Source organism: Mauremys reevesii, linkage group 4, assembly GCF_016161935.1.
Source record: "Mauremys reevesii isolate NIE-2019 linkage group 4, ASM1616193v1, whole genome shotgun sequence".
Lineage (NCBI taxonomy): Eukaryota > Metazoa > Chordata > Testudines > Geoemydidae > Mauremys > Mauremys reevesii.
The window spans coordinates 114,707,871-114,940,835 of NC_052626.1; the positions used below are offsets into that span (position 1 = coordinate 114,707,871).

General features: G+C 47.0%; 3 protein-coding genes, 1 long non-coding RNA gene and 1 pseudogene across 4 annotated transcripts; 2 read left to right on the forward strand and 3 right to left on the reverse strand.

The window, feature by feature from the left end:
- Positions 1–26,931: 26,931 nt before the first annotated feature.
- Positions 26,932–27,847, reverse strand: LOC120403984 (annotated as a pseudogene).
- Positions 27,848–46,298: 18,451 nt separating this feature from the next.
- LOC120403985 (olfactory receptor-like protein COR4) lies at positions 46,299–47,297 on the forward strand. Its single transcript, XM_039536003.1, has one exon. It carries the CDS (start codon positions 46,299–46,301, stop codon positions 47,295–47,297), a length of 999 nt encoding a protein of 332 aa, XP_039391937.1.
- Positions 47,298–70,913: 23,616 nt separating this feature from the next.
- LOC120403850 (SITS-binding protein-like) lies at positions 70,914–187,212 on the reverse strand. Its single transcript, XM_039535677.1, has 15 exons — positions 187,140–187,212; positions 166,611–166,790; positions 161,236–161,369; positions 146,418–146,596; positions 143,265–143,422; positions 142,098–142,542; positions 126,424–126,595; positions 118,161–118,368; positions 117,352–117,502; positions 115,453–115,653; positions 113,434–113,702; positions 105,847–105,983; positions 91,264–91,385; positions 89,229–89,408; positions 70,914–72,494 (listed from the first exon to the last, which is right to left on the reverse strand). The coding sequence occupies exons 5-15, from the start codon at positions 143,309–143,311 to the stop codon at positions 72,321–72,323; spliced, it is 2,106 nt and encodes a 701-aa protein (XP_039391611.1). The 5' UTR covers positions 143,312–143,422; positions 146,418–146,596; positions 161,236–161,369; positions 166,611–166,790; positions 187,140–187,212; the 3' UTR covers positions 70,914–72,320.
- On the forward strand, positions 175,976–179,459 carry LOC120403865. Its single transcript, XR_005597764.1, has 3 exons — positions 175,976–175,991; positions 176,919–177,027; positions 179,282–179,459. It is a non-coding gene; the product is annotated as an uncharacterized LOC120403865 (long non-coding RNA).
- Positions 187,213–191,456: 4,244 nt separating the features above from the next.
- Positions 191,457–214,414, reverse strand: LOC120403856 (ras-related and estrogen-regulated growth inhibitor-like). Its single transcript, XM_039535698.1, has 4 exons — positions 214,067–214,414; positions 200,452–200,508; positions 197,620–197,693; positions 191,457–195,892 (listed from the first exon to the last, which is right to left on the reverse strand). Exons 1-4 carry the CDS (start codon positions 214,161–214,163, stop codon positions 195,407–195,409), a joined length of 714 nt encoding a protein of 237 aa, XP_039391632.1. The 5' UTR covers positions 214,164–214,414; the 3' UTR covers positions 191,457–195,406.
- Positions 214,415–232,965: the final 18,551 nt, after the last annotated feature.

Sequence of the window (232,965 nt, forward strand, 5' to 3'; positions counted from 1 at the left end):
CTGTCGCTCAGCTCCCGCCAAGGACCTGAGCCCTGAACTATTGCTGTTGCTCAGCTCCCGCCAAGGACCTGAGCCCTGAACTATTGCTGTGTGCTCAGCTCCCGCCAAGGACCTGAGCCCTGAACTATTGCTGTGTGCTCAGCTCCCGCCAAGGACCTGAGCCCTGAACTATTGCTGTCACTCAGCACCCGCCAAGGACCTCAGCCCTGAACTATTGCTGTGTGCACAGCTCCCGCCAAGGACCTGGGCCCTGAACTATTCCTGTCTCCTCAGCTCCCGCCAAGGACCTGAGCCCTGAACTATTGCTGTGTGCTCAGCACCCGCCAAGGACCTGAGCCCTGAACTATTGCTGTGTGCTCAGCTCCCGCCAAGGACCTGAGCCCTGAACTATTGCTGTACTCAGCTCCCGCCAAGGACCTGAGCCCTGAACTATTGCTGTCGCTCAGCTCCCGCCAAGGACCTGAGCCCTGAACTATTGCTGTGTGCTCAGCTCCCGCCAAGGACCTGAGCCCTGAACTATTGCTGTCGCTCAGCTCCCGCCAAGGACCTGAGCCCTGAACTATTGCTGTGTGCTCAGCTCCCGCCAAGGACCTGAGCCCTGAACTATTGCTGTGTGCTCAGCTCCCGCCAAGGACCTGAGCCCTGAACTATTGCTGTCGCTCAGCTCCCGCCAAGGACCTGAGCCCTGAACTATTGCTGTGTGCTCAGCTCCCGCCAAGGACCTGAGCCCTGAACTATTGCTGTGTGCTCAGCTCCCGCCAAGGACCTGAGCCCTGAACTATTGCTGTCGCTCAGCTCCCTCCAAGGACCTGAGCCCTGAACTATTGCTGTGTGCTCAGCTCCCGCCAAGGACCTGAGCCCTGAACTATTGCTGTCTGGTCAGCTCCGCCAAGGACCTGAGCCCTGAACTATTGCTGTGTGCTCAGCTCCCGCCAAGGACCTGAGCCCTGAACTATTGCTGTGTGCTCAGCTCCCACCAAGGACCTGAGCCCTGAACTATTGGTGTGCTCAGCTCCGCCAAGGACCTGAGACCTGAACTATTGCTGTGTGCTCAGCTCCCGCCAAGGACCTGAGCCCTGAACTATTGCTGTGTGCTCAGCTCCCGCCAAGGACCTGAGCCCTGAACTATTGCTGTCGCTCAGCTTCCGCCAAGGACCTGAGCCCTGAAGTATTGCTGTCGCTCAGCTCCCGCCAAGGACCTGAGCCCTGAACTATTGCTGTGTGCTCAGCTCCCGCCAAGGACCTGAGCCCTGAACTATTGCTGTGTGCTCAGCTCCCGCCAAGGACCTGAGCGCTGAACTATTGCTGTGTGCTCAGCTCCCGCCAAGGACCTGAGCCCTGAACTATTGCTTTGTGAGCAGCGCCCGCCAGGGACCTGAGCCCTGAACTATTGCTGTGTGCTCAGCTCCGACCACGGACCTGAGCCCTGAACTCTTGCTGTCGCTGAGCTCCCGCCAAGGAGCTGAGCCCTGAACTTTTGCTGTGTGCTCAGCTCCGCCAAGGACCTGAGCCCTGAACTATTGCTGTGTGCTCAGCTCCCGCCAAGGACCTGAGCCCTGAACTATTGCTGTGTGCTCAGCTCCCGCCAAGGACCTGAGCCCTGAACTATTGCTGTGCGCTCAGCTCCCCCCACGGACCTGAGCCCTGAACTAGTGCTGTCGCTCAGCTCCCGCCAAGGACCTGAGCCCTGAACTATTGCTGTCGCTCAGCTCCCGCCAAGGACCTGAGCCCTGAACTGTTTCTGTGTGCTCATCTCCCGCCAAGGACCGGAGCCCTTAACTATTGCTGTTGCTCAGCTCCCGCCAAGGACCTGAGCCCTGAACTATTGCTGTGTGCTCAGCTCCCGCCAAGGACCTGAGACCTGAACTATTGCTGTCGCTCAGCTCCCACCAAGTACCTGAGCCCTGAAGTATTGCTGTGTGCTCAGCTCCCACCAAGGACATGAGCCCTGAAGTATTGCTGTGTGCTCAGCTCCCGCCAAGGAGCTGAGCCCTGAACTATTGCTGTGTGCTCAGCTCCCGCCAAGGACCTGAGCCCTGAAGTATTGCTGTGTGCTCAGCTTCCGCCAAGGACCTGAGCCCTGAAGTATTGCTGTGTGCTCAGCTCCGCCAAGGACCTGAGCCCTGAACTATTGCTGTGTGCTCAGCTCAGACCAAGGACCTGAGCCCTGAACTATTGCTGTCGCTCAGCTCCCGCCAAGGACCTGAGCCCTGAACTATTGCTGTGTGCTCAGCTCCCGCCAAGGACCTGAGCCCTGAACTATTGCTGTGTGCTCCGCGCCCGCCACGGACATGAGCCCGGAAAATTGGCTGTGGCTCAGCTCCCGCCAAGGACCTGAGCCCTGAACTACTGCTGTCGCTCAGCTAACGCCAAGCACCTGAGCCCTGAACTATTGCTGTGTGCTCAGCTCCCGCCAAGGACCTGAGCCCTGAACTATTGCTGTGTGCTCAGCTCCCGCCAAGGACCTGAGCCCTGAACTATTGCTGTCGCGCAGCTCACGCCAAGGACCTGAGCCCTGAACTATTGCTGTGTGCTCAGCTCCCGCCAAGGACCTGAGCCCTGAACTATTGCTGTGTGCTCAGCTCCCGCCAAGGACCTGAGCCCTGAACTATTGCTGTGTGCTCAGCTCCCGCCAAGGACCTGAGCCCTGAACTATTGCTGTCGCTCAGCTCCCGCCAAGGACCTGAGCCCTGAACTATTGCTGTGTGCTCCGCTCCGCCAAGGACCTGAGCCCTGAACTATTGCCGTGTGCTCAGCTAACGCCATGGACCTGAGCCCTGAACTATTGCTGTCGCTCAGCTCCCGCCGAGGACCTGAGCCCTGAACTATTGCTGTGTGCTCAGCTCCCGCCGAGGACCTTAGCCCTGAACTATTGCTGTGTGCTCAGCTCCCGCCAAGGACCTGAGCCCTGAATTATTGCTGTGTGCTCAGCTCCGAACAAGGACCTGAGCCCTGAACTATTGCTGTCACTCAGCTCCGCCAAGGACCTGAGCCTGAACTATTGCTGTGTGCTCAGCTCCCGCCAAGGACCTGAGCCCTGAACTATTGCTGTCTGCTCAGCTCCCGCCAAGGACCTCAGCCCTGAACTATTGCTGTGTGCTCAGCTCCCGCCAAGGACCTGAGCCCTGAACTATTGCTGTCGCTCAGCTCCCGCCAAGGACCTGAGCCCTGAACTATTGCTGTGTGCTCAGCTCCCGCCAAGGACCTGAGCCCTGAACTATTGCTGTGTGCTCAGCTCCCGCCAAGGACCTGAGCCCTGAACTATTGCTGTCGCTCAGCTCCCGCCATGGACCTGAGCCCTCAACTGTTGCTGTCGCTCAGCTCCCGCCAAGGACCTGAGCCCTGAACTATTGCTGTCGCTCAGCTCCCGCCAAGGACCTGAGCCCTGAACTATTGCTGTCGCTCAGCTCCCCCGAGAACCTGAGCCCTGAACTATTGCTGTCGCTCAGCTCCCGCCAAGGACCTGAGCCCTGAACTATTGCTGTGTGCTCAGCTCCCGCCAAGGACCTGAGCCCTGAACTATTGCTGTGTGCTCAGCTCCCGCCAAGGACCTGAGCCCTGAACTCTTGCTGTGTGCTCAGCTCCTGTCAAGGACCTGAGCTCTGAACTATTGCTGTGTGCTCAGCTCCCGCCAAGGACCTGACCCCTGAACTATTGCTGTGTGCTCAGCTCCCGCCAAGGACCTGAGCCTTGAACTATTGCTGTCACTCAGCGCCCGCCAAGGACCTGAGCCCTGAACTATTTCTGTGTGCTCAGCTAACGCCAAGGACCTGAGCCCTGAACTATTTCTGTGTGCTCAGCTCCCGCCTAGGACCTGAGCCCTGAACTATTGCTGTGTGCTCAGCTCCCGCCAAGGACCTGAGCCCTGAACTATTGCTGTGTGCTCAGCTCCCGCCAAGGACCTGAGCCCTGAACTATTGCTGTGTGCTCAGCTCCCGCCAAGGACCTGAGCCCTGAACTATTGCTGTGTGCTCAGCTCCCGCCAAGGACCTGAGCCCTGAACTATTGCTGTGTGCTCAGCTCCGCCAAGGACCTGAGCCTGAACTATTGCTGTGTGCTCAGCTCCCGCCAAGGACCTGAGCCCTGAACTATTGCTGTCGCTCAGCTCCGCCAAGGACCTGAGCCCTGCACTCTTGCCGGGTGCTCTGCTCCCGCCAGGCACCTGAGCCCTGAACTATTGCTGTCGCTCAGCTCCCGCCAAGGACCTGAGCCCTGAACTATTGCTGTCGCTCAGCTCCCGCCAAGGACCTGAGCCCTGAACTATTGCTGTGTGCTCAGCTCCCGCCAAGGACCTGAGCCCTGAACTATTGCTGTGTGCTCAGCTCCCGCCAAAGACCTGAGCCCTGAACTATTGCTGTGTGCACAGCTCTCGCCAAGGCCCTTAGCCTGAACTATTGCTGTGTGCTCAGCTCCCGCCAAGGACCTGAGCCCTGAACTATTGCTGTGTGCTCAGCTCCCGCCAAGGACCTGAGCCCTGAACTATTGCTGTCGCTCAGCTCCCGCCAAGGACCTGAGCCCTGAACTATTGCTGTCGCTCAGCTCCCGCCAAGGACCTGAGCCCTGAACTATTGCTGTGTGCTCAGCTCCCGCCAAGGACCTGAGCCCTGAACTATTGCTGTGTGCTCAGCTCCCGCCAAGGACCTGAGCCCTGAACTATTGTGTGCTCAGCTCCCGCCAAGGACCTGAGCCCTGAACTATTGCTGTGTGCTCAGCTCCCGCCAAGGACCTGAGCCCTGAACTATTGCTGTGTGCTCAGCTCGCACCAAGGACCTGAGCCCTGAACTATTGCTGTGTGCTCAGCTCCTGCCAAGGACCTGAGCCCTGAACTATTGCTGTGTGCTCAGCTCCCGCCAAGGACCTGAGCCCTGAACTATTGCTGTCGCTCGGCTCCCGCCAAGGACCTGAGCCCTGAACTATTGCTGTGTGCTCGGCTCCCGCCAAGGACCTGAGCCCTGAACTATTGCTGTGTGCTCAGCTCGCACCAAGGACCTGAGCCCTGAACTATTGCTGTGTGCTCAGCTCCTGCCAAGGACCTGAGCCCTGAACTTTGCCTGTGTGCTCAGCTCCCGCCAAGGACCTGAGCCCTGAACTATTGCTGTCGCTCAGCTCCGCCAAGGACCTGAGCCCTGAACTGTGCTGTGCTCAGCTCCGCCAAGGACCTGAGCCCTGAACTATTGCTGTGTGCTCAGCTCCCGCCAAGGACCTGAGCCCTGAACTATTGCTGTGTGCTCAGCTCCCGCCAAGGACCTGAGCCATGTACTATTGGTGTGTGCTCAGGTACCACCAAGGACCTGAGCCCTGAACTATTGCTGTCGCTCAGCTCCCGCCAAGGACCTGAGCCCTGAACTATTGCTGTGTGCTCAGCTCCCGCCAAGGACCTGAGCCCTGAACTATTGCTGTGTGCTCAGATCCCGCCAAGGACCTGAGCCCTGAACTATTGCTGTGTGCTCAGCTCCCGCCAAGGACCTGAGCCCTGAACTATTGCTGTGTGCTCAGCTCCCGCCAAGGACCTGAGCCCTGAACTATTGCTGTCGCTCAGCTTCCGCCAAGGACCTGAGCCCTGAACTATTGCTGTGTGCTCAGCTCCCGCCAAGGACCTGAGCCCTGAACTATTGCTGTCGCTCAGCTCCCGCCAAGGACCTGAGCCCTGAACTATTGCTGTCGCTCAGCTCCCGCCAAGGACCTGAGCCCTGAACTATTGCTGTGTGCTCAGCTCCCGCCAAGGACCTGAGCCCTGAAGTATTGCTGTCGCTCAGCTCACGCCAAGGACATGAGCCCTGAAGTATTGCTGTCACTCAGTTCCCGCGAAGGACCTGAGCCCTGAAGTATTGCTGTGTGCTCAGCTCCCGCCAAGGACCTGAGCCCTGAACTATTGCTGTCGCTCAGCTTCCGCCAAGGACCTGAGCCCTGAAGTATTGCTGTGTGCTCACCTCCCGCCAAGGACCTGAGCCCTGAAGTATTGCTGTCGCTCAGCTCCCGCCAAGGACCTGAGCCCTGAACTATTGCTGTCGCTCAGCTCCCGCCAAGGACCTGAGCCCTGAACTATTGCTGTGTGCTCAGCTCCCGCCAAGGACCTGAGCCCTGAACTATTGCTGTGTGCTCAGCTCCCGCCAAGGACCTGAGCCCTGAACTATTGCTGTCGCTCAGCTCCCGCCAAGGACCTGAGCCCTGAACTATTGCTGTCGCTCAGCTCCCGCCAAGGACCTGAGCCCTGAACTATTGCTGTCGCTCAGCTCCCGCCAAGGACCTGAGCCCTGAACTATTGCTGTGTGCTCAGCTCCGCCAAGGACCTGAGCCCTGAACTATTGCTGTGTGGTCAGCTCCACCAAGGATCTGAGCCCTGAACTATTGCTGTGTGTTCAGCTCCCGCCAAGGACCTGAGCCCTGAACTATTGCTGTGTGCTCAGCTCCCGCCAAGGACCTGAGCCCTGAACTATTGCTGTGTGCTCAGCTCCTGCCAAGGACCTGAGCCCTGAACTATTGCTGTCGCTCAGCTCACGCCAAGGACCTGAGCCCTGAACTATTGCTGTGTGCTCAGCTCCCGCCAAGGACCTGAGCCCTGAACTATTGCTGTGTGCTCAGCTCCCGCCAAGGACCTGAGCCCTGAACTATTGCTGTGTGCTCAGCTCCCGCCAAGGACCTGAGCCCTGAACTATTGCTGTGTGCTCAGCTACCGCCATGGACCTGAGCCCTGAACTATTGCTGTCGCTCAGCTCCTGCCAAGGACCTGAGCCCTGAACTATTGCTGTCGCTCAGCTCCCGCCAAGGACCTGAGCCCTGAACTATTGCTGTGTGCTCAGCTCCCGCCAAGGACCTGAGCCCTGAACTATTGCTGTCGCTCAGCTCCCGCCAAGGACCTGAGCCCTGAACTATTGCTGTGTGCTCAGCTACCGCCAAGGACCTGAGCCCTGAACTATTGCTGTGTGGTCAGCTCCGCCAAGGACCTGAGCCCTGAACTATTGCTGTGTGCTCAGCTCCCGCCAAGGACCTGAGCCCTGAACTATTGTAGTGTGCTCAGCTCCCGCCAAGGACCTGAGCCCTGAACTATTGCTGTGTGCTCAGCTCCCGCCAAGGACCTGAGCCCTGAACTATTGCTGTCTCTCAGCTCCCGCCAAGGACCTGAGCCCTGAACTATTGCTGTGTGCTCAGCTCCCGCCAAGGACCTGAGCCCTGAACTATTGCTGTGTGCTCAGCTCCCGCCAAGGACCTGAGCCCTGAACTATTGCTGTGTGCTCAGCTCCCGCCAAGGACCTGAGCCCTGAACTATTGCTGTCGCTCAGCTCCCGCCAAGGACCTGAGCCCTGAACTATTGCTGTGTGCTCAGCTCCCGCCAAGGACCTGAGCCCTGAACTATTGCTGTGTGCTCAGCTCCCGCCAAGGACCTGAGCCCTGAACTATTGCTGTCGCTCAGCTCCCGCCAAGGACCTGAGCCCTGAACTATTGCTGTGTGCTCAGCTCCCGCCAAGGACCTGAGCCCTGAACTATTGCTGTCGCTCAGCTCCCGCCAAGGACCTGAGCCCTGAACTATTGCTGAGTGCTGAGCTCCTGCCAAGGACCTGAGCCCTGAACTATTGCTGTCGCTCAGCTTCCGCCAAGGACCTGAGCCCTGAACTATTGCTGTCGCTCAGCTCCCGCCAAGGACCTGAGCCCTGAACTATTGCTGAGTGCTCTGCTCCCGCCAAGGACCTGAGCCCTGAAGTATTGCTGTGTGCTCAGCTCCCGCCAAGGACCTGAGCCCTGAACTATTGCTGTGTGCTCAGCTCCCGCCAAGGACCTGAGCCCTGAACTATTGCTGTCGCTCAGCTCCCGCCAAGGACCTGAGCCCTGAACTATTGCTGTGTGCTCAGCTCCCGCCAAGGACCTGAGCCCTGAACTATTGCTGTGTGCTCAGCTCCCGCCAAGGACCTGAGCCCTGAACTATTGCTGAGTGCTCAGCTCCTGCCAAGGTCCTGAGCCCTGAACTATTGCTGTCGCTCAGCTCCCGCCAAGGACCTGAGCCATGAACTATTGCTGTGTGCTCAGCTACCGCCAAGGACCTGAGCCATGAACTATTGCTGTCGCTCATCGCCCGCCATGGACCTGAGCCCTGAACTATTGCTGAGTGCTCAGCTCCCGCCAAGGACCTGAGCCCTGAACTATTGCTGTGTGCTCAGCTCCCGCCAAGGACCTGAGCCCTGAACTATTGCTGTCGCTCAGCTCCCGCCAAGGACCTGAGCCCTGAACTATTGCTGTCGCTCAGCTCCCGCCAAGGACCTGAGCCCTGAACTATTGCTGTCGCTCATCGCCCGCCAAGGACCTGAGCCCTGAACTATTGCTGTCGCTCAGCTCCTGCCAAGGACCTGAGCCCTGAACTATTGCTGTCGCTCACCTCCCGCCAAGGACCTGAGCCCTGAACTATTGCTGTGTGGTCAGCTCCGCGAAGGACCTGAGCCCTGAACTATTGCTGTGTGTTCAGCTCCCGCCAAGGACCTGAGCCCTGAACTATTGCTGTGTGCTCAGCTCTCGCCAAGGACCTGAGCCCTGAACTATTGCTGTGTGCTCAGCTCCCGCCAAGGACCTGAGCCCTGAACTATTGCTGTGTGCTCAGCTCCCGCCAAGGACCTGAGCCCTGAACTATTGCTGTGTGCTCAGCTCCCGCCAAGGACCTGAGCCCTGAACTATTGCTGTCGCTCAGCTACCGCCAAGGACCTGAGCCCTGAACTATTGCTGAGTGCTGAGCTCCTGCCAAGGACCTGAGCCCTGAACTATTGCTGTCGCTCAGCTTCCGCCAAGGACCTGAGCCCTGAACTATTGCTGAGTGCTCTGCTCCCGCCAAGGACCTGAGCCCTGAAGTATTGCTGTGTGCTCAGCTCCCGCCAAGGACCTGAGCCCTGAACTATTGCTGAGTGCTCTGCTCCCGCCAAGGACCTGAGCCCTGAAGTATTGCTGTGTGCTCAGCTCCCGCCAAGGACCTGAGCCCTGAACTATTGCTGTGTGCTCAGCTCCCGCCAAGGACCTGAGCCCTGAACTATTGCTGTGTGCTCAGCTCCCGCCAAGGACCTGAGCCCTGAACTATTGCTGTGTGCTCAGCTCCCGCCAAGGAGCTGAGCCCTGAACTATTGCTGTGTGCTCAGCTCCCGCCAAGGACCTGAGCCCTGAACTATTGCTGTCGCTCAGCTCCCGCCAACGACCTGAGCCCTGAACTATTGCTGTGTGCTCAGATCCAGCCAAGAACCTAAGCCCTGAACTATTGTTGTGTGCTCAGCTCCCGCCAAGGACCTGAGCCCTGAACTATTGCTGAGTGCTCAGCTCCTGCCAAGGACCTGAGCCCTGAACTATTGCTGTCGCTCAGCTTCCGCCAAGGACCTGAGCCCTGAACTATTGCTGTCGCTCAGCTCCCGCCAAGGACCTGAGCCCTGAACTATTGCTGTGTGCTCAGTTCCCGCCAAGGACCTGAGCCCTGAACTATTGCTGTCGCTCAGCTTCCGCCAAGGACCTGAGCCCTGAAGTATTGCTGTGTGCTCACCTCCCGCCAAGGACCTGAGCCCTGAAGTATTGCTGTCGCTCAGCTCCCGCCAAGGACCTGAGCCCTGAAGTATTGCTGTCGCTCAGCTCCCGCCAAGGACCTGAGCCCTGAACTATTGCTGTCGCTCAGCTCCCGCCAAGGACCTGAGCCCTGAACTATTGCTGTGTGCTCAGCTCCCGCCAAGGACCTGAGCCCTGAACTATTGCTGTCGCTCAGCTCCCGCCAAGGACCTGAGCCCTGAACTATTGCTGTCGCTCAGCTCCCGCCATGGACCTGAGCCCTGAACTATTGCTGTCACTCAGCTCCCGCCAAGGACCTGAGCCCTGAACTGTTGCTGTCGCTCAGCTCCCGCCAAGGACCTGAGCCCTGAACTATTGCTGTAACTCAGCTCCCTCCAAGGACCTGAGCCCTGAACTGTTGCTGTCGCTCATCTCCCGCCAAGGACCTGAACCCTGAACTATTGCTGTGTGCTCAGCTCCCGCCAAGGACCTGAGCCCTGAACTATTGCTGTCGCTCAGCTCCCGCCAAGGACCTGAGCCCTGAACTATTGCTGTCGCTCAGCTCCCGCCAAGGACCTGAGCCCTGAACTATTGCTGTGTGCTCAGCTCCCGCCAAGGACCTGAGCCCTGAAGTATTGCTGTCGCTCAGCTCCCACCAAGGACCTGAGCCCTGAAGTATTGCTGTGTGCTCAGCTCCCGCCAAGGACATGAGCCCTGAACTATTGCTGTGTGCTCAGCTCCCGCCAAGGACCTGAGCCCTGAACTATTGCTGTGTGCTCAGCTCCCGCCAAGGACCTGAGCCCTGAACTATTGCTGTCGCTCAGCTCCCGCCAAGGACCTGAGCCCTGAACTATTGCTGTCGCTCAGCTCCCGCCAAGGACCTGAGCCCTGAACTATTGCTGTGTGCTCAGCTCCCGCCAAGGACCTGAGCCCTGAACTATTGCTGTGTGCTCAGCTCCCGCCAAGGACCTGAGCCCTGAAGTATTGCTGTGTGCTCAGCTCCCGCCAAGGACCTGAGCCCTGAACTATTGCTGTGTGCTCAGCTCCCGCCAAGGACCTGAGCCCTGAACTATTGCTGTCGCTCAGCTCCCGCCAAGGACCTGAGCCCTGAACTATTGCTGTCGCTCAGCTCCCGCCAAGGACCTGAGCCCTGAACTATTGCTATGTGCTCAGCTCCCGCCAATGACCTGAGCCCTGAACTATTGCTGTGTGCTCAGCTCCCGCCAAGGACCTGAGCCCTGAACTATTGCTGTGTGCTCAGCTTCCGCCAAGGACCTGAGCCCTGAAGTATTCCTGTCGCTCAGCTCCCGCCAAGGACCTGAGCCCTGAAGTATTGCTGTGTGCTCAGCTCCCGCCAAGGACCTGAGCCCTGAACTATTGCTGTCACTCAGCTCCCGCCAAGGACCTGAGCCCTGAACTATTGCTGTGTGCTCAGCTGCCGCCAAGGACCTCAGCCCTGAAGTATTGCTGTCGCTCAGCTCCCGCCAAGGACCTGAGCCCTGAACTATTGCTATGTGCTCAGCTCCCGCCAAGGACCTGAGCCCTGAAGTATTCCTGTTGCTCAGCTCCCGCCAAGGACCTGAGCCCTGAAGTATTGCTGTGTGCTCAGCTGCCGCCAAGGACCTCAGCCCTGAAGTATTGCTGTCGCTCAGCTCCCGCCAAGGACCTGAGCCCTGAACTATTGCTGTGTGCTCAGCTTCCGCCAAGGACCTGAGCCCTGAACTATTGCTGTGTGCTCAGCTCCCGCCAAGGACCTGAGCCCTGAAGTATTCCTGTCGCTCAGCTCCCGCCAAGGACCTGAGCCCTGAAGTATTGCTGTGTGCTCAGCTCCCGCCAAGGACCTGAGCCCTGAACTATTGCTGTCACTCAGCTCCCGCCAAGGACCTGAGCCCTGAAGTATTGCTGTGTGCTCAGCTGCTGCCAAGGACCTGAGCCCTGAAGTATTGCTGTCGCTCAGCTCCCGCCAAGGACCTGAGCCCTGAACTATTGCTGTGTGCTCAGCTCCCGCCAAGGACCTGAGCCCTGAAGTATTCCTGTCGCTCAGCTCCCGCCAAGGACCTGAGCCCTGAAGTATTGCTGTGTGCTCAGCTGCCGCCAAGGACCTCAGCCCTGAAGTATTGCTGTCGCTCAGCTCCCGCCAAGGACCTGAGCCCTGAACTATTGCTGTGTGCTCAGCTCCCGCCAAGGACCTGAGCCCTGAAGTATTCCTGTCGCTCAGCTCCCGCCAAGGACCTGAGCCCTGAAGTATTGCTGTGTGCTCAGCTCCCGCCAAGGACCTGAGCCCTGAACTATTGCTGTGTGCTCAGCCCCTGCCTGAGGGTCTGAGCTAGAACTGCTGTTTGCTGCCCCGCCCTGACTGAGGGCCTGGGGCTTAAATTACTGACTCTGTGTGCTCAGCCCCTGCCTGAGGGTCTGAGCTAGAACTGCTGTTTGCTGCCCCGCCGTGACTGAGGGCCTGGGGCTTCAACCACTGACTCTGTTTGCTCATCCCCTGCCTGAGGGTCTGAGCCCGTGGACCTTCGGAGACTGACTTGCGGATTTAGGCTGTGGAGTGACGCGGCCTGGCTCCCGGACGCACCTGAGACGGCCGAGCCCCCACACCGGACCCTTACAAGGCCCCACCATAAATCAAACCCTAACCCTGCCCCATGACCCCTTAGTCCCTCCCACCTGTCACTGGAAGTCCTGCCCCATGGGGGTATTACTTCGTGTTCAAGGCGGCCATATGACTGAAAACCAGGTGTGTCATGTGACCCCTCTAAGAACTCCTCCCACCACCCTCCACCAATCAGGATGGGTTTCCTCCTGGAAGGACCACTCCAAGAGGAGATTTGACCAATCAGGGCGAGCTCTGGGGTAGGAGGGTGACCTATCCCGACGTGTGTCTTGTGACCCCTCTAAGAACTCCTCTCACTGCCCTCGACCAATTAGGATCGGTTTTGTCCTGACAGGACCACCCCAAGAGGGGATTCTGACCAATCAGGGCGAGTTCTGGAGCAGGGTGACCCGTCCAGGAGTGGGCCTTATGACCCCACTAAGAACTCCTCCCAGGGCCTTCTGCCAATCAGGGTGCAGCACCGTCACCTCCTAAGTCCCAGTGCTGGACGGACGAGGCCATCTCTCACCAAGGACCCATGGTTTAGAAATTGTGGGAAGGCTGCGGAGAAGAAACCTGGAGTCCTTCACCACCCCCGTGAGAACTTCGGACTCTGTCTTCGCCCCGAGGGTCTTTGACCATCCGCGGAGAAAGCGCTTCTTCAGCGACAGTGCCGAGGAGGAGGAGGGAGCGACCGAGGGGAGCCCTTTGGCCCAGCCGTTGATAGATACGCCGGAACCCGAACCCAAAACCCAACTGCTTGTGAGACACCCCGATGAGCATGGTGGCCTCTCTTTGTTCACCCCCTTAGAGGTGGAATGCGACTGCAGCTCGGGGGAGTCACCGGCGCACAAGGTGAACACAGGTAAAGGAATGATTTAGTCAAGGGTGAAAGTAACTTCCAGGACTTCCCGGTACTGCCGGAGTCCTGAGGGGGTGTGGCCTCAACCGGAAGGGGCGGGGCCTCTCAAGATTGAAAGGTCCTGCAGCATCGGCTGTGGCTGGGAGCCCCAGGGCCTTTAAATACCCCCCGCAGCTCTGGCAGCCGGGTTCGAGCGTGGATTTAAAGGGCGCGGAGCTCCCATGGCTGTGGGGATCCTGAGCCTTCCCCAGCTGGAGCCAGGATTTAAAGGGCCCGGAGCTCCTGCTGCTCTGGAGAGCTCTCAGCCCTTTAATTCCCTGCCCCAGCCTGGGTGCTGGAGCTGCGTGGAGGGGAATGAAAGGGCTCTGGGATCTACGCAGCCACAGGGAGCGCTGAGCCCATTAAATCCCGGCCCCAACCAGCTGCTGGAACTGTGTGGGGGTGGGGAGAGATTTAATGAGCTCTGGGTTCCCAGCAACCACCGGAGCTCTGAGCCCTTTAATTCCCGGCCCCAGCCCAGCTCCTGGAGCTGCAGGGGGAATTTAAAGGGCTCTGGGCTCCCCGCAGCCGTAGGAGTTCTGAGCCAGAGATGAAAGTAAGCCGGTACGGGCCAGTACAGCATAGCAGTAAGAGCCAGTATGCTGTGCCAGACCGCACCGGCTTCCTCAGCGGGATTTAACAGGCTCAGAGCTCCGGTGGCTGCAGGGAGCCCAGAGCCGTTTAAATCCCTCCTCCTCCCACCGCAGCTCTGGCAGCCGGGCTGGGAATTAAAAAGCTCAGTGCTCCCTGCAGCGGCAGGAGCTCTGGGCCCTTCAAATCCCAGTCCCAGCCTGGAAACCCTCTGGCTCCCTGCAGCCGTGGGAGCTCCGGGCCCTTAAAATCCACACCCGAACCCAGCTGCCAGCGCTGCAGGGGACTTTAAAGGCTCTGGGCTCCCTGTAGCCACAGGAGCTCTGAGCCCTTTAATTCGCTGCCCCAGCCTGGCTTCCAGAGCTGCGGGGGTATTTAAAGGTGTCTGGGATTCTGGCAGCTGCGGGATCTCCGAGCCCTATAAATCCTGTCCCCAACCAGACTGCCAGATCTGCAGGGGGAAATTAAAGGGCTCTGGGTTCCCCGCAGCCGTGGGTTCTCTGAAGCAGAGATGAAAATAAGCCATTACGGTCCAGTACGGCGTACCAGGAAGAGCCAATATGCCGTGCTGGACCGCACCGGCTTCCAGAGCAGGGATTTGAACGTCTCAGAGCTTTGGTGGCTGCAGGGAGCCCAGAGCCCTTTAATTTTCCCCCGCAGCTCCGGCAGTCGGGCTGGGGCCAGATTTAAAGGGCTCGGTGCTCCCCGCAGCCATGGGAGCTCCGGGCCCTTCAAATCCACACCCGAATCCGGCTGCGGGGGGAATCTAAAGGGCTTGGGGCTCCGCGGCGGCCTGAACCCTGGGCCCTTTAATTTGCCCCTGAGCCCAGGGTTAATTTAAAGACCCTGTGGCTCCCAGCCACAGCCGATGCCCCAGGATCTTTAAATCTCTTCCGGTTGAGGCCACGCCCCCTCAGGATACTGGCAGTACTGGTAAGTCCTGGAAGTTACTTTCCCCCCTGCTGTGAGCCCTTTAAATCCCAGCCCCAACCCAGCTGCTGGAGCTGCAAGGGGAATTTAAAGGGCTCTGGACTCTCTACAGCTGCCAGAGCTCTGAGCCCTTTAAATCCCCGCCGAGGAACCTGGTGCGGTCCGGCACGGCGTACTGGCTCTGGCTGGTACTCCGTACTGGCCCGTACAAGCTTACTTTCACCTCTGGATTAAGTGACGGTTAAGGTAGTGAGACGTTCCATAGAGCTCTCCTGGCCGCAGTGCCCATGACAGAAGGTGGTACGTTCCGTTCCGCCATGACATTCCTAAACACATCCCATCTTTAAGGTCCATGTCTGCTAGGAACTGAGCACGTCTGGGTCACGGCCCGGACTACGTTGAGCATGTTAGAACCATTAACCACAGAGCCTTTGTACACAAAAGCCCCTTTATCGTTCCATGAAGAGAGATTTGTAGCCTGGCCCAGCTTCTTTAGCAGTACGAATGCATTTTTCTTAGAACACTTCTTCACGTTATCCAGCACCTGCTGAGCAACAGACTCTGAGCTCTTTGGTGTTTCTGGGGGGTTGCAGTTACATTCTGTCCCTGTTCTGGTAGAAACAGACTGATTTTCACTTTCTCTGCATCGCTCGGCTTCACGTACATTAGGCACCTTTAAAGCTCGGCGCTGTAAGGTTTAGCCTTTTAGTATTCAGCTCAGTCGGTTCTTTGAAGAACAGACTCGTTTCAGCATCCAGTAAGTGAGTTGTGGTCGGTCGTTAGGCCCCCTGAGGATACAGAGGTCACCAGTGTTCTGAGCGAAGCGTCAGATTTTTCCCAACTCTCTTTAGAATGCCGTTTTTTAGCCCCCCTGCCCTCTGGGGACACAGCGTCCATCAGTTTTCTGAATGAACCATCAAACTGTTCCCAAATACTAGAATATAGGGGAGCGGTGACGAGCTTATGGTTTTGGGAGAATGGTTTGTCAGTCCTTGGTGTTTTATTCACAACCCCTAGAGCGCGTGCTCCGGGTTTGTGAATGTGTATGGTTCTGCGCACATTCAGAGTCCCTCGAACGCATGCTCCGGGTTTGTGAATGTGTGTGGTTCTGCGCACGTTCAGAGTCCCTCGAGCGCATGCTCCGGGTTTGTGAATGTGTATGGTTCTGCGCACGTTCAGAGTCCCTCGAACGCATGCTCCGGGTTTGTGAATGTGGGTGTTTTCTCAGGGTTTGCTGTGGCAGTGGCCGCTGAGGAACTGGAGTTGTGGTTGTTGTTTACCAGAGTCTTGTTTTGCCCTTGGGTTTGCCGTATATGAGATTTGGACTGCCTGGATGCTTCATCTGCACTCTTGTGCTGTTTTGCGTTGTTAAAAGTCTCAAAGCAGATTCCTGGTTCTTTGGCGGTTCTGGAGGAGGTGTCCTTGTAGCGCGGACTAAGTGTTGTCAGAAAAGTTGCCCATGCCTATGGGGGGTGGGGGGAACCATTTTACAAAACTGAACTTTCTCACCCACACCTATCCATCTTTCTCACCCACACCTATGTATTCACTTCAAATACAAAACCTCACAGAACAACCCAACCAACAATCAAAATATATTTACTGGGCTTCTTCCATCCATCAGTCACTGATGCTGGTGAATTTTCCCTTTCAGCTGTCTCGTTCCCTTTTCTTCTGAGCTTGTTTTCCCTCTGCTCTAAGGATCTCTCATGTTTTCACCGTACTGTGGAGCAAACAGCATTATTATAAAACACATGAAACCGTCTTGTAAACTTAAAAACTAAATATTCATTAGGGTGTTTTTCTCTTTAAAAAGTCACAGCTTTAAAAAAAATCATCCAGTTCAGGCTGTACGAGAAACACCGGTTTTGAGTTTATTTCTACCACTTAAAACATAAACCAAAAAACAACAAACAAACAAACAACAACAAAAACCTCAAACATTTTTTTAAAATACATCTCATTTTGCAGAATAAAAACCAAACTGCTTTTAAAATCCATTTTAAACCACATTTTGCACAGGAAAAAACCCTGTTGGTTTGAAACAAACCAAGTACTTTTAAAACCCTACACCTATGCCTTGCCCAGACCCCTCTCACACACAAATTAGCAGCTTTAGAAACACACTAAACCAAGTTTGCCTCCATATACTTTTCAATAACCCCCACCCCCCCATGCATTTAAAAGTCAGTTGCAAAAAAGTTCCCTTTCAGTAAGGGATCAAGTGTTGCAGGCACATGCTTGTCCCGTTCCCCCATGTGTGTTTGGGCCTTCAGGTTAAAGAACAAGCAAAAATGTTGGTTACTATTACCACCAAATCCCTATACAAACTGTGCAATACTTAAAGATTTTTAAAACAGTATTAAGCACAACTATAGTTAAAATGGTTTTTACCTTGGCCTGGTGGTGAACTGCAGCTTAACGTTCTGGGTCCATGCTAAGCAGATCACGCTGCAATGAAGATAGGCACCATGATTTTCCTAAGACAGCCTGGGCAAAGAGTGGCATTATACAATGTATAGTTTCAGAGTTCAAGCCAGCCAGCCCTACCTCTGTCTGCCGTCCAGCAGCCTTCCAAGAAAGTTTCTGTTGAAAAGGACAGTCTCCAACAGACCAGAGGTTTTTATACCATCTTAGCCCATTGTTCAAACAGACTTCAGCATAGTAGCTAGCAGGTTAATTTAATCCCCACGGCTCTGAACTAATAGATCCTTAAGGACTTTAGGCACCCCTCCTGCAGCACCCCCTGTGGTGATCTGGGGTGGGGGAACCAAGCTGTCTGCACAACAGGGCTTTTTTTTTCTTTTTTCCTTTTTTCTGTAAGTTAAAATAAATGTTTCTGCGGGGCCTTCTTAGAGTATTGAACAGTCCCCATTTCCAAGCGGGGGGCCCTTTGCAGATATCAATGAATGTCTTGGGGCCTGGGTTTTTTTTTTAAACACGTTTCTTTCATGCTTAAAGTTTGGGGTGGGGGTGTTTACTAGAAAGAATGACCCAGAGCATTCGACCAACTCCAGGGCCATATTTAATCTGTCCAATAGTGTTCCACCAACTCCTGGGGTCATACTGAAACTGTCTAATTGAGTTCTGCCAACTCCAGCAGTTATATTGAAACTGTCCAATAGCATCTGCGAATTCCTGAGGTTTTATTTCATTTCATATTAATCAGAACTCACCATCCACCCCCACCCACCCCCATCAAATTTAACCCTATGGCAACAAGGGTAAGTAATCATGATCACCCTGGCTATTCAGTGAGGGGGTTAAACCCACTCAGTTCAACAGGATAAGTCAACTGTATTGTACTCAAACACAGGTCTGATCAGCCTGCTTGTTTTACTGTAAGCACATTTCTTAGGATTTTCCCCCCACCCACAACATACATTTCAGCTTTTTGCTGTAAATGGGTCACTTTTACACTCAAAACCCACAAGCGCTAGCTTCTCACAAACAATTGATTTTTTATTTAAAAGACATACAGCTCCTTGAAACCAAGCCAAGATGCTTCATTAACACTTTTAGCTCATTTAAGGGCCAAAGGCCTTTGAACAGAAACACAGATAGTCACAAAGCCCTTTTCAATAGGGTTTATTTTATTATTTACAGCTACCAAGTTTTCTATCGCATGTTTGTCCCCTCACCATTCTCTAGCTGAATCCTTTTAGATTCCTTACAAATAGTCTTTTCCTTAAGCAGGAATCTGTAACTTTTTGTGCAGACTAGATGGCCAATATCACGCCGTGCCGTGGATAAATGACCCCGCGTTGTGTTTGGATCAGAATCACACGAGGCCCCTTTATTACGAGCATGCCGGGGGCGGGGACCAGCGAACTGGCTTACCCCTGAATAGAGATTTTTCAACAGGTTTTATAGCAAAAAACCCACAATTTGTGGGTCCTTGTTCACATGATTGCCATAACTGGAGAAATGCTGTGCAAGTGAGTGAGTGGAGACCCTGACTGTGTTTTAAAGAAAATGAACCAGAAGGTGCCTCCAATTTTTCCACTCCAGCTGTAAGCAGGTTATTTTCTTTAAAACACAGTCAGGGGCTCCACTCAACTGCACAGCATTGAACAAGGTCCCCCCATGCACTAAATGTTCTTGGCTTAGGCACAGACATTGCACAGCAGAACCTCTGGCAATCACGGTGTTTAATCAGCTTTCCAAACCCAGCTCAGCACATAGGCCCCAGAGCTTGTGGTTTATATCCACTGAAGTCCAAGACACTCAGTCGTGGGGCTGTTGGCCTGGCGCATCTATGACACGGCCCTCGCAATCTTCACAAAGCTTTTCCCTCAGGCAGTGCTTAAGGGCAGCATAAACAGCAATGCGTACAATAGTCTGCGTGACTTTTTTACGCTCACGACGTGGCACTGGCTCAGTTAGTTCTATGCCAAGCCTCCTCCGAAACCCCTCATGGCCATCATCCTCAGAGTCTTCTTCAACAATTTGTATCGGCATTGAGCAAAACCGAGGTGGGCCCAGTTCATCTTCCCTGCTTGATGCAACGCTGTCCAGGGCTTCCAGGCAGTCTAGAAAGGCATTGTCGAGCTGTTGAGAGATTTTCAGAACAGAAACAGTGTAAGCGCCACAGTGTTTGTTTTTAGATTTACACAACTCCTGGTTCCTTACCCGTTAAGAAGCGATTGCTTCTTAATCATTCATTTACCTGTGTGACGTCTTTACCATTCACCTTGTCCACCGGTGACTCCCCCCAGCCTCAATCGCATTCCACCTCTAAGTGGGTGGACAAAGAGAGGTCACCATGTTCATTGGGGTGTCTCACAAGCAGTTGGGTTTGGGGTTCTGGTTCCGGTTTCTCCATCAATGGCTGGGCCGAAGGGCTCCCCTCGGTCACTCCCTCCTCCTCCTCCTCCTCGGCACTGTCGCTGATGTAGCGCTTTCTCCGTGGATAGTCAAAGACCCTTGGGATGAAGACAGTCTGAAGTTCTCACGGGGATGGTGAAGGAGTCCAGGTTTCCTCTCAGCAGCCTTCCCACGATTTCTAAACCATGTGTCCTTGGTAAGAGATGGCCTCATCTGTCCGGCGCTGGGACTTAAGGGGTAATGGTGCTGCACTCTGATTGGCAGAGGGCCTTGGGAGGAGTTCTTAGTGGGGTCATACGGCCCACTTCCGGACGGGTCACCCTGCCCCGGAATTCTCCCTGATTGGTCAAAATCTCCTCTTAGGGCAGTCCTATCGGGTCAAACCCATCCTAACTGGTAGATGGCGGTCGGAGGAGTTCTTAGAGGGGTCACACGACCCACTTCTGGATGGGTCACCCCACCTCAGAACTCACCCTGACTGGTCAAATCTCCTCTCAGGGTGGTCCTTCTGGGATGAAACCCATCCTGATTGGTAGAGAGTGGTGGGAGGAGTTCTTAGAGGGATCACATGACACACCTTGCTTCCAGTCATGTGGCCACCTTGACCCCGGAGTTAACCCCCCCATGGGGCGGGACTTCTGGTGACAGGTGGGAGAGACTAAGGGGTCAACGGGTAGGGCTTGGGAGGGTCAAGGGGAGGGGTTAGGGTTTGATTGATGGTGGCATTCCTGATAAATACCAAGATTACATGGATAATGTGGAAAGAAATGTGGACTCGTTACCTCTGCACCGGGACTATGACTGCCCTATTGACCTACCACCTTGGTTGAAAGCTGCTTTTCCCTGTATTTATGCATTGTTGGGACCAGAATTAGTGGATCTCCCTGCGTGCAGTCATGAAAACCGGTCCTAAGAGCAGGCCCTTTTGGGGAAGAAGAAATGTGGGACTCTGCTACGCCTCTCTTTAGACAATCAGCTCCTGAACAAAGTGATCATTTGAAACCATGACCCTCTGCTGCGAATCCCACAATTGTTGGCTCACAGGAAATCTGCAAAGGGTTTCATCAAACTTCATCTGCAAGGATTTCCAATCTAACCCTCGTTTGGGCAAGAGACAAATTGAAGACAGATTTCAAAACAGACGATGGACATTTTAACGGTCTGATATGCTAGTTGAGCTAACTAAGGGTCCCCTGACCTTGAAACACTTCATCAGTGATGTATTTGGGGACAGTGTCATCTATTCGGGTGAAATACGTCTCTTTTTGGAGAACCCAGAGCAGCACACGCAGCACATCAAACCTGGAGAGGTTTCGGCAGCATGGTCTCAACACAGAATTGGAAAAGCGGAACCTCCAGCCAACTCTCCACAGAGTTTTGGGGGTACATCCTCTCCCCAGAAGATGTTACCATTGATGCAAATAAGGTGGAAGCCATTGATAAATGGGGCGAAGTTGGAAGTCCTCAAGAAGTGCAGCGCTTCCTAGACTTCACTCATCCTGTGAAATCGAGACGTGCTGACTCTCAGTGATGCTTAGACGGAAAACCACGCACCCCACACAGAGGTTGGAACCACCCACTGCCCAGTTGTCCTGAGGAGCCATGATGTCTCCAGGAGCTGGGTAAAGGGCACAGGGATCAGCCTCTCAAAGGTAGGGGAGGGTCGTGTGAGGAGAGGGTCTAAGAGAGGAGGATCGTGGGCTAGGCTCTGTATTTGAGCTTGGCAGTGATCGAGAGAAGGGAGAGGGCTGTTAGAGGGCAATGCGAGGTGGGAGGGGGGTCGGAGATGGGGGCAAGGCCTGAAAAGTTCAGCTGCTTTAGATCAACTGTGCCAGAGAATCACTGGTTGAAGTGACTGAAAGCTCTGAGCTTGGGCTGGCCAAAATCCTCCTCCTCAGATGGGAACATCCCAAAAGTCTGTAGAAGCTCAGCCTCTGAGGTGAACGTTGTTGCCCTAACCTCTCTCTGCTCTATACCTCACAGGATTCCAGCCGGCTGTTCCAATCCAGGAGGAAAACTGTGCCTCCGAAGTCTCCCAGCACCTGGTCAGTGAAGTGCCACTTAACCCCGCTGTGATGCACAGACCTTGCCCTGGCTAGCTGCTCAGGGCTGAATTTCACCCCGTCAGAGCGTAAGGAAATAATTGTCTGAAAGCCTTTTTCTTTTTGGATGTCTGTCTAGTGGGAAAGAACCAGGGGGATTTTTAGCCTGTTTTGCTTCCTATTTCCTGCTGCTTCCCTGAACCCGCTTGAGGAGAACAGGCAGTCAACTGAAGTAGTAGGAGCCGAGTAGGCCCTTAAGATGCTGGTATCTTCCCTCATTCAGACCCTGCTACCAGCCTGCTTATTTGTCCCCTGCCACTCTAGCTGGCACAGAACAGCAGTCATGAGTGAAAGAAGAAAAGGCCCCTCTGAGGCAGCATTCAGAAAAAGAAAGAAAGCAAAGGAAGCTTTTCTGTCTACGCAGGAATGACACTCTCCTGAGATACATAGCCACAAACGTTCAAGGTGAGCCTTCTGGCCCCAGTGAGGATGTGAGTCGTGAGGAGATGCCTGATCTTCCAGGTAGTCAGAGTGCAGGTGACCTGGCAGCTACTGCAGCATCCATATCTTCATCTCAAATGGATGTAACCATGCACATTCCTGAAGAAAAGTGTAGATCAGAGAAGAGTGTGGTGGAGGCACAAGAAACAGCTGCTGCTGAGTTTAGTTCCTTAAATCTAGATGATCCAGGACTGTGGACCCACTTGAGCAGTAGCCTGAGGGACTTCCTTGTACTGCCTGGGCCACAGCAAGTGAAAAACTTCATGTTCCCCAAAGACAATGAAAATAGAAGTTTCCATCCAACACATTCCTGGTGTGAAATCCCCAATGGTGACAAGGTGGAGAGGCCATGGCTTATGTACTCAAAAACCCAGAATGCTGCATACTGTTTTTGTTGCAAACTCCTCCAGTCTAATGTTCCAGCCACACTGTGTTCTACAGGAACAAAGGACTGGAAAAATCTGGATAGAAATGTGGTATGCAATGAGAGGGCAGCAAATCACCAGAGAGCATTCCATAGGTGGAAAGAGCTTGAGATGAGCCTAAGGTTAAAGGCCACCATAGATGATGAGCATCAAGAGAAGATTGCATCAGAGTTCTGAAAAGGCTCTTTGCCATTGTGAGGGTGCTTGCTACCCAAAACTTAGCACTGTGCGGCACTTCAGATCAGCTGCATGTGCCAAACAATGGAAACTTCTGCATAGAACCTCCTCACCACACAAGTTCCCCAATCCACCACCCTTTCTTTAATCATCATAATAATTCATAATAAATAAATGTCTATTCATCAGAAGAAAGAAAGAACGTCCTAGTTCTTACATCTCCTGCTTTCTTTGTATGTGTCAGTCTTCCTTAGATCATAGGGGCTTTGTATCAGGGAGTGTCCTTACTTTCTCTGTCTTGTAAAGCGCACACTAGTGACACTGACCAGATAAATAACCAAGCCCTTTGTCATGAAGAATGTTCTCCTCAGTAAAGCAAGCTATAAACATTAGGAAATGCACAGAGACCTAAAAGGCTGCAAAGTGAAGCACTCTCAAGTTAGGAAATACCAGAATGAGCATTGCCTGTGCAACGTTGAAATGAGGCAGGGATCCTACAGGCAACAGACTCCTTCAATACCCAGCCCCATAGCAGAAAACCCTGTGCGCTGAATAAGGAAGGGGTCCTGTGGGAAAAAAATACTATGGGATCATGTCATTAAAGTCTGCATCATCCTGCAAATGCACAAGAGGACTGAATTGAGGGTGCCAGGGCAACACTTCTTTGGACATTTGCTAACCTGAGAATGCTTCACTTTGTAACCTTTCCATCCTGTTTAAAAGCCTTGACTTTGTATTTCCTAATGATTTTATTGATGAAAGCAAATGTCAGTAACGTTAAATGAAGGGTTTTTGTTTGTTAATTTCCTTTTTTTTTTAATAGAAAGAAAATCTTTTATCTCTGTGCTGTGTAACCTGGTGACCCCCCGCTCCAGCCTGGAAGGGGGTAGAAAAGCCTTGCAGAGGGCTGGGCTGGGCAAGGTAAAACCCTGGCTGATTGGGGGAAGTGGCTGCAGCTGGGGCCATGCCCCAAACTGAGCAACAGGGCCTTATACGAAGGCAGGGGAAGCTGGAAGGATAAGTCTTTCTCTGTCTGTAGAGAGAGAAGGGCCTGGCTGCAGGGAGCTAGAGACAGGATACCTGAGTGGAGCAGGGCTGGGGACAGGCAGAGGAGCTGGGGATCTCCAGCCTGGAAAGCCCCAGGCTGTGACCTTGCATAAGGCCAACAGGTCCTGGGGGTTGCAGAGGGCAGCCCAGGGGTAGGCCAAGGCAGTAGGTCCAGACCCTCCTTGCCAGTGCTGAGTGGCTGATACTGCAGCCTGCCCCAGGGTGCAGGGCTAGATGATGACTGGCAGTAGCCATATACTGATGCGAGGTGGGAATAGTGGGTTGGAGGTTCCCCAAGGAGGGGAGACCCTGAGACTGAGGGGTTACTGCCAGGGGGCAGCACCCCTGCTAAAGGGGCACCGGCCAGAGGACAGGCAGATCACCAGCCTGCAGTGAGCGCTCTGGAGCTGGAATGAGCTAATTAGCAGAAGTCACCAGCAGGAGGCGCTGCGGGGATGAGTCCACACCTCTACAAGCTGTTTAAACAATGAAGCTCTTACTCATGCATTGGTTCAGTCTATATTTTATTGCCATTGTTATCTTGATGAAAATCCCCGTTTCACCACTCAGTGCTGTGCTGATCAGAGTATTGAAAGTCATTAAATTAAACTGCATTAAAATAAAACTCATTTTATGCAACTGCAGGGTCAGTGAAAGTTCTCAGCTGTAACCCTGAATGTGCAAGAACCAGAGAAACAATATCCAAGAAAAAGAGTTGGAATTTTGCATCTTGTTTTCACCTAGGCCTTACTGAGGAAAGTAGCAAGCACCTGCCCTTTGCAAAGGAACACAGAACCGTACCGCAGCACAAACCCCACTGAGCACAGCAGGGACTGTCCCGGTTATCCAGCTCTGGCCCTGTTTCATTACAAACTTCCTGTCTGTGATAATGTTCTGGTAACAAGGGGGCAATCAGCTGTCAAAGGGAGCTGTTGCCATGGCAGCCAGGGTGCTAGTCATTCTCCCCAAGTATGAAAATGGACCGGAGGGAGTGCTGAGTGGTGAGTTATCTCTGATGTCACAAGGCTACTGCTCAGGCAGCACCAGTGGGCAGCAAATGTGTGGTGTGTATGTGTGTTTGGGGGGCGAGGCTTTGCCAGTGTTCCTGTTTCCCCAAATTTCCTAAAGAAGCCAACAACATAACTACCCAGAATACACATTAATGATGATTCCACCCACATGTTAAGTAGTTGCTGAAATTTGATTCAAATCCCACATGGCATGTTTAGAAACAAGGGTTCCAAAAAAGGAAAGACCTCGTTAAACAGAAGATATTGATGCTCTGGTGCATTTGTGGTTGTGTTAAAATTGAATACTGTGACTTTAAATGTTGGGCAGGGTTCCTGGGCGTGCTTGCATGCTGGGGAGCTCAGTAGGGCAGCACACAATCGGGGCATAGCAGCAGCCAGTCAGCAGGTCCCCAGTGAGTTGTGCCTCTCTGTTATAGGCAGTAGCCTGCGTTCTCTCCCTCTGACTTTTGGGTTCTTACGTGTTGTTGTTCTGGCTCCTAAGAAACAAATTAGCGAGACTTTGCGAACATCCAGCAAGAGTATTTTATATTTTCTTTAACTTGTCTGCTTGTGTGCCACAAACCATGAAAGGCACAATCTCATCCAAAATAAAATAAACTTATGAAGCCAAATGTCCTTTTGAAACAAAAAATGGAACCATTTCATTCTGGTGACAATGATCTTACTGAAGCACTTCACTTTTCCTTTCCCTTTCACAGGGAGGAGCCTAAATTAGGTTTCCCTAAATCCATGATTGGAATAGTGACGCAAAGCCTCACTAGAAGCCAAGCAGCTCGGAAAGAATGGGATGATCACAATACAGTAGAACCCTGTTTATCTGACCCTCCAGTATCCGGTTCTCCATATTAACCCAACAACCAGCGCACATCGGTCCAGAAGTGGGCGATCTTTCCTATGGTCCCTAGATGGTGCTGCAGCCTGGCACGTTCCCATTCATCCGATTATCCGACGTTTTGGTTAACCAATCCGGCCCTGGTCCCAACTTGATGGGATAAAGGGGGTTCCGCTCTCCTTGTGAGCGATCGTTTGATGCAGGGAATCTGCTGCTGGTGTTATTCCTCATGGAAAAGTACAAATTGCAAAACTGATGGGAGGGGCCTTCTGAGGTGGTAGGGAGGGGTCACGCTGTTACCTGCAATGTACACAGGCCCCACAGCAGGGACGCATTTAAGACTGTGCATATAAAGAGCTTAAAAGTGCATCACAACAGTGAAGCCATTGTCAAGATGCTATTCTGTGAAGAGGATTGTAAGACAGTCCCTGTTCCTGATCTGAGGCCTGAATGCAATAGGGATATCCCACTCGAGAGCATTGAGGTGTGTGAAGGGGTCACCCTAAGTGAAAAGACAGAGGTCATGGCTGGTCTGCAAAGTGACTGGCAGGTATTATCAAGCAGGCCGGGCGCGGCTCACAAAAGTTGCCTAAGATGAACACTGTGGAATAACAACCTGTACCCAGCAAAGCATCCCATAGAACTGGTACATTGCGGCAGCAAGTTCATAAGGAGATGGCAAGCCTGCTTACAACACTCCTTCTCTTACCTCCATATTACAAGTGGCAAACAGAGGCAAAGGAAGACTAAACCCAGGGGTTTTAAAAGTATTTAGGCCATATAAATCCCATGGATTTCAGTGGGAATTAGGAACTGAAATCCCTTTAAAAAATCGGGCCCAATGTGATTTGCTCAAGATCACAAAGGAAGTCTGCAGCGGGGGTGGAATTTAAACTCAGACCCCTCAAGTCTTAGGCGAGTGCAGTAACCTCTGGCATCCTTCCTTTCTCCTGTGTGTGTCTAATGACGTGTTTCTGTCTGTCTAGCCCCAGACATAACCATGTCTCTGTCTATCTAGCCACAGAGACAAATATCCATCTGTTTAGTGTCTACCTCTCTGTCCCCAAACAGAACCACCTGTCTCACTATCTAGCTATAAAAACACCTCTCCATGTGCACCTCCCTTTATTTAATTGTACAGGGATTTCAGGTGGGGGCTGTGGGAACTGAGATAATAGTGGTGGCAAACGGAAATAATTACAGTCTGAGCATCTCCTCTTTATATCATCTGCTAAGTTAACCAACATAGTTCAGAAGGTAGTGGAACAAGCAGGGGGAGGTGTCTATATTGCAGAAATCACATATCAGTGCATAAAGGAGAAGCTGTAACACAGTTACTGGACACTGGACACTGTTTTTCAAGGAACATGGCGCCTTCCTTCATTATCGGGCTCAAGTTCCATTTCCATTTTGTTTTCTCCTGTAAATCATACGATGATTTGCAGAAATTTCTGCACAATTACTTAATGAGTGAGAACTAGCTCATATCTGCACTCCAGTACTGATCAGAAAAAACAGTCCCCATATTTACATACAGTGAGGAATAATTTTCTGGTGTATTGTCCTCCTCAGGGCGTCCTTCACCCCCTTGTTCCTCAAACTGTAGATCAGGGAGTTCATCATGGGGATCACAAGGGTATCGGACATGGCCACGATTTTCTCCCATTCCACTGAGCTGCCAGATGAGGGTCATAAATATGTAAAGATCAGGGTCCCATATAAGAAGGAAACGACAGTCAGGTGGCAGGCGCAAGTGGAGAAGGCTTTGTGCCTTCCTGCCGTGGAGCGGATCCTCAGGATGGCAAAGATGATGTAAATGAAGGGGATGAGGATGGTGAAAATGGTGCCTATGATTTCTATGGCTGCAAAGAGGAAATGCACTCGCTTATTGATGCGAAAGACAGAGCAGGAGATTTCTTGGAGTGGGCGAATATCGCAGAAGAAATGATCGAGGACATTGGAGTGGCCGAAGGACAGACTGAATACAGTACACGTATGCACAGTGGAAGAGCCAGCCACCAGCTGGAAGCAGACTCTCTTGGACAGGATGACATAAAAAAGCAATGGGTTGCAGATGGCCACAAAGCGATCGTAGGCCGTCACAGCCAGGAGGCAAAGCTCATTTCTGGCACAGAAGGAGAAGAGGAAAACTGAACCACACACCCAGGGAAACAAATGTATTTACTCGTCACTAGGGAACTGAGCATCACCTTGGGGGCAATCACAGAGGAGGAGACAACATCTAAGAGTGACTGAGGAAAAAGTACATGGAGCTGTGGAGTTGGGAGTCAACGCTAATCAGCACAATCATCCAGACATTCCCCACCAGCGTGCAGAAATAAATGGCAAAGAAGAACACAAAGAGGATGTTTTGCAGCTTTAGACTGTCAGTGATTCCCCGGAAAATGAAGCCAGTCACTCTGGTGCAATTTCCGGGAGCCATTTCTCCTATCACTGTGCTCTGTGTCAAGGAAGAGGCAGAGGAAGGGATAGAAGCAATGGGTACCACAACAATAAATCTGATGTACAGTGGAGACTCGTGTTATCTCTTAAGAGATGCCGAAATAACGGAAATTCAATTTTGTCAGAGTTTCCAAAGCCCAAAGGAACCATTTTCATTATCTAGACCAGTGGATTTTTTTCTCATTTGTGGATGAATCCAAAATTTTGAATGGAGGTGGAAATTGTAGACACAATCTGTGGACCCCTAGGAATCCACAGCCACAGGTTGCAAAGCAGTGTTCTATGGTAACAACCACCTTTGGAGGACCCCTTAGATACAGTCTGTGGATCCCAAGGTGTTCGCAGACAATACATTCAACACCCCCAATCTAGTCCAATTGCTTGTATAACACAGGTCATAATTTTTTTCCAATAGTTTTCATTGTAAATTAGAGCATATCTTTTAAAAAATAATCCAATCTTGAATTAAAAATTGTCCATAAACTGAATATCCACCACGACCCTTGGTAAATCATCACCCCTTGTTAATAGAGGGTTTTTATGTCGAGCTGGTCAAAATTCCCACCCATCCCCTTGGAAAGTGTTGAGCTTTTATGAATAAAACCCCAAATCCAAACTATTTTGGTGCTGGTCTATTTTGGCTGAAATCTGAAGTATTTTGGTTTTGAAATGGAACAACTGGGAGATGTAGTCTGGCCTATAAAGGAGAATGGAAGCCTGAGGAACTTCAGCTAGACAGATCAACATGTGGACTGCTCCGTGTTGAAGGTGTTTGAGAACAGGTCAGAGAAACACCCATCGGGATGTTTACTTGGTGTTACTTGGTCTTGCCCCAGCATGGGGACCCTGACTTGACTCCATGAGGTCCCTTCCACCCTACATTGCTAGGACTCCCTAATAACAATATTTGTATTGATTTTTGTTATTTTATTTTATTTGTTGTAAAAATGCTGACATTTCTATGGAAAAGTTCAATGCAAAAGAGATTTGTTTGTTTTTGTGGGAGGAGGGCAATTTTCACCTATTTTCCAAGGAATTTAGTGTTCCCACTCACCGTAGGGGGTCTGATCCAAAACAGATTGACGCCAAGTGGAGTTTTTCCATTGATTTCAGTGCACTTTGGGTCAGGCTATTTGTTACTATCAGATTTAATCATCTTTCCAGCTAGCAGAGCGAGAAGCAAGGGAAGGTAATACTCAGTGTATTTGAACCTTCTGCACTCCCTAAAGGAGGAGATCTTCAAGGCAAAGAGATTAGTAAAGTTCACACCAAATTATAAAAGTACATGAACTCAAAGAAGAAAACACACGTCCTCTTTTACTGAACTATTCAGTATGAGATTTTGAATGCACTGAAATCGGGAAGTTGAAAGCAGGGTCTAAAATCCCATGATGTTTGTGACAGCTTAACCTGCCTTTAACTGATGAGTAGAAACAATATCTCTAACAAAATGGCACGACCAGTCCACTGGCCAGCTCAGTCAATGCAAAATACAGCCAGACCCACCCAACCATCTCTCTACATGGGCTCCTACCCAAAATCTCTTTAAAGGTAAAGTTGTGGAGCCAGTTCCTGAGCTGCTATAAACTGAAATAGCTGGTGGACTTTTCATTCGAGCACTTTAATACTTTGAGATCATTTTGGGTTAAAGTCTTGCAAATAAAAAATAAAAACACGGTAAACAATATATTTGCATGAATATTCAGTCATTTCCCTGAGATATGCATCTTCTGCACAAACTGGTCTTCTTTGGCTGCTTTTTATTACAGCTCCTAGTTTTTTTTCAGATTTGCCCATCTATGGTTATGAACAAGGTCACCAGTAACAAAGTTCTTGCATTTCTCCATGAGACTAAGAAACATCAAAGATAGGAATCAAAATTTCCATATGGAAATGGAAGCATAAAGTCACACTCATCTGGAAGCCCCATTTCCTAGTAAGGTGGCAATTTTGGTACTAGATTTCTACAATTCTTTACCTTATCAATGTGAAAAATTAAAATGCATGTGCGCGCGCGCACACATACACACGTTTCAGTTGTCCTGTTTGGACTAATCAAGTTTCACCATAATAGAAAACCTCCAGAAAACATCAAGAAGAAAAAAAACCATTATATTAAACAGACTATTGAAAAATAAAGGATTTTTTCCACAAAATGGAATATTAATATCCATTATCATTTACAGGTTTCAGAACTGATCCTAAAACATCATCAACTCTTACCTTGTTGTAACAACGCAATATCCAGAACACTTTCAAATGCCGTGTTCCCTTCTAACTGTGATGTAATGTGGGATAGAAAAGAAATTAATTCAAGAATCTTTTTCCGGTAGAAAGAGCCAAAATTGCTAGTAAAGTGAAAACATCTCATCTCTAGGTGAATCCCACTAATACTGTAGCTATTTCGAGAAAGTGAACTGAATGACAATGGCAGAGAAAAAGAATTACTTTAAAAAGAAGGAGATGAGCGTTTTGGAATTTCCAAAGGCTGCTTGCTTCAAAGCAATTGACAATTGCAAATGTTTGGGTTTTTTCCCCCAAATCAGCATTTTAGAAATGCCAACCACAAACAATGTAAAGTCAGCAATTGCAACTATAACTTTCTTCTTATGAAACTAAAAGGCCAGGTGTCCCCACAGCCATCTGATCTATGGCGGGGGGTGCTTGGAGTGGTAGATTTAAGCCTCATATTAGCACTCTAGCACCTTTCCATAACTAAACCAGGGGCTATGCGATTTATAATAAGTCAGTTAAACAAGATCCCACAAACTAGGAATAAACTCTGATTACATTCAATAACCAGCATTTTTGTTGAAATCAGTAAGATTATGTTAACAATGTTTAACTTTATATTAACTGAGGAGATATGAATGAAGAGCAATGTTAATCAGCAAGAGCTGAATTAAAACTATGGGTGAAACCCTCATGCCTGCTCTGGCTTATTGCACAGCCTACAACTGGAGTTCTGCAGTGGGGAAGCAGAGGCAGCAACTGAGTTTGGAAAAGCTTCTACCTCCCAAGGAAAGGAGCCTAATGAATACTAAGTAAAACATCTCCCTCTCTCCCGTGCTCACATGCAGTATCTTATCATCCTGTACAACCTACGGCTACAAATCTCTATAATTTACCATGAGTGAGTGGAGACAGTGGGAGGACCAGCCTGTCCTTCTCAGAAGATAGTTCTTTAGCAGAGTCATAAAGCAGCTTCCTCGAGAATATCCACTGATCTCCACCTAAAGGGCCACAATGAATTGCAGGTCAAACAGCATCAAGATAGATTGTTCCCTTGGAAGCTAGGTGGGTCCAGATGTTCCTGTTCCTTCTCCCGCATCAAACTAAGAAGAAAACTCAACTATGCAAGAGAGATTTCATTCCATTATCGGTGTGTATCCACCCCGAACCCATGAGACTGTCCATGGGAGCAGAGAATGGTGCACTGGGGAAGCCAGTGCTGCCCATTCCATACTGTACAGTCTTTTTCACAATCTTCTCTCTCCCGGGCTGTCGACTGGGAATATTTCACCAGTAAAATTTTCACTACTCTGGAAAACTATCTTGAATAGTTTTGTATCATCTGCAAATTTTGCCACCTCAATGTTTACCCATTTTTCCAGAGATTCCAGAACACTGGAAAAGGGCAAACATAGTGCCCATCTACAAAAAGGGAAATAAAAACAACCCAGGAAACTACAGACCAGTTAGTTTAACTTCTGTGCCAGGGAAGATAATGGAGCAAGTAACTAAGGACTTGGCTACACTTGACAGTTGCAGCGCTGGGAGTTACAGCACTGGTCGTACAGCTGTGTAGGGACAGCGCTGGTGTGTGGCCACACTGACAGCTAACAGCGCTGCATTGTGGCCACACTTGCAGCATTTGCAGCACTGTATTGAGAGGTGCATTGTGGACAGCTATCCCACAGAGCACCTCATCCCATTTTGGCGCTGTGGGTTGTGGGAAGGGGACGGAAGGGTGCGGGTCATTCTGCTTCCTGTCCCAACGCCCCGTGGTGCATCGCTTCACATCCCAGCAGTCACAGTTTTTCCGGCCACGTCTGGCGCCATTGTGAGTCTCTTGCTGTGTTTTACTCTCTCTCTGTGAAGCGCAATTTCTGTGGGAAATGGAGCCTGAGCTGCTGAGGACTGTGCTGATGAGTGTCGCCAGCACATCACGTTTGGCAGTTGAGCTATTCCTTCAGCTCCAAAGTGACAGTGAGGAGTTCGACGATAATAGCGAGTCGCCTGACGCATGTGACACTACATTGCTTGTGGCATTCACGGAAATGCTCAGCACTGTGGAACGCCGCTTTTGGGCTCGGGAAACAAGCACTGAGTGGTGGGATCACATCGTCATGGAAGTCTGGGATGATGAGCAGTGGCTGCAGAACTTTCAGATGAGAAAAGCCACTTTCATGGGACTGTGTGCTGAGCTCGCCCCCACCCTGCGGCGCAAGGACACAAGATTGAGAGCTGCCCTGACGGTGGAAAAGTGGGTGGCTATTGCAATCTGGCAGCTGGCAACTCCAGACAGCTACCGGTCAGTCGGGAACCAGTTTGGAGTGGGAAAGTCGACTGTTGGAATCGTGTTGATGCAAGTTTGTGGGGCCATTAATCGCATCCTGCTAAGAAGAACCGTTACTCTGGGGAACGTGCAGGACATTGTGAATGGCTTTGCACAAATGGGTTTCCCTAACTGTGGAGGGGCGATAGATGGGACGCATATTCCTATTCTGGCACCCCCCCCCACCTAGCATCAGAGTACGTTAATTGGAAGGGGTATTTCTCTATGGTTCTCCAGGCGCTTGTGGATCACCGTGGGCGTTTCATTGACATTAACACAGGCTGGCCTGGAAAGGTGCTTGATGCATGCATCTTTCGGAACAGTGGCCTGTTCAGGAAGATGCAGGCAGGGACTTTTTTCCCAGACAGGAAGATCACAGTAGGGGACGTCGAAATGCCCATTGTGATCCTTGGAGACCCCGCTTACCCGTTACTGCCTTGGCTCATGAAACCCTATACAGGGAAGCTTGACAGGAGCAAGGACCGGTTCAACTACAGGCTGAGCCGGTGCCGAATGACTGTGGAGTGTGCTTTTGGCCGTTTAAAAGCCCGCTGGAGGTCTCTGTATGGGAAGCTAGACTTGGGGGAAAGCAGCATCCCCGCAGTTATATCCGCATGCTGTACCCTCCATAATATTTGTGAAGGGAAGGGTGAAACATTCAGTCAGGCATGGACCACCGAGGTTCAAGTCCTGGAGGCTGAATTTGCACAGCCAGAGAGCAGGGCTACTAGAGAGGCCAAGCACAGGGCTACAAGGATTAGGGATGCCTTCAGGGAGGAATTTGAGGCTGAAAGCCAACAGTAAGGTTTGCTGCCTTGCACGGGAGTGAAGTGCAGTGGTTACACTGTTAGTAGGATTCAATTTTCCTAAAATGATTTGCAGTGCCTGTTTCTTTACTGGGCTAAGGTATCTTTCACTTTCTGCAATAATAAAGACTATTTTCAAAGCCAAGAATTCTTTTATTGAAAAGAAAATAACTTCCTTGACAGACACACAACATTTTGGGAACCTAAAAGGGCAGGGGGGTGGGTTGGTGAACTGTACAGTCACAGGTTTGAATATGTCCTGTCTGGAGTGCTGTGCAATGACTGCTGCACTTCAGGGTGCATATACTGCATGGTGATGGGGGTTGAGTGCAGAGGGTAAGGGTTGTAGTTCTCAGGGCTGGTTGGTGAACGTACAGGTGTTGGAGGCAGCTGGTGGAGGTAAGAACCTGGATGCTGGGGAAGGGGGTTTGGAGCTGACATTGGGGCACAAGGGAAAAAGCTTTGGGATGGGGGGGCAGGGGGGCAGCACGGTAGTGCTCTGCCTGCATGGCTACGAGTGACTGGATAGAGTCCGCTTGGTGTGCCAGGATTCTTAGCAGCTGCTTTGTGCTTTTCCTCCTGGCCACTGCGTTTCTCTGGCGGATCCTGCTTTCCCTTTCTCTCCAGTCCTGCAGGTTTTTACTCTCTCTAGCAGACTGATCCATAACCGCTTTCAGCATGTCTTCCTTGGTTTTTTGCGGCTTCTTTCTGAGGTTTTGTAGTCTCTGTGCAGTCAAGGAGACAGGCAGTCCAGCAGTCAAGGTCGCTTTTGGAAAGGCAAAAATGGCAACAGTTAACAGGGGTAGCATTGTTCATGATCTCATCCAGACAGTAATTCCCACACACTGAAGGAGTTTACAGTCTTCACTTTAGCATACTTTTCCCATACCAAACAGAGCACACATAACCCAACAGGAGCCATGAAATGGTGAGTAAGGGGGACTGATTGCTTCAGGGCTGTGCAGGGGTTTCTGTGCATTGGGGACTGCAAACAGCTACAGGGGGCATCTGCACTGAACAGTCTCCCAACATTTTCCACAGGAGTTAATCCTGGAAGATATCTCGCTGCTGCGGGTCACCAGGGAAGAGCGGGAAGGTCTTCTACAGCAATGTGGATTCCGCCCTGGCCCCTATGCAGCTTGTCTGTGTGCAGCAATGGTCCCCCCACCCCTCGCGGCACAGTGGCACGGACGCGTTAGCCTGACTGGGACAAGGACCACAATGGCTCTCCCTATAAACTTGCGCAGGTGCATTGCCCACACTCTGGCTGAAACTTTTGAGGAGATTACCGCAGCAGATTACCGCGATGTGATATACCACATCAATGGGCTATTCCACATCTAGGCATGCATGCATGCAGCCTTAACCCCCCTCCTCTTCCGAAATATTTCCATCCTGAAAATAAAAGCCGCTTACCAGTAACCCGCTCCTCTGCTTGTCCTTCACCAAGTACTGGCTGCTGCGATTCGCTACCTTCCTCCTGGCTTGAGAAGAGCTCCTGGCTGCATGCCTCCTGGGACTCTGGGGTGTCTTCCCCCACCCCAGTACCTTCAGTCTCGGTTTCCTCCATCCCGCCTCTCTCCTCCTCCTCCTCCTTCTGTCCCCCACCCCGCTCAGAAATGTCCATTGTGGTCATCAGATTGGCAGTGGGGTCACCCCCAAGTATCGCGTCCATCTCCCTGTAAAAACGGCAGGTCGTGGGGGCAGCGCCGGAGCGGCGGTTTCCCTCGCGGGCTTTGTAATAGGCACTCCGCAGCTCCTTTACTTTAACCCTGAATTGCAGCGCGTCCCGGTCATGGCCCCTTTCCAGCATGGCCTTTGCTACCTGGCCAAAGGTATCATAATTCCTACCTCTGGAGCGCAGCTGGGACTGCACAGATTCCTCCCCCCAAACACTAATGAGGGCCAGCAACTCGCCATTGCTCCATGCTGGGGCTCGTTTGGCGCGCGGAGGCATGGTCACCTGGAAAGATTCACTGATTGCACTCCACACCTGGCTGAGCAAACAGGAAGGGGATTTTTAAAATTCCTGGGGCATTTAAAGGGCGGGTCACCTGAGGCCAGGGCAGTAGAGTGCAAACTGATGAGCAGAGTGGCTGAACAGGAATTCTGGGATATCTCCTAATACCCTGGAGGCCAATTACAGCGCTGGTGTGTGGCCACACTTGACGAGCAGCGCTGCATCACCAGCGCTGCACTCGTTATTCCCCAAGCAGACCAGGTGTACAGCCAGCGCTGCAGCCAGGGAGTTGCAGCGCTGGATGTGTCTTGCAGGTGTGGACAGTTACTAAATTGCAGCGCTGGAAAACCTTCACCAGCGCTGCAACTCTCAAGTGTAGCCAAGCCCTAAGGAAATCATCTGCAAACACTTAGAAGGTGGTAAGGTGATAGGGAATAGCCAGCATGGATTTGTAAAGAACAAATCATATCAAACTAATCTGATAGTTTTCTTTGTTAGGATGACAAGTCTTATGGATAGGGGAGAAGTGCTGGATGTGGTATACCTAGACATTAGTAAGGCATTTGATATGATCTCACATGATATTCTTATCGATAAACTAGGCAAATTCAACTTAGATGGGGCTACTATAAGGTGGGTGCATAACTGGCTGGATAACCATACTCAGAGAGTAGTTACTAATGGTTCCCAATCCTGCTGGAAATGTATAACAAGTGGGGTTCCACAGGGGTCTGTTTTGGGACCGGCTCTGTTCAATATCTTCATCAACAACTTAAATATTGGCATAGAAAGTACGTTTGTTAAGTTTGCAGATGATACCAAACTGGGAGGCATTGTAACTGCTTTGGAGGATAGGGTCAAAATTCAAAATGACCTGGACAAATTGGAGAAATGGTCTGAGGTAAACAGGATGAAGTTTAAAAAAGACAAATGCAAAGTGCTTCGCTTAGGAAGGAACAATCAGTTGCACACATACAGAATTAGAAGAGACAGTCTAGGAAGGAGTATGGCAGAAAGGGACCTAGGGGTTATAGTGGACCACAAGCTAAATATGAGTCAACAGTGTGATGCTGTTGCAAACAAAAAAAAAAACCGAACATGATTCTGGGATGCATTAACAGGTGTGTTGTGAGCAAGATATGAGAAGTCATTCTTCCGCCCTACTCTGCGTTGGACAGGCCTCAGCTGGAGTATTGTGTCCAGTTCTGGGCACCACATTTCAAGAAAGATGTGGAGAAATTGGAGAGGGTCCAGAGAAGAGCAACAAGAATGATTAGAGGTCTAGAGAACATGACCTATGAAGGAAGGCAGAAAGAATTGGGTTTGTTTAGTTTGGAAAAGAGAAGACTGAGAGGGGACATGATAGCAGTTTTCAGGTATCTAAAAGGGTGTCATAAGGAGGTGGGAGAAAACTTGTTCATCTTAGCCCCTAAGGATAGAACAAGAAGCAATGGGCTTAAACTGCAGCAAGGGAGGTTTAGGTTGGACATTAGGAAAAAGTTCCTAACTGTCAGGGTGGAATAAATTGCCTAGGGAAGTTGTGGAATCTCCATCTCTAGAGTTATTTAAGAGTAGGTTAGATAAATGTCTATCAGGGATGGTCTAGACATTTGGTCCTGCCATGAGGGCAGGGGACTGGACTCAATGACCTCTCGAGGTCCCTTCCAGTCCTAGAATCTATGAATCTATAAATCCTGCCCCTCCGCGAACCGCTCTGCTGCTCCCCGGCAGGATGCAGCACTGGCTACATCACCCCCGTCTTCCTCTGAGATCAGGGACCAAAGGGGGTGAGACAAAGAGAGGAAGACCCCCATGGCAGGGGGTTCCCCAAGGCTGGGGGAGGGAAGAGCCCCCGAAAGGAAGGTAATTGTGTGACCTTGTTGGCAGGACCTCTTTCAGAGTCTCTGGTGGGGTTATAAGAGCAGAAGTTCTGCTGGTTTCCCTAATCCCCCTGCAGAGTCTGGGCTCCTGATAAAGCTGCCAGACAGCTGAGTGGGTAACCATGGCAGCAGGCTGGCTATGACCATGTGCACCTCCAGACCACCTGTTTGTCCTCCTTCAAGGCTTCACAGTGAGCCCCCTGCACACCCAAGTATGGGTCCCCTCCCCAACCAGCTGCTAAATCTTGCACATGTGGAGACATTTCTCCCACCAGAACTGTCACCTGCACCTCAACTGCCTTAAAAATATTGTTACTCTGCCAAATGGGAGGGGAACCCCAACATATGGGAGAGGAAAAAAGCCCCTAAATTTGTACAAGGGAGAGAACCCCCCCATGCCTTGCAGCACCCCCAGATTCTGTAAGAGTTAGTAGAGACCAAAATATTATGGAGGCAGGAAGAGAGGCGCCTGCAATGGGGGTGGGCGGAGATTGTAAGGCTGGGTTGAACAGGGGGAGGAAAAAACCTCGAAAGTGTTTGTGGGAATCTGAAGGGATAAACCCTAATTTTGGGGGGGAGGGTGAAGAAAAGAGGACATTCAAGCTGAAGTCGAAGAGAAGAACCCCACAAGATTGAAAGGCTAAAAATATTAGAAGATACCTGAGAAGGTGAAGAGAAAGAGACCCCATGATATCTTCAATGGAAGACATAAGGCTAAAATGGAGTAAGGAAATCAAGAGAGACCTCCAAGGAAGAGCACTGAAAGTGGGGAAAGACCCTAAAGGAAAGAGGGGGCACCCCTGGGAAGTAATATGGGGACAGAGGAGAATTAATAAAGATAGAGGGGGCAAAAGAGAAAGAATTAATGAAGTATAGAAGAAGTTTCTAGGGGCAAGCCAGAAAGAGAGGAAAAAGGAAAAGATGGAGGGAGAGTTTTGGGGGAGAATGTCAGGAAAAAGAAAAGGGTTAAACTGCAGAGTAAACACAGATATGCAAAAGACTGAAGGAAAAAAAGAGACTGGCAAAGAGAACAGGAGAAAGAAGAAAATATCTGAGCAAAGAGTAAAACAAAAGAATAAATAAAATTAAAAAGAGGGGGAGACAGAATGGCACACAGGTTTTTTTTTGTTATTATTTTATAGTAAGTTTGATGCCAAAATGTAGCGCTTAGATACACATTCACCGTATGTAGCCAAATGTTAAAAATCATGAGTCAGGCCTCAGAATCTTAAACTGAGTAAAGTCGTGTGACTGTCTTAAAAATCATGAGATTTTTTTTTAAAAAATGATACACTAAATTCCTTTTGTGTGTCTTCTGGTTTTTCAGATTTTAGGGTTCATACTCTCAGGCTGTCTCTGTAACCACAAGAGTAGAAACTTAGCTTTTTTTTTTAATGGAAAGTCTTACTTTGTCACATGACTCTGGGAGCTAGGGCTTTACAAAAACATCAAATATCAAGAGATTTGTGATAAAACTGCAATGTGGCAACATTGTATATGTCACAACATGATGCTCTAGGGTAATGGGTCTCTGAGGTCTGACTGAGAATGGTAGAGGGCATTTGAGTCCATCATTCCTGAGATTAGTGGCAGGAATAACCAGATTTTTCTTTTTAACAAAATTTTAAGTGTAAAATAAAGGGTTTTCAGCCCTGATTTAACTGTAATCTGAATGCAAACTTAATCATGGAGCTGCTTATGCCTCTCCACACATTACCCCATCAACTCAAGTTGATGCTGGGTTTTAGAATACAGTTGTGTATGCATCTCTTGACAAATAATCATATATATTTGGGAGTCTTATGGTTTTGATGCACTTCTATATTAATATGTAATTTGACACATATTATCCACAAGTTATCCTAGTGCAGAACTCCACATGAACACCAGGAATGCTCTGATTATTCTAATTGTGTAGAATTTGGAGCTGGGACATGGCTAGAGGTGGGTAGTGGGAGTGAGGGGCCCAGCTCTGTGTGCGGTTTGGACTGTGTAACAAAGGGAGTGTGCAGCCCTCCAGTAAACTGCTGCCTGTGATATGTGCATGCAGCAGCATAGGGCAGGAGACAGCAAAGGAGAAACTTCCAACACATTAATGGCTTCTACAGTCCCAACCAATGGCTTAATGGGATGGGAAGGAGACGTATCTGCAGAGGGAAGATACCAGCTACACACCCTGTTGAGCATTTACATAATTGGTTCCCAAACTGGGGGGGTGCACCCCACTGTGGGGGCGTGAAGAAATTCCAAGGAGGGCGTGAGACTACCCAGCCCTTGAGCTCCCGGCCGGGGAGGCTAGTCCCCGGCCCCTCCTGTCCACCCTCCTCCGCAGCCACGCCACAGCAGCACGGTTTGTGCCCTCCCACCTCCTAGGCTTTCCAATAAGCCAGTCCTGCCACTTTGAGTGGCCTGGTAAGGGAGAAGGGGAAGTGGGAGTTGGATAAGAGGCAGGAGGTCCCGGAGCAGCGGCAGTCAGGGGTCAGGGAGCAGGGGGCATTGGATAGGAGGTGGGGTCCCGGGAGGAGGTAGTTAGGGTGGGGGGGGGTCCTGGGAGGGGGTTGTCAGGGGACAAAAATCAGGGGTGGTGGTAAAGGGGAAGTGTGGGGGGTGAGGGTTTCTTGAAAATTAAAAAGGGGGCGTGATGCCAAAAAGTTTGGGAACCACTGATTTACATAAAGTAAATGCATAAAGGAGGCCAAATGTCACCTACCCCAACCTCTGTAATTTGCAGTTTGGATGTTTCAGTTCCTCACACAGCAGCTGGACTCCTGAATATCTTAGTTTGATATCACCCAATTCCAGCACTGTCTGACTTTGGCTGGTTCTGAGAACAGCGGCAAGATCCCCACAGCAAGCGTCTGAGACACCACACCCCCACAAGCTGCAGGAGAGAGAAAGGCAAAAAACTCAGTAAATGGGGTGGGGAAGAGAGGGAGATCCTGAAACAATCATACAGGGGCTACATTTGTGGCAACTGGTTGTACAGGGGGTGGAGGAGGAGAGACACACCAGTCTTCCCTCACTTGATTACAGTTATTTAACAACCCCTCTGCTGAGCAATAGTAAGTGTCCAGTGACAAGGCATCTGGGTGCACTCAAAGTGTACCTGTAACTCTCCTGCTACTCCCGCAGCTCCCTCTTTTCCAAAGCCGCCTTTACAGAAAACCCTGCATAACGTAAACATTACACATCTCCCCCAAATAAAAAGCTTTTTATATCCTAAACAAAAAGAACTTGGACACCTGTAACAGCACCATCTGGGGGCATCTGCCATAACAGCATGTCCAGTGCCTAGCACAGTGAGACTCTGATCTCCGCAAGGCATTTTACCACTACTGCAATTCACTAATAGATAATACTATAACTACTGTAAACTATGTGGAATTCATTCTGCTACCACCTGAGTTGTTGATGGTTGGCTGGATGAACAAAGGACCTCATTGGAGCAACTTTTCATTGATACATTGGAACCCAAACAGGAGACCACCTCCCCACTACCATCACCACAACCAGCATAGTGGTGGCTAATGAGCATCACCTGGACTATTAAATTGGTGGGTCACGAACCATGACTAAAGAACAAACACACAGAACATCTGTTTAACAAATCAATACTGTATTTAGTGCTCAACCGTGAGATGCACAGAGCCTGTTCATGGGTAAGTTGTTCAAGTATTTCTGTAAATGTGCCAAATTTGGTAGCTCAATGGCCAGAGTTTTTGGCTTCCAATCAAAGATTTGGTGAAATACCTCCTCATGCAATTTTTTTCACCTGTAAACTAAAAAATCCCTGTCATGCAAACTTAAATCTTTATTTTTAGTCTTTACTTTTACATGGGTAAGGAATAGTGTCCCGAGCCTCTATTTGTCAGAGGGTGGTGATAGACGGCAGGAGAGAGATCACTTGATCATTACCTGTTAGGTTCACTCCCTCTGGGGCACCTGGCATTGGCCGCTGTCAGCACACAGGATACTGGGCTGGATGGACCTTTGGTCTGATCCAGTATGGCCATTCTTATGCTCTTACTTCCTTACTTGAAAGTGGGAACATAAATAGGTAATATCTGCAGAAATACACCTTTTGTCATGTTCTGCTTTGGCTCATTCCTCACACTGGATATTGAGAGTAAGCAGGGTGGAGAAAAAATGATGTTTCTTTTAATAAAAGAATCAAAGACACTGTTTGTAACTTAAATCAGATTAATTTAAACTGAATTTTTATTTAAATTAAAAATATTTTGCTTTTAAAAATAAATGCATTTAAAATTAAATTTGAAATTATGCATCCTATAGTAAGACAAACTTATAGAATCATAGAATATCTGGATTGGAAGGGACCTCAGGAGGTCATCTACTCAAAGCAGGACCAATCCCCAACTAAATCATCCCAGCCAGGGCATTGTCAAGCCTGATCTTAAAAACCTCCAAGGAAGGAGATTCCACCACCTCCCTAGGTAACCCATTCCAGTGCTTCACCACCCTCCTGGTGAAATAGTTTTTCCTAATATCCAACCTAAACCTCCCCCACTGCAACTTGATACCATTACTCCTTGTTCTGTCATCTGCTACCACTGAGAACAGTCTAGATTCATCCTCTTTGGAACCCCCTTTCAGGTAGTTGAAAGCAGCTATCAAATCCCCCCTCATTCTTCTCTTCTACAGACTAAACAATCCCAGTTCCCTCAGCCTCTCCTCATAACTCATGTGCTCCAGCCCCCTAATCATTTTTGTTGCCCTCCGCTGGACTCTTTCCAGTTTTTCCACATCCTTCTTGTAGTGTGGGGCCCAAAACTGGACTCAGTACTCCAGATGATGCCTCACCACTGCTGAATAGAGGGGAACGATCACATCCCTCGATCTGCTGGCAATGCTCCTACTTATATAGCCCGAAATGCTGTTAGTCTTCTTGGCAACAAGGGCACACTGTTGACTCAAATCCAGCTTCTCATCCACTGTAACCCCTAGGTCCTTTTCTGCAGAACTGCTGCCTAGCCACTCAGTCCCTAGTCTGTAGCAGTACATGGGATTCTTCCATCCTAAGTGCAGGACTCCTACTATAATCTATTTGAATAACTGAAATTAAACAAAATGATATTTAAGAAGTGCGTGTTTCCTGCTGAACTAATGTAAATCATCAGCTGAGCACCTGGAAGCCCTGAGAACACCAGCTCGAGAGAGGGATCGGCTTCTGGCTCCCTGCCGCAGAGCTGGAAACTCTGGAAGCCCCAGCTCCCTACCTGTAAGGCTCCTGGCTCAGTCACTGTTCCCAGGGCCTCTAGGTTCCTGATTCCCTGTCAGCATACTAGAGCTGACAGGGAGCCAAGAGTCTAGAAGCCCTGGGAGCCATGGCTGAGCTAAAAGAATGGTTTTCAACCTTTTTGGTCTCAGGACCCATTTGTAAACCTTGGTGGCCTGTTGCAACCCAGTAAATATCTTTAGCTCAAGAAAAGTTTGGCTTAGAATATATTTCTTACCCAAGATATACACATTAACATGATACATACTAAATGCAGCAAATATTAATATGCAGTACTTAAGTAGTTGTTGTATAAATCCAAGATTCTGAGCATTGCAACCTGTCAGAATGTATCAAGAGAGCTCCTGGCTGAGGTGGCTCATCCATTTGCCTGTCCAGGATTTGAAGCTGCAATGTGTTAGCCTCTACCTGTATCTGGTTTGCTTCATTCTCAGCTTCCAGTTGCTGCATCATCTTGCCCAAGGCAGAAATTTGTAGAAGTCAACTTGTTGATTATTTGAATCTATAATGCAGCCATGTGGGAACCGAAAAGAGATTGTTCTGAATCTTTCACATGAATTGTCTCTAATAGTCCATACCTTTTGGAGTGGACCTCTACCATGAGAAACTCAGCCCAAGCACAGCTACTGCCAAATGCAGCAGTCCACTAAATTGCAGCAGATATTTCACCTAAGAGGAAATCCTGGGCCATTGAAACTAATGGTAATTTTGCCATAGACTTCAAGGGGCCAAGATTAAATATGTGAGGATTGATGGTCGAGCCTTCTCACAGAGGAGTCTTCTAAACCAGGCACGGCCTGGCTCGGCTCCTGCCCCGGGCTCCACGGCGGGGGCTCCTGCTGCCCCGGGGTCCGGGCGGCGCGCGGCGGGGGCTCCTGCCAGTCCGGGCGGCACGCAGCGGGGCCTCCTGCTGGTCCGGGGTCCGGGCAGTGCGTGGCGGGGGCTCCTGCCGGTCCGGGCGGTGCAGCGGCGCGGGTCGGGGGCTCCTGCCGGTCCGGGCTCCGGGCAGCGCGCGGCAGGGCCTCCTGCCAGTCCGGGGTCCGGGCAGCGCGCGGCGCGGCGGGGCGCAGCGGGGGCTCCTGCCGGTCCGGGGTCCGGGCGGCGCGGTGCGGCGGGGGCTCCTGCCAGTCCGGGGTCCGGGCGGGGCGGCGGGGGCTCCTGCCGGCCCGGGTCCAGGCGGGCGGCAGGGCGGGCAGGGCCTCCTGCCGGTCCGGGTCCGGCGGCGCGTGGCAGGGCCTCCTGCCGGTCCGGGCGGTGCGGCGGGGCGCGGCGGGGGCTCCTGCTGGTCCGGGGTCCGGGCGGCACGCAGCGCGGCGGGGCGCGGCGGGGGCTCCTGCCGATCTGGGGTCCGGGTGGGGCGCAGCGGGGGCTCGGCTCCTGCCCCGGCGTCCGGGCCCCAGCCCCAGCCCAGCTGGGCCCCCATCTCCAGGCAGCAAGGTAAGGGGAGCAGGGAGGGCGTGTTGGATAGAGCCTGGATGGGGTAGGGGTCCTGGGGGGCCATCGAGAATGAGAGGAGGGGTTGGGTGGGGCGGCAAGGGGCAGTCAGGGGACAGGGAAGGGGGGGATGGGTCAGGGGTCCCGGGGGGTGTGTGTCAAGGAATATGAGGGGTTGGATGGGGCACGACCCCCCCCGGGGGGGGAGGAGGGAACCGGTTGTTAATATTTTGGCAGCTCATCACTGCCTGAAGGTCATTTCCCTGGGTACACACGTCCAAACTCTGAGTTTTCAAGGCACAGTGTAAGGCTCAGCTCTTTCTCTGAGTGCCATGTGGAGGTTTGGTTGTGTCAAGCGCGGCAGGTTGGAATGCATATTCATTAACACTTTGCAGAACATCACTCCTTTGCCGAGCAGAGATAATGTCTACAAAGGCTCAGTCCAATGAAAATAAATCATTTCTGTGAATTGGATGGGCTTTCATTGATATGGTCAGCTCAGATGCTCTACTGAGCATTATGTAGAATGTGTTTACATTAGTCTTTTCTCTGATGTTTTTAACTCCATCTTTCCTTGAATTATAGAGAGGGGAATTCTACAGCCTCTTTTGAGAGCACTTTTCGCTTGCAGATAGATAGATAGATGAGAAGGGTGTGCAGGGATAGATAGATAGATTTTTTTAGGATCTGAGATCTGTGAACAGGCAGGAGAGCTCTTTTAGCATTAAAAATGTGTTTATGGTCATCAATCCTGCACTTCCTTTAAAAGTGGGGGTAGGAAATAGCAGAAATTTGCTATAATGTAACTAGCTGAGCTCTGGTTCAGATTCTTTCTTTAGAATGAATTTGGTCTGCAGAAGCATTTGGATTCACCGGTCTTTTTATGAAACACTGAATAAACACACAGAAATTGCCAGATTCGATCAGACCTGAGCTCCATCTAGTGTCTTGTCTCTCATAGTGGCTAGTAGCAGATGGTGCAAAAGAAGGTTTAATAACCTTCAATAGGCAGGTGTGGAATAATCAGCCCTTCCCCCATCTCACCCTGATTTCTAATAGCTAGAGATTTGTTGAAGTCCCTCCAGTTTCTTCTGAACAGCACTCCTAGGATCTACAGACATTTCCCAACTTCTCAGCTCATCCAGAAGAAGAGCTCAGACCACCAAGGTACTGAGCACGTTAGCCCCAATCCAAAGAAACATATAAGCACATGCTTAACTTTAAGCAACTTGAAGAACATAAGCAGCCCCATTGAAATCAACATGCTTAAAATTCTGGGTGCTCCACTTCAGGAAAGATGGAGCTAGATTGGAGACAGCCCAGAGGAGAGCAATAAAAATGATGAACGGTTTAGAAGCGCCGGGGGATGGACTAGATGACCTCTTCAGGTCCTACATTTCTATGATTCTATGAAAAGTTATGCACCTGCTTAAATGTTCTGCTGGACTGAGGGAAGAATGCTCAGCTCCACGCAGGATCAAGCCCTGAATGACCTATTGTTCTTTGCTTGGATGCATTTGATGAAATAAGTCAAGTCCTTCTTCCTTTCTATCTTCTGTAGAACTGCATGTTAAGCAAGCTGCCTTTGAAGTTGAATAATCATTTTATTTGTTTCACAGTAGCAGCCGTGTTAGTCTCTATCCGCAAAAAGAACAGGAGTACTAGTGGCATAAGGTTTTGTGGACTACAGCCCACTTATTTGTAATATTTGTCTGAATACTGACTGACTGACATGCTATTTGGCCAACACCAAAGAGTGGGTAAAGAAATAAATGACATGTGTGTGTACGTACGGCATGTGTATGAATATGTACACACACACACACACATACACACACACACACACACACACACACACTTTTTCTTGATCTTTGGCCACAAAAAAACATACCACACATAAATACCTGAGGATCAAGCCCAAATGACCTATTTTTGTTTGCTTGGATGCATTTGATGAAAGAAGTCAGATCTTTCTTCCTTGGTACCTTGTGTAGAACTGCACATTAAGCAAGCTGCCTTTGAAGTTGCCTAATCATTTTATTTGTAATATTTGTCTGAATGCCGACTGACTGACATGCTAAGTGGCCAAAATCAAAGAGTGGGTAAAGAAATAAATGACACATCTCTGTATGTATGTCATGTGTATGAATATGTACACACAGACACACACACACATACGTACTTTTTCTTGATCTTTGGCCACAAAAAACATACTACACATACATACCTCATGATCGCACTGGACGTTCACTACCTTTCATCTTGCCAGGGTGTTAGGAATGAGAACCAAGCCATCCCCATAATTTCCGTGGGACCAGCGGACCCTCTGCGGCGGCCGGCAGAGCTCCCCCTGTGGCTTGCCGCCCCAAGCACGCGCTTGGCGGTTGGGGCCTGGAGCCACCCCTGGTTCCATTGCACAACTCAAAGGGTCTTTACGCATATGACCACAGTTCTTTATATTAGCATACACCATTTGCATAAGAACTAAGGCCTTCCTTTATGGTTGTTCCCGCAGCTAGCGCCCCAGGCTGAATGAATGGCTGGAGGAAATTGTACGGCAGTGACCGAGTTCATTCTCACAGGTGTGACAGATCTTCCAGAGCTGCAGGTCCCCCTCTTTGTGGTGTTCCTAGTGATCTATGTTATCACCTTGGTGTGGAATCTGGGGATGATGGTTTTAATCAGGATCGACCCCTGTCTTCACACCCCCATGTACTTCTTTCTCAAGAATTTGTCTCTCGTGGATGCCTGTTACTCCACAGTCATCACTCCCAAGATGCTGATGAGCTTCTTAGCAGAGAGGAAAGCTATTTCCTATATAGCGTGCATCATCCAATATTTTAGCTTCATATTGTTTGTCATCTCTCAGTGCCTTCTGCTGGCAGTAATGGCATATGACCGTTATGTAGCCATCTGTAACCCACTGCTGTATATGGTCATCATGTCGCCAAAGCACTGCCTGCAGCTGGTGGCTGGTTCATATCTATGGGCCTTCCTGAACTCCGTGATACACACGAGCGGTTTGTTAAGATTATCCTATTGCGACTCCAATATCCTGAATCATTTTTTCTGTGATATCAACCCACTTCTAAAGCTCTCCTCTTCTGGCACCTCTATCAATCAGCTGCTTGTTTTCCTCTTTGGCAGTCTGATTGAGGTGATCAGCATTGTGACCATTCTCATCTCATACATCTTAATTATTGTGACTGTGCTGCGGATCCGCTCCACCGATGGCAGGCACAAAGCCTTCTACACCTGCACCTCCCACCTGATGGCCGTATCCATGTTCCATGGGACAATTCTTTTCATGTATTTCCGACCCAGCACCAGCTACTCATTGGACACAGACAAAATGGCCTCCATGTTCTACACTGTGGTGATCCCCACGCTGAACCCCCTCATCTACAGCTTGAGGAACAAGGATGTGAGGGATGCCCTGAGGAGAGCAATAGAAACAAAATTGAGGGCCCATTTTTCCCCAAATGGTGTCAGAATAGGACAACCAAATCCTTCAATGGCTTCTCTGCACACATAGGACTTGTCTCCACTATGGGGTGGAGCAATGCTGCGGTGATAAATCCACTAGGGGACAATTTAGCAGGTCTAGTGAAGACCCATTGGATCAACAGACTATCACTCTGGCATTGACTCCACCAGAACGAGATAAGTAAGGGGAGTCTACGGGAGAGTTTCTTCTGTCGACCCAGTGCAATGTGAACCCCGTGGTAAGTATGTCAAAGCGATATCAACTTGAGTTATGCAACTAACGTAACTCAAACTGTGTAGCTTAGATCGACCTGTCCCCGTAGCGTAGACCTGCCCATTGGCTCTGATTCAGAAAGTCCTTAAGCACATGTTTAAGTATCTCTCCCTTTGACTTCAGTGGGGCTTAAGCACATGTTTAAAGTTAAACATGTATTTAAGTGCTGCTTTGAAGAGAGATGTGTTCCTGAATAGAGGCCTTATGTGCATAAAAAGGCCATGTCAGTTATTAAATGATGGCTTGCTCCCCTGTGCCTATAATAAAATACTTTAAAATTGTTTTTTTCAGTGTAAGATATAAGAGGTTGATTTAAATATTGTTTAGAATTACTGAATAAAAGGGAAAAGTTCACACTGCAACAATGGATTCATGAGCAATAACCAGGTCTGGTTTTAATGTCCAAAAACATTGACAGATATTTGTTCAATTAAATTTTGTGATTTTGCTTCAATCAGATCCACAGCCCAACTCATCTGTTTTTTGAGAGACATTTGTGTGTGTGATACTATATTCAAAGCTGTGTTTGTTGAAAGGGAGAATGTCATGAATGCTCAGTCAGATGTAATATTTCTTCAGTACTCACACCAAAAGTCCCCCACACAACTCTTTATGAGTTTAGGAGTCACACAATTAAAGAGCAGGTAGTTTAGGTGACCAAACATATACAGACACGTTTTCAAAGATAGTCGTTGGTTGTGAATGCCACTGTTATTGGGATCTCAATGTAAAAGACCTTGGGCCTTATTTTCTCAAGTGCTGAGTACTTACAGCTCCCGTTGACTTCAGCTGGAGTGGTGGAGTTTCTGGAAATCAGGATCGAGGGGACTGAAGTTGGGCACGCATAAACAGAGGCTACCAAAATCACTGGCCATTGCTGAATCTTTTGGCTATGGCAAATTACAAGAGTGAATTTTCGAAGCACCAGTCACCTCACAGTACATCTACCATGCAATGTAAGCCCAGGGTTCGAACTCATGCTCAAGTTAATACTTAGCCATTTATACAGGGGTGCATGAAACCATACCTGCCGGGATAATAAGAGTGAGCAGCATGGAAGAAGGAAATTTCATGGCATGAATTAAATCTGAATGACACCATTGGTCTTGAATGTAGGTAGTGAATATCTTACAGGAAACCAGCCGCTGTGATGTCTGGGAAGAGTTGGGATGGAGCTTTAGATTTACACTTACTTTTTAACAGGGCTGAGATTTTCAAGGCTGTCTAGGAGATTTAGACATCCAAGTCTCCATATAATTGACTGGAATTAGGCATCCAGTTCCCCATAGGGAGTTTCCAGATTCATGTACATTATCACAAATTTTCTCCAATGAAATATACCTGGTATGTGTTTGGGTTTGAGCTGGGTACTTTATAGTGTCTGCTCGCTGAGGGTAAGTTAGAAAGCATTCATACTTTTTAGTTCCTTCCAGATTAGGGTGACCAGACAGTAAATGGGAAAAATCAGGACGGGGGTGGGGGGTAATAGGAGCCTATATAAGAAAAAGACCCAGAAATCGGGACTGTCCCTATAAAATCGGGACATCTGCTCACCCTATTCCAGATAGTCCTTTTAGATGACCACAATGTCTGTTATGTCCCAGTCAGTTGCAATTTCCTTCCCCTTACAATCTGTTGAATGTTTAATTGTGCATGGCCCTGAGCACGCTGGCTCCAATCCAGCAAAGCGTAAGTACATGTTTCTTTAAGCATGTGAGTAGATCCATTGACTTCTCTGAGATTAGTCATGCACCTAAAGTTAAGCATGTACTTTTTGCTGGATGGGACCAGAGTCCTCAGCACTGTGCATGACTGAATCCATAATGCTTTAGGCAACATTCAAGTAAAATGCTATATTTAAGCATCACTTATTACAAATGGGTTTTCAGCCCTCCTGTCTGAGTGATCTCTCCCAAACCTGCCAGCATGAAACCACATTCTGCAGCACTAAAGGCACTAAAGGCACCTAAAGGCACCTAAATTCGGTATTGATTTTTAAACACCATTTGTGTAATGGAAGCAGTCCAGTACCTATATAGAAACTTTTTCTTTTAATACTTCAGAGATCTCCAATCCATTCAAAAGGGTGACAGGCGAGCAATCGTAACTTAAAAGTTGAGCAGAAATTTTGGAGCACAGCTAGGGCGCTAAGAAATGTTTCTCCACTAGATGTCACCATCAGATAATAGTCAAGAAACTAGTATCTCAGTGTACTAGTGCAATGGGGAGTGGGGGGAATGAAATAGAAATGAGATGTCCAGTTCAGGGCCAGTGGAAGGATATTTTGCGCCCTAGGCGAAACTTCCACCTTGCGCCCCCCACCCCGCACATCGGTTCATTGAGGGGCAAATCCCACCGAGCCTTTATAGACCCCAGGGGCCAGCCGTGCCCAGGGGCTGCTCCCAAGACCAGGTTGTCCCCTCCCTGCCCCCTGAACTCATCTGGAAGGTCCACAGCCCCCACCCTCCCCCGTGAGCCCTCCTCACCCCACCCCGGCGGCCCCCGACCCGGGTCCACTCACTGGCTTTTCCGGGCTTGGGCCACTGCAGCAGCTCGGCAGGGAGGATCTGCCTTCTGGAGGCACCGGAGAGCCAGAGCAACCCACTTGCGGGGGCGGTGAGACTCAGCCATGGAGGAGCCAGTGTGGCGCAGGGGGGCAGCAGCCCTGCAAAGGCGGCGGTGGCACCGCTAGCGGGCAGCAGCCACACTCCCGCCCCTCCTACCCAGGCTGCGGCCTAGCGCTCCCCCTGCTGGGGGCTCCTGCAGCAGATGCATGCGGGCAGAGGCCCCCGTGCGCCCCCCCAGCTCCCCCCTCGTTGCGCTCAGACTCTGCGGCTCCCAGGAGTGTGAGCCACCACTGCTCCTCCTGGAGCAGTCTCAGGGCCCTGTGCCCTGGCCGCAGCAGCTCACATGCCCGGGAGCCGCAGAGCCCAAGCATGGCGAGTGGGGAGCTGGGGGGGTGCATGGGGTCTGGCGCCCGCATGTATCTGCTGCAGCCTGCAGGAGCCCCGGGGTGGGGGGAGGGGCGCCAGGCCGCAGCCTGGGCAGGAGGGGTGGGGGGTGCAGCTGCTCCCCGCTAGCGGCACCGCTGCCTTTACAGGGCTGCTGCCCCCCTGCGCCGTGCCGGCTTCTCCATGGCTGGGGCTTGCCGCACCCGCAAGCCGACGCTCTGGCTCTCCGGTGCCTCCGGAAGGCAGCTCCTTCCTGCCGAGCCAAGGTACTGCTTTTTGGCGCCCCCAGAGCTGTCCTTAGGATTTATGGAGCCCTATGCAGTATTATTAAACTGGTGCCCCTATGCCCAAAGGCAGCCTGAGCTTGCAGCCCAGTGGGGGCAGGGGAGGAGAGACAAGGCAGAACGAATAACAAGACACCCAGGGCCGCCTCACGGTGATGGAGAGTCACAGTTCCCCACAGGGACCCCTGTTCCCTCTCCCTCACGCAGAATGGACATGCAGAAGGTACCTAATTAAAAGCACTAAACTTGAGAATAAAAAATGTCAGACACAGGTTTTTTTGATATGCCCGGAAGTTTGTCAGACATTTATTTGCAAAAACTTTGTAGTAAGGGCGAGTCAGCTGTCTTGCAGACTACAACGCTAAATATTATGGAATACATGATGCAGCTCTTCTCTGTTTTACATTTTCTTAATCAGTATTTCTAAGCTTATTTTATATTTTAAATGTACTCTTAAGCCTTCATAAAGTAATCATTCCGGATTACTACATATTTAACTCACCGAAACAGACATTATTTTCAATTCATCAGTCACCGTGGTTTAGTGTGTTCATAACAATGTTCGTTGCTTTTAGAAAAAGGGAACACTAATTTACTGTGTGTGATCTCCATAACAATACACATGTTTATGAAATTCCACCAACTTTAAAAAATATGTTTCCAAAGATTTTAGGCATAACAAATGATTTTATATCTTACCAAGGTACTGATTTTGCTGGAGGGTTCTCTTAAAACTAGTTCATCAGATAGTCAGAAGTAAAGAAAGGGAAAGTCTTTGTCCAGCTATCTGGAAGCAAAGGGCTGTTGTCCCTTTAAGGGTTCTCTTCAATTGGGGGCGGGGCTGTGAAGGGAGAAATGGATGGACAGAAAGGACAGGAAGGCTTTGGAAGTAAGTTTTTTTACTATAGTGTATTTTAAAATGTGTATTTTAGAAAAGGGTGGTCTTTTGAGGAATTTATTTAAAAAACCATATTTGACGATCCCAGCATTTAAGGCTAAAGAGGATTGTGCATCTAAAAATCTATGCAAGGATTTTTTAGAGATGTGATTTTATAATCTTCACCAACTCACTAATGTAATATTTTTAAAGCAAATTTTAAACTAAGGTCCTGTAGACTGACATGTTCTGAGTAAATATTACAGTCATGCACAACTGTTTTTGTCAGTACATTCAGAAACTGACAGTAGATACCTGGGGGTTGGCAAATGCCGGTTAAATGGCTTCATTACCACTTGAATGGCTCTTTAACAGTTTCAGGGTTGTGCTAATAGGTCTGACAGGCTGGAGGCTTTTTCTCTTTTAACTACTAGATCCCCTTCCCAGGAAGACTCAGAGCCTGTAAGAAGGGTCAAAACAGGGATAGGAAAAGCAAGAGGGTGGACACTAAGGGTACGTCTACACTACGGGATTATTCCGAATTTACATAAACCGGTTTAGCAAAACAGATTGTATAAAATTGAGTGCGTGCGGCCACACTAAACACATTAAATCGGTGGTGTGCGTCCAGGGTCCAAGGCTAGCGTCGATTTCTGGAGCGTTGCACTGTGGGTAGTTATTCCGTAGCTATCCCATAGTTCCCGCAGCCTCCCCCGCCCCTTGGAATTTCCGGGTTGAGATCCCAGTGCCTGATGGGGCAAAAAATCATTGTCGTGGGTGGTTCTGGGTAAATGTCATCAGTCACTTCTTCCTCTGGGAAAGCAACGGCAGACAACCATTTCGCGCCTTTTTTCCCTGGATTGCCATGGCAGACGCCATAGCATGGCAATCATGGAGCCTGTTTTGCCTTTTGTGACTGTCACCGTATGTGTACTAGATGCCGCTGACAGAGGCGATTCAGCAGCGCTACACAGCAGCATGCATTTGCTTTTGCATGACAGCAGAGATGGTTATCAGCCATACTGTACTATCTACCATGCCATAAATTGGCAATAAGATGATCGTGGTTACCAGTCCTTTTGCACTGCACCATCTGCTGCTGTCATAAGTGCCCCTGGCTGAGATCAGCCGGGGGCGCAAAAGCCAAACTTGGGAATGACTCCCTGAGTCAATTCCTCCTTTTTGGTATCTAAAAATAGAATCAGTCCTCCTAGAATATGGGGCAAGTGTACTAGACAACCAGTGTATCATAGAACTAGAGAGCACAGCTGATCTGTGTCAGATCCCGCAGAAATTATGAGCTGTATGCTATTCACAGGGGGTCCTCCTGTAACAACCCCACCTGTTGATTCCCTCCTCCCCCAGCCTTCCTGGGCTACCATAGCAGTGTCCCCCCACTTGTGTGATGAAGTAATAAAGAATGCAGGAATAAGACACAGTTACTTGTTAGTGAGAAATGAGTGGAAGGCAGCCTCTAGCTGCTATGATACTCCAGACAGGACATTAAGCAGTGTGGGGGAGAGGAGCCCAGCATCCTACTGCTAGTCCAGGGACAATTGAATCTTTTCTTTACACATGAAGGGCGGGGGCTGATGGAGCTCAGCCCCCTGTTGCTATGATGAAGACGGTTACCAGCCATACTGCACCATCTACCAGAAAAAATTAGGAGTTTTTTACACAGGCGCTCATGATTGACCTCACTGGATGCTAGTCGGCATGGTTACCAGTCCTTTTGCACTGCCCCATGTGCTAAAAGGCTGATGATGGAGATCAGCCATATTGTACCATCAGCCACCCATGGCGGGGGGGGAGTGAGGATATTGGTGTTGACTGCTGCAGCATCGCGTCTATCTGCAGCATTCAGTAAAGATAGGGTGACATGTAAAAGAGTCAAGAGAGGATTGTTTTCCCTTTCACTTCTGGGGGTGGGTGGGGGGTGGCGTAAACTGCCAAGCTATGCCCTGAACCTCCGCGGACAATGTGTTTGACCCTAGAAGCATTTGGAGCTCAGCCAGGAATGCAAATGCTTTTAGGAGACTGCAGGAACTGTGGGATTGCTTGAGTCCTCCAGTCCCCACTCCCTCCCTCCATGAGTGTCCATTTGATTCTTTGGCTTTCCGTTACGCTTGTCACGCAGCAGTGCGCTGAGTCCCTGCTATGGCGTCTGTGTGGAGAATTTTTAAAAATGATTTTGAATTTCATCTTCTGTAACGGAGCGCTGATAGAACACATTTGCCTACCCTTACAGTGATCATATCCGCATGGTCCATGCTGGAGCTCTTTTTTTATTTTGATTTTTGACTGCATCGCCACACATGCTGATCGGAGCTCCACGCTGGGCAAACAGGAAATATTCAAAAGTTCGCGGGGCTTTTCCTGTCTAGCTGGCCACTGCATCCGAGTTCAGATTGCTGTCCAGAGCAGTCAGTGGTGCACTGTGGGATACCACCCGGAGGCCAATACCGTCAATCTGCGGCCACACTAACCCTAATCCGATATGGTAATTCCGATACTAGCACTACTCCTCTCATTAGGGAGGAGTACAGAAATCGATTTAAAGAGCCCTTTATATCGATATAAAGGGCCTCTTAGTGTGGACGGGTGTGGCGTTAAATCGGTTTTACGCTCCTTAAACCGGTTTAAACGCGTAGTGTAGACCAGGCCTAAGACCCAGTGGTGCCCCAAATTTTCAGGTGTCCTACCCAGCTGCCTATGCCTAAGGACGGCCTTGGGTGCCCCCAACCACCTGATGCCCTACTTGACTGCCTAGTTTGCCTAGTGGTTGCACTGGCTCTGGTCCAGTTAAGGATGTGGAAGAGGCAGATGGTGAAATACAATGAAAGAACTTGAGCTAAGGAGCATCTCCTTATGTAATCAGGAACAGTTGTATATGTTGAGGGGTGGGATAGCTCCTTGGTTTGAGCGTTGGCCTGCTAAACCCTGGGCTGTGAGTTCAATCCTTGAGGGGGCCTTTTAGGGATCTGGAGCAAAAATCTATCTGGGGAATGGTCCTGCTTTGAGCAGGGGGTTGGTCCCTTCCAACCCTAATATTCTATGAAAGCTCAGTCTTCTGCAGGACACTCCAAATCCTGTAGCCCATTACACAAAGAGGTGCTTACAGATTCCTATAGATGTATCTGCTTTTCCGATTCCTGAAATACCTATGTGCTCCCAGCGGTGCTTAAATGGTCTGTGTAATAGAAAAATCCAATGCACACCCTCAGCCTAAAAGATATTTCTCATACTATGTACTATAGGAAAGAAAAGGGCTGCCATATGGATTTGACTTATATAGTCAGTATAAGAACTACAGACTTTTCAAGATTTTATGCACCATCTGATGGTTCTCACCAGCTTTGTAGGTCTTCTGCTTATATTAAACAGCCATGCTCTAAAATGGCTGATTGCTACATATGGCTCATAAATTTGAGATGATCTTTCATCACCCCAACATCTGGGAGTGGTGGTGGGAGACATCAGCCGGCCACATATCTGAGTAGAAAGTAAAAAAGGAATCAGTAGGGATTTGCCCTTCCACATTAGACTATTGATCCATGTAGGATTCAACGTGACGAATCTTGCATCCTGCTTCAGAAAAAGATGAATACTGCCCCATAATACTGCTAGTTTTGGGTAAGGCTGTATGTGGTGATAGAGGGAGGGGCAAAAATTCTTGCTTGTTCTAACAGCCAATCAGCTTATGTCCAGAAGCATACATTTCCATACAAATAATGTTATCTAACCATATCTATATCTACGTATTTAAAAATTGAGAAAAAATTACATTAAGAGGTCAAGTCTAAAAAGTCTGATAATTCCTTAATTTGGTAATCTAGTTTATTACATTTTACATGCCCAGAAGCCTCCGAACCACTTGGCACCAAACAATAAAAATGATTATTCTGTGCAGATGTAAACCTTGCCTTTGTTCACAGGAGATTAACGCAGGCTTTCAGGTTAGAATGCAGCCTGACACACGGCTCAGATGGCTCTTCTGGTTTCCCTTTATCTCTGTATTTCAGAGATCCCTCCAAGATCCTCACAGCATAAATCCCCCCAAACATTGGGAAAAATAGCTTGGTAAGCAGGCAATTAATTTTTTCCTTCTTTCTCTTAATCCTTTCCTGTAACCCCCAACCCTTGGGACCTCATTGCAGAAAACATTAGCCCTATAAATCACTCAGAGCTTCTAGATTGCCTCATACTTCAAGGAGGCTGCACATACCTATTATGTAGTTATGGCCGAAGGAGACACTTCTTTTCTAACCCTCATCTTCGGTTGCATATAACTTTCTCAGAAAATTACCTGTGGGCCTCTCATTTCAGCACAGAAGTATTATTATTTCTTTTAAGTGTAATAAAAAGCCATTCAGCCATTTGTGACTTATTCAAATGAAACCTGGGAGAGGAGAGTGTTTCTCAGCTCTTAAGACATTCTTCAGCTGCCTTTTAGTGTTCAAATCTCCCAGGCTTTGTCTACACTAGAACTTTTGTCGGAAAAACTTTTGTCAGTCAGGGGTGTGAAAAAAACACACCCCTGAGCGCCATAAGTTTCACTGATAAAAGTGCTGGCGTGGGCAGCGCTATGTCGCCGGAAGACATTCTCCTGCTGACACAGCTACCGCAGCTTGTTGGGGAGTTTTAATGATGCCAGCAGAGAGCTCTATCTACAGCTGTGCTGCTGTAAGGTCTGTAGTGCAGACAAATAGCCTTACATGAATTTCTTCTTAAGCAGCAGGTAACCATCTCTGAGAATACCTAGAGCTCAAGTTTTGCTCCTGCTCTCGGACAGCAAGGGTTGTTCTTAAGGCCAAATCACTGTGCTAGTGTAGTTGAGTAGCTGGATGAGTGCTGGGAATATGCACTGGGAATGTGGAACAGGTGTGTGGGGAAGACTTCGCCAGACTTCAAAATGGCTGCAGAGCTATTCCACAGAGGATGCTTCTGCCGCTGTTGGCTGGAGTAGCCCCGGCATCCCTTATACACCCCTCACTTTTGCTAGCAGCCTATTACGCAGAAACCACTATGAAATGCGATTCCATGCTGTTCATGCCCATGAGTAGCTCTCAGATTCTGCCCCACTTTGCACAGTGGATCTGCACCTGTTCTGGGGCCAATGGGCTCTTGGTGGGTGATTTTATATGACTTGATATCTATTTGATGCTTTTTCGCAGGAGCCTTTGCCCGTGGGAGTCTATACTTTGCAAACTTGAAAAGCAGATTCTCCTTGGGCTGTGCAGATAGCTTTCAGGTCCCTGCTTCTCTGAATTGCAACAATGGATTCCTCCCATAGAAGGACATCTCTCATTATAAATCCAGAGAAATTCTACAATTGTGTAGCGGGTATCACAAACAGTTAGAGAGTTGCTGTTGCTGGGCCAGGAGAGCGAGATCTGGTAAATATGGCTTTGATTCTGCAAAGTGCTGAGCACTCTGGCCTGAATCTAACAAAGCACTTAAACATTTGCTTAGGTTTACTCACGTGAAGAGTCCCCTGGAAGTCTCATGTGCTTAAAGCTAAGCAAGTGCTTCAGTGCTTTGCTGGATCAGGGTCAGCGTGCTCAGGACCTTGCAGGAATGAGCCCTACGCTGAGTAAAAATGTTACTCTCTGGGGATAATATGATTCCATTGATCTGGAGTGGGCCTACACTGCTGTCTCTATAATTGCTTCCCTGGTTTTTAGAAACATCATTGACTTCACATGTAATCTTTTTCCTTTCCTAATAGTAGCCTTCCAAATGATCAGCAAATTCCATAGTTAGCCACTGGAAGATTTGCCATCTGTAAAATCAATGTGTCAATGAAGGATTAGCTGGTACGTTACCCAAAATACATTTAATGAGAACATTGTCTTCCTTCTAGTTACCTCTGTGGATATATAACTCCTAGGAAGGGAACCAAGTTAGCTTTTCCTTTTGTCTTGAGTAAGTTCCTTTTATCTATCTGAATTGTTCTTTATTTAAATATGCCTTTTGTACATGAAAAGGACCAAGGGTAAAATTTTCAAAAGTGCCTAAGTGATTTAAGAGCCCAACTTCCATTTCAAGTGACTGAGTCACTTAGGAACCTAAATCCCATCAACTCTCAATAGAACTTAGGCTACGTCTAAACTAGCACTTTTGTCAGTCAGGGTGGGGAAAAAAAACACTCCCCTGTTCGCCATAAGTTTCACAGACAAAAGCACTGGTGTGGACAGCACCATGTTGAAGGGAGCGCTTTCTCCCATCATCGTAGAGCAGCTACACAGGAGATCTTATAGCGGTGCAGCTGCAGTGGTACAGCTGTGCCACTGTAAGGTCTGTAGTGTAGACATAGCCTTAGGCTCCCACATGTTTATACCACTTCTGAAAATGGGACTTAGGCTTTGAAATTTTTACCATAAATCTACCCACAGTTACATGCATGAAACCTCACAGGTTACCATGTGACTGAGGGCCAAATTTGAGTAGTTTGAATCAGCTATACACTGGGCCAGATCCTGCTTTCACATACACTGGTGTAAATCTGGAATAACTCCATTGGCCTTCAGTCTGATCATTCTGGATTCAGCCTGGTGTAAAGCCAGATCTGGCCCTAATCATTCCTATTTCATTAACACTTCTTTCTTTTCCCAAAAGGAGGATGTTTTACAAGAAAAATAATCTCTTTTTAAACAGAGCATGTTCCCAAGGCCAACTCTGGGAATCCTGTTTGTTCCTCTCATTTTCATTATCACATAAGAACCATGACACTCTGGTATCAGATTTTTAAGGTTTCTATAGCACAACACTTTGCATGGCTATTTTATAGTGACAATCAAAGTCAGGAGGCTTTTGTGTGTCCCACAGCATGCTATCTGAGCAATGGCCAGGAGGACTATACTTATCAAGAAGCTTCCCTAGGGACAAGACATATTCCTTCAATATTAGCAGTACATGTGGGAGAAAGAGAGAGAATGAGATCTCAGTGGCATTGGGGTGGGAGGTTCCAGGGCTCATACAGAATTATTTAAAAGAGGAGAGCACAAAACTTCAAGCCTTTCATTCAAAAAAGCTGTTAACACCTACATTTTAGCAAGAGGAGCTACAATGGCTCTTCTGCAAGTGCCCTAGGATGGATAGCTAGCACCAGTGAGGAGAGAATAGAAGCCTCTCTAATCCCAGAGGGAACAGATGGCACCTGATTCCACTCACTTTTCTGAGGCCATTTGAAAATGTCTTAGTTGATACTTTGAGACTATCCCTTCCTCCCCCTGCACAGGGTACTCCATGGGAAGCCCTCATCTTCACTTCTTCCTCCCCTCTCAGCTGCTACCCTTAAGGCAGTGTGGGATGCCAGCCCTTCTTTCCTTTTCAGAAAGTCAGGTGCTGGTTCCCAGTAGTCAGGCCTAGTGGCTGGAGCAGAGGTTGACACTGGACATAGGATCAGGACTAGGCAGAGGGCAGTACTGGAAACAGGGTTCAGGGTCAGGCTGGAGTCAGAACCAAGATCAGAGTCCATAGACAAGCCAAATCAGTATCCTATCCAAGTCCAGGTGCAGGCCAGTGTTTAGAGCTGGATGATCAGAGTCCAAGGGCCTGGGGGGTATCAGGAGGCAGATGCAGGGCTGGAGCAAGGTCAGGGTAGGTATGGACAAGGTTGGAGCAGGAACATCAACCAGATTAAGAGCCAGCTGGGAGCCTAGCAAGTCTATCATACTACAAAGCAGTAGAAGGATTCCTAGCTCTATAGTGCTATTGCACAAACTAACCTGCAGCTCTGGCAGAGTTGGAGAAATAGCTGAATTTGGGGGTCATCTGACCGGGCTCCACTTAGGGACAGGCTGCTGCCACATGCCCGAGGACTGAGTCACTGCTAGAAGGGTAAGTCAGTGCAGCTGAGTTGTTGCTGCATCCCTGAGCAAAGACTCACTGCAGCGGTGTTGGAGAGGTGAGTCATGGCACCTAAGTGAGCAACCCTGGCTGGGCTGTGGGTTTGCTTCACACAGGTGAAATGTAAACACCCTGATGGAGCTGATCAATGCTACTTCTGAGAAGCCAAAATGTAATGCATGATGCTGGTAACTGCTATGCACCCATTGCTTCCGTTGAGCTAATTTCAGAACATAGGAATTGCTCTTCTGCATTACACCTAAGGTCCATCTAGTCTACTATTCTGACAGTAGCCTGCACCAGCCACAGCAATTCTGCAGTAGGTTGTTATGGGATAATCTGCCCTCATGGAATGGCCCTCCTAACCCGCACTGGTTAGAGATTGGCTCCCTTCCAAAACTCCTGCTTATTTTTTTTATCCTCACTATTATAACTCTGAATATTCTTATTACTCATAGAAATGTCTAGTCCTGTTTGAAAACTCCTTAAACTCTAGAGAAAGGAGAGAACCTCAAACCCCTCAGATATTCCTGACCAGATTTTCTCCACCATTCCCTTGGGCCACGTGGGCAGCTTCTGATCTCTTGAATCAGGCCTTACAAAATGATCAAGTCTTTCCATTTCAAACAAGTCATCCTCACTGGTAATTACAACAGAACTGGGTGTTAATTCTGTTTTTATAATTTGAGTTGTTGTTGGGGAAATCCTAACAGAAGAAATAACTTTTAAACACACTTTTGTTTATTGTTCTTCTCTAGTCCCAGAAAGAGGACTGCAGAATTATTTACCAAAGTGACCCTATCATTTCTTATAAGGCTACTCATGCTGGGGAAAGGCATTTTAGGAACTTCTATGCAAATCTTCAGCCCAGCTGGCTATATTCAGTAAAGCTGCTACAAAAATTCTTTACTCTAGTACTGGGCCATGTGTCAACTAGATTCACCGGGAACTGGGATGCAACACTCAGCTGCTGGCAGTAGGGGTGACCAGACAGCAAGTGTGAAAAATTGGGACAGGGAGTGGGGGTAATAGGAGCCTATATAAGAAAAAGACCCCAAAATCAGGACTGTCCCTATAAAATCAGGACATTTGGTCACTCTAGCTGACAGAGACCTAAGTTTGAATAAAGTCGTCTTGTGATTAAACCACCACAACCTAAGTCAACAAAGCACAAATGTACAAACCCTAGAGGACAAGATACTGGTGAAATAATATTTATAAAAATGGTTGGGGTTTTGGTTGGTTTGGTTTGGTTTGGGGCCTTCTGGTTTTTGAGCCTTTAGGGTGCAGTTATAGTTGGGTCATATTGTTATGCTTTTCTTCCAATCACAAGGGCTAGAAACTTACTTTTATTTTAATGGAAGCTGGAATTCTCATGTATCCTCCAGGAGCTGAGGTTTTAAAAACCAACATACCAGTTATCATGAGACTTGTGATAAAAGCATGAGACTGGGCAACACTGCTGAAGTTCCTTCCTGAATTAGGGTCTTAGAGGCCTCAGTCAGATTGGGGCCCCCATTATGCCAGGCATGGTACAAAACATAGGAAATTTGAGACTGTTGCAGAATTTCCAGTCTGCTACATTGGAGCATCCCAGAAACTCCTTATGGGAGAACATAGGTCTAGCTTGCCACAGAATATAAGGTGGCTCATGTACATGGAGTGAAATTCTGTCCCCACTGAAGTCTGCAAACAAAACTCCCATTGACTTCAGTGCAGTCAGGGTTTTACCCAGGGAGTCCAGCTCATGAAGGTCAATCTCAAATCTGTGTGGAGGTGACATGCACTAGCAAATCTATCTATCAGATGGTAAACTTGGCTAAATTGGCAACCGGTTGGAAAAGACAACATCTCTGTAGCTATAAAAAGATAGAAACACATTACTTAAAAGGCAGCATAAGCAAACCAGGTCCAGTGATTATCACTAGACTAGAGCATTGTTTCTAGGATCTGATTTAGGGAAAGAAAATGTTAACGCCTGTTCTGTGCTGATGTGGCTTATTGAAATTTACAAGAATACGCTATTAAAGAATGTGAGAAAGACACTGAAACCAAACAAGGCTAACTCTTTAAATTAAGTTTACATTAGTAAATACGTCTGTCATAAACAGATAGTTAAGGGTTAAGGTCTCTTTTACCTGTAAAGGGTTAACAAGCTCAGTAACCTGATGAGCACCTGACCAGAGGACCAATCAAGGGACAAGATAATTTCAAATCTCTGTGGAGGGAAGTTTTTGTCTGTGTTCTTTGTTGGGTCTTTGTTCTCTTTTTGGATCTAAGAGAGGCCAGACATATCTTCAAGCTCTCCCAGTTTTCCTGAAGTATTTTCTTCTATTCAGTATAGTGAGTATTAGAAAGGCGGTTTAGTCTTATAATTAATTTCTACATTTGCAATTGTGTGTTTGCTGAAGAAAATCTTTAATTCTGTTTGCTGTTACTTTGATTATTCTGAGAAAGGAGAGGGGGGAAGCCTCTCCAGGTTTATAGCTAGACCCTGTATATTTTTCATCCTCGTATTACAGAGATAGTGTACTTTCTTTCTTTCTTTCTTTTAATAAAATCCTTTTCTTGTTAGAGCTTGATTGATTTCTTCCCTTGTTTGGATTTTCAGGGGAAGGGAAGGGGGATAGGGAATCCCTCTTTGTATTAAGATTCAAGGAGTTTGGATCTGTGTTCCCCAGGGAAAGTTTGGGGGAACAGGGAGTGTGCCAGACACTAAAAACCTGGCTGGTGGCAGCAAGAACCAGATCTAAACTAGGATTTAAGTTTAGAGGAGTCCATGCAGGTCCCCATCTTGTGAACGCTAAAGTTCAAAGTGGGGAACAAACCTATGACATGGTAGGCAGCAGTTGGGATTTTTTAAGAACCAAAGCAGAGAGCCACTGAGAGCTATTCTTTCCTTCTAGAGCAGGGAGGCAGCCTGAGAAGAGGGGGGGGGTAGAGGTATTCAGTTTCTAACAAGGTATTGTTAGAAGGAGATTTCCAGCTTCTAGAGATTGAATCTTTAGTCCTGACATCCATGCATCCCAATTCTTTCTAATGTAGTAGGCGTGTCTGGGGAATGACACATCTGGTTTCCACTTTAGGGCTCTGAACTGGCAGAAGCAGCAGACAACCCTACCCAAGAGGCTCAGCCAGAGCCTGAAATATCACCTAGTGCACCAGCGGAGAGCGGTTCACAGTCAACGGAAACAACCTCATCACCTACATCGCTTCCAGAGGGACCAAGCCCAAGTCCACAGTCTACGGAGGAACTGGTGTCCCCAACCTCAAGGGAACAGTTCCAGACTAAGCAGGAAGCAGATGACAGCCTTAAGAAAGCTTGGGCGGCGGCACAGAGCAACCCACCGCCTCTCAGCTCTTCTAACCGATCCCGGTTTGTTGTAGAACAAGGACTTTTATATAAGGAGATTCTTTCTGGTGGGCACCAGGAAGGCTGGCATCCTCAAAAACAGTTGGTAGTTCCAACTAAGTACCGGGAAAAGCTCTTAAGCTTAGCCCATGATCATCCCAGTGGTCATTCTGGGGTGAACAGAAGCAAAGACAGGTTGGGAAAGTCCTTCCACTTGGAGGGGATGGGCAAGGACGTTGCCAAGTATGTCCGGTCTTGTGAGGTATGCCAAAAGGTAGGAAAGCCCCAAGACCAGGTCAAGGCCCCTCTCCAGCCACTCCCCATAATTGAGGTCCCATTTCAGCGAGTAGCTTTGAATATTATGGGTCCTTTCCCAAAGAAGACCCCCAGAGGAAAGCAGTACATACTGACTTTCGTGGACTTTGCTACCAAATGGCCGGAAGCAGTAGCTCTAAGCAACACCAGGGCTAAAACTGTGTGCCAGGCCTTAACTGACATTTTTGCCAGGGTAGGTTGGCCCTCCGACATTCTTACAGATTCGGGAACAAATTTCCTGTCGGGGCCATGAAAGACCTGTGGAAGCTCATGGGGTGAATCACTTGGTTGCCACCCCATACCACCACCAAACCAATGGCCTGGTGGAGAGGTTTAATGGAACTTTGGGGGCCATGATCCGTAAATTCGTAAATGAACACTCCACTGATTGGGATCTAGTGTTGCAGCAGTTGCTGTTTGCCTACAGGGCTGTACCACATCCCAGTTTAGGGTTCTCACCATTTGAGCTTGTGTATGGCCACAAGGTTAAGGGGCCATTACAGTTGGTGAAGCAGCAATGGGAGGGGTTTACACCTTCTCCAGGAACTAACATTCTGGACTTTGTAAGCAACCTACAAAGCACCCTCCGCCATTCTTTGGCCCTTGCTAAAGAAAACCTAAAGGATGCTCAAGCAGAGCAAAAGGCCTGGTATGATAGACATACCAAAGAGCGTTCCTTCAAAGTAGGAGACCAGGTTATGGTCTTGAAGGAGAACAGGCCCATAAGATGGAAGCGTCATGGGAAAAAACATTCACGGTCCAGAAGCGCCTGGGAGCTGTTAATTCCTCCTTAAAGCCTAAAGTGTACCATGTTAACTCTCTAAAGCCCTTTTATTCCAGAGACTTACAGGTTTGTCAGTTTACACCCCAGGGAGCAGATGACGCTAAGTGTCCTAAAGGTGTCTACTACAAAGAAATAAGTAATGGTGGTGTGGAAGAGGTAAACCTCTCCACAACCCTGGAACGTCTACAGCGGCAACAGATCAAGGAGCTGTGCACTCGCTTATGTGTTTTATTAATCTGTTTATTTTTAAAGTTCTGGGAAGAAATCACCGCCAGTGTGGTTCCCCCACTGTCTGCGATTTGGGGGGCGTGTCATAAACAGATAGTTAAGGGTTAAGGTCTCTTTTACCTGTAAAGGGTTAACAAGATCAGTAACCTGATGAGCACCTGACCAGAGGACCAATCAAGGGACAAGATAATTTCAAATCTCTGCGGAGGGAAGTTTTTGTCTGTGTTCTTTGTTGGGTCTTTGTTCTCTTTTTGGATCTAAGAGAGGCCAGACATATCTTCAAGCTCTCCCAGTTTTCCTGAAGTATTTTCTTCTATTCAGTATAGTGAGTATTAGAAAGGCGGTTTAGTCTTATAATTAATTTCTACATTTGCAATTGTGTGTTTGCTGAAGAAAATCTTTAATTCTGTTAGCTGTTACTTTGATTATTCTGAGAAAGGAGCGGGGGGGGGGAAGCCTCTCCAGGTTTATAGCTAGACCCTGTATATTTTTCATCCTCGTATTACAGAGATAGTGTACGTACTTTCTTTCTTTCTTTTAATAAAATCCTTTTCTTGTTAGAGCTTGATTGATTTCTTCCCTTGTTTGGATTTTCAGGGGAAGGGAAGGGGGATAGGGAATCCCTCTTTGTATTAAGATTCAAGGAGTTTGGATCTGTGTTCCCCAGGGAAAATTTGGGGGAACAGGGAGTGTGCCAGACACTAAAAACCTGGCTGGTGGCAGCAAGAACCAGATCTAAACTAGGATTTAAGTTTAGAGGAGTCCATGCAGGTCCCCATCTTGCGAACGCTAAAGTTCAAAGTGGGGAACAAACCTATGACAACGTCATTAACATTTTGATGACTGCAAGTATGTTCTTTAATATCCCACTGTGCCACAAGTCATAAAATGTATTAGCAATATTATAAATCCCTTGATGGGGTATGTTTAGTACACTGGATTTGCCTTACTGGAGCAGGCCATTGGTTCATCTACTCCAGTATTCATCCTCCAATAATATCTGACGCAGATAATTGCATAAAAAGATCCAGTGGCTAGAAATTGAAACTAAACACATTCATAATGGAAATAAGGTGCACTTTTTAAAGTAAGGGTGATTAGTCCCTGGAACAACTTACTAAGGGATCTGGTGGATTCTCCACCACTGGAAATCTTTAAATCAAGACTGGATATCTTTTTAAAAGATACATTGAGTTTGTGCTAGTGGGTATCGATATCAAAGCAGAAATTACTGCAGGACATTCTATGGCCTAGGTTATGCAAGAAGCCAGACTTGATGGTCTTAATGATCTCATCTGGCCTTAAAATATTTGAATCCATAACTGAAAAAGAGGTAGAAATATAGTATCTTTGTTAAACAACATCATCTCATACTGCCCTATAATATTGAAACATGGGGTATGTCTACACTGCATCTGGGAGTGAACAATATTCCATTGCCCTGCATTGTGTCATTAACGTCAGTGTGAAGTGGGTGTAACTTGTTAGCATTCTGACTGAGTAGTGTTTTATATCCACTTTGTACTGAAGTAAATGGCTGCCGAAGGTGCCCGGCGTCTGAGAATCAGACTCCCAGTATCCAGCTCTCTTGTTCTTAGAAGCATCATTTCCTGTCTTTCAGTCTTGAATACCATGATCAGCAGAGACTCATCACAGCAAAGGCAAATTACTCGGATGGTCCCCTGGGAATATAAAGTGAAAGGCCTCAAACAATTTTGAAAGCCCCAGATGAGCAAGGGGGAGCCATTGCTTCTCTTACAGGCTAAACATCCAGCTGAAGCTGTCTGCAATGCTAGACTCATAACTTTCATAAGGGGAAGCTGAAGTGCACTGCAAGGCTCTGGGCTTCATTTCTGACAAGGAAATACATTCACAATCTGCCAGTCTTAGAGGGATAATCACTCTACCATTTGTTTGGCCAGGGTTCCCTTTGTTAACATTCAGTTGGCTGTTTAACCTGCTAGGGGGAAGGGGAATAGAAAAGAAATGACTTTAGTAGTTTTTCTAAAGGCCAAGGACATCAAAGGCAGTATTGTCTGTCACCCACCTCTTTTCTTCCAAGATATTTTAGGGAGTTGATTTTTAGGACAAGCGGGAGGGTTGTATTTGCTTTGTCTGGGATTTGAAGGTACTTAATCACAGATCAGACTTCCAGGAGAGGACACACTCTCACATCTTCTGTGACTAAATGTAGAAGTATTTGGGTCTCATTCAAATCTAGATCCAGCTTGTCAGAATAAATTTCAGTTCAAATGGGTGAATCAAACCTGATCCTCGGGCTGAGTCTCTGTGTCCTGGAAGATCATATTTTATCCAATAAAAAAAGTTTCAGTGCTGCAGGCAAGAAGCAAAGACATGCAGCCCTGAGGATCAACTTTTCTGTTGAAGGGGAAATGGTGCTGAATCTGGGCTCTGCATTGACAAGCTTTGCTGAATGGCATTGTCACATAAAGACCGTATCAAGCTCTTTTAATGAAATGAGAGCTGCCCAGACTGCAGCAGAAAGTGGCCACATGAATAATCTTGTATCATTACCATGACTGCTTTTAAGGAGAACAGCTCTGCAGAAAAATGTCTTCCCATTTCACAAAAGGGTGAATTACTACTGAGCTAGTTCCTTACTGTGGATGGTACACTCTCCTGTCTGCCTATCTTTCAGATTCTTGCCAACCCTAAAATCACCTCCTTAATGCACATGGTATGATCACAGAATGAAGCACACTCAGAATGACACCTTTGCCTACGTTGGGCCATAACATTATGTTCAGGGGCTGTTAATGGGCTGATGTAAAGCCACAAAAGCAAAGGAAACAAAAGTATTGTAGCACATACATTGAACAGTATGTGAGATTATCCAGCATTCACAGACCTCTGCTCCACCTGGGACAAAGTGCCAAGGAAGCCGGTGTGCTACAGCTCACAGGTTTCTAAACTGTGGTCCATGGAGCACTTGCTAGTGGGCCGTGGAAAGCTGGCAGGTCACCTGGGGCCAACTCTGCTTCTTGTTTCTAGCTGCTAATTCACATTAAAAGAATCTAAATTACATAATCCCTCTCCTAATGGATTAAACTGTCCATATAAGCTGCGGTTGGTACTGAGGTGTTGTGCAATCATGAAGTGGCAGTGATGTCTGCAAGAACGAGACAATCTCTGTATTAAAATTTGATCTATGCTAATGAAAACACGAGACTCTCTGCTCTGGCCCAAATTGCCAGGGCTGGTCAAGTTCACACTAGACCAGTGGATAAAGTAGATTTGAACAGAAAGTGGGGAGCCCTCATAGCACCAGCCAAGGAGAAGAGGGAGTTGTGTGGACTGCCACTTACCTAGCCAGGGAGATTAGGGGGAGCTCTCCCACTCCTTACACTCCTCTTAACTTTAACACTGTATAAGACGTGTCTGTGAACAGCCAACCTGTCTTAAGCATTGAGGGCCCCTTGACAAATGTCAGAGAGGGTGGATACAGTCATATATCAGAGTGGTAGCTGTGTTAGTTTGTATCAGCAAAAAGAATGAGGAGCACGTGTGGCACCTTAGCGACTAACAAATTTATTTGGGCATAAGCTTTCGTGGGCTAAAACCCTCTTAATCGGATGCATGCAGTGGAAAATACAGTAGGAAGAGTTAGAGTTGGTTTGGCAACACCCATTTTTTCATGTTCTCTGTGTATATATATCTTCCTACTGTATTTTCCACTGCATGAATCTGATGAAGTGGGTTTTAGCTCACGAAAGCTTATGCCCAAATAAATTTGTTAGTCTCTAAAGTGCCACAAGTACTCCCCGTTCTTTTTACAGTCATATAATATACTGCTGCCTAAAGCCAGTGATGCTAACTGGAATTCCTGGTTCCTGAAGGGTTTGATTGCAAACCCTATGGCAACGAGACTTTGGAGTTCTGCGGTTTCATTTAATTTCTGAAGGTTTTGTGTTATTACCGAAAGAGAGTAAGTGTACTGGATCTCAGGGGAAATGGGGGTCTGATAGCATCACAACAAAGGCATTCATAGATAACCAACGTTTGGGGAATAGCTTTTAATAAAACACACTGCCTTCCGCTCACCTGAAGCCATCCTCTTCTGCTGGCACCCCCACTGTGGTCTGCTAGGGAATGAACTGTGAATCTGAATCTGACAGCAAGGGGCCCGATCCACAGCTGTAAATCAACACAGCTCCATTGGCTTCACCAATTGATAGCAGCTGGGAATCTGGCATTGTGCCTATGGGGAGGAAGAGAAGCAGCAAGAGTGGATGAACTTAAGCGACAACGTTTCCATTTTCATATTGTTCCTAACCTTAAAAAGAAAAGAAAACAACAACAACCTCAGATATAGTAGAAGATCTTCTTCTAGGTAAGTGTTTTTTTCCCATTTTTTCCATGCAGTATCAGCTGCTCTTTTTCAGCATTTACTACAGTAGACCCTCTAGATCCAAAATACAAGGTGAATGTATAATACAATTCCTTATAAGTACTTACTCTGCATGCAAAAAAAATCTGTTTTGCTCATTGGGTTGCTTTTTACTGGCTTCTGGATGGGCAACTATGCAGAATTTCATTTGTATTAAAGGAAGCAACTGGGGAAAAAATTAAATGGTGAAAAGTGCTGGATTAAGAGCCCAGGAGGCCTTCTCTAGTACAGGATGGGAAGCAGTACAAGCTTCCCCATTGCTGACCTGCCAATGTGCCGGAAAACCCCAATTCAGAGAGACCACTGCTAGGGCTGAGTGGTCAGTTCCATGCTCATCAAAAGCTTGGCCTGTTTGTGTAATACCACACCCCTGGGTGGGTCATTGGCCGCAGGGTTTGAAGCCGTGACCTCTGTATCTTAACAAGTGAGTCTCCACTGCCTAAATTAAAAGACCCAGCTCTATTACTCAAGGCTGTAGCAGTTTTATCAACCTCTATACATGGCCCACCCACCCCTAGAGGGGCACAGAGGGCTACTATGAATGGGGTACATTTGCTAAGGGTGCCTATTGGAATCAATTATGTTGGGTGTGTATTTTAGTTTTTTAATTAACAATACAACTTTATTTAATACATTTTACCCTAAAATGCATTACAAAGTTATTGTAAATCATACAATTGCAGTGTTAAACAATATACAATAGCTGCATGAGGGGGAAACAAAGCAGAGGCCAGAAAAGAAAAAAACAATTTACAGCTGGGGTTTGAAAAGAGACAGAGGGATGATCAGGCAGTGAGACATCCCAAGGTTCTTCCAGATGGCAAGTGCTACAGAGGAGAGGAAAAGGCTCTCACACTGAGAGTATGGAGGGACTTAGAAGAGGTCAGTGCTCAGTAAGCACAATGAGGGTGGGGAATATTGAGAGCATGGCCATCTCTACCAATTAGGATGTCCTACGCAGCCTGAGCACCTGCCCCTACTTGCCCCTGCAGAGGGCCTGGGCAGTGCTCAAGGCTTGCAGGGCCAGGGAGGCAGGAGCTGTGGGGAGATGCTTTGGGGGGCTCCACAGGCCCAGAGCGGCCCAGGGGATTAGTGGGGGCATAGCCCTGGCAGCAGGAAGCAGAACGACCCAGCCCCAGCCCGCTCTGCTCCCCCTGCCCCAGCCATGTCGCTTGGGTGGGAGGAGGGGGAGTTGGGGGAAAGGATGCCCCCTGCACTCACCGGTAGCGGGAAGTGGAGTGACCCGGCCCCAGCCCGCTCCGCTTCCCCAGCCCTAGCCGTGTTGCTTGGGGGAGGGGGAAGGACCGTCCCCCACACTCACTGGCAGCGGGAAGTGGAGTAGGGTGACCATACAGCAAGTGTGAAAAATTGGGACGGGAGTGGGTTGTAATAGGATCCTATATAAGAAAAAGACCCAAAAATCGGGACTGTCCCTATAAAATCGGGACATCTGGTCACCCTAAAGCGGAGTGACGCGGCTGGGAGCTGGCAGAGTGGAGCGGGCTGGGGCTGGGTTGCTCTGGTTCCCGCTGCTGCCCATGAGTGCAGTCTCGGGCCCGACCCCTGCTGCCAGCACAGGCCCCCTGCTAATCCTCTGGGCTGTGTCCATCGGTGGGGGAAGAGGTGGAATAGGGGTGGGCCAGGGGCAGAGCAGGGGCAAAGACAAAGAGGCAGGGTGGAGGGAGTTGTCCCAGGCCCCACACCCTCCTAGGGAGCAGCCCACGGGGGGGCTGGCTGGGGGATAGGGCTGGCTGCCAGAGCTGGTGCTGCCACGTATGCAGCATGCAGCTGCCTAGGGCACCATGAAATTTGGGGCAATTTGGTGCCCCACGCAGCTGCATATTCTGCATATGCCTAGGGACGGCCCTGGTTGGGTCGGGGGGGAGGAGGCTGAAGCAAATTCCTCTTTTACAAACAGCCACGGTCTGATGTGGATCCTTGGATGGTGCCTGTAGTATCAGTTTGTTTCATGTAAATTGCTGATGAGATTGAACACCTGGAGGAGACCATGTCAAGCTACAAGCTCAGGGCAGCAGCTAAAATCTATTCTGTTCTGTTTGGACTCCATTTAAAAGGCAATTCAATGCTGTCAGAGCAGCACCAAGAATCACTTCTTCTTTCCCAGCCTCTTCTGTCTCCTACAGGGCACAAGTTGTTTTCATGCTAAACTTGTACGCTGTGCCACAGCAACCTCCTGTGCGTGGTCAGAGTGAGCCCCTTCCCCGTGTGGCACACAGGGCTCCCCCTCCCATACACAGCCTTTGACCCCTTGCGGCACCCTGCATTTTGACACTGCCCTGGGGCCCCCTCACATTCCAGAAAGTCCTAGATACTTTTGATAAGATTAGGAAAATCCTGAGCTGTTCCTGATCTAAAAGGAAGACGAGAGAGGTCATCAACTGGTGTAAATTGGCCTAACTCCACTAATGTCAATAGAACAATGCTGGCTTATACCAGCTAAGCATCTGGCCCATCTATCCCAAAGGTATGGCAAAGCAGTAAGACATTTGCCATGACTGAAGTTGGGTACTTGTCATGGGATACACAAAGAAATTGTACCATATACATTAATTTTAGCATTGAAAATCTGAGCCCACTCCTCCTATATATATGCACCCCTTGGTAAGGTCATTTGAATTCACTTGGAAGCTGTTCCTTCCCTCCAGGTATGCTAACACTATGTATGTCCAGCCTCTGCAGCATCTTATCAGCTACTAAGAACTCGTGTTTGCTGAGCTCTTAATGTTACAGAAAATAATCTTCTCTTTGTAGCCTCCTAGAACCTTTTGAATGTCTTAAGTGCTGCCATTCGAGAACATCCTCGGTTTACTGAGTCCCAGCTGCTGCATAATACACACATCCCTGTGCTTCAAATAGGCTTAGTTCCAAAAATAAACTAAGGCTGATTTCAGTTTTGGGGTGTTATCAAGCCATGGGAGGCAGGCACTCTGAGGTGAGAAAGCAGGGGCAGAAGGCAGCAGACAGGATAGTCTCTAAAACCACACAAGGCAAATAATCATCCATAAGGAATGGAGAAGACTCCTCACATTGGTGACCTGCAGCCACACATTACAGAACAGCTTTCTCTGCCCTTTCCTCTTTTGTAAGTTTTGTCTAATAATAAGACTCTAACTTTTTCCTAGACAAAAATAAAGACATTGACACAAGACCCAGAACTGGATGCTGCAGTTTTCCCAAACCAAAAGTTGCAGTCTGTAGAAGGTAAGTGATGATGCAATCCTGTTTCACTAAGACTCCAGCAGGCAGTTAGACCTGGTCAACCAAGACTGTTTCTTTTCAAGGCAGCCAGTCCTGCTGTCTGTCCATACCTGGCTCTGTTAGAGCTTCCTCTTTACTTTAATGATTTTTTTTCCCAAATGGGAATATTTCCAGTAGACATTAAATCCATCTGCTTTCTCATTACCCTGGTGACTTTGAAGGTGTCTCTCTTTCACTACTAGTTAATCAGAGACATTCTTGGTAGATAACACACAGGATAGGGTCAGATGAACCTGGATGATCTCAGCAGATGTGCTGCATGTGCACATGGGGTATTTTTTGTACCAGAGCTCCTGCAGTATTTCACTATTTTAGAATGGTAGCAAATCACAGTAATGGATTTAAACACTTGTATAAAAAAAGAGTTCCTGGAAAAGCACAAATGGCTGAAAAGGAAGAGAGTATGTCTTGTCAACATCGCTCTTCTGAGAAGTAGGTGAATCTTTTGAGAGCTGGGACAGCCCGGAATCTAGGAGGCTTTTACAAAAACTGGCACCTCCACAAGACTGACTGAGTAGTTCCTGATTAAGGTTCCTCCATCAAACACCTGGGCAGTATTGGTGTCCATCCATTTGTGGCCTTCCCCAGGCAGGTAGATGTCTCTCTGAACTCGGCCTTGTTCTGTAATTGGGGCAATCAGTACCTGCATTTAAAGGAAGCACAGCATTCAGCAGGGCTAGGTAGAATTTACTGTAGCAAATCTAAGCAAACCGAGGGCCAGATTCAGACATGTGCAACTGAATGGAAATCCATACAGTCTTACATAAGTTCTGAATGAGTTGCATCCACTATGACAAGGCCAAAATTTGGCCCACAAACTTTCTCTGCCAGGTCTGCATGAGAAATGAGATTGACTAGCACCAGCCGGAACCTTAGGGTATGTGCCCCACTTGGCTTTCTACACACCCAAGCAGTGCTTCCCCTGCCTACACTGCTATTTTTAACAGTGTCATTCTCTGCTGCCTCCCCTCCACCACAGCCTTTCCCTGCCACAGGTAGCTACATACCACAGTGTGGATGCAGCCTGATTTTTCACTACTGAATGTAGCTACGCATACCCTACACGCCACTGCAACTGGTGTGCAGTGTAGACATAACCTCACTGTCTCACCTAGGGGCCCCACCCAACAGCAGAGCCCCATTGTGTCAAGTGACAGTCTGTTGCATGAGCGCTCTGCAAAAGACATGTCTGTATACATGTAGATAATAGAGCTGGTTAAAAATTTTCCAATGTAAGTTTAACACTGAAAAATGCTGATTTGATGGAGTCCAAACGTTCCCGAGGAAGGTGTCAGTTCTGTCTAAACTTTCGACAGAAACCAGCCAGCCTGCTTGGTTTTCTGCTGGCCCGCTAGATGGCTGGTGGGGGAAGCTCACAGGCTCCCTGGGATTCCAGAACCACTGCCTCCCCAGGTGATTGGCTCCACGAGATGTCTGTGTGATGTGTGGGTGGGCTGCCAGGCTTCCCAGGCTCCTGTGCTCCCACCTGATGGGTGGTTGGGCTGGCCAGCTCCCTAGATGGCCCAGCTCCCTGGAATTTTTTGAAAATTTCTGTTTCACAGGAAACTTTCTACTTTTTGTTCCAATTCATAATGATTTTCCCCCTAGAAATGTGAAATTGCCTACTAAATGGAAATTCCCGTTTCCAGCCACCTCTAGTAGAGAGTTAATAGAAAAGGTGCCAGTAGACCACACTCAAAAATATGCAGCATTGTTCATAGGTTTTTCAGGAAAAATAAAACATGGCATGCACTGCAAATGGTTCCTGGTCTGCAGTTCTTTACATGGAGCTCTCATCAGACCCTGACCTGAAGAGCTTGCATCCTAATAGACAAGACGGACAAAGGGAGAGAGAAAGAGGATGTTGTTATTCCATTTTACTGATGAAGAAAAAGTGACAGAGATTAAATGATTTTCTAGTGGGTGCCTTCTGGCCTTAAACTCTATGACTATGACATTAAATGACTTGTTTAGGTCAGACACTGAGTGCAGCTTGGCCAGACCCAGAGATCTGGATCAAAGTTTGCTAAATAGCTTAGATGATGTTATTTATCACCATCTCATATTTCCGGCATAATAAGAATAAATAGTAATAATTAATAATAAAGGCTGAATCTTTTATTTTAATTAGGAACAAGCTTATTGATTTGGATGGGAGAATTCCCATTGACTTCAATAGGCTGTGGATCAAACCCAGAAAGCCCTGTAATCCTGCAAGGAAGGCTGCTCTCGTGCTATATTAGGAGCATTTCCATCAAAATTAATGGCCAAGAGCACACTAAATTGCACCCTGCACCAATGTGTGCCCCTTCTATTGCTAGGTGATTGTTGATTCTAATCTAGACTAGGCATCATTAATGTACCTAATTACTATGGTATCTAGGCGCTAATTTAAAAAGTACATAATATTGTTTTCCATAATGGACTCTACTCTACACTGCTTCCTTTAGACCAGTTGCTTAGTGTATGACTTTTCCCCAGCTCATTTTCTGTTCTCTTCTTTTCTGTATCCAGAAGAGCTGATCTTAAACTGCTACAATTAGTCCACAGTGGTGCAGGCTACATGATTTACCTGGAAAATCTGTTGGTTGGTAACTGTTATTATATAGCAATGTATTAATACTCTGGTTGACTATTCCTTGGACTCAGTGTGAGTCTTTTCTGTAATGGCTCAGGAAACACTGAATCTGGGATTTGCAAAAGAGCCTCAGGGAGTTAAAGCTCCTGGCTCCCACTGAAATTCTGTGTCTGTCTTCACTGCATAGTTAATCCAGGTGACTGGCACCTGGGTTAGCCTAGCCCAGGTGAATGTGTGCACAGCAGAGCCCTACCCATGTTACTGTGTGCTCATTGTTCTGCACTCCCCTGTGTGTGTCTGGGGGCATATCCAATGGTTCTTTGTGCTGAAATGCTCTAGGGTTCTTTCCCAGTCCATTGTGTCAATTGCATGAGAACTTGTCTGTTCTTTGAGGGGAATTGTGGGAAGGGCATTGGAGGACTATCAAGCACTTGAATGATTTTGTCTGCATACTCACTGCAAAGTGCTGGGTTCAAGTTTAAGTGGAGCTTGGGTTCTAACCCGTTGTGTAAGCTAGGCCAGGCTTAAAGCACCTCCAAATCTGGGTCAGAGGTTTTTCTGTGTGGACGGTAGGGGTGTTTGAGCTAAAACCTGGATAACAGCCCAGGTTAACTCTGCAGCGAAGACAGTTTTTCTGGAATGTAGATCCCAAACTTCCTATATTCCTTTAAAAATCCAAGCCTGATGCCTTATTATGTGGATAATATATATAATATATTTTATCCAAAGCAAAGAGTTAACCCCCAATTAAATGATTCTCATCCTGAGAACTGGAGTAACCTTGTGTCCTCTAAAAATAGCCCAGCAGCCAGACTCTCCAGTATGGCTCCTTCATGATAAGCCACAATTTCCAGGGAATTTTAAAGCTCTTTTTTTTTTTAAATTTATGGGAAAAGAACAGTTTTTAAAAAGATTAAAAGCTTTAGTTGATGGGTGCATCCTAATGTATTTTTTCCCTTCTGAAAAAATAAATGGCAAATTTCAAGCTCTTGAAAATATTTATCACTGAGAAATTATTTCACTTCAGAAACTGGAAAAGGATTTCAGGAACCTACATAACTTTTCAAAAAAATGCTTCACCTTTTCTAGGGAAGAGCCAGATGGTTTGCCTAATTTTGAACCCACTAAAACACTGTGGTTTTTATTCAAATTTAAATGTTACTAGATCTATGTGCCTCTTAGGAGAGACTGAAAAAACAAGGGGAAATGAGAATGAAAGATGCTAATGAGAAAAAAACACTATTAAAAACAATTAATATTCTATAAAAGGCCACTTACAGATGAAGTGACCACACATACTAAATAAAAAATGGGAGTTTTTTGTGGCGGCATTTTTAAGCTTGTGAACTACTCATGCAAAAGTGCACTTTTAAAAAAGAACTGTGCTGGTGTTATCCTGACAGCTGCTGGATCAACAGCCACATGGGCAGAGTGAAACATTTTTTTTCTTCCAGTGTCTCAGTAAGTTTATCATGAAAAATGGAACAAGTGCCATTAACATTCACATTGAGCTAAGAAACCGCTTTGATAGTGCTTGTGCTCCTTTGGCTTTTCTCTTTATGCCAAACACTGTTTATCACAATCAACACTTGTTCCACTGGGACTGTGTGTTCCCAGTAAACCCAATGCAAATTTTACTCAACATAATAATATACTGTGAACAAATATTTTGTAGGGCTTTTTTTTGTTTTTGTTTTTAAAGGGGTTGACTGATAAAATCACCAAAAGGGGCATTTTAGAGGGTCCGGAAAGAAGTTCTCAGGACATGAGAATATTATGGTAAGCTAGAAAGACAAGAACAACAAGGCGTCCGGTGGCACCTTAAAGACTAACAGATTTATTTGGGCATCTGAAGAAGTGGTTTTTTACCCACAAAAGCTTATGCCCAAATAAATCTGTTAGTCTTTAAGGTGCCACCAGACTCCTTGTTGTTTTTGTGGATACAGACTAACACAGCTACTCCTCTGATACTAGAAAGACAAAGTGGGTGAGTTAGTATCTTTTATTGGACCAACTTACGTTGGTGATAGGGACAACAGAAGTTGATGCAATAAAATATATTACCTCACTCACCTTATCTGTCTCATATCCTGGGACCAGCGCAACTACAACAACACTACAAACAACAATGGTAAACCTGGACTGTTTTTGGTAAAACCAGGTCATATGGTCACTTTACTCATTGGTGCCTGCTGAGCTTTCAGCTATGGTTCTTCTGGCCATTATTATGTGGAAGATTAGATGGCTGGGACTGGATTAAAATAATGTTTGCCTGTTCCAGTCATAGGCTGGTGACATTTAACTTTCACCATTATTTATTATTGGTAATATGGTAGCACTTAGGAGCCCTAGTCATGGATCCCCTTGTGCTAGATGCTGAAAAAACACATGCAGAATTAAGACAGTCCCAGCCCCAAAGAGTTGATAATTTAAATATGAAGCAAGAGAAAAACAGGTGGAGACAGACACGAGTACAAAGTTTATCTATCCCCCAGAAGATGACTATCATTGTTTCTCTCTCATTTTTGAAAAACTGTGGAAGGATTTTCCAAATACTGTGGCACTGTGGAGAAAGTGTAAATTTCTAGAGAAATAACAGATTATACATAGGATCATATGATGGCTGCCTCTTCTAGGTACACCATGAGCATCACTGTGACATCTGAGCACCTTTCTGGTTTTCTATTCCATATGGTTATGAACTGGTCAAATAATTCACTGCAAATAATATTCATTGTGAATTTGGGCCATTTTTCCATCAAATAGGTATTCACAAATAAATTCTTCCATTAGTTGGCCAGCTCTGTGTAATGCTTTTGACACTGTTATGTTTACTTTCAATACTGAAGCATGTTTAATACACAGGGATGGCAACATCTTCTAGCTTTCCTTCCTCTTGCTTTTCCCTCCATTGACATGCTGACTTCACACTTTCTTATGCCCTTAAAGATGCAGCACCACAATTTGTTGCAGTGCTATCAAGTGCCAGTACACCAAATATTTTCCAATGTATCAATGCAACAGCCACAGTCTCTGCATTCTCTTCCTGTGTCTTCACAGTGAATTTAAATATGCATGTAGGAATAGGGTGACCAGATGTCCCAATTTTATAGAGACAGTCCTGATTTTGGTGTCTTTTTCTTATATAAGCTCCTATTACCCTCTACCCCCTGTCCCGATTTTTCACATTTGCTGTCTTGTCACCCTATGTAGGAAAGAATTTACAATGGGCCAGATCCTGCTCCCATTTAAAATCAATGGATGTTTGGTTATGAATTTTAATAGGATGAGGATTGGGCCCAAAAGCAGGGACATTCTCCCTAATCCAATGTTGCTGATGATGCAAAGCTCAAGGAAACCAGTCAAGCAAAAATTTGTCAGCCTTACCAAAATGGCAGTTTGTACTTTGCCTTGGAGAAGTTGCTTATAGTGATGGAAGACTGTCAAAGATTCAGTTCAGTTAAATGTTCTGTGATTTGGATTCCTCTCTGCATTAGTGATTGGACATTTCAGAACAGTTTTGCACATGTCCCAGTACTCCCTGGTACTGAAGGTGCAGGAAATTGCACAAGAATGTCTTTTTTTGCTGTACTTTAGTGCTTCCAGCCTCAACGAACTAGGCTGCATGAAAATATAAAATAATTATATCCAACCTCTTTCTGAGCTTATAAAAAGTTTGGCTCAGGTTTGCTTTGAATGGTGGAATAGGCTTATGCTTGCATCAGTTCTGATTTCATCAGAACCACTAGAGATTGATTGTGGTATTTGCCTAGAGCACACTAAATTACGCCTTATTTTAGTAGCTGAACTTTCAGCCAAACTTTGGCTCTCCACCTTTTAGGAGAAAGGTCTGAGGTTGTTCTGATCTTTTGTTCTTGAGCTTGTGGGTATCTTAAAAAAGAATCTTTTCCTGCTAATGCAGATCACATTACTGCACTGGAACTGTCCGATTCAATTGCACAGGAGATTTTTTCAATTCAAGAGGTTTTCGGGAAGGAAATATGTTTTAGATTGCTTGTGATTGTAACTAATCTTCAACATTACAGCCAAAATTCCAGACCTTTGTTATTGTAGAAATGTTTTCTGTGAAGTTTGTCATTCAATAACATTTTCCATGGTCAAGGGATTTGAGACAATTTAAATGAATAACTAAACGTACAGGTCACAGGCTGCTAGGGTTAACTCACCACATTTTGTGAGAGATGCCATGGAACCTTTAATGACCACAAGTGGTCAGGGTCCTGCTCTTTCCTCTAATCAAAAAGACTGTTACTCTGACACATGGGGGAACATCTTACTGGGGCACTGGTCCAGTACAAAATCACATGGCCCCCTACTGAAAATGGGAGTTTTATCATTGATTTGTGTGTGAGCAGGATTGGACTTGCAGTGTTGGAACTCGTCTGTCAGAAATAGGGGGTGGAGTATGGGGTGCCTGTTTCATCTAGTTTGACCTCCCATTGCCAGGGTCCTTCTGTGAACTGTTGAAGCTGAGCCCTGGCATAATTCCCAGACTGCTGATATATGATAGTCAGCCCCGACACAGCCAGAAAAGCCCACCTAGCCCAGAGATTTCAAGATCAAATAATAAACGCAGATAATAAAATATGTTTTCAATTTAAATGTTTATACTTCTCTCCCTGACACACATGTGTGTTTTTTCTTCCACCCAGGCACCCAGACAGCAACTGGAGCTGGGGCAAGCTGCATTCTAACACACTTTGCTCTGCTGGTTGTTTAACCCCTCAGTTCCTGGTGACTGCTTTGCTGCTAGTGGTGTCAGGGGAGTATCAGGAAATGGCCCAGTGCCTCTGGCAGTGCAAGCGGGTGCTGTCACTCAGACTCATCCCCGCATGCCTAACAGCACAGCACGTGCCATCATACAGACACAGTTTGACAGTGCAGTGAGTGACATTGGCTATCCTCAGTCTAGCACATCCGGCAGCCACCGGGGTGCTGGTTCCCAGGTGTACTCAGCAGCACAATGGGCACCAAGCCTAGACTCAGTCTGGCGCACGTAGCAGCATGGTACGAATGTGGACCAGGTAAGTCTGGCAGCACAGCAGATGGAGTCATGCAGATGCACATCTGACAGCATTGTGGGAGACATCACACAGCTGCAGCCCAGCTGGCACCATTACCCAAATAAGCAGGGGCGGCTCCAGGCACCAGTGCAGCAAGCGCATGCCTGGGGAAGCAAGCCATGGGGGGCGGCCTGCTGGTCGCTGTGAGGGTGGCAGTCAGGCAGCCTTCGGCAGCATGCCTGCGGGAGGTCCAGCAACAAAGCAAGTGGCATCACCCAGAAGCAGACATGTCCATGAGGTGCCATCAGCCAAATGAATCCAATAGATCTGGTAGAAAAGTGGGTGGCATTGCTCAAAAACAGCTTGGCCTGTCCAGTTGGCATAGCAGGCAACTTAGCCAGATCTAACCCTGCACATTTGGCAGCACTGTGGATATTGTCACCCAAATGCATCTCAACACACTGACCAGTGCAGGTGTCTCCCAGGTATACTGAGAAGGTGTCGGTGCACAGTGAGTGGCATTGCCAGATGTAGCTCGACATGTCTGCCAAAGCAGAGAGTTTCAGTGCTCAGGTGCAGCCCAGCATGCCTGGCAGGACGGATGAAGCCCTAACCTGGACACAATCGCTCTGTCCTGTGGCACAGTGAGTGCCAATATGTTCAGTAGCAATCCATTTGTTGAAACTAACTCTGAATCGGTAGCAGCTGAGGCTTTAAGGTTGTTGCTGGACAACTCAGTAGGGCACCAGTGAACCTGGGACTGAAGGAATGGACTGGACAGGGTGCCTGTGGGTGGAAGGCCACATGTGGAAACATCTGGCTTTCCAAAGAATGCCATTTTTTAAAGCAGCAAAGAGTCCTGTGGCACCTTATAGACTAACAGACGTATTGGAGCATGAGCTTTCGTGGGTGAATACCCACTTCGTCGGATGCATGTAGTGGAAATTTCCACGATGAAGTGGGTATTCACCCACGAAAGCTCATGCTCCAATACGTCTGTTAGTCTATAAGGTGCCACAGGACTCTTTGCTGCTTTTACAGATCCAGACTAACATGGCTACCCCTCTGGTTTTTTAAAGCTGTCTTCTGGGCTTTGATCTTGCATACTGAAATTTCCCCACCCAGAATGGGAGAGGGGAGATTTGTGTGGGGAGAAGAGGTGGTGCTCTTCAAACCAAAGTCCTGGATCCACTCCTTGTTAATTATATCTATTACAGTAGGGCCTGGAAGTCCCAATCAAAATCAGGGCCCCATTGTGCAAGATGCTGCACACGCACAGTGAGAGAGTCCCTGCCCTGAAAAACAGACAGATCATGTAAATATTATTGTTAGTTACTATTTGTATTGCCATAGTGCCTTGGAGACCTAGTCATGGACCAGGGCACCATTGTGCTAGGTGCTGTACAGGCATAAAACACAAAGACAGCCTCTGCCCCAAGAAGTTTACAATCTAAGCATAAGACATGAGACGACAGATGGATAAAGACAGATGGGGGAGTAAAATGAGACAAAATTGAGGCAGTGGTCTCAGCACATCAGCGGCCCAACCATTGTCACATTTTTTTTGGAGGTATCATGAGAAAGGAGAGATTTAAGGAAGAATTTGAAAGTGGATAATGAAGTAGCTTTGGGAATGTCTATGGGGAATGCCTCCCAAGCATGAGGGGCAGCACAGGAGAAAGCACAAAGGAGTTTGTTTGAAAATTTAACAAGTGGGAAATGGGGCCAATTGGAGGCAGGCGTCTATGTCTTAATACTGAATGGGAAATGATAGGTAGGATAGGGACAGGCTAGGAAGGCCTAAACAAATAGACAAGGCAGAAAAAGGTGGGGAAAAGGAACCATCATCATTTTCCTATAGAGGCACGGAAAAAGACATGGGGACTTGCCCAAGGCCACACAAGAAGTCTGTTGCAGAGCTAGGAACTGAACCAGGTCACCTGAATACTGGTGCAGAAGCTTAACTACAAGATCATCCTTTCTCAAATGATCTAGTGTAGATTCAAAATCCAGCTCTGATGTCAAAGGGAATTGGATTCAGTGTCCATTTTTGGCCCATTATAGAGGAAAAACTTGAGCTGAAAACTCTGACGCACATACGAATCTGGCATTATGGTTTGTGTCCGACTCTGCCAAGGAGGCAAAGTCTTGTGCCTCACAGGCTAGTCACAGCCAGAGGTAAACTGGGAGGGAACAAGAATATGTGCATGGGGCAAAGATTGCAGCTGCAGGTTGATTCTTTGTGTCATAAGTAGAAAAAGTAAAGCTAAAAGATGGAATGTGGCCATGCTGAGCAACTTGTGGTTTGTCCTGCTCTGCCAAAGATAGAGAAATCTCCCCAAAATGGAGTGGAGATTAAGGGGAAAAAATCAGCTTTCAGGCAGTTCTACTTGTGTAGCAACCTGCGACTGGTTCATGGTCACAGTGCCTTTGGCAGTACTGCTAGGGTGATATTTCCAAAGGATGAAAAGGACAAGGCAATGAAAATAGTTAGATGAATGGAGAGCTCTCCATATGAGGACAGACTGAAAATATTGGGACTGCTGGCTTTGGAGACCAGACAAAGCACATGGTATAGGAAATATCTCATGGTATTGAGCAGTAAATCAAAAGCAGAAAACCATGTAGGAGCTACATTAGGGATAGGCAAAATGAGAGATATCCCAAGGTGCAGCTGTGCGAGTGCAGGAGACGAGGGATAAAGAATGGTTGCCACAAGCCTATCAAAAGACACAGAAATGTACTTGCTATACTTAAAGAGTTTGCTCCATCACACACGCTAAAAGTGCTCATCTCTGACATACATTATCCTGTATCATCACTTGAACATGACCCACGTGCACGCGCATGCGCACACAGAGCCTGATTTTAAAAATAGTCTCAATTTTGGCAAACACATTTATCTAACCCAAATTACTTGTGCTTACAGTTAACTGCAGGTCCAAATGCTAGTATCTAAGGCCAAAATTTTTATAAGAGACTAGTGATATTTTGGGTGCTCAGCTTGAGACCTCTTGAAAGGATGTGATTTTCAGAAGGCAAACAGGGCTGGATTAAGGGCATAGGCACGATAGGGCCACACAGAGTCCCAGCTCCTGGAGTCATGTGATGACTTCAGATTCTAAACTTTTTTTCTTTTTTTAAAATCTCTAGCCTTTATGGTTGTAACAAAAAACTTGACAATTGTCCCTAGTGATGTCTGCCGGAGTCTGCAGAGAGCCTGAAATAATGATTCAGAGATGTGAACTGCCCTATTCATCTCAAAGGGTGTGAACTCTGAGATCCAATGTCCTGATGGTCCCTGCCAACACCACCCCAGCAGAAGACTCTGTGTGAGGTGGCAGGAGAAAAGTGTAATAGGCCTGGCCTACCCACCCAAGCAGATACACTTCAGCTGCTAGGTTAAGTGCTGAGGGGCACCCTGCTGCCACTTCAGAGGGAAGAGGTAATCCCTGCTGCTCCTTGCGGGGGGGGGGGGGCGCATGTGGGTCCCATTCTGCTGCAGTGACTCTCTGGGATGGGAGGGGCCCCTGCCACCAGCCTCCACTATGGTGCAGGGGCTGTAGGGTGACCAGGTGCAGGGCCGGCTCCAGACCCCAGCGCACCAAGCGCATGCTTGGGGCGGCATGCCGCGGGGGGCACTCTGCCGGTCGCCGGGAGGGCGGCAGGTGGCTCCGGTGGACCTCCCGCAGACGTGCCTGCGGAGGGTCCGCTGGTCCCGCGGCTTTGGTGGAGCATCCGCAGGCACGCCTGCGGGAGGTCCACCGGAGCCGCGGGACCAGCGACCGGCAGAGCGCCTCCCGTGGCGTGCCGCCCTGCTTGGGGTGGCGAAATTGCTAGAGCCGCCCCTGACCAGGTGTCCAGTTTTGGACCAGAACACCAGTTGAAAAGGGGTCCTGGGGGCTCCACTCAGCATCTCCGACTAGGCCGTTGACTCTCTGTTTGGCGGTGCTGCACTCCGCGTGGCTCCTGGGAAGCAGCCAGCATGTTCCCCACTCCAGCTCCTTTGCATAGCAGGAGTGGGGAACCTAGGGCCTGCGGGCCGGATCCGGCCTCATAGTTAATTTAATCTGGCCTGTGGCACCCTAACATGGGGCAGGAGCTGCGAGTGCTGGCTTGCCCCATTGCGGAGGGAAGCCCTGAGTCTTGCCCCGCCCCGTGGGTCTGGAGCTGCTGTGCTGGCTCGTCTCACTATGGGGGGAAGCCCTGAGTCTTGGTGCCCCGCTCTGCCCCTGTGGGTGAGTGAGTGGCCCATGATTGATTTTTTTCTGTGGGTCAATGGTCTGTGACAGAAAAAAGGTTCTCCAACCCAGAGCCCTCACTCCCTCACTCCCCATGCCTCAACCCCCTGCCCCAGCTCTGATTCACCTCCCACCTTCCGAACCCTTCAGTCCCAGTCCGGAGCACCCTTCTTCACCCCAAACCCCTCATCCCAAGCCCTACCTCAGAGTCTGCATCCCCAGCCAGAGCCCTCACACACCCTTGCCCCCGAATCCCCTGCCCTAGCCCAGAGCCCCCTCCCACACTCCGAACACCTTGGTCCCAGCTCAGAGCACCTTCCTGCACCCCAAAACCCTCATCCCTGTCCCCAGAGCAGAGCCTGCACCCCCAGCCAACACCCTCATCCCCCCCGCACCCTGAACCCCTCATTTCTGGCCCCACCCTGGAACCCACACCCCCAGCCCAGAGCCCACACCCCCAGCCAGAGCCCTTACCTCCTCCCGCATCCCAACCCCCTGAACCAGCCTGGTGAAAATGAGTGAGTGAAGGTGGGGAGAACAAGTGATGGCAGGGGGTGGGGGATGGAGTGAGTGGGGGCAAGGCCTCAGAAAAGGGGCAGGGCACGGACGGGGCTTCTGAAGAAGGGTGGGGTAATACAGGCAGTAATACAAGGAACCTACAGGCCTGTATTCTGTGAGACACTGGCTCCAGCAGTTAGCATAAGGCTTGAGGCCTATGAATTTTGGCACAGATAAATGGCCCAATGGTCACTCCTAAGTTTTGGGGAACTGGGAATAGAGTGTTGAAGGGGGAAGTCTGTATATAATGACACTGGCAACCACAGGAAGATGAGCTAACACCAGCTTTTGGATATTTTAGGATAGGAACATCTGCAGATGTCTGGCCACAAGAGGGCCATCATGGCAACAAACTGACATATATGATAATAATTTAAGATCATTAATATACTAACCTATAGGAGAAGGGCACCCCAACATTAGTAGGGCAAGGAAATACAAATAAGGAAGAGGGGAGAAACCCCTACTGAATATGCATTAGGCATAGTGGTGTCAGCACAGTATATTTGGGGGGAGGGATAGCTCAGTGGTTTGAGCATTAGCCTGCTAAACCCAGGGTTGTGAACTCAATCCTTAAGGGGGCCATTTGGGGATTTAGTTGGGGATTGGTCCTGCTTTGAGCAGGTGGTTGGACAAGATGACCTCCTGAGGTCCCTTCCAACCCTGATATTCTATGATATTATAAAGGTTGTATCCCAGCCTGTGTGCAGAGGGAGTGAGAGAAATAGCCCTTGGGAGGTGCCAGGATGATGGCCACTGGTGAAGAGGAGGAAGGTGATGGTGGTAAGGAAGATAATGGTTAACATTTCAGGTTGCCCTGCAAGGGATGGTGTGAGTATATGGCAGTTCAGATGTACATTCTCTATATCTCCATCTACCTTGCTGGGTTAGCATGCTTGTGACTTTCCTAATGTATTAATAAACTATTACAAAGACAGAAGGTTCCTAAAGCATGAGTGTTGCAGCTGTGCACATCAGGGTTCCCAAATGAACAGTAATTTTAATAATACTGGGCCCAATCTTGGGACAAGAACCTGTTGAACCTCAGAGTGCTACCTGGGAATTCCTAAGTAATCAATATAATTAAAACACAATCCATAGATCAGGCTACAAGCTAGGCACCCAAAACCAAAGCACCCCAAATCTTTAGTCACTTCTGAAAAGACCCAGATGACTGCTAGTCTCCAGAATGAAATTCACTTCTAAAAATCAGGCTTTAAAATTTCCACTGCCTATCTTAAAAACCTCAAATCAAAGCTACTTTTGGCAAAACTCTACCAAGGAACTGACACATGGTGTTTTATTTTGGATTGGTTTTGAAACTGAAATCATCATTCTCTGTTTGTGACATCACTATGCACTGCTGTGGAAATGAATGTGATGTCCCAAACTGAAAATTATGACTTCAGGGAATAAACTGCAAATGAAATCTTAAAGCACCATGATCCTTGGTTTTTATGCAATTTTTCTAGTAATCAAGAGATTAGAGAAGAGATAAAGAAAATATATAATATCAAAGCAGATATATATTAGAAAGACGTTTTTCAAAGTTTTAAATGAGTCATCAATTGCTCTTTGAGCATACATTTTAGATTTAATAAGGCCATAACTAGATGCTAAATTTCACACCATGTATATGCTAAGTGAATACTTAGTGAGGCTTAATGCAATGAAAGAGATAAATCTGCGGAGGCGGATAGTCAATAAACTCAAAGCTATAAAAGCCAAGATCAATGTGTGAATATTCCAAATTCACAAAAATATTTAGATATTTAAATTAATCTCGATCTGAACAAATAAAAAAAAGCTCCAGGCAACTTAATTAGGTACACCTCTACCCCGCTATAACACGGGTTTGCATCACAACACGGTAAAGGTCTGACACGCTGCTCTAAGCAGCGTGTTAAGGGTGCCGGGCCAGGCCAGGACTGAGGGGTTCGATAAGGGGTAGAGGGTCTCAGGAGTGGTCAGGGGCTCTCCTCCCTGCAGGGTCTGGGGGGCAGGAGCTGTGGGAGGGCATTTTTGGGGGCCCCACAGTCCCAGAGTGGCCCAGGGGATTAGCGAGGGGTCGGGAGCAGCCTGCTCCACTTCCCTCACCCCAGCCCCAGCTGTGTCGCTTGGGGGAGGGGGCTTGGGGAAAGGGATCCCCCCGCACTCACCAGCAGCGGCGGAAGCAGAGCAGCCCAGCCCCAGCCCACTCCACTCCACCACCTCCCAGCCACAGCGCTCCACTTCCGACCACAGGTGAGTGCGGGTGGCGTCCTTTCCCCAACCTCCCCGCACTCACCGGCAGCAGGAAGCGGAGCAGCCCAGCCCCAGCCAGCTCCCCTCCACCAGCTCCCAGCTGTGGTGCTCCACTTCCTGCTGCAGGAGAGTGCAGGACCTTTCCCCAGTCTCCCCCCAGCGACACGGCTGGGGACGGGGCAAGGAAAGCGGAGTGGGCTGGGGCCGTGTCGCTCTGCTTCCCGCCTCAGGTGAGTGTAAGGGGGCATCCTTTCCCCAACCTCCCCACACTCACTGATGGAGGGAAGCAGTGTGCCACGGACTGGGGCCGGGTTGCTCTAGTTCCCACCAGTGCCAGTGAGTGCCTGTCGGGTGTGTGTGTGTGGATAGGGGTCAGAGCAGTCAGGGGACAGGGGGTTGGGTAGGGGGTGGGGTCCTGGGGGTGATTAGGGATGGGCGTCTCTGGAGGGGGAGGTCAGGGAACAAGGAAGGGGGAGGGGGGCAAAGCAAGTTTGATATAACACGGTCTCACCTATAACGAGGTGAGATTTTTTGTCTCCTGGGGACCGTGTTATATTGGGGTAGAGGTGTATCAACTGAGTTTGAAACTCTACTGGAAAATGAGTAAGAATGTTAATTGCTCTTTAATGTGCTGCAACTATCTTGTTAAATGGTAACTGGTATCATTCTCTTAACATGAAATTGCCTTATGGATCTAGAGGATTGTAATTTAAAATATTCTAGCTAAGACAGTATGAATAACTCCTCAATATATGAGCATCTAGGGGGTCAAAAATAGCCTCAAGCATGTTCACCAGTCTGTTTATCTACAGGCTTTAGTGCCTTCATCAAGGCACTGACCTCAGCCTATGTTTATACACCAGGCAATCTCAGTTTTCCTTCACATCATGACCATACTTGGGCAAAAAAATTTAGCGAATGCCTTTTTTCCAGTGAAAAATGCATCTTTGGCTACAATGTTTCATGAATTCATGTGTTTGACTGAATTGTTTTGGCTGCAAAAAAAAAATTTTTTTAAATCAAAACGTTTCTATGCTTTCATTTCTAAACATTTTTTGCTTCAAAGTTTTCTCTAATTTTTACTAAAAATATAAAAAACATTTTGATTTTGCCACAACAAAATGTTTCATTCAACCCAAACTGAAATTTTTCGATATTTTGATTAGCCAAAAATTGACTCCGTGCTTTTCATTTTCAAAAACGTTAATGCCAGAAAAATGTCTGAATATTATTATTATTTACCCCACTTTACAAATGGAGGAACTGAAACAAAGGTTATGTGACTTGTCCAAGACTACAGAAAGTCAGTGACAGGTTTGGGATCTGATTTTAGGAATTCCTGGCTCTCAGCTTTTAGCCTCTCATCTGCCTTTTGCATGGAAATAAAACAGAAAAATTGGCAGAAAAAAAGTAATCGGTTAAACAAACAATTGAATCTTCTATGAGTAATCAAGAAATGCATTATAAACTGCAACCCTGTGCGCTCTCTTTTCAGTAATGGAAACACACATAGATATCAGGGCATCATCCAGTGGCCAACATTGCACCTAATATTTATTTTGATTTCCAAGTTTCTATCTTTTTTTGTAAATTCTCAGCTCTTCATCAAAATTAGAAGAGTCAATAAACACCCGACCAATCTTACAATAATAAACCAGATGCCCATAGCTCAGTGCTTCAGAGAAAGCCTGTAACAATAAGCAAGCACACAGCCCTGCTCCCAAAAGCAACCAGGATGGCCTCTGTTAGTGCTCACAACCAACCCAGTGCACATGTATAGTGGATCCTACAGTAACAAACCAATGATTTTCTACAAGTGGACTGGTAGGGGTCATTAAGGAAAATGAATGGGCAGAGGAGATGAATGAAGTTTATAAATTGCTCTTCAGACAGTTGGAAATTTCTGTCTTTTGCACCAGTGCAATAAGTGGCAGCTACTTTGCCAAAGCGTTGTAAACACAACAGTGAAATACTGATGCTGCAGAAGTTAGAGGAGACTTCAGAGAACATCCCATAAATCAAAATGATTCTTGTGTAGTCTTTGCCAAGCTCTCCGAAGGTAGGGCAATTGGAGGGAATTCAGAGAAGTGCCACAAAAATGACGAAGGGGCTGAAGCCTCTGACTTATGAGGAAAGATTTTAAAAGCTAACTATGCTTAGCTTGGCGAAGAGATAACAATCCGTGATCTGATCATGAGTACAAGTATTTGGACAATATAAATGTCAAGAAGGAAAAGTGTTGTTTACAGTGGGCAAAGAGGCCATAACTAGGAGTAATGGGATGAAACTTAGAAGAAAAAAATCAGGTTGACTATCGAGAAACAACTGGCAGTAAAAGCCGGTAGGCTGTGGAAGAGCCTCCCCAGGGATGTGTTGGAAGCTCACTCACTAGAGCCATTTCAAATTAGACCAAGAAAAGCGCTAGAGAATATAGGGGAAAATCTTCCATTGACCTCCAGGTTTGGATAAGTGCCAATGACTTAATTGGTCTTTTCCCTCTTTAATGTCTATGGGTCTAATCCAAAGCCCACTAAAGTCAACGGGAGTCTTTCCATTGACTGCACTGGGCTTTGGATCAGTTCCTATGTTTCTAACCCAGGAATGCCATTTAATCTGGAGCATTTAACGAAGATGGGTCAGGAGTGAAGTGCGGGCATCAGGGGGTACCTGGTCTTAATCATAATCTTAAACGTTACTCATGTAATTAGTACCCAAATCTCTATGCGTCTTACCTCGTCTCCAATGAGGTATTCGTCATCTATGGTGAAGGTGACTGGGTCATTAGGGCTGAGCCACCACAGCGGCCGGAAGATGGGATACCCCCACGAGAGCCATTCCTTGCTGAATTTTACAATGAGCGGGACAACAAAATCTTGATGCCTCTGTATGTATTGCCTAGTGAGATTCAGTACCTGAGGAGAAGAATTCAGCATGTTCTCTCGCTTAATAGATGGCAATATAAGAGCAGACAAATGAGACTTTTAAGTCTACTTATGTATTCCTGGAGGAAAAGAGTAGTTGCCCAGAAAAGTAGACACAGTAAATCCTAGCAGAATGATCAATAGACACAGCAGACAATTGTGTGCAAACAGCTGTGATAGATTGATAATAGCTGTAGCTATGAACTCCACTAGGAGCTGAGTATATTGGTAATATCCCCTCTGGATTCATTTCTTCTAACCCATAAATGATTAACCCTTCTGCTACTAGTGTAGAGGGTGTAATTTAAGCACTCATTCTCCCAGCCTGAATTTTCACAAATCATTGCCCCCCCTTATAGTCTCCCTCAGCTCCATGTCTGAGATCAGCCTGCTTGATTCTATTCTAGATACTTGCTGTTTCAGAAGCAATAGGGAGATGTGTATACAGATGGACACCCTGTTTCTCTGACTGCCATTTCTGCTTCTGAATGTTCGGCAGTGTGTTCCCTTGAAGTGCAATCATCCTGGTGGAAAGTCAGCGCTTCAGGGGTGATGCACCTCTCTCCTAAACTGGGGAGCACTAGAAGTGCATTCTCTCCCAGGCACTTATTTGCTTCAAGAAAAGTCTGGAGCGTAGCTCTGCAGTGTTCTGTTCTACCACCACTCTTCTTCTATGTGTATGTGGAACTGCTGGGAGAGATAGCATGACTTCATAGGCAAAGATGCCATCGGTATGTTGATAGTACACAGCTCTAGGTATCACTTTCATCAGACCTGGAGTGTCACTTCTCACTGCTTTGTTGTTATTGAGGGTTGGATGAGAGTGATCTGGCTAAAGCTTAACCCAGACAAGAAAGCAGTGCCTGTAGATTGGGAAAAGGACCTTGCGAGTCCAGTAGTTGTGGTTTGCTTCCTACTGTTCAGGGGTATTCTCTAGTGTTTGTCGAAGTGGTGAACAAATTGATGGTGATTTAGGTTGCCCGATTGCTCCTGGAATCTCAGGTGGCACTGGTAGCCCAAAAGGCATTATCTCCTTCGGGTAAGGCATTCTCTCAAACACGGACCTTGCTTTGTTGTTCATATCTTTATGATTTCTAGACTGGTTAACTGTAATGTGTCTTATACTGAACTGCTCTTGAGAACCTCTCAGAAGCAACAGCTGGGGCAGAAAGCAGCTTGCTCCCCTGTTGAGCAAGTTTAGCCACAGGAACTATATTACAGGAAGTGCCCTGGCTTTCTAGAACAGCTGAAACACTTGAGCCAACAGACCCTAGATATAAACATCTGGGATTCCAGAAGTGGGGTGTTCACATTGAAGAGCACTTGTCCTGGAAGTCACTTCCTTCACTGATCTGACCGAGCCCAGGTTTGTTGATTTCAGTGGGAACTGAAGGGGCTCAGCATTATTGAAAATCCACCCACACTTGTTAGGAATCTATGGATTTAGGAGCCTGACTTTTTAAGATTGTTATTTGTTCCTGTTACTTTGGGATTACTTAATGTTTCCAATTTAGAAACACTGAACAGAAATGAAAATCAATTCTTCAAATTGTGTCGGGGGGTGAGGGGGTGCGGGGAAGCTTGCATTAATGATTTCTTTTTTTAAAACTCTGCCATTTAGAACACGTGGGTTTAGATTTTAGGGACCCAAATTCTGAACCTTTTGGCCTTAAACATCTCTGTGCCTCAGCTGGTTCACCTGTAAAAAGGAGATGGTAATACCGGCTTTACGGGGGGCATTATAAAGCTCTGTTGTGATCTTTGGATGAAAGGTGCTACAGGGCGGTTTAGCTGTCCTGTGTGCATCAAGGAGCACGCGCTGATGTAGTATGTGGAGAGTACGTACCCAGTCATCACAGCAGACCCATGGCGGAGTGCTGAAGGACATCACAGGAAGGAACGTCACAATCTGCAGCCAACGAATATACAACTCTTCTTCTGTCAGGAACTCATTTGCCAGGGTCCCTCCTGTGCAGGACATTCAGTTTGTGAAAAGGCAAATCAAAAGCATATGTGCAGTGTAACCCACGCACCTCCTGGGTGTGGTGTTCGGTCCCCTCTAGCAGTGCTGTAACAAGGGCGAGGCGAGTGAGGCACTTGCCTCAGGCGCACAAAGTGGAGGGGCACAGCTCTACTGCAATCGGCGGCAGCTCTACTGCTGCCGCTGCTTCGGCAGCAACTTGATGGCGGGTCCCTGAGGGCTTGGCTACACTTGAGAGTTGCAGCGCTGGTGGAGGTTTTCCAGCGCTGCAACTTAGTAAGTGTCCACACCTGCAAGGCACATCCAGCGCTGCAACTCCCTGGCTGCAGCGCTGGCTGAACACCTGGTCTGCTTGGGGTATAACTAGTGCAGCGCTGGTGATCCAGCGCTGCTCGTCAGGTGTGGCCACACACCAGCGCTGTTATTGGCCTCCAGGATATTAGGAGATATCCCAGAATGCTTTTAACTGATTAATCTCTTTGTTTTGTTATACAGCCTCTCTTTGTTTTGTTGTGAACTCGGGGCTCCGGGAGCTGCTTATCTAAAAAACAAACACAGCTCCTGTTTGCTGTGATCAATCTGTAACTGACTGAACAATCAACTGAGATAACCCCCTACCTTGCTGTGAATGAGGCAGGCAGGGGGATGAGTGTTTTTGCTTGAGGATAGAAACAGCGGGGGCGGGGCGGAGAAAGGGAGTCCGTTGGAGCAGCTGCTTATCTGGTCTGCAGGCTGTTTGCAGTTAAGAGTAAGGGGTCGGGAAAATTTTCTGATTTTGCAAGGCAGGGAGCTGATACAGTGTTGGCTCCAAAAATCCACTCTCTCTCTCTCCCCCACTCCCTGTCACACTACACCCCACCCCCCTCTTTTGAAAAGCACATTGCTGCCACTTGAACTCTGGGATAGCTGCCCATAATGCACCACTCCCAACAGCGCTGCAAATGTGGCCACACTGCAGCGCTGGTAGCTGTGAGTGCGGCCACACACCAGCACTTTCCCTACACAGCTGTACGACCAGTGCTGCAACTCCCAGCGCTGCAACTCTCAAGTGTAGCCAAGCCCTCAGTCCCGTCGCCGAAGAATGAAGCAGCGGCAGCAATTCGGCGGCAGGTCCTTCCCTCTGACAGGGACTCAGGGACCTGCCACCGAAGAGCCTGGAACCGGCCCTTGCCTCAGGTGCAAAAATTCCTTGTTACGGCTCTGCCCTCTAGTGGCACTGACTGAGACCACTTAGAGATTAATGAGTCTGCTACTGCCTTAGCTAAGAGCTATGTGACTTTTAGCTCATGCAGTAGAGCAGTGGTCCCCAACACGGTGCCCGTGGGTGCCATGGCGCCTGCCAGGGCATCTATGTGCACCCGCCTACTGCCAAGGGAGTGCCCCGCCACTGAGGAGTGCAGCCGCTGGACAAGTAGCCGCCAAAATGCCGCTGAGAAGTGGCAACAGCAAGAAGCATTGCTGCCAAAATGCCGCTTCTTCTCGGCGGTATTTCGGCGGCGACGCCTCTCGATGACACTGCTTCTCGGCATTTCGGCGGCGATGCTTCTTGGTGGCATTTCAGCAGCTGTTTGTCCAGCAGTCACACTCCTCGGCGGCTAGTCATCCGGCGCCTGCCACACTGAAAGGTTGGAGACCACTGCAGTAGAGGCTCATGCATTTAGCTCCAGAAATCCCAGGTTCGATCCTGCCCGCCAAAGACTGGGGTCTGTCGGTGTTATATATGCAGTCACTTATAATGAGATGCTCTAACCCCAGAATCTGTGTTGCTCCAAGGTGCCAGACAGAAAGCCCTAGAAGTCCATATTTTATCCCCAGCACAGGCAGAAGCAACTTACCCTCCCACCCCAGCCCTGCAATGTATTTCAACCTGTTCTGGAGGGATAAGAAGGTACTTCAGTCCTCAGGCCTATTTGATCCTTAGGCTCTCTATCAGACTGAAAACAAACATGCGAGTCAGGGGGCCATGGTTTTGGACACTTTCCCACTGAGAAGAGGGCTGAAATCACTGACTCGTTACACAGAACAGCTGGCACCTGTAACACTTTGTCACTAGCGAACAGGGCAAGCAATAAATGAGTGATGGAGAGGTGAAAGATTGCATTTCACAGTGGGGAAAATTTTCAAAAGCAGCTCAGTGATTTTGGATCCTAAATCCCATTGACTTTCAAAGGGATTTAGGTTCCTAACTCCCTATAGAAAATGTTGCTCACTATCAGCCCCACAGTATAATCCTTACCTGTTTACTGGAAGTACTATGTATTGCTTTGTTATTTGTATTGCAGTAACACCCAATGTCCCCAAATGAGAATGGTGACCCATTGTGCTAGGTGCTGTACATAAACATAGATTCTTTCCCCATCGAGACATCCATTCTCAATAGACAAAGGATGTGTTATTGCCTTTTGACAGATGGGGAATTGAAGCACAGAAAGATTAAGTGACTTGCTCAAGGTCACACCAGGAGTCTGATGCCTAAGCCACTGCCTTAACCAGAAGCCCCTCCCCTTCCTAGATGGCAAAAAGTCACCTCATAGACTTTAAGGTCAGAAGGGACCATTATGATCATCTAGTCTGACCTCCTGCACAATGCAGGCCACAGAATCTCACCCATCCACTTCTATAACAAACCCCTAACCTATGTCTGAGTTATTGAAGTCCTCAAATTGTGGTTTGAAGACCTCAAGCTGCAGAGAATCCTCCAGCAAGTGACCTGTGCCCCATGCTGCAGAGGAAGGCGTACTAAATGCAATAGCTTTTAAATATGGTGCAAAGGCTTGACCCACATCTCTCTCAATAGAACAGGTAGCAATGGCAAGAATATTCTTCCCAATCCTCTGAGCCTCCCAGTCACCAGGAAGCTTACAGAGTATTTGAGTTTTCTACTTTGTTAACCTGGGATTAATGTTTCCCATTTAGAAACACCCAACAGGAATGAAAATCAGGACTTCAAACTGAGTAAGCGGCAAGATCGTAGTATTGATTTTTAATATTTGAAAACTCTTCCATTTTAACAAGTCATGTGATCATACAATGAGCTGGGACCCTGGGTGGATCTTACGTAGAATACTACCCTTTTTTCCATGTCAGTCTGACCAGTGGGCTAATAGGAAGCTCCTAACGCATAGTCACAATCAAGGGGGAAAAAACTGGACATAGGAAGAGGCATATGAGAAGAGTGTGTAGCAGGCAGCCTAAGTGAGTTAAGCACCCAACTCCTATGGAAATTCAATGGGACTTGTGTGCCTAGCTCCCTTAGCGCCCTTTGAAAATCCCAGCCTATGTCAGACTTTTAAATGTAAAGTTACGTCCTTAATTAATGTAAATGAGCATAACTCCATCGAAACAAAGGGAGGGTCCAGTCCATTGACTGTAATTTTCTATTGTTTGTTGCTAGCTGACCAGGGTTACAATGAAAGAAAACAACCCTGAATGTGTGATTGAAACATTAGTGAAGGTGGGAAGAAGTTCTTTATTTGGAGGGGCGATCTCTAGAATGCATACAGCATATTGAAAGATGACGGGTTGGGCGACATCTAAACAGAATGAGGACCAATAGTATGGCTCAACCGAAGTTCAACAAATCCAAGGGAAAAACTTTAAACTAGAGGATGAATGGGACAGGCCTATCTGTAAGTTTAGATAGCAAGGAGGCACACGAGGAGGGGAGGGATAGCTCAGTGGTTTGAGCATTGGCCTGATAAACCCAGGGTTATGAGTTCAATCCTTGAGGGGGCCACTTAGGGATCTGGGGCAAAGATTGGTCCTGTTAGTGAAGGCAGGGGGCTGGACTCAATGATCTTTCAAGGTCCCTTCCAGTTCTAGGAGATTGGTATATCTCCTATTATTACCTAAGATATGGAAGAAAGAAGCAGCTATAACAACAGGAAAGGTGGAGTGAGAAAGGAGCTGGCATTATCAGATCAGGTTATCATTGCCTCAATGGCCAGGATTACATAGGACACTTTACTGGCAAGCTATCCCTGGATACTGTTTTTTCTGGTATATTTTATTCCAATTCCCCATCCGCACCCCAAGCAAAATAAACTATATGGTAAAAGCACTGCTTTCCTGGCCTAACTGCACCTCCAACTCAGGGCTTTTGCCAACACAGCTGCATCAGTCAGGGATCACAACGCTTCACACTCCTGACCAACCTAGCTATTCCAGCAGAAGTCAATAGTGTCCAAATTTAGCAGTATTTAAATTACCCAGGTAGACTTTGAAGCCTCTCCCATTTCCCACCTCACTGAGGAAAAATGGGTGCTGTAGACTTCACACCTTAGTGAGGTGGGAGAGGTCACATCTCTTCTGTGCTATGGTTTAGCTGGTGACATTTTTATGTCAGCCCAGGTTAGAAAGGGAGCAGTCCCTAGGACAACATTGTATAGATAGACCAGGACCAGATCCTCGGGCACTGTAAATTTTTATCCAAGTTATATGGAACCACCAGGGGCGGCTCTAGGCACCAGCACGCCAAGCGCGTGCTTGGGGCGGCAAGCCACTGGGGGCACTCTGCCGGTCACTGCAAGGGCGGCAAGCAGGCTGCCTTTGGCGGCTTGCCTGCGGAGGGTCCACTGGTCCCGCGGCTTCGGGGCTCCCAGCAGACCCTCCGCAGGCAAGCCGCCGAAGGCAGCCTGCCTGCCGTGCTTGGGGCGGCAAAATGCCTAGAGCCATCCATGGGAACTACATATAACTAAGGCTAAGGACCTGGCCCGGTGTACTTGCAGCAGAAAAACTAATTCTTTTGTTTTTACAAAAATCTAGATTTTTGTGGACAACAGATAATGCAATGTTGGTAAGTAGAACTGGTTGAATTATTTCAAAAAAAGCCAGGAAATAGTGTTTGTCAAAAATATTGGGGGGGGAACTGTTTTGATTAAGTTTTTCATTTTCCAAAAGAATGTTGGGGGAATTTTTTTTATTATTTTTTTGGATTTTCAGAATTTTTGGTTTTGAAATGACCAGGTAAAACCTACTTTTCCCTCCTACTTTCTGATAGTTTTCAGACTTTTGTCAATTGGAAAACTAATAGTGTGTTGAAGTGTTAACACTTAAAAATGAAAATATTGTTTTAAACAAGAAAAAAAGTGTTTCCCCCTTACTGGAAAAAGTTAAGAAACAGTAAAAAAAAAGTGTGGGAAAGTGAAAAACAAAAACACCCCACTCTCACATATTTTTGGAATTTCCCATTGGGAAAATTTCTAAAGGGGATTTTTTTTTTCCTGCAAAAAATGTTGTAAGAAAAATCCCGGTTTTCCAGGCTTCTCTACTTGTAAGGGTAATATGTAAGTCTTTAAGGATTTTCCACTGTATAGTACTTAAAAAGAAGAAATTCATAACAGCTATAGAAGCAAGCATGGTTCAAGACACCACAGACCAGATCCTCTGCTCATGTAAACTGACATAGCTTTGTTGAAGTCAGTGCAGCAGTGCTGACTTACCACCAGCTATGGACCTAACCCTACATGTTCCACCACAGGTGGTTAAATGGAGACAAAAGTTTTCCAGAGAGTTTCAAAATGAGTACAGTTGGTTGGTCTATGAACTGATCTATTGGTTCTGACTGAATAGGACAGACAGAGAGTGCACGTAAGGAAGAAAAGGTTAATGTTACTGGCCATCTGACTGCTGAAATAAAATATATATAAATAAATAAAATATAATATAATTTAGTTCAGTCCATGTTATGGAGGATTAAAATTAATTAAGTGATGCAGTGGTAACTCCAGCTGGAGTATCACAGTGCACAGGCTACAGCGGTTAAATTACAGACAAATGTTCTAGATAAATCACCTGCTAAAAGAAGGAAAATCTTTAACTTTCTCTCTCGCCTTCTTTCTTTTCAGATTTGAATGTTTTAAGAGCAATGCCAGGTTTCTGTAAGTCTTGTCAAAGAGAAATGCAGCTACAGTACACCACTATGGCAAGCTAAATATATATGATTTTATAAAATCCCAGTGAAAACTATCCTTTTCTGTAACTATTTTTTGCTGGTTACCAGTATACTTATGTAAACAGAAGCTATTTCCTTTCTAATCAGCCTCCTCGTTCTCTCAGATTCATTCAATCACAATCCAGTGACTGTGACTTTTACAATACACCACTGTGAAAGTCATTTTGACATCAGAAGACCCTAGATTGAGGAGTAACGGAATGAATCAGGCAGCTGTAGGGAAGCGATTATTATAAAACAAAGAAACTTTGTTTTGTTTTGCCAGAATCTTGGTAATCACCACTGAGAAAGGCATTATGGAGAGATGGATATCAGCAGAAAGCCAGAAGGCATTTGGACATGCAATATATTCCATTTTCCAATGTTCTCAGGAGATGAAATTCATCCTTTAGTAAGGGTCTACGCTGTAGGTTTAAATGGGATTTAAATAATATACAGACCTTGTGCTGATCCTCTGCCTTGAGGGTGAATTTTACCCAGAGTGAGTAATATGGAATATGGGTGTAATGAGATTTCAAAAGTCATAAACTGGGGAAATAGATAACTCTGGGATAGGAAGATTTTAATTCCTAAGTCACCAGTTTGAATCCAGCCCAAGTTATTACTGGAGATGGGCATAGGAGCAGAGCTTAATTTGTACTGGGGCTTAGCCCTGGCACCTCTTTTCATGCCAAGGCATAGCCCTAGTGCCTCTTCCATCAGTTTTCAGAGTGATAGCCGTGTTAGTCTGTGTCAGCAAAAAGAATGAGGAGTACTTGTGGTACCTTCTGTTAGTGGCATTTAATAAGGCATGCAATTCTACACCTGCATGCAAGTCATAACCTCGTATATACAGTGAGTGCGAGGTCACACTGTGCGGACCACACCATTTTGTTCTATAAAATGCCATCCTTCATGCAGCATGACCTTGCATGTATGGTGGACCCCATTTTGTTATGCTTGAGCCCCGGCACTTTTTCCTTTTTAAATTAAGCACTGCATCGGCAACACTGGGCCAGATCCTCAGATAATTTAAATTGGCATAGCTCCACTGGCATCAGTTGAATCCTTCTTGGTCTCAAGCAATAGGGAATTTATGGTTTTGGAGCAGATTGGATAGCTGATCCTGCTATCACAGGACGGTGGCAACCTAGAGGTCCATGGTTTGTGCACAGATTCGTGACAATATGCCACAGAATTTAAATCCTTAGTTTTTTCCAAAAGTTATTCCAAACAAAATCAGTTGACTAGACATTGACCAAACACAGAGTGCACTGATCCCTGACACAGCACTAGAAAGTTTCATGCAAAGAGTACCACTGGGATTACTAGCACTCATTCTAGGGAAGAGATTGAGTTCAGATAGGGTCTGATATGTATTCCTTTTCTCCCTGGCTTTGTCGCTCCTTCCTTAAATAGTTTGGTGGCAATAAGCTGGGTCTGCTCCATCAAGTGGAAAGAGGTGGAGGGGGCAGGGTATCAATGACTAATTTATAAGAAACACATGGGATAAATGGAAGCAGATTCCTATTCCCCTCTGAAATACTAGACAGTCGCTTGAGGGTTAAAAAAGAAAAGATAATGGATCTGGGTTTGATTTAAAAACCTACTGCAGGCATTAAAAACCCAGATCCCGGTCTAATAGTAAGAGGCTTTCAGAAACAGAGTATTTGTTTTGGTATAGCTTTACAAGTAACAGCTCACTGTATGAATAGGGAGCCCATGCACTTCTACCTCCTAAGCCTGTCAGGAAAGCTTCAATATTGAACTTACTTCTTGTACACACCTCTTGCCACCAGCTCCCTCATTCTTCTTCTTCTTCATTATTTGTAGTGTGGGAGCACCCAGTGGCTTAAACCAGGATCAGAGCCCCACAGGGCTAGCTGCTACACAAACACACAAGTCCCTGCCCTGAAAGAATGCAAGCTGGGAAGACACTTGTCAGCATGTCTTTAACAGTACTGTGTATGATCACATGTGCCACAGACCAGGACAACCGTTCGCACCCTCACTGACTTCTTCTGGTGTTTTTCTCTCTATTTTATTCTCCGTGGGGATAGGCTTGGTTGCTAGTAGGGCTTAATGAAGACAGAAAAACTCCATGCTGTATCACTGGCCAACATGTTCAAAACCAGAAATTAGCTCCTAATGGAAAAGAGGAGACTAAAGGCCAGGGCCGTCCCTACCCATACACAAAGTACGCAACTGCGTAGGGCACCAGGAAATTGGGGGCAAATTTCCTGGTGCCCTGCGCAGCTACATGCTGCTCCAGCCCCTGCTCTTCCTCTTCCCCATGGCCCCCACCCTGCTCTGCCCCCACCCTGCCCCTTCTCCACCCCAGCCCCGCCTCTTCCTGCCCCTGCTCTGTCCCACCCCCGTCCCCACTCCCCTGAGGACTCTGCAGCAGGGCTGGGCCTGCACTCACCAGCGGTGGGAAGTGCAGAGACCCAGCCCCAGCTGTGCCACTGGTGAATGCTGGGGGCTGGTTCCCCCCAAACCAGACCCCCTCGAGCCCTGCCCCCCCCCAGAGCATAGGGCCCCAGAATAGCTAGGGACGGCCCTGCTAAAGGCAGACATGATAGCCGTCTCCAGATACACGAAAGCCTGCCATAAAAAATGGAGAAAAGTTCTCTCTTGCCACAGAGGGCAGGACAAGAGGCAGTGGGTTCATCCGACAGCATAGAAGATTTAGATTAAATCTCAGGAAAAACTTCCTAACTGTGAGAACAGCAGGGCAATGGAAGAGACGCCTCCAGAGGTTGTGGAAGCTCTGACACTGGAGGTTTTCAAAAGGAGGCTCCATAGCCATCTGTCTTGGATGGTTTAGACCGGGGTGGGCAAACTTTTTGGCCCGAGTGCCACATCTGGGTATGAAAATTGTATGGCAGGCCATGAATGCTCATGGTTCCCAGCCAATGGGAGCTGCGGGGGTGGCGCTCGGGACAGGGGCAGCGTGCGGAGTCCCCCAGCTGCCACTACGCGTAGGAGCCGGAGTGGGGACATGCTTGAGGGCCAGATTAAAACTCTGAAGGGCTGGATGCGACCCCCGGGCCGTAGTTTGCTCACCCCTGGTTTAGATACAACAAATTCTACATCTTGACAGGGGGTTAGACTAGATGACCTTTGTGGTGCCTTCTAACCTGATGATTCTATGTACCTAGGTCAGTGGCTTGGTTATCAGATGCACTGGCTGCCCATCACCTTCTTTGACCTCAGAGGGAACTGTTGGGTGCTCAGTACTTTTGAAAATTGGGGCACTTATTTGGATTTATAAATATGGCTTTAGGAGCCTAGCTTTAGGTACCCACTTTTGAACATCTTGTCCAGCTATGTCTGCAATACCAGACATTTCAGAATCCCTGAGAGTAAAAAATCTCTCTATAAAAGTATCCAACTTATCTGTTTGTAAATCAAAAGCCTGGGGATGCTATTTGCCATGAATATTATCGCCGCAGTAAGTTGCTCCAGGTAGAGACACTTAGGAACAGTACATCTAGATGTGAGTGGGCAGAAAACAGTGCTGCTCTGTACTTCAAGATGGAGGGAGAGAATGCTCAAATTGGCAGGCACTTGAAGATCCTAACATTGGCTAAGGCTGTCTCCTACTAAAAGCTATTTTTAAAGCAGGACGAAGGACTCAAACCAAAAAAACGCCTATTTTAAAAATGTGCATTTTAGGGTATGCAGGTAACACTGCTTATAGTTAAGGTTGCCCACAACTTCTCATTTGAAGGACCCTATTTTCTGTTGTTTATAACCTTGCCAAACTGAAACCATTTGGCTGAAGTTTTCCACACTGGGTGTCTGCTTGTGGTTGAACTTTTGGGGGGAAAGTTTCAGCAAAAATAATTCAGCCATTTCCGAGAACAGGATAAGGGGAAAACATATGTTGTCTTGCCCATGCTAATGAATTGGTTATAGGAATGTTATTTTTAGAAGCACTAATGTCTCCAGGCTTTGGAGCAGAGACTTGACATTTGGCAAGGGGATGGCCTTTGTGACAGGGAAGTGTCTTTTTTGGTTTCCATGAAAAACTACCCAAATTTGTCCAAGAAAAAATTGCAGTTCATACACACTCAATAGCGATGTGTTAGAGTTTGGCTTCTAAATTCTCCAACAACTCTGTCTGTTCTAAGCATGCACCAGGCCCTCACAGTTCCTACATGCCACTGGACTGTGCATGCACTATCCCAGAGGTGCTGGGGCTGAGACCAGGACTTTCCCTGCAATTGCTCTTTCAGGCTGCTCTGGGGCAGGGCACTAGAACTGAGAGCAGGGACATTGTCCTGTGCTCTCAATGCTCCCCCTGCTGGCATCTAGGTCATGAGGAGAGAGAAGCAGCTGCATAACACAGAATGCAGTAGGGTAAGGAACATATGGTAGGGAGGACCAGGGTAGAGAGGGGTTGCAGATAATGCTAAGTATTCTGAAAATTCACACCCTAAGGGCCAGATTTTTAAAGATATATAGGAGCCTAAAGATACAGATAGGTATCTAGTAGGATTTTCATAGGCACGCTTGAAAATCCCACTAGGCACCTATCTGCAACTTTAGGCACCTAAATACCTTTAAGAATCAGGCCCCTCGCATTACATATCAGGCACCTAAAATCAGTGTACACTGTTGCCTTAAATTTCTCTGTGTGTCTGTCCCCCCCTCTATAAAACGGAAATAATACCAATCCTGCATCTCACAGGGATGTTATGAAAATAATGTTTAATGAGAGCCATAGGGAAAAAAACACAAGGAAATTAATTATTCTGTGCTTAGGGCAAGGTTTGAATAGTGTACATTAAATAAGGCCTAGGGGTATACACTGAATGATGGGAATAAATCAAAATTCACTGACCAACCTGCACTAAATGAGGGAAGAGTCCTGTGGAAAAGAATAGTATGTGATCATGACAGTAAAGATTGGATTGGGGGGAGGGATAGCTCAGTGGTTTGAGCATTGGCCTGCTAAACCCAGGGTTGAGCTCAATCCTTGAGGGGGCCATTTAGGGATCTTGGGCAAAAAATCTGTCTGGGGATTGATCTTCCTCTGAGCAGGGGGTTGGACTAGATGACCTCCTGAAGTCCCTTCCAACCATGATATTCTATAATGGATATGCACAAGGGGCCCAATGAAAGTTGTGCAGGAAACCTACATTCTGATCTTTACTAAGTTTGTAACGCTTAATGTTGTTTTGACATAGGCTTTTTTTTTTTTTGGATGCAATGTAATGTTATATATACAGTTAAAAAAAAAGTCATCATTATTAAGATAAACTCCTTTTAAGGGTGCATTTAGACAGGCCAGTAATATGCTTCTGGGTTTGGATCTGCTAAAGCAAGTTTTAAATGCGAAAAATGAGCTGTAAAAAACAATATTAAATTAGACCTGAGAGAAACTAAGTGCTGCTCTGGCCCTGCACTGCCTCAGGGAGCTTTAGCCAAGCACGTTGTAAGCAGGAAGCCAGAAACGTCAAAGAAAGTGTAAACAACCTGTGCAGATGCGGCTCTAATAACAACTCCCTCTCCCCCCTGCTCTGGGAGTGTTTTTTCCGACATCCCCCCTCTGCCAAGTGTGAATGATTCAAACGAACCCCATTGCAAGAGTGAAATGGTCAAAAAGGAGGTTCTGAGGTACACAGACACAAGAGGCAGCAACTTCATATTAAATGACTAGCTCTTAATTACACAAAAGGAAAACAAAAAACAGTGCAGTTAAATGCAGCTTCACAACCTGGCATCCAGCCACCCACCTTCAACCTCTCTGTCCCCTTCACTGATGAGAGAAGGAAACACAGTCTTTACTGGCCCAGGTCTGTCCCCTTCTATCAGGATCTTCATCAGTTTGAACCTCTAGAACAGGCCTGCACGACATGGTCCTGGGGGCCACATGCGGCCCGCGTGGGCTCACTGTGCGGCCTGCGGGGGGTGAGTAGGTGGGCTCACTGTGTGGCCCGGGGGGGTGGGTGTGAGTAGGCAAGCGGTGGGTGAGGGAGGGGGCTGAAGAGGTGGGGGGGCAGGGGTGGGGGCTGAGTAGGCGAGCCGGGAGGGTGAGGGGCTGAGGCGGCGAGCGAACGGGCAGTAGCGGCAAATAGGCGGGCGGGCAGTGGCGGGGGCTGAGTAGGCGAGCCGGGAGGGTGGGGGACTGAGGAGGCGAGTGGGCGGGCAGTGGCGGGACTGAGTAGGCGAGCCGGGGGGGAGGCGCTGATGAGGCGAGCGAGGAGTCAGTGGCTGACCTGTTCTACTGATCTGGTCTGGCTCCCACCCCTCTCCAAGGGTTGCAGCTGTCTGGAGGTGCTGCCTTCCACGCCTTCCTCATTCACACCTCATTCATTCAACAGGGCAATTGATTACAAAGTTAGGGGAAAATCTTATTCTACTTCCAGCAAAAAGACATTTTTCTTTTACCTTAATTATACTACCTTAGGGGCCCGCTATAACATATTACCAAGGTTCAATAGTGCTGTTTCGGTGGGGCAGAGCTGGGGAAGGAGGGTTTGTTTCCGCGAGAAGGGCGGTGCTCGGGGTGGGAGTATTTCAGGGGGCTGGGCGGCGCTGGGGGGGGGGTGTTGTGTTTTGGGGGGGCTTGGCGGCGCTGGGAGGGGGTTCGGCCCTCAGCTATTTTCTTTGGAATAATATGGCCCTTGCTGCTTTACGAGTTGTGCAGGCCTGCTCTAGAATAATTGTGACCCTATAGGGTGAGAGTCAACAGTCTCCCTCAGTTCTCCATCTAGGGTGAACAGGTTTCCCCCTAGAGGACACGAGGCACCAGTCACTCTAATTTTGTCCAATGGGATAAGACGGGTTCCGAGATGATGAACACGGCTCTCTATAAATGATCTGAGACACCTACACTGACCCGTGATTGTACCTCTGGAATGAACACAATTCCTCCAAAAGGCCGTAGAGCTGCCTATTAGCCCTGGCTTACTGCTTAACTTAGCAATGGTTTCTCTATGCAAGGATCCACTATGAATGATCCAGAGCTACATCAGTTGGATCATTTTGTAGGTTGCAATGGAGGAAGAGGAAGTTCCTTTCCCTCAGGAGACCTAGTTCTGTGGCTTTGTACTTGGACTACTGAGGCCACACCCCAATCAGCAGAGGAGCTGTTGAGCAACTCCATAACTGGGCTGGAATAAGGGATAAACTGCACCAGTGCAAATGATGCTGCCTTCGTGTAAGCAGAGTTTGCAGCGATGGTTGAACTCCCGGTGCCAATAAGTGTCACTATGAAAATAATGGCCAGTCAAGAGGCGGCGGGGAGCGGAAGGTCAAAAATTATCCAAGGGGGTTGGGAGCAGCCATTTGTAAGGACATGGTCCGTGAGAGCTTGGCACCAAGTTACTAATGAGGAGCAGAGCCCTAAGCATAGAAAATGGCACCCATGGATTGTACAGTTTCTCTCCATTAGGCCTTTCATAAGGGAACCTGTTTCTCAGATCTGACTCATGTGTGCCGGACTCGAATGCAGACTTCAGCGCAACCATTTTAAAGTGGCAGCAGAAATTCATAGAGACAACTATTGTTCTTACCCTCTGAGCTGGGAGATGGCCTGGGGCAGGTGATGGCAAAAGCGTAACTACCAGGTAGCTATGCAGCCCATAGAGCTCTAAGATGCAGCCTCTGTAGGCCCTCTTGGTGCAGCCCTTGGAAGGTCCCAATAGACGTAAGAAACCTGCAAGAAGCCTCTGTGCAGGTATAATCTTGGCCCTAGCATCCCTGGTCCAGGAGACTCTAGCACCAACAGCATTGCAGAGAAACTCCTGTGAGAGGCAGACTGGGGTGAGCATATGCCCCACCCTGAGAAAAGGACGTGGATGGTGCTGCTGTACATACTTCCCCATTGCCCCCAGAGGTATCACGCCTGCCTCAGACACAAGGGACCAGACCCTGAGCTGGTATAAGTCAGCATAGCTTCACTGAATGCAGTTGGGAGACGGCCTGGGGCAGGTGATAGCATAGCTATCACTGAATGCAGAGGAGCTATGCTAATTTACAATAGGTGAGGCTTGGGCTCAACACCTCAAGGTGCTGGTGCGCAGTTCCTTGTGCTCTCACTGCACCACATGGCCAGTGCACAGTCTAGCCCAGAGACGAAAGTGGATGCAATCTATGCCAGTTTATACAAACTTACATGCAGCCCTCAGGCTCCTGGCATGTTTTCAATGAGCTGGACCCAGTTAAGGTGCCCTTGGTACAACATTAAGGAATTCTTTGAAATCTAATCCCAGGGAAGCTAGAAGCATATGGGTTTCCGATTTAATTTGATAAAAGCTTTTCTTTAAATTCCCTGGTTAATTCCTGTTAATAGTAAATCAAATAAACTTGATGTGGCATAGAATAGGATACCAAATAAACCCCTGAGGCTGTGTCTTAATATAGCTTACTATGGTTTTTAGCAGCTTGCTGATGGAGCTAACAGACCACATGCATTCTTCCTGCCGTAGCAATAAGCAATGGTTTCCCTTAAAAAATTCATGCAGAATGGTCTGGGATATGAACAGATCATAAAAATATATTACCTACTGCATCTGGAATGAAGAAGTTGTAGCCAAGAAGACTGTAGTGAAGCACAGAAGGTATAATTCCCTTCAAACCAGCATAGCTCCAGTCCGACTGGAGCGGGGTCATTTGAATGAAGAGTGGCAGATGGTTAGATCTAGGAGCAACAAGGGCAGATGAACAGCAAACCAGAAAAACACATGTAATGTTTAGTAAGCCAGGCTACTTCAACTCTTTCAGAAAGCATTATCTGCCTCGCCCTGTGCTGTGACATCTATCATATGAGTATGTGCGTACGCTGGAGCTAGAACAGATAGTCTGAACGCCTAGGTAGAACTTGGGGTAGTTAGCCCGTCCTGCCATCTGTGCAACCGCAGATACACTGCTGGTTGTGTGTCTATCCAAGTTGGAAATTACACCTCCAGTGCTAGTGTAGACATACTCTGAATGCTCATCCCTGCTAGAACAAGACACCTTTTGCCATTTGCTTACATTTTTCAATACCTAGATGACTTCAGAGTATTTTAGCAAGAGTTTATTTGTATGGTGATGTTGGAACAATTAATCTGTCTGGCTTTAGCAAAACATCATCCCCACTTTTGTCCTGAAATGGCTAGGTTTATTTCTAACTCTGCACTTTCATTGTGCTGTCCTTGCAAAACTCTTAGTTTAATTTTATGTAAAGCTGGGTAACTTCATGTTCCAGTTAGCAATTCTGTTATTTTTCAGGTTATAATAGACATAGGTCTCACTGCAGGAATTTCATATTCATCTACATTATTGTCAGGTGGTATTAACGTGCTTACTGCCCTGCTATTGGTATCAGCTGGAGCAATTCCTTATTCAATTTTTATTTCAAGTATGGAATAATTCTCTCCAACTTCAGCATCACAAATTGGGATCTAGGTTGTGCTGAAGATTAAATCTAAACACATTTTCAAGCAGTCTTCAACCAGTTTATTAATGGCTCTTTTTGTGCGTGGGTGTGGGTGTGTGTACGTTCATAATGTAAGACAAACACAAACACCTTCTTTTCAATCTAGAAGTAGTTTCTTTCTGTCACGTTTAGGTATCATGAGTCAAATGCAACAGGCTACTCTTCAAGTGCCCAAATGTCCCATACAGATAAAAATCAACAAATGGTCTAATAGAAGTTAAATTCATGGTTAGGTGCCTCTCTCTTCCTGTCTGCCAAAATCACCTAAGTCTTTCATTGTGTTCTTTAAGGTCTCTAGCCCAAATCAGAATTTCATCTATTATAACTTTCATCCCTTGGAACTCCTCACAAGTCTTTACACTTTTTGATATGCTCTGGAACACAAGTAACAACTAAAGGCACACCCTTAAAACACCCAGTGTCTGAAAAGTCACTAACTTAGAACTTGACACAATGCAGGCTCTTCATCTAACACTGAGAATATTTTTGGTACAAAGTGTCTGGCCCCCAATTCTTCAAGTTTTAGTCATATACAGTTCGTGTTTTATGACTTTATTTAAAGCACATGGATTGGTACATATTCTTAATTCATTTGGCTTTCAGTTTACTTGTCTAGAGTTAAATCAGTCTGTAAGTTGATCTAAATTTTCAGTAATTACTGTTTTTTCCAGACAGTTAAAATTGCACTTGTCAGTATCTATTAGTACAATTTTTTTCCCTTAGTAGTACTAGAGTAAATTGACTTGTTTCTCTAACTGGAATTTTTCTTGCAGACACCCTGAGTCTGAGGTCATTTGAGAAGTCTCTCCAGATACAGCCTATGCTCTCTGTATGTGATTTTATGGTGTTTACAGCAAACATATTTTTAACTAACCTCATGGCTAGATAGGTTTTTAGTCTTCAAACAGATGATACCATCTGCGTTTAACTGTTTGAAAAGATATTATATTATACTGGTTTCTAAAACAAATTGTAATAGTTATTTGCCTTTATACACCTCTACCTCGATATAACGCTGTCCTTGTGAGCAAAAAAATCTTACCGTGTTATAGGTGAAACTGTGTTATATTGTACTTGCTTTGATCCACCGGAGTGCGCAGCCCCCCGCCCCGGAGCACTGCTTTACCGCGTTATGTCCAAATTCATGTTATATCAGGTCACGTTATATCAGGGTAGAGGTGTACCAGTATTTTCTGACCTGAATATGAAACAAGCTTTACTTTAATTTTCTGTATCCTTTCCTTACCTACAGTACTAGATATTTAATGGAATAACAGTACATTGTACTCCAGTGTCTAGGTTAAGAGGCTACAGTTCTGTCATTAATGCTTAGCTGTATTTGTTAGTCTGAAGCAGTAAATTCTGCAGATACTACCAACAAAGAGATCTGAATTATAGAATGGTTCGGCAAAGAAGGAGACACTCGAGTTTAACTATTTGACATATCTTTGAAAAATTATTTTTTTCATTGCTTTCATACCATATTTGACCAAATGCTGGGGGATTCCTTGGCTAATGTTCTTGACCACATCTAATGGAGAGAGATTTTTATTTTGATTTCCTTCATTTCTGGTATTGTCTCTTTACCACAACAACACTGGACTACTTGCTTATCTGTGCCAGATCACCAAAAGCCCAAATCTACATTTCACTCATTTCATTGGCCCAACAAGATGTCTAAAACGTGGGTAAAATCATCTTTTCCACAGCAGTTTGCCTCATCTGGTCATTTTGTATTCCATACACAAGCCTCTTGGTTATTAAGAGTCACATTATTCCCCAAATTCAAGTTTGAGCTTTAATCATTGAGTTAGTCACCTATAAATTAACCGGTTCATATTGTCCTTGACTATGAATGTTTAAAAACTGAATCTCTCTCAAGTGTAATATTTTTCTAGGTTTAAGTAATTCTAAAATCATAAAAAAACAGGAGTACTTGTGGCACCTTAAAGACTAACAAATTTATTTTAGCATGAGCTTTCGTGAGCTACAGCTCACTTCTTCGGATGCATAGAATGGAACACACAGACAGGGGATATTTATGCATACAGAGAACATGAAAAGGTGGAAGTATGCATACCAACAGGCAGAGTCTAATCAATTGAGATGAGCTATCGTTAGCAGGAGGAAAAAAACTTTTTGAAGTGATAATTAAGATGGCCCATAGAAGGTGTGAGGAGAACTTAACATAGGGAAGTAGATTCAATTGGTGTAATGACCCAACCATTCCCAGTCTTTGTTTAACCCACAGTTAATAGTATCTAGTTTGCATATTAATTCAAGTTCAGCAGTTTCTCTTTGGAGTCTGTTTTTGAAGTTTTTTTGTTGCAAAATTGCCACCTTCAAGTCTGTCACTGAGTGGTTAGAGAGGTTGAAGTGTTCTCCCACTGGTTTTTGAATGTTATGATTCCTGATGTCAGATTTGTGTCCATTTTGCAAAAGAATAAATGGACACAAATCTGACATCAGGAATCATAACATTCAAAAACCAGTGGGAGAACACTTCAACCTCTCTAACCACTCAGTGACAGACTTGAAGGTGGCAATTTTGCAACAAAAAAACAGACTCCAAAGAGAAACTGCTGAACTTGAATTAATATGCAAACTAGATACTATTAACTGTGGGTTAAACAAAGACTGGGAATGGTTGGGTCATTACACCAATTGAATCTATTTCCCTATGTTAAGTTCTCCTCACACCTTCTATGGGCCATCTTAATTATCACTTCAAAAAGTTTTTTTCCTCCTGCTAACGATAGCTCATCTCAATGGATTAGACTCTGCCTGTTGGTATGCATACTTCCACCTTTTCATGTTCTCTGTATGTATAAATATCCCCTGTCTGTGTGTTCCATTCTATGCATCCGAAGAAGTGAGCTGTAGCTCACGAAAGCTCATGCTTAAATAAATTTGTTAGTCTTTAAGGTGCCACAAGTACTCCTGTTTTTTTTGCGGATACAGACTAACACGGCTGCTACTCTGAAATCTAAAATCATAGAAATGTAAGGCTGGAAGGGACTTCATGAGGTCATCTAGTCCTTCCCTCCGTTCTGAGGCAACATTAAGTAGACCTAGTCCATCCATGACAATGTTTGTCTAGTCCATTCTTTAAAACATCCAATGACAATGATTCCACAAATGACTTGGGTAACCTGTTCCAGTGCTTAGCTATCCTTACAGTTAGAAAGGTTTTCCTGATATCTGTATACATCATCTATGCCAAATCCTCTCTATGTCTTCTGGTCCCGCCTTCCATGTAAAAGCATCAGACGCTTGCAATACTGCTGATCCTGACATGCAGAGAAACATCACGGCTGGCATTTTCGTTGCTTTCTCTGAGATCCCCATCAGTATGAGAAAAATATCAAACTGTTTAAACACTGATGCCATTTCCTTGTGAGGATTCCTTGCAATTCCAATGGGGTTGGAGGAAGTCAGTCCTCCAATTTTGCTTTCATGTATCTCCAGACACCACATAGTATTCAGCAAGCACACAGGAGTCAGATTGGCTAGAGAGAAGGTACAGCACTTTTATAAACTGCATGAGCACTTGCATCAGATTCAGACTGCTCCCAGCTCCTAGAAACATTTGGGCATTTCCAGAACAGTCATTAGCACAGTCACTCCTGCAATAGTGCCATCACACCTGTCCTTACAATACTCAACAAAGCCTTCCTCATGGCTTCCTTATCACTCTGTGCACCATTACTCAAGGTCTGACCCATTGCCCACTGAAGCCATTGGGAGTCCTTCCATTAGAGTGGGCCCTCAATGCACACTCAGGGGTCACAAGGCTTCTGATAGCATAGTCCCTCTAGTATAGGTCCATAAGATAGTTTGGGTGTTGCTTTTCTGGATGTGCAGTCACGGCCAGATCCTGCAGTCTTTACTCAAGCAAAACTCTCTGTGAAGTTAACAGGAATTGTGTGCAAGTGAGGATTAGGGAAAAACTTCAGGATTTGTGCCTAAATGCTCTTATGGCTCTGAAGTGGTGACCTTTGCTTTTAGTAGAACACCATGAACTAGGGGTTCTTAACCTTTATCACACTGTGATCCAGGCCCAACTGGGTAATTTAGATTCCAAGATCTTCAAGGCAGTGATATTGTCTTTTAAGAATCTAAAGATATGCCATGAATATAAATGGCACCATAAACACTAAGCAATAGTAATACTAATAACTGACTGATTGGTTCACAGGTGCTCCCAAAAATACTTTCTGGTGATGCTTTCTAAGAAGTGACATGGGATTTGACGCAATGGTTTATGGAGCAGTTCAGATCTCTGAGAGCTACTAAATACAAGTGGCTGAGCAAATGTGCATCAGCAGAGGACCTGCTTGTAGGAACAGCTTGCCACCTTCCTGCTTTCACTAGCTAGGGGCTACCTTACACTCTTCTGAATAGTCACAGACAGAACCTTCTTTCTGAATCACTGTCAATCTCACAGCTGATTTAGAAATATCTCTTTAACTAGACATTCAAAAGGAGAGTTACAGCCTTTTTTTAAAAAATGAACCATTTAAAATGATCTTTGTTTCCAATTTCCCGGAAAATCCTCATAAGAAGCTTGAAAATATTTCCCGAACAATTTGTATCCCTTCGCCATCTGGTAAATACGAGACATCCCAATAATAAAAAACAACAAAGCTTTCCAATGCCATAGTGCCTTTAATTAGAGTATCTCAAAGTGTGTTACAACATTAATTGACTAATTAGGCCTGCTGTGAGATATGTAAAGGCTATTTAGAGATCACTGCTGGGCTTAATTCATAATGAAAGAGGTGCCAGGGATCAATCAATGATTTACTTTAATAACTTATGTGGCAAGCCCAGAGGTGCTGGGGCTATGAAGTGCCAAGCCTAGAGATTCCGGGTCTCAGCCCTGGCACAAATTAAGCACTGATCTCTGTCCCTGCCACTGAAATACACCCACTCCTGGAGTGGAATATGGCAGCTGTAGTAGTGTACAGCAACATTATAGGAGAGAAAGTGAAGAAGACTGTATCCATTTGAAACTACAGGTGATCATTAGGTGGCAAAATAATTGCTCAGACTGGACTCTGGCTAAAACACTGGAGTTAATGTCCCTGCTTTGCAAAAGATGCTGTGGGGAGCTTGAATTACCATAAGTGGCAAAGTGTGGATTTGTGTGTCATCCTGTAAACATGACACACAAAAAACAAACAAACAAACAAACATTCATAGGAAGGGGGGGAAAAGCCTCCTCACATACTCACCCTGCAGGACAAGCCCTCCAGTTGGGTCATTTCAAGAGACTTGCAAGAGTATCAGAACAGACTTGCAATTGTCTCAGAACAGTCTATCATTCTTTATGGCCATGTAAAATTAATACCATTTATCACTAAGAAAGAGAGAGAGATGGAGCCTCAGCCTGTTTGCTCTCATAGTACTGACTGGGCTGGATTTTCTCTTTGGCAAACAATGATTTGTGCCCCTGGATTTTAGAAGCTGTAGCAGAAATTGATTGGCCAGCCCCATTTTGTATAGTTCCTCATTTGTGTGCTTGCAAAATGGTATGTGTAGACGTGGTCAAAATTTTCTAGCTGAAACATTTCCCTACCAAAATAAAATAAAATAAAAAGCAGGAGATTAATTAAAAAAACTGAATTTTTCTGTGGGGGAAAAGTCATTTTTCAATAAAAAAAATTTTTTTAGGGTTTGGAATAAAATAAACATATACATGTAATTCTGCTTTGCACTTTTCACTAAAGGAACTGAAATCAGCAAGAGTCAAACCAAAGTCTAATGCTCTGTGGCAAGAATCTTTCCAGTAGACTCTGCAGTTTAGTTCTATGAGCCCCCAGCCAGAAGATCAGCAAATTATAGCTAGCTCGGGTAACTGGTTAATTGACAGGGTAACAAGGCAAACAGGGCAGAAAACCCAACCACTTCCTTGTCCCTACTGAGGCTGAATCCATCCCAGCAGTATGTGCATTTTCTTTCCAGTGACAAGTTTCAGGATTGGTGTTTTCAGATTGGCAGGGTTAGTACATCCCATAATAATGGTGCGGCTGCAGGCTGGGAGGAGCAAACTGCCATTATGGCCCAGATCCTCAAAGGTATTTGAAATCAATCATCTAAAAATAGCAGTGTGTCCTGGTGGCACAGGGAGATTCTTGGGCTAGCTGCCCTGAGTATAATCCCACCTGACCTCCGGGCACATGATGGGGCACCTCGCCCGAGCTGCCACACATGCTGCTGCAGACACACTGCTATTCTTAGGTGCTGATTAGAGTAGTGCTAGCGCGGGTATGTCTACATGAGCTGGAATCATACCTCCTACAGTACAAATGCAGATGCACACTCTGCTTGTTTGCATGGCAGACCAGCAGCTGCCATTAGCTGGCCTGTTTGTTCAGTGGGAGATAAACCAACCACTGCTCTCCTTCATTGAAGCCAATTGCAGATAAGGGGCATGAAGATGAGTTAGTCTGTGTGCTTTAAATTGTGCCACAGGCAGAATCTCTCGTTCCACAATGCCTACCCAAGTTTCCAGGCAGGGTTAAAACAGGGCTCGCGTACAGTTCCCCCTCCTCCTTGGCTGTTTGGACCCTAGCCCAGCTATCCTGCTTGCACTGAAATAGGACCAACAGGAGGCTTTAGATCTCTGTTTTCATTTCACCTTTTGAGCACTTTTCCTGAGACTCACCTTGTGACGGCACTAATTATTGTCGAATTTCCCAGCGTAGCTGCCATTAGTGCAAAAATGCCAATATATTTATCCCCTTCCAGTTCTCTGGGTGGCTGGATTGCCTGCTCTGCAAACGTGTTTCCTTCAGCACCTTCAAAAGTCACGTACTGCGCTCCCAGTCTCTGCCACAAGAGGCTCATCCTGTCCATGTACCAGCTTCTTGCAGCATCATTGGTCACGTTCAGACGGACAGAAAACTGCCCTTTCCACTTGGTAAGCAGAGGAGTCTGTGATACAGCAAAGGTATTATGAGGCCATTATACATTTACTAATTCCAGAGCATCTGCAGTTACGCTAACTAGGATGGAATTATAAAAGCTCTCAGTCCTTGTGCACCAGGACATAAGATGATCACTAGGTGAGGTCAGGAAGATGTTCTCTCCCATGACATAATACACCATGTTATTATTTTGCATTATTATTAATTTAGATAGCACTAAGCATTTATTCTGGATGTATACTGGTTGGGCACCCTTGAAGTGACTTGTGGAAAGCATGACTTGCTGACATGAGAGAACTGGCAGCACTGTATTACTGGTGAAAGGCCTGATCCAGTTTGCATCTGAAGTCATGAGGAGTTTTTCTAACAGGCTTTGGATCAAACCCTAAGTGCCTACACTTCTCTCCAGGCTATTGGCAGCAAGCCTGAAAATTCCTTTAACTGAAAATCAAGCTTACAATTAAAAAAATCCTTTGTAAATTATGAAATATGTGTAAGTGAATAAATATTGCAAAGAGCATTTTTCATACTTAACTATTTGTTTTATTTTGATTTAAGATATCCCTCTGGAAACTTGAAATCTTCTTGCTTACCAAAAAATGATCTGCATTGCTCCGCCATGTAATGGTTCGTTATTGTAAGGTTTGTTAGGAATATGGAGTTGCATTTGTAATCCACAGTAGGAGAGTGATTGCAATAGCTGCCAGCTCCAGACCTTAGTCCATGAGCTAAAGTGGAAGAGGCTCAAGCTTTTACCACTGATGACCCAAGGGAGGTTGGCTATAAATACCCTGGTTTTATAATGGTAGGCCTGCAGCTGGGTACTGAGTTATAGGCAGGGGCGGCTCTAGTAATTTGGCCGCCCCAAGCAGGGCGGCATGCCGCAGGGGGCGCGCTGCCGGTCCCGCAGCTCCGCAGGACCTCTTGCAGGCACGCCTGCGGAGGGTGCGCTGGGAGGGCGGCAGGCGGCTCCGGCGGACCTTCCACAGTCATGCCTGCGGGAGGTCCACCGGAGGCGCGGGAGCAGCGGACCTCCCGCAGGCATGACTGCGGAAGGTCCGCCGGAGCCGCCTGCCGCCCTGCCGGCAAAATGCCGCCCCAAGCGCGCGCTTGGCGCACTGGGGTCTGGAGCCAGCCCTGGTTATGGGTACTTCCCACTTATTGTAAGGTTGCCTATGAAGACTGGGCTAATGGACTCTCTTCTAATTTAGAACTGAAAGGGGAAAAGGGGGGAAGAGTTATATAGGCTTTCCACAGGAAATGTAGGGAAAGATATAGATAAGACTAATTGGCCCCACACTGACCTAACTGTGCCTGCTTTTAAATCCAGTTACAATGCACATTTAAAAACATTTCATAACTTACTCTTTGTGGTAACATATCCCATTGTCACAAGAGTACTGGTATGAAACTGAGCCTCTATCAAAAGAGATTTAGCTTTTTAATATAGCACACAAAAAATCTGTGTCAGTCAGGAGTTATTTTGGTTAACAGACAACTAAAGTGGATAATATTTTTTTCAGTGACACATTCTATTAAATAATCTAATATATGGCTTTATTTATATTAAATTTTACAGGTCTGAGACTGGATCACTAATATTTAAACACCGTCTAGTGTAGTGTGCTGCATTGATTATCTATTACTGCGGAAAGAGTGTTTAACCAGCCAAGTGTTTCTTACACCTGTTGGCTTCTTCTGAGTTCAGACTCTCTAGATTTAAGAGATTGAATCAGAAACGCAATATAGGCTTGTACCGGGTGGCTGTCAAATTTCGATTGGAGGCTCAGCCAGTAATTTTCTTTGCCCTCTTGCAGAGACGACAGAAACAGCTGGGAGTTAATGCTTGTATACGGGGACAGAGTTATGGAAAACTTCAGAGGTTTAATTAACGAGAGGTCCCTGGTGTGTCTCAGAGCATGCATCTTCCTGCTAGCCATGGGCAAGTGCATATGGTCCTGGAGGGAAGGAAGAACAGAGTTCACTATTAGTCAATAATTTGAACACAAGTCATCAGCGTAACTTGAAACTGATGGCCAGAGAATGCAAGGCTTGGCAAGTCAGACTAGTTAACAGTACAGTCTTCATTAGTAGCAGTATCACAGTAGCAGGCAGATGCTCCAACTGAGATTGGGGATCCCATTGTGCTGAGAGCTGCACCTACACTGAATGAGACACAAGCTCTGCTCTGAAGAGCTTACAATCAATATAGACAAGGTAGAAAGAATAAGGGACTGATTTTACAGTTGAGGAACTGAAGTAAAGACAGATTAAAGGGCAGATTTTCCAAAGAGCTCAGCTCTCACTTAAACGACCTAAATGATTGAGAACTGCTGGGAACTGAGCATTTTTGACAATTCAGCCACTTCATTCAGGTACCTAAACTCTTGAAAATCTGGCCATAAACAACTTGCCCAAGGTTACACAGGGAGTCTCTGGCAGAGCTGGGAAGTGAACCCAGCTCTCCGAGTCCCCGTTCAATACCTGAACCACAAGAACGTCTTTCCTCTCAAATTAAATAGCCTTCATCATCCCTTAAAAAAAATAACCACAACCCACAAACAATTCAGGAGCACACTAAAGGTAAGCCTACACTGCAATTGGAGGTGTGATTATAGCTTGAATAGACATCCCCACTTATATATATACTGGCCTTTATAGTAGCTTAGCACAGCTAAGTGAAGACGTGGCAGTGCAGGATGCATGATCCCACCCAGAAACCTGGGTAAGTACTTGTGTTCCTAGCCTGCACTGCTGCATCCTCACTGTTATTTTTAGGCGTGTTCACTAGATGAAAGCTAGCTCAGGTGCACTCTCACGAATGCAGATCGCACCTCTGGTTGCAGTGTAGACGTAGCCTAAGTGCAAAACAACTTTTATTATTCTTAACATTAGATTTATACAAAAAAGTACATACAACACTTTACCACCTCTTTAATGATGTGTTGATCATTACTTTACTTGCAAATTACTAGAACTAGTCCAAAAATGGTAATTTTTGAGAACTTCAAAATATTTCTCATTTTTCAGGTTTCAAAAAGGATAATGTGTTTGTTTATTCAATTTTTTGGGGGGCAAAAATTTTGTCCCATTCACCCCCCTCTTCTCTCTCTCTCTCTTCCATTTTGCCACTGAAAAAGGGGGTGGCAGGGAAAGGAGAAAAAAAAAGGAGAAGCCAAAACTGAAAGTTTTTAGTTTTCATTTTTTTTCCCCATAGAAAATTTAGAAAAACCATGAGGTTTTTTGTTTTTGAACAAAGTCGATTTTCCAATGAAAAAAATTATTTGAGAACTTTTATCCAGCCCTACTGTTTGCCATAGAGATGGGAGACCCAGTCTCAGATAACATCTGAACCATCTCCAATATTCTCCCATTCCCCAGCACACAATCTTTTCAAAGGTGCAAACGTTCCATTACGTTCTCCCACCAACCAGACCATGCACTGGTCACCACTTCTTACCATTGGGGGTGGGGAACTCTTGGAAGAGGTAGCCCTCTCCGCCCTATCTCCTAAAGTAAATCTCTGGGGGCAGTAGGTTTCTACATCAAAAAATGGCCCATTCCCTGCTCCAGAGTAGCAGAGCCCCATCACCCCTTTTGCTGGGCTTTCCTAAGCAGTCCCTCAGTTTGCCCTCACCCAGCATGACTACACATACCGCATTGGAAAGTAACATTGTGGAATGTTCGTTGAGAGCAATTAGCCCCTCCCCGAGATGATGTCTTTTCAATCTGTTGAAGAAAGACCTTAATCCTCGCTCCATTTTGGCAGCAGAATCCGCTGCTTTGTAATGCCTACAGATTGGCAACCTGCATCGGGATAATAAAAAAAAAAAAAAGAAAGAAGTCTTGCTTGATCTTACCGGATATTTATGTCTAGCCTGCCACAGCTGGGCAGAAGGTACATGACACAAGGTCTCTGAAGACAGTGTGTGTACGGGGGTGTGGGAGAGAGTAAAAGGAGGAAATGGTTGGAGAATACAACCCCCTTCCTACCGAACAATATATGGTTTGGATCCACTTGGAGCATTACTTTGGGTATTGAATGCAGAAGAAATGGGAATGTTCCTCCCCAGTCAGGACCAGCTCTAGGTTTTTTGCCGCCCCAAGCAAAAAAAAAAAAAAAACCATCCCAGAATGTCGCCCCTGGAATTGTGCCGCCCCAAGCATGTGCTTGGTTTGCTGGTGCCTAGAGCTGGTCCTGTCCCCAGTGAACTGGACTTTTGGATCCTAGCTTTTGAACCAATCAGTTAATGGAGATACTACTGAACGCCAGTAGGAATGGAAATGTTTTCATTAAATTTCTTGTTTGACATTCACCGGGAGACTGGATGGCTCAGGGCACTGGGTACAGAGCTTTTCACTCTGGATTGCTGGTGGAAGTCCAACCCAGTTCGATAGGGACCAAGGGTTGCTGCCATTGGATAGTTGTTTGGTACCCTCTGGAATGAGAAGATTTTTCTCTTACCCTAATATGTCAGTGTTTGGCAGCCTCCTCTCCTGCTCTGAGAGCTGGCTCCCTACTTCCTGGTGGGCAGCTGTGATGTTTTGACTGATGCACACCATATACTGTAGGGGGACCATGGCTATGCTGGAAGGGCTCTCAAGACAGAAGTGCCTGTTGCTCTCCACTGAGAGGGAGATAGGGACGTCTGGTGCAACTGTCACTGTCACCCCTTTGGAGACAACAAGAGGAAACATTAAAGTCAGGGAACATCTGCATTTCTGCTACCCTCCCTCTCCTTCTCTCTCCTGCCACCCAAACGCCTCTCTTCTCCCCTCATGAACCCTCAGTTTGCTTTTAAAAATATTCAGGAATCCTCAGGACTTGCCTCATGTTTCCTCCTCTTTCTGCCTGCGGTTGTACAAATGGACATCTGAAAGAAACCGCGGGCTAAAGGGGAACTCTCCGAACTATCCACAGGCTGGAATTTGTTTACTGTGGTGGGATTGGACCATGTAATCTGTACCCAGGGTGTACTGCACCCCCGATTTGCTCACAGCTCCGAAGGAGTTGAGTGGTGGAATAAAGTCGTGTAGTCAGCTGTGAGACCAAGGTCACGCAGAGGGCTGTGTGCCCTTTTGGGTCACCAGCCATCTCAAGAAGACTGACCCTCCCAGCCAGACCCTGAAATTAATCACTTCCAGGAGAAGGAGAGTGACAACATCAACATCATCTTCCTAGCCTTGATTAGTTTTCCCTGTATCTGAAAACACCCGTTAGTGAAGAGTGCCGAGTACCAGCAATCACTGTCTAGTCCACTGCAGTTACAGGTCCCTACACCTCACAAGTCAGAGAGGTGACTAGTTCCAACCTGTTTTTCACTTCAAATATTTTATTTTTCCTTTTCGGGAGACATCTCTGCTTTTTACTATTTTAGGCTGTGAGCGCGTAGTTGGATGCTTATCGGTGTAGTAGATCCTGTTAAGGGCACATGGGGAGGAACCAGAGAATATTCTCTAAACTTTGCCTTAAAATCAATACAATGTGTCTGTTACTAGTTCTCAGAAAGTCTCCATAGAAACGAAACTGTCACTGTTTAGTGAAAAAGTTGGTAAAACATTCTTTTATTAAAGCATCTTAGTAAAGTTTATATTTGAGGGGAGAAGAGGAAACAGATAAGACCAGAGGTGGTGGTAGCCCAGTGGGGACCCTAAAGAGGAATATTTTGGGGGCCTTCTGCACAACACAAAATATAAAGCAAATAGGGGCCCCCTTGAGCTGCTTGGGGCTCTAAGCAATTGCTTAGTCTGTTTATGCCTAGCGCCGGCTCTGGGCTATGCTCTGTACCTAACAGTGTATGCAAGGAGGAAAGCATTAATTGGCTTTTGAGACCATGGCACAGATGTAAACAAATTTGGTTTCTATGCTAAAATATCCACCCAGATAAATATTGGTGCCATTGCTGAGAGTAAAAGTTCTCTGACTGTGGTTTCTAATTAAGCAAACAGCTATCTCCTTGAACTTCTGCTTTAGGATTAAGAACTGATTATTTGCTGTGTTAATCTGATGATCTGACTAAACTGAATTCATGCCAGTATTGCTGCTAATTAGTTCAGTTGACCTTAATTTGATAACTGAGTTGATTAATGCTGAGTTTGATAGAAATTGTAGTAGTTTAGCCTTATTGATATGAGCTTTTTGATTATTTGTTTATTATTTTAATAACATTTATAATAAGTAGACAGAGCCATTTTCCTCCTCAGTAATTAATCTGGGCCCAAAACATAGAGAGCCTTTGGAAGGCATGAGCTGATCTACCTTGGAGCCCAGGTATCCCTCCCTAAATTAATGCTTTGGTTCTCACAACTGGGAATAGAAACCAGGTCTCCTGAGACCTAGTTCAATGCCTCCCCATTGGCCCACGTTGCCTCTCCTCAAGTGAAGCTAAACCTCCACCTTCAGCGTTCTGTTACCTCCCTGATTCTCACGTGTGAGCACAATGCAGGGCTGTTTTGGGCCACAACTCAGGGGGAGGGCTCCACATTAAAAAAAAAGCTTTCATTAACCATTTTTTAAATTTTACATATTGGCTTTAGCAAGATCCTTCTTGTTACAAAAAAAAATCTACATTTATTTGCTTTCTTGACAGGGCTGGAGGGTGAACACAAAACTGGATGACACAGCAGGGCCACTGGTAAGAGGTGAAAGAAATGCAAGGAATTTGAAGAACAGCAGAATTCAAAGGCCTCCAACTGAGATCAGAGCCTCATTGTGCTAGGTGTATATGTCCAGAATAACATATTATCTGTTGTGTAACCTTTCCAGGGAAGAGACCAAGCGTGGGAAAAAGGAAGCACTACTGTCTCCCATTTTACAGCTGGGGCACAGAGAGATTAAGTGACATGCCCAAGATCAGACAAGGAGCTTGTGGCAAGGCCAGGATCTGAACCCAGATCTCCTGAGTCTTGGTGCCTTAACCATCAGACCACACTTCTTTCCAACCTAGCTAGAAGAACCACAGTAAAACTCAGGATCTGACTGAACCACCATCCCCAAAAGGATTCTGCATCAGAGCAGAGCTTTCCTTGTTGAGGGAGGAGGAGATATACAGCTTGTCTGAGCAGTGAATTATCTATAAAATTCCTAGGCAAGCAATTTCTTTTGTCCTCATTCTATTCAGCCTAAGCCAAAAAGACACAAACCAAAAAAGTCATTATGTTACACATTGGATTTCACGCAAACATTCCACTGCTCAGCTACTGGGACCCGTAAATCCATTTCCCATGACAGATTTATATTTCATGCATGAAAGTTTAGTTTACAAATCCAACATGACCCTTTCAGTCTTTGAAGCCTGGCCACTATTTGATCCACTTGTAACTCAAAGCTCTCAATACACAAGCTCTGATCAGATTTTCTACAGCTGGGTCTTGATCCTGCTTCTGTTGAAGCCAATGGCAAAAGAACCATTGACTTCAGTGGTCCAGGATCAGGCCTCTAGTTTCTACATGACGCTGTGACTTAAATCAGCTCCATAAATGTTCGTGCGAATACGCATACTGTCTGCCTGGGCTGGACATCCTGCCATAATGCTGCCAAGAGGAAAGCCCTTCTTTGCCTCGTTTTGCAGTCTGAGGATACTTTTGTTAAACATGCAGAAGGCTGTGTATGTGTAAAAACCAACACAAACTCTCACATATCCCAAATCATGATATACATTTCATACCCTTATATTTGCAATATTGCTAACCCAGAAGGTTAAAAAAAAAAAATCAGGAGGGTCTCGGGGGAGCGGTCAGGGGACAAGGTGCAGGATGGGTCGGGGATTCTGAAGGGGGTAGTTGGGGGGCAGGAAGTAGATGGGGGTCAGATAGGGGGCAGGGCCAGGCTGTTTGGGAGGCACAGCCTTCCCTACCCTAAAGCTCATTCAGCAGTTTGAGGCTTGCAGACAGCTATTTAACACAAAGAGCCAAGCTGTCATCTTTTGCCTTAGGGCTACCATCCCTTTCACTTCTCAAATGCCAAATTATAGTCTACATTTAATTTCAGTGCCATAGGGAGATTCATGTCAGGGGAGGGTAGCTTCATTTAAAATTAGCCACTTTAGATTAACAGTGATAGAGCCAAGAGAGTCATAGGGGAGGGATCACATGAGAAGAGCAATATCCTACACCACCTACCTCCTTCCCAACCCTACCAAGTGAGACCCTCCTCCCCTGCATTCCCCGAGGCTCCAGAGGGGTTAATTCAGTGGTTCTCAAACTTTTGTACTGGTGACCCCTTTCACATAGCAAACCTCTGAGTGCGACACTCCCCCCCTTATAAATTAAAAACACTTTTTTATATATTTAACACTATTATAAATGCTGGAGGCAAAGCAGGGTTTGAGGTGGAAGCTGACAGCTCGCGACCCCCAGTAATAACCGCGTGACCCCCTGAGGGGTCCCAACCCCCAGTTTGAGACCCCCGGGTTAATTTAATTTTAGCAATTTAATTTAATTCACATGCATGTGCTATTTTGAGCATTTGTTTTCACAACATGGGCTCATCCCAGATTCTGGAACAAGCTCAAATGCTCATTTTGTGGAGTATGTACATAAGCTATACTAAAGACAAACCCACAGTAATCGTCTCCAGTTTGTGAGGGACCCCATGGAGCCAGTCTCTAGGAAACAGATAAATTCATGGAGGTTAAGTCCATTAATGGCTATTAGCCAGGATGAGTAAGGAATGGTGTCCCTAGCCTCTGTTTGTCAGAGGGTGGAGATGAATGGCAGGAGAGAGATCACTTGATCATTACCTGTTAGGTTCACTCCCTCTGGGGCACTTGGCATTGGCCACTGTCGGTAGACAGGATACTGGGCTGGATGGACCTTTGGTTTGACCCAGTATGGCTGTTCTTATGTTCTAACCTAAATGAACCCAAAGTTATGGAGACAGATATGAGTCAAGGAAGCCAGCAGAGTATCAGAAACCTGGAAAAATCTCTGACTGGATGGGCTCAGGCGTTTGGTCACAAGCTGAAGTGGTTTAAAAGTTTTGGATTTTTTTAAGCAGAATTTTTTATTGTTTCTTTAAACAATCAAACACAGCAAGCAGCAAATATGTGGCCACACATTTCTGAAACCCCAAACCATATTCAGGTTTTGGCAGACTAATTTCAGCTTTTCAATTAAAAAAAAAACACAACAAATTTTGAAGGAAAGCAGCCATTGGCCATGATTTTGTTCTGCTTTTTAAAAAACCTCTAGTTTTCGATCCAGAAAAAGTTTTGAAGGAAAATATTTGCCCAACCCTTTTAATGAGCTTTAGTGCCTTTTAGCACTAGCTGATGCTGAGAACCAGTGATACCTTGTAAAGGTGACTTGAAAAGAAGTTCTTTCAAAATGGGGTTTGTGTCGAGATGCGGAAGGTTTTAAAATGTTTATTTTTTCCCAGGGCTGCCTGGGGAGGGGGGACAAGAGTGGCAATTTGCCCTGGGTGCCACAGGGTCCCCCACGAGAATATCGTATTCTATAGTATTGCAACTTTTTTTTATGGAAGAGGCCCCTGAAATTGCTTTGACCCAGGCCCCCTGAATCCTCTGGGTGGCCTTGGAGGAGATAATGTTTGTATTTTTGTATATTTACATATGTATGAGTAGGGTGGACAATGTAATCAACAGTCTATGCTGTATTCTGATAATTCAGAGGTCAAAAGAACATCCTATCATGTAAATGACGTGTAAACATTGGATAGCTCAGTATTCATCTCTCTTTGAAATGGACTGTGAATGGTGGAGGAACAAGTAAATGGCCTTATGTTAATTCATATAGCTAAGGGCTTGTCTACACTATGCAGCTTTTAGCGACAAGGCAGTGTCAACACAGCCTTGTCGCTAAAAGTCAGCATGTGTGAATGCTCTCTGTCAGTATTTTGTCAGCACTTTTGCCAACAACATATTTCCAGCCCCACGAGCAGTGTTAGCTTCGTCGGCAGGAGAGCGTTTCTGCCAACAAAGCCGCGTTCATACTGCCACGTGCATCGGCAAAACTTTTGTTTTTCGCGCGTGGGGGGGGGCTTTTTAAAGTACTTGTGAAAGACAAAAGTTTTGTCAACGATGTCGCAGTGTAGACAAACCCTATGTACCAGTGATGGATGCCCTTCAAAGTCATCCTAATTACTTTTTGTTCCTTGAGGAATTCTAACTTTTCAAAAGACATGAAATTGTGTAAAAGATCCTTGGATCCTGATTCTGTCTTCTCAGATCTGCTTAGACTTTGCCAGGGGAAGTCTGAGTCACGAGACTGAGGTCCCAGTTACGCTGGTACGCCCTGAATATAAGATATGGACTTTGGACTATGACCTATTAACTGAATTCTAAAGGAACTCTTTGCAACTACAAAGCAAAGCTCACCATCTCTGCTGTGAATCTGAACCTCAACGAGCTGAACTCATGTCTGTATGTATATTGATCTTTTAACCATACTCTCTCTTTTTTGTTTTTTTTTAAATCAATTTTAGTTTAGTTAATAAGAATTGGCTGTAGCGTGTATTTGGGTAAGATCTGAAACATTCATCAATCTGGGAGGTAATGTGTCCGATCCTTTGGGATTGGTAGAACCTGTTCTTTTATACGATGAAATAAAGTTTACAGAACTTTTCATCATATTTGACATGAGTACCTGGATGGGGGCCTGAGGCTGGATCACTTTAAGGGAACTGTGTTGTTTGGACTTCTGAGTAACCAGTAAGGTAATAAAGAAGCTGTTGGTGCTGGTTTAGTGAATCTAAGTATTGGAATGTCCACCCGCTTTTGGGGGATTGTCTGCCCTATTCGTTGCACTTCACCCTAATTGAGTGACCACAGCTGGCTCCCCACTAGGACCCCGGTCACAGGTGCCCAGGAGTAGAGACAGCTATTTGTCTGCTTCCTTCCTTCCTGAAGCAGTTGGGTGGGGAGTGGGTGGAGCCTTGGCTCTACTCTCTCTCCAGCTTGCTGGTCAGAGCAGCTGAGCCAGCCTGTAGAATTGGGCAGAGGCAGTTTGCTGATACTGTTGGCCAGCACTATATGGCTACCTACCTTCTAGGAGCAGGAAGAGAATTGTGACACAAGTCGCAAGGTGGATGTAGCATACACATGAGGCTCTTGCTCATGATTGTGCCTAAAGACACAATCCAGCCCTTTGACTTTATAAGGCTCTTCATTCCTGACTTTTAAAAAATGCAATAGATTGGAGACTTGGGGACTGTCAGAGGAGTTAGTGCAAGCTGGGGAGGTTAGTAAAGGAGTGCTAGATGACTAGTATCACAGCCTCAGGGGGAGAAAGGAAGCGCCACGGGCTATACTTGGAAGCTGGAATAATGAGGGAAGGAACAGGCAGGCAGAGGAGTAAGAGCAGAAGGCTCTGATTGGCAGGGGGACCAAGAGTGGTTGCAAGCCAGCCAGAAGGGCTGCATGTAACTGCAGCTGCGCCAGGGATTCCAGGTCTATTCCTCAAATGACACTTCTAACTGCATGTAGCTTGTCAGCTGGCAGAGACAGACATGGAGGAGTAGGTACCTGTGCAAAGGTACCGACTCGGGCAGCTCGCCCATTGCATCACCTTTCCCACCCCAGTTATACTGCTATTTTTAGTGTGCTTGCTTAGTGCATGTGTATCTACCTGAGCTGGAAATTATACCTTCAGCTGCAGTGTAGATGTACCCTGTCATCAGAATGGCAGCACCTCTACATCTGCTCTACACAGATTCATAGATTCATAGACTCTAGGACTGGAAGGGACCTCGAGAGGTCATCGAGTCCAGTCCCCTGCCCTCATGGCATGTAACTGTCTTGTCTACCCAAGGTGTGAGGCAGTGGAGACTCAGCCCTTCACGGAGCATGTTCAAGGAATTGTGCTTATGACTGAGGGGAAAAACCTCTCCTGAGTTTCCATGCACATCCTCCTGAGGCACCATTTAATCTGTTCTGCTAGCACTCTGCATGAATGGAAGGAGAAGAATTTCCACAATGGATTCTACAGCCAAAGTAGCAGCTGAAATAGTTATCTGTGACTTTCAGTAACCTATGCCACTAAAGACCTAAACACACATGCCATGTACCAGGCAATTATACATAGTGCTAGCTGCCAGCTGCCAAGGGCTTTTCCAGTACTGTATCTCTGAGGTTGCCCTCAGTGAATGATATTGTCAGGTCAGCATGCATTGCAAAGAATAAATAGAAGATTTCTCTGCCAGGGCAGATCACTGGCCCATGTAGTCGGATATCTTGCTTTTGGCAGTGCCAGTACCTGACGCGTCAAAGGAAGGGGTAACCACCTAACCAGTTGTGCAGTATTGTATTTTGGAATTGGGATCTTGCAGATGATCATCTTACACCCTGAGGCATGAGATCTGATTATCCTTTATTCTCTGAATTTGCATAACTACTAGAGTCTAGAGATATCAGCATCATAAAATTATCCAGTCCTTTTCAAAATCCAGTCACAGGGACCTCTTGCAGCAGTGAATGTTTCAAATTAACACAGTGTGAAGAGAAGAGATAGGGCATGCAATTTGGCTAATTTGTTACATGCTCATAGACACCAGTGGATCAATGGAGGGGCACATATTGATGGCACTTCCACCTCTGGGTCACAAGTTCTTTGGTTCAAGTTCCACATTAGGAGAATGCCAATGCTCCAAGCCAACACTCCTTCTATCAGTAAAGGTATATCCTAAGTTAGGATTCCTAACATCCAAAGCTGTGGGTTAGCTAGTTAGTGTCAGCAACAATGAGAAATCATAGCAAAGAAACTCTTCTTACCTGTTGATCCCAAAAAGTATTTTTCTAAGACAGATCCATAGCCGGTGGGATTTTTGGTGAGGTTGCTGATAACAAATGGCTGGGACTTTGTATTCACATTGTTCAAAGGCCAGCGCTGGGCTCTGATGCTTGCTCCTCCGTACCAGGAGACATTAGTCATTGAAAAACAATCCTGCAACCAAACACAGAGAGTTCTGTTAGAAATGAAGACAGAAAACTCTTTGTGCCAGGGACTGGTACATAGGATAATACATACATAGGGTAATAAAGAAGAGAGAGAGGACTCTTTACATTATGTGCTTAGAAAGGGAACAGGTTAAGTGGATTGAGCAAGGAATTCTGCGCCAGTGACTCACTAGGGGGCCTTTGGAAAGTCAGAACCTCCATATCTCAAGCCTTCCCACTGGTAGCCTTCAGGATAATGACATTTCCCTTACTGGATGCTGTGAGGATTAACAAGTGAATGTTTTCCCATGTTTGAGGCAGACAGCTCTGCAAGTGCACAATACTACCGGTGATGCCAGCCTCAAATATTCAATAATTATGAGACAGTCCTTAAAAATCCATGAGATTTTAAAAAGATATATATCAATTTTAGGTACTTTCTCTTTGTCTTCTGGTATCTGAGCTTTTAACTTAAACTTAAAAATTTGACAAATGTTTCTCTACAACCATGCGGGCTAGAATTTTTTTAATAAATGAAAGCTGAAATTCTACATAATCACTTGACTTCAGGAGCTGGGGATTTATTAACACCAAGCAAAAGCAAGACTCAGTAAAATCACAAGAGTTGGCAACACTGTTATTCTATTATCTCAGGTACTCTGTACATTACATGCTGTCATGGAGTTTGGGGGAGACAAGGCCCTGCACCCCCGGCTTCCTGCGATTCACAATGACTCTCAGCCAGCCAGTAAAACAAAAGGTTTATTTAGGTTACAGGAACACAGTCCAAGACAGGTCTTGCAGGTACAGACAACAGGACCCCCTCAGTCATGTCCATCTTGGGGGAGGCCAAGAGGAAGCCAGGAGGTCTGTCTGGCCTCCCCTCCATTTTCCCAGCCAGCTCCAAACTGAAACCCTTCAGCCCCTTTGTCTCTTTCCCGGGCCAGGAGGTCACCTGATCTCTTTGTTCTCCAACACCTTCAGTTGGCACCTTTGTAGAGGAGGGGCCCAGGTGAGTAGTTGCCAGGAGACAGAGTGTTAGCCATTTTCTGTGCAGACCGTATCACAGGAGCCCCCCTGGGCTCTGCAACAATCACACACCCTGATCCCCCCATCTAGATACCTAAAAAATGCATAGGGGAAACTGAGACACCCACACAGTATTCAAAGAAAACATTAAGAACATTCCCACTTTGTCACACGTGCCTTAAAAAGTATCTACTTCTTATCAATCAAAAACTAAAGGCAATACTTTCCTTTTAGATCCTTTCAATGGATCTTGTCTCCAGGACTCTTCTGGGGAGTTCCACACATGCAGGGAAGATGGAATAGCAAAGCAGATATCTACTACCATGTGGACTTGAGAGGGAAATTTTGGTCCAGCTCCCTTACCCTATTGAATTTTGGTGGTTTGCACGTCTATAGATACAGCAAAAGCACTACAAATATTGTTCAATGTGGATTTTATTATCTATATTAAAGCTGACCAGGAAATATCCCTTCCCTCACAAAAAAAAACCCCACAGACAAAATATTGTTTTAATACAAAAAAACAAAATCTGGATGTTATTCAGATTTTTGGCAACTGAAAAGTGAATTATTATATTTATTTTTACAAAACCTCAAAATTTTGATGAAATTGGGGGGGTTGTGTTAGAATTTCCATTTAATCAAAAAGCAGCTTTCCATCAAAAAGCTGACAGAACTTTTTGACCAGCTGTGGTCTATATATTGGAGAGAGAGAGCAGAGAAGAACAGAACTGCAATTTTAACTTTAGCTGCTAATGTTCTGACCCAAACTAGTAACCCTTATTTAAAAAAAAAATGCAGTCCTTTCAGGAAAACAATAACCTACCAGTCTAGATTATTTTTTTTAATAGAAGAGCTCTCAATAGCAGTGTATCAAAGCATAAACCTGATTTAGAGATGCTGGAAATAAGAGTAATGGATTTTTAAGGCTAGAAGGGACGTGTGTTGTAGTGTACAAACCCCACACTGGGGAACAGAGGGTTAAAGAGCAGATCTGAGCCCAAGAGGCTCCGCCCAGACATATTTGCTGGGAGTGCTTGCAATAGAGGTGGCGTTTAAAAAGGCACAGCATAGCTCAGTTAGGGAGGTCAGTGCAAGTGAGCAGAGCTGCTCTGGTAGCTCCTGCAGGGATACAGAAAGAGCCCAATGCCATCTGGAGCAGACCTCAATTGGGAGATGCAGGCTGCCAGTGGAGAGACAGCCGAGTGCCTGCCTGTCAGTGAGAAGGAAGAACCTCCGGACCCCTTTCAGTTGAGTATGCATTGCAAGTCAATAGCCAGGCAACTACTAGGCCTCTAGAGAGCGGGATGTAGTAGGAAGTGACCCAAGGAGCAGTCTTGGTGACCCTTGCCTTTGCTGCACACCTGAACTGCCAGCCCCAGGGCCCTGGGTTGGAGCTTGATTCATAGATTCATAGATTCTAGGACTGGAAGGGACCTCGAGAGGTCATCGAGTCCAGTCCCCTGCCCTCATGGCAGGACCAAATACTGTCTAGACCATCCCGGATAGACATTTATCTAACCTACTCTTAAATATCTCCAGAGATGGAGATCCCACAACCTCCCTAGGCAATTTATTCCAGTGTTTAACCATCCTGACAGTTAGGAACTTTTTCCTAATGTCCAACCTAAACCTCCCTTGCTGCAGTTTAAGCCCATTGCTTCTTGTTCTATCCTTAGAGGCTAAGGTGAACAAGTTTTCTCCCTCCTCCTGATGACACCCTTTTAGATACCTGAAAACTGCTATCATGTCCCCTCTCAGTCTTCTCTTTTCCAAACTAAACAAACCCAATTCTTTCAGCCTTCCTTCACAGGTCATGTTCTCAAGACCTTTAATCATTCTTGTTGCTCTTCTTTGGATTCTCTCCAATTTCTCCACATCTTTCTTGAAATGCGGTGCCCAGAACTGGACACAATACTCCAGTTGAGGCCTAACCAGTGCAGAGTAGAGCAGAAGAATGACGTCTCATGTCTTGCTCACAACACACCTGTTAATGCATCCCAGAATCATGTTTGCTTTCTTTGCAACAGCATCACACTGTTGACTCATATTTAGCGTGTGGTCCACTATAACCCCTAGATCCCTTTCTGCCGTACTCCTTCCTAGACAGTCTCTTCCCATTTTGTATGTGTGAAACTGATTGTTCCTTCCTAAGTGGAGCACTTTGCATTTGTCTTTGTTAAACTTCATCCTGTTTACCTCAGACCATTTCTCCAATGTATCCAGATCATTTTGAATTATGATCCTGTCCTCCAAAGCAGTTGCAATCCCTCCCAGTTTGGTATCATCTGCAAACTTAATAAGTGTACTTTCTATGCCAATATCTAAGTCGTTGATGAAGATATTGAACAGAGACGGTCTCAAAACAGACCCCTGCAGAACCCCACTTGTTATACCTTTCCAGCAGGATTGGGAACCATTAATAACTACTCTGAGTATGGTTATCCAGACAGTTTGCACCCACCTTATAGTAGCCCCATCTAAATTGTATTTGCCTAGTTTATCGATAAGAATATCATGTGAGACCGTATCAAATGCCTTACTAAAGTCTAGGTATACCACATCCACCGCTTCTCCCTTATCCACAAGACTCATTATCCTATCAAAGAAAGCTATCAGATTGGTTTCACATGATTTGTTCTTTACAAATCCATGCTGGCTATTCCCTATCACCTTACCACCTTCCAAGTGTTTGCAGATGATTTCCTTAATTACTTGCTCCATTATCTTCCCTGGCACAGAAGTTAAACTAACTGGTCTGTAGTTTCCTGGGTTGTTTTGATTTCCCTTTTTATAGATGGGCACTATATTTGCCCTTTTCCAGTCTTCTGGAATCTCTCCTGTCTCCCATGATTTTCCAAAGATAATAGCTAGAGGCTCAGATACCTCCTCTATTAGCTCCTTGAGTATTCTAGGATGCATTTCATCAGGCCCTGATGACTTGCAGGCATCTAACTTTTCTAAGTGATTTTTAACTTGTTCTTTTTTTATTTTATCTTCTAAACCTACCCCCTTCCCATTAGCATTCACTATGTTAGGCATTCCTTCAGACTTCTCGGTGAAGACCAAAACACAGAAGTCATTACGCATCTCTGCCATTTCCAAGTTTCCTGTTACTGTTTCTCCCTCCTCACTGAGCAGTGGGCCTACCCTGTCCCTGGTCTTCCTCTTGCTTCTATTGTATTGATAAAAAGTCTTCTTGTTTCCCTTTATTCCCATAGCTAGTTTGAGCTCATTTTGTGCCTTTGCCTTTCTAATCTTGCCCCTGCATTCCTGTATTGTTTGCCTATATTCATCCTTTGTAATCTGTCCTAGTTTCCATTTTTAATATGACTCCTTTTTAGTTTTTAGATCATGCAAGATCTTGTGGTTAAGCCAAGCTGGTCTTTTGCCACATTTTCTATCTTTCCTACCCAGCGGAATAGCTTGCTTTTGGGCCCTTAATAGTGTCCCTTTGAAAAACTGCCAACTCTCCTCAGTTGTTTTTCCCCTCAGTCTTGATTCCCATGGGACCTTACCTATCAGCTCTCTGAGCTTACCAAAATCCGCCTTCCTGAAATCCATTGTCTCTATTTTGCTGTACTCTCTTCTACCCTTCCTTAGAATTGCAAACTCTATGATTTCATAATCACTTTCACCCAAGCTGCCTTCTACTTTCAAATTCTCAATGAGTTCCTCCCTATTTGTTAAAATCAAGTCTAGAACAGCTTCCCCGCAGTAGCTTTTTCAGCCTTCTGAAATAAAAAGTTGTCTGTAATGCAGTCCAAGAACTTATTGGATAGTCTGTGCCCCGCGGTGTTATTTTCCCAACATATATCTGGATAGTTGAAGTCCCCCATCACCACCAAATCTTGGGCTTTGGATGATTTTGTTAGTTGTTTAAAAAACGCCTCATCCACCTCTTCCACCTGGTTAGGTGGCCTGTAGTAGACTCCTAGCATGACATCACCCTTGTTTTTTACCCCTTTTAGCCTAACCCAGAGACTCTCAACACTTCCATCTCCTATGTCCATCTCCACCTCAGTCCAAGTGTGTACATTTTTAATATATAAGGCAACACCTCCTCCCTTTTTCCCATCTATCCTTCCTGAACAAGCTGTACCCATCCACACCAACATTCCAATCATGTGTATTATCCCACCAAGTTTCAGTGATGCCAACAATGTCATAGTTGTATTTATTTATTAGCACTTCCAGTTCTCTCTGCTTATTACCCATACTTCTCGCATTTGTATATAGGCATCTAAGATACTGGTTTGATCTTGCCTCCCAGTTTTGCCCTGACCCTCCTTTCTCTCTGCCATTATAACCCACGCTCCTCTTATTTCCGACCCATCTCCCAGGTCTCCATGTTCCCCACTTACGTGTGGGCTTTGCTCACCTGTCCCTGTCGAACCTAGTTTAAAGCCCTCCTCACTAGGTTAGCTATTCTGTGCCCAAATAGGGTCTTTCCCCTCCTCGAAAGGTGAACACCATCTCTGCCTAGCAGTCCTTCCTTGAATAGCATCCCGTGGTCGAGGAAGCCAAAGCCCTCCTGGTGACACCATCTTTGCAGCCAGGCATTCACCTCCATGATGCATCTGTCTCTGCCCGGGCCCCTACCTTTGACAGGAAGAATCGAAGAGAATACCACCTGCACTCCAAATTCCTTCACCCGTACTCCCAGAGCCCTGTAGTCACTCTTGATCCGCTCAGTGTCACACCTCGCAGTATCATTTGTGCCCACATGGATGAGTAGCATGGGGTAGTAGTCAGAGGGCTGGATAATCCTCGACAACGCTTCTGTAACATTTCGGATACGGGCCCCAGGCAGTCAGCATACCTCCTGAGATGAAATGTCAGGGCGACAGATGGGCGCCTCTGTCCCCCTCAGCAGAGAGTCTTCAATCACCACTACCCTACGTTTCCTATTCGCAGTGGTGGAGAGGGAGGGCATGGGTTCCCCTACTAGCAATCTACAGACTTGAGCCAGTAGGTGCTACTGCCAACCCACGGACTTGGAACCATAATGGGGAATAGTGTGCTAGTGCTCCAACCACTGCGAGACCACCCTGCATCACAGGACCATTATGATAATCAAATGCATCGAATTTCACACAGTGGTTCCTTCACTGAGTCCAATAACTTGTGGTTGAACTAGAATGTATCTTTTAGAACAGGGGTGGGCAAACTTTTTGGCCTGAGGGCCACATCAGGGTTCCAAAACTGTATGGAGGGCTGGGTAGGGAAGGCTGTGCCTCCCCAAACAGCCTGGTCCCCGCCCCCTATCCACCCCTTCCCACATCCCATCCCTTGACTGCCTCCCTCAGAACCCCCGACCCATCCAACCCCCCCCCGCTCCTTGTCCCCTGACCACCCCCTGTTGGGACCCCCTGCCCCTAACTGCCCCCCCCCGGGATCCCACCCCCATTCGAACCCCCCCTCTCCCTTTCACAACTGCCAGAAGCCCTATCCACACCCCTGCCCCTGACAGCCCCGGACTCCCACGCCTATCAAACCACCCCTGCTCCCTGTCCCCTGACTGCCCCAACCCCTATCCACACCCCTTCCCACTGTCAGCCCCCCCGGGACTCCCATGCCTATCCAACCACCCCCTGCTCCCTGTCCCCTGGCTGCCCCCGGGACCCCCTGCCCGCCCCCGGGATCCCCTGCCCCTTATCCAACCCCCCGCTCCCCGTCCCCTTACCTTGCTGCTCAGAGGACTGGCAGCTGTGCCACCCAGCCGGAGCCAGCCACACTGCCCAGAGCGCTGGCGGCACGGCGAACTGAGGCTGCGGGAGGGGGGACAGCAGGGAAGGGGCCGGGAGCTCAAAGGCCAGGCAGGACTGTCCTGCGGGCCGTAGTTTGCCCACTTCTGTTTTAGAATGACATCCAGTCTTGATTTAAAGATGCCAAATGATGGAGAATTTACCACATTCCTTGGTAATCTGTTCCAATGGTTAATTGCCTTCACTGTTAAAAATGTGCATCTTATTTCCAGTCTGAACTTTGCTGACTTCAATTTCCAGCTGTTATGCATTTGTCTGCTAGATTAAAGAGTCCTGTAGTACCAGATATCTTTTCCCTGTGCAGATCAAGTCACCTGTTAACCTTCTCTTTGATACACTCAGTCTATTTATCTTAAGTCTCTCTCATCGTAAGGAATGTTTTATAGACCACAAACCAATCTTGTAGCTTTTCTCTAAACTCTCTCCAGATTTCAATATGCTATTTAAAATGTAGACGACGTTGGAACTGAACACCATATGCCAAGGGTGGTCTCACCAATGCTGTACACAGTGGTAACACCACCTCCCTATTCGGTACTCGCCCCTTTATACATATTGTGCATCTCAGCATCCCCCTGGGAGTTCAGTCTGCGTCATCCACAAACTTTATCAGCGATAATTTTATATTTTCTTCCAGATAACTGACAAAAAAAATATTGAGTAGCATGGGGCTGAGAACCAATCCATAGGGGACCCCATTAGAAACAATTCCCTCATAGTTGTTAATGGGGAATTAAGAATGTTTTCATATCTATCAGGTAACTTGTTTTCAATTGGTTTAACGTGGGCCATGCTGAGAGCCATCAAGAACATGGACAAGGAAGGGACCAAATGGGGAAAAGAAAAACTGTGAATACACCATCCCTTGGCCCAGGCCAAAGGAGGAAGGGGAACACAAAGAACAGTAAAACCACTCAGGGAGGCTCTAGAGATGAGCTGTTCATGAAAGATGAAAAACCACCATTCAGCCTCGGTTAGGTTTTATTCCCCCTCTCTAGCTTTTCCAATCCCGCCAGTAATGTTCTTGATAAAACAATAATTAAATGAAACACACACTGAGGTATAAAATGGCACAGATGTACTTTATCCAGTGGGCTGTCTTGACATTTATGATCTGCCTGTGAATAATTTCTCAAATACCTACCACCGTTTCTTGAGTTTTGCAGTAGGCACTAGTCCACTGCAAGAGAGTCACAACAAAATGAATTCTCTTAGGTGGTAGCATATGGAAAATAGTGCCTCCATTTAAAACAAAACACCTAGAAAATATTTCTAAAACCGTGTCTGTCAAATATGTTTAGTATATCTAAACAACGGAGCCATCCCAAACTCGTGTGACTAGAACCCTTCAAGTGGACAGGCAATTAAAGTGAAAAATGACAAATTCCAAACAGTTAAAAGGAAATATTACTTATACAACACTCAACGTGTGGCACTCACTGCAACAAAATTATCACTGAGGCCCAGGGCTTCACAGGATTATACATTTATACTCACAACAAGACTATCCAAGGTTACAATAGTGAATAATACAAAAACAAACAGCAGTTTCAGATAGGATACAAACCTGCTTGCTTCAAGGCATAAACCAACTTCTGGGAATGGGGTTCAGTGGAGCAGGGTGTTAGAACGTCCATTCCTGGAAGGGGGGAGCAGGTTATCCCTTAACTACCTGCTGCAGTTTCTTGCACCTTCCTCTGAAGCAGCTGGTGCTGACCACTCTGAGGAAGAGATTCCCGGACTAGACAGATCACTGGTCTGATCTAGTATTCTTACATTACTTTATAGCACAACACACTATCATATATTATCACATTCTCTTCCCCATCCCCTCTCAGTATAATAGGACGTGTTGGTATGTTACTGTATGTAGCCCTGATTCAGCAATGTACTTAAGCGCACAAGCCTGGCCAGAACCCTGGTTAATTACCTGGTTGGTTAGTCTACGCTGAAACTTATGCTGCAGCAGTTTCACTGCTCCGGTGCCTGAGCTAGCTAGATTAAAGCTACCTCGGGTATGTCTACACCAGTTGCAATCATACTCGCTGATCGCAATGCAGACACACTCAGTATGTGTGGAGTGAAGCATTAAAATAAAACCTTTCAATAAAGAAAATGGGTTTGTAGAGAGATGAGAAGCGCTAATATCACAGCTGAGCTCTTTCCTTTGGGAACGAGAAACAATCTGAAGAATTCTCCCTCTACTAAACATCTCTGTCGTACAATTGCATGCCTGCAAAACCTGCTAGTTGCCTTTTTTCCCATTCAGACATATGAGAAACTCATTGTTGGCCTTGAGACCAGATGGTCTCACATTTCAGAATCTTCCACTCACAGATCTGGACAGATATTTATTCCTAGATTCTAGTGATATTTGTGGACACAGGACCTGTGCCCAAATATTTAAGTCCTTTCAAAATGATCGGATCTGATTTCAGTTCTGCTTCTAGTAAATTAGTAGTAACCAAGGATGCTTTGCTGTACATTTAATATATGGCACCTTTCATTCTGGAGATCCAAATTCCAAGGGGCTGTGAAGACAGCAGGACAAATTCTGCCCTCAGTTACATCATCTTAAGTCTAGAGAAAGTCCAGTGACATCTACTGAGCTACTCTAGATTTACAGTGGTGAAAGTGTAGGCAGAATTTGGCCCACAGCTGTTTATAATAGCAAGCACTGGTTTCCGTCTCCATATTTTAATATATCCCAGTGGTTAATGCTGTAACAGTGTATGTGACCACAGAGCTGAACCTTCCAATTTAGCTATCCTCAACTGGAACATGTTCCTCAAGTCTCCACTCAGCTAACTGTGGGTTTACTCCTGCTTCTGTAGAAGTCAATAGGAGCAACCCATTGACTTCAATGGGAGCAGGAGCAGGCCCCATCTTTGCCAAACACCGGGTTACTGATATAAGGTTCTTTCCCATAAGAGCTGGACCAGATTCAATGGAGCTATATCAATTTATGACAGCAGAGAATTTGGCTCTCCGTCAATCCAGTAATTATGTAAGCCGTGCTTAGCACGATAACATAGGCTTACTGATCTTGCCATAAGGTTTCCAGGCAGACATCATGCAATAAATAACTCTGAGGATAATCCTAACTTTGGCTACTTACTGCTCTCATTGTAATCCCTGACTTGAAAAGGGCTTTCCTCCTCAGAACTTGAAAGTCTCTCCTGTTTTCTCTAGCATCCAAAATGCTAGAACTTGGCAGGCCAGGCTTGCTTTATGACATTAGCAGAGGGTAAGCACAACTCTGTATGTTTCATATTAAATACACAGCTGACTGTTTTATTTCATAATCAAAAGAACTGATCAAAGCACCATCTTCCCCGTGCTGCTTGGCGTCTCCACTGGAAGACAAAGGAGCTAGTTCTAGACCTGGATTACATTGTCTTCTGCTAACTAAATACCAGGGGAATGGATGTCAGAACATCCTCTATAAGCAGGCTGCAGCCGGGTCCTCCCAGCCACTGAGGTTTCTGCAGTTGGGCAGTGTCACCGAAGAAGTGGTTAGCGCTAGCTGAAGAGGACTCCTGGCCAGGCGATGTGCTGCTTCAGCAGAATTATCATGCAAAGGAGCTTCTGCACCTCCTGTGTCACGTGGAGGGACGGGGAATTGGTGTGGCAGTCCTACCTGGGGTGGGGATAGGTTAGAGAAAAGGCCACAGGATCCTCAGTTACATAAATTCAATTGTCCTAACGCCCTGTGCAAGTGGCACCGAGAGGTTGCAGTAGTGTAGGCTGGGGAAGCAGTCGCATGGAGTGGGCTGAAGTTATTATTGCTCTGCGGCTCAATGCTCTGGCCCCAGCTAGGGTGTGTGTTTGCATCCTTAACCTTTTCACGCTTCACACTCACAAAGCCCAACTGCTCTGACTTTCTGCAGGGCGCAGGGAATGCTTTGAGCCTGTCCATGTGATACATAGGTCCCATCCAAAAAATTCCTGTAGCAACTGCGTAGGAGCCTCTATAGCCCACCGCAGTTCTTATTCAAGGCACTGTAAATTAGGGTCTCTGCACTCTGTACAGAATCTCACATGCTACACGGTACATTTAAGCCCTGTCCATACAATAGCTGAAACCATGCTAGCAACATATATATTCTTGTAACATCTCAGGCCCATCCTTGCTACATTATGAGAATATATATTATGGGGAGAGCTGGCAGTGAGCCTAGTTTGCCTACCGCTTCCTATTATAAAAGATTGTTGTGACCTTTTCTCTGAGAAGCTCTCAGACCTTCATTCTTTGTAATAGGCCTTTGCTATTCAGCTGGGGAGATCCCCTTGGGCTACAGAAATGCCTTTTCTTTCTCCTAGGAAATTCCATTCAGGTTTGGCTGAGAGATCTATGCAACTGTAGATTTTAAATCACCGTTTCCCTTTTCTTGCTTGGGTCCCTCAGGGAACTTTTGGCAGCCTGCCCAAATGGCTGAACACGCCAAAGGTGGGCTCAAGCCAGGGCCACAGCAGGCAGCTGCCAAAATAGCCAGAGCAGAGTGTGGGGAGAAGAGTGCCCATCCAGGCTCTACTCACCTACAAGTCCCTAGAACCAACACATGGCCCCAGTGGCCTGTTTACACACACACACTTATACCCCAGGGCACCGCATGGAGCAGAAACTCTGCTCCCTGAACTACTAGGCAAGGAGAGAGACAGAGACACACAGACAGACATGGCAACACCCCCATTCTCAAATCCTGCAAATGGCACCAGACACCAACCCCCCATTCTGGGGGCAAGATGTGGGGCAGGAGCTCCCCCCACTCTGGGGGGTTGGAGGAGCAAAAGCCAAGCTGGAATGGGCTTCTTCCTGGACCTAGCACCTGGACTCAGCAATCCAGTCTCCTCCCACCTTCCCACATAACAGCCTTCTCCTACCACTCACTAATGTTGGTCCTGTAGCTCACGTAGCAGCAGTCTGTGCCACATTGCTGAAGGCTAGGGATTCAGATCCTGTTGATGATCCATGATTGGGGGAGTTGTTATAGTTGCGTGTAACAGAATCTGTTTTTACCCTAACCCCCCTCCCCCAACGCTATTGCTCAATTACACACAAAAAGCTGCTTTAAAAGAACGTATGCAGTGTTGTTGTAGCCGCGCTGGTCCCAGGATAAGAGAGACACAAGGCGGGTGAGGTAATATCTTTTATTGGACCAACTTCTGTTCGTGAGAGACTTTCACCAACAGAAATTGGTCCAATAAAAGACATTACCTCACCCACCTTGTACCTTTCAAAATAATGTTATTTATGTTGAAGAGACAAGCACCTGAAAGTCAGGAAGTGCCAGATTTAGGATTACAACCAGAATTCAGGTATGAATTATGGTATGGTCTTTACACAATCATACTATTATATCTGTAGGATCCTGCATTATTCTGGGCACAGAATGGATGCCCACTGAGCCAGTAATTACACTTGCATGAGCAATCATACACGGTTTTCCTAATGGTGCTTAACATTGCAATCTAAATAATGTTCTTTTAACAGAGAGAGAGAGAGAGAGAGTGTGTGTGTGTGAGAGTGAGAGAGAGTTTTGAGTTTGTGGAAGACAATATAAGAGACTGGACAGGCTGCCAGGAGGAAATCCAAGAAGAGATAGTTTTGAAATGTTTCCTTTGCAAACGATGCTAAATATTTTAAACAAATATTATGAAAATTCAGTTTTCTGAAGTTTCTGTATTGAACTTGAAAACCATTTCAGTCACTAAAGTGTAAAACATGAGTGTTTACACTTTACATCCTTCTCCAAGTGCAAATCTCAACGCACCCTTAACTATCGATTCCCTATTGATGCCGCCATAATATATGTATATGAATTTCCCTCCACTAAATTTCCCTCCCAAAAATTGTACCAAGGTCCCCCAGTACTAACAACGGCACCTCTCCTCAGCAAGGCAAGCAAAACAAATTTGGAGATTGCAGGTCAAGGTGCTTTGGTGACATGATGAACCAAAAAACCGCTAAAGAATATTTTTCAAAAGAGTCAACAAGCTCCTGCCACTCCATAATACAAAACAAAGACAAACCTGGAAAGTATCAAAAGCGTTACGTGGCTTTTCCCCCCTTGCCTCCTGGTTTCCTAAACCACCTAAATACAATCAATTATATTATTTCGGTTCAAATGCTCTTGTTGCCTCTGCTCTTTCTAAACCTTTCCTTTTTGCCAAGCAGCAGGATCAGCAAGACTTAACCTCCCACATGACTTCAAATTCTCTGGCAATTAGAACAAGGCCTCTTTCTTGGGTGCCTCTGTGAAAGCCCAGACGTATTTCAAGGGGGAATGGGGATTTCTGGTTGTTTAAGCATTAGCAGCTAGTCCCACTTACACCCTCAACTACTAAAAAGAATGACCAGCTCTTAACTCTGTACAGTGATTCATGCAGAATTGGGGTCCTGGGGAGGGAAATTCAGCTATTTCAAGTGGGCTGTTTCGGTTTGTATTTAGCGTTACAAAGGAACAGCTGAGTCCATGAAAAACAGGCGCTACCTGCCAAACAACTGTGACTCAAAGGCAGCCATAGATTATTTTAACATATTTGGGCCTGATCCTTAGCTGGTGCAAACTGAATAAGTCAATGGAGTCACGTTAACTGACACTAGCTGAGGATCTGGCCTTGTATGTGTAACTATGGAATGCAGTCAAAACAAGACACAGAACCATGTGCACAGGACTGTTTCTATCGCTCAGCAGAGAGAGAGGATTTATTGGTGTCACATGGTACATCAATAAATGGCTTTAACTGTTAGGGGGGCTTATTTTTGTTTTCTGGTGTAAACTTCTAAGCACATGGAGAGAATCTGGGGCAGATCCGCAGCACAACTGTAAAAGCCAGCCAGCCAGCAACAACATTTATAATTTATCCTATGTTCTGATAAAGGGACAGCTACAGCCAACTAATTTGCTGGATTGTTTCCGAAAAGCCTTTTATCTCCGTTTCATTTTCTCCTCTCTGACTTGCTCTGTTGCTGCAAGTTAGAGACCTTGCTCATCTCACCCAGCTTAATCCCTTTCACCTTTTATAACCACATTCACCCCCTCCTCCCCACTGGCCTGAATTTGAACCTGTAACCGTCTGAGGAGTTTCACCTTCCCCTGAAGTCAGCAGGAGTTGGGGGCTCTCTGCATCGTGAAGGATCAGACTCCTGTTTCCTAACTTTTTTTAAACACCTGTGTGTGTCGGAGTCCTGTCTTATTCTGACTGATTCAAATCTACAAGAGAATAATTATTCTCTGTCTCCTGATAATATGAAATGCGTATTCATGGCTCAAGTTCCTATGGGGTCTCTTTGAGACTGATCCTAAATGTCAAGCAAAATTTCTGAACTCAGTAATGGTTTAACTACATTGTAAAATATTTTTTATTTGGGTGCTAGTGAGGGACAAATTCTATTGAAAAACAGGGCAAATCCACTCCAGTCCTCAAGCTGAATGTTTCACTAAAATGGAGGAATTTGGCCCAGAGTATTAAAATAAAGATTCTCCGCTGATGTAAATCGGCATAGCTCAATTGACTTCAGTAGCTGATTTCTACCAGCTGAGACTCTGGCCCACTCCCTGTTTCTGACTTTCCCCACATCATATTTTCCAACCGTTTTTGATTTTTACTTGGAAAATGATCAATTCTATCCTACTCATCATCTTGGCAGTATAGATCTGAAACAAATTAAAACAAATCACGCACGTAGGCAACACTCACTGATTACATTCAAAAATTTCTCCAAAGCAAAGTGTGTTTTAAATGTGGATTTACTGTACAGCTAGCAGAGATGACGATATCTAGACAATGTATAGATCAGAAAAAAAAATCTGATTTTATTAATGTCCTCAGTGCTGACACCTGATGTATCAGGAGAAAGGAAAGTGCTATGCTCAGATACAGACAAGTTGATTCATTCTTCCCTTTCCTAAATTTTGTATAACAAAATACTCTTAAGTGCTCTGTAAGTCACAAGAACATCACACAAACTGAGGAAACACAAGAGGAAGTTCCCCAACTTTTAGCATAGGCAGAGAAGCAAGTTCTGAAACCTGGTACAGCCACGGGATTTCAGTGCCAGTGCAAATATGCGGCGGGTATTTATTTTACATAAAAGTTCTTTTTAGTTACAAACAGAGGAAGGAGGGTGCTGCCGTTCTCCAACCGGGGCCATTGGAATAAATCTATTGTGACTGTGTTTAGGAATAACCTTTTCTAGCCTTTTGGTTTTAAACACCATTGTTATTTTGTGTGTGTTGGTGTATATATGTATTCAGTCTCTATCTAAATGTGGCTCTAGTTAACACCACACCACTATGAGGAGGTAGCTACGGTTGACTGGTTCAGTATTATTAGTGTATTTTTAATTGTGACAGTAGCACCCGGAGTGCTTTGGAGCACCCATCTGTCTAGGATTTTGTATGATCACCCCATCATTGTGTGGTCCAGGTGCCTTCCACAAAAAGTAAGCATACACAAGATCTCCCTCTCTCTTCCAGCCCTGTCAGCAGGACAAGCTTAATGTTATTTTATTGGATTTTATTTTATTTATTTTTAATTATAATAAATATATAAGGCTAGTTCCTCCACTGATGTAAATTGGTGTGGCTCCATTGACTTCACTGGAGCTATGCTGATTTATACCAGCTGAGGATCTGGCCCAGAAAACACCAGGATGCATTAATAAAACACCACATTTGTTTTATAACTAAACCAAATCCCCATTACCTTTAGTGTAATCTTGCAGTGCAGAGGAGTCCAGTTTATACTGTAGCACTCTGTGCTGGCGGAAGGACCAGGTTCAAGGGAGATCTCCAGATCTGCCATTGCATCCCAGGTATAGCAGAACTCCGTCTTGTTCAGCCAGCACAAGTTCTTCACAAAGGGCTGCTCCATGTCTGGGAAGTTGCCCACATTGATCTCCACCAGGGTCTTCTCCTCGCTCAGGGTCTGCAGGACGAGGGAGTGAGACCTTCGCTCCCAGATGAGACCACTGGTGCTCCCTCTCAAGATCCAGTTCTTGTTTGGCTGGTCCACCACTTGCCAGTAGATAATCCCGATGGTCATCACGAAGAAGACAGCCACCCCGAGGCAGGCAATAGCTCCCTTCCAAGTCTCATTCATCTCCTTGAGCCCAGAGTCCCACGTCACCTCTGGGATCGGACTCTGGTTCCTGGGACGAGCATGGGGCATTTTATACAAAATTATTAAAGCAACCTCGCAAGGAAATGCTTCTGCTTCAGGACACGGAGCTCTCTCTTTCGGAACCTGCTGGGAAGCTCTCTTTAACTTTGGTTAGTTCCCCCTCCTCTCCAAAAATAATTTCACAACTTCCCCCTCCCAGAAATAAAAACAAGTAAAACCACTTCTCAAAGCTTTCTCCACCACTCAGCACATGTTGCTAAAGGGGAAGTTATTCTAGTCAGCAGTGCACTAGCTGTAGAAAGGGAGAGTGCCTGCAAAATAGAGCTGTAAACGTGTGGTGTCAGATCCATCCCCCCTGCCAGATTTGTCCCAGGTGCTTGAGCTGTGACGTTTCTCTGGCATGCCAGACCGTGCCTAATCAGGAACACTGTCTGTGGCCCTATAGAGACAAACATGCATTGAAAAGCTTGGATCCTGTATAACCATTAGACCGGGAGTAAAGGAGGGGGGAATGGGCAGCAGCGGCTGTATAGGGAAAATGCAGTGTTCAAGTCTCCACGCAGCTTTGGGTTCAGGCTTGCAATGCAGCGTTAAGGGGACATGTGGTGCAGAGAAGATCACAATGGATATTTGCTGATTATAAAGAGAAGGGTGTGAATGGGATTCCCCAAAAGTGCAAGTCACTCAGGTCAAAGTATAACACGTTCTTTAGCCCTTCCTCCGCCAAATATAAGAGTTTGATTAATCTACCTGTTGCGTAGTAAAAACTGGAAGCTGTCTGTAAAGCATAATTTCATTCAAAACCTCATCTGGTGTAGATCAGTGTAATTTCCTTGATGCCCATGGAGATATGCTGATTTACACCAACAGAGGATCAGCTCTCATTGCTTGGCACTTGGTTGGGTTTCCTGCATGTAAAATAAGCGTTTGTTTCCAAGTAAAAACATTGCTTGGCTTTTTTCCTTCTCTCAAAGAGAAACACTGACACTAGCACATCTGCTCAGGTTTAGGTGAAGTCTCCGTGCTAGTCACACTTCCCTGTAACAGTAACCACTGGCATTAACGTATGCTGACCCATGTCATGCAGGGCTATTAATCTTCGGAAATCTGACCCAGCTCAGATGACTGGATCCAGGAAATAAATCTCAATCTTTTTGTGCACTCACTGTGTCAAACTTCCTATTCAACAGGGGCATGCCTAGGCCTATGTTATTTATATTTATTTTGCAGAGTGTGAGAGGAAAATCGGGCCTCCTTTGAACTAAGAGGCTATATATGAGGGTGATGTTATGGGTATTTGTTCTTCGCAGGGCATTTCAATTTCTGCATGGTGGCATTGCCATGAAAAGACAAGATGCCAACTCCCTGACTCAGAAAGAGGCATAAACACAAACACAGAGATAACTGGGTTTAGTCAGGTACCTGTGGTCCCCAGCTCCACTACAGGAATGGGCAGTCTCCCCCTAGATCTCCACTTGCAGCATTCAAAGGCCCGATTCTCCTCTCACACTAGTTTCCACAGAGAGCACGATTCATTTCATCTCACTAAAGGCAGGTAAAAATTAACTGGCGTATTTCCCAATGTTACCTTTTCATGTAAGCAGCTGTTGCCGATGCGCGGATGTCATGTGACCGCTAATGAGATGGTTTTGATTCTCAGTACGGTTCCAGGAAAAGTTCCAAGTGCTGGCTTTATCCTATCAATTTCCACATAGTTTGGGACCCAGTTACCTACAGGACCACCTGTCTCCCACACCATGCTGCCACTGTGGAGACCGGCATGTTTGAGGGCAATCGATACAAACAGATTCAAGTGGATATGAGGGCATTTTCTTTGACAGGATCTCTTGAATTTACTCCCCTGCTTAGTCCACCAGAGACTGGATTCATTCACTTCTAGGCAGGCTGCTAAGCCTCTTTTCTCCTAGGCATTTAGGCCCAGATCCAGCAAAGCATTTAAGTGGGAACTTAATTTTAAGCATGTGACTAGTCCCACTGACTTCAGGTGGATTACTGATGTGCTTAACTTTAAGTGCTTTCCTGGATCAGGGCCATAGTGTGGCTTGGGGGCTCCAAAGGGGCGAGGCTGGAGATGGGTGAATTATATAAAGTTTCTCACTATAGGATGCAGTTGGAGAGAATGCCTTTAATCTTTTTTGTGGGAGTCTATTTGAAAAAATGGCCTCTGGAAATCTGATGAATCAGCATATCGTAGTGAAATGTATTTTTAGCTTTTCTAATGGAGTGCTTTACACTTTGAGCAGTGGCTAGAGTGCTGGAGATGTGCCAGAGATGACAAAATAAAATCAAATAAGTGTTTGATGACTTCGCTACTTTATGAGTAATACATCTCTCCAAACTCGGGCTACATCTTCACTGCAAAGACTGTGTTTACATTGAGATATCTAACACAGTCTAAAATCCAGGCGGAGACAAGGAATTGTATTTTTCACCTCGCTGTAGCTAGTCAAGGTCAACCTTATAGCTTCCACCTATGGATGACTTTGGTTAGCTACATCAAACTCCCCGTGACTTGTCTCCTCTAGGATTTGACATCAAATTAGTGATCTCAGTGCAAACACACACCTTTTATATGCAGTGAAGCCAAATCCTCATACTCAAAGCTTTCATACATCCCTCACATCCTGTATCTGTGTTCTGTACTCTGTAGGCCAGATCCTTGGAAGGTGCAAACTAGCATAGCTCCACTGGCTGCAATGTAACTAATCCAATGTATACCTGCTGAGGATCTGGCCCAATAAATCACTCTTTCATTTTAACCTAGATTTTTGAGCTCTTTGGGGCAAGGGCTGTGGTGGTTACATGGTTTATGATGTGCCTGGAATATATTTGGTTGGTTCAAATATTATTGTTTTGGTCAAGCCATTTCCTATCAGTTTGATTTAAATAATAAATTCCCAGCTCTGATATAGTGCTTTTCATCAGTCGATCTCAACACATTTTACAAGTAAGTGGCTGATTTTGTTAACCACATGGCCACCAGTGAGCAAATCACAGCTTTCATAGCACATGATAGTGTGCTAGTGTCTGTATTCAACAGCCCTTTATAGAGAGGTTCAGAAGAATCCTTTGAAAGGAGCAAAACTCCTTTGAAATACCCAACATGCAGCCATGGAAGTTAGCTGGGAATTTTTTTAAAAAAGTGCATGGAGACTGAACAGTGTATATTCACACTGTGCACTCTTTGGATTGGATACATGCATAGGTGCCGACTATGTGGGTGCTCTGGGGCTGGAGTACTCATGGGGAAAAATTAGCGGGTGCTCCGCACCCACCAGCAGCCAAGCTCCCCCTCCTTGCCTCCTTCTCCTCCCTCCCCCAGCGTGCTGCGTCCCCACTCCTCCTCCACCCTCCCAGTGCTTCCCGCCCTCCCGCTGCCTAACAGCTGTTTGGTGGCGCTTAGGACTTTGCACTCGGGGAGGAGGTGGAGGCAGGGCAGGAGTGGGGACTTGGAGGAAGGGGGTGGAATGGGGGCAGGAAGGGAGCTGGGCTGGGGTGGGAAAGGCAGGGTGTAGTGGGGACTTTGGGGAAGGGATGGAATGGGCATTGGGCCAGAGGCAGGGCAGGGGTGGGGCCAGAGGCGGGGTGGGGGTCGAGTACCCACCAGGCAGAGGGGAAGTAGGTGCCTATGGATACATGTTATGTGGTATGTTTCTGTGCCTTGATTAGCTAAGTGTAACTCTTGGAATCAGGTGGTTAGTTCAAATACTAGAGAAACAAGCTGGGTGAGCTGACCTAAAGAAGAGCTCTGGGTAGGTTGAAAGCTCGTCTCTCTCTCACCAACAGAAGTTGGTCTAATAAAAGATCTTACCTCCCCCACCTTACAGCTAATATCCTGGGACTGACACGGCTACCACAACTCTGCATAGTGCAAATACTCACAGTTACGGATTTGATATGTGCTGGCTGCAAACGTCCTGTAGCATTTGTTTAAAAATTTACGGTCCGGATGAACAAACTTGTAGGTATGCACACAAGGGGCACAAATGCTGTCAAAGCAAGTTCATTTTGAAATCCAAACGCCTATTTACAGAAACGTTTCTTGCCGCATTCGCGCACCTCTAATCAAGAGAAAAAGGAAAACTAATGAAAATGTGCAGAGATAGAGAGAAACAGTTATAATTGCATATTGACATCTAAGCGCAGACTCTGATCCTGCCATCTGCAGTCCTGAGGCAGAATGCCGTGCTGACATCAAGCCCCACTGACTTCAATGGATGATTGTGCAATGGTCTGCCCACGTGCCCTAAGGGATGAGGATCGCATTCAGTGTGCTAATGAAGACTTCACTCCGGGGTACACAGCCCCAGAGAGATGATAAAACAAAGGCTCTCCGTTCACGGAGGAGGCAATAGCAATGGAAGGTCATCTGGCCAGGACATGGAGCGTACGCTATTTTTAATTTTTTTTTTTTCTTTGTTGTCAATCCGACACCAAATAAACCTTATTTTGTTTACAGTACCTGGAACAATAATGTGGGGACAGGGATTGCTGGACACAGCTACAGGAAGGAAACTGGCTTCAGACCATAATGAAGGCTGAGTCAATGAAAAAGTAACCTCAGATCCAGAGGGGAGAGATAGAGATAAGCATCCAATCAAAAGCAAAGGACCCATGAGGGCCAGCCCACGAGAGGAACAAGAGCTAGTATAAGTCAGTGTGGGCACAGGAAGAACTTGGTGGTTGCAGGGCCGAGTACCAACTGGCCCCCTTAACCAAAAAATAACTGAAACCAACATTTTTTACGCAGTAACATATCCCAAATAAACCACACCTCAGAGAAGAGAGAAACAAACTCCCTCCCTCTCCAGAAATGATAGCCACCCCTCTCCCACAAACACTGAATTAAAAAGGAAACTCTCAGCTTTGAGCTTGACTCTGAAGGATATTGCAGAATTGCACGTATGAAGGTAGAGACGATTCCATAGTCACAGACTTTTGATGGAAGAGGCCTTACCAAGTTATGCCGTCAGGTGGCCAGCAGTTCCCTCCTGCAGATTTTAGTAGCCACAGCAGAAGACAGGGCAGCACACAATCCTTCAGGCAGAGCAGTCCTGTGTTAGCCAAGGCTTCATAACACTACCAGTGATATCTTGAAATGCACTTGCTGAGCAACAGGCAGCTACTGCAGCTGTCAGAGCCAATGTGTCAGCGATGCTTGTGGGTGGATGCCCTTGAACAATCATGCTGCTGGGCTCTACAAGAGCCAGGAGTGATTTTCAATGACAGTCCTTAAATGAAATACCTTACAGCCATCCAGCATAAAAGTCATGTAGCTACAGAACTACTGCAGGAGGGTCCGTGAGAAAAGGAGGGTGCCACATAACAGTGTGGAGCACTGTTGGGTCCATGCCGGCTGACAGCAATTCAAAAATGGTGTGAGCCAGCCCAGAAAGGAAGTATGGGGCAGAGACAGCAGAAACATGGGATTTTAAAATTAAACAATGGAACTCACCTGGCTTCCCACAATCCATAGTGAAAACAATCCCAGGATGCATGCTGTTCAGCAGTGATGCAAAGGACCACGGGATACCCCCAGAGAATGCTACGCCCCCAGAGAATCCCGCCATGTGCTCACACGATGCGAACTGAAAACGGAACAGGCGTTCTGCATGCACGCTATTGGTGTGACTCCACACCGGCTGTTACCTGACGCACATCAAATAGCTTCAGATTAAATCCCCTGTGTAGACACACCCTTAGAGAAAAGGATACAAATTTGCAAATAGTTTCAAGATAATTAAGTGCCATTTTTGGCCATTGACAAAACCTGAGCTGCTAGACTGATCTTCCAGCCAGATATGACTGGTGGGTCTGGGAAAAATCCCAACTGCAGATAGACAAGGCCCAGAACAAGCAAGATCCTCCAGACTCACCCTTGTTCAGCCAGCACTAGGCTACCACCTGCTCACTGCCTATCCAGACAGGGCACTGATTTTGAGGGTGGTAGCTGCTATTGCTGCTTGGTGCCTACCAGTAGAATGCTCCAATCTGGTAGGGGATCAGACATTTGGCTGTCTTAGCTCGGAGGGGATTGCTGTGCTAGCCATGGAGAGGGAACACTATTTCCCTCAGAATACAGCCAGTAGCATCCATTTGAAATGGCCTGCAGTTGCAATCAGACCTGATGCAAGAGAATCCAGTCAGCAGAAAGGAAAACAGGAGGTAAAATGGTTAATCAAAGGCATAAAGTTACCTAGTTTTATATTTAAGTCATGATAAATGAGGCTCATCACTTAATCCAGAGGGACCCTAGCAGAGGCCTGACTCACATTAGGAGGCTACTCCTGTGCTACCTTCTGCATCCTTTTTACTCTTCAGCTGACCATTCTTAGTGCAACTTTATCATACCTGCATAGGAGAAGGTCCTAGTTATCCAGCCTCAAGCATCAGCAGCTATGACCCAACCACAGTGGGAAATTCTCCTTTGATCTGGCCACGTGACTGTGAATTAAACCTACCACATGCACTAAAGCTATTCCAGACTTTCTCTTCCCCTGGTCATGCCCCCAACCTCCCCCCCACTCGCCCCCCCCCTGCCTAAGGGGCTGAGGAGGGGCGGGCTGGAGGAGGGAGGGGTCCTGGGGGGGGGGGGGGCAGGGGGGCAGGAAGGGGGCTGGGGTCAGGAGCTGGGGGGGGGGTGGGGGGGAGGAGGGGGGTGAGGGTGCAGGAGAGAAGGGGGAGGAGGGGGGGGGGTTGGGGGGGGGGGGGTGTGGGGGAAGGGGGATAGAGGGGGTGGGGAGGGAGGGGAGGGGTGGTGAGGGAGTGGAGGAGGAGGAGATGATGGGGCAGGGAGGAGGAGACTCTCAGGGCGGGTGGAGGGGTTGGGGGCTGTGGGAGGGCTGTTCATGGGGGTGGGGGCTGGGGGGCGCTCAGGGGGGGGGGGAGGATTAGGGGTGCGGGGGTGGGTGGGTTCATGAGGGGGGGGGGCAGAGGGGTGGGAGGGGAGAGGGGGGGGCTGCTGGGCTGAGGGATAGGGTGCAGAGGATGAGGGAGATATGATGGGGGGTGCTGTGCAGGGGGGGGGGGGGCTGGGGGAGGGTTAGGAATAGGGGCTCTGGCTGGGGGCTAGGGGTTGGGGTTGGAGAGGCTGAGAGAGGCAGGGTGCCCTGCCCCTGCCTGCGGGCGGGGGGCACTAGGAGGCTGCGGCAGCACAGGCAGACAGCTGGGAGCCCCTCCGGGCAGCAGGCAGGCAGGCGGGCGCGCCACTGCGTTGTCAGGCAGGGCCGCAAGGCGGGGCGAGGCAGGCAGGCGGGGGGGGGGGGGGGCTGGGAGCAGGCAGGCGCGGGCGGGCGGGGCGGCGGTGGCTGGGGGGGGCGATCCAGGCAGGACCGGGGGGGGGCGGGGGGGGGGGGCCCAGCTCCAACTATATTGCTGGAGGGTGTGCCCAGAATATTGCTGGGGGGGCGGGGCCCCACAATATATAAAACCCCGCCCATGCCCCTGGTCACTGCCATTTCACATCTTTCCTACAGAGCAGGCTGTGCTTTGAGTTCGGTTATGGAAAGTAGCACACACAAATAAGTTTCATTCCTAGCAGTTTCTCCTTTACTTACCTGCCAAGATCCAAGTTTAGGGTTCTCTATTTCCCCAGAAATGGCTGCTGACACTTAAAGTAGAACATTTCTAGGCCCTGTCTTAGGCCCTCATTATGCAGGCGATGACAGTGGAGCTGCTCATGACAGTAAAGGGAGGCATCTGCATATATATTTGCAGGATCAGGGCCTCAGGTTCATGTGATATTAGCAACTTTTGCAAGGGAAACAACGTTCTGCACTGGGAGCACAGCAGGTGAATGAGAGGAGATGGGTTCAGATGGTCTGTATAAAAAATATGACTGGGTTTGATCAACCCCAGACTCCACTAGTCATCTATCAAGGCCTTGACGGACCTGAATCCCTAATAGCCAACGATTTGGCAACAGGTAGAAGCTGAAATCCTGACACATTCAGGCTCCAGGGCAATGGTGAGGAGTAGAGCTGGTTGAAATACTTTTCATGCAAAACTGTGTGTCAAACAAACAAAAGAACCAGAAAGCACAACAACAAGAACAAGAACAAAGGCTTTTTCTCTAAACTGGACACTCTTGCAAAAGGCTTCCTTTTTTATTTTAAATATATTTTCTAGTTTTTCCTGGAAAGTTCACTAGAAATATCAACATTTCAGTGGTTTGTTTCCCCTCCTTCTGCCACCAAATGCAGCAGAAAGACTGATGCTGAGGTTTGCTAGTTTCGACCCTCTGTACCAGGGTGACTCTGCTTGGAACACTCTCCCATGGCAGGTCGTGGCATGACAGGTATGCTGGCCTCAGTTTTGCCTCTCAAGTAACCCAAGGATTTTATGCCTGGCTTTCTTGCTTCAATAATACCCTTCCTTGGGTACAAACCATAATGCAAATCAGTCCTTAAAAAGAGCCCCAAACAGAGTCATTTCCCACACCCAGTGTATATAGGGTTTACAACTCTGCTCATCCCACCGGGCACTCCAACCAGCCTCTCTGCTCGTAGTCCTTCCATACCATGTTTGCCACACCTAAGCTCCTTGTTGGTCCTCTTTTGTTGCTCTGCCAGGAGTGCCACCCCAATCCTTCTAGCTGGAGTGCAGCCCTGCTCTTCCCAGCAGGAACCCCCCAGCGTCTCTGCCAAGAGTACCTCTTCAACAGGAGAGCATCCCTCACTCTCCCGGCCCGTGCACTGTTCCCCATAGCTCCATTGTGGAGACATCAATGGGTAAGCCCCTGGCTTTGCTCCCCTGGCTTCAGCTCCCCAGCTTAGAGCCAGCAGGCAGCAGCTGCTCCTGCTCCTCCTCCTCCTCCTGCTGCCTGCAGCTCTCTCCAGCCCTAGCATGGGAAGGTCAGCCACAAACCCCCCTTGCTGCTCTCCTTGCCTTCAGCCTTCACCCCCAGAAACACTTTCTGGCTCTAGCAGCTCTCATCTGCCTTTTCCGACTGACTCTGGCAGCCCTCACTCACGAGGTTGATTGATCGGTCGGTCACAGTCTCTCTCCCTCATCCTACTCTCCTATTCAGCACCCAGGTTCCCTGATCCTTTATAGTTCCACATGCTGCTCCGGCCCTCTTAATTAGCCAAACTAGGATCCCCTGTCCTGGCATAAGGGGCACTGGACCTACTTCATTCACAGGAGCCCACCACCCTGTGACAACCCCTTTTCAAATGTCTCTCTCTGTTTTCACTTTTCTTCCACTGCTCTAACTTTTTAAAAAGTTGAGCTTTTTTAAATGAGAAAAAGAAAAAGGAATCCTGCTGGAAATCCTTCATTCTATTCCATGGGGGGGTGGGGGCGAAGCATGACGAAAGGGGAAAAAAGCAAAAGTCTCAACATTTTTTTTTTAAAATGGACAATTTTCAAAAATCCAAGAAATAGTTCTGCTTCAGAACAAATAATACTTAGAAATTTCCATTCCCCCCGCATCCCCCAAAAACCTGTTATTCCTCCTTTTTTTTTTGACCAGCTCTAATCAGGACATCCCAAATTATTTGGCTCCCTTGAGAGCCAGAGGATTGTTTTCTGATGTGCATGGAATAAAGATAAGCACATGAAGGTTGAATGTGTGCGTGCTGCACAGATGATATGAAGGTGGAGCCTGGGTGTGTAGGTGAATGGTGTGTGCAGTGTGCTGCAGTGTGCACAGGTGCTGTGCAGAAGTTGGTATGATAGTCAGGGATGAAGGAAGTGATTTTGTTTGGGGTATTTGTGTAGAACAGGGGTTCTCAAACTGGGGGTTGGGACAAGGGGTCGTGAGGTTATTATATGGGGGGGTCACGAGCTGTCAACCTCCACCCCAAGCCCCGCTTTGCCTCCAGCTTTATAATGGTGTTAAATATATTAAAAAGTGTTTTTAATTTATAAGGGGGGTTGCACTCAGAGGTTTGCTATATGAAATGGGTCACTAGTACAAAAGTTTGAGAGCCACTGGTGTAGAAGGGTGTGGTCTGGATGTGTTTGTAATTAAATTGTTCCTCAGTCTTCATCAGACCTGTATTCTTATCATTCAGTACATTATCACTTTTCAACAAACAGTATAAATAATGTTCGTACAGTGTAGTTCTACCATACAAAGTAAGTATGTACATGTCCTCTTCCCACTCAGCAGATCTGCTCTGTGTGCAGGGGTGTTCAGAGAGCCCTATCTGCTGATTTTGGTGACAAGTAAGATTTTATTACCATTCTCTCATTATCCTGAAAGAACCTATCCTGAGTGAACTAGGATTTTTTGTCTTGCATATTAACCAAATTCTATTTGCAGGGCCACTTGTGGAAACCCATTGTCTTAATATCAGTTACATCTGTGCATTTCCACTCAAGGCAATAGAGGTAATTGAGGGCCTCATCTGAAGACAATGAAGCTTCACAGGTGTCATTGAAGGCCCACTTTGGTCTGCAGAATCTTTATTTCAGTGATAAGGATATACCTACACAGGAAGACAATCTCTGATAGAAGAGAGCTTTTTAATCTAGCAAACACATGCATAACAAAATCCAACTACTAGAAGTTCCAACTACTAGCAACTTCAAATTGAAAACAAGATGCAGGTTTTTTTTTTAACTACTAGAATCACTTACCTAGGGATTCTCCATTGCTTGCTGCTTTTCAAAAGACTAGATGTCTTTCTAAGAGATATGCTATAGCTCAACCAGCAGTTGTGAGCTTGATGTAGGAAGCTCTGGGTGAAACGCTACAGGCTGGGCTAAGCAAGAGGTCAGTCTAGAACCGGGGGTCAGCAACCTTTCAGAAGTGGTGTGCTGTCTTCATTTATTCTCTTTAATTTAAGGTTTCGCGTGCCAGTAAAACATTTTAACGTTTTTTTAGGTTTCTCTCTATAAGTCTATATATAATATAACTAAACAAGGTTTTCAAAATGTTTAAGAAGCTTCATTTAAAATTAAATTAAAATGCTGATCTTAAGCCGCCAGCCTGCTCAGCCCGCTGCCAGCCTGGGGTTCCGTTCACCTAGGCTGGCAGCGGGCTGAGCGGGACCTGCGGCCAGAACCCCAGGTTGGCAGCGGGCTGAGCGGGGCCGGCAGCTGAGACCCCAGCTGGCAAGGGGCCGGCAGCCAGAACCCCAGACTGGTAGCGGGCTGAGCGGGCCCGGTACCCCAGACCCGCAGCGGGCTGAGCTGCTCAGCCCACTGCCAGTCTGGGGTTCTGTCCACTGGCTCCTGCCAGCCAGGGTCCTGGCTGCTGGCCCTGCTCAGCCTGCTGCCAACCTGGGGTCTGGCCCTGCCCACATACAGTGGGTACCTACCTTCTCCCTGGTTCTGGCCCATTCTCTTCCTCTCTCTCTCTGCACTGAGCTGAGGGTGGGGATACACTGAGCACAGGGCTGGGGGTGAAGGAGCAGGCTGGGGGTTGGGGTGCAGGGTCTGGCCAGGAGCTAGAATGAGGAAGGGGGTTCAGGATTGGGGCAGGAGGTTTGGGTGTGGAGTGCGTACCTGGGCAGCTCCCATTTGGTGCTCAGGGTGAGGAGTGCGGATGTGGAGGGTGCAAGAGTCAGGGCAGGTGGTGTAGGGGGGCTGGGTATGTGTGGAGGGTACAGGAGTCAGGGCAGAGGGCTGGGGGCATGTGAGGGGTGCATGGGGTGTGGGGGGGGCTGGGTATGTGTGGAGGGTACAGGAGTCAGGGATGGGGTGCAAGGGATCTGGGGTGCAAGGGGGTGCAGGGGTCAGGGCAGAGGGCTGGGGGCATGTGAGGGGGTGCAGGAGACAGCATGGGGTGTGATGGGGCTGGGTATGTGTGGAGGGTGCAGGAATCAGGGATGGGGTTGTGGGGGGGAAGCAGGGGACTGGGGTACAAGGGGGGTGCAGGGGTCAGGGCAGAGGGCTGGGGGGTGAGTGGGCTGGGATCAGAGGGATGCTCCCAGCCCCCTGCCCTGAGCGGCTCATGGCAGGGGCTGGAGGGATATGCCCCACTCCTACCCCGCTTCCCCAAGGCCCCACTCCTGCCTCCCTTCCCCGCCTCCTTACTGGTCTGAGCAGCGAGGGTGCTGGGGCTGCTCTTCTCCCCTCCCTCACAAGGGCCATCGGTGGCAGGGAGGGAGAGGAAGTGGGGCTCAATGCAGCACGCTGGGGGAAGAGGTGCAGGAGGGGGAAGGTTGGCTGCCGGTGGAGCCTGCCCTACAGCAGAAGCCGGCAGGACCAAGCTTGCTTCTGCCCTGTGCCCCCTCCAGAGAGAGCGGTAGGCGGGGGGTGGAGAAGAGCGGGCTGCATCGGGCAGCATTTTTAATGGCACACTGCTGCCTGCCAAGGTTTGGCAGTGGGCTGAGCGGGACCCCGGCAGGCAGCAGCGTGCCATTAAAAATCAGCTCGCGTGCTGCCTTTGGCACGTGTGCCATTGGTTGCCAATCCCTGGACTAGATGATCATAATGGCCTAAAATCTATAAGAAGATAAAAAACCCAGCTCGACTTTCAGATCCCCTGTTTTGAGCTTGTAAGGCTGGTTTTGGGGGAGGGAGGAGGGCAAACCCTTTTACTTTTAAATTGTGAAAATTTGATTTGAAAAACATTGAGACACAGTGGCACAGCCACGATGCCATTATTAGAAAATCACTTTTCAGAGTAACAGAAGTTTCATTCAGCTAAAATATACAAATACATTACTAAAAATATTTGTAATACTTTGTTAAAGATTTTTTTTAAATCTCCATTAATGGTCTTTAATCTGAATAGGATTAACACAGGCTCTAAATTATATTGAGGAGGATGCAAATGACATGCCAATGTCTTTCTGACATACTGCATCTTGGGAGAACCAAGCAGGTGGACATCAGGGTCTTAGTTTTATAATATTTCAAGTACCAATGATGTCACAGTGCTACTGGCCAATCAGTATTACAAGCTGCAATGCAATACCCCAGGAAATACTGCATTCAGAATGGCATACAGAGTAACACTGGAGCCAGTGGGAGCCGTTCTATTGACTTCAATTGGTTTTGGATCAGACATTCAGAGCCCTACTCATCTCCCACTCTCACCAGTGGCAAGTTTTCCAGCGATATCAGTGGGAACTGGATCAGACTGTCAGCAAGGCTGGAGCTCCCAGGAGCAATAATGACCCAAGATGGTAAGATCTATGAGTTCAATGTTCATACAAGTAGGACACCTCAACTACCTGTATATGTCTGTGCACCCTGGAGAAGCTTTAAATCCCCACTCTGTTTATCAACAGGAAATGGCAAAGCCCAAAGATTGTCAGGGTAAAATAAGGAGCAACTTGGTTCCACACCCCAAATTCAAACTGAGCCATATTTCATGTTCACAAGTTTGGTTAATTTCCCCCCCCTGTTGTTTCCACACACCTCTGTGCTTCTTGGTTTGGGCTTGATCCAGATTTGAAAGCTCCAAAATGACACACACACACACACACACACACACACACACACACACACACACACAGTTTTTATGCTATTTCAGGTCTGGTTAAAATGAGGGAATCTTGTGGGAGACATCTGATAGATTATCATTCCCCCAGCTCGAATACTGAATAGATTCCTTATGAGAAAGAACATGAGAAATGTGTAGAGGTTCAGAGAACAGAAATAAGGAGAATACTGGAGGGACTGAGTTAAGAGATAAGATTAAAAAGACTGGCTAAACAATGAAGTATGTAAAGGGTGTAAACAGCAAGGAGGGAGAGGAGCTATTTAGCATGATACACTTGGGGCATAACTAGGAGTAATGGCAGGGTCGGTCACCGTGAGGGTGGCAGTCAGGCAGCCTTCAGTGGCTTTTCTGCAGGAGGTCTGCCGGTCCTGCGGATTCGGCAGCAATTCAGCGGCGGGTACGACGAAGGCGCGGGACCGGCAGATCACCCGCAGAACCGCTGCCGAATCCGCGTGACCGGCAGACCTCCCGCAGGCACACTGCCAAAGGCTGCCTAACTGCCATGCTTGGGGTGGCAAAAAACATAGAGCCGCCCCTGAGTAATGGGGTGAAATTTAGGCAGAATATCAGGGGAAGACTGTGAAACAGCTAAGGCTGTGGAATAGGCTCCCCGTAGAGCCTCTTGTTCTCTATGGGACATTTAAAACTAATGTGGACAAAATGATATTCAGTGTCCAATAAGGAGGAATCCTGCAGTGGCAAGGAGATGGACTGCTATGGCATTTGGGGTGTGGGCCCATATATACAAGAGGAATGGGGTTCTAGGAAGCAATTCCTCATGGATGAAAGATGGACTTTAGAAGCACAATAGCCTTTGGTCACCAGTAAGTGGGATGTGAGAATGGGGGCTGGCCCAATTCGAGCCGTCCTTCAAAAATCAGGCAGAGAGAGACGTACTATCTTGAGGGCAGTTCAATATTTATCTAGCCTAGAAGGCTCTCATATTACTGCTTTTAATGGTTATTCTGTACATCAAGGCCTGGCCTGCACAGAAAGTTTCTTTCGTCTCTCGTTTCATTTCCATATTGCCTGACTCTGAATCCAAGTGGGAAGATTCCCCATTCTCTGCAGAAAATAGGGTTGCTGCATCTGTTATTCTCAAGGTGGTCTCAATGTACTCCCCTCTCGTCAAGACAATGGCTGAGATTTTTCAAAGCCAGCTAGGAGATTTAGATGTACCATCCCTATTAATTTTAATGCATTGTGCATCTAAATCCCTTAGCAGGCTTTGAAAAACTCAATCTGTGCTCCCAAATTAACAATCTTTGGGGAAGCAGTTTGAACCTTCTGTCTGACTTAAACTGGGTGGAAACTTGACCCTGCCCTCTTGTGAATTGTCTTTCCTCTGAGCATGGGTTTTAACAAGTTTTTTTGCTGGTCATAAATCACAGTGTGATCCAATTTCTTGGAACTAGCAGCTCAAAACTGCAGTTCACCTTGTTTAGTCTTCCTCAAATGATCTTGAGTGTTTACCTTCCACAGCCAAGAAAAATGGCTTTTAATTGACCTGACTGAAGGGAAAACATTGGTGCACTTCTCCTATTTTTCAAAACAAGGCCGACCTTTTCTTCCATCTCTTCGTCTCATGTTTATCTTGGAAAAAATCAACCTCCTCCTCTCTGCGATGGGATGTTTTTCTTACTTTGCTCGTGTTTGAAAGGCTTTTGCCTCTAGCCCACAGCCAACCAGCCAGAACAAGGTTTCTATAAAAGATTAACACATCTCTTTCACAGTCTACTACATCCCACTTTGTCCATTTCCTTTAACGTTATCCCACGCTTCAGGCCGTTAGTCTGCTTGTGGCTTTTAGCCTTCTGCACACATGCTTTTCGACCAGCTGTCTGGATGTTCTCTAGGTATCCATGCTCTACGGCTCATTGGATAAACATGCATAGACTCGATGCCCACATTTTGGAAGCCATGATGCATCACAACATCAACGTACCCTCAGCCTAGGGCATGACCCCCTGCCCAGTCAAATCAATGGAAAAAGACTCCCATTGACTTCTGTGGATATTGGTTTAAGCCCAGTGATGAGCTGCCAAAATCTTAACAACCGGTTCCCTATAAAAAGTTCTGATTTAAGGGGGGGGAGAGCGGGGGAAGGGCCAGGGAGAGATCGTCGTGGGGCCGGAGGCCCCTGCAGGGCCTGGGCCAATTGCCCCACTTGCCCCCTCCCCTCTGGCCAGCCCTGGAGCTTGCAGCAGGACCCCCCCCCCCCCACACACACACACACACACCTTGCTGGGCCATTCAAAAAGTGGCAGCAGGACGACTCCAGAGCTCAGCTGAGCTGCCCAGCTGGTGCCGGCGGCTGGCCACGCTGCAGCTGGGGGGAAGCGGAGGAAGGGCCGGGGGAGCCTCAGCCTCCCCAGCTGGGAATCCTGGGAGCAACAGGATGGTCCGGCCCATGGACCGGAGTTCTTTGCCCACCCCCTGGCCCTTTAACAACCGGTTCTCCACGGAGGTCTAATTTTAGCAACCGGTTCTTGAGAACCTGTGGGAACCTGCTCCAGCTCACCACTGTTTAAGCCCATAGTAAGTAGGTTCAGGTGCACAACAGTGCATGTTGAAAATCCCAACTCTTCCATTGTCTGTCCTCTCTTTCAAGGATTACTCACTGGCCTAACATGTCTAGCACAAACTACCAGACCTTTTGATATTTCTGTAGGTGCCATAGGAGCCTTGTTTCACCATGTGATGCAGTTCAGCTGTGGATTAAGTTACATGATCCCCAGATATAACTTGCATGTTGGTTTACAAAGCACTTTTGGCTGGAAGGTGCTACTTAAATGCAATAGGCCTGGTCCTCCACTACACTGCACCTTGTGTTATTTGTTTACACCAGGGCAATATGGGTGTAAAACACTACCATTATTACATGGTAGCATTTTACACCCATGTTGCACTGGTGTCAATGACTGTACAGGGTGTAGGGCAGTGGAGAATGAGATCTAGAATATCACGAGCCATGTGGTTCCTACCTTGGGTCCTGATCCAGCTCCCTTTGGAGCCAATGGGAGTTTTGTGATTGACTTTAATGAAAGCATTTGGCCAACTGGTGAGTAATGTTTAGAAATATGTGATCAGCTAATACATAGAATAGGTCTACAGAACAATTGGTGGTATGGCCTTCACATTCTTGAAGATCTAGGCACAATTTCTAAAAAAAAACCTAGTAACAACATGTTTCACAACAGAAGAAATGCACCAAATTGACAAAAATAAAAGAGAGGCATGCGTGCTTGAGCAGAGCAAGGTGGAAATGGACAAATCACAGAACTGGACGGTGGTCCAAGAAAGTTGGTCCTCAGTTTCAACATTTTACAGATAAAGCTCCTGTGTAATCTGTCTAATCTGTGCTCTATCTAACAATAGACCCCCTGAGCTGTGTCCAGCAGTGTAGCCTTGCCAATAGCAATGAAGGGTAGGATTTTCAACAGTGCTTGAGTAACTTAGCACAAGTCCCATTGACTTTCAATGGGATTTGTGTGCCTAAGTCATCGTGGCACTTTGGATACTCCCATACAAAGCGTCTCACATGACACTGGAGAAAGGATCTGATTCCATCACTAATAGAATGGATTAAAGACATTAATGCTTGTCAATGGGGGAAATCACCACATATTCAATAAAGACTTTTTAGAAAGTTTGGAGTCCTTGTTAATGAACTTAGTCTGGTTTTGGGCATTAGTAGTGAAACCATCCTTTTAGCCTGGCTTTCCTTTGCACTGTATTGTAAAGATTGTGACATATCTTCTGCTTCCTTGTCTGTAATACAATTCCCACCGTCCTCGTCTCAAGATTCTGGTTTAGCTAGAGTCATCTGTTTCTTTCTCCAAGAGATATACCATAATGTTCCCCTTCAACCTTAAGTCTGTGACCCTACTGAGCATTGCGATTCCCCTCATTCTCTTTATTATATTGGTATGTGTAATCTATTAGATAAATCAATAAGTGTCTCCATAGAAATACCAATAACTTACGGGTGGGTTTATAATCTATTCCTATCCCATAGTTTTGGGAAAGTATTTTTCCCTTCTTGGGCACCAGTACCCAGTGCTGGGCTATTGTCACATTTGTGGGTGCCAGAATTGCTGCAGTATGTGAGTGCTCACTTTGCTCTCCTATCTCCACAACAGCTGTCATCTTCCCTGGTCTCTCACTGCTGGGAATGGGCTGGCACACTGGCAGGAAATTTCCCAACAGATGCTAAGAATTCTCTTCCTTGCACTCCTTGCTTTCCCCATGTTTGCCCAGCAGATTCTCTCAGCCTCTCCATACCCCTTTCTGTGTTACATAGTGAATCTCCTCAGCCCCCAGGGGGTTTATGCTGCTGGGTCCCTATCATTCTTCTCCTAACCCCAGGCTGTTTCTCTAGCTGGTTTATTATGGGGCTTTGGCTTTTGCTTCTCCCTCCTCCCACCCAGATACGCTAACTCTAGTCCTGCCCTGAATAGCTTTCATTTTCCAGCATGTGGAAAGTGCTAGGAAAACCAGGACAAGAAACAACAGGGAAACTGACAAGCAGTTGCTGGTACTTTTATTTTCCTGGTTTTCTTCATTTTCTTTTGTGTCTGATTCCTAAATCTCCTTTTTAATGTTAACAGATTGAGGCTGGGCTTAATTTCCCTTCAGCTTTCTGAGGTTTCAGGGTCAGCCAATGCAGCCTTAACTTCTTTAGCTATTCAATTCATTGACGAATTTAAGTCACAATGGGACACATTCTCAGCAGGTGTAAATTGGCCTCATTTCATTGACTTCAGTGGAGTTGGGTCCATTGATATCAGCAAAGGATCTGACCCTGACACCATACAGAGCCTCAGATTATTATAGGGCAATTAAAATACTCCTGTGAGTATTTTAATACTGGATTTTAATACTCCTGTGAGTATTTTAATACTGGATGGCTCAGGGGGTGGGTAAGGGCATAGGGAACCTTTTTACTCTAGGTTGTTAGTTTAAAACAACTCCCAGATTTTAGTGACAGCTGTTCAGTGGTTTATTCCTCTTAAATTAGCCTGTGGCCCCAGTCTTAATAGGACAACAGATGTCCACAGCACAAAGCCACCACCCTTATACAATGTATTGGGGGGTCACACAATTGTATGATCAAACCATTGGAAAATTACCTTGTACCACAAGGTAGGCAGCAATATATGTAGAGGGTCTACATTACTGCAACTGTAAATTTTCCCCTTGGCATGAGCATTCATGAAGGGGAACCCACCACATCTGACAGGCTTCAGGGACAAGTCAGGGATTGATCGATCTGTAGGGACTGAACTCCCCTCTTACCCTTATAAGTGTTCCATTCAGGTCAGAGTGTGCCTTGGTGGAGGTATCTGATGGCTGCTTGCATTTCTGCTGCACTCCTCTCTGGTGACAGGTGCTGTCAGTGAGTCTGGCACCTCTACCTGACACAAAACCTGCTTTAAACATAAATATAAAGAATTCTGCTGTGAGCCCACAACAACAATATACATATGTTATTCCTAACCACCACACATTCATTTTATACATACCCATAAAGACAGCCAGAGGCAAGCACCGTAGCGGGTTAGAAGTTGGGGGTACTGCTACCTAATCCTATATTCTTACCACATGACCGGCTTTCCCCAAATGCCACCATTTTGGAAGGTACACCTTGATGTATGCATCTTGACTCCGTCATGCCTTTTGTGTTCAGTGTCCTTGACTTTAAGTTTCTCAGAACTCTTCCTCTCTCCACTGACTGCAGCCATTTTGTTCTTAACATGAGGAGTTGCTGAAGCCCATTATAGAGGAGACATACACTTGATGCTTTCTAATTGAGACATTACTTTTGGTTTTTCTTGCTGCTGTTGCCTTCCTTAATCTAACTTGTTTAACATATAGGGTTGTTCTTTCTGCAGGGAAACAGCCACCCTGCCATCAAAACACTCACAGGGAGAGAGCGCCACCTCAGGAATCAGCCATGCCGCATATTTAAAATTTCACATTTAATTACAATTGAGCATTTTGGAGATGATAGCCATTGCTAATGAGGGACATAGTTTGTCATGCTAACATTATGGGAACTAGCACAAGAGGGGGGAGGGATAGCTCCGGGGTTTGAGCATTGGCCTGCTAAACCCAGCATTGTAAGCTCAATCCTTGAGGGGGCCATTTAAGGAGCTGGGGCACAAAAAACTGTCAGGTACAGTACTTGGTCCTGCTAGTGAAGGCAGGGGACTGGACTCAATGACCTTTCAAGGTCCCTTCCAGTTCTATGAGATAGGTATATCACCATATATTAGATTGTTCAGGAAAAGTCTCTATCCTGCTTTCATTTACAAACCAAAAACCCTTAAGGCCAGTTCCTCAGCTTGTGTACATCAGTGGTACTCCACTGAAGTTAGTAGAACACCATTGATTTATACCAGCTGAGGATCCTGTATGTTTAATTTGATGGTGAAGTTCTGGATAACTGTACTAGAGTCTAGCATGTTTGAAGCAAGCTTACAGTTGCTGTCATTAATCTCCCATGCTGCTGGTAGTGGTGTCATATGTGATGTCTTCCTTAGCAAGCTGGTAACAGCAGAAGCTCCAAAAAGCCAAAGTATAATAAAAAAACCTTTATTTCCCAATATATTCACCACTTATTAGCATCCCTCTTGCCCCCATGCCTGTGACCTTTCAAACTGCTGGGCTGAGCAAAAGAGGCCAGTTCTCCCTTAGTAATGCTTGAAGCTAGTGTGACATAAGTATACAGCAGCACATGGCCCTATCTAACAGTCACACTGTTAGATAGGGCCACTTTAAATAGCTTGGAGCTGCTGGCTCATAAAAACGACCACTGCATATGCCATGGAGGTAGATCCCTGTTGGTTTTTAAAGGTCACTTGAGACTTGTGGGTGCTAGATGATCATTTCCAAGTTGGAGGGCTGCCTCTTTGTTGTCTCCAAACACTTGCCATGTTAGTGTTCTCGGCACCAATGCCTCAGCTCAAGATGTAGCAGCCAGGCTGCAATGGGAGGAGAAAGGAGGTGGGAGTTCACAGGTGCCCTGGAATGAAGCCTAGTAAGGATGAATCAGAAGGATAGTAGGAATAACTTAATTTATACTAACGTCCCGCTCCTTTCTGAGGGAGGGAGCTTGTGGATTTGCTGGATTTCAGCTGCTTTAAATTCCTCCTGCCTGGTGACTCACTTGGAATAAAGCAAAAAAGAACAAGATGTCCCTGTGCTTCATCAATTTCTCCTAGAAATAAATAAATGGGAATCAAGCACCAGGGTCTTAGTGTTTCTCATTGTAAAATTCAATCTAAGGATTAGGTGCATACTGTACAAAAGGAATAAAAGTAGAACCTTCGGTTGCACTTGCCAGGATAAAGTTACAAGGGCTGTCACGCCTGCTGCAGGGCATCACCCGATCACAAGTTGAAATCAGGAAGCCATCTCCTCTCCTCCATGGTACAGTACTGCACAACTGGCTTCCAGCAATGTTTGGGAGAGGGCTCCTCTTCTGTCCGAAGCAACCAAAATGAAGTTACCCTGCTCTTGAAAAATCCCCTGGGTATTTTAGGATCATAGACTATATCAAGGTTGGAAGGGACCTCAGGAGGTCATCTAGTCCAACCCCCTTCTCAAAACAGGACCAATCCCCAGACAGATTTTTACACCAGTTCCCTAAATGGCCCCCTCAAGGATTGAACTCACAACACTGGGCTTAGCAAGCCAATGCTCAAACCACTGAGCTATCCCTCACCTTCTGAGGTAAAGGGGACCCTTCTGAAGGCTGAACTCTGTGGTCTCTGCAGAAGGGCTAGGAAAGTCTGCCCCATCCTCATCTTTTAGTAAGGGTGAAGGAGAAAGGGACACAAATCTTCTATGGGAAAATCACTGCAGAAGATATTGTAGGGAGCAGGATGAAACGAGATGATGAAACACAGCTTTTCTGTCTCTAACTTTTGAGAGTTTCTATGCGGAGACATAAAAAGCTGTGCAATTAAAGGTACTAGGAAGCCTGGCATAAAAAGCTGGCCACAGCATTGCTGAGTATTACCTCTCAGTGCTGGATCACATATACTATATAATTATAATTATTATTATATTATAACTACCACACACCCCATTTCATAGTTGGAAGGTGACCCTTGACTTTAGGGAACTTCAGAAGACACCATGGTAGCTTAGCAATTATTTATAATTACTATGAAACAAACAGCAGGATTTGCAGTAAAATTTAATGATCATATAAATCAGGGATCAGCAACCTTTGGCACATGGCCTGTCAGGTTTGGTTACAATTTGCAGGAGATAATGTTGCCCACATCTTGTTTACAATGTCACCTGAACGGGAGAACAGACATTCGCATGGCACTGTTGTAGCTGGCATCGCAAGATTTTTATGTGCAAGATGCACTAAAGATTCATATATCTCTTCATGCTTCAACCACCATTCCAGAAGACATGCATCCATGCTGATGACAGGTTCTCCTTGATAACGATCTAAAGCAGATGCATTCATTTTCATCATCTGAATCAGATGCCACCAGCAGAAAGTTGATTTTCTCTTTTGGTGGTTCAGGTTCTGTTGTTTCCACACTGGAGTTTTGCTCTTTTAAGACTTCTGAATGAATGCTCCACACTTCGTCACTCTCAGATTTTGGAAAGCACTTCAGATTCTTAAAATTTGGGTTGAGTGCTGTATCTATCCTTAGAAATCTCACATTTGACAAAACACAAAGAAGGTACCAATCTGCTGTGAAAGTGTTCTTAAAATGAACATGTGCTGGGTCATCATCCGAGACTGCTATAACTTGAAATATATGGCAGAATGGAGGTAAAACAGAACAGGAGACATACGATTCTCCCCCAAGGAGTTCAGTCACAAATTTAATTAACACATTTTTTAACTAGCATCATCAGCATGGAAGCATGTCCTCTGGAATGGTGGCCGAAGCATGAAGGGGCATACTAATGTTTAGCATATCAATACCTTGTAATGCTAGCTACAAAAGTGCCATGAGAACACCTGTTTTCACTTTCAGGTGACATTGTAAATAAGTAGCAGTCAGCAGTATCTCCTGTAAATGTAAACAAACTTGTTTATCTTAGCAATTAGCTGAACAAGAAGTAGGACTTAGTGGACTTGTAGGCTCTGAAGTTTTACATTGTTGTGTTTTTGAGTGCAGTTATGTAACAAAAAAAATCTACATTTGTAAGTTACACTTTCTCAATAAGGAGATTGCACTACAGTACTTGTATGAGGTGAATTGAAAAATACTATTTCTTCTGTTTATCATTTTTACATTGCAAATATTTGTAATAAAAATAATATAAAGTGAGCACTGTACACTTTGTATTGTGTTGTAATTAAATTAATATATTTGAAAATGTAGAAAATCTCCAAAAATATTTAATACATTTCAATTGGTATTCTATTGCTTAACAGTACGATTAACCGCAATTAATTTTTTTAATCGCAGCTAATTTGAGTTAATCGCATGCGTTAACTGCAATTAATCGACAACCATAATATCAAGTTAGTTTGACAGGATCTATTTCCCCTAAAGCCATGTTGATTTGCAGTAATTACATTACCTCCCTTTAGTTCTTTATTAATTAAGTCCTGTACCAGCTACCCCATTACCTTGCTTGGGATTGATGTCAGACTGACAAGCCTATAATTACCCAGGTCACCACATTTACCCTTTTCAAAAACTGGCACAACATTAGTGTTCTTCCAGTCTTCTGGAACTTAAATCAGCATTGTTTGCTTTATTCAAAAAAAATCTTTGAGACCAAAAGACATGAGATTGTGGCATACTGAAACAACTCAAGGCTAAAACAGACATGACATAACTGTCTCCCCAAGCTATCCATGGGAGTGTGTAACAGATTGCTGACTCACCGACACAGCGCCTCCTGCTGGTCATCTGGGAATTAGCTCTCTCAGCCCTGGAGCGCCCTCTATGGGCCGGTGTCTCGCCTTCTGTTACCTATCCCTCTGCAGTTCTTTTATGTCCACCACAAATAGGCCCTACATCCCTCCCGGACCATGGTGCCCCTTACCTTTGTGGTGCTGCCCCTCACACAGGGAACCCCACTCCCCTGAGCCCACCTTGCCTCAGTGACCCATTGCCAGTCTTCATCTAGCCCTATCCCTCAGGGGCAAACTGCAGTCTGAAGTGGCCACTCATCATTGGCTAGGGGGTTGGACCTGCTTCCTTTCCCTACAGTCCCAGTACCTCCTTAGGCTTTCCTGTCAGGCCTCTGCCTGGGAGGTCACCAGGCATGAGCTCCCCAGCTTAGCCTGCCCCTTCCCCAGCACTGCTCTGTTGAAGGTACCCTGTGCTCCCAGGCAGGCAACCAGGTCCTTCCCACCCTAAGGCTGGAGTCAGACTGCCTGTCTCCTAGATCACAGCCCTTTTTATACCAGCCCTCCCAGGCCCGGATTGGCTGCTACCTGCTTTCCCCTGATTGGCTCCTCAGGGCAGCCCTTTCCCAGAGCTGGTTTTAACCCCTTTCTGACTGGAGCGGGGTGACCGCCCCACTACAGAGTGCTATAAATAGATGCTCCAAAGCTACTGATATGCAAGACATAACTTCTAACACTACCCATGGGCATGTCATAACAGCCCTTCAAATAGGGAGGGTCAGTGGAAAACAGGAAATAATTGGAGAAAACAGCTTTTTTTTGGACTTACCTTGTCTACTATTCCCAGCGGAGAAGAGAAAGCTATCCTGGAGATAACCAAACCAGCTAGTGTTCAGTACTACAGATTTGCATCTTTTGCAAAATTTACTTTTTCCATATGTTCTCCAATATTTGCTAAAAATTGCTCTCCCAGAAATATTCCTTCCAATAAACTTGTTCACTACAATATCTGCAAGAAAGCAAATATCTGTTCATAGCATCACATCTGAATGTAATTCATTTACACATTTAGAATAAGAGTTATTTAGAGGTTAAAGCAAGCAAACATATGCACACAAATGAGTTGCCATCTATGATTCCTGAAGATGACAGAGATGTGATAATCTGTGAATTCAAGAGGTCTTTCAGGACAGACCCTGGGTAATCCCTGGCGATCTCTGCCTCAGTTTAGAGTCTCTGTCCCTATGAGAGTTCAAACAGGAAAGAGATGAAAAATCTTCCTGACAAGTATTTTTATTTCCCTCTTCTAGCATTCCAAACAATGGGACCGGGGCCTTCTGCACATACTTCTCCATGGGTGGATGGGGCAATTTACAAAGCTTTTGCCTTATGATGGCCCACTTAAATTTTGATAGGCCTCCTGGATGGGTGGTGGGGAAGATTCCCAGACCTGGGTTCACACGTTCAGAGGAAACATTTTCAAAGTTATAAAGCAAAACTTACATATGTCCTAGTAGCATGGAATACAGACATTACAAGTGAGATTAATACATGCAGCAATTTACAAGCATTTAACACAGTCAAAACACTAAATACATTCTTATAAGACTAATACCTATTTTGAACAAAACTAACATATAGGTGAGCTGGTTTGGTTTCCAGCTACGAGTTTGTCATTTCTTAGCTAACGCCTACGGCCTTGGCCAGAGCTGGCACTTGGTTTACCAGTGTCACAAACTGTATTTGAAATCTTCACATTTTGCTACTTAGTGAAGGATCTCACAAACCAGAGAATAAAATTGCTGCACTCCTGAAGTGGCCATTCTCATCTGTGATCCAAGAAGATTTTTTAACCACATTTTCCACTTAAGCATCTGAAATAATTATTTACTTGGAGTTTTTAAATGTAGACCTAGGTGTACGTTGACTACCAAAGGGATATTAGAAGCCCATTGGCTCATCAACTGCAGAAGAGAGAGTTACGTTAGTTGCAAAGTAATTACCTCCCACTTACGCCTGCCACTAAAAAATTATTGGATTCTTGCTACAAAGCTCAATGGGCATCTCTACACACATGTTAAGTCTGAAGCTCTAGCAGTCTGGAGATTTTGTGCAAATGAAGCATAATTTGCATATTTAATTAATATGTATCACCTTACTTAAATAAATGACAAGAAATATCCCAGTTATGAGAATTTAAGCCTGACAAGGCTGCAGTGTGGAATGGCTGTAGGAGCATGGGAATTGTTATGCTGACACTGGCCTCTCCTTGGGTTGGTATCCATGCAACTCTGGTAGTTCCTTGAAGTACAAAGCAGTCTTAACCCAGGGAGAAGCAATTGTGCAGACAACGTGATATTTTGAGATAGAAGCTACATCTATACTAGGAGACACACTTACCCATGTTTATGCTTGTGCATGTATCCCATCCCTGCACTTAGTGTTCATAGAATCATAGAAGATTAGGGTTAGAAGATACCTCAGGAGGTCATCTAGTCCAACCCCCTGCTCAAAGCAGGACCAACACCAACTAAATCATCCCAGCCAGGGCTTTGTCAAGTTAGGCCTTATAAACCTCTAAAGATGTTCATATATGCTGTGCTGGACATGAGTACAAGCTGTATACATGCGTGCTCACTGCTGTTGTTGGAATGTGCATTTGGTATTAGCATTTCAGGGGTGGTGGGTTCTGTGCATCACACGAGACACTCTAGGAACCTCCTTGCAGTATGTTGTTGGTACTGTCTGCAGCCTTCACCTATTTGAGGATGGCAGTTTCCACTTTACTGCCCAACTTGGTTGAAGACATGGAGCAAGTGACAGATGATGTGTTTCTGCTCCTTCATGTAGGACAAATGTGCATGCATTGCAGCATGCGACCAGTGACAATCTTGCACAAATGAGACTCAGATCTTTCTCACAAGCTGAAGACGGGTGATGAGAACAGTGACTGATCCACTGTTGCCCCATGATACAGAGAGACAGGAGAGTGCCTTTGTTGCAACTGTATGTTTATGGGTGGACCGTCACTTCTGGACCAGGAGAATCAGCACAGGATGGTTGGATCACATCATCTTGGAAATTTGGGATGATGACCTGTGGCTGCAGAACTTCAGAATGAAGAAACAGAGGTTTCTGGAGAGCTGACCCCAACCCTAAAATGGCAGAACAATCTGTTCCATGGCCACCCGCTTCTATGCCAGTCTTGGTCTATTGCCCTCTGGAACCTGGAACTCCAGACTGCTACCAGTCAGTCACAAACCACTTCAGGGTGGGGAAGTCCACTGTTGGGATGCAGGTTTGCAAAGTTATCAACACTCAGCTGCCCATGAGTTGGTTGCCATCACCAACGTTCCAATAAGAATAGTTGGGTTCCAGAGAATAGGGTTTCTGAACTGCACGGGGGCCATTGGTGGCACCCACCATCCCAGTACTTTGTCCACTGAAAGGACTGAGTGAGTACTTCAGTTGAAAGTGTTATTATTCACTTACTGTTCTAAGCTACCAGAGGGGAGCCTGCACGAATGAGGAGAAGCAAACCATATCAAATGCCCCCACCATCCCCAGGCCAGCTCCTGCAGCTTCAGGGAATCTGGCTCCTTCATCCAGCGAAGAGCAGAGAAAGGAACAAGGAAAGAAAGACTCACAGCAACTGTACTGTGGTCCTTGAACTTTCTGATCAAGACCACAAGCCACTCGCCTCCCTACTGCAAAGGGATATTGCAGTGTGTCTGTGCAGACACCTGGAGCAGACCCCCCCCCCCCATCCCCTACCCCCTGCCTTTCTACCAGCTTGTGAGATCCCAGGGACCAGGAATCCTTGAAAACATTTGTACTGTGATAGAGGACCACTGTCACATTCCTTGGAGCAGCAAAGGCTCCCCTTCTCCTTCCTGTACATACCCGCCCTGATACTAAACCCACCTACCCCTTCTACTTGGCTCCTGTTTGTAAAGGGCAGGGGAAGGAGGTTACTGTAGTGAAAGTTTGAAAGGAGCTGAAAACAGCTGTAACTTTGGAGAACCAAAAAAGTTCCCCCCATCCCCTAACTGAGCTTTTCCCATCCCCTCTCTCACTGTCAGCCAGTTGGCTGACAAACCTCACAGACCTAGGGGCAATCTGAGAGTTCGCTGATAGCAGAAGCTATAGCACAGGTTAAAACCTTTATAGTGGTTAGCAGTAATTCAATCAAATTTTCAATTGACAGTTGTGTCTTGGTCAGGGAGCACTGGGGGGAGGGAGGGGCTTCCTGTTTTGCATGCCGCCCTGGAGAAAGAAGGGGGGGTGGGATTTTAATTTACCAGCTTTGGGTTCCGGTTTCTGCTGAGCCTCAGGGGCCTCCTCTGGCTCCTCAGAAGGGGCTTGCAGAGCTGGTTCCTCCAGGTAGAGATGCAGGATAACATGCTCCTCTTCCTCTGGGTCTTCCAGCGCCTCCTCCTCCAGCGTCTCCACTGCCTCCTCAGCATCCTGTTGGGCGATGGGGCCAGTGGGTGGTGAGTCACCTCAGGCTCGGTACTGGGAGCCTGGAGAGCACCTGGCCCAGCTCCTTGAAGAAGAGGCACGTTGCAGGGCGACTGATGGAGTCTTTTACCTTCTGGAACCAGAAGTGTCTGAGGAGCTTTACCTGTTCATAGCCCAGGGATGGAGTCCAGTGAATGCCTTCCTGTGCCAGCCTCTCCAAAACATCTTGGTACAGCTGGATGTTCCAGGTGCTGCGGGAGAAGCCGTAGAGGCCGGCGATCTCTGACCGCACATTGATCAGCCTCCGGATGTACCTGGCTGGTCAGGAGGCAGCTCTCAGAGCAGGTTCCATGTACTGGTCAGCAAGTGCAGTGGAAAACTGGAAGTCATCAGCACAGCTCCCTACTACTGGTGAGAATTGGGGGGAACAGGACCTTTGTAGATCTGGGTAACAATCAGGCAGGAAAAGGTCAGTGCATTGTGGGAATGGGGCTGGAGGACTACTGAACCCACTCAGTCCCATCCACAGTACAAAGTGGCTTAGGTACGAGGCTGTGCCACAGCCCAAGAGATGTTCAAACCCACACCCCTGAGGTGAGCTAGCATTGTTGCCCTGTGCACTCCTTGAAACCCATGCTTCTGGGGTTTAGATGTGGATTGCAGGGGGGCTCTGGTACAACCATGTGGATCCACATCTAGTCACCAGTGTAGACATAGCTAGAGAGACGCTTTCTACTTCAGTCCCCACAATTAACCAGGACCATCGTTACACTAACATCTCACAACATCAGCACAGCCTGATGCCACTTCAGAGAGCTCATGCTCCAGAGGCACATCACTGGAGAATAGGGAGCAGGGAACAGCCTCTCTGTCCTCCAAAAGCAATGCAAGCTTCCCCCCTCCCCCATATAGCCGAAGCATAGGTACATCTAGAGGGATGAAGTGGGGTATTTCAGTCGATAGGCCATGTGACGGCTTGGATCACAGAAACCCCCTTGGGAACTGCCAGCAGATGTGCCAAGACTACTTCTGCTCCTACTTTCCTGCCCTGCCTGCTTGGGACTCCAGCACCCTGTCTTGTTGAGCCAGACACTCCCATCTGCTCCAACACAGACCCAGGGTCTGAACCACATGCCCCAAAGCTGCAGACTTAATTGAAAGCAGCTTAAGAAGTGTTCCTGTCTTTAACACTCAGATGCCCAACTCCCAATGGGGTCCAAACCCCAAATAAATCCGTTTTACCCTGTATAAAGCTTATACAGGGTAAACTCATAAATTGTTCACCCTCTATAACACTGATAGAGAGAGATGCACAACTGTTTTCCACCCCCCCAGGTATTAATACATACTCTGGGTTAATTAATAAGTAAAAAGTGATTTAATTAAATACAGAAAGTAGGATTTAAGTGGTTCCAAGTAGTAACAGACAGAACAAAGTGAATTACCGAGCAAAATAAAATAAAACACGCAAGTCTAAGCCTAGTATAGTAATAAAACTGAATACAGATAAAATCTCACCCTCGGAGATGTTTCAATATGTTTCTTTCACAGATTAGATGCCTTCCCCTGGTACAGTCCTTGTTCCAGCTCAGATGGTAGCTAGGGGATTTCTCATGATTGCTGCCCCCTTTGCTCTCTTCCACCCACTTACATATCTTTTGCATAAGGCGGGAATCCTTTGTCCCTCTGGGTTCCCACCCCTCCCTTCTAAATGGAAAAGCACCAGGTTAAAGATGGATTCCAGTTCAGGTGACTTGATCACATGTCACTGTAAGGCTTCATTACCCACTTGTCAGTGCACCTGCATACAGGTAGACTTACAAGTAAAATAAAGCCATCTGCAGTCAATTGTCCTGGTTAATGGGAGCCATCAAGAGTCCAAACCACCATTAATGGCCCACACTTTGCATAATTACAATAGGCCCTCAGAGTTATATTTCATATTTCTAGTTTCTGATACAAGAGCGATACATTTATACAAATAGGATGCCCACACTCAGTAGATTATAAGCTTTGTAATGATACCTTACAAGAGACCTTTTGCATGAAACATATTTTAGTTACATTATGTTCATGCTCATCAGCATACTTTCATAAAATCATATAGAGGGCAATGTCACATGGCAATTTAAGCTTTGGCTTCTCTGCTGAGGTTCCCAGTAAGGGGACCAATTGGTGTGGTTTTGTCATGCAGGCAAATTCTACTCACACGCACACAGGATAGCACTGATTCTCAACCTATTTGCCATTGTGAATGGCATATGTAGCACTCTGTGCATTACACTGGCCACTTCCAAACAATATCTATACTATCAGTATGGCCTTGGGGATGTCACATGGGCCACAGCTCTGTGCTGATTGGGCCGCAAGTGGCCCGTGGGTTGAGAACCACTGCACTATAGCCTGGGAGGAAGAGTGCCCCAGGAAGTTCACTGCATATAGAACCAGAGAGTGGCCATTTTGGATAGTAGACCTAGACTAGCCCTTTCCTTCACAATGTTTACTACATTGACCCTTCGCCAACAGCCCATCATGTAAGAAATACTCAGTCGAAAACCTTTGGTCATGCCAACGTATTCCCAGGAAAGCTGGCCAGAGGAGTACACGAGACCTGCTCACCAACTCTACAATAACACACGCAAGTCTAGACTCTTTTTATCATGAGTTTTGTTATCGCTTAGATGCTGATAGAACAGGGGTGGGTGCGTCCAGCCCATCAGACCTTTTAATCTGGCCCTTGAGCTTCATTGCCCCACTCCAGCTGGGGAGCAAAGTCAGAGGCTTGCCCCGCCCCACTCCACCCACCCGGTGCTCCCACATGTTCAGGACCTGCATGACGGGCGTAAGGGCCCCCATGTTACTTCGGCTCCACCTCACGCGCCATCAGAACCCGGAACATGCAAACCCATGTGCCTGCTACGTGTTGGCTTAGGTTACTCTGATGTTCTAATAGTGTTAATTTTCCATTGTTAATTTTGTGAGCGTTCATAGCCTGCCCTACAATTTCCATAATCAGAGGGGGCCCTCAGGCCAAAAAGTTTGCCCACCCCATGATAGAAATTGAACCCAGTTTATTTTTAAAAGGAGAGTGCCTGACTTTGTGTGATTGAAACAAATTGCCTATTACATTTCACAATGGCCACAATTCCAGCCAGGACACAAGTGCAGGAGCCTTCCGGCTTTCCTTCCTATGCTATTTATAAAATCCTGTTATAAGACACTAGAAGTTTTATTGTTATCAGCAGTTTTAACACCCTGCCTACTGCAATGTAATACTAGCCGCACACACAAAAAGGGATTTCGTGTTTGTCAGTCGGGTCCACCATTACCTCTTGTTGACCCTCATGGCTCATAACCTGACACTGATCATTAACTGTGCTGCTTGTGGAAGCCAAGCACGGGGAAGACCGCATAAGGCGGACAAATCAAGCAGAGACCAAGTGGCCCCAATTTACCCAACAGCAAAGCAGATGGAGGTTGTGGTTTAGCAGGTATGAATCTCAATAGAGGCAGGAACTAGGTGGGTTTAACTCAGTGGGTGTAAATCAGTGGAGCCCCACTGAAGTCAGAGCTATGCCCATTAGCACCAGTTGAGGAACTGTCCCCTTATTGTACTAAAACAGTAATTGGTCAATACATGCGGTTACCGTGGAACAACAGGTCTGTTCTGTTCAGGGTCCTGTGATCATCTGCAGAGCTTTCCAGTCAACATCTATATCTTGACTGTGTGTTACTATGTGAATGATAGAGATGCTCATGAAAGGCCCTTCTGCCCTGACAAAGCCAAGACTGCACCAATAAATTAGTGCTCTTTAATTAGCCTCTTTAATTTTGTCAGCACTATCTATTCTGAGTTGTTCCTGCTAAAATGGCATATGGTTTTCCCCACCCCCCACCCCAAGAACCAGACATAGGCTTCAGCTAGTTTAGTAAATCCATATTTCTCCCAATAAAAGCAGCATTGTATGGACAACTTTGTTTTTAATATATTGAAAGTTGACTTTTTCTCTTCCCAAGTTATGGGTATCCCACTTCTATCTCCATACACACTGCATCCCTACCCTCAAAGGGCTTTGCAGGCTGATCAATCTATCCAGCTAGCCTCCCCCAATGATGTAGCCTTGTGGGTGTCAAAGGTTAGGTAAAAAAATCCAGGCACATGAGAGATCTTTGATAGGCAACATTAGCTGGAGATTTCCAAATGGGCAGCTGGAGACATTATATCACTGAAGTCTATCATTCAAATGTGCCTGTATCTATATCTTTTACATTCAAATGAGCTATAAAATTGAAGCGGGGATCACTTGTGTAGGAATAATCAGAGAACCCCCTTAATGGCCGGAACTCTGCAGGAACAGCTGAGAGCAGATACTAACTACTAATCCAGGGCCATCAGGTGACAGCAGCCAGAGGGGCCCTTTGGTGTAATGCAATATCCAGACAGCTGTTTATAGGAGCTGCAGGGGCAGCAGTACTATGGATCCAGGGCTCTGAATTGTAACTTTCATCTTCTAAAAGTTCCTGGGTCCCTCAGCGGGGAGATTGTATCCCATGCAGGAGATGGATGAATCGAATGGTCCATCAGCGAAGCTAGTGATGGAACAGATCTTATTTCTCCTGAAAGGGAGCAGGCATTTTGGTTATGTTCCAGGATGGTGACATACACTAGCTATACATGCAGCATCAGGAATGGATCCCACAGCTGCAGCTGCCAGGATAGGAGGGTAGTATGTTAGATGTGTTAATAGAAGTGATTGAACAAGGCTGGTCTGAGTTCCATCCCATAGAGGGCAGTGGTGCATGCACAGACGCCACACACCATTCTGGTGCATCACATTTGGAAGTTTTTCATGCAGCTCATAGCAAAACATGCTTCTCAATTACCCCTCATTACAAGGTACATCACTCACATCAGACCTCAGAGTTACCTGCCTCCCACAGCGCCACACTATCCATAAGTCATTACTGGCAAACACTAGCTTCCCAAAACTGAGGCCTACCGATTGGAGCTCATGAAGGAATCAGCTCCTTCCTCAGCTTTATGGTATCATGCCTGTCATTGGGAGAGCATCAGGGTCAGGGTTGCACACTGAGGCTGGGTGGGTTGAGGGGGGTGCATCGTCACCAGGACGATCCAATCAGCACCCGGCCACATTAGTCACCTTACTGTCATTTAGCCAAATCAGCTCTTCTGCTGCCATTTCAGTCCTGCTGATACTAGTGGGGATTTATAGCTATCCAGATGAACCGGGTACTCTGGACAACGTGCCCTGGGTGATTTGCTTTCAGTGGGCCACAGTCACTGCTAGCATAAATGGGCAAAAGTCCACGGGGGCAATAGAGCTGCACTCCTTTATACCAGCAGTGAATCTGAGCCCGCGACTGTGATCCTGAAGCCTAGCCAGAGGTGGAATGAACAGCAGCACTATCCCTACAGGTCTTCTTCAATGGGGCTGCAAAGGCACCTGCAGCTAGGCAAAGGAACCTGCAGTTAGAGTGAAGGGTGAGCGCCAAGGGGTTATCCATCAGACGATACTCAGTGACTGATTGACATGATGCTGACATTTGTTTCCACCAATGTTGTCGATATATTTTAGACACTCTGCAGGATTCACAAGGTTGGAACGTGCCAGGAGATGCAAATATTCTGCGTGCTTTACAGACTACAGATCTTCCCGTATCACTCGGCATTCTGTAGCCACTTTGCACAAGGAAAATAAAGCCCCCGCTGGACTGCAGGGCACAGCAAGTAAGTTGCTTGTGGCCAACAGCCTTTATAACATGGTGAAAAAGTGTCCAGGGCTGACTTTAAAATGAGGATTAATTTGACAAATGCTTTGCAAAAGCAAGACGAATGGGAAGTGATGCCAGACTAGAATTTTCAATGCCCTGTATTATCAAGCAACAACAACAACACAGGCAGGCTGTACCATTAGGCCTTGTAGGGTAACATCATAAACATACACTATTCCTTCTATTTATGGATGCTTCACTGGTGCAACTAAATGACAGCTTTGGAACTTCCAGTAAAATCGCCCCCAATTTCATTGCTTTTTCTTTCCACGGGAGTTCCAGCAAATATGTTTACAGTGAACCTCCAGTTAGGGATTACCTGCCATATTCACTTGCTGATAAACCTCGGGGTGAAATCCTGATCCCACAGACTTCAGGAAGGGCAGGATTTCACCCCAGGTATCCATTAAGTACTAAGCAATGGGGGAAAATGGCAGTGAAAGGAAGTCACACCCAATGCCATTATCAAAACTCTAGCTCCATGTGGCCTGGTATTTTTTTACATTAAAATCTGTATATTGATAGGGGAGTTTGTCACTTTGCCTGTGATGGCTTGGGAACATTTTTATCCCACTCTTTTCCTACCCCACCAAAAATATATCAACACATGCCCATGACAAATGACCATTTGAGTGGACTGGCTCCTATGATTTTCACTGGGAGTTGCCCCTAAACGCTAATAAACTAGTAGAAAATACAACTGAGCACATGGCAAAAAGTCCCTGGATGACTGCTTGTTTAAAGCATCATGCACTTCATTGTCTTTCTTAAAGATCCAGCTAGTTTGCACAGCACTCAGTTGCATCCTATTTGTTTCCCTCATTGGAAAACACTTGATCCACTGCTGGGAAACCTCACTGGGGTTTTTTCCTCCTCTTCGCAGAACAAGGGAAGTAAGCAACCAAAGGTTTCCACTTTCTTATCTTCCTGAGCCTTCTGCACACGTTTATTCTCCGGTAGCAGACAGGAAAGACTGTGAGGCTACAATAAAGGTCACAGCCTTGTTAACACTTACCTTCTTTTGTAAACGTGCTTTGAGGTCTCCAGATGGAAAGTGCTGGAGAAATGCTAAGTATTGTTATCATTACTCCTTCCTCCTGTTTTAGTGATAAAGCAAGTTCCTAACATAAGACCCCACAGTAACCCTGGCCCTGTGCAGGTAGCAGACTAATGCTGGAATCAGAGAAGCAGGAAATTAATAGGGGAGGGAGAATGAGATGTTCCTTCAAAAGCTCTCACTTTTTTATCTATTTGTATGCAGCAGCTCCCCTCCCAGGCAGAAAAGCTGGAGGTTATTTGCAATGCAAGGCTGTGCCAGAATCTGCCTGTGGCCTAACCTCCTGGGTTAACACCACCACCTACTGGATCACAGTAGTTAGACATTTCTCCAAGCTCTTTTCTAAATGAGACTTCCCATGAGGATTATAATCACATAGACACAGTAGTTGGACAGGGATACCTCTTCGCCCCTCCCCATCATTGGGGAAACATAACCTGATCTTATAGATTTTTTTTTATAAAGGGTTTAACAATCTAAAAGGAGCTTTTCAATTTGAAACTCACAGACATTTTGTAAAGTTTTAAAGCCTTGGATCATGGCTTATCACACCATTTTTGCCTGATGCTCAATTCTGAGGATCTCTGTAAGACACCTTCTATCTTCCACTCTGCCAGCCAAGTTCATTGCTGGCGTTGCTTCAAGGAAGTGAATGGAGTGTGACTATTAGATTTCTCTCTCACTCCACTGGTGATGGGTACACACAATAGCAGTCAGTGGATCACAGGGACAACATTTTGAACCCTCCCCCACAGTGCACGGGCAGTGCTCTTTGCTTTTCCTTTGATCATTCCTTTGGAGGCCTGCTTCCCCAGCCCAGGAAGGCCTAACGCTGCCCCCAATTCTCTTTCAGGCCCTTCCCTCAGGCAACAATATATTAACTCAGAACTCTAATGTGAAACAAAGCTATTTCCCTGACCGCTACAGCAGCCCTTTGCTCTGCACAGCTCTCACTCCCAGAGCTCCTTTCCAGCTGTAGTTTTGCACATCTTTACAGGCATCAGACCTGACCCATCCCAGCTGGGTCTGGTAATGCATCAGGGCTGGCAGGCTCCAGCCTCTTACCCCACCTCCCCCTTAAAGGGGTAGACCATCCTGTGTTAGACCATGGTTAGAGATGGGTGCCTGCTGAGCCCTGAGCAATGGTGGATTGATCCTTTCTGTAACCTTGGCCTGCTTTAGGGCAAGTAGGAAAAAATATGCTTTCCCCACCTCACCCTTTGGTAGACTGCATAAGGTACTGATGCTGAATTTGTCAACAGGGAAAACTCCTACCATACACAAGGCCTGTGCTGAGTTGTCAAGTGATCAGAGAACATTCAGCCATTCACAGCAAAGCACAGGATCAAATCAAAAGACAAAGCAAGTAGCCCCTTGTTTAGTGCAGCCCCACAATTTATGGAACGGGGCGGTCTGTGCCTTTTCCAAAGCTACATTCTGATTGGCTGGTTGGGCCTTTCACGCTGCAGCTATGTGGTAGCTCCCACTGACTCTGCAAAATGGTAAAGGCTGCAAAAGATGGCAATGTGATGAATAACTGGGATGGACTCGACAGGTGTCACAATGTAACTTGACAGTAAGATTATTCTCCACTTATTTCATAAAGGTGTTTTCTTTCCACTCTTAAATGTTAAGTGCCCTGTTACTGCCTCGCTCCATTCAGCATAACAGGTGTAGGGCTTTTCTGTGAGTTTCCACTGATGAGATACCAGATTCAGGTAGCTGGGATGGAAGTCAGCACACAGCTGCATCATCAAAGACCCAATCAGCCAGTCAGTATGTGGCCCTGGAGAATCAGTGTCCCCAGCTCAACTTTAATAACACACAATATTTAACATTTTCTAGTGTGTGTGTGTGCTCAGCTGCCCCCTGTTGGATGGAATATGTCAGACAAATTCTCCAGCAATTATCTGACACGGGCTAGGATCTAAGCCCTAGCACCTTATAGAAATGTTTGTTTAGCTCCAGTTATGCAGGTGTGCGCTTGTGCAGGAGGGAGTCCTATGTCCTGCTTTAGCCAATGGCCATTGGGTTTGATTAGATATGGGCCTGTTTCGCTCATTCCTTGCACACTATTTCCACTTGCATATAACTCCCTGCTGCCTCTGGATCCCTTCTCCCTGCCCCTGCATAATCAGTCCTCGCTTGGTCTTGTTTAAAGCAAGGACATTTTGATTGTGTCCCTACAGCTAATCCAGCACTGCAGGAGTAAGCATTTAGCTTGAAGAACAGAGAGTGCCAGGTTATGTGGCTGTGTGTAACCCTCGGAGGTTAAGGTCTTTCATCTCCACAGAGAACAAAAGAGTACAGTCTCCTTATTGGAAAACTTCTGCCTTCATCACACAGCAAGGGGGAGATTGTGCTGTGTGCCACATGCTGCCAGATGGAAGATATTAAAGAAAAAACCGAATGTGCAAAATATCACTAAGTCTCAGTGGGATAAAAGAATAAAAAGAGAAAACAAGGTTTTTAACATCCTGCTTTTGATCCTCAGCTACATCCAGGGCCACCTGTCAGTGTGCGTGCGTATGCAGTTATTTCTGTGAACAGGGATCCACACTAAGATTTTCCAGATTTGGGTTCCAGCCCCTAAAGATAGTTTAAACCAGTTCTGTGAGCTTAAGCCAAACTGCTTTGAACATTTAAGCCGAAGAGCCAGTACCATTAAGGCTCAGAACACTAATAATGGAAGAGATTCTGCCAAGTCTCACCCATTAGGGATTAATTGGAAGGCAGCTTAAAAAGCCTCTGGCTCTTTTGATTAAGGGGTTTGCAAAGTGTTTCAGAGAGACATTTAAAATTACAGGCCTAATTTTTTCATACCTCGCTCGTTTTCACTGGTGTGGCTTTGAAAGAGCCCAAAAGCAACCTTTACATCCTTCCTTTTGGCGGGTGGGTGTATCTCAGGGACCATGGCTGTGCTGAGGGAATGTAAAAAGCTGTATATGCACCTACATTTGTGAGTGCCCGAATCCAGGGCTGGCCTTAGAAATTTGGGGTGGGACTCTGTAATATTTTTAATCACCAAGTTCTCACTAGGGTGACCACATGTCCCATTTTGGAAAGGACAGTCCCTTTTTTATCCCCTGTCCCAGTGGTGAGGGGGGGGTAGGGCTTGGGTGAGCAGCTCAGGCCAGCCCTGAGGGGGAGGTGCTGCTTGGGCCAGCCCTGCACTGTGTCCCGTTTTTTCCTTTGGGAAATATAGTCACCCTACTTCTCACCTCAATTCTAACCAAATTCCTGTCCATCATTATCAAATCATGATGCACTGGGTGGGGGGCAGAGAAGGTTAACGATACACCCCTCACACTTAACTGACTCACTTTACAGGAGTGAGTCAGAGATCATCAGCGCCCCACCATGCTGTTGCTGCAGAACTGAAGCCCACTTGCATGGCGCTTTCCGCCTTAGAAGCTGGTTTGCAGCTCTGAAGTTTTAAGACTCTTTACACGGAAAAGTGCTAGGAATTTACTCTTTTTTTTTTTTAAAGAAGTAAGTGGAGAGGTTCCTCCTCACCCTTCTAGTTCCCCCTGTAAATGAGGAGGAGGATGGGGGCCTTGGGCCACCATGGACTTTAAGGCCAGTATGATCACCTAGTCTGACTTTCGGTCTAACACATGCCATAGAATTTCTCCCCATTACCCCTGAATTGAGCCCAATCATGTATTTCACTACAGCAGAGAGACAAGGTGGGTGAGGTACTATCTTTTATTGGAACATGGTGAAAGAGAAACTTTCAAGCTACTTCAGGACTGGAAAAGGTACTCAAACCTAAATACAAGGAAGAACTGATTGTTTAGCATAAGTAGTTAACACAAGTTGGTCCAATAAAGATATTACTTCACCCACTTTGTCCCTCTAATGTCTTGGGCCTGACACGGCTACAACTACACTGCATACCATTAGCACCCCTGAAGTCATAGGACAAAAAAGGGCCGTTAGTGGGTTACAGATTGTTGTAATAAGCCAGAAATCCAGTATCTTTACTACGAAGACCATGGTTTTTAGTGTCCAGCAAAGTTATGAATTTAAGCTCGTGAGCTTATATTTTGAAAGTGTTGTTCAGGTTTTCTTTGAGGATGAGAACTGATAGGTCAGACCGAGAGTGATTGCTTTGTGGGAAAAAAGAAAAAGAAAAGAAAACTTGCCCAACACTTTCAAAAGACGAGCCTGGGAGCTTAAATTCATAACTGTGGTAGACACTAAAAATTGTGGACTAAATAGAGACACTGGATTTACGGCCTATTACAACAATCTATAACCCACAAAAAAGCCTCCCTCCCCCCAGCTGATTTTCCCCACTCCCCCTTCTTTCCCTCTCTATGACTGAAGGGATGTTAATGGGCCACTTCACCCTGAGTGGGTGTTAAACTACTTACACTAAACAATCTGTTCCACCATGTATTTAGCTGTGACACTGAGTACCTTTCCCAGACCTGAAGAGCTCTGTGTAAACTCAAAAGCTTGTCTCTCTCACCAACCTTGTCTCGTTAAAGTTTCAGCTAAATAGATGACAGTCAAATGGACAAGAACAACCTATGAATGCTCAAGTGCTCCATCACACCACAACCCTGAGTGCCTGACATTGCTCTTTAGTACAGGAGACTCAAAGGAGCCATGTGAATGAAGGGGAGCTTTTATTTTAATTGGCTGCTATTTTTTTATCTTGATGAATAATCTCCAGAGCAGACATTACGATAATTGTCAGTTAGCCTTTGAGCTACAGAAAGGTTTAATTATAAACACTGTGACAAGCAAACCTAAATGAATTCCCCTCCTGCAAAGCCCCTCCCTGAGCTAGATTGGCTCTCACTGAACCATTCTGCTTCTACATCATGGTAGGTTTTACTTCTGTTATTTTGTTTGTAGGACCATTTGTCTCTTAGCAGCCCCCCAGCTCTGGCTGACTCTTCCCACCTGCAGGCAGATTCAGCCACTTCTGAACCTCTGGTATTTGCAGGCTTCCTGCCTGGGAACTTCCTTGCCCTCAGTGTGACAGCAATACCTTCTTATGAGCCACCCTCCATCCTTCCAGGGGCAAAGAGTAGACAGGCCTATGTACCCCCATTGGGGCAACTCCATACCAGCCACAGAACCCCCTATCCTGGAGTTATTCCCCGGGGCTATTTCTGCCTGGGTTATCGCACAGCAGCATAAGCAACAGGCAGGACAAACCAAAACTAGGCCCAACAGGAGCTGGAGGTGTTTGGCATAGTGAGTCTCCAGGCCATTGTTCTCAGAGGTGGCTCTATGTATTTTGCCACCCCAAGCATGGCAGTCAGGCGGCTTTCGGTGGCTTGCCTGCAAGAGGTCCGCTGGTAACGCGGATTCGGCAGCATGCCTGGGGGAGATCCGCCGGCCCCGCACTTTCGGCGTACCCGCCGCTGAATTGCTGCCGAAGCCGCGGGACCAGCGGACCTCTCGCAGGCATGCCGCCAAAGGCTGTCTGACTGCCGCCCTCACGGCAACTGGCAGGCTGCCCTGCGCGGCTTGCCACCCCTGATTGTTCTGCTCTGACCTTACAGACATCCCCTCACAGCCTGCTGCAACATCAAGGAGCTTGTAATGCTATATGGGGATGGTGCAGCTGTAGCAGAGGGACCCTGAAGGAACGCAGATGTCAGTCTCATGGAGACATCACCAGCACTAAGAACAGGGAGATGGAACTCGGAATATGCTATGCATAGACAAAGGTGTCTCCAAAGAAAATATATTGCAAAGCTTTCCAGCTGGCACTTTGGCCCTCGTCCCTGGATAGGAGGGGGACTTTGAACCCACAACCCAAATTATTAAACTATAGTTTTGGATTGAGGGTTGTTTGAATTTTTTTTTTTAATATCTGACATTCCGTAGCAGTATGAAGAAAAAGTATTTACTCTTCCATCAGCAATCTGCATACAATTACCTTCAGCCAGCAACATCAGCCGCAAAGCCGCAGCTGGGTGCCAGGGATTTGCCAACTGTAGAGTTATCAGTACCTGCAGCATCCTGGAGTTTTACTTTCAAAAACATGCCAAGACGTACAGGATTTCTAACAAGTATTGGCATGTTCCTGCAAGGGAGAGATGGAGTTTGCTGACAGGATGATCTGTCTACTCAGCAGGTTACTTTGGAAGGAACACAGAGTTCTCTTGGCTCAAATGAACTTTGCATAAAACTAAGAAGCACTTGTCCCCAGGAGTCGTGTGTTTCCAAGCAAGCAGCAGAAGAGATTCTGAGCTATTTCTAGATGTCAAGCTGCAGCTGATCTACCACACCTGGAGGTAAAAACCCCCAAACAACCTCATTATAAAGGAATGCTCACTGGGCTCAATCAGCTTTTGTGGAACAAAATGTCGGCTGGCTGATGTGACATGCAGAATGAGACTCATGGTGACTTACCTTTAGACAGCACCTTTCTTTCAGGAGGATCTTGGCTGGCTTGCACACTATGCATCCTAACTGACAAACTCTATTGGGATCCCTTCCCTCACTAGTGGGGAAATGCAGCCACCTCTGGGGTGACAGGAGGCAAATAGTGAACAGTACACAACAGAACAACATAATAGTTTAGGGCAGGAGTAGACAAATACCCACATTTTATAGACTCAGCATGACCACTCAGCAAAGCAGTGATGGGAGAGGGTGGGAGGGCCAGAAATGAGCAATGTTATGCAAATTCTTCTGCACAATGTGGTGTCTGTGGGGATTGGAATAGCAGGGGAACCACAGGTAAGGATTAAGGTGCACAGGCAGAGCTGGAGAAGGGGGTTCAGCGCTACAATAGCAGGGGTGCTGCAGATCAGGAGTGACGTGCCCTGGCAGGGCTGTGGAAGAAGCGTACCTATATTTCCTGCCTGCAGGATGCCTGTCTTAAGCCATTGGTACGGGCCATGTTGTTTGGTCTTTCATGAGCACTTAGGGCATGATCCACTGGCATCATTAAAAAGACACCCATTGACTTCAGTGGGCTTTGGCTCAGCCACTGTGTGTGCTCTCCTATTTTAAACACCAAAACAGAGTGGGCTGATTATTTAATTTCATCCACATACTGACCCTTGCACATGGGTGCACAGAGACAGCACAAAGCAGATGGAAGCCGGGAGTTTGTGACCAAAGAGCACCATCCCCTCTGCTTGTGGGCTAGAACTCTGTGTTGTAGCAGATGCTGGGCCTAATATGTTTTAAAACAGGGGTGGGCAAACTTTTTGGCCTGAGGGCCACATCTGGGTATAGACATTGTAGGGTGGGCCATGAATGCTCACAAAATTGGGGGTTAGGATGTGGGGGGGGCACCGGCTGGGGTGTGGGCTCTGGGGTGGGGCCAGAAATGAGGCGTTCAGGGTGTGGGAGGGGCTCCAGGCTTGGGGCAGGGGTATGGGGGTGGGGGAAGGCTCTGGCTGTGGGTGTGGGCTTTGGGGTACAGGAGGGTGGGACTGAGGGGTTCAGAGGGCAGGAGGGAGATCAGTGCTGGGGCAAGGGGTTAGGTCATTGGAGGGAGGTCAGGAGTGCAGGCTCCAGGCGGCGCTTACCTCAAGCAGCTCCCAGAAGCAGTGGCATATCCCTTCTCTCGCTCCTAAAAGGAGGCATGGCCAGGCGGCTCTGCACGCTGCCCTGTCCACAGGCACCGCCCCTGCATCTTCCATTGGCTGTGGTTCCTGGCCAATGGGAGATGCAGGGGCGGTGCTTGCCATGGGGGGCAGCGTGCAGAGCAGAGCCCCCTGGCTGCTCCCACACGTAGGAGCTGGAGGAAGGACATGCCACTGCTTCTGGGAGCCGCGCAGAGCAAGCCCCCACTCTCCAGTAGGTGCTCAAGGGCCGGATTAAAATATCTGAAGGGCCGGATGCGGCCCCGGGGCTGTAGTTTGCCCACCCCTGTTTTACAATGTCAAAGAGAAACTCGGAACACGTCACTAATGAAAATATCAGCTGTAAGGATCCAGATCACCGCAGTCACATCACTTTAAAATGCAGGGCTGGGACCATTACTGCAGACTACTTGGCTTTTTTTTTTTTAAGGTATGCTAAACAGGACACTCAGCCCCACCCCAAGTTTTGATCAAGCCCCTGCAGCCCAGCTGTTAGCAGGCCAAATGAACCCCCACTAGGAAACTCTGCAATCATTTGAGTTTGACAGAAATACAGTTTCTTTCTAATTATAGCACATGAGCAAGACAAACAGCCCGCCGACCTTTGGGAAGTGGCTAGAGATTTAAATAAGGGCAGCGGATACACTAGGCTTCTGGCTAAAAACCATTTCTGAATTCCTTGCAAGATAAAAAAAAATGCAGGGGTCAGTTCAGGACAAAGCCCCTCCAGGACTGAGGGCTGTTTTCTGCCCGGTGGGAAAGAAGGCTTGAGAACCTTTGCACTTGTTGCCTCAGGAGCCTGTCCTCTGCCTAGCTCTCTGCTTCCAGACTGACCACCTCTTAGTCATTAGTTTTATTCATTCATCACAGTGTGGCAGCTGGGGCTCCAGGCTCAACTAGGGCCTCCGTTGTGCTAGGTGCTGTACATACACAGAGTGAGAGACAGTCCTTCCCTGAAAGACCTCAGAGTCTAAATCAGAGGTGGGAAAACTACGGCCTGCGGGCCACATCCGGCCTGCAAGACCCTCCTGCCCAGACCCTGAGCTCCTGCCCCAGGACCTGGCAGACTAGCCCCTGGCCCCTCCCCTGCTGTTCCCCCTCCCCCGCAGCCTCAGCTCACTGCACCACTGGCACAATGCTCTGGGTGGCGGGACTGTGAGCTCCTGGGGCAGCGCAGCTGCAGAGCCACAGCCTGACCCAGTGTTCTGTGCTGCGCGGTGTGTGGCTGGCTGCCTGTCCTGGCGCTCTTGCCAGCCACCGGTGCTCCAGGCAGCGCGGTAAGAGGGCAGGGAGCAGAAGGGGTTGGATAGAGGGCAGGGGAGTTCAGGGTGGTGGTCAGGGGATGGGGGTGTGGATAGGGGTCGGGGCAGTCAGAAGGTGGTGAACATGGGGGCAGGGGTCCCAGGGGGGTAGTCAGGAAGGAAGGGGGGGTTGGATGGGGCAGCAGGGGGCAGTCAGGGGACCAGGGTTCCGGGGGTGGTCAGGGAGAAGGAGTGGTTGGATGAGGTCAGAGGGTGGGGAACACAGGGGCAGGGGTCCCTGGGGGGTAGTCAGGAAGGAGGGGGTTTTGGATGGGGCAGCAGGGGGCAGTCAGGGGACCGGGGTTCCGGGGGTGGTCAGGGAGAAGGGGTGGTTGGATGAGGCAGAGGGCCCAGGGGGGACAGTCAGGAAGGAGAGGGGGGGTTGGATGAGGCAGAGGGCCCAGGGGGGACAGTCAGGAAGGAGAGGGGGGGTTGGATGGGGCGGCAGGGGGCGGTCAGGGGCGGCAGGTCCAGGGGTGGTCAGGGGATAGGCAACGGGGAGCGTGTGTGGATGGGGCAGGAGTCCTGGGGGCAGTGTCAGGGGACGAGAAGCAGGGGTGGGTCAGATAGGGGGCGTTGGCCAGGCCATGCCTGGCTGTTTGGGGAGGCACAGCCTTCTCTTACTGGCCCTCCATACAATTTTGGAAACCTGATGTGGCCCTCAGGCCAGAAAGTTTGCCCGTCCCTGGTCTAAATAGACCAAAGGACATATTATCTCCATTTGACAGACAGCGAGCCGAGGCACAGGTATTAAGTGACTTGCCAAAGGTCACACCGGCAGTGCTGGGAATTGCACCCAGATCTCGAGTACCAAGCTAGTGGCCTCACCACAAAACTGTCCTTTGCCACCTTTAAAGCTACCGACCTTTCGGGTGAATGGGACCGGGCAGGGTTATCTTCAAAGCGGTTAAATCTTGCGGCTTGAATGGGCCACAAGGAGCCGCCGCTGCGCAATGTGAGGTGCTTCCCCGCTTTCAGAGCTAGGCAAGCTGCCTCATTTGGAGCCCCCCCAGCTCTTCCCAGGCGACAGTGAGAGAGAGCACAGGCCAGGAATGGAACCATCCCCCCTTCCCTGGCTGTGCTGGGCATTAACCCCTCGCTGCCCTGGTGAACGCTGGCGAAGGAGCTGTGTCTGGGGGGGTTGGGGTGGGGGGCTGGCGTTGCTTTGAAGGACTCACCTCAGTGCTGAAGTACAGTAGAAGTTCGGCAGCCGCACCTACATCCTCCTTTTCCCCACCACGTTCCCGCTCCTGTAAAGAAGGAAGCGTAAGAGACATGCTGAACTCTCCTTTGGTCGTGCCCTGACATCCTGGCTCAACGCAGGGAAATCATCTTGTGCGTCAGACCACAAGGCCGAGGCCTCCATTTCCTCCAGCGCCTAAATACCACATTGTTATTTTAAACTGGGCAGAGCGGCGTGAAATGTTTGAACGACATTAGCCGGGAAGTGCTTGCCAAAGTTTTCTGGGAGTATGGAACGCTGGGGCAGCCGGGGGGACGTGAGTGGGGAAATTACCACCCAGCGGGACTGGCAGGAGTGGGGAGAAAGTAGGTCTAACGGGTGTGGGGAGGGGAGGAGCGGAAGCTAGGAGAGTCTGGACTGTGGTCAAGCCCATTTAGATGATGATGATTCTCATTACAGCAGAAAGCCACAAAAGCACTCAGAGTAGGGGAATGGAATGCCTGGGGCTCTTGAACTTTTGTTCCTGCCCCCGGAGTTTTTTGAGCTGGCCATGGCCAATGTATCTTTTTCATGGGGCTTTCGATACAGAACAAAGCTGCTTAATGATCGGCTTTTGCCGTCCAGTCGCTGCGTGTTTTAGCTGCGTGTCTCTCTTCTGGCAGCTTGCACCCGGGGCTTTGAGGATGCTCCCAGCCCTTAGCACAGACTGAAGGCCAGTTTGCACCAGCCTGACAGGGGGCACCCGTGAGAGAGGGGGACAGAAGCCATGACAATGAAGTGACCAGTATGGCAACGTCAGAGGTACAAGTGGCTATTTTCCAGGCAGCCTGCACGACGCAGGAGCCCTACGCAATAGGGGAATAATCATCTGGTTTGGCTGCCAGACCACAAAATGCAGCGCCCGTCTCACAGAGTTCAAACCATTAGGAGTGGTACAAAATACTCCCTTTCCCTGGGCTGAGGGAGAGGCTGGGCTTTGCACTTGTCAAACTCCATGCAAAGCCACTTCCACACATCCTCTCACGTATAATCTGGGGTTCTACACAGTGAGGTCATTGAGTGCAGCTAAGCCATCACATTCACACCCACTCTTCTCCCTCGTGGCTGGGTTCCTTGGCAGGCCCAGCCGTGAAGCCAGGACAGCAGCTGCTGCTCCTCTCCCAGGGGTTTGCATTTTCCTTGGCTTCACAAGGGTTCTCGGGGATTGAGTGCTGGGGAGAGGGGCCAGATTAACAGACCTGCTGGAGACTCACATCTGTTTGCTCACCAAATAGGTACAGCAAGGGCAGCACCAGTATAAGCTTCCCCCAGGCCGCTCTGTTATCAGTCTCAACCCTGAGCCGGATGGCTCATCTCTAGGGCTGAAATCCATGGACAGCTTCTTCTAGTCCTTGTCTTCGTTACCCAGATGGGGAGCAGGGGTGGGGGGGCTGAATGGCCCGTTTTAACCCCTTCTCTGCCAGCCAAGGGGCAGCCTCTTTATACACAGTGAATTTCCAAAGGGGCATGATGTCTAGAGTGGCCGTTTAATCCCCTTCACTCAATGGACGCGGCTTGACAGTGCGCAGCAGCAGTAAAACCGAGGCCTAACACGGAGACCATTCACTAGCACCCAGGGCATCAGCTGGAAGAAAACTGGGGAAGGGGCCACATCCTCTCCTCTGCTGGGGGACCCTCGAGTGGGCTAAGAAAGTAGCTGCAACAAGCACAGTTGGGGAGGGTGGGGGAGCTGCTGACTCAGCACATTGCAGATGCAACCTCAAGCTGCCCCATCCCGCTGGAAGCCCAGAGAGGTGGGCAGTGCAAACTGGAATCCCCTTAAGGTCCTGCTGCCCCATGTGATTCAGGGGTGAGCTAAGCTCAGACTCTCTCTCTCTCTGGGTTCCCATGGCCAGTGCTCTGATGGGCAGAGTGCCAGTGGGCTGTTCCTAGATCCAGGGGGAGCTGGGTCCCAGAAGGTGCCCAGCGGGAGGCTAAGCTTGCAAGAGACTCTTTCACAAGGTGAGGGAAGGGGCTAGAGGGACATTAACATTCCCAGCAGCATGTTCCTGTCCCTGAGAGGCTGGAAAAGCAGGGTCATTCTTTCTGGAGCAGCCTGTCCATAAAACCCCACCCAAGCTGCTGCGGGGGAGCAATGGAAAATCTCAGCGCCATCCAGCTCAGCCCCGAAGGTGACTTCTGAAAGATTAACTGCTGAAAGACTAATGAGAGCTGCTGCGAGGCTGGCCTAGCAAGTGGTCGGCTTGCAGGGGTTGTTCCCAGGAGCAGCCACACTGCAGCGGGAGGTGAGGTAGCAGCCAAAGCTACTGACACAACCAGAGACTGAGGCGTGTCAACAAACATCATCAAACATCAACTAATCCCCTCCACGCTGCCAGGATTGTCTCACACAGGAACAAGCAGAACAAAGTGGCTGGTGCCCAGGGGACTGGACAGGGCGAGATGACCAGACCTTGGGGGTGGTAGTAGGCAGTCTGTGTCGCCGGCACCTTCCTGGAATGATGCTCTTGTGCGGCTTTAGGAAAAGTTGACCTTTGCCCAGCTTCTGTCCTGAATTCCCCCTCCCTCCCAAACTGATGCACTTTTAAAGCACTGAGTGGCTTTTCAGCTGTCAGCTGAGAATTGGCTGGTTTCCAGGGCTTAAAGCTGACCGGCAGTGCCTGGGAAGATTTCTGCCTGCTGGGAGGTGGAGCCCAGAGAAGGCTCTTGGGGGGAAAGAATTCCAGAATCCCCCCCCCCCCGCCCGTTAGCCCAAACCCACAACATGACTCATCTTCACCAGCTACCACTTCCCTGCAGGGAGGAGATGGGTCATATTAAGAGGGCATATATAGGGGGCATAGATAAGCATCTGCACCTGTCAGGAGGTAGGACTACTGGGTGTGAGCAGCAGGTAGGAGGCCTGAGCCTTGGGTGACGGGTGGTGGGACATCTTCAGGCGCTTTGTGGGTGGGGGTTGTTTTGTTGTGGGAGATCATTTTCGTGGCAGGAGAGAGAAGTGGAGGAGCCCAGCTGCTCAGGGCTCAGACTTCTGGAGATCTGCTTCAGTGTGCTAAGGATCAACTTTGCCAAGCTAGTGTCTCTCACATGTTGACTGCTTGGCATGGTGGAAGGCACAGCTCCCTGAGTGGGATGGTGAAAGGTGAGATGAGAGTGTCCTTTGCCTGCATTCCTGTGCACTGATTTAACAGTAGGGGTGTCCCAGGAATGTCATATGGTCTCTTCACTGTGTGTTTAACTAGAGGTTTGTTCCTTTGCAAGGTGCAGGCAGGAATGACTCTCTTGTGTCTGTCCTCTGCAGGATCTCACCTCCTGATGGAGCTTGAGGAAGGGCCTTCTAATCCAAAGCCCTAGAGCCATAACAGCAGTGAAATGAGTGGAGAGAGGTTTTCCCACTTCAAATGTACGCACATCAAGAATGACTCCGTGGATCCTTTCACACCCTGACTGTGTTCAAGTGTAATAGAAGTTGCCCAAAATCTCACTGTATACCTATTTGCCTTGCAATAAGTGCAGTTAGAAGTGTGGGGGAATTGCTGTAGCTCCCCCTGTCAGGTGGAACTGAGAATTTGCTGTACTATTTCAGGTTCTTAATCTAATTTGGTATAGCCCTTGAATTAGGTAGTCAATGGTCTGATCTAGGACAGATGTGTCTAATTCTGCAGGCTGCTGCGTCTAGGCGAATGTACCCATTTCTCACCATTTTGCTACGTGGATCCAGCTCACAAAGTTTTAGAAAGACACAGGCCCAAAGGTCTTTCCTCCCGCCCCATATTGCAGCAAAAACTCACACTGAAGGCAGCAAGAATTACAAACATCATGAGAGAAGAACAGAGCCCACTGTGAATTACCAGACTGGGTCATCTGGTCTGCTGAAAACCCATACAAGTAAAAGCAGCAGAAATTAAGGCTTCTTTTGACTGCACTGCCGAATGGTCCACTCCAGAGACACTGGGGCAATTTTCACCTTCTGCTGAAGAACTGAAACAGGATCACACATTAAAACCAGTAGACGTTATCCCAAAAGAATTGATTTCCTGGGTGTGGGGTTGGCACTGCTGAATTTCACACCTGCCCATTTCTGGGTTAGAGGAGCGAGAACAAAGAGACATCTGCTCTGGCTCTATAATAAACGAGCTGTGTGTGATACTATTACATACATTTAGAGAGCAACCACCACCATACTATCCCTGGATAGGGACAGCAAAGAACATTGCATGCCTGCTGCTGAGACAAAGTAAAGCCCTTCCCTTGCAGAGGATAGAACCCAGGCTGTCCATGGCCAAAGCTTTACCCAGCAAACCAGACACGGTTGTTCAAGTTGAGTTTTATTATAACGGAATGCAGCTAGTGTACAGTTCAACAGTCGACTAGGGTTATTTCTTCGAGAGAAACGCAAGTCATGTTATTTACATCACAGATCTTTAGCAAATCCATCACACGTAGCAAAGCTATATTCTGGAAGGAACAGTCCTATACTCGCAGGGGGGATAGAGAGAAGGGGACTCAAAAGGAAGTTTCTGTCTCTAATTTCTATGATTTGTTTAGAAAGCCAAGAATATGTTTTGCAAAGCCCTCATGTGTGAAGGCACTGGAAGAGATATTGCTAGCTGGAAGTCGAGCATGTGTCGATGGCTGGCTGCTCCCTAGTGAGGCATTTGTTCATGAAGACAACAGTTTTGTCAGTAGGATACAAAAATTCTATACATCATGGCAGAGACCACAGCGATCTCTCCACCCAGCCTGCAACAGCAGATTTCACTCCCTGGTGAGCATGTCTGAACTGGTACCTTTTACAAAGATGGGACAATTAATAGCTAGACAAAGAATCAGTTCTTCTGTGCCTCACCAGATTCCTCTCTCTGCTCCATTTAATCCACATTTAGAATTACCAGCCCAGATGTTTGGTCTTCCTCATATACACTGAAACCTCTTCCATTAGACATCTAGTGTTCTGTTCATTATTCAACCACGCTATAAAGCAATGCCATTAAGATGGAGCAATCCCCACAGAGATTAATATTTCACTGGCTCCTAGGATGGATGAGTGTGGTTACCAGATGATTGTTAGCACAGGTTTCAGTAGGGGGGGTCTCACTGGAAATGCAGTCTCCTTGATTTGCGATGCGCAGTAACTCAAATGCATTCTACAGACACTGGCAGTAGAGAGTGTACACATACTGGCTTCTAAGAAAATTCAGCAGGGAACAGATGGTGCTTACAATGAAAAATCCTCTTGGATTGACAGAGTCCCTTAACGGGCCTAGGTCTGTAGACATTAGCTACAGATCCTGTAAAAATATTCTGTTCATCAGAAGCAATATGGAAATTTAAATCAAATGCTAGATTCATTAGGAATGTGCAAGAAGCCTGTATGTCCCTCCCCTAGGAGATGGAGGACCCAAAGTGAGACAAAGAACACAAGATGCATAGATTCAGCAACGAGTGCAGCAACCACAACAACAACAAAAACAACCTCACCCAACCGACATTAAAATGTGCCTGGTTTTTTTAGGCTGAAGTGGGACAGCAAAATCTGAAATCTTTGCCTTTCCTGGCCTAAGATGTTATTTACTATGCTATTTAAAGGACACTCTCTCAAGTAGCTTAAACCAAAAACGGTTTCACAAAACCTGGGATTAATAGGCATATTTTTAATACAATGCCACTGTAAGCGGTTTTCTCTTTTACATTTAAACATTTCTCTGTAGTACAAGACGCACGGTCAGTGTCTGACACACAGGAAGGGAGATGGCTATAGTTTAAATGCAGAAAAATAAAGCAGAGAGAACATTCGCTTTCTATAGTTGAGGTGTCACTAGTAATTAGTCGGTAACATTGGGATTTCAGCAGCTCAAACAGGCCACTGAACAGCCAGCAAATCTATTTTATGTATCAAATCTGTCTACTTATATGGCCCCCATTACTGGGGCATAGGAGCATCTCACCATCTTTAACATCCTATCGCCCCTGCGAGCTAGAGAAGTGCTATTATTCCCATTTCACAGGTGGGACACTGAAGCACAGAGAGATTAAGCTTTTTGCTTAAAGTCACAGTCGTCTGAAGCAGAACAGAGCATTGAACCTAGGTCTCCTAGGCAAGCACCCTAACCACTAGACCATCCTTCCTCTCATAATCAAACGGAAACTTGTGGTTACTACCCATCACAGCTTGGGGGCAGGTAGGGGAAGGTCACACCAACATCCTAGAAGGGCTCCAATCCCCTGAGCCATTAAGTCTCCTTTTGTCTCTGCAGGGCCAGCTCCAGCTTTTCTGCCACCCCAAGCAACAACAAAAAAAAAAAAAAAGAAAAGATGAGCGGCGGCACTTCGGCAGCAGCTCAACCGCACAGCTCCTTCTGCGGCAGTTTGGCAGCGGGTCCTCCTTCTCTTCCTCTTTGGTGGCAATTCGGCAGCAGCTCAAAGAGGAAAAGAGGGAATGAGGGACCCACCGCCAAATTTCTGCCACAGACCCGGACGTGCCGCCCTTTGAATTGGCCGCCCCAAGCACCTGCTTGCTAAGCTGGTGCCTGGAGCCAGCCCTGTGTCTTTGTAGCACACACACCTTACTATTAGAATGCCTTGCCCCCAGCCCTATGGAGAGCGACGGCTGGATTCCCATCATGCACCTCTCACAGGGATATTGCCAACTTGAAAATCCCATTTCTGTCTCAGTGTTGTCCCTTTTTGTTGTTACAAGTGGCACCTAAGAACACTCCATGTTAAAGAGATTCCAGGAAAGTGTTGGTCTTCTCAGTTTATTTTACTTTGTGCATAGTCCATTTCACTGGTTTCCTGTATAGCTGCTAGTCAGTTTCCCTGGTTTCTGTGAAGCTTTCAGACAGCCATGAGAAAGACAAAAATTGCAAACACTAACAGAGAAATAGTATTGAAAAACCACACAGATTGACAGGTAGGCAGTGGTAGGGTGCCAAACTGCTTTTAATTTCTATTTTGAAATCAACTCAATTTCAAATTGATGGCACCCCTTTAAATTTTGAATCCATTTAGGGGCTGGCACCTTTCACACAGACTTTGTTCTTCTTTTCTTACTTGGATTTATTTTCCTCAGGGTAAAAAAGTGAATAAAAAGTCTAGAGAGCTGTAAGAGGGAAAACACAGTCCTTTGATAGTTTCTCCATCATCTGAGCTAGAGACATACATCTAAAACATATGTAACGATCAGAAATAAGGCTCTTTCCTCAATACGACCACATGATCTATGGGTCAGTAGGCTCCCCATGCTCACCAAAGTAGTCACTCAGAGGATCTGAGCAGGCTGCAGGTGGAGTGAAACATTCAATGCTGAGTGTTTGTGTGCAAGTCTTTGAGAGTCAAACTGAGCTGGTGGGGTCACAGTGGTGTGACCTCCGAGGCACTAAGGGCTTCATTCTGCACCACTGAAAACTTTGCCACTGATTTTGATGGGTGCAGAATTGGGTCCTAAGCGAGTGTGGGAAATGGGGTGGGGGCAGGGAATGCTGGAAACACTTTGAAGAAGTTTGCCGAAGCGGGCTCTGGCTACTTTCCTGGCTAGTGGCATCCATACACCAACAACTGTATGTAACCCAAGCATCTAGTGTTGGCCACCGGTGGAGATAGCAGACACGGCTGGCCTGACCCTTGGTCTGACCTGCTTTGACAAATCCAATGTATGTTATTTGGCCTAAGTTGTGGATGTTGTGTTCATGGAATGGAGAGATCAACAGCCAGGCAGAATGACAGCATGTGCTGTGCAAGCTTCCTGCCAATTCTACCAATGCATCTCAATTTTGCCCTACAGCAGACCTTGGTCACCATGGCCTGGGCACCCACACAGGTCTGCACCTCAGTCCTAGCCTGCAGTGCCCTCAAGCCTCTCCTGAGCGGAGCCTGCCAATTGTGTTAAATTCCGTGGCAGTTTGTGATGTGCACAGAATGGGAATGAGGAGGAGGAGGAGGAGGAGGAGGAGGAGGGAGACCCCCCCCCCCCCAAATGAGTTTTAACTGCTGAATCTAAGCAAGGAAGTAAACCCCTGGGCTTTACAGGTGAATGGCTGATGCACCAATCCCACTGAGCCACACACCTCTTGCTAATTCCCTGTAGGAAGCCAGCACAGATCTGCATTGTGACCTTCCTGGAATACAGATGCCTGAAAGGACCCACCCTTGCAACATACAGTGCTCTCTAGACTGGGAAGGTGAGCAGCCTGCAGCCTGTTCATTGCCAATCCAGGCTGCTCCGGGGCACTGTTCTCTCCCACACCCTGCCCATGTGGGGGCTCACTCCGGTATGTAGTCCCTGAAGGAGTTGAAGCTGAGGCTCCGGCCACCTGAGTTCAGGGTGGAGTTGGCATGCATCTTTGGAATCTTTTCCATCAGCTTAGACACGGCCTTCCTCTTGAAGGAGCCCGGGGAGAAGTGCCCCTGTCTCATCAGCTCATTATACAGGGTATTGAACACCACCACGGTCTCTTCATAGCTGTCCCTGGTGGAGATCTCATAGAAAGGATGCTTCAGGGCTTTGGAGAGGTTCTCACCATCCTCACAAGACACCATCCGGTCAAACTGCAGGTCCTTCTTGTTGCCAACAATCACCACGGGCGGCTGGTCACTCCCACCGCTCCGCTTGGGGCTCGAGTGGATGTGGTTGATGAGGAAGCACAGCCTCATGACCTCGTCGAAGCTGCACCGGTCGGTCACAGAGTATACCACGGCAAAGCCGTCACCCCACTTGATCTTCTCCTCGATCTGCAAGGAGTCTTCCTCCTAGGGTGGGGAGAACAGAAATCATAGCATCACCTCACGAGGCAGCTTTTTAATGCAATGAGCTCAAAATGTTTTACCAACACTGGACCACCTCCTGCTTTCGCTCCCACTAGGGTCAATGGTAAAACTCAGCTCAACTCTTGCAGAGTGGTTATTGGAGGTTGACCATCTAAGCACTGACCCAGTGTGACCCAGCTTAGCTTGTGACATCTGATTGGCAGCAGGCCATTGTGCAGTAATAATTAATTTACAGGCAGCCACGCCAGAAAGCCTCTGGGCATCTTAACAAGAAATTACTAAACATGATCACAATGCAACATGCCTCTCACAAACAACCCTCCACTGCTGCTAGCAAATCAAAGAGTCTTTGTGTGTTCTCGGTGGCTGCGTTTACTCTAGCTCCATAGCCACATGGTCCCACAAGCTCTATGCGTGGCTTGTGTTTTCATCCTCCCTAGTCTAGCCACAATACTGCTGCTATAGGGCTTGAGCCAAGCCCACTGACATCACTGGAAAGACTCCCTTTCATGTCTGGGGAGTCTGGGTCAGGCTCCAAGCCACCTTCCTCACCCACGTCGCCTTCCTCCTCCCCAGCCCCTGCACTGACTTTCTGCCTTTTACCACATTGAGTTCAAGGTCCTTGTCCTCCCCTTCGAGGCCCTGCATAATCTCACTCCCACTCACAGCTCCACTGCTATTTCCTCTTCCTCTCTGCACTGCTCAAAATCACTCAGTGTTGCTGCCTCCTTGGTCTCCTTTGCCCACCCTCTGGCTTCCCCCCTTCCTTTGTTCTGTATTCAGAGCAGCCTTCTGCCACTGGCCAGCCATAAGGCCCCCTCTCTGTCCTTTCATCACCACCTCTGCTGCTGCTGAGCTGTTGCCTGGCAGGGACGGGGGCTACTCGTATGTCCTGTAAAGTGCAATGTACATTTACAGCATGCTGTTAAAAACAGGGGTCAGGAGGTTGGGTTAAAGTGGCTCCCTTGGCTTGAATTTAACCGGTGTAAGTATATCTGGGTACATGTAGATAGGCTGGTCTTAGGTAGCCTGCCTCTGGCTACCCAAAGTGGGGTTATGTGTCCCTCAGCAGAGGGGATCACTCTTCTCTTCATCTGTGGGTACTGGATATTCCCAAACACTGCAGATACAATGGAGCTGTGTAGTACACAGCAAAGGAAGAGAGAGAGAGAGTCAATGGGCAACTACGAATTATGTGGCTGAAATCCCATCAAGGGGTCCTGGTGAGGTCAAAAAGCACAAAAGCAAAGCTAGAGTCCCCCAGCGCATCCCTCCCCCGTGCCCCAAGATGGAGTCACAGTCTCACCATTCAATATTTCACACATGGGGGAGAGTCCGGGATCTCTGTCTGGCATAAGTGCTGCTTTCAAATCTCTTCTTCCATTGGCGCTGGCTTCCTACACTGTTCCGGCCAGTGCCTCTCCCTGCCACCCTGGTCCGCTGCTGTCAGATGGCCTTTGCTGGGACCGCTCAAGTGACCATCCAGCAAGTGCCAACACTAACTGGTTAAGCCTCGTAACACAGAGATGTGCACCGATTACCTCTCAGGGCAGCTGCAGCACATTCCCAGCTGCGATCCATCTGTCCTAATGCACGCATGGGGCCAACAACAACATCACAGACTGAAAGACAATGTTCCACCCTTGGGACCATTTCTGGTTAGTATTTTCTGACATCGATTGCCCATTAAGCAGTGACCATGACCGTACCTGTCCTGCTGTGTCGAGAATCTCAAAGTGCACCATCTCCCCATCGATGACAGCCGTGTGTCTGTAAATCATTTCTGTAGGAAACAAAGATGCGTGAGAACTCCCTGATCCCTGCACAGAGCACGGGTGGATTCCACTCCGCACAGTCAGATGAAGAGCTAAATGAGAAGGCACAGATGACACAAAAGGGGGACTCAGAAATTCTCTGCTCACTGAAAAGAGTCACCAGCCTGCCCATGACACAGTAACTGCCTGACGCACCAAACTGAACAGGCAGACTCTGAGCCCACTCTCGGTGCCCCCAAAGCTAATGGGGACTCTGCCGGTGACTTCAAAAGGGTACAGGGTCAGGACCTCTCTTAAAGGAGACACTGTCAGAGCGCAACCTTCTCATCTACAGAAAACATGACACACAGAAGTTCACAGTGAGCAGTGCAAAAAGCTGTCATCTTTCCTTCCACACATTGTTCTCATATCAAAGGCCCAAACCTCCCCTGAGTTTAGCATAAGCAGGTTCTGACAAGTCTTATTAGTTCATCTTCGCCCAAGGGCATCCCTCTGTTGTCTGAGATCTAGAAGGTGATAACAGAGCGTGTTGGGTCAGAGGAAGGGACTTGCATATCCCGGCACTGCTCCCTGGTGTGCTGCATTCTGGGTAATTTTTGTGCAAGGACCAGTGCAGCTTGGGATGGCAGTGGGAGAGCTATCTGCACTGAAGTTTCTTCCATTTTCAGCAAATGGAAAGTTGAACCATCCACGTGAGATTCCTGTGGTGCTTCTAAGTCCTCTGGAGATGGATCCTATCTCCCCCAAACTAGCCTCACACGTGGCCCTGGCCTCATATGCATGGCCATTGAGCCAGGGAGACAGACAAGGAAGTAAAGAAAAAAAAACAAAAAAATCCAAGCCACACCAGCAGCCTTTGTGCTGTTGGCAGTGCAAGGGTGGGAGAGACAGCAGCGATCAGTGGCTCCAGACTGCTAGGAATAAAAGGGATAGGAAGAGAATGAGGGTGATTTCATTGCCAACAAAGAGGGACTTAAATGCTACGAGTCCTTTCAAGCTATATTTAAAAATAATTTATTTTAATACTGCTGTTCAGCCCCACTGGCGCTGCTAATCCACACCCTCTAGTTTGCCTACATTCCAGCTCATATTACACACAAATAGGATAGGAGGAGATCTTGGTTTTCTAAACAAGAGATAAAAGTTGCACTGATGCTTGTATCTCTACTGGTTTTTCGACATAAAATATGGAGTGAAATGTTTAAAGCCTCACTAACATCTCCAGGAAATAAATCCCACAACATCCTGCTTAGCAACAACTCTGCAGAGAGAGAGAGAGAGCGCGTGCGCGCTCTCCAGGATTTCTCTTCCCCATTCTTTATTAATAGAAATGTGTATATGAAAACAGGATCTTTGCTCCTCCAGAGTCTATATCTTCTTGCTTCTGATTCCAAGAGACAGCATGGTCCAGTGGATGGATCACAGGGTGGACTCAGGAACACAGGTGTCATGGGAGCTGCTGGATATTTGGAACTTTTGAAAACCAGGCTTTTATTTAGGAGACTACAGAGTTAGGGGGTCTACTTTTAGGCACCAAGTTTTGAAAACCTTGGCTTTGAATGCTATTCCTGCTTCTGCCATTGATCATTGGGATAATACTTGCCTCTGTACCTTGTGACAGGGTGTTGTGGACGTTAATTAATGTCTGTCAAGTGCTATCAAGGCTGTGCATTATTTCCCATTTGTTAGTGTCATTTTTTGGTTTGTGACATCGCAGCTGTTGAGTCTTTGACCCTGCCCCAGTGACTGTAACCTTTTCCTCTGGCTGCTCAAGTCTGTTCACACAGCTGCTAAAGCCATCTTCCCTCCCAGCCCACCTGCTCCTGTCCCTGAATCCCTCCATTGGTTCCGCACAAAACTCCACTTCACCCTCACCTTTAAGCTGTTAAATCTCACCCCCTCTTACACCTCTGCTCTCAATCCCCCTAGGTTCCTGTGTTCTTCCCAGTCCTCCTCATTTCCCTTTCTCCCCTGTCCCTTTCTCTAAGTCTCAGACTTTCAGGCACACTGACCCTCTCCTGCCCCGTTTCTCCTGTCTCATTTGGACTGTAAGCTTTTTGGGGCAGGGAACCAGCCACGTTCTCCGCAGCACCAGGTATATTTACGGCACCGTTTAAATATTTGGTAGCGTTACAGAGACCAACTCCAAGTGAGGGAATAAGCAGCAGGCAGAGAGGAACTCCCAAAGGAAAACAAATTTACTTTTGTACTAAGCATGTCTAGTCCTAACAAACGTGGGAAGCGAACTCAAGAAAGTACAGGATGGACAGGGAATTAGCAGGGTTGTTTGATCTGAGTTTTCCACTAGGGATCACCCATTTCTTCAATGAAATGCAACAAGGCTGAGAAATTCCCAGTACACCCCCCACCCACCAAAACCCCTGCGCTTGCACATGAAAACACTGTCCAGTGAATAACACGTACTCAACATAATGACTTATATTTACAGTGATTAGTGGTTTTTGGATGCCCAACCTGACATACCATTCAGTGGGCCTGATTTTCAGAAGGAGGGTGCTCAGATTGAACACACCCAAATACGAGGGCATTGGAAATCACTCAGCCCTTTTGGCTCTGTGAGCTGAAAGCCTCTCTCCCCAAAAAACAACCCCGAGGCCAAACTGCTTCCGGATTACTAAGCCTATATTTAATAGAGCAGTTCTATTCTTTGTACAGCACCTAGCGCGATGGAGTCCCTCAGCCCCACCGTAACACAAATAATAATGTTAATAATAATAAGGTTAATAATATTAAATACTTGCTTACCTAGAGTAGGGTCATAATCCCCAATGAATCTCTTGGTGATGAATCTCACAGTTAGAGCTGCATTGGAGAAAAACAAAACAACCCCCCCCTCGAAAGTCAGTTGTGATCAACAAAGCAAACTCAGTAAAACACTGATTAACTGAGACAGGAGGGCTCTGATGAGTTTGCTCCTCTCTGGAGTGAGGACATCCTGCAATCCTGAGCACAGGCTGATGGCGGCATGCCCTGCTGGGCTCAGCACAGGTAGTGGGAGGAGGTTTTTGATCCCAACCAGGTATACTAGTACCTAGGCTGTGAGCCAGTCAGGATCTCTGAAGAAGCTACTCCAAAGCGTAACCACGAGCATCAATAAACATTGTGTAACAAACAAATAGAAAACAAAGTCTCTCTCCCACACCTGGCAACGCTGCCACCTGAAAAGCTATGGGGCAGGGGAGAGCATATTAAAATGGCAGATTGGCCAAGACCTATTTCCAGTACGCTGGGAGTTTGAAGGCTGAAAACTGCAAGACTTACAGTAGATAGACTGGAAAGGATCGGAGGGTAACTTTACATTGACCAGCAAGCAGTTCTCTGCCCAAATCCAAAGTCAGGACTTGCCAGTGTGCGAACAGAAGAGCAGAGACAGCCTGACTGGGCCTCTCTGCACCCTAGTTACCAGAGGAACTAACTAGAACTAAGTGGTAGCCTAGCTGCGTCCAACAGAGAAGTTCACAATGTAGCCAACAGTCTGTTCTCCTGAGTGGTGGATGAGAACTGAGTCGGCATTGCCCAAAGTTGTTTTTATACAGGAGCCGCTTTACAAACACAGATCCCCAGAGCAGAGGTCAGATGTCTTTCTAAAGGATATGCTCTAGTTCAATCGCAGATTGCTGGGCTGAATGCAGGAGTCCGTGGGTAGAATTCCATAGCTTGTGCAATTCAGAAAGTCAGACTGGATTATCATAACGGTCTTTTCTGACCTTAAAATCTATTGAAAGTATCTAACCACACAGTGACACAGATGGACTAAATTCTGGCCTAATTTACACCCTGGGCAATCCTTTCAGTCAGAAATGTATTTTTAGGGGTGCTTCTTAGTGCTTCTCTTAACCCTTGCATTTGTGCACAAATATTTCCCTCACACCCAGATGCAATATCAACACAAAATGAACCCGAGTCAATATATAGCAGTACAGTGGCATTTGACAAGTTCCCTAAGAGCAGAGAGATCATGGAGACCCAGAGCTTTTTCACATGCTTCCTATTTCAACACCCTGTCCAACAGTGCATGTCACATTTTAAAATAACATTTCATAACTAATCCTGAGGAGTCACATTGATTTCAACGGAGAGAGGTTTTCACCCACAGATTTTTAAGACCAGAACAGACCATTACGAGCAATCTAGTTGATCTCTTGCATAACACAGAATTTCACACAAAAACTCCTGCCCTGAATCTTATACTTTGTGACCGAACAAGGGCATATAATGTAGAAGCAGTCAGAGACTATTCTGGTGAGCACTCTAAAATACAGGTCATCATAATCCAATATGCTTTTCTGTATGTGTGATACTTGCAAACAGCGCTTTGTGGCCCCGATCCTGCATGTGCATCACTTTATGCACAGTGAGTAGCCCAAGTGACTTCAGTGGGGCTATTTACGGCGCATGAAGTTCAGCATGTGCGCATGCTTTGGCAGGACAGAGGGATCTTGATGTATCACATCAGCCTAGATGACATAACTGTGCAGATATCCCACCCTTCCTGGAGCAATCTGATGAATTTCCAATACTGTTTATTGAATATTTTATTCTCAAGTTAAATATATTAAACGCAAATTGTATCAGCTTCTATATTCACATTCAATAGGTCAAGGGCTCAGCACCACCATAGCTGTAAAATGAGACAGCCCCACCACATTTGTATTTTATATAATACATTAGAGGAGCTTGGCAAACAAAGGGGGGGAAGATAGTTCAAAGCTAGGTTCTACCTCTACTCGGCAATATCCTTTTAAAATGAGACGTACAACAAAACGACTATTAAAGAATATTTACGTTTGAGAACGTAGTGGAGAGTGGGGAAGGGCCAATACAAGGAATAGCTTGAAATGTAGCCCAGACCCTTTCTCCTCACTCTTGTTTGCTGTCACTTACCCCTCACATGCCACACGTATGCTGCATTTATGCCTGGGAATGTCTATCCCCGGCACAGGGAAGGGATGTTGCTTTAGCTCGACCCCTCCCTACCTAGGCTTCGGAGGCCAAGCTCTGGCGCGAGCTGCAACGTCAAAGCACTATCTGTGCCGTTTTCTTTAGAGCACTAACCCCAGCCCCGCTAGCCCAAGCCTGTGGACCCAGGCTGGGAGGCTTGCTGTAGGCATATCTGGGCCGGGGCCCTCAGGGGAGTTTGCTTTAGCCCTTCACAAATAACTGGATGGTGGCTGTGAAAATGTCTTTTTTCCCTTTTGTATTTCCCAATCAGGCAGGCCCGGAAGCAGTAACAGAGATCAAATCGTTCAGTTAAGGGCGTTGGGTGGGAACAGCCACAGAAGAGGAATGTACACAATTAAACCATTCTATCCAAGCATCCAATCTCCCTGCAACAGGGGGGCAGGAGGCCCAAATCCTTTGTGTCCAATGTAATGCTCAATTGAACCAGGACAAAGCCTAATGCTGGAGCGCTGGCCCAGTAGTTCCATCCCAACACTGCATCTGCCTAGTGCTTAATTTGTAATGAAAGAGGTGCCAGGGCTCAAGCAATTTTTTTATATTCATAACTGACGCAGCAAGCCCGGAGGTGCCTGGCTATGAACTGCCAAGCCCAGACGTGCCAGGGTTCAGCCCTGACAAGCCCTGGCACAAATTAAGCATTGCATATGCCCCTTTCCCCCTTCCCCTGCCATGGAAAAGTACTGGCTTGTGTCGTATCTTCCACATTCGCTCTGAGCAAGCCAGACTAACCCCAAAGCAGCCTCGAGAAAGGAACAATCCTCGAGGGAGGCCACCCAAGTGAAATGACAGGCTTGTAAAGGTGAAGTACAGCAGGCTGGGAACTAAATAAATACCTCTTCAGAGTTGGCTGCAATGGGTTCCTAGGTGACAAGGCTAGCCTCCGGGTGAGGCAGATGTCCTCTGGAGATTCCTAGAGAAATGCCCTCTCCAGCGGTGGGGAGAACCAGACTCTTGCTCACCTGCTTACACAGAGCGTGGAGGCTCAGTTGGCTACAGTCCAGGAGCATTCGGGAAGGAGGAAAGGCTCTTTGTAAAAAGTGAGCCATTGCAGTGCTGAAGTGTCAAACTCTGCCTTTTGCCATAGAACAGGGGCCGGGGCAGCAGCTGAGCAAGCTTCTCCACCCCATCCTACCAATGTTCCTCTTCCCTGACCTTGAAGGATAAGCTGTGAGAGCGCAGTTTACTATAGAGTCCAAAGGTTGACTGGACATGGACACTCAAGAGATGTCTATCGTCTCAGTGTTTCTACTGCAATGTTGATTCCTGGCTACTAGGAACTTGACTGAGTGCATCAAACAGCCAGCAGATGGCAATCACTCTTCCATGTGATGGGAAGGCGAGCATCTAGGCCTAGAGTGAAAAAGGGGGTACAGTGGGCAGCTAGACTAGGGGTCATTAAGGGTATAGTAGAAAAAATGCCCATTTAGGGTGGGATTTTCAGAAGCACTCAGCATTGTTCCCAGTGACTCCAAGGGAGCTCTAGCTAGACAGCTTTTACACTGAATCTCTATTTTACTAGTTCCAAGGTGCCTGATAAATGCAGTGACGAGTAAAGAGGAACCAGCCCACGTTCACAAACGGCTCCCCAGAAATCTCAGAGAACAGGAGAGGAGGTTTTTAGGGATTGGATTGCAGATGGGAGGGAAGGGGTGTGTTGTCATGAATTCAAATGCAAGAGTTTTCCAGGTGCAGGACATCACATCAACAGGAGTGAAGCTCTGATGAGGGAAGACAAGGTGTGAGCTAATCACAGATTATAGTCAAACTAATGGCTGTGTGCCATTTTACCAGAAACATTAAAAGTTAATACATCAAGGCTGAGTATCAAGATAAAGAACTAGCAGTTTACTGAACATCTCCAGCTTGGCTGAAAGTCTACACAAAAGCATCAAAGTCCCATATGGCCCTGTCCTAGCATGCACTGGGGCTGGACTCTGGGCTGGCTCTATTTCAGCTGCTCTGGAGTCCTGTTCTGGAATACAGAGGAGATCCTGCTTTAAGAGCTTATCCATGGCAATAGAGAGGTTGGGGACAAGTTTAAAAGTGCTGGGAAGGAGGTATTTCAGAGACACAGCCAGTTGGTAATTAGTGGAGTCCCAGAAATGCCTTACTAAGGATGCAACAAGATGAGGTCAGGGTTCACGCTGATAGGGGAAAGCTGCTGGTGGTGGGTAAGGTTAAAGAAATCAGTTGAATACTCCACAGGGGAGGCCAAGAACAGAAAGGCGAGGTTCACTGGTTCATTGTTTAGCAGGGAACAGAAGAGCAGATAGAATAGAAACCTGATCATCATCAGGGTGGAGAGAGGATGTGATGCAGAGTGGAGGGCTTCCCTTCTGTCAAGAGCTGGAAACCACTGAGAGGGCAGGGGAGGAGGAATCTACATGCCACGTTACACACAAGAACTTAGAAAAGCACATACCCATGTGGAAGAAATGATCGTGGTTGTATGCTTTATGGGTAATGGGGGGGGGTGCACAAAGTGGAGGTTCAAGAAGTATTGACTTACTACTAGCCATACAAATACAGAGAGTTCAGCAGAGAAACACAGACAGCCAGAGGCAGAAGGTATAGAAAGTTAAGTGGGACACTAGAGACTCGCTCCGTCTGGGAAAGGATAATTACCAGGGCACTATGGTCAAGAACGTAGGTGGTATAGTGGACACAGGCAGCCATGCAGAGGAGGTGGGTGGGGTCTTGTTGGTGAAAGAAGGCGGCGGTTAAAGCATGGATGGAGCAGAAACTGTGTGCTCCAGCCATTAGGGCAGGGGTTCCCAACGCGGTGCCTGTGGGCGCCATGGCGCCCGCAGGGGCATCTAAATGAGCCCCCGTCCTGGCCGGCGGTGGAGCATCCACCGAAATGCCGCCGAATTTCTGCGGCGTTTCAGCAGCGACGCCTCTCGATGACGTCACTTGACGGCGGCAAGCGACCTCATCGAGGCGCCGCCGCCGAAACGCCGCTGAAATTCGGCGGCATTTCCGCGGATGCTCCACCGCCGTCCCGGTTGCCAGACGAAAAGGTTGGGGACCACTGCATTAGGGAATGTAGTTAGACAGATTTCCCACTGTGAAAGAGCCACGGGAATCATGGTCACTGAACCAGAAAGAACAATGCGGCTGGGAAGTGACTGAGCAAACACAAAAAGGATTTTTAAAGGGCCCTGATTCTACCTTGTCTGCACTCAGAGAGAAATAAGGGTCTGCTCCTGCTCCCATACTATTAAATGGCACCACTCCCATTGGTTTCAATGGAACAGGAGCGTTGGACACACATCATACTGCGCTCAGAACACCAACAACATTCCAGCTGATAAGGAAAGAGCCATGCTGGAGCTCTTGGGAGGGAAAAGGGTTTCACTTTGTCCAGGGATGAGAAATGGACTCCTGCTCTAAAACAATAAAGTGCACCAGAGCAGTGGTTCGCAACCTTTTGCTGAGACCACTCCAGTAGGGAATTTTTAGTATGCAGCAGCAGGGTCCACATGGACACAGTGCACAGCCAGTTAGCACAACATTGATTTGCAGCCCAGGTTGCCATGAATCGAGTGCTCCTTTAGACAAGCTTGTGTCATAGCTCAGTGGTTTGGGCATTGGCCTACTAAACCCAGGGTTGTGAGCGCAATCCTTGAGGGGGTTATTTGGGGATTGGTCCTGCTTTGAGCAGGGGGTTGGACTAGATGATCTCCTGAGGTCCCTTCCAACCCTGATGTTCTATGATTCTATCAGTCCATTTTACTTTGAATATCATATGCATACACCTGCATTAAAAAGTTGTTCAGTTTGCATTGGATGGACCTATTATTTTTCCAGGGCTCTAGTCCATATATCAGGACACTTAGGAAGTTGCTTCTAAAGATCTTAGTTAAGTATTTTTGCAAGTCACGCTGGACTTCCATACTATAGGGAATTTTTGAAATATAGTACTTGCTTTACCTGTTCTGGACTTTACATCAAACACAATCACCAGTATTGTGTATGAGGCTACCCAGATAAGTACATTTCTTAACAGTTTTCCAAGCAGATAAAATAATTGGTAGGTAAATTAATTTTCATAATTTCTGTCTTCCATTTATTGATAAGATGCATTTTCTTAGCAGAATTTGCAAGATCATTTCTCTTTTATTACTAGGGTTTCCACCTTCCACAAAAAAGCGGGACAGCCAAACCATTTCATCCAGGACAGTTATCTCAAATGAGGAACAATCCTGGAAAAACTGGGACAGGTGACAACACAACATAGATTTCCTGGGAAAACTACCTCAAAAGAGGGATGATTCCAGGAAAGCCTGGACAGGTGGCAATCCTATTTGCTGCATATCTTCAATTAATTTTATTTATACGACAGATACAATCTGCCAAGTCTACAACTCAAATCTCACCACCTATCCGTGCAATGCTTGTTTCTATACTGGGAGTCTATCACATCACAAAATCAATAGTGACTGCAAACCAGATGGTGGATAAGATGCAATGTCGCCTTACACCAGCGGGAACTGTAAACGAGCCTGTTAGTCCCTGGTATATCTTTACTTTGCAGTAAGTGTTTTGATACACATTTTTAATAATTTTAACAACACAAGTTTATGGAGTCCTCAGAAAAGTTATCTGCCACAATGACTCTCTATTATTTATTAAATAATAAGGGGAAAAATCCAAGGAGTCTTACAGGTCTCTAGTTTCATTTTCCCTGTGTTGTAATTATTGACGAGACACACAATACGCAGAAATACACTGTAGCTTAATAAAACTGCCCAACAGGGCTCGCTAAGAGCTGGATCCTGCAGCGGGTATTTATTTTCATCGTTAAGGACATTATTGATTTGTCAGAGAAAGGGTGAGACAGCGGAACAAATCAAACCTGATTCCTAGGAAGCACCTGATACTGTAGCACGCTCTCGGCAGTCTCCCAAAGCTGCAACACACAGTACTTTATTAAGATGGAGAACCAATTAAATTGATTAAAAATTGGCTTGGGTACAAGAGCACAACAGAAGTGGATGAGGGCAGAGAGGCATGACAACGTTAAGACCTTTTTTGTTCATCTTGTACACAAGTGACCTTTCAGAGAGGGGGATTTAAAAAGTGGGCATGGTCACACTTTATATTAAGGTTCCATTTATAAATGGTTAATAAATTATTCACAGATGTTTTAATAAATTGTTAACTGATTGCTATAGAGACCAATAGGTTGCTTGTAATGACACCTTACAACCATCTATAATGCCACCTGCCAATGTGCATATCGCTCTCTATATCACGTTACTCAAGTCTGCTGCAACATGCTCCTGACATCTCTTAATCATTTATGAATCCTTTATAAACAGAACCTTCATGTGAAATATGACTGTGATTACACTGGCTAGTGTCAAAATTAGACAGCAGAAGATACGTGGCGGGGGGAGAGGGGGAAGCAAACACACATTAAAGGATTTAGATATTCTGGATTTATAAGTTTTTACAGGTGACTTATGCGTTCAATATCCAAACCTCTAAACTACAGATAAGCCTGAACCAAAGCTGCTCAACTTTGATGCTAGTCAGATCCAGATGCAGCTGGTCCCTGCCACCCTTCCTGCAATGGCTTTGACCATGGTTTTGTCCTGGTCCCAGTGTTTTGCTGCTAGCACTGACACCTGTTGAGGATTTCCAGTCAACCACATCAAAGGATTGGCAGTTAAATTATTTTCAAGGAGTGGGTCACTTTCCTTCCCCAAACGTACCTTTCGCCATCTCTCAAGATTTTAATTGATACTGCATGTGGAAGGGATTCACAGAGTGTGTCCCTGATAGCTCTCTAAACCTGACCTCTAATTTAACTGCCTGATTCCAAAAGGATCATTAACAGGACAATGCTGTCAAGTTACAAATCAGACTGCAGGAGGGGAGACGTGGAGCAGAGCTGATCCTAGCAGCACTTCAGATGATTGAAACCAAGGGGATTAAAAAAAAAACCAACAAATTCATTTTTCATTTGCAGCATTGTAGCCATGTTGATCCCAAGATATGAGAGACAAGGTGGGTGAGGTCATATCTTTTATTGGACCAGTTTCTGTTGGCAAACGAGACAAGCTTTTGAGCTATATAGGGCCGATGAGGAGCTCTGTGCAGCTTGAAAAGTCATCTTGTTCACCAACAGAAGCTGGTGCAATAAAAGATATTGCTTCACCCACCTTGTCTCTGGAATTCATTTTTCCTCATTTGTGGTGCCTGTTTAGCTTTTACATCTTTTTCAGGTTGGATAATGAAAACTACTCACTCTGGTTTTCATGCACTAACACAATGCATCAATGTGCGAGTTAAAAACAATCCAGGGGAATGTTTAAATCAAAACAAGAGAGGAAAGCATGGGACTCAAAGCCCTGGGTTCAAATCCAAGCACTGCTATATACTTCCTCTGTGATCTAGGGCAAGACACTGAGTCTGTGCCTCAGTTCCTTAACTGCAAAATGGGGACAATATTTCTTTTGTCCGTCTTGCCCATTTTTAGATTATAAAATATTCAGGGCATGGACAGTCTCTCAGTACAGAGCCTAATACAATGAGGCCTAGATCTCAGCTGGGCCCTCAAAATGCCTCTGTAATACAAAAGTAAATAAATAATAATAAAAAATAGTCTACCTGAGCTGTCATCAAACATTTCCATGTCTTAACCCCCAAACCCAGGGCAGTAGGTGATCTTATTTGTTGGTGAACACTGGGACATAAATATAGCCGTGGAGCTCTGCTAATATACTAGAACTGTGAAAGCTGAGAGTTGAACAACGGTATAGTCCGAAGTATGAATCAAGCACCAGAATTCACCTTCCAATAAGTATGAAATTCCGTCAGCCTTCTAAGATTTGGCTTTGTCCAAGCAATGTTTCAAAATAACTATTCAAAGGCAAGCAATGGGAGACACTTCTCCCCTCACCTCCCTGCCTACAGTCTCTAGGGATGCTACCCAGCTTATTACTCACTCTTGTGACCTGTATTTTAAAGCTAAAAAGTAATCCAGCTGTTAGTGTCATTGTGGAGACTGACTTATTTTAACATGCTATGGCAATAGCACAGTGTACAGACAAAAGCATCAGGAGTGAAGTCTAGACTTCACAGGGGATTTCAACCACTGGTGTAGCTGAACTGACGCAGAGCCATAATGTAAACATGAAAAGCCACTAGAAACCATAGTTTGCACCAATGCAGTTCACTCCCTCCGTGAAACTGAGCTAAGCTGCATCACTGCAAATCGTGGTTTATAGGCGCAGCACCGGCTGTCTGCACTGGAAAGGTATGTCTACACTGCAGCTGTGAGCAAGTCTCCTCGCCTGGGCAGACAGGCTTGTGTTAGTGAGCCTTGCGCAAGCATGCTAGAAAAAGCAGTGTGGACACTGCAGCACCAGCAGAGGCCTGCACTAGTCACCATTGCTTGGCCCCAGAGGCAGGGTGGGTCCAAGCTCAGCTAGTTAGCCCAAGCCTCTGCCAATGCCACAACCTCCACACAGCTATTTTTACCACGTTTGTGCAAGCCTCAAGCCTGTGTACTCAGGCTGAGAGGCTCACTCCCAGCTGCAGTATAGACATAATCTTGGTTTGCACTACTGCTGCTAGACAGGTGGCTGGCCAGTGATGGCTGCAATCAGGGCAAATCCTCAGTGCAGACAAGCCCAAAAGCCATTAACCTTTCAAGTGCATTAGTCCACTTTGATCTTTTAAAATAAACAAACAAAAAATAAAACTCCACAGTCATTTTATAGATGGAAATAATTCTTTCTAGGATCAATGAAAATGGGAACCACCGCCTTAATTGTAATGAGGGGTGGCCTGAAATTCCCTGGCATCTGGTTAATCAAAACGTGTTCTCTCTGCAATGCTTTTCTCATATGTTATGGCTGATGAGTTATTAAAATGCATGTGAGAACCATATATGTTCAGCTTTGAGGTTATGATATTGACTAGCTGTTGGTTTGCGGGGTTTTCATACCAGCATTCTTCTGCATGAAACACAGTTCCTGTGACTGTATCATTTACTGTTCCATCTGCTCTTCCCACTTCCAATTACTCAAGCCTGGCCAGGATACCACATGTAGGTCCTGATTCTACAAGCAGCTGGGCGTGGGAGGATCCCTGCACCTACGTGGAGTCCCAGCAGGCTCTGCCCACATGAAACTTGTGAGTTCAGGGCTTTTGACACTTAACACACTCACGTCAGAGCCACATTCAGGTGCTTTCTTTGTTGCAACTGTACACCATACTAGGATGCTGCTGCTACTACTGCTGCTGCAGGGGAGAGGGATAGCTCAGTGGGTTGAGCATTGGCCTGCTAAACCCAGAGCTGAGAGTTCAATTTTTGAGGGGGCCATTATAGGGATCTGGGGCAAAAATTTGTCTGGGGATTAGTCCCCCTTTGAGTAGAGGGTTGGACTAGATGACCTCCTGAGGTCCCTTCCAACCCTGATATTCAATTATGTTTTCCTATGAGAGGGTCCCTCCAATTTGGTATTCATTCCTTTTCCTGGTCTAAAATAGCCTATGGTGTTGACTTTTGAAACCTGCTGCAAAATCTGTCTATCTAGGAAGGTGTATGGGTGTGAGTATTTATTTGGTGGGAGAGGTTAGGATTTTACAGGAGCTGAAATGGAGGTGATGTGATTTGCCTTCTTTTCTGTATGGAGAAAGGCTGTTGTTTTGCAACCACTGTTGGGTTTTTTTTAGAGACTAACAAGTTTATTTGAGCATAAGCTTTCGTGGGCTATAGAGCACTTCATCGGATGCATGCAGTGGAAAATACAGTAGGAAGATATATATACACAGAACATGAAACAATGGGTGTTACCATACACACTAACAAGAGTATATGGTAGCACCCATTGGTTCATGTTCTCTGTGTGTGTGTATATATATCTTCCTACTGTATTTTCCACTGCATGCATCCGATGAAGTGGGCTGTAGCCGACAAAAGCTTATGCTCAAATAAATTTGTTAGTCTCTAAGATGCCACAAGTGCTCCTATTCTTTTTGTGGATACAGACTAACCTGGCTGCTACTCTGAAACCTGTTGGGTTTTTGTTTCTTGCCTTAGTTGGATTGCATTTTTAATTCTCTTTCCATAGCCCCTAGAGCCTGGGCTTGGTGATCTTTTCATGTTTATATGCCAAATTAAAAAAAAAATCATAAACCTAAGTTAAAATGTTAACTCCACGGGTTTATTTCACTTCCTTTTAAACAATGAAAAAGTGTGATTTTTCATTGACATGAAAGGAAGGAATTCACCAGTTTACAAAGAAATACATTCAGTGGAAATGCACAACTAACAGAACATCTGCAGCCAAAGCAAAGTCTGTGTTGTGAACCAGACAGGGATACCATATCTGGAGTGGGCAAATAAATGGGGGGAAGAGGTCTTAAAACCTGCCATCTATCTCCGCCACCCCAAAATTACCACAATACTTTTCCGGAGTTTACTGTGGAAATTTGCATTTCAACTGCCAACACCACTGACCCCTAGTAACAGAGATAAAGTGTGACTGTAACAGAGTAAACTTATATCTCCCATTATTAGTAGTATTACAGAAGCTCCTACAGCAGAGGTGGGCCCATGGGCCAGATCCGGCCCACGAGCCGTTTTAAGCTGGCCCACGAGCCGCACCACGCAGCTCAGCCCTGCTCAGGCTGGGGCACTGGGTCGGGGGCCAGACCATGCAGGTAGCCTTGCTCTGGCCGGGGTGCTGGGTCATGGGCCGCACCAGCAGCTTGGCCAGGGCACAGGGTCAAGGGCTGCACCACACGGCTCCTGAAAGCCACAGCATGGCCCTGCTCCAGCTCCCAAGCGCTTCAATGGCCCCCTCCAGCGCTCCAATGGGAGCTGCAGGGGCAGTCCCTGCAGATGGGGCAGCATACAGAGTCTCCTGGCTGGGCCTCAGCATAGGAGCCAGAGAGGGGACATGCCACTACTTCCGGGAGCTGCTTGAGGTAAGTGCCGCCTGGAGGTTGTACTCCTGAGCCCCTTCCATGCCCCAACCCTGATCCCCCTTCTTCTCTCCAGACCCCTCAATTGCAGCCTGGAGCACCCTCCTGCACCCCAAACCTCTCATCCCCAGCCCCACCCCAGAGCTCGCATCCCCTCCCGTACCCCAACCCTAATTTTGTGAGCATTCATGGCCCGCCATACAATTTCTATTCCCCAGTGTGGCCCTTAAGCCAAAAAGTTTGCCCACTCCTGCTCTACATGCTCTCAGCCCATTGTGCTAGGTGCTGTACAAACACATAGTAGACGATGCCCCTCCTCCAAAAAATAGTTTACAATCTAAACAGACAAGACGGACAGATGGGGGTGGAGGAAAGCGAGTGACTTGTTTAAAGTCACCGCAGTTCAGCGATAGAACAAGGACTAGAAGAACCCAGGTCCCTGACTCCCAGATCAGTGCTCTATCTACTAGACCACACAGCCTTTCAGTTTACAACCCTACCCAAACTTCAGCTTTAAAAAGGGCCCTTAAAGGTGCAGTACAAGTCATTCATTTTGTAACCCCCTCCCCCCTCCAAGCTTATAACTAAAGGATGTTAATGGCTTGCTTGCTTGAATTTACTAAATACAGGGAGGAAATTCACAGTAACTGATGGAGTTTAAACCTGGCATTTACATTGTTTTTCCCAAAATACTATCTTTCATAGGGCTAGAAGATGTAGGACTCTGACCAAAAAGTCTAAGCCCAGCTGATCTACAAGGAGCATTTCCGTAGGCGGGTGGTGACATGAGCCAAAAATCGTTTGGGTGCGATTCCTAGAAGCACTGAGCCCCCCACAACTCCAACTGGAGTCAGTGGAAGCTCAGCACCTCCACCTATGAGAACTCTTGTGTTTATTGCCTCCAGTCCCGCAATCTCCAGTCCACTGTCCTTTGCAAAGGCGGATTTTAGAAGCCGGGACTGCCTGCCCCCCTTACAAAGCCCGTTTCTTTTCCTGTTTCGAACGGCAGTGGGGAGCATCTGATCGGTAACATTTCACGCCCCCAGCGCACGTGTCTGCAGGGGAAGCCCATAACACACCTGCTGGGCTGGGGCTTTGGCGAGAAGGGTGAGCTTACAAAGTGCACCCACATGGCAAACCTGACAGCACCAGGGCTGGGGAAATCCCTGCTGCGGCGCCAGGGGGAGCCGGAGTGCCCAGGGCCCCCGGGGGCGCTGATCTAAAGCCCGTGGCCGGCATCTCGGTCCGTGCAGCCTCGCAAGCGGGGAGCTCCCGGCTGGGCACAGGCAGCCCGGGCTAGACTCGAGCAGCCTGAGCCTTTCCCCCGCCTGCTTCTCGCTTCCGCCGTCCGGCAAAGCCGGGAGGAAGCGGGGAAGTTGCCTGGCGAGGCGGCTGGGGCTGCCTGAGGGCGGGGGTCAGAGGCCCCCGGGCGCACGGCGGGCAGGGTCCCTACCTGTTTTCCCCACGGCGCCCTGTCCCAGCACCACCAGCCGCAGGGTCCGGGCTTGGCTCAGGCTCACGGAGCGCCGCAGGGGCCGCGAGAAGCTCATGCTGCCGCCTGCCGCCGGGGAAGGGGCTCAGGGCGCTGCCCGCTCCATGCTCCGCGGCCGCCGCGCTCCGGCTCCGGCTCGCTCCAATCTGGCTCCCGGGCGCCCACCGTCTGCAGCGGGGGAGAACAGAGCTCCGCCCAGGAGGGACGGGCTGGCCGCCAGCGCCCCCGACTCCTCCCGGGCTCCTAGCCCGTCAGTGCCGGAGCAGAGCTAGTGCCGCTCCCCAATCCCCACCCCAGCGGGGCCGGGATCTCCCCTAGCCCCAGGGGGCCCGGATCTCCCTTTGTGACAGGTTTGGGTCACAGAGACACCCCCCCCCCCCGACTGCTGCCTGAGGTGCTGAGACTACCTCTGAGCCTGTTTCCCTGGGCAGCTTGGGCCTTCAGAGCCCAGCCTTGCTGAGCCAGACACCAGTCTGCTCCAACACAGCCCCAGGGTCTGACCCACATGCCCCAAAGCTTCAAAATTAACTGAAAACAGTTTAAGACGTGGCCCTGTCTCTAGCATCCAGACACCCAGTTCCCAATGGGATCCAAACCCCAAATAAATCCATTTTACTCTGTATAAAGTTTATACGGGGTAAACTCAAATTGTTCACCCTCTGTAACATTGATAGATATGCACAGCTGTTTGCTCCCCCCAGGCATTAATTACTTGCTCTGGGTTAATTAATAAAATCACTTTTTGCTTGTTAAGTATAAAAAGTAAGACTTAAGTGGTTCCAAGTAATAACAGACAGAACAAAGTGAATTACCAAGCAAAATAAAACAAAAACACACAAGTCTAAGCCTAATACAGTAAGAAACTGAATACAGATGAAACCTCACACTCAGAGATGGTCCAATAAGCTTCTTTCACAGACCAGACTCCTTTCTAGTCTGGGTCCAATCCTTTCCCCAGTACAGTCCTAGCTCAGGTGGTAGCTAGGGGATTTCTCATGACTGCAGCCTCCTTATTCTGTTTCACCCCCATATATGGCTTTGGCAGGAGAGGGGAAGCTTTTGTCTCTCAGAGTCCCTCCCCCTCCTAAATGGAAAAGCACCAGGTTAAAGATGGCTTCCAGTACCAGGTGACATGATCACATGTCCTGTGAGACCCTACGCCTTCATTCTTCCTGGCTTGACTCACAGGAAGGCTTGCAAGTAAACAGCCATCTACAGTCAATTGTCCTAGTTGATGGGAGCCATCAAGATTCTAAACCAGGGCTCTCAAAGACATGGCCCGCAAGGTTATTTTCTGTGGCCCGTGAGCTCCTTGCAGGCCCCCCCAGCATTTACCTAGAGCAGCTCTGGCCTGGCATGCACCAGGGGCAGGGTAGGCTTCCTGCCTGCCCCCATGCCACTCCAGGAAGCAGAAAGAATGTGGGGGAGGAGAGGCAAAATGCAAGGGTGTGTGTTGATATTGCTTCAGGCACCACCTCCAGCAGCTCCCATTGGCCGTGGTTCCCTGTTCCCTGCCAATGGGAGATGCTGGGGGCGCGTCCGAAGCAACAGCAACACACACCCCTGTGCCCCTGCTACCCCACGTTCCAGCCACTTCCCGTAGTGGTGCGAGGGCAGGCAGGGAGCCTGTCCTGCTCCCGGTGCACCCTGGGCCAGAGTCCTCCACCCAAAACCCTCCTGCAGTTCAACCCCCTGCCCTGAGCCCCTTGCCACACCCTGCATCCAGACCCCCTGCCACACCCCTCCTGCACCCAACCCACTGTCCTGAGGCCCCTGCCACACCCCTCCTGCACACCACACCCCAACTCCCTGCCCTGAGCCCCTGCCACACCTCACACCCCTCCTGCACCCCCTGGGAGCAGGGAGGGGGCGGAGTTGGGGTGGGGATTTTGGGGAAGGGGTTGGAATAGGGGCAGTGAAGCGGTGGGAAGAGGCAGAGTGGGGTGGGGCGGGGCCTCATGGAAGGGGTGGAGTGGGGGTAGGAGAGAGGTGTCAGTAATGCTGCCTTAGGCCAATGTACTAGTCCTCATTTGGCCCTCATGGTCATTTGAGTTTGAGACCTCTGGTCTAAACCACCATTAATGGCCCACAATTTGCATAACTATAGCAGAACCTCAGAGCTATATTCCTAGTTTCAGATACAAGAATGATACATTCATACAAATAGGATGACCCACTCAGTAGATTATAAACTTTGTAATGATACCTTACAAGAGACCTTTTGCATGAAGCATATTCCAGTTACATTATATTCACACTCATTAGCATATTTCCATAAAACATATGGAGTGCAATGTCACACCCCTCTCCTCAGCTGCTCCCCAATCCCCAGGGGGCCGGGACCTCCCCTCTCCCAAGCCATTCCCCAATCCCCAGGGGCTGGGATCTCCCCCTCCCCAGCTGCTTCCTAGTCCCCGGTTGCCAGGATCTCGCCTCTCCCCAGTCCCCAGGATCTCCCCTATCCCCAGCCGCTCTCCAATTCTCAGGGGTCTGGGATCTCCCCTTTCCTCATTGCAGGCTCGCTGCCTTTTCCTTGTCTCTGGTGTAGTTGCCTGTGTCCCTCTCCCATTCCCACAAAGGACACGAGCTGATGAGACACCCCTCCTAGCCTAGGGCACACTCAAGCCTCATGCATCAGGACTAAGCTGGTTACCAAATGGGGTCAGGAAAAAAAAAGTCTCCATTGCACAATGAAGTACATCATCTTTTTATATTTTGAATTCCTGCTCTGCAGCATATAGTATTTGTTGCTATCAGAAAGGATACTGGGCTAATGGGACCTATGGCAGTAATTTCCACATTCCCAACATCAATAGAACATGGGTGTTGGAACTAGCAGTAAGCCTGCATTCAGGTTTGCACCAGGAAGCCTGTTAGCTTACATGACCTCAGTTGGGTGGGTGAGTGTGCATATTCTGACTTGTACTGCTAGAACCTTGGTTTGAATCCAGGTTGGTGTTCTGGGTTGTTAACCTCCGCTGTTTCTGTTAGGCAATACTCTGCTTCATATAATGGAGATATACCTATCCCCTAGGGCTGGAAGGGACCCCAAAGGGTCATTGAGTTCAGCCCCCTGCCTTCACTAGCAGGATCAAGTATTGATTTTGCCCCAGATACCTAAGTGGCCCCCTCAAGGATTGAACTCACAACCCTGGGTTTAGCAGGTCAATGCTCAAGCCACTGAGCTATCCCTCCCCCCAGTATGAGGCATTATTTGTTGCAAATGCCCATCACTGCTCAAAGGAGGCCTCACAATTTAAGAAGCATGAACATGGAGATGTCACTTGTGTCCCCTACACTGGGTAACACCATCCAGTATAAGACTGAGCTCATTAAGGTGACACCGTACAGAACATTTGTTTATTCAACTGTCTCGATCAGTTGTATCACAGTAGTGCCTAGATGCTCCAGCCAAGATCAAGGGTCACAAGAGTACAAACAGAGAGAGAGAGAGAGAGAGAGTCCCTGCTTGCAAGAGCTTATAGTCTAAATAGTCAAGACAGAGGGCGGGAGGTAAAGTGACTTGCCCAAGGACACACAGCAGCTCAGTGGCAAAGCTGGGACTAGAAGCCAGGTCTTCTGAACCACAGTCTAGTTCCTTGCCTACTAGACAAAACCACCTCTCCTCTTGCCTACCCTAGTTACAAATGCAGATCTTCAATTTCCAGCTCATCTTCTATAGGCACCATGATCACAGCTCTTCACAAGGTGAATTTTTCACAGTGAGAGTACACAAAGGAGGGTGCAGCCGAAGAGGGAAATGGATCAAGGTGAGGCAATGTGTGCCTCCTGTGGTACTGTAATATGACACACTAGATCGAGGTTTATGGGGAGGTTAGCCTAGAACCCTTTTTGTTTGATGCTGGAAGTTGGGCCAGCCAATCCAAAAGATCCCTTCTAGCCCCCAATATCTGTAAATCTACTGACTCTTCAGAAGTAAGTGGATGGCTGTATCTCCGTGTACAGGAAGACTGATCTGTGAAGAATGGCATTATGGTTAAGGCACTGGATTGAGAGACAGGTGATCTGTATTCTGTTCCTGGCTGTGCCACAGAATTCTTTTGTGACTTTGAGCAAGTCACTTAATCTCTCTCTGCGTCAGTTTTCCATCTGTAAAACTGAGATAATTCTACTTCCTTTGTCTCATCTATTTAGACCGTAAGATCTTCAAGGCAGGGCCTGTCTCTCACTTCATGTATGTACCATGCCTAGCACAATACAACCCTGATCTCAGCTGGGACCATCTAGGTGCAACTCCAATACAAATAATAATGTAGACGGAGGAACAGAGAGAGAATGAGCATACCAGGCAGAGAGACCATGACAGCATGATGTTTACAAATGAAGCTAACAAGATTTCATAATTCTACACCATGATCTTTTTTTTAAATATGATCTTTGTTTTGCCATGTAAGGTTATGAAGCACAGCTTCATGGATTATGTTTACAGAGGACAGGCTGCTTTATTTTTCCCTTATCAAACTTGGTACATTGACTGTAAATTCTCTCTCAATTCTGCCCTTTCTTCCTCCTTTGCAAATACGCCAGAAAGTATTTAATAACTGTACATATTTTGCTTAACCCTGCAAACCGGAATGAGGAACAGAAAGCCAATGTTTAGTGAAATACATCTTCAACCCCGACATCAGGGAACGTGCTGACAAAACAATGTTCAGCGCTGGATTAGCATTTGGAGAGATGTTTTCATTTGTGACATTAAAAGTCTGTATCATTTGTGGGAGGCTGTATGGCCTAGAGGTTAAAGTGGATGACTGGAAGTCAGGAGTCCTGAATTAATGTGACTTTGGGCAAGTCCCATAAACACTGTGTGCTCCAGTTTCCCCATCTGTTAAATGGCTTAATTAATAGTTCCATACCTTGCCAAGTTCCTTGGGTGGAAGGTGTTATATACGTGCTAAGAAGTCCCTTGTATTATGTCAGATGTGTGCATTTCTTCAGTGGATTAACAGTCTATCATTATTCGTGTTCTTAATAAACAACTGTGCCTTACATTGAAAGGTAGCAATTTGCATCCTAAAAGTGGTGCAACAAACTTTACCAATATTGAAATCAGTTTTCCCCACTACTGAAAAACAATCACCTCTGGGGTAAGTCTTAGCAGCTGTTTGACAGTGCAGAGCCCACCTCTTCCTTGCTGTGCACTACAAGCTCATAGAAAGTCTGTCATAGAATCATAGAATATTAGGGTTGGAAGAGACCTCAGGAGGTCATCTAGGCCAATCCCCTGCTCAAAGCAGGGCCAACCCCAACTAAATCATCCCAGCCAGGGCTTTGTCATTTCATTCATAGACAATGATATGCACAAATCTTGGTATCTCAAATGGAGGTTTGCAAACAAGTCAGTCCAAACACACATGGATTTAGATAAAACAATAAAACAAGTTTATTAACTACAGAAAGGTAGATTTTAAGTGATTACTGTAATGAGGCATAAAAGTCAGGATTGGTTACAAAGAAATAAAAGGTAACATGCAAACTAACACCTACCTTAACAAGCTAAGTGAACTTGAAGCAAAAAGGTTTCTCTCACCACATGCTCACAGAAGTCTGGCTGGATTTTTCAGACAAGACCTCTCCCCCAGTTCAGTGATGCTTCTTTTGTCTTTCAAATGTTGTTGATGCCATGAACAGAGATGAGAAGAGAGAGGTGATTAGGTGATTTGTGTCCTCTGTTCCTCATTTTTATATCTTTTCTTCCTCTTTGAGAATCATCTCCAGCTGGGGTTCAAGTGACAGCCAGTCTGTTTACATGGGAACCTCCAGCTAAAATGTAAATTTCTCGCTCACACCCTTCTTCCTGTCAAAGAATGACCACTTAAGGAGGCCATAGTCCATCTGATTTTGCTGACACCTGGCTGAGGCATCAGTTTGCCTTTATCTCTGAGGAACTTGTTTGGGCTGCTTCCCCAGATTTGCAATATGTCTTAGTAACATCATGCAGTAGAATCTTATAACTTTACATGCAATGTTGCCACACATATTTTACCAGGACAATAATGACCAGTGAATCTCAAGTTTTCATATGATACCTCACAAGGCATACTTTGTACAAAATTTATCCTAGTTTTGTAAAAATGGTGAATTTAATGGTACAGTCTGTCACAGAGACCCTCCCCCACCCCGAGGAAAATCTAATCAGCCCAGCCCTTCTTTGCCTAGGAGATAACAAAATCCTAGCTCGAGTAGTCATGGCTGCAGGCCACTTTATAACATGCCTGTTATCGAAAGAGGAACTCATTTAAAAGTACTTAGTATGTTACTTTGGTTTGAGAGGGATGGAGGGGTTTTGAACCAACTTAACCTGGCACTATCCATACTCTACTGTGCCCCTTGCTTCTGCATGGCCTTTCCCCAGCTTTTGCTTGTAGTGACGAGGGGCATGTTGGCTTCAGGCCTTCTGTGCATAATCACAGTGTGGGAGGACAGAACAGGTCCTTCCCCATTCTCCATGGGGAGTCTGGCTTTGGCTGGCAATCTGCTAGGGGAAGGAGAACATGAGCACACGACAGTTGGCTAGGGAAGGAGTTTTGCAAACATCAGGAAAATAAAGAGAGTCCATTCTAGGTCCTCATCTGTTGGTTTTGTCAGCCATCAGAGCAGCCTGCTGGGGTGACTGCAAATTTGCCAGTGAGGCCTCTATGTGGTGATGGGATTTAATGGAACTTTTCTCCCACAGATTTCATGTCACCTGTTCTATAGGCGAAGTGGCTGCTGCACAAGACCAAGGTGCTCTTAAATCTCATAGGCTGAGGGCATAAATGGTGCCTTGACCTTAGGCTGAAACTCAGAGGGACAGTACAAGAGGCTGTAGCAGAAAATGTATTATGTCCCCAGAGCTGCTAAGCATCCTCTCAGCAGCTCATCCACATAGATTGTCCCCCTTGCCATAAGGGGCTGGGGACAGGGTGGCCTTGCTTCTTTTTGATGTCCCGAGGTATTTGTGTGAAGAACTGGGGGGAAAGAAAAACAATGTTGGTGTGATGTGGGGACTTTTCTGCACCTCTGGCATTTATACATTGGCAGAATTTCATGGGACAATCAGTCCGTAGCCAATCAAGAGAGCCTGGTCAACCTGCCCCTCTAACTAAAGCACAGGTCAAGGATGCAGGAGAATGACTGCTATGAACCTAAGGGCGGAACCTACAGGCGATACACACACAGTACCTGTGCTGTCCATATTTAAGCCACCACTTTGTAAAGCTCTCAGAGCATAAAAAACAAATAGAAACCCCAGTTCTCTTGCCCCTGCTCCAACTGAAAAAGTGAGAGGCAACCTTCCTGCTGGGAGGGAGAAGGAAGATCCTGGCGTACTGAATGTGGGTAATATACTTGCTGTGTAATAAAAGTGTTCCGTGGACGCACTCTAAGGCCTGGTCCACACTAGGACTTTAATTCTAATTTAGCAGCGTTAATTCGAATTAACCGTGCACCCATCCACATCAGAAAGCCATTTAATTCGACATAGAGGGCTCTTTAGTTCGAATTCTGTACTCCTCCCCGACGAGGGGAGTAGCGCTAAATTCGACATGGTCATGTCGAATTAGGCTAGGTGTGGACGGAAATTGACCTTAGTAGCTCCAGGAGCTATCCCACACTGCACCACTCTGTTGACGCTCTGGACAGCAGTCCGAGCTTGGATGTTCTGATCAGCCACACAGGAAAAGCCCCGGGAAAATTTGAATTCCTTTTCCTGTCTGGCCAGTTTGAATCTCATTTCCTGGTTGGACATCGGGGCGAGCTCAGCAGCACCGGCAACGATGCAGAGCTCTCCAGCAGAGTAGTCCAGGCAATCTCTGAATAGAAAGAGGGCCCCAGCATAGACTGACCGGGAAGTCTTGGATCTGCTCGGTGTGTGGGGCGAGGAGTCTGTGCTTTAGGAGCTGCGCTCCAAAAAACGGAATGCAAAGGGAGAAGGTCTCCAAAGCCATGACAGACAGAGGATCCAGCCGGGATGCAACGCAGTGCCGCCTGAAAATCAAGGACCTGAGACAAGGCTACCAGAAGACCAAAGCGGCAAACGGACGCTCCGGAGCCTGCCACCACTGCCCCACCAGTGACCGTGGACTCTGACGATGGGATAGTGTCGACGGCCAGTTCCTCAGCGATGTTTGCGGACGGGGAAGATGAGGAAGGGTTTGTGGAGGACGAGGCAGGCGACAGCGCTTACAACGCTGGTTTCCCCGACAGCCAGGATCTCTTCATCACCCTCATGGAGAGCCCCTACCAACCCTTCCCGGCCGTTAACCCGGACCCTGAATCAGGGGAAGGATCAGTCGGTAAGTGCTTAAAACATGTAAACTTTTATTATTAATGGAACAGGAATCTGAACTATGTGAAAAGGAGGTCTATATATATGGGGATAGAACAGAAATCCTCCTGGGAGATCTCCACGAAGCTCTCCTGGAGGTAATCGAAAAGCCTCCGCAGGAGGTTCCTGGGGAGAACTGCCTTACTGGGTGCTCCGTGGTAGCACACCTTTCCACGCCAGGCTTTCATGAGGTACTCAGGGAGCATTGCCTCCCCGAGCACGGCTGCATAGGCCCCTGGTTTGTGCCGGCTTTCACGCAGCATGCGATCTCTATCTCCTTCAGTGACCGTCCTCAGGGTGATCTTGCTCGGAGACTCCTGCATCTAATTAGGGGAATTACTGTAATGTTATGCCTGGTCCAAAGTATTTTTAAAAAATCTCCGGACAGACGGCGTAGCAGAGACTCAGCACGCTGCTGCGTGACAAGCGTAATGGAAAGCCAAAGAATCAAATGGACGCTCATGGAGGGAGAGGGGACTGAGGACGCAAGGTATCCCACAGTTCCTGCAGTCTCCAAAAAGCATTTGCATTCTTGGCTGATCTCCCAATACCTGTACGGTCAAACACATTGTCCGCGGCGGTTCAGGGCATAGCTCGTCAATGTACCCCCCTCCCCCACCCCCAGAAGGAAAAGGAAAAAAAATCGTCTCTTGACTCTTTTAAATGTCACCCTATGTGTACTGAATGCTGCTGGTAGACGCGATGCTGCGGCACTGTACTGTAGCATCCTCTCCCCCCCCCCCCCCGCCTCATTGGTGGCTTATGGTGCAGTAAGACTGATATCCGTCGTCATCATCATCAGCCTTGCTGTAGATGGTGTAGTGCAATAGGACTGGTATCCGTCCTCGTCATCAGCCCATAAGTAGACGGCCTGCTAACCGTCTTCATCATAGCAACAGGGGGCTGAGCTCCATCAGCCCCCGCCCTTCATGTGTAAAGAAAAGATTCTGTACTGCCTGGACTGTCATAGCAGCAGGATGCTGTTTTCCTCTCCCACCACACTGCTTAATGTCCTGTCTGGAGAATCATAGCAGCTGGAGGCTGCCTTCCCCTCATTTCATTTCAGTAACAAGTCACTGTTTCTTATTCCTGTATTCTGTATTACTTCAGCACACAAATCAGGGGACACTGCAACGGTAGCCCGGGAAGGCTGGGGGAGGAGGGAAGCAACAGGTGGGGTTGTTGCAGGAGCACCCCCTGTGAATGCCATGCAGCTCATCATTCCTGCATAATCTGACACAGAGCGGCTGTGCTCTCTGGTTCTCTGAAACACTGGATCTCTACTACATTAGCCCCATATTCTATGCAGGAATTATTCTATTTTTAGATACCATAAAGGAGGGATTGACTCGGGGAGTCATTCCCAGTTTTGTCTTTTGCGCCCCCGGCTGATCTCGGCCAGGGGCACCCATGACAGCAGCAGAAGGTATAATGCAATACGGCTGGTAACCATCATCACCTTGCCAATTTACAATGGCATGGTAGATGGTACAGTATGGCTGATAACCATCTCTGCTGTCATGCAAAAGCAAATGAATGCTGCTGTGTAGCGCTGCTGAATCGCCTCTGTCCGCGGCATCTAGTACACATACGGTGACAGTGACAAAAGGCAAAACAGGCTCCATGGTTGCCACGCTATGGCATCTGCCAGGGTAATCCAGGGAAAACGGGCTCAAAATGATTGTCTGCCGTTGCTTTCCTGGAGGAAGGAATGAGTGACTACATGTACCCAGAACCACCTGCGACAATGAAATTTGCACCATCAGGCACTGGGATCTCAACCCGGAATTCCAAGGGTCGGGGGACACTGCAATGGGGTGGAACAGGGGCAGAGTTTATGCTTTCCGGATTGCCTGCAGCAGGAGTGCGCATGAGATAGGTGCTGTGCATGCTCTTGTTCACAGACACAGACTAGACTGTGTTCATTGTTCGCAAAAATGTATCTTTGCAAGGAATTCACTCCCTTTTTCCCATCACACAGCTTCGACTGTCTCCAGACCTGCCACAGCATCCCCCTCACAGAGGCTGGCAAAGATTAGGCGGCGAAAGAAAAAGACACGGGACGAGATGTTCGCTGAACTTATGGGCTGCTCCCGAGACGAGGCGGACCAGCAGAGCCAGTGGAGGGAGACCCAGCAGCCATTAGCTGAGAAGCAGGAAGTCACAGCCTCACATTCCATCTAAATTACATAAAACAATGTAATATCAGGCTGTTAAGAAGGAGACTCCATCCTAATGGCACCCACCATTACCAGATAAAGAAACAGAATTTAAAATGGTTAAAGAAAACTTAGTTTAACAGCATCCTATCTGTCAAGAAATCACTTATCAATAGTTGTGATTGAGAAATCCTCATTTCTTTCATTATGGTCCCACTTCCCTATTGTTTATCTGTACGGTCTCTGGCTGGTTCTTGAATTGTTTCTGTCTGCTGTATAATTAATTTTGCTAGGTGTAAGTTAATTAGGGTAGTAGGATATACTTGGTTAGATAATTCTGTTACACTATGTTAGGATTGGTTAGATAGATTTCAGTAAAATGATTGATTAAGGTACAGCTAAGCAGGACTCATGTTTCACTATATAACCTGGGGGTCCAAGAAGGAGACCAGGTGGGAAGAGAAGAATAAGCAGAAGGAAAGACCTGGAAGAAGAAGAACTCATCCCCAAGACTCAGCCTAAGATCAGAGCTGTTAAGAATCCCGTGCATGACCGTGACGTGCAGCAACTAGGACCCAGACGAGACCAACCTTGCCTGGCCAATGGGGAAAGTCTGCCTGCGTGATCAGGATTGGTGAGCATGGCGTTGTAGGCTTAATGTGTATTCTCCTTGGTAATTGTTAATAAATAGAGGTTATGGATATTACTGTGTAAGGCTCTTTCACTGGTAAAAGGTCCTGCACACCTGCAGCAGTAATATACACCTGGAGCCCTACCTATTTGGAAAGCGTGTGGGTACTTAAATTGACCAGGTTAGTCACACCCTGAGCCCTACGAATTGGGTAAGGGCAGGTGCTTTTCGTCTGGAGCCCTACGGACTGGGAAAATGTGGAGTGCCCTAATGTGTGCAGGTAACAGCTGCATATGCTATATCCAGAGGCAGCAAACGTGCTGCATGCTACATACCTACCTGCCTAGATAGGCACCTGCTGTACATAACAGAGTGTAAAGGGAGTAACAGACGGTATAAGTGTTGTCAGTTAATACTAACTGACAGTGAAATTCACTCTGGTGTAGAGGGCCCATACAAGGTTATAAACACAACCAATGCCCTTAAAATAAGGCTTAACTGATGCACATTGCACTAGGGTGAATTTCACCCTAAAGGCAATATGAGTCTGTGGAAAGGGCACTGGTCTCAGAAGACATGGGTTTCTACTAGTCATGGCTCTGCCATTGACCTACTGTATGGCGTTGGGCAAGTTGCTTTCTCTTTCTATGCTCCGTTTCTCCTCCTACCCTTTGTCTGTCTTGTATATTTAGATTTTAAGCTCTTGTATGATTGAGATAGGGTCATGTGTATCATTAATATTGCCACTGTTGGACAACTGCAATAAAACTTGTACAAAGTATATCATGTAAGGCAGTGGTCCCCAACGTGGTGCACACGGGCACCATGGCACCCGCTGGGGCATCTATGTGCACCTGCGTACTGGTGGGCAGACAAGCATCCGCCGAAATGCTGCCGAAAAGCAGCGTCATCAAGAGGCGTTGCTGCCGAAAAGCGGCATCACCAAGAGACGTCGCCGCCGAAATGCCACTGATTTTCGGTGGCTTTTCGGCGGTGATGCCTCTTGATGACACTGCTTTTCGGCAGCATTTCGGCAGATTCTTTTCCGCCAGCCACAGTCCTCGGTGGCTCGTTGTCTGGTGCCCGACACCCAGAAAAGGGTTGGGGACCACTGATGTAAGGTGTCCATGGAAAAGTTATAATCTGCTGAGTATGATTATCCTGTTTATATGCATGTATCACTTTTGTATCTGAAGTTATGAACATTGACTATGTTCTGGCATCCTATGTATATGCTGTATTCCTGAGCAACACCCCTCAGGTAAAATCTACATTGAAGCAAGACTCTCACAATGGCCCATAGCAGAAATTCATCCACCCCAGCAAGCCTTCCTGTGGACGCCCCAGCCAGAATATGGGTAATGGCTGTGCTTGTGAGTCATCAAAGCATGTATGGGCATGTGACTTGTTCATGTGACCCTGGACTCCATCTTGTGCCTGTAATTTTCCACAAACAAAGACTGTGAGCTTTGTTTGGGACAGTAAAATTCCATCCACGTGGGAGAGGATAAAAAGGATCCTGGCTGGAAAATCTCCATTTTGTCTTAATTTCCTGCTTTATTTCTCTGGACTGGATTTCTAACAAGGAAGCTCTAAACAAGGACTGATGACCCCGAAGCTGTTTGGGTAATTTCCAGAGAGACTTTTTGCAAACTAGCAATTTATTCCATCACAGCTAGAAACCTGATACAGTAACTTTGCAATGATTGTATATATCTGATTTCCTTAGCCTTTTTAACCCTTTCTTTTCTCTCATAAATAAACATTTAGATATTAGATACTGAAGGACTGGCAACAGCATGATTATTGGGTAAGATCCGGGTTATATATTGACCTGGGTACATGGCAGATCTTTTGAGATCAGAAGAACCCTTTAATTGATGACATTGGTTTTCAATAACCTCTCATCATAAAGTCTGGTGTCTGGGTGGGGAAACCAGGGCTGGGATGCCTAAGGAAAGTGCATTTTGGACTTCTTGTTAACCAGTGTGGTGTGAGAGAAGTTCACTTTTGTTTCTGGCTTGGTACCGCTAATAATGAAATAACCACCAGTTTGGGATGAGTCTGCCCTATTTCTCAGTTTGTCCTGAATCTGGCATCCTCAGCTGTGACCCATGGAGGCACAGTGGCAGCTCTTTAGGGCAAGGACTGATTCTTACTATATGTGGGCACCGTACAGAGAACTATGGGGTCTCAATTTGGGTTGGGGCCTTTAGGCTCCATTGTACTATAGATAGGAAATTAGGTATGATTGGCAGTTATGTAAATCAGCATCCAGGTTAACCAGAGCACTAGCAATGTGCAGTGGATCTGGTTGAAGCTCTGTACTTTCTGAATGCATTTTGTGCTATCGAAATAGCTACGCTCAGGATATTCCATATTGTGCTTTGCTACCTTTGAAGCAGAGTGAAGATATATGCAGAGTTTGCATTTGGAAATAGGCCAGATTCAAAGTGAATTGCATCATTACAAATAAAATCCTCTCAGCAGGCAGATAAAAAGCAACAGTTGTCTTAAAGTAGATGAAGCCAGAAATTACCCCAGGCTACTGTCTTGGAGCACGGGATTCCCACTGCATGATCCAAACTATATCTTAGCATGGGTCACTGGCTATTTTGAGACCAAAATGGATTTGAACTTTGCTGGGACTGAGAGAAAAAATAACTGGCTATTTCTTTTATGAGTCAGGCCCTCCCCTCACAATTCAATGAACTGAAAGAGGGGGGATGTAATCAAAAATCTTGGGAAATTTTCTAAAGGGACCAAGTGACTTTGGAGCCATTTTCAAAAGCGGTTTAGGGGCTTTGGAGCCGAAGTCTCATTGACTTTTAATGGAACTCAGACTCCTAAGTGCTCAAGTCACTTTTGAAAATTGGACTTAGGAGCCTAACTCGGGTGCTTTTGAAAAATTTACCGTTGCATTAGTGATCTTACAAATACTGTCATCCTATTGTGACATACTATGTCACAAACGTTGGTATCACCATACATCTCTATAGTTAATCTAGTAATACATTCAGAAAATTCAGTCTGGGGGACTCAGCCTTCTTCCTGTAGGGAAAGCAATGTCACCTTGCCAATAAACACCTAGCGTGGGTTTTTTGTTTTGTTGCTGTAGAAATTAACAAGTGCTCCCATTAACTTCAGGGGGAACTGGACCTGCCATTTTTCTTAGCAAGTCTGTGGACCTGCTTCTGCTCCCACTGAAATTAACTTAAAATAAAACTTAATGAACTTAAAATTTGAGCAGTTGCTGATAGGATAGCGACACAGGCCACAGTCACTGTTTTCCATATTCTATACATAGGAGATAAGAACATGTGTGAAAGATTACAGGCCTCAATGTCTGATCATGTCCTAGATTGCTCATTGATGCAAGACTTCTGCAAAACAGTTATAACTGCACACACCTATTGACAAAATATTCCCCCCCGGTTATTAAAAAGCTTATTTCCTTGGTCACAAAGAAAAGCTCCAATATACAGAGAAATCTAGCCAACACAATTCCCTGGTATGACAGTCTTCTTGGTTCTGAATTCTAACCACTACAACATATTTTGTATTTGCAGCCAGAATGTGTCTGTATCACGCTGAGAAAATAAATCTGGGTATAGAAAGAGTTCAAAGATGCCTTACAAAGCTGACAGAATAAGAAAGAAAGGGAAAAAAAAGCGAAAGGGAAGAACAATAGCATTTCTTTAGCATCTCTCCAGCCTCAAAGCTCTATGAACCTTTCAAACTGCATTTTCATTTAGCTGGAAACATGCTGCAGTATGGGACGTGTCCGGGAGTTCAAGTATTAATTCCAATGATTGTAACTAGATGCTGCCCCTGTCTGTTGCCAGTGGGTCTGAATAGATAGTTTCACACAACTTGATTTCATACAATCCTATGCCAGTCTCTATAAAAGTGGGGCAGGATATGATGATATCACTTAGCGAGTACATAGTGCTTCATTACACTGCACCACACTAATGAATCCTCATGGTGTAGGCTTAGCATCAAGGGAAATTTCTTAGCAGTAAGGCTTATTCTAGAGTGCGGATTAATTTGCCAAGGGAACAGATAAAAATTTCACAGGACAGAGCACTGTAGATTATGCTGCAGGGAGCAATTCTGCACTGGGCACCTTGGGGACAAATTTGATGAGCCTTTTTCCATCCTTCATTTTAATGAATCTGTTGTTGTTTAGGGGACAAGCATCACCAAATGGCACACTTAACAGACAAGCAAACATTACCAGTGGGTGACATTTGGAAAATAAAGGGAACAATATTAGCCCTTCTACTGAATAAAACATTGTTCAAAATAAAAAATCCCCAAATCATTCGTATCTGGCTAAAAAACCCACACAAACAAATTCAAGTGCCATGGTTCATTGCTCTTGAGGGTGATTGACGAATTCATCATAACACTGATGTTTAATCAGGCCAACAATTTATTGATCTCTTGCACAAAAATGCAAGCTGCTCCCCAGCACAGCTAACACTTAATTATTGCCTGGTGAAGTGGTTTCCCTTTAGTTCTCCAGATTGTTGACTGAAAAGGTGGGGTGGGGGATTTGTTCAAGTCTTCAGTTTGAGTCAGGAAATGAAGGCCTGCACAGCCATTAATCTAGCCCATTGCATACAATCGCTAACAAATTCAGAAACCGCATGGGTCTCTCTTATTGTATTAGCAAAGATGGAGAAGGAGCATTTGTCTCCCTGTACATTTAATAGACAAGCTTTTGGCAAGCCACCTGCAGAATTGCCAACTTCAAGCATTCATAAGTCATGAATGAGCCTCTCCCCCCACTCCAAATCATATTAGTAGAGCCAGGTGGAGGATGGAAATCCCATTTCGTGGAGAATTTTAACATTTTTGAAACTTGTCTTTTGTTCCTATTTGACCCAAACCTGAAAATGTTGAAAGTTGCTGTAAAAAGAAATTAATTTTGTCTCAGTCTAAACATTTCATTTTGACAAAAACTAAATGTTTCGTCTTGATTTTTTTAATCTTATAATACAAAATAAAAAAATTAGAAATAAAAAGTCATGTTGAAATGAAAAATTGAAAGGTTTCATTCTGAGAATGTCAAAATGAGACATTTTGACATTGTTGGAACTTTTTTTCTTTTTTCCCCTCTAAAATGAAATTTCGGAAAATTGCAAATTTTGCAAAGCGTTTAGCTCTTGACAGAAATGTGTTTTCCAGTAGAAAACTTGTCCATTGGAAGTTTTCTGACCAGCTCTAGAATGGCTTAAAAAGTATGAGGTTTTTTTAAAAAATGATAAAAGGTGGGTTCTTTTTATTTGCCTTCTGGTTTCTCAGCCTTAAATGTCACATTATCAAGATTTTTTCTACAACCAAGAGAGCTAGGAGTTTAGTTTTTAAAAAAATGAAAAGAGTCTCATCCAGTCTCCTTTGGTTCTAGCAGCTGGAGGTTTAAGGACACCAAAAATTGCTGGGATTGATGCAGCTATGCCAACCTAACCCACAGTGTAGACGCAGCTATGTCAATGGACAAATGTAGCTACCATTGTTTAGTAAAGTGGCGTTCCTACACCACCAGAAAAACCCCTTCTATTGGTGTTGGCTGCATCTACACAATGAGGCTATGCGGGCATAGCTACACTGGTACAGCCGTTGTAGTGTGGAGATATCCTAATTCTGTTTCCTGCACCACCTAGTGATCCTTTGGAGGCTCCTATTCAAGTACTCCCTTGACCCAACCCGGCTTAGCTCTCACAGGCTCACAGCACAAGTACCGAAGCATATTTATAATGAATGTTATTATGGCACAGGGTGGTAGAGAACTAGGTGGATTTGTAAATGAGATATTGGGCCCTCTTCAGCAGCCTTTCTTTGGGCTTAGTCTCTGCCACTTTGAAAGGGTTATTACACCTCCTAGGAAGTGCTGAGCAAGGGCCATTTTTTACTTTACGGAGTAGCTGCAGGGAATCTGACAGCTACTCTGACAATGTGCTGACAGATCTAAGAAAAGCAGTTCTCTCTCTCATCGCCCTGAGTGCTGCTCCTTATGTCTGAGTGCCTTAGAATTGTTCAGGCAAACTGTTTGCAGCTGAGTTCCAATTGCTGGAGTGTGCATGTCTGATCAAGAGAGGAGTCCTACACTCAGCAGGAAAACGTGGCACAGGGGCTAAAAGGAAGTGCACAGACAGTGGGGACAGCCTGTGATTTCTAAGCAAGCTATGTCAGCTTGCAAGCGTTTATGTAAATAACACAAGATCTGTGGATTTCCAGACAGTGATGGGAACCAGCAGAACCACACAGTGACATCAAACCCCCTCAATTTACAATCCGAAAACATCTCAAATGAGGAAGGGTAAAAAAAAAAAGTTCTATCCTGTTGTTTATATTCCAGAACCGCCCAGAGATCCCAGCTGAGATTAGGTTCTGCCTGTGCCAGGCGCTGTACACACACAGTATAGTCAAAGTCAGTTCCCGCCCCAAAGGTTTTACAATCTACACAGACAATGGGGAAAAGGAAATACTATCCCCAGACACTGATGGGGATTGAGGCACAGAAAGATTAAATACCTGGCCCAAGGTCACACAGTAAGTCTGTGGCAGAATTGGGAATTGAATCCAGATCTCTGGAGTCCATTCAGTGCCTTAGCCAGAAGGCCATCTGCCAACACTTCCTTACGTTACTATTGGTACTGAAGTAGTGCCTAGGAGTCCCAAATCATGAACCAGGGGACTGGGGCCCCACTGTACTGTACATATAAAGAGCAAAAGGAGAGGTTCCATCCCAAAGAGCTTATAGGCCCCTCTTCTCTGCTTTAAATGTTAGTGCCACCAGCTGTTAAGGGACCCTGAACTCAGCCAAAAGAACATTTTCAAATGCTGCAGAGATCTGTCATTTCTAAGGCTATTTACCATTGTTCATTAGCCCGTTTGTTTATAAGCCGACCCCCCAAGATGGTTAGGTAAAAATAGCAAAAACTTCATAAGCCGACCCTATATTTCAGGGGTTGGCAAACTTTGGCTCCTGGCCTGTTAGGGTAAGCCACTAGCGGGCCTGGACGTTTTGTTTACCTGGAGCGTTCACAGGCACGGAGCCCCTCAGCCCCCAGTGTCTGCGGTTTGCCATTCCCAGACAATGGGAGCAGCGAACCGTTACCACAGGGAGCTGAGGGGTTCCATGCCTGCAGACGCTCCAGGTAAACAAAACAACAATGTATTAGATATTCAATTCAATGATTCCATAGAGTTTAAAATCATCAAATTTTGGTGTAGACCCGTTTATAAGCCGACCTCTACTCTTCGATGCGTCACTTTTTTACCAAAAATATTCGGCTTATGAACGAGTATATACGGTATATGACTTCTGCTAATGGGTTGGGACTCTGAACAGCTTTTTAGAAATAATCAGATTCACCTTTAAGAGGATTAACTCCTCAGCTGCATCCTCTCTTGCTAATCATTAACACGGAGTTGCACTGATTGGACCCATCATGAAGCGCATTCCAAGTCCTGCAGCCACTGGGTTCATCTCTCCCGTCGCCCCCATGTTTGTTATTTACCACACCGTCCCACATTATTCTCTGGAGCTGTAGAACTGCAGGGATCATATCATACTACTCTGGTTCTGAGCTCCCCAAAGAATGGAACAGCAGCGATTTGTCATGAGGAGAGGGAGGACTCACATGCTACACACAATGTCTATTGACCTGACTGTAGGGTTCATGTAAATTCATGCACTAGACCTTATCCACCAAAGCACTGAAGCATG

Excerpts from the sequence above, each read along its gene's own strand:
- LOC120403985 (XM_039536003.1), top strand. The coding sequence starts at position 46,299 with ATGGCTGGAGGAAATTGTACGGCAGTGACCGAGTTCATTCTCACAGGT.
- LOC120403850 (XM_039535677.1), bottom strand. The coding sequence starts at position 143,311 with ATGAAATTATGCTTTACAGACAGCTTCCAGTTTTTACTACGCAACAG. Across the intron at positions 118,369-126,423 it reads ATACTTTTTGGGATCAACAG|GGGTGACAGTGACAGTTGCA; the intron begins GTAAGAAGAGTT and ends TTGTCTCCAAAG. Across the intron at positions 89,409-91,263 it reads GGGTCTGCTGTGATGACTGG|GTACTGAATCTCACTAGGCA; the intron begins GTACGTACTCTC and ends TCTTCTCCTCAG.
- LOC120403856 (XM_039535698.1), bottom strand. The coding sequence starts at position 214,163 with ATGAGCTTCTCGCGGCCCCTGCGGCGCTCCGTGAGCCTGAGCCAAGCC. Across the intron at positions 200,509-214,066 it reads GGGCGCCGTGGGGAAAACAG|CTCTAACTGTGAGATTCATC; the intron begins GTAGGGACCCTG and ends TCTCCAATGCAG. Across the intron at positions 197,694-200,451 it reads GGATTATGACCCTACTCTAG|AAATGATTTACAGACACACG; the intron begins GTAAGCAAGTAT and ends TGTTTCCTACAG.